We start from the raw sequence: 277,500 nt of genomic DNA on the forward strand, positions 1-277,500 counted from the left end.
CAGCGTTTTACTTACGATGATCGCAACTTCCAGCACATGATCGAGATATTCAGTGAGAATGTGGAGCTGGCAGTGAGCGGCTGGGCCTTCCTCTACAACGCCTTCCCTTGGATTGAGTATGTGCCCTTTGGAAAGCACCAGAAGCTGTTCCGCAATGCTTCAGAGGTTTACAACTTCCTCCAGCAAGTCATAGAGGGTTACTCCCAGGGTCGGGTGCCGCAGGCCCCACGTCACTATGTCGATGCCTACCTTGATGAGCTGGAACAGAGCGTTGGAGACCCTGACACCTCCTTCTCCCGCGAGAACCTCATCTATTCAGTGGGCGAGCTCATCATTGCCGGGACAGAAACCACCACCAACACCCTGCGCTGGGCTATGTTATACATGGCGCTTTACCCTAACATACAAGGTCAGTGACAGTTGTAGCATCATTAAGAAATCTTGGATTTATCCAAAGACACAATCTCATTTCAATAGTTCCTTGGTTGTTTGTTTGAGTTTGCGCCAAAACTGATATTACTGTATTCTATCACCAAAATGACTGAATGTCTGATTTTGTTTGTTCTGCTATATAAAGAAAGGGTGCATAGGGAGATCGATATTGTGCTGGACAATGGGAGGGCCCCCTCATTGGAGGACAAACAGAAGATGCCCTATGTGGAGGCTGTGTTGCATGAAGTCCTGCGCTTCTGTAACATTGTTCCCCTTGGCATCTTCCGTGCCACCTCTCAGGATGCAAACGTCAACGGGTACACAATTCCCAAAGGCACCATGGCAATCACCAACCTGTACTCAGTGCACTTTGACGAGAAGTACTGGAATGATCCAAGTGTTTTCTCACCACAAAGGTTTCTGGACAGTAACGGGAACTTTGTCAGACGTGAGGCCTTCCTGCCTTTCTCTTTGGGTTAGTCTCTTTGACTCTCTCTTATGTGTCTAACTTTTGCTAATGGAATTGGTAATGTTGTGAAATCCGCAATTGACTTTCCATAATTAAAAGTTATTTTGAATATAGGATTTTAGTTAATATAGCTTATTTTGGGTTCTCTGAAATGTTTGCAGAACGTTTCGGCAACATACATCAATGTGAATTGAAAGTATCGTTTAGCTTTCTGCAAACATAAAATAGTCCTGGATTCATGAAAAGGGGTGAATAACATCTCATCAGACTACATTTTGGTTTTACATGGCACAGGTGTCCAGATTTTATGATAGACTAGCTTTCAATAGCATCTTGCAGTAGTTCTGCGGTGTTAAGCAGCTACAAAAGTAAATCAGATGTCAGCTAGCTCTGACTTAAATTGGCTATCTCAAAAAAAAAGATTCCCACTGTCCATTGATTATTAGCTTTTGCTAGTTGGCTATTTTTAGTAGTTGGTCCACCAGAGAGGAAGTTCTGCCCATACTCTGTGGTCGACCAACCACTGCTGACTGAAGTACAATAGGTCAGTTCCTATCATGGGTCCTGTACACAGCATTGAGAGCTTTCACAGAAACCAACACTGATTTTATAACGTTTCATGAATCGAGAGTGAGCTGAATCCTTGTTGTTTTACCATAGTAATAATAGATAGTAATGAAATGGACATCTTGATGCATGCTCAGTAATCCAGGTAAGGAAATTGACATTAATTTATATGAAAACGTTTGAGATATCACAGAGTAGAGACTGTTGTCCTCTTCTCTGTTAGTTTATTTGTGTTTGGCTTATGTCATCATGAGTTCCCATTGCGTCATTACGCCGTTATCCTTAGTTATGCCGGTTCTCTGAAAAGAGAAATCCGCAGTTACCTGCAACCATGTACAGGTCACTGAGAGAGTCACAGCCTTTGAAATTGGGAAGTTTTGTTATTTCAGATTTGAACTCTAATTTCATATGATATTTCTAGCCTTAGGTCCAAACGCTGTGTTAAACTAAAGCCAATACACGTGAAAGGGCAACAACTACATCAACACGTTTTATCGATGCATTTGAACATTTTACTGGCTTCATTTATTTATTTATTTGCAAATTTGTAAATCTATAAAAAATGTATTTATTTATTTATTTGTGTTTTTTTTTATTCTACTGGGCGCTATTAACAGTCTGGAAATAGCAATTGTGTCTATATTAACAATTACAAATACAGATATTGACCAGATGCCACAAACTTCCCATAATGCCTCTGTTGTTTGCATCCCGCTAAGATCTACAGCATCTGTCTGTTTTTCTTCAGGAAGGCGTCAGTGCCTTGGTGAGCAACTAGCCAGGATGGAGATGTTCCTCTTCTTCACCACCATGCTTCAGAGGTTCCACCTCCAGTTCCCTCCAGGAGCCATTCCTACTCTCACTCCCAAACTGGGCATGACACTGCAGCCCATGCCCTACTCAATCTGTGCTGTACGCCGCCAGCACAGAAACCCAGCTTCAAGAGACACTCCTCGTCAGGTGTAGGCAAGCAGGCGTACCATAGTACGTCCTGTTCAAGTTTCAACAATGTGCAGACGTCAGTGTCTGGCACATAAAGGGAACTCCATTGTGTGCAGAAGTGGCATCCCTCTGGATTGAAGTCTGGCCTACGATCTTTAATCTGGCGAAAGTGGAAATTTCCATTTGAATGCTTTACAGTGATAGAAAAGGTGCTAACGTCACGGTGGTCTTTATTCACCTGATCATTTCTCTGTAATTACTGAAAAAATGTTCTTCTTGGCAATAAGCATGTTTGCACAACACTCTTCAGCAGCAGAGACAAGCAGCAAGACCGAGAGCGGCGGTTTGGAAGGAGTGCCGGCAGCCTTGGTCTGGTGCTGATTCTTTGAATTCTTTGTAGCTGCGAGTTACTCCGAAACCAGAAAGTGAAATGCCCGTGACCTTTGGTTCTTCAGTGATGGATGAAGAACACGTGAATGATTAATAGACTAGGCCTCTGTGATTATTAATGGCCTGTCTTCTGAGGATCACTTCAGTCCAACTAAACCAGACCAGCAATCCAAATGTGTTCCAACTGTAAGGGGAAATGGGAATAGCAGACTTTCCAAGAAAGTCCTGTACACTGTGTGTGTGTGTGTGTGTGTGTGTGTGTGTGTGTGTGTGTGTGTGTGTGTGTGTGTGTGTGTGTGTGTGTGTGTGTGTGTGTGTGTGTGTGTTGAATCTGGACTAGGGCCATTTCACGTCAGCTGAACTATCTTTGACCCTCGCTGCAGGGATTGGGTTCCGTGGTAAAAGCCTTCTCTCAGAAAACCGCTGCAACACCAATGCATTTCAAGAAGTCTGTGTGTGACGCTGGCTTCTGCTTCATGGTGCTCATCATTTCCAAAACCAGTTACACGTTTGTGTGTGAAATAGAAGTTTGCTAAAAGGCCTTGCAATATTTGTGGTTCTTTTATTTAGGTGGTTTTTTTTTGTTTTTCGTTTTGTTTTTTGTAAGTGCTTGTAAAGTCTGTCTTTCATTAAACATGAGTCTTTCCTCATTTTTTGGTTTTACAGTTTTGTTATATCTTAAAGTTCCTTAAACACATATGTAAAGGTGCAAAATCTGGTTAATTAATATCAGGTTGATAAACACTACCTGTTAAATGTCATTCACAACTTGAAGCTCTCTTTAGAGCTCTCATAGTTCAGCAAGATGCGGTCAAAGCCTCAGAGGGAAACGACTGCTAGGGAAGCAACATGCGGAGTGAAGAACCCAGCAAGCAGCCCATTACAAAGCCCGACCAGGCACATCTGGATTCACAACCCAGTCGCACCGACTTTCGTGATGGCATCACGTTAATTAATCTATCAGATCGTGATACCATCACGATTATGACCTGATTTACGTGACGTGGTCACGACTCGCCGACTAATGTACTTCAATTGGTAGTCTCGCAACAGCGCCCCCACAGGTGAAGCGAGAATATTTTCGTGCGTTGCTGAAGACGCGCTGATCGGAGTTTGCGAACATTAGTGCGTGAACATTATGGCTCGTATTGTCTGTAAAGTTGGTCGATCTGTCACACAACGGTTTAATTCTTAATATAGTCGCTGTTGGTAGGCTAATTGTTGCAACACATTCAGTCATTTCCATAGACTGTATAATCATTTCCAATCGATAATCATTTCCAATCGATCTAGGCAAGGTGTGACCATATTTTCCATGGGGCTGAAAACTCAATCGCTGTGCATTTATTTGCTTTAGGCTTAGAACTTGCCTTTATTTAAGGGGGGATATTTTGTCAGAATACATTTATGATGGCTTCTAGTTGCCGATGGTCATTCAACCTCTTAGGACTGATCAGGGTTTTTTAATGGGGCAAATAGTATGATTTATGTAAATAACTTGAAAACATTCACATCTTTTATTAGAATGACCTGTAGTATAGGCTGTATGTATAAATTACTTACCTTTCCCTCTGACATCATCACCTTGCGTCTCTGGAATTAGAATGAGAAGTATCAGTGAATTTACATAGTATGCATACAGGTACATGGAACTTAACATAAATGTTGATTCATTCCAACTTGGATGTATTGCTAGGTATTCATTAAGTGAATAAAATATCCATTAATCAAGCAGTTGCATTTTGGCTGGTAAAACAAGGTGTGAAATAGGTCCTCTAAAGCTAATGTAAACACACACCCTTTTCAAAAAACTAGTTGAATCTGCACGAATCACACAAATGACTTATTGAGGATTCAAAACGGCGATTTTCGCCGAGAGGTGACAAGTTTGCATCCCTGACACACACACACACACACAGAGAGAGACAGAGAAGCAACTGTAAGGTTACTAACATCGTGTAACCGGTTATTTTCTTGACCGGTGCGGGATTCGATACGGGGTGTACTGCACCACAAGGCGACGTCACTAACCGCTCGGCTAAAGGGTCAGACCCGTTAGCTAGGGGCTAATGTGTCTTATTATTTGTTTACAATAACGTTAATGACATGACAAAGACTCGCTGCCTGCAAACAGAGGCAAACCAAACCCCTCGTTTAACCCACATTTAATATTAACACCACGAATCAGGCCAACAAGCTAACTAACGTTGTCACATGTGACGTTACTTAATTTAACGTTACTTAACGGTTAAGTAGCTAATCTGTTTGAAAACATCATCGCTGTAAGTTAGGGAATGAACACAAACATTGCGTTTGGTTATGAATGTACAGCAAATAGCAGGGAAATGCTTCCTTACCTGACGTAGCAGCAGGAGAACAGTTATAACCCGGAAGTTCACTTAGCTAATGTTAGCTAGCTGACCAAACATCCGTCTGACCCCTCAACTATGTCCATACTCCATTGTTTTGTTCTCCGTCCAAATCCCACAACTCGGATTCGGTCAAAATAAAAACATGGCAAACAGATGTAAAATAATCCAGGTAAAAATCCAGGTAATCGATTAGTGGTCAGTCTAGTGGACCGACTGACGCTAGCGCCGGACCCAGCTGACGTAGCGGATCGGTATCCAACTTCGCACGGCGAAGCCCGAAAAAACGCACAATTTGGCGACGTTTTGTCTTGCTAGTTAAGTTAGCTTTGTTGCCGTTTTCCTTAACAGCTGTCGTGTTTCTGGCATGCTGTATTCGCTAGCTTCCACCTGTAGCCTAGCTTTAGCTTCCACCTGCCGCTGTTTCTCTTTAAGTCCCTTCAAACTGAGGACGTGTCCGTACTTTGGACGGCGAAACACTGCGTCCAACTTCGGTCGCTTCCGACGACACACAGACAGACAGACACCGTACCCGAGGTTATAAGTGACCGATTTTTGTTCCCAAATATCAACGTATGTGAATTAAATTTTGTATTTCACCGGTTATTTTCAAAAAAGGCGCGCACAGTTGTCATTGGCCAGTTTTCTCGATGACAGCCACATCAACCAATCATGTTCATTCAAGCGTTTCCCATCAACAAGTATACCGATTGCACGTGAACGTGCCACCCACACGTTACGCTGCCTACAACCACCGAAAGACGCACCATACCCGTCTCCACAGAGAGCTTCACCTACGCTAAGAAGGTAAGAAACAAAGCCAAGTGTATAGTTTATATGATAGTACTTTGTCAACTCGACGCCGTCGTGAACTATATTGGAATATAAATGTTTATTGAAGGTGGCTTATAAAGCTAGCTTGCTAGCAATTTAAACTAGCTTAGCCATCAGTGTGTAAACTACTAATAAGACACGTTAGCCCCTAGCTAATGGGTCTGAGCCTTTACCCGAGCGGTTAGTGATGTCGCCTTACGGTGCAGTACACTGCGTATCGAATCCCGCACCGAGCAAGAAAATAACCGGTTACAAGTGCATGCATCTTTTTTTGTGATAATTCACATAAGTTAGGCATTTCCAGTGTTGTTGATAGGGAAATTTTGAAAAGATTAAACTCAGTATCGCTGCTTCGTGCGCACCCTATTTTTCCCCCTGATAATTCTACATTGTGAACAACGAATTCATGTTAAATTAGTCTAATAAAAATCAACCAGACAAACGTCGCTGTCCATAAATTCCAGCACAAATAGAGTCCGTTTCAAAAAGGCCACAAACTTCTAAAGTAGACAAATAGCGTCTTAAAGCTGTATCTCACAGTTTATAGTCTAAGTCTATAGCAGCTTTCATCTGGATCAAACAGTCATAACTTTAACACATAACTGTAATAGTATAGGTACTATTGTCTCTAACATCCATATTTGACAGATTGTAGCTGCTTAGTCCTTTTTTACCTGTTGAAATAACTGAAATTCACTGCTGACTACAATTAGATCCTAACGTGTTATTGGTTGGCAATCAGATGGTTCAATTCTAGGGACTCACGACATTGAAAACCAACCAACATCACTGCATTTCTTGTTGTGCCAAGTTACTTCCTGCATTGCACTAACTTGAATTGACTTGCTGTTTTTTCCCCACTGGCTATAGATGCAGTTATTACAGCTACAGTGGGCCACTCTTCAGAGCACGCCTTGCCTACAGGAGCAAGAAAGTTGATCGACTACAGCCTTTCGTATGTCACATCTCACAAACACATGGTCAGCTTGAGACTGTGAATGTGTGCACAGTGGGTCTGTAGAGGCTTTACTTAAAGAGTTCAGAATTCTGACTGCAGTTATTACTTGGTTATGTTATTATTTACATAGTTCTTAGGCTTGTTCTAGTCCTTTTGTGCTGTGCGGAGTATTGTAGAGATTTTCCAACAGTGGACTACAGTGACATATTCTATGCATGGAAATGACTGAATGTGTTGCAACAATTAGCCTACCAACAGCGACTATATTAAGAATTAAACCGTTGTGTGATATATCGACCAACTTTACAGACAATAAGAGCCATAATGTCCACGCACTAATGTTCGCAAACTCTGATCAGCACGTCTTCAGCAACGCACGAAAATATTCTCGCTTCACCTGTGGGGGCGCTGTTCCGAGACTACCAATTGAAGTACATTAGTCGGCTAGTCGTGACCACATCACGTAAATCAGGTCATAATCGTGACGGTATCACGATCTGATAGGTTAATTAACGTGATGCCATCACGAAAGTCGGTGCGACTGGGTTGCGCAGCGTGGTTCGTTAAATAAGCATTACATGAGGGGAGGAGACAGGTTAGGTAATGGAATGACCAGGGCCGTCATTTTGACGTTTTGGATTTTCAAAGTTTAATAACTTTGTAAGGGGGAAAGACACAGACCTGTATGCTCCTGAATGCTCCTAAGCTCCTAAGCTCCTAAGCTCATAAAATTGCATATATTTGCATTAAAATTAGTTTTCGATCAAGTGCACACACACAAAAAAAAGTTATGATAAGATCTACCTCAAACAACCATGAGCCGAACCCCGGTCGGTCTTAACATGGGGCACTGGATGAATCCCAGTCCCTGCTATTTCACACTGACCATGGCACTAATTTACGGAGAAAACCACGACTATGCGTTTACCGTGGCAAACTTCAGCATTTCAGGCTGCTGGCTGTGTGATGCCATTGGCTGTTATCTGCATGCTATATATTGCACCTGTAACCAGGTTAGAATTAATGTTTTTATTTTATTTTGTTTGAGTATGAAATATCACCAAATCCTGTCTGTGTGCTGTGATTTGTGTTTACTACATTTTATTTTATGTCATTATTTACTTTTATGTATGTTTTCCAACGACCGTCATATACGTGTACTGTCGCTTTAAGAGAGAGGTCTTGTGGGTACACGGAAGAGGGAACGCGGGAGAGGCCATTTTTGTTTTGTGGGAGGAGTCTCAAGCAGCGATCGAGCCGAGCCACGCGTGTTTCTTACCGTAGGACAGTTTTGCTGGTTGAGGAGAACGTAACTTTGAGTATCCCTGTAAGAAGATACTGCAAGCTGTGGGATAAAATACTTGTTTATCCTTTCTTACATCGGAGTCCCGTCGACGGTTTCTCCTTCTAACGCACACGAGTGAAGTCCGGGCAGTGGTTGAGCTTCGACCCCCACGTCCGTAAGAAACACCGCTCCCGCTGGAGGACTGGACGTTTGTCGAAGGGTTTGAAACTAAAATAAATGGCAAGGTGGGCCAAATAGAGTCCTGTGTGTCCCCCCTCCTTCCTTGATCATGATGATGATGATGATGAGAGACTGAGGGCCCCCCACAACACCTGGGACCCCACCGAAAATAGAACACAACGCAGAACTAACGATGAGAGTGACGGGCGTGCAGCAGGCTGATCAGCATAGGACTGCCCCCGTTACACACCACTTGATTCAAGGTAGAACGAGTAGGATTTTCCTGAAAATCAATGTGTAGACTTCTACAAAAATAATCCCCATCAATCATCACTCAATATCCACTAGACATGTGTGGCAGTGTTTGTATCTGCAGAGACCCTGCAGATGCAAAGGGGGGGGGGTCTAAGGACAGGATGTTGTGTTGCTGTTAAGCCCCATGGCAAATTTGTAATTTGTGATATTGGGCTATACAAATAAATGGAATGGTCAGGATGCAAGGAGTAGAGGTGACGAAGGTGTATGAGTTTAATTACTTGGGGTCAACTGTCCAAAGTAACGGGGAGTGCAGTACAGAGGTGAAGAAGAGAGTGCAGGTAGGGTGGACTGGGTGGAGAAGAGTGTCAGGAGTGATTTGTGACAGAAGGGTACCAGCAAGAGTTAAAGGGAAGGTTTACAAGATGGTAGTGAGACCAGCTATGTTATATGGTTTGGAGACAGTGGCACTGACGAAAAGACAGGAGGTGGAGCTGGAGGTGGCAGAGATGAAGATGATAAGATTTTCACTGGGAGTGATGAAGAAGGACAGGATTAGGAACGAATATATTAGAGGGACAGCTCAGGTTGGACGGTTTGGAGACAAAGCAAGAGAGACAAAATGGAGATGGTTTGGACATATGTGGAGGAGAGATGCTGGGTATATTGGGAGAAGGATGGGAGAAGAAGAGGAGAGGAGAAGAAGGCCAAAGAAGAGGGAAGAGGAGAAGAAGGCCAAAGAGGAGGTTTATGGATGTGGTGAGGGAAGACATGCAGGTGGCTGGTGTGACAGAGGAAGATGCAGAAGACAGGAAGAAATGGAAGGGGATGAACCGCTGTGGCGCCCCCTAACGGGAGCAGCCGAAAGTAGTAGTAGTAGTGACTCCTGTGTGCATTATAACACCAGGTAAAAAGGGGTTGCATATATAAATAAAATTTTGCGTGCTTGCTGGTATAAGAGTTTAGCAGTGGACAGATACACACCCACACGGACAGAAAACCCTGTTTTACCTGCCATTATAAGGCTTGCGCAGTCCCCAAGTCAATTGAACGGGAAATATGGGGGGAAATGTTTTAATGTGCAGCGCTAAAGCTAACAAAAGTCTACCTAATAAAATGTTTTGTCTGTCAGTCTGCTGATGCGCTACCACCTAGTTGGACCCTCGCAGGAATACAACCAAGTCTAATGTGAACTTGCAAAAGGTTTTGCTATACAACCATTTTGGTCTAACCCTACCCCAGGGAGAATAGACAGAGGTTATTCTTTTTGGTTCATCCAGTGTTCCTCCCATCGTCCTGTGCTGAGATCAGCAGTGAATTATTTGCTGACTTGCAAAATACGATCGACATCTCGTTAACTTTCATGACTCTTACCTGAATACATATTGTAACGACCACGAATGACTAGACTCGCAAGCCCTTGGCTAACAGGTCGGATCCTTTAACACAGTCGCTTGTGGTGCGGACGACCCGGGTTCGCTTCCCGGTTGCGGCGGTTCCCGGCTGCCTCCTGGATTCGCTACAATATTTTGTCACTGCCCGATCAACCATAGATGTGAGTCACACAACCGGGTATCACGAGATTTCATGTCATAGTCCTTCTTCATGACTCCCAGTGAAAATCTTATCTTCATCTCTGCCACCTCCAGCTCCACCTCCTGTCTTTTCGTCAGTGCCACTGTCTCTAAACCATATAACATAGCTGGTCTCACAACCATCTTGTAAACCTTCCCTTTAAGCTCTTGCTGGTACCCTTCTGTCACAAATCACTCCTGACACTCTTCTCCACCCACTCCACCCTGCCTGCACTCTCTTCTTCACCTCTGTACTGCACTCCCCGTTACTTTGGACAGTTGACCCCAAGTATTTAAACTCATACACCTTCTTCACCTCTACTCCTTGCATCCTGACCATTCCACTGTCCTCCCTCTCATTCACGCATAGGTTTTCCGTCTTGCCCCTACTGACTTTCATTCCTCTTCTCTCCAGTGCATACCTCCACCTCTCCAGGCTCTCCTCCACCTGCTCCCTACTCTCACTACAGATGACACAGATTTTTTCCTGTGAGTCACACTCATATTAAACAAAACAAAACAGGTTCCTAGGTTCTCAGCGGTCGATGGTGAAATGGCTGAAATCCCTGTCTTCCCCTGAATGTCTCTAGGCCAGTGTTATTATTAAAATAGGTAACTATTACATGTGACTGAAAAAGTATAATAAAAAAAACTTGAATGGAAACATTGTGGCAGGATGAGGAAAAACACAGGAGATGAAGGCGAGTTTGAACTTTATTCCTCAGCTCCAAAACCAAACTGAAACAGGAACAACCCTGCAGCAGAGAGCCCGGGAACGTAAACCACGCCCCCAGCTCAAAGCCCTGCTGGGTGAGAGGCATAGCCCCTAGTGTCCGCCACACAGCCTCCCCCCGAACACCCAGAAGGGACTCCTGGAAAGAAAATTAGTGTCTCACTGGAGGCTTAAGCAGCCTGCCATAATGGCTGCGCCGTCCCTCAGCCGAAACAGTAGGTTAATCACAGTCCAATGCCGGCTGAGAAGCAGAATGCTGAACCTGTGAAGACACTGCCGGGGTCCTGGAAGGAGGGCGACCCCGGCGGGGAACCTGGGCCGGAAACACAACTTCGCCTGCCACCCTGTGCGCCGGTTTAAGCCTATCAAGCGTGACACGCTCCCTACGCCCACCCATATCCAGCACAAAACCCTAAGGACCCGTCTCAAGAACCCAAAATGGGCCATCGTATGGGGGTTGGAGGGGCTAGCGGTGAGCATCATGCCGTACAAAAACAAAACGAGCCGACATGAGCTCCGCAGGCAAGAACGACCGCGGAAAACAATGGTGAACGGGGCCTGGAACCCGAGTGCTGTCGGACAAAAAAGGATAAACGGCCGGACGGGGTCGAGGAGCGGAACTCCCGGGCAAAAATTCCCCAGGGACGCGGAGCGGCTGACCGAGTACCAGCTCAGCGGGCGAAGCGTCGAGGTCCTCCTTAGGAGCCGAACGCAACCCGAGCATAACCCAAGGTAAACGGTCCACCCAGTTACCATCCGAGAGCGCAGCCTTGAGCGACCGGTGAAAACGTTCGCACAAGCCGTTAGCCTGAGGGTGGTACTCGGTGGTGCGGTGTACCTGCACAACCAAGGATCGCGCAAGTGCCGACCAGAGCTCTGACACGAACTGGGGGCCCCTGTCTGAGGTGATATCTGACGGAGTGCCGAAACGGGCGACCCAGGAGGAAAGAAACGCGCGTGCAACGTCCGAGGATGTTGTGGAGGACAGAGGGACAGCCTCTGGCCACCTGGTGGTCCGATCTACCATTGTGAGCAGGTGCGTAAAACCCTGTGAAGAAGGTAGAGGGCCCACCAGATCCACATGCACGTGGTCGAAACGTCTGGCCGGGATCGGAAACGGTTCGAGGGGCGACTTAGTGTGCTGGTGGACCTTAGCGCGCTGGCACGCCACACATGCAGCCGCTCACCCCTTGGCGTCCTTGCTGAGGCCAGGCCAGACGAACGTGCAACCGACCAACTTCACCGACGCCCGAACTCCATGGTGCGAGAGGGAGTGAATCGATTCGAAAACTCGACGGCGCTAGGCCACTGGAACAACGGGGCGGGGACGGCCGGTGGAGACATCGCAGAGGAGGGCATGACTGCCTTCCTGCATCACAGCATCCTCTAGCTTGAGGCCGGTACGCGTTGACCTAAGGGCAAGGACGCAAGGACGTCCGGGTCGCTGGGCTGGTCGGCAGCCATAGCGGAGAAATCTACACCGAGGTGCACAGGACACACAAGCACACGCGACAGACAATCAGCAACAGGGTTGGACTTTCCGGCCACATGCTGAATGTCCGTTGTGAACTCAGAGATGGCCGCCAGGTGGCGCTGCTGACGAGCAGACCACGGCTCAGTCACCTTGGACATGGCGAAAGTCAGCGGTTTATGATCCACATAAGCCGTGAAGGAGCGACCCTCCAGCAGGAAGCGGAAATGACGAGTTGCAAGGTGCAGTGCCAGCAACTCCCGGTCAAAAACGCTGTACTTGCGCTCGCTATCTCGCAGTTTGCGGCTAAAAAATGCGAGTGGCTGCCACGCATTCGCCACACGCTGTTCAACCACAGCCTCCACGGCTATGTCAGACGCGTCGGTTGTTAAAGCTATGGATGCCGTGGGTGTGGGATGGGCGAGGAGGGCAGCGTTAGCCAGGGCGCACTTAGCTCCGTCAAAGGCCTGGACCTGTTCGGGAGTCCAGTCGACAGGGTCGTTAGCCTTCTTAAGCCGCAGGGCTTCGTCAAGTGGCTGAAGGAGGTGGGCAGCGCGAGGGAGGAAACGGTTATAGAAATTCACCATGCCCAATAATTCCTGCAATGCCTTAACAGAGACTGGGCGGGGAAATTCCGCCACCGCTTGCACCTTAGAAGGCAACGGGACCGCGCCTTGCGGCGAAATGCGGTGACCCAAGAAGTCAATCACCGGCAGTCCAAACTGACACTTGGCCGGGTTGACTATCAGGCCGTGTTCGTCCAGACGACGGAAAACCTGTTTCAGGTGCGCCAGGTGCTCTTCAGCTGACGGACTGGCCACTAATGTGTCGTCGAGATAAACGAACACGAAAGCAAGGTCACGCAACACCGAGTCCATAAGCCTCTGAAAGGCATGCGCATGAACTCAAAAAGCCCAAACGGGGTGATCACTGCGGTCTTGGGCACGTCCTCTGCGCGCACGGGAACCTGATGATAACCGCGCACCAGGTCCACCTTAGAGAAAATAGTGGTACCTGCCAGACGTATGGAAAAGTCCTGTATGTGTGGGATGGGATAGCGGTCATTGGCGGTGACGTTGTTCAGGCGGCGAAAATCGCCGCAAGGCCGCCACGACCCATCCGCCTTGGGCACCATGTGAAGCGGCGAGGCCCACGGGCTGTTGGAACGCCTCACTATACCCAGACGCTCCATGATGGCGAACTCCTCCTTAGCTATAGCCAATTTTACCGCGTCGAGGCTCCGCGCGCGCGCAAAAACTGGCGGTCCCAGAGTGGGAATGAAATGTTCTACCCCGTGTTTAGTAACCGCGGTGGAAAAGGCAGGCGTAGTCACCGATGGAGAATCCGCCAGCAAACGCTGAAAAACATCCCCTAATGCTAAAAAGTTAGCGTGTGTTAACGGCCCGGCTCCCCCTGTCTCGCACGAAACAGTGGCGAAAGACACAGCATCAATTAAACGGCGGTTTGCAACATCAACCAGCAGACCATTAGCACACAGAAAATCCGCGCCGATAATAGGAACAGTAATGGCGGCCACTACAAAGTCCCACTCAAAATGGCGCCCGTGGAAGCAAACAGTCACCAACCTTGTGCCAAACGTCGCAATGGACGAACCGTTAGATGCACTTAACTGTGGGCCGCCGCCTTCGGCCGACCTGTCTGTCTTAGCAGGAGGGAGTAGGCTCTTTTGCGAGCCTGAGTCCACCAGAAACCGTCTTCCTGACATCGTGTCCTTAATGAAGAGCAGCTCACTACGTCCGCCAGCGCCCACAGCTGCTACTGAGCGCTGGTCCTGGAGTTTCCCGGCGCCTCAAACGTGCACGGAGGGACGCAGCGCCTCGCTTTGCCGCCGAACCGCTGGTGGAAGAAACAGAGGCCTCTCCCGCGCCGTCTCCGGGCAGTCACTTCAGCCACCACTGCCGGGTCCGCGTCCTCCGACGTCGGCTGCAGAGGCTCCGATGCCACACTCTGCACAGAGAACCGTCTGGTAGCCAGCAGGACCCGATCGGCCTCCTCAGCAGTCACCAGCGGCCAGACACGGGGAGTTAGCCAAAGCCGCGCGCACAGGAGACGGGAGCTGGCGCAGGAAAACGTGCGGGAAAAGGAACCCACCTTCGTCTGAGCCTAGCAGCGACAGCATATTGTCCATGAGATCCACAGCCTTCTCGTCGCCCAAACCGGATAGGGAAAGGATTCTATCTGCCCTCTCTGCGGCAGGTAGACTGTACTTCCGGAGCAGAAGATGTTTGAGGGCGACGTATTTATCGTGTTGCGGAGGGGCGCGCAACAGCTGCATGGCCCGGCGTGTGGACTGCTAGTCCAGCGCAGCGACGACCAAATAGTATCTGGAGTCGTCCGCGGAGATTCTACGCAGGTGGAACAGCGCCTCGACATGCTGGAACCACGAGGCCGAGTCGCTCTGCCAGAACTCTGGGAGTTTCACAGCCGCGGCGAGAACGGCCGGCTGTGAGAGTTGGGGCGGCGTGGCCGAAGTGGATTCACACTCCTCTTCTGCTCCAAACATGTTCAATTCGGGGTCACCAATGTGGCAGGAATGAGGAAAAACACAGGAGACCAAGGCGAGTTTGATGTTTATTCCTCAACTCCAAAAACCAACTGCAACAGGAACAACCCTGCACCGGCGAGCCCGGGAACGTAAACCACGCCCCCAGCTCACAGTCCTGCTGGGTGAGGGGCATAGCCCCTAGTGTCCGCCACACCAGGACCAATTAAGAGAACTTCAGTTTTGTCGGGGTTTAGATGGAGGAAATTAAGGGGAATCCAGTCTTTGGTGGCAGCTAAGCAATCATGGAGGGAGGACAGTTTATTCAGGTTACTGGGTTTGACAGAGAAATAGATCTGAGTATCATCGGCATAACAGTGGTATGACATGCCTTGAAAGTGACTAAACAAATGACCCAGAGGAAGTATGTATAGAGAGAAGACGATTGGCCCAAGGACAGATCCCTGAGGGACTCCACACAGTAGGGGAGCTGACGAGGATACAAGATTGTTAACACAAACATTAAATTATATATTTGTCAGATAAGAGCAAAACCAATTTAACGCTGTACCAGAAAGACCAACCCCGTTATCCAACCTATCAAGTAAGATGGCATGATTGATGGCATCAAAGGCAGCAGTTAAATCAAGAAGAATAAGAATCGTGTATTCAACTTTATCAGCATGCATAAGAATGTCATTGGATACTCTTAGTAATGCAGTCTCTGTTAGGGTTTGTGGAAGACCCCAAGCGCACGACACCAGGCAGAGACAGAGTTAGCCGAAAACCGGCGTAGTTTATAGATCGTTCAGAACGAAGGCCATCACAGGAGGACAAAGAGCAACTTAGAAAACAGGAAGTCCAAGAAACTCACTGGTAATCCAAATTGGGAACGAGGCAGAATAATAGCACAGGAAAATACTCCACAGAGAAAATAGTAGATCCGAAGGCTGAGATAAACTCGGAGAGGCTGCACAGAGAGGGAAGAGTACCCACTTCAACGAGGAGGTTACAGCACGAACTTACACTGAGCTCTGGGAGACCAGCAAACTTTAAGCCCAGCCTTGACGAGCTGATTAGTTGCAGGTGCGGGATGAGCCGACAAGCTTCAGGTGCGAGATGGAGCGTGGGGGATGAGCCGACAAGCTTCAGGTGTGAGACAGAGCGCGCCTGGCTCGTTCCCTCTGACAAGCGCGCAGCTCCCTGGCCGCGCGCTCAGAGGTCCCGGGCGTACCAGTGAGATCAAGTTGGGAAGGGGGCACGGCTGGGCGGGCCGTAACAGTCTCATTACTATGCTTGTGACGAAAGCCGGGCTGAAATTTATCAAAAATGTTATGACACTCAGTCAGATGCAGGATTTTGTCTGCAACGTTTTTTTCAAGGATGTTGCATAAGAAAGTGAGTTTGGAAATAGGTCTGTAATTCTCTACCCTTGCCGGATCAAGGGAGAGTTTTTTTGAGGAGGGGCTGAACACAGGCAATTTTAAAGTACTCAGGTACAGACCCGGACCCGGGTGTGAGTGAGCGGTTGATGATAGAGAGCAGGCTGGGACCTAAACCATGGAGGATGGATTTTAAAAATGTTGTTGGAACTATATCACAGGGACTGGAGGAGAGATGCATAAGGTCTACAGTATTAACAAGGAACTGAAAAGATACGAGAGCAAATTCCAACATCAAGATCGGACGGCTGAAAGGGGGAGGGGGGCAATGGGGGTAAACTTGGACCTTAGACCATCGGCCTTGTCAACAAGAAAGACAAGAAATGTTAACAGTCATTAGCAGAACAGGCAGAAATCGTAGGAAGAGAGGGATTCACAAGCTGATTGATAGTACTAAACAGGAACCCAGGGTTGTGTTTATTGCTCTCAGTCAAGTCAGAAAAATAAGCAGCTCTCGAATCTTTAATAGTTTGATTCAATTTAGATAATAACTCCTCCATGTGGAGTTGGTGAACTTCAAGAGCAGATTTTTGCCATCTGCGTTCGTCCTTCCTATATTCCCTTCTTTTTTGACGGAGGTTTTCGTTGATCCAAGGAGTTGTGGTAATAACTGGGACAGCCCTGGAAGTATATGGAGCCGAGAAATCAAGGGTAGATGTACACAAATCATTAAACCAACTAACTTGGTCGTTAATGTTAGCAAAGAGAGTAGGGCAGCTGGCCACACTGGAAAAAATGACAAGAAAACATGGCTGCTGGTTGCTTATTAAAGATGCGAGAGTTAATTATATGTTTCTGGGGTAGCGTAGTAGATGGTAAAGAAGCATCAAATATAATACATCTATGGTCAGAGACAAAATCGATCTTATTCAGGGAATTGAGAGGCATGTTCAGGGTGAAAACTAAATCAAGAGTCGGCCCACGGTTTTGTGGGGCCAGTGATATGCTGCACAAGGTTAAAAGATTTAGAAATGTTTAAAAAATCTATGATAAATGAGCTAAAAGGATTATCAATATGGATGTTAAAATCACCAACTATAATGGCCCTATCAAATTTAAAAATAAGAGAAGACAGTAGCTCATAGAATTCAATAAGAAAACCTGTAGATGAATTGGGGGTTGATAAATAATTATACAACAGATTGGGTTGTCACACACAATTTTAAAAGTCAAGACTTCAAAACTATTAAAAGAACCAGAAGTAAAAGAAACACAAGTGTAATGGTTCTCGGCAGCTACTATACCCCCGACGCGACCTGTTAACCTGGGTGCACCCAGAAAATTATAGCTGGGTGGGCAGAGTTCCACTAGAGGGCAGCACTCCCCAGGTTTAAGCCAGGTCTCAATAAGAAATAGAAAGCCAAGGTTGAGGGAAGTAATTAAATAATTGAGAATAAAAGACTTATTTGACATGGACTGAGTGTTTAACGGTGGCACAGTGGCTGGCGCTGTTACCTCGCAGCAAGAAGGTCCTGGGTTCGAGCCCCGGTGTAGTCCAACCTTGGTGGGTCATCCCGGGTCGTCGTCTGTGTGGAGTTTGCATGTTCTCCCCTTGTATGCGTGGGTTTCTTCCGCGGGCTCTGGTTTTCTCCCACAGTCCAAAGACATGAAAGTCAGGTAAATTTGCGGTACTAAATTGTCCCTAGGAATGAATGAATGTGTGCGCGTGTGCGCGCGTGCGTGTCGGCCCTATGATGGCCTGGCGGCCTGTCCAGGGTGTCTCCCCGCCTGCCGGCCAATGACTGCTGGAATAGGCTCCAGCACCCCCGCGACCCTGAGAGCAGGATAAGCGGTTAAGATAATGGATGGATGGATGGGTGTTTAAAAGGGTAAAAACAATTGGGACAAGGGGTTTAGTTGGGCTGGAATCGCTAAAGCAGACTGTTATCAAATTATCTGGCCTGACAGTTGAAGACACAATACAAAGGGTAGCGAGTAATAAACCGTGGCCTAGTCCCTAACAGGAATATTGTAAGAGCCAGAAATTCGAGTCGTTCTTGGTCGCCAGTGGTATCGCAGAAAAAGATGAAAAGGTACAGTAAAAGGTACAGTGTGCAACGTTCCTGCACGTCGCGGGAGAGGAGGCTATCAAGGTCTACAATACTTGTACTTTTGCGCAAGCTGAACGAGGAAAAATAGCTGCACTAAAGACAAAGTTTCAACATTATTGTGAGCCAAGAAAAAACCTACCTTACATTCGCCACGTATTTTTCACAAGGGCGCAGGGTCAAACAGAAAGCATTGTCGCCTACGTCACTGATCTCAAGTACAAGGCCAAAGACTGCGAGTTCGGTGAGTTGCATGATTCCTTAGTGAGGGACAGAATAGTGTGCGGCATAAGAGACGATCAGCTTAGAGCTAGGTTGCTGAGAGAGGCGGACCTGACGTCGAGCAGAGTCGTAGAAGTCAGTCGCGCCAGTGAAATTGTTACGGCTCGCCCAGCCGTGCACCCTTCCCAACGTGATCTCGCTGGTACGCCCGGGACCTCTGAGCGCGCTTGTCAACGGGAACGAGCCAGGCGCGCTCCGTCTAACACCTGAAGCTTGTTGGCTCATCCCGCACCTGCAGCTAATCAGCTCGTCTGGGCTGGGCTTACGTTTGCTGGTCTCCCAGAGCTCATTGCAAGTTCGTGCAGTAACCTCCTCGTTGAAGTGGTTACTCTTCCCTCCCTGTGCATCCTCTCCGAGTTTACCTCAGCCCTTGCTTTACTATTTTCTCTGTGGAGTGTTTCCATGTGGAATCATCCTGCTGCGTTCCCAATTTGGATTACCAGTGAGTTTTCTTGTACTTTATCTGTTTGTTGTGGATTACCTGCAGAATGGATTATTGGACTCTTTTCGTTGCCGTGCATATTTTCTCGTTGGACCTTAAAGGGACATTTCGGTTCATTTTGGACTTCCTGTTTTCTAAGTTGCTCCTTGTCCTCCTATGTTGACCTTTGTCTGAACTTTTAATAAGCTACGCCGGTTTCAGTTAACTCTATCTCTGCCTGGTGTTGTGCGCTTGGGGTCTTCCACAAACCCTAACAGTACAAATTTGTCATGACGACCCCAGCCGGCACAGAGAGCGTACCGACCAATCCGGTTCAAGCAGCTCTCATCAAGCAGGTCCAACTGACCAACTTCCACTCCCAGCAGCTAGAGGCGGCCTCTGTTGCTGTGATGGATCTTCAGGCTCATATCCAGCCCCTCCAGGCCTCTGTGGACAACCTAACGAGCCAGCAGGCGGTGTTGGCAAGCCAACAAGCAGAGATCCTGCGGCATTTGCAGACCATCATGGCGGCTCTCACCACCCAGCCGCCGGGCCAGCCTGCTCCTAGAGTCGTGGGTAACCTGCCCCCTGGGCCCGCTGCCCCGGTTAACCCTGTGGGGCTCAACCCAGTTCCCCGGGAGCCCTGCCTCTCCAGTCCACGACCATTTGAGGGCAACTTCGAGACCTGTGCCACGTTCGTCATGCAGTGTGAGCTGGTCTTAGGGACCAACCTAGCATGTTCACATTTGATGCTGCCCGTGTCGCTTACGTGACCAACCTGCTCACAGGCCGAGCAGCTCAGTGGGCCACTGCTTCCTGGTCCATGGGGGGCCAGTTTCTGCCTCACCTACGGGGACTTTGTGGCGGAACTAAGGAAGGTATTCCACCATCCGGTCTGTGGCCAGGACCCTGGTGCTCGGCTGAGCAGTATCCAGCAGGGCAGTGGCAGTGTCATGGACTACTCAGTTGAGTTCAGTCACTTCGGGTCACCTTCCGGAGAGGTCTCAGCAAGGCTGTCAAGGACCAGCTAGCCACCCGGGAGGAGCCCACCTCCCTCGATGACCTGATCACGCTCGCCATCTGCATCGATGGACGTCTCCGGGAGAGGAGGAGCGAGCAAGCCCTGCGTGGATCCCCGTCCATTCTCCAGTCATCCAGCACTCCTGACAGGACCCCTACGCCTGCTCGCCCCACTTTCCTTGTGGCCGTTTCTCCCTCCGCGCCCCAGACCACAACGGGGGAGAAACCTATGCAGCTGGGGTGCACGCGCCTTAGTCCGACCGAACGGGAGACCCGGTTCAAGGCGGGTCAATGCCTCTACTGCGGCCAGAAGGGACATCTGATCAGCAGTTGCCCCACTCGGCCAAATATATAGGCTCACTGGGACCCCGGGAGATCCTCGTGAGCCGCCTTTCCTGTTCCTGCCGCCGTGCTCCACAGAACCATCTAGTTAGCGTTACCCTGGCCTGGGCTGACCAGCAGCTCACGGTGGGTGCACTCCTCGACTCGGGAGCTGATGAGTGTTTCCTGGACTCAAAGTTTGCTGCCCAGGCTAACTTCCCGCTAGAGACACTGGAGAAGCCCATGGAGGCCTTTGCGCTGGACAAGCGCTGCCTGGCCAGCATCACCCAACGCACCCACCCTGTCTCTCTCACCATAGCAGGGAATCATGTTGAGAGACTTCGATTCTTCATCATCCAGTCCCTGTGATCCTAGGGCGCCCTTGGTTCGTGCAGCATGAGCCACACATCGCCTGGGCCTCCAGTACCATCATGGAGTGGAGCTCCTCCTGTCATGCCCAATGTCTCCAGGCTGTTCCCGGCCCGTCCCCCCGATGTGCCTCTCCTCTGTTCCCCCTGAGTACCATGATCTAGGTGAGGTTTTCAGCAAGACCCGGACCCAATCCCTTCCTCCTCATCGGCCTTATGACTGTGCTATCGACCTCTGCTCTGGGGCACCCCTTCCCAGCAGTCGTCTGTACAGTCTGACCATCCTCGAGAAGGCTGCGATGGACGAGTACATCTATGAGCCCTTGGCAGCGGGGCTCATTCGGCCCTCGTCCTCCCAGGTGGCAGCTGGATTCTTTTTCGTGAAGAAGGACGGGGGCCTCTGACCCTGCATTGACTATCGCCAACTCAATGAGATAACCATCAGGAACAAGTATCCCCTTCCCCTCATGAGTTCCACCCTTGAGCCCCTCACCCAGGCTACTGTCTTCACTAAGCTGGACCTCCGATGTGCCTATCATCTGATCCGGAAAGGGGACGAGTGGAAGACAGCCTTTAAAACGCCCCGGCATCATTATGAGTACCTGGTCATGCTGTTCGGCCTCACCAACGCCGTATTCCAGGCTCTCATGAATGACATTCTCCGCGACATGCTCGACGAGTTTGTTGTGGTCTACCTCGATGACATCCTCATCTTCTCGAGGAACATGTCCAGCATGTCCGCCGGGTATTCGAACGTCTTCTCCAGAACCGGCTCTTCGTCGAGGCAGAGAAGTGCTGGTTCCATTCCCCTTCCGTTGACTACCTGGGCTTCATCGTTGAGAAGGGACAGACCCGAGCCGACCCCCGCAAGATCCAGGCTGTGGTGGACTGGCCCGATCCCACATCCTGAAAGGAATTACAGAGCTTCCTCGGGTTTGCGAACTTCTACAGGAGGTTCATCAAGAACTACAGCCGCGTGGCAGAACCTGTCCCCGGCTGTCCGCTCTGCGTTCCAGTCCCTCAAGGAGAGGTTCACCACCGCCCCGGTCCTGCTCCACCCCGACCCCAAGAGGCAGTTCATCGTGGAGTTGGACGCTTCGGACACTGGGTTGGGGGCTGTCCTCTCCCAGTGGTCAGCGTCTGACTAGAAGGTCCATCCATTCGCCTTCTTCTCTCTTCCTCCCCGCCGAGGAGAACTACGATGTCGGGAACCGGGAGCTGCTGGCAGTGGTGGCTGCTCTGGAGGAGTGGCGCCATTGGCTGGAGGGGGTGGAACAGCCGTTCACCATCTGGACTGACCATAAGAACTTGACGTTCATCCTAGCAACCAAGCATCTCAATGGTCGGCAGACACGGTGGGACAGCTTCCTCAGTCGGTTTGACTTCACGCTGACTTATCGCCTCAGGTCCCGCAACACCCGAGGAGGGGTTAAGCCTGTCTCCCACAGTCCTCTAATGCCTCCGGCCCCAGCTCCACCTCCCCTTGAGGTCGTGGATGGGCACCCCCAGTGGAAGGTCCGCCGGCTGATGGACGTCCGGCGCCGAGGACGGGGGTTCCAGTATTTGATGGACTGGGAAGGCTACGGTCCGGAGGATCGTAGCCCGCCAGCTCATCCTGGACCCTGGGCTGCTCACCGAGTTTCATCGTTCCCATCCCAACAAGCCTGGCAAGTCACCTGGTGGCTCCCGTGGAGGGGGGGGGTACTGTTACGGCTCGCCCAGCCGTGCCCCCTTCCCAACGTTATCTCGCTGGTACGCCCGGGACCTCTGAGCGCGCTGCCAGGGAGCCGCGCGCTTGTCAACGGGAACGAGTCAGGCGCGCTCCGTCTCACACCTGAAGCTTGTCGGCTCATCCCACACCTGCAGCCCATCAGCTCGTCTGGCTGGGCTTCAAGTTGCTGGTCTCCCAGACCCCATTGCAAGTTCGTGCCGTAACCTCCTCGTTGAAGTGGTTACTCTTCCTTCCCTGTGCATCCTCTCCGAGTTTATCTCAGCCCTTGGTTTACTATTTTCTCTGGACTTTTTCCCTCTGGAATCATCCTGCTGCGTTCCCAATTTGGATTACCAGTGAGTTTTCTTGTACTTTCTCTGTTTGTTGTGGATTACCTGCAGAGTGGATTACTGGACTTTTTTTCGTTGCCGTGCATATTTTCTCGTTGGACCTTAAAGGGATATTTCGGTTCATTTTGGACTTCCTGTTTCTTAAGTTGCTCCTTGTTCTCTTGTGTTGACCTTTGTCTGAACTACGGTTTCGGTTAACTCTATCTCTGCCTGGTGTCGTGCGCTTCGGTCTTCCACAAATCTTCTTTAACCAACTAAAAGTGCTCCATTAGGAAGTTGAAGTGCACAACATAAATGCAGTGAAGGATAAGAGAAGATATGACAAGAGTAAAGCAAAAACTCAAGATGAACGAAAAATGGATGGAGACTGCAACAGATGTGGTTACAAAGAAAATGCCCAGTTTATGGTCAAACGTGCAAAAGCTTGGCAAAAAAAGAACCACTTTGCAAAAGTACTCAAAGCCACCCGAAAAAAAGTGCATGTAGTTGAACAAGATGAAGAAAATGACAGCATGTTCAGAGGCACAGCAGAGGTAGAAATTACTGGAAAACTGAAACAGATTAATGCTGTAGTCAAAAAAGAGATGGATAGCGACAAAGAAAAATGTACTGAGAAGCTGAAGATAAACAACAAAGATGTGACATTCAAACTAGGCACTTGTGCAGAGTGTAATGTCATGTCAGCAAAACTCTTCAAAGCGCTTGAACTGAAAGAAAAGTTAAAACAATCCACCTGCAAACTACTTACCTATTCTGGCCACAACATGTCACCGGTAGGTCAAAAGTCCATCACCTGTGTTTACAAAGGACAAAGACACAAGGTTGAGTTCCAGATCATTGATGAGGATGCTTCAGCAATACTGGGTCGAGCTGCATGTCAAAAACTAGGCATAGTCAAGAGAGTCTATGAAGTCAGAACAAAAGGGGATGACATTCTGAAGGAATATGATTATCTGTTCAATGGCTTGGGTTGCATTCCAGGACAACACCACATAAAAGTCGACAACACAGTCTCACCGGTCGTGCACGCTCCAAGGAAAGTTCCTGTTGCTCTAAAGGACAAAATAGTCCAGGAACTCCACAGGATGGAACAAATGGGAGTGATAGCGAGACAGGAAGAACTGACAGACTGGGTCAGTAGAACGGTAACAGTGGTCAAGCCAAACAAAATCAGGATCTGTATAGATCCGCAAGACGTAAACAGAGCAATCAAGCGTGAGCACTAGCCACTGCTTACAGTCGAAGAGATTGTAGCAAAACTGCCAAAAGCAAGGGTATTCTCTATCCTAGACGCAAACCAAGGGTTCTAGCAGATAGAGCTAGATGACGAAAGCTCCAAGCTCTGCACGTTCAACACACCCATAGGGAGGTACAGGTTCCTGCGTATGCCCTTTGGCATCTCGTCTGCATCAGAAATGTTCTAGAGAGCTATTGTTCAGATGATCGGAGGCCTGGATGGCGTGGTCAATGTCATTGATGATCTCTTGGTCTGGGGAGAAAAGTGGAAGAACATGATCAACAACTCAGCAACCTGTTGCAGAGCGTGAGAAAGTACAATCTCAAACTGAACAGGAAGAAATGCAAGATCAGGACAACAGAGATAAAATACGTCGGTCACATACTGAGCGCAGATGGACTGAAACCAGATGAAGAAAAGGTGAGAGCTGTGGTGCAGTATCCTCCACCTGAAGACAAAGCAGGACTGTTGAGGTTCATGGGCATGATGCAGTACCTCGCTAAGTTCATTCCCAACCTATCAGAGGTCAGTGCTCCACTCAGAAAGCTGCTAGAGGACAACACAGCGTGGCACTGGGAAGACAAACAAAAGGAAAGCTTCGAAAAGCTCAAAGAATTCCTAACAAATGCACCAACACTGAAGTTGTACGACATGAACGAGCCGCTGACACTATCAGTAGACGCCAGCTCAGAAGGCATGGGTGCAGTCATACTTCAAGTCAAGAGACCTGTGGCATATGGGTCGCGAGCTCTAACAGACTGTCAGTGTAGGTACGCACAAATTGAAAAGGAACTGCTTGCCATCGTCTATGGATGTGACAAGTTCCATCAGTACATATATGGCAGAGAGGTACACATCGAGAGTGATCACAAACCACTTGAGAACATATTCAAGAAACCGCTTCACCAAGCTCCGCCGAGGCTTCAGAGGATGCTGTTGAGGCTTCAGAGGTATAGTCTCACAGTCACATATAAGCCAGGCAAAGAGATGCACATCGCCGATGCACTGAGTCGTGCTTACCTCAACGAACAAAGCGAAGACCTACTGGGAGAGGAGTTGGAGGTTAACTGGATCACACCTCAGCTGCCTATCTCAGAGGAAAAAACTACAAACGTTCAGGAAAGCAACACTGGAAGATCCAGAAATGCAATTGCTGAGAGAGACCGCAACGAAAGGATGACCCAACGAGAGAGCAGTTGTTGCGAAAGAAATCTAGGCATACTAGTCATTCAACGAAGAGATCAGCTACTCACCAGGCTTACTGTTCAAGGCTGCAAAGCTGATAGTGCCAAGTCAACTGAGGCAAGAAATGTTGGAGAAAATCCACGAATCACACCTGGGAATCATCAAATGCAAAGAAGGAGCCAGGGACATTCTCTATTGGCCAGACATGTCAGCTCAAATAGAGGACATTGTATCTCAGTGTGCTGTCTGCAACGAGAACAAGAACAGCAACCCTAGAGAACCATTAGTCTCACGCTCACTACCAGGAAGACCTTGGGCTAAGATAGGAATGGATCTCTTCCACTACACGGCTCAGAGTACTTACTGTGTGTAGATTACTACTCCAAATACCCTGAGATCACAAAGCTGAGCGACACTACAAGCCGTGGTGTTATCACTGCAATGAAGTCCACATTCGCAAGACATGGCATCCCAGACGTGGTCATTTCTGATAATGGTCCACAATGTGCCTGTGCTGAGTTCAAATGTTTTACCGACAGCTGGGAGTTTCAACACACCACTTCCAGTCCTGGACACGTTCAGTCAAATGGACAAGCGGAGAGAACTGTACCAACGATCAAGAGTCTCCTCAAGAAAGCACAAGGTGACCCGTACATCGCTCTTCATGAGTACCGCAACACTGCACTAGATGGTGTGGGTTTCTCTCCGGCTCAGCTGCTCATGGGTCGTCGACTGAAGTCAAAGCTGCCTACCTCCACCACACTGCTCACTCCTGAAAGCAAGATCAATGTACATGACAAACTAAAAGAAAGACAACAAAAACCGAAAAGCTACTTCGACAGACAGACAAAACAGCTACCAGAACTAGAGATGGGTGAAAATGTCAAGATTCAACGAGGAAAGGTATGGCAACGAGCAGCCGTGCTGAACAGGCATGAACAGCCCAGATCCTATGTTGTTCGCACGCCTGATGGAGGAATATACAGGAGGAACAGAAAATATCTGCTGAAGACCTCAGAAAGAGCACATCCAGCAAAAAGAGCTGGCACAGAGACTCATGTTCCAGAGACTGTACTTGAGGCTGAGCAGTCAGCAGACATGGTTGTTACTCACAGTCCAAAGCAGGTCATACCAGACAGACTTTATCCAAGGTCACAATGTTACACAACACGTTCTGGAAGGCAGATCAACCTACCTGCCAGGTACAAGGACTGAATATGCAAGCATGTTTAGAGGCTGTGTGTGTGTGTGTGTGTGGATAAGTAGACACATTGGTCCTTGACTAACAGGTCCGACCCTTTAGTCGACTGGTTAACGTTGTCGCTTGCGGAGTGATAGACATTGGTTAGCGTCTCGGCTGTGGCGACGGTCACCCGGACTGCCCCCCGAATTCGCTACTATATATATATATATATATATATATATATATATATATATATATATATATATATATATATATATATATATATAAAGTGTGGTGGACACGTATTGGGGACAGAATTCAACCCAGGAACTAAGGGTTAAGTCATGGTTGCCCTGGCAGGTTAACGCAGGGTTAAGTTATGGTTGTCCAGCCAGTTTTCTGATTATTCTTGCCACCTCCGCTCAGTCGAGCTGTGGTTTGGTTGCTCTCTGATTTACCGTGGATTAAAGAAAGTTGCCTACACGGCTAAAGTGTGAACCTACGGTCTTCTCCGTTCCTTCGGCTCTACACTGGTGACCCCGACGTCGGTTTTCGGATAAGTTTTCTGAAACCACACACATTATGGCTACGAACGCCGTTGCAATTAAACTGCCGGAGTTTTGGGAGTCTTCCGCGGCTACATGGTTCGCGCAGGCTGAGGCACAGTTCGCGCTCAGAGACATAACAGCAGACGAGACCAGGTACTACTACGTATTGGCAGCGCTGGGGTGCGCTACGGCTTCCAGGATAAGCGGTTTCATAACCAACCCACCGGCCGATGGTAAATACGCCGCACTTAAACATCTCCTCCTTGAAACTTTTGAACTGTCAACAACGGAGAGAGCACGTCGCCTCTTCGCAATTCAGGGCTTGGGAGATGGCAAACCATCGGAGCTAATGAGCAGGATGTTAAACCTACTGGGTCAAGAAAAGCCATGTTTCCTGTTTATGGAGCTGTTTCTGCGCAACATGCCGCCCCACGTCCAGACTGCGCTCGCTAACTCCACCATCACTGATCCCCGTGAGCTGGCAAAGGAGGCTGACCGATTCTTCGTCGCTACACAACGTTCCTCCCATGCCGGGGTGCTGGCTCCTACCTTCACTGGCCCCCCGCCGACATCGCGGGCGTGGCCCGACGGTGGCGCCACAGCATCAGACCGCTACAAGCCCTCTGGACTCTGTATGTACCACGCTCGATTTGGTGCGAAAGCTAAACGGTGCCGTTCCCCCTGCAACTACAGGCCGACGGGAAACGAGAGGGCCAACACTCAGTAGTGGCCATGAGTGTTGGCGATACGAGCAGGCTACTCTTCATCCTCGACACCATCTCCGGTCGGCGATTTCTTTGTGACACGGGCGCACAGAGAAGCGTGCTCCCTGCTACTGACGTCGACATCATGGGCGGGGAGCGGGGCCCCCAGTTGGCGACGGCTGACGGCAGCCCTATCCACACCTACGGCGTGCGGTCTGTAGAACTGTGTTTTGGTGGACAACGTTTCACGTGGGAGTTCGTCATGGCCAATGTAACGCTTCCCCTCCTCGGAGCTGATTTTTTGTGCGCTTACGGTTTGCTAGTGGACATTCAGAACAGCCGTCTGGTCGATGCCTTAACCTTCTCCTCCTTCGCATGTACGCGGAGGGAAGCGGCCTATGCAGGTCTAGCCAACTCTCTCTCAGAGGCAGACAAGTTCACCCGCCTCCTCGCTGAGTTCCCTGACCTCACCCAGCCTACCTTCTCTGCACCCACCGCTAAGCATGGGGTGGAGCATCACATTGCTACGAAGGGGCCCCCGGTCTACACCAGAGCCAGGCGTCTCGACCCCGCCAAACTCGCCATTGCCAAGTCTGAGTTCGAGCACCTGGAACGCATGGGGATCATCCGCCGCTCTGACAGCCCGTGGGCGTCCCCACTCCACATCGTCGCTAAGCCTGATGGAGGTTGGCGCCCATGCGGGGACTACCGCCGACTAAATGACGCCACCACGCCCGACCGCTATCCTGTCCCGCATATCCAGGACTTTTCTGCAAACCTGTCTGGCAAATGCGTCTTCTCAAAAGTCGACCTGGTCCGTGGTTATCATCAAGTTCCCGTGCACCCCTCAGACATCCCCAAGACAGCGGTGACTACCCCATTCGGCCTATTTGAATTCCTACGAATGCCATTTGGACTCAAAAACGCGGCCCAGTCCTTTCAGCGGCTGATGGATTCAGTGCTCCGTGGCCTTCCTTTCCTCTTCGTCTATTTGGACGACATACTCATCGCCAGCGCCTCCAAGGAAGAACACCTGTCCCATCTTCATGCCCTCTTCACACGCCTCAGCCAGCATGGGCTGATCGTCAACCCGGCGAAGTGCCGGTTCGGGCTGACAGCCATTGATTTCCTCGGGCATCGCATCACTGGGGACGGGGCAGTCCCCCTGCCCTCAAAGGTGGAAGCGGTGGCGGCCTTTCCGCGCCCCCAAACAGCTCGTGCGCTCAGGGAGTTCATCGGGATGGTGACATTCTACCACCGCTTCATTCCCCGAGCCGCCTTTATCATCCGGCCACTGTACGAGGCGCTGAAAGGCATGTCCCCCAACCAGGCGGTCGACTGGACAGCAGAGCGGGACCGTGCGTTCACCGAGACTAAAGCTGCGCTCTCCCAGGCTACCCTGCTAGCGCATCCTTCACCTACAGCGCCTATTTCCATAACCACGGATGCATCGGACTATGCTGTTGGTGCGGTTCACGAACAGTGGGTGGGGGGGGCTTGGCAGCCTTTGGCCTTTTTCAGTCGCCAGCTTACACCCCGAGAGCGCAAGTATAGTACTTTTGACAGGGAACTCCTCGGTCTCTGGCTCGCTGTCCGGCATTTCCGTTTCCTGCTAGAGGGCCGCGAGTTTACTGCGTACGTGGACCACAAGCCCCTCACGTTTGCCATGTCCAAGACGGCCGAGCCATGGTCCGCTCGCCAGCAGCGACAACTCTCCTACATTTCGGAATTCACTACCGACATCCAGCACGTCGCTGGTAAGTCTAACCAGGTAGCTGACTGCCTCTCTAGGGCAGTGATTGGAGCGGTCCACCTAGGCCTTGACTATGCACAGATGGCCGTTGACCAGGCCACGGACCCGAGCATCCTCCGTCTCCGGGCCTCCGACACGGGGCTCCGCCTGCAGGACGTTCCTTTCAGCGACACAGGTGCCACCCTCCTGTGTGACGTCTCCACAGGACAGCCCAGGCCCATCGTCCCGCACAGCTGGAGACGCCCCGTATTTGAAGCTGTGCACGGCCTCTCTCATCCAGGCGGTAAGCCATCCGTGCGCCTGACCTCTGCTAAGTTTGTGTGGGAGGGACTTAAGAGAGACGTGAAAGCGTGGGCCGACTCGTGTGTTGCCTGTCAGCGGGCTAAGATACACCGCCACATTAAGGCGCCCCTGGAACGCTTCGCAGTGCCGGAGAGACGATTTGACCATGTCCACGTCGACCTGGTTGGTCCCCTACCCCCCTCCCATGGGTTCACCTACCTCTTCACTGTGGTGGACAGGACTACGCGCTGGCCTGAAGCTGTTCCCCTGGCATCCACGACGTCTGCTGATGTGGCCCGGGCTTTTATTGGGTCGTGGGTCTCACGTTTCGGTACGCCTTCCGACCTTTCATCTGACCGCGGGCCACAGTTTACCTCAGAGCTATGGAGTGCTGTGGGTGAGGCTCTGGGCGTCAAGCTTCATCGCACTACCGCCTACCACCCTCAGGCGAACGGCCTATGTGAGCGCTTCCACCGGTCCATGAAGGCTGCGCTTCGGGCTACTCTCAAGGACTGCAACTGGGTCGACAAGCTCCCATGGGTCATGCTGGGCCTGCGGACCGCCCCGAAGGAAGACCTACAAGCCTCCTCTGCGGAGCTGGTGTACGGCACGCCGCTGCGAGTCCCAGGCGATTTCATGCCCAATGCAACGCGTCCCTGGTCAGCTGTGGACCAACGAGCCTCCTTGCTGGACGGGGTCAGAGCTTTCACACCCGTCCCTACCGCCCAACACGGCGCGCCGGTGTCCCAGGTGCCCCCAGGTCTGCAGTCAGCGGACTACGTGTTCATCCGTCACGACGCACACCGCCCCCCTCTGCAACCCCCTTATGACGGCCCCTTCCGCGTCCTGGAACGGGGAACTAAGCACCTGGTGGTGGATTTTGGGGGCACGGCCGAGCATGTTTCAGTGGACCGAGTTAAACCCGCACACCTGGACTTGACGCAGCCGTTGCAGTTAGCCCAACCTCCTCGTCGCGGTCGTCCCCCGGCTCCGCCTCCTCCCCCCGTGGAGGCCCGAGCTGCCTCTTCTGCTCCTCAGGCCGACCTCCACAGGCCCGCGTCAATGCCTCCCAGAGACACTCCGGCCCCTGTTATCCGGAGCCGCCGCGGACGGCCTGTTGTCCCCCCGCGCCTGCCTGACTTCGATTACTAGGGCGAATTCTGGGGGGGCTCATGTGGTGGACACGTATTGGGGGACAGAATTCAACCCAGGAACTAAGGGTTAAGTCATGGTTGCCCTGGCAGGTTAACGCAGGGTTAAGTTATGGTTGTCCAGCCAGTTTTCTGATTATTCTTGCCACCTCCGCTCAGTCGAGCTGTGGTTTGGTTGCTCTCTGATTTACCGTGGATTAAAGAAAGTTGCCTACACGGCTAAAGTGTGAACCTACGGTCTTCTCCGTTCCTTCGGCTCTACAAAAGTATGTTTGGTGTTTAAAATATAAAGCAAAGTGTTAGCCTACGTATCTGGCAAAAGCGTTTAACAGTTAAGAAGTTTTATTTGTTTAGTGTTGTGTAAGACATAAGGAAAAGAAACATAATATACTGTAGCGAATGCGGGGGACAACGCAACCACAGGAACTGCCGCGGTCGGGAAGCGAACCCGTATCACCCGCACCGCAGGAGGCATCGCTAACCGCTCGACTAAAGGGTCAGACCCACTAGCCAGCGGCCAGCGTGTCTACTAATCCATGCACGTTACACTACCCCCCTCTTTCGGGACGCGCGTCCCCGCTTTTAAGCATATCAGCTCCTTCACGCCTCAGGGCGCATACGCCTCCGATGGCCTTTCCCAAAGCCTGAAAAAACGAAAGCACTACGGAGTCGGAGACACCAGTGCGATCAAGACCGTACAACAATCGATGGTCCGATAAAATCCGGAAAATAGTACATGTAACCCCTGGGTTTGTCCCCAGAGTTGAAATGTCTAACCGGGGAAACCCTACAGTAAACACCGTGTCAGTCTGTGTAATGTCTCTTTAAAAACAACGAGCATATCGTTTGTTTGAGATGTGACGTGAAGCATGAGCAAAATGGTAGAGGCTAGTTCCCATCGATGCAGAGAACGGAAATGGAGTAGAGAACGGTCAACTGAGCATGCGCGAAATGCCTCTACCATGCCTCCACACGCCCCGCGTAGCATCCAGGCGCTAGGATTCTAGGAAGACCCACCCCTACTCTGCGTCTAATTAGCTAACTTTAACCCTAACCCCGCCCTAACCCTAACCTACCCAAACAACGGAGGCAACGAGTACTTGCGCATGCTCAGTTGACCGTTCTCTGCATCGACGGGAACTAGCCTCTACCTGAGCAAAATGTAAAGAATGAAAAGACACGAGGCGTGTCAAAGTAGTTTGCTTTTTCTTGCGGTGTTTTACCTGCTTCTGATTGGGTCATGTAGAGAGACCTCACGTTTCTATAAATATGATTGGCTAAGGGGCGGGACTACCACCGGACGAGAGAGCGCTACCTGAGAGCGGGCGGAGGACAGAGGTGCGGTGCGGAGCGGAGCTAGTGGCGGCTGGGAGTTGAGTTGAGACGGCGTTAGACAAACAGACGGAGTCTAAGAGTCAGTGGTTCATAGTATTTAGTCTGAGGGAGTGTGTAATGTGTGTGCTCACAAGCAGCCTGTTTGGTTGCCACTTTTAACTGCAGAAATACTTGTACCAGAATAGGTAGAATACAGATCAATGAAAGCACGGAATTCCTTACCACTGCCAATGACTAAGCTGACACAGAAATCACAATTTAAACAGCAAATAGAGAAGCACCTTGGAATGTTATATTTGCAGGATGCAAAATACATGGTCATACGTACACATATCACACACACACACACACACACACACACACACACACACACACACACACACACATATACAGGACAGGGTGAGGTGTGATTTGCACTGAATTGGGTTTTTTTTCTTCTCTTAAATTTATTTCTAGTTTTTCCCCTTATCCCACCTGATTAACCCAATGACATACGGCCGGAACTCTTGTGGAATAACTCCCCTTGGCTCACGTTTCCACAGGAAGGAGATAGTCGTAACACCAGCTTCCTTCAAACTCATGTCGGCTGCTCTCGCTATTTTACATGCTGAAGCCTCGCATGGAATGCATCACCTTCAGGCCGCGTAGGGAGAATGTAGGGAGAATGCTTTCAGTTGCTTGGCTGCAGGCGCCCGGGTGGACCAGAGGGTTCGCTGGAGAACGACGAGTCCCCGAACACTACACCGATCTACACCCACTATCCTTCGGGTAAGGGTGGCCTAATGAATGCATGGACGCGACCGGTTACAGCGAGTCGGGGATACGAACCTCCCAGCCACGTGACGAGCGGGTTGCAAGAACGGCGGGTTATTCCGCTCGGCCACCAGAGCGGCGATTTGAACTGAATTGTATAGCCTGGATGGTGTCAACAGTTTGTACATTGGAATGATTTATGTATGTCTCTTTGCTGTTGGATGATGACTTATGTGTACTGTAAAGTTTAATGTAGGTTTTTGCTATTTTGGTTTGTTTTTCTCTGTCTTGTTTTAAATGTATATATTGTAACCGGTTATTTTCTTGCCCGGTGCGGGATTCGGTGCGGGATTCGATACGAGGTGTATTACACCACAAGGCGACATCACTAACCGCTCGGCTAAAGGCTCAGACCTGTTGCTAGGGGCTAACGTGTGTTATTAGTAGTTTACAATATTGTTTTCATGTGGACCCCAGTGTAATGATCTGTGCCCTCTGGCTATGTTAACTTATAACATTAATAAAGCAAGGACGACTTCTCTCGTGCTGGGTGTTTATTCACCGACCGGATTCCGACTGACGTTGTTACGTACATCACGTGACTTTGTTGTGGCGCTACGGAAAGCCGTAAGGGACATTAGCAAATCAAATATTACTAGCAAATATTACATCTCCCTTTTTCTGAAAAGTGCTGCTTTCTCTGCAGAGATACAGACCACGTTGAGCACGTTTATAAGCGAATACAATCTTAATAAGAAAGAATATGAAAGTGGAACTCTTATATAACTGGACTGCAACAAAGTAGTGTAAAACATTTCCTTCACTGTCTAAATGTGACACCGTAATAACATTTCATCTTTTTTTTTTCATTTCATTACTGGTAACTGCAAACAGCAGGTAGGTACACAAGGTAAGTGAACGCTGTAAATATTTCTTTTCAAAACATAGCAGGTATAGTACAGGTTGGTGTAAAATTATCTTTTTTTAACATTCATAAGTCAAGGATTTGTCTTGGTTTGATCGTGCGACCTGACCTCGTGGTGTAACCAGGCTGTGTGTCTGGTTGTCGCTGATTGTTCGTGTCTGGAGGTTCAGCATGCTCTTGCTGATGGGCTTGTGTGTTGTTGTTAGCGCTGGTAACAGTCTGCTGTGAAGTGTGTGTGTGTGTAGTGTGAGTGTTCACTCTGCTTTGTCGCAGGTGTTGACGGTTGCGTTGGTAGATCTGACCTTCTTTGGTTTGGATGTGGTAGCTCCTCTCTGTGTTCGCTGGTCTTTCCACAGTTGCAGGTCTCCAGGATCCATCCTCCTGCCGGAAGCGGATTGGTGTGCCTGCGGGCAGGTGGGGCAGAGGTTTGGCTGTTCGGTTGTAGTATGCCTGCTGGCGCTGTTGACATACCTCTCTCCTTTTGTGAACATCCTCCTGACTGGCGATCTGTGGCTGCAGGTGTTTTGCTGTTGATGGGAGAATGGACCGCAGCCTCCGACTCATCAGTAGCTGTGCCGGTGATTTCAGGTTGTCCACCGGTGTGTTGCGATACTCCAGTAAGCTCATGTAGGGGTCTTTGTTCTCAGCTTTGGCTTTGTCCAGGATGCGTTTGGCCGTCTGGACAGTCTTCTCGGAGAGGCCGTTGCTCTGTGGGTAGTGGGGGCTTGTGGTGGTGTGTGAGAAACCCCATGTCTGTGAGAAGTTGCGGAACTCACCAGAGCTGTAGCACGGACCGTTGTCGCTGATGATAGTCTCGGGGATTCCGTGTCGAGCCATTGCTGCTTTCAGCTTCATGATGACGGCAGATGAGGTGCAGCTGTAAAGTCTTTCTAGCTCGAAGAATCTGGAGTAGTAGTCCACAGTGACTATGAAGTCCTGTGAGTTCCATGTGAATAGGTCTGTGCCTATCACTTGCCACGGCCGCTCGGGTATGGCGTGTGACATCATTGGTTCCTTTGCATTTGCGCTGCGCCGTTCTTGGCATATGCTGCAGTCTGCTACCGCATCCTCGATCTGTTTCCCCATGCCAGGCCAGAACAGTAAGTCTCTTGCTCGGCATTTGCTTTTTTCCACGCCAAGGTGGCTGGCATGGATGCGCTGTATCATGTCCTTGCGAAGCTTTTGGGGGACAATGATTCTCTCACCTTTGAACAGGATACCGTCCATTTCTGAGATTTCTGCTCTGTGGTTCCAGTATTCCTGGATGCTGGGCGGGCACTTTTTCTTTGTGTCTGGCCAGCCAGTGAGTGTGGCTCGTCTGAGTGCGGTGAGCTGTGGATCTTGCGCTGTTTCCTGCTTGATTTCTGTGAGTCTTGTGTCGCTCACAGGGATGTTGCTGAGGACTGTGTGCACTTGGGCCTCCATCCCTTCCTGTAGGTCACTGTCGTGGTGTTCTATTGACTTGCGTGACAGTGTGTCGGCCACCGGTATGTCCTTACCGGGGCGGTGGATGATTTGGATGTCGTATTTTTGGAGCGCCAGGATCATCCGTTGCAGCCGGGGTGGTGCTGCTGCCAGTGGCTTTTTTAGTATTGCCTCCAGAGGCTTGTGGTCTGACTCCACAATCACTTTTCGTCCATACATGTACTCGTGGAACCTCTTGCAGCCGAAGACCACAGCGTAGAGCTCCTTCTCTATCTGTGCGTAGTTTTCTTCAGTGCTGTTGAGTGACTTGGACGCATAGGCAATTGGTTTGCCATCTTGGAGCATGACAGCCCCAAGGCCACTTTTGGATGCATCCACTTGGAGTCGCAGCTCTTTCTGCGGGTCGAAATATGAGAGTACTGGACCTGGGTGCTGTGTAATGAGATTCTTCATCTCTTGGAACGCCTTGTCGTGGACTGCATCCCACACAAACTCACTGTCCTGTTTCAGAAGCTGTCTGAGGGGTGAGTTTATCTGTGAGAGGTGTGGAGCGAATCTGGCGAGGTAGTTGATCATGCCGAGGACTGTCTCCAGCTCTGCTTTGTTCTGTGGGGGTTGCATGTCCTTGACCGCCTTCACCTTGTGTGGGTCTGGTTTGATGCCTTCGTGTGAGAGCGTGTGGCCGAAGTAGCTTACCTCGGACACGCATATGTGACACTTGTCGGGGTTGAGCCGCACCCCTCGCTCCCTTGTGCGCTTCAGCATCGCTCTGAGACGCTGGTCATGTTCCTCTTTAGTCTTGCCGAACACTAGTATGTCGTCCACTATGGCCGTCACACCGTCCAATCCTTCATATGTTTCATCCACGCGTCTCTGGAACTCGTCTTGAGCGGACACGATTCCGAATGGCAGTCTGAGGAAACGATACCTGCCAAACACTGTGTTAAATGTCGTCAACATTGAGGATTCAGTGCTCAGTTTGATGGCCCAATAGCCTGACCGCGCGTCTAACACGCTAAAGTACTCAGCTCCAGCGAGCTTTGTGGTGGCGTCCTCCAGCGTGGGGAGGGGGTAGTGAGGTCGTTGTATCACTTTGTTAAGAGCTCTGGGGTCTAAACACACTCTAAGTTTGCCTGTCTTTGGCTTCTCAACAATGACGAGTGCGTTCACCCATTCTGTGGGTTCTGTTACCTTACAGATTATGCCGCCTTTCTCCATGCTGTCAAGCTCGTCCCTCAGTTTGCTGCGTAGGGCGATGGGGATTCTGCGTGGCGGGCAGACGACCGGCGTTGCATCTGGTGTGACGCGGAAGGTGCACTCGCCTGGGAACTCTCCTATTCCCTGGAAAACATCTGCATACTCATCCATTATGCTCTGTGATGTGACATTGTTTTCCTCGCTCACAGCCATCACTATTTTTACCAAGTTTAGGTCACGGCATGTTTTCATTGCCATGACTGGTGGGGCGTTTGTGTCAATGACGTAAAAGTCCAGCATCATTGCATTGTCTCTGTACTTACATTTGAGTTTGCATGTGCCTTTCACGCTCAGCGCGCCTCCTCCATATTCAGTGAGTCTGTGTATTGCTGGTTTCAGTGTCACATTTTTGAACAGCGCCTGGAACAGGTTGGTGGGAATAGTATTGGCCTGTGCCCCAGTGTCTAGTTTAAACTTTACCTTCTGTGGAGGTGTGCCAATTCCAACCTCTACGTAAGCCTGCTCGTTGCTTTTTCCGTTGTTCTCTATTGAGATGCAGTCTATGTACAGCTCTGTCTGTTCTCCCACAGCGGTGCTCTCCACTGTAATGTTGTCGAAGTACAGTTCTTCCTGCTCTCTGTCAGTGGTGTACTCTTCTGGGTTCTCTCCGACGGCATGTACTGTGCCGCGGTAGTACTTTGTCTGTCCCTGGGAGCTAGACTTGCATACTTTAGCAAAATGATTGAGCTTCTTGCATTTAATGCATTGTTTACCCTTAGCTGGGCAAGTGGCTTTAGCGCCGTGTAGCCCTCCACAATAGCTACACGCCCTGGCGGCGGTGCTAACGTTACCTTCCCTTTGTCTGATGTTAGCGTTAGCTGCTTTGGGTGCGTTCGGTTTGTAAGTCTTTCTGCCTATTGCGTGCACCGTTTCATGTGTGCTGCCCTGGCCCATAAACTTTAGCTGTTGCTTTGCTAGCTCGTGTGAGCGGGCTACATCTATGGCTTTTTCTAGCGTTAGCTCAGCTCCCTGGCTAAGTAGCTTTTCTCTCACTCTGGGTGAGTTGGTGGCAAACACGATGCGGTCCCTGACCATCTCGTCGGCATTTGGGTAGCCACAGTCTTTGACTAGGAGCTTTAGCTCAGTTACAAATCGTTCGAAGGATTCACTCTCTCCCTGCATCTTTTCATGAAATTTATATCTGGCATAAATCGGGTTTGCTTTGGGGGTGATGTACTCAGTGTACTTATCGTAGTACGTTTCTAGCTTCTTGGCTTGTTCTTCGCTGAGTGTCCAAGTGTTGTGCACATCTCGCCCTTTTTCCCCTATCCAGAGCAGGAGGTTGTAATGATCTGTGCCCTCTGGCTATGTTAACTTATAACATTAATAAAGCAAGGACGACTTCTCTCGTGCTGGGTGTTTATTCACCGACCGGATTCCGACTGACGTTGTTACGTACATCACGTGACTTTGTTGTGGCGCTACGGAAAGCCGTAAGGGACATTAGCAAATCAAATATTACTAGCAAATATTACATCTCCCTTTTTCTGAAAAGTGCTGCTTTCTCTGCAGAGATACAGACCACGTTGAGCACGTTTATAAGCGAATACAATCTTAATAAGAAAGAATATGAAAGTGGAACTCTTATATAACTGGACTGCAACAAAGTAGTGTAAAACATTTCCTTCACTGTCTAAATGTGACACCGTAATAACATTTCATCTTTTTTTTCATTTCTTTTTTTTTTTTACATTCATAAGTCAAGGATTTGTCTTGGTTTGACCGTGCGACCTGACCTCGTGGTGTAACCAGGCTGTGTGTCTGGTTGTCGCTGATTGTTCGTGTCTGGAGGTTCAGCATGCTCTTGCTGATGGGCTTGTGTGTTGTTGTTAGCGCTGGTAACAGTCTGCTGTGAAGTGTGTGTGTGTGTAGTGTGAGTGTTCACTCTGCTTTGTCGCAGGTGTTGACGGTTGCGTCGGTAGATCTGACCTTCTTTGGTTTGGATGTGGTAGCTCCTGTCTGTGTTCGCTGGTCTTTCCACAGTTGCAGGTCTCCAGGATCCATCCTCCTGCCGGAAGCGGATTGGTGTGCCTGCGGGCAGGTGGGGCAGAGGTTTGGCTGTTCGGTTGTAGTATGCCTGCTGGCGCTGTTGACATACCTCTCTCCTTTTGTGAACATCCTCCTGACTGGCGATCTGTGGCTGCAGGTGTTTTGCTGTTGATGGGAGAATGGACCGCAGCCTCCGACTCATCAGTAGCTGTGCCGGTGATTTCAGGTTGTCCACCGGTGTGTTGCGATACTCCAGTAAGCTCATGTAGGGGTCTTTGTTCTCAGCTTTGGCTTTGTCCAGGATGCGTTTGGCCGTCTGGACAGTCTTCTCGGAGAGGCCGTTGCTCTGTGGGTAGTGGGGGCTTGTGGTGGTGTGTGAGAAACCCCATGTCTGTGAGAAGTTGCGGAACTCACCAGAGCTGTAGCACGGACCGTTGTCGCTGATGATAGTCTCGGGGATTCCGTGTCGAGCCATTGCTGCTTTCAGCTTCATGATGACGGCAGATGAGGTGCAGCTGTAAAGTCTTTCTAGCTCGAAGAATCTGGAGTAGTAGTCCACAGTGACTATGAAGTCCTGTGAGTTCCATGTGAATAGGTCTGTGCCTATCACTTGCCACGGCCGCTCGGGTATGGCGTGTGACATCATTGGTTCCTTTGCATTTGCGCTGCGCCGTTCTTGGCATATGCTGCAGTCTGCTACCGCATCCTCGATCTGTTTCCCCATGCCAGGCCAGAACAGTAAGTCTCTTGCTCGGCATTTGCTTTTTTCCACGCCAAGGTGGCTGGCATGGATGCGCTGTATCATGTCCTTGCGAAGCTTTTGGGGGACAATGATTCTCTCACCTTTGAACAGGATACCGTCCATTTCTGAGATTTCTGCTCTGTGGTTCCAGTATTCCTGGATGCTGGGCGGGCACTTTTTCTTTGTGTCTGGCCAGCCAGTGAGTGTGGCTCGTCTGAGTGCGGTGAGCTGTGGATCTTGCGCTGTTTCCTGCTTGATTTCTGTGAGTCTTGTGTCGCTCACAGGGATGTTGCTGAGGACTGTGTGCACTTGGGCCTCCATCCCTTCCTGTAGGTCACTGTCGTGGTGTTCTATTGACTTGCGTGACAGTGTGTCGGCCACCGGTATGTCCTTACCGGGGCGGTGGATGATTTGGATGTCGTATTTTTGGAGCGCCAGGATCATCCGTTGCAGCCGGGGTGGTGCTGCTGCCAGTGGCTTTTTTAGTATTGCCTCCAGAGGCTTGTGGTCTGACTCCACAATCACTTTTCGTCCATACATGTACTCGTGGAACCTCTTGCAGCCGAAGACCACAGCGTAGAGCTCCTTCTCTATCTGTGCGTAGTTTTCTTCAGTGCTGTTGAGTGACTTGGACGCATAGGCAATTGGTTTGCCATCTTGGAGCATGACAGCCCCAAGGCCACTTTTGGATGCATCCACTTGGAGTCGCAGCTCTTTCTGCGGGTCGAAATATGAGAGTACTGGACCTGGGTGCTGTGTAATGAGATTCTTCATCTCTTGGAACGCCTTGTCGTGGACTGCATCCCACACAAACTCACTGTCCTGTTTCAGAAGCTGTCTGAGGGGTGAGTTTATCTGTGAGAGGTGTGGAGCGAATCTGGCGAGGTAGTTGATCATGCCGAGGACTGTCTCCAGCTCTGCTTTGTTCTGTGGGGGTTGCATGTCCTTGACCGCCTTCACCTTGTGTGGGTCTGGTTTGATGCCTTCGTGTGAGAGCGTGTGGCCGAAGTAGCTTACCTCGGACACGCATATGTGACACTTGTCGGGGTTGAGCCTCACCCCTCGCTCCCTTGTGCGCTTCAGCATCGCTCTGAGACGCTGGTCATGTTCCTCTTTAGTCTTGCCGAACACTAGTATATCGTCCACTATGGCCGTCACACCGTCCAATCCTTCATATGTTTCATCCACGCGTCTCTGGAACTCGTCTTGAGCGGACACGATTCCGAATGGCAGTCTGAGGAAACGATACCTGCCAAACACTGTGTTAAATGTCGTCAACATTGAGGATTCAGTGCTCAGTTTGATGGCCCAATAGCCTGACTGCGCGTCTAACACGCTAAAGTACTCAGCTCCAGCAAGCTTTGTGGTGGCGTCCTCCAGCGTGGGGAGGGGGTAGTGAGGTCGTTGTATCACTTTGTTAAGAGCTCTGGGGTCTAAACACACTCTAAGTTTGCCTGTCTTTGGCTTCTCAACAATGACGAGTGCGTTCACCCATTCTGTGGGTTCTGTTACCTTACAGATTATGCCGCCTTTCTCCATGCTGTCAAGCTCGTCCCTCAGTTTGCTGCGTAGGGCGATGGGGATTCTGCGTGGCGGGCAGACGACCGGCGTTGCATCTGGTGTGACGCGGAAGGTGCACTCGCCTGGGAACTCTCCTATTCCTTGGAAAACATCTGCATACTCATCCATTATGCTCTGTGATGTGACATTGTTTTCCTCGCTCACAGCCATCACTATTTTTACCAAGTTTAGGTCACGGCATGTTTTCATTGCCATGACTGGTGGGGCGTTTGTGTCAATGACGTAAAAGTCCAGCATAATTGCATTGTCTCTGTACTTACATTTGAGTTTGCATGTGCCTTTCACGCTCAGCGCGCCTCCTCCATATTCAGTGAGTCTGTGTATTGCTGGTTTCAGTGTCACATTTTTGAACAGCGCCTGGAACAGGTTGGTGGGAATAGTATTGGCCTGTGCCCCAGTGTCTAGTTTAAACTTTACCTTCTGTGGAGGTGTGCCAATTCCAACCTCTACGTAAGCCTGCTCGTTGCTTTTTCCGTTGTTCTCTATTGAGATGCAGTCTATGTACAGCTCTGTCTGTTCTCCCACAGCGGTGCTCTCCACTGTAATGTTGTCGAAGTACAGTTCTTCCTGCTCTCTGTCAGTGGTGTACTCTTCTGGGTTCTCTCCGACGGCATGTACTGTGCCGCGGTAGTACTTTGTCTGTCCCTGGGAGCTAGACTTGCATACTTTAGCAAAATGATTGAGCTTCTTGCATTTAATGCATTGTTTACCCTTAGCTGGGCAAGTGGCTTTAGCGCCGTGTAGCCCTCCACAATAGCTACACGCCCTAGCGGCGGTGCTAACGTTACCCTCCCTTTGTCTGAAGTTAGCGTTAGCTGCTTTGGGTGCGTTCGGTTTGTAAGTCTTTCTGCCTATTGCGTGCACCGTTTCATGTGTGCTGCCCTGGCCCATAGACTTTAGCTGTTGCTTTGCTAGCTCGTGTGAGCGGGCTACATCTATGGCCTTTTCTAGCGTTAGCTCAGCTCCCTGGCTAAGTAGCTTTTCTCTCACTCTGGGTGAGTTGGTGGCAAACACGATGCGGTCCCTGACCATCTCGTCGGCATTTGGGTAGCCACAGTCTTTGACTAGGAGCTTTAGCTCAGTTACAAATCGTTCGAAGGATTCACTCTCTCCCTGCATCTTTTCATGAAATTTATATCTGGCATAAATCGGGTTTGCTTTGGGGGTGATGTACTCAGTGTACTTATCGTAGTACGTTTCTAGCTTCTTGGCTTGTTCTCCGCTGAGTGTCCAAGTGTTGTGCACATCGCGCCCTTTTTCCCCTATCCAGAGCAGGAGGTAGCTGCATTTCTCCTCTTCATTCTTCCCGCGCAGGGGGCCCGTGAACATTAGCTCCGTTGTTTGTCGAAATCGTCTCCATGCTTCAGGTAAGTTCGCCGATTCCCAGTCCATCCGTGGAGCTGGAACGCCGTACGAATCCATATTGGGTATTTAAACTCCGCTACTCTGACACCATGTATTGATCTGTGCCCTCTGGCTATGTTAACTTATAACATTAATAAAGCAAGGACGACTTCTCTCGTGCTGGGTGTTTATTCACCGACCGGATTCCGACTGACGTTGTTACGTACATCACGTGACTTTGTTGTGGCGCTACGGAAAGCCGTAAGGGACATTAGCAAATCAAATATTACTAGCAAATATTACAGAGGTAGCTGCATTTCTCCTCTTCATTCTTCCCGCGCAGGGGGCCCGTGAACATTAGCTCCGTTGTTTGTCGAAATCGTCTCCATGCTTCAGGTAAGTTCGCCGATTCCCAGTCCATCCGTGGAGCTGGAACGCCGTACGAATCCATATTGGGTATTTAAACTCCGCTACTCTGACACCATGTAATGATCTGTGCCCTCTGGCTATGTTAACTTATAACATTAATAAAGCAAGGACGACTTCTCTCGTGCTGGGTGTTTATTCACCGACCGGATTCCGACTGACGTTGTTACGTACATCACGTGACTTTGTTGTGGCGCTACGGAAAGCCGTAAGGGACATTAGCAAATCAAATATTACTAGCAAATATTACACCCAGTAAGACTAGCGGTGCTTTAGGGCACAGCTAATGGGGATCCTGATAAATAAACTAAACCAGCGTCGAAGCTAGGTAGCCTCCTGGCTAGCACCGCCAGCCAAGCTAACTGGATAACTTGCTACCGAAGTCTCAGTCTGTCTGTACAAGACCGGGACGTGGGCTCCTGGGCTTGGATGGGACCCTGAGGCGCGGACGGACACCAGGCAGCGCACCGTGTGACCGGAAAAGCGCAGTTGCACCTCTGGCTTCGTGGGAGACCATCCGTTTCCTTTCTTCGTCACTACGGGACTGAGTCAGGGCTGCTCTCCTCATCGCCTTGGTCGAGAGACGGGACTGTTCGCCATCTGAGAGTAACCCCAACGTTACTCCTCAGTGGGTGAAGAGTTTCCACCGGTGGGACTGTGAGCTGTCACGCATCACACCCAGCAAAAACAGGCCTGCAACGGGGGGTTACTTTATTTGTGTTCATTTAATTTGTGTACAAAGGTAAAATGTGAAAGTAAAACATTTAAGTGCTGTTGCTTCATGCAACTTGTTTATTTGGATTTAAAAGTGATAATAAGTGTAACATTTCATCTTAGCGGTTTAAGGTGTTTTTGTTTTTAATTTGTGTCACCAGGTTAAAAAGGATTATTCAGTCAGGTTAAAAACCATTCCTCAGTCAGGTTAAAAAGTATTGATCAGTCAGGATAAAAGATAGTAGTCAATAAGTATTAGTTGGTACTTGGCTGTCATTTCATTTTCCGTTACCTTGTTAAAAGGCCTAAGGGCTATTGTGTATATTTTTGTTGTGATTGGGGTAATTTACCTTGCACTTTAAAATAACTCTGAGTGCCTATTTTATTTCATTTCAACACTTTTAAAGGAGCACTGAGTGAAATATTTTATTTCTGTCATAAATAAATGTACTGTTTTTGTTTTACCAGCAACCTCCCTGTCAGTTTGGTATTATTATTTCAGTAGGTTCAAGTCAGGGACCCAGGGCGCTGGTAGATACAAGGAAAGTGCTACATACAGGCAAACAATAAAAATAAAAGTTTGTAAATTTGTTAAAAGTAACGTGAACTTCTATTAGGTCAGTTATACCACTGGGCCTGTCAGCCAAATAATTGTTGTGCACAGTTATGACTATGATCAAGGACCACTTGTGTTTGCGGTGATTCAAAACCTTTGAAAACCCTGTTTTATACCCTGACTGAGTGTTAACTCCTCAGCTGGTTTGTGTCAAAGTCCAAACAATGGCGATAGGGAGAGACGCCTGGCACTCTTCTGGTTTTTCTTATTTTGTTGTGTATGGATGTTTCTGGGAGTTAACCACTGAGCAGAGGGACTCTCTAAAAACGTAGGACCAGGTGCCAGATCAAGATCGTAAATACACATCCAAGAGGAAACTACGACAATGGCGGCCGCAGTGTAGGAAGGACCCAAACATAGTGAGGCCAAATGCCAAGTGGACAAAGCCCTTTCTAAAATGGAGTGAAACTAACCATGGACATTAATATGGAGTTGGTCCCTCTTTGCTGCTATGACAGCCTCCACTCTTGAGGAAAGGCTTTCTGCTAGATTTTGGATCATGGCTGCGGGGATTCGTACCCATTCAGCCACAAGAGCATTAGTGAGGCCGGGCACTGATGTTGGGGAGAAGGCCTGGCTCACAGTCGGTGTTCCAATTCATCCCAAAGGTGTTGGGATGGGGTTGAGGTCAGGGCTCTGTGCAGGCCAGTGAAGTTCTTCCACACCAAACTCGGCAAACCATGGCTTTATGGGCCTCGCTTTGTGCTCGGGGCATTGTAATGGTGAAACAGGAAAGGGCCTTCCCCAAACTGTTGCCACGAAGTTGGAAGCACACAACTCTCCAGAATGTTATTGTATGTTGTAGCATTAAGCTTTACTGTCGTTGGACATTTTTTTTTAAGGGGCCAAGCCCAAACCATGAAAAACAGCCCCAAATTTTACAGTTGGCACTATGTATTCGGGAAGGTAGCATTCCCCTAGCATCCACCAAACCCAGATTGGTCTGTCAGACTGCCAGATAGTGAAGCATGATTCATCACTCCAGAGAAGGTGTTTCCACTGCTCCAGAGTCCAATGACGGTGTGCTTTTTACCACGCTAGCCGACCCTTGGCATATCCACATGGTGATCTTAGGCTTGTGTTTGGCCGCTTGGCCATGGAAACCCATTTCATGAAGCTCCTGATGAACAGTTCTTATGCTGATGTTGCCCCAAAGGTAGTTTCAAACTCGGTAGTGAGGGCTGAACTCGAGGACAGACCATTTTTATGCTACGCATTTCGCACTCCGTGGTGGTTCTGTTCTGTTGTCTCGTGTTCTACTGCTTCACGGCTGAGCTGTTGTTGCTCTGAGATGTTTCCACTTCACAATAACAGCACCTGGGGCAGATCTCGCGGGGCAGAAATATGATCAAATGACTTGTTGGAAAAACTGGCATCCTATGACAGAGACACACTCAGAGTTACTGAGCTCTTCAGTATGACCCATTGTGTTACCAGTGTTTATCTATGGAGACTGCATGGCTGTGTGCTTGCTTTTATGCACCTGTTAGCAGTGGATGCGACCTAAATAGCCAAACCCACTAATTAGAAGGGGTGTCCACACTCTTGGCCATGTCGTGTATGTTGAATGGTGAGTTTAGCCTATCTTAGCTTAATTGATGGACGTGTAAGGTAGTAATGTAAATCCGCCACAGGGTGGCACTGTTACGCTGTATGTTCCCCTGGGAATGCCGCAAATGGCGATGTATGTCCCTCTTGCAACACCGTACCCCTAGTTCTGGTCCCGGGCAAAATGCTACGTTGATCAAATGTTTTTGTTTCTTCTGCCGGAAGGTAAGCAGTGTTGCTGGCGGTCTGCATTATCATAAACATATTGATTTATATCGCACATATTGTCCAACTGTTTATTCTGTGGTGTTAATAGACAAGTTTGCTTATAACCTAGTGTAACCGGTTATTTTCTTGCCCGGTGCGGGATTCGATACGGGGTGTACTGCACCGCAAGGCGACGTCACTAACCGCTCGGCTAAAGGGTCAGACCCGTTAGCTAGGGGCTAACGTGTCTTATTAGTAGTGTAACGTGCATGGATAAGTAGACACGCTGGCCGCTGGCTCGCTGGTCTGACCCTTTAGTCGAGCGGTTAGCGATGCCTCCTGCGGTGCGGGCGATACGGGTTCGCTTCCCGGCCGCGGCAGTTCCTGTGGTTGCGTTGTCCCCCGAGTTCGCTATAGTAGTTTACACCGTGATCATTAGCAGCTCCTCTCAAAAGAAGGGAAATAAGCCTTCTCTGAAGCCGGTCATTAATTATGTTTGACTCGACAGCCTGGTGTGAGACCATAGTTTCAAACTACTTCCGTAATATGCTTATCCTTTCAGAATAAGAACCACTTTATTTGTCATTTCATGCACTTGCGCACATGAAATGACATATCGTTTCCCCCAGCCCACAGCAGTGCAACTCAGAGACAAAAACACATATCCAAAAACTGCAAGAACACATATATCCAAACTAAAACATATATCTAAACTAAAAAGAAAAAGGAAAAAATCACCGTCCAGGAGAATGAACGCCAGCCAGCATGACTGTCGGAACTAGGCTTGCCAACTTCTTCACTACCAACTAAGGGGCAAAAGGTGGCGTACCGCGGCAGTGTGGGTGTGGTGTATGAATACACTACAGTGCCATTTGTCATAATGATAGCTAATCTCTTAGTCAAATTAAGGATCAATACTCAACTCTCATGCCTTGGCAACGTACAGTAGGTTTAATAGTTAATCTGCTCGATGGTGTTTTGAGCCCCCAGCCTGCTCTTCCAGGCAGCGCTGCATGGAAGGCCCGCCCCGCCCCCAACACTTTCCTCCAATCAAAATGTTTTTTAAAAGAAATGACATATGCTTTGAAATATAGCCAACACTAGCTGCTAGGGATTTTCTTTGCTGAAGGGACACCTCAGCTAGCTAGGTAACTGTAAACAGATTGCGATGGCAGATTTTAGCTAGCTATTTTAAGCCAAGGTTAGCTCAAATGCAGTCAGTCTGTTCAAGTAGCTGGCAGTGGCAAGCATTCAGTTTATGTTGGCATGTACTACTTTTAAACTTATCCGTGCAGGACAGAGTTTACTTAGTAATGGGCTAGCAGTTAGCGCTAGCTAAGCTTCAGGCAGCCAATTCATTTTTTGGGTGGTTATGAGAGCGACTGAGTAGTGCCATTGCTATGTAGTTAGGCATTAGCCTATGTCTCCCAGTCTGCTTATCTAAACCACCACGAGACAACCTAGTTTTAAGTGAGCTGCACAAAGGCATGGTTTAGTGGGTGTCTTTCCAACACTCCTTTAGGCATCCAAGTCGTTGCTAGATAAGTTGTGAGACATCTAGACATAGCAGCTAAGTAAGTTAAAGCAAAACTGTCGCCAAGGTGTTTTTGTGAATGTACACGAGTCAAACTTTGGTTTAAAAAGATATTTACGTCAAACGCTGCACTTTTAAGATTGACGTTTGTTTGAGTCGAACTCCTTCACTGCAGAAGGAGGGAAAAAGTTGAAATCTAGCACCAGTGCTGTGATTGGCTGAAACTGAAGGGGGCGGGGAGGGCCTTCCATGCAGCACTGCCTTGAAGACTACATCGGGGGCTTGAAACACCACCGAGCAGTTAATTTACAGCAGGTACCTTAAACACAGTCCTTTATTTGAACCATTACCTATTACCTTTACTATTAGTCCAAGTGAAAACACTTGTGACTCTTGCACTGTAGGTTAGAAAAAGTTATCTCCTTCTTGTTAATCCTACAAGTGATCAACTAAAAGTAACAATAGCTTCTGTGTGCTGTAGTTTTGCAGAGGAATCAAACATCAGATACTCACAGAAGGTCTCTGTGTGCACAAACAGTGGTGGGGAATGAATGCTTCATATTCTTATTCTCTAAAACTATATATAAGCTGGAAATCACATCTTGGACCCTCACAACAACAACAACAACAAATTTAAATGCAAAAGAGGAAAAGAGGGGCATGCCTGTGCTCACCAATTCTACGTTTTCCATGGATATTTTTTGCTGCTCTTGACCGATTCAAGCAGTCTTTAGTGCGTTTGTGCAGCCAGATTAAAGTCCTTACATGACAAGTTACTAGTTCACAGATCAGCTCTGTGCTGCATCTGTTTCTTGAGTCTGACCATTTAATGGTTATCAGAGAGAAAATCCTCTCTACAAAGGCATTTGAGCCTGGCACACAGGACATATGAGACAATCCTGAACATGTTGATCAAGTTGGCTTTCCCTATGTTTTGGAAAACTGCCACCCACGTCTCATTGGTGGATTTTGTGGTATCCTGTCTGGCTTTCTGTATTTCCTCCCTGCTAGCACAAAACTCTTCATAGAGTTGGTCCATACTGACTGTCTCTGTCATTTTGAAGGCAGCTACCACCTGCTCCAGGTCAGTGAAGGAGAGCTCTTCATGTAGGCTGATCGGTTTCAGTTTCATCATTACATTTTCTGATGAGAAATCAAACCACTTGTCAGTGTATGCAGTGACAGAGTCATAGAACTTCAGAAAGTCCTTTTGCTGCTGTGATCTTTGAGCTGACCCTTGTTTGTCCATCAGCTGCTTGGTCTGGTATCCACACAAGCTGTCTTGTTTCCGCTGAAGCATCGTCACTTTGAATTTTCCCACCTCCTCGTAAACATCTGTGATGCAGAGCGTCGTTCTCTCCAGCTTTCTAACGAGCGTGTCAAAAACACACCACACGTTGTGGAAAAAGCACAGATAAATCTCAGCAGCTCCAGTTTTTTCTTCGTCCTCAAAAATCCTTTTCAGTGTCCCCAAGGGACCTGACGTATGAGGTGAGAGCTGGCCAACTCTGCAGGAGACGATCAACCGCTGCATGAAGAGACAGCCATCGCGTGCAAACATGATGCAGAATTCCACGCCACTCAATGTCAACAAAGGCCAAGAATGCACGCAGTTCCTCTCTTCTGGAAGCAGATACTGAGGAGTGGCTGCAGAGCTTTAAAATGAGTGACTCAATATCCACTGACAGCTGATCACAGGCGTGCTTGCAGGTGTTATGAGCTACGTGAGCCGGGCAGCTAGCTTTCAGAATGCGACTGTTGGCACTGCTCAATAACTGGTAAACGGAGTGGTGTTTTCCAAAGATGACATTGGCATTATCTGCTGCATAGCTGTGATGTGTTTAATATCCAGTTCATACTTTTCCAGGCAGTTCATCAGAGCTTGATATATACCATTTGCAGTTTCGTCAGTCTTCATAAAAGTCAAGTAAGTTGCACTGCACTCCATCCACTGGGGACATTTTTTCTATTTCCCTTGTCTGAGGCATTGGTGGCAACCGAGTAAAACACGGGCTCACCTTCAGTTGGGGACAGTTCATCCAGAATATCCCACACTGTCTTTGGTCCTAAAGCATTGATTGGGATCACCTCGGCTTTTGCTCTTCCCAAGTGCATCTTCTTCACAACATTTGAGTCATGAAACAACGCGCCGTTGAGCTTAACAAGACAGTCGGTGCTGTTGTCACTGAGTCCATATTTAACAGTATGATACACGTACGAGGCTTCACTTGCCGCAATTTTGTCATTTTCCACAGTAGATGCCTCGAAGAATGCACCGATATTGCTTGCACCTTTAGCTAGTGTGGCCTTCTTGCGCATTTCCGTGGAAGCTTGCTGAGTCAGGTCATTCTCACCTCCATGGCCAACTGAAAACTCCCTGCGACATCAAGTACAGAAGGCTTTCGTTGAGTCACCGCTAACGGGCTTAACCCACGTCTTTTTTTACTTCTCATTGCTTACTGTAGCTGCACAGTCTTTTCTTTTTTGCAGGTTTATCCATATTTCCACATGCCAAACCTACTGAACAGCACCAGACGTTGCCGGAACTATTTGCTTTTGAAGGAATTGGTGCATTTACTGCACATCTACAACTGATGCGCGCGAGGGGGGCTGTGATTGGACGATGATCATTCGCACCCGTCATGATCAGCACTGCCGCTACTGCTGGTGTATCAGATTTGATACAACTGTGAGAGTGCCCTCTAGTGGCTGAGTAGAGTAACGATAAATAAACGGGACAAGGGAGGTCAATATGGGACATATCAATTTGGCCCAATATAAGGGACACCCTGGTTAATACGGGACAGTTGGCAACCCTGGTCGAAACTGCGTGGGCTAGCAGTTAGCTTAGCCTGGCCCGCTTCCACATCCTGTCAGACCGCACTCGGTGTTTCCTCTTCGGGTACAGCTTCAGGCAGGGCCGTGGTCCTTGGGCCCACAGGTTGCAGCAGACCAAGCTCCCACAGCCGATCCAGCGCCAGCTCTCCCAGCCAGACACACCTCCCCGCACTCCACACGATGACTCTAAAAACACAGTAAAGGCTAGGCGAGGCCACCGCCAGACCGCCCTCGGTGTTATCAAACTGCCGGTCTGCATGGGCTAGCAGTTAGCTCAGCCTGCCCCGCTCCCGTGTCCTGTCAGACCGCCCTCAGTGTTTCCTCTTCGGGTACAGCTTCAGGCAAGGCCGTGGTCCCTGGGCCCACAGGTTGCAGCAGACCAAGCTCTCCCAGCCGATCCAGCACCAGCTCTCCCAGCCATCAAACGAAGACAAATTTAGACGCAGACGTGGACAAAGACACCGCATGGATGGTTGCATGGACGATACTGGGTGAGGCCGCCGCAAACGTGAATTCACGCTGCCATCTTCCCACACCGGAAGTGGAAAATTGTCTTCCGTGGTAAAAAAAAAAAAAAAAGATGGATAGATTTTGTTTTCCCCTGTAGAAAACAATTACAGAAACATATTTTAGAACTTTAATCTAATCTTTAGGATTTTGCGTGCACAAGTGAAAACGTTGGTTTAGGGAAAATGTGAACGCTAGGCTCACAAGTAAAAATGATTAACAATCGGCTTTTGGGAAGTTGTATTTATCTTCTTCAATAGAGAGCCAGCAGGTGAACTGAGCTAGGCAAACTCACTGTTCAGTGTACCTTCAAACTGCATAAAGATATATATATAAAAATATATCCACGAGTTTGTTTAAGTAGGACACAGTAAAAATCTCAGAAACCAAACTACCCCTTTAAATGAAACAGGTTTTCTAAATATTCAACTCGTGATGGGTTTCTTCATAGCAGCAGTTGTAGAATATGGCCCCTTGCCAGAAGATTGTTCCAGAATGACTCCCCAAAAGGTTTATTCACCTTAAAGCAGCAACCTGCCTGGTCAACTCATCACAGTCCAATGGAAAAAAACAAAAATGGGATGAGATGATAGTGACGGTAGTTTGGGGCCAGATTAGAGATCAGATATCAAGTCACCTCAACAACGCTGTGGAAAACATTTGAGACAGCGTAGGCCAACATCCCTGAGGAACACTTCCAAATTCCACAGAGTCCATGCCCCAAATGAACCGAGCTCTGCTCCGTGGGTAAACGGGGTGGCGATGCAATTTTAGAAGGGCGTCCCATTTCTTTGGTTTGCCTCTCCGTTTGAAAAAAATGCTGCAGTGTTTGACTGTGCACACGTGATCCTGACGAGATCCGAGGCGTTGGTACGGTGACAGTTCAGCAAGTTACTGTTTGCTTTGAAGACATTTCTGGTTAAATTCTGTTGAGTTCAAACATGCACCGTTATTTTTGTCTAACGTAACAAGGGTGCTGTTGATCCAAACACGACTCCCTTTTAAGTCTAGTCTTTTCTGACTTGAAGAACACAAACACAGCCCAGATAGTAGACACATTTGGACCTAATCTGGGGCACTTTTGGTACTTACGGCTCAGTTACAGCACTGGCAACTGTTGTGTGGGCCAGACATGGTCCAAATGTCATAAACCGGGCCTGACTTGGGTTACGGCAAGTGCTGTGTGGGCCAGACATGGCCCAAATGTAATGAACCGGGGTTTCCTTGGGTTACAGCACATACTATGTGGGCCAGATGTGGCCCAAGCGTGGCTGAGTTGAGATAGCTACACTCACCCTGAGTCAACACCGTCACGCAAGGCCAAATGTGGGCCGTAAGATAACTGCAGATGTGGGCGATATTTGGGCCAAAGATTCCTTGCTATCTGGGATGCACACAAACACACAGAGACGCAGGTGCCAACACATTAATAAAAGTCAACGAGAAATTGCTGATACTTTAAGGGATGGTGTTTTATGACAGCTATAAATAACAACAAATCCGTTGCCCCCACAGTTTGGTAAGAGTAAAATGGTTACATCAGACAAACATACATATTTTGATGCTACATAAGGGTAACAGCCATTCATAGACGTATCTATGGCACGAATACCAGAGGACGCTGTGGTTGATGACACGGCATAGTGAGAACAAACTCTGATGAGCCAGGAAATGTGGAGGTGGGACTTGTCAAGGCTTAGTGATCCAGCAAGGGTCCGCGTGAGACCACCGACAGCGGGGCCGTCAGAATGCGTATGGCTCTGACCCGAGTCCGACTCTCGCTGATGTCCCCGTCACTTGGAGCCTGGCGTGATATCTGACCCTGTGCAGCTGCAGCCCAGAGGCCTCCGCCACGCCGCCACGCCATGTAGGGAACGTTTGGCACTGGTTGGGTGAAATGAAAACTGAGATGACAGCGACGGAGCGATAACAGACTATCAGAGTGGTTATGATACAGAACGAGGAGATGCTGAACGTAAATGGAAGAAAAGAAAAACAAAAACACCAAACCCCACAGTTCCACACTTGTAAATCGTAGTAGATAAAAACTCTGGAAACAGAACGGTAGTTGCAGGGTCTCAATGTACAACATGTCAGCTGCGTGTAGAAAACAGATGCATTCAGTTGATTAATTGAAAAATATAATATCTATATATTCATATGCACATACCTTTTTGTGCAGAGGGTAAACGCTCGTTTGGTATTAAAATGTGCACATCTATATTCTTTGTCTTTAAATATTACTATTTTGATTTACACTGGTTAACCCACTGTTTATCCAGTGAAAATTATTTGATAAGGTGACAAAGGAACTAGCCTGGAAATGCTGTGTTGCTTTAATAAAACGTATGTTCTGTATCTACCTGTTGTTTGCTGTGTGACTGTACAGCCTCTGGGAGCAGAGCTGTGGTTCAGGCCTGCACAGATAAACCTGGTGTGAGTTGTTCTAGTGGAATGCCTTCACACTTCATACAGACAAACACAGAGAGCTGGCAGCTGCTAAACCTGTCAAATGGCACGTCATAAAAACATACATCCATGAAATCAAAATGAGAGGGAAACCCCTGGATCCCTTCTTTACACACTGGCCTTATTATGGGATGGGTGAAGACACAATTAAGTGAGAAACCAAGAAGACGAGAGAGAGACAGAGAGTGCTTTCTGTCTCTCAATTCAATTCAATTCATTTCAATTGAGAGAGCGAAAGAGAGCGAGAGACAGAGAGCAAGAGACAGAACAAGAGAGAGAGTGAAAGAGAGCGAGAGAGAAAGAGCGAGAGAGAGTGAAAGAGCAACAGCGACAGGGCAAGAGAGAGAGAGCAAGAGAGAGTCAGACAGAAAGACAGCAAGCGAGAGCGAAAGGAAGAGCGAGAGAGGGTGAGAGAGAGAGAGTGAAAGAGCAAGAGAGCAACAGTGACAGGGCAAGAGAGAGAGAACGAGAGAGTCAGACAGAAAGACAGCAAGCTAGAGAGAGAGAGGGAGAGAGCGAAAGGAAGCAAGAGAGAGAGTGAGGGTGAGAGAGACAGAGCAAGAGAGAGCAAGAGAGTCAGACAGAAAGACAGCAAGCAAGAGAGAGAGTGAGAGAGTCAGACAGAAAGACAGCAAGCAAGAGAGAGAGTGAGAGAGCGAAAGGAAGCGAGAGAGGGAGTGAGGGTGAGAGAGAGACAGCAAGAGAGAGCAAGAGTCAGACAGAAAGACAGCAAGTTAGAGAGCGTGAGAGCGAAAGGAAGCGAGAGAGTGAGGGTGAGAGAGAGACAGCAAGAGAGAGAGAAAGCGAAAGAGATAGAGAGACAGAGGGTGAGATAATGCAAAAGACAGCAAGCAAGAGAGAGAGCGAGAGAGAGTCAGACAGAAAGACAGCAAGTTAGAGAGAGAGCAAGAGGGCGAAAGGAAGCGAGAGAGAGTGAGGGTGAGAGAGAGACAGCAAGAGAGAGAGAAAGCGAAAGAGATAGAGAGACAGAGGGTGAGATAATGCAAAAGAGAGAGAGCAAGAGAGAGAGAGAGAGAGATGGGTATGGGTATTAATTTGTATAAACATATAAACCTCTATACTGATGACCACGTGTTGTATAGTATAGCCTGTGTAGTATAGACAAGGCTCAGCGTTCTCGGTTGTTATTTTTCAAAGCCACCCAGCATGCCGAATTTTCTCCACAAGAGGACGCTGTTACATAACCTCACACGAACAGGAACAACTTTTGGATCCGTGGAAACATAAAATCCGGGTGAAAATCAGTTTCAGCCGACCTGCTCCTTTTAAAAAAATCTGGGTGTTTTTCGGTGAAAATCGGTAAAAACCGAAAACGCTGAGACTCGAGTGTAGAGGTGTTGCTATGGCGATGTTCCACCAAGAACACCACAACCACCCACACCTTTACCACACACACTGGTACATACATGGACAGCCAAGCGGTGCAGTGTGCTGCACAGACTGCAGAGGCCCCCCCCCCCCGTGTAGTCGGCTCAACACCAACATCCGTGTCTCCAGTGCGGATGGAGGTGCTGAGGATTACGCGAGGCGGAGAGACGGCACACACCTCTCCTCCGTCACCGAGGAGGACTGCCATTGCTTGAATTCGTTTGTAGTCAAATTGTTCGTAAAAAGATTAAAAACTGCTTCAGTCACCCAGATTTGATTTGTTTCGATTTAAAACTGTATTGAACATCGACGACATAAACTCCTGCAAAACAATTATTTACCTTCTGCGTGACTCCTGAGTAACCTTTAAAAAATACTTGTCATCAAAATGAGAATGAAGAAGAATCCCTTCATCGAGACAGCACTCCTGATCTGAATGCAACGTGTCATTAAACACCACATGACATTTCACCCATTAGAAACAAAGTACTGTTGAACCCCACCCCCTCCACCCCCCCCCCATCCCCCCCCCCACACACACACACACACAAATTACACACCAGGTTTCACAAATACCCTCCTTTTCTCTCTATCACTCCGTCTCTCACACACACACACACACACACACACACACACGACTAAGCAAACAGAACAAGAGTATCCAACATAAAAAACAGGTGGTACACATGAGTAAAAGCATCCAAAATGATGCATATATATATATATATATATATATATATATATATATATATATATATATGTATATGTATATGTATATATATATATATATATAAAACGCTATCAATCAGTCGACATTTCAGGAATGTCTGTGTGACTGAGTCTCATACAGTGTTTCGTGTCACCAGCGAGGGGAGAGAGAACTACACGAGCCCCGCGGGGCTCTGGGCCCACGTGGACTCGGTAAAGGTTCAGACAGGCACATTTGATAATATAATACAAGAATATATCTGACGTCGAGGCTGGAACGGTCTCAGTCTCTTGTCTCTCCACGTTGGAGCTGTTCACTTTGGTAACGGGGCGTCAGCCGCTCTCCTCGGTGCGTTATTCTCCCCCACCTCCCACTTTAAATAGACGGGTCTGTGTTTGGTACCTAAAGGAGAGTTAAGCGCTTTGTGTTCAAGGCAGCATCACAGCCGGGGTCACCACGGAGGGCGAGTCTGTTCCGGACCCCTGACGCGCCTGCTCGGCACCGTCCTCTTTGGCCCCCGGTGCTTCCTCTGGGTACACGGGACTCTCCGCGGGATCAAAGTGCATAGGACTGGGGTGACCACCATTGCAGCAAGGATCAGCTCACAGTAGTAAGGCCTTTTTTTTTTTCTTTTTTTTTCTTTTTTTTTTTGTTGTCAAAAACAATGTGACTGCGTAAGCGTCCGAGTGTCAGCACAGTGAAACTTTCAGGATTTGTGTGTATGTGTGTGTTTGTTGAGAAGCAAGGTGTGCGTTATGTTTGTTTGTCAGGGGGTTCTATGTGTGTCTTTGTCCATGTCTGTGTGAGTGCAAGGCAGGCGGTTGAGGGACTCTCCACCCTTACAGCCGCTCTCCTTGCCAAGCTTCCTTATTCCTTCCCGCTTCCTCTTACTCCTGCTACTGGCGGTCCTCCCCCTCCTCCTCCTCCTGGATCACCTGGATGTCATCGGACGGCGAGGCGGGCAGGCTGGCTGTCAGGCTGGGCAGAAGGCTGTCGGGCTGTTGCTGCTTGCTGAGCTCCTTGAGTTTTTCCTCCTCCTCAATAATCTTCTTCCACACCTTGTGGTTCTCCGTCAGATGCTGCATGATGTTGCAGAACAACCTGCGGTGGCCCTTCCTCCTTTCTGTGTGGGGAAGAAAGCATGCAGGTATAAATAAAAAAAAACATTTCGAGGACACGTATTCCAATAATGAATGGAAAACGCCAGTATTTTTAACCTCGGCTCTATTTTCTTAGCAGTTGAACCGAGTGATGGGTAGCAGAATCTCTGAAATTGATTTAGTATTGAGCAAGCTAGCATCAGCCAGCCGACTGTTGCACAACAAGCCGCGATGTGATCTTCCAGGGCAGTTGCCCTGACCAAATAACCTCCACTAAAAGGGCTCTTTTTCGGTGCTAACAGGCTCAGTGTTATGACAGACAGTCTAAAGAGCCTTAGCCACAAAATCAATCATGGAATTATATATATATATATATATATATCAATGCAGAGTTGGAATGAAATGTAAAAAAGAAAAAGGTATCAGTGCACTGACTGACTGCAGGGATTATTTTTTGATAATGGAAGGTGTTTTCAGACACTTCTCCAAACATTCTGAACCTGTTGGTGCCAAAAACAGAGCTCTTAATGGATGCTACTTGGCAGGCACTATTGCCTTGAACCATTAAATGGCAGCTTGGTGCACAGCAGTTGGCTGACACTTCACTGAATAAGCTAAAAAAAAAAGTGCCACCCATCACTTGGTTTGACTCCTAATGATAGGAGAATAGGGCTGAGGTTGAAAGATACTAAAGCTTTCCTTGAAAGACCTGGCGTTAAGTCCTCAGGGAAACAGGCAAAGAGCCATACAAGTAATTTCAAAATCTAGCTGATTGTGACATCACAAATGGAGGTGACTGATGAAATCTTGCTGATTGTGATAAAATCTAGCTGATTGTGACATCACAAATGGAGGTGACTGATGAAATCTAGCTCATTGTGATAAATTCTAGCTGATTGTGATATCACAAATGGAGGTGACTGATGAAATCAAGCTCATTGTGATAAATTCTAGCTGATTGTGACATCGCAAATGGAGGTGACTGATGAAATCTAGCTCATTGTGATAAATTTTAGCTGATTGTGACATCACTAATGGAGGTGCCTGATGAAATCTAGCTGATTGTGATAAAATCTAGCTCACTGTGACATCACAAATGGAGGTGACTGATGAAATCTAGCTCATTGTGATAAATTCTAGCTGATTGTGACATCACAAATGGAGGTGACTGATGACATATAGCTCATTGTGATAAAATCTAGCTCACTGTGACATCATAAATGGAGTTGACTGATGAAATCTAGCTCATTGTGATAAAATCTAGCTCTCTGTGACATCACAAATGGAGTGGAGATGACTGATGAAATCTTGCTCATTGTGATAAAATCTAGCTCAGTGACATCACAAATGGAGGTGACCGATGAAATCTAGCTCATTGTGATACATTCTAGCTGATTGTGACATCACAAATGGAGGTGACTGATGAAATCTAGCTCATTGTGATAAAATCTAGCTCACTGTGACATCACAAATGGAGGTGACTGATGAAATCTAGCTCATTGTGATAAATTCTAGCTGATTGTGACATCACAAATGGAGGTGACTGATGAAATATAGCTCATTGTGATAAAATCTAGCTCACTGTGACATCATAAATGGAGTTGACTGATGAAATCTAGCTCATTGTGATAAAATCTAGCTCTCTGTGACATCACAAATGGAGTGGAGATGACTGATGAAATCTTGCTCATTGTGATAAAATCTAGCTCAGTGACATCACAAATGGAGGTGACCGATGAAATCTAGCTCATTGTGATACATTCTAGCTGATTGTGACATCACAAATGGAGGTGACTGATGAAATCTAGCTCATTGTGATAAATTCTAGCTGATTGTGACATCACAAATGGAGGTGACTGATGAAATATAGCTCATTGTGATAAAAACTAGCTCACTGTGACATCACAAATGGAGTTGACTGATGAAATCTAGCTCATTGTGATAAAATCTAGCTCTCTGTGACATCAGAAATGGAGGTGACTGATGATATCTTGCTCATTGTAATAAAATCTAGCTCAGTTACATCACAAATTGAGGTGACCGATGAAATCTAGCTCATTGTGATAAATTCTAGCTGATTGTGATATCACAAATGGAGGTGACCGATGAAATCTAGCTCAATGTGATAAATTCTAGCTGACTGTGATATCACAAATGGAGGTGACTGATTAAATCTAGCTCAATGTGATAAATTCTAGCTGACTGTGATATCACAAATGGAGGTGACTGATGGAATCTAGCTCATTGTGACATCACAAATGGAGGTGACTGATGAAATCTTGCTCATTGTGATAAAATCTAGCTCAGTGACATCACCAATGAAGGTGACTGATGAAATCAAGCTCATTGTGATAAAATCTAGCTGATTGTGACATCAAAGATGGAGGTGACTGATGAAATCTAGCTCATTGTGACATCACAGATGGAGGTGACTGATGAAATCTAGCTCATTGTGATAAAATCTAGCTCACTGTGACATCACAGCTGTGATCAACTCTAGCTCACTGTGACATCACAGATGGAGGTGACTGATGAAATCCGGCCAATCAGTTCACATGGTAACAGCATTCAAACAGTAACCATGTGAACTGTTGGCCTGCTTTCATAAGTCATCTCCCAATGTGATGTCAGAATTAGCTCGATTTCGGGCATCTGGGTAGCGTAGCGGTCTATTCCGTTGCCTACCAACACGGGGATTGCCGGTTTGAATCCCCGTGTTGCCTCCAGCTTGATCGGATGTCCCTACAGACACAACTGGTCGTGTCTGCGGGTAGGAAGCCAAATGTGGGTATGTGTCCTGGTCGCTGCAGTAGCGCCTCATCTGGTCGGTTGGGGCGCCTGTTGGGGGGGGGGGGCGGGCGGGCGGCTGGGGGTAATATCGTGATCCTCCCACGCAATACATAACCCTGGTGAAACGCCTCACTGTCAGGTGAAAAGAAGTGGCTGGTGACTCCACATGTATCGGAGGAGACATGTGATAGTCTGCAGCCCTCCCTGGATCGGCAGAGGGGGTGAAGCAGCGACCGTGACAGCTCAGAAGAGTGGGGTAATTGGACAGGTACAATCGGGGAGAAAATGGGGGGGCCCAAAAAAAGAATTAGTTCGATTTCGAAAATGCTCGTTGCCTGTACACCCGATGGCATAATATCACCTGATGGTACAACACCAGGTTGATCTAGTGGATCCATCAACATATTTCAGTAAACTGTAGTTTGGGTTGTTGAGTGTCATGTCTCTTACTTGGCCCCAGCTCCTCATCCAGATCATCATCATCTTCATCGGTATCCGTTTCTACCTGCCCCTCCTCTTCTTCCTCCTCTGATCCATCTTCATCAATCCAGTAGCCAGGCAGTAGTCCTGCAGCATCGTAGGAATTACAGAGTGGTCCTACAATGTGCGTGATGAAGGACTCCTGTAGCTTGGCCAGCTGTGGTGAGGAGCGGTCCATGAAGGGGCTGATGGGTAATCCCAGGCTAGCCTCTTCATCACCCTGGAGACCAGACAGAAAGTTACCGTTATAGTCACAGGGTGAATTTGGTGGAACAACTTGGTTTTCTTCATAGACTTTAGCACAAATATGGATCGATCTGCCAAACCTTCCTATCTTTACTTGTAACAGGCGGCATTTATTAGTATGTGTTTCTATGCTGTAGTACCGACACACATGCTGTACCTGCTCATAAAACTCATTGACAATGCCTTCTGTCCACTTGAGGTGCAGGTCCCGCACTTTGGCAGGTCCATTGATATCTGCCAGCTTGATGCAGACTTGGCACACCAGCAGCCTGTCGTTCTCATTGGTCCAGTCAATCCCTGGACTGCTCACATCATTCACCTTTTTAAAGCCAGAAAAAGACAAAGATGGCTGCTTTATTACAATGCTTTATGGGATTATTCCACCTTTATCCTATTATACATTATCAACTAAAATTTCACCAACAGCCAAAACCGTTTCAGGATTAACATATCCAGTCTAAAACTCGCATGATCAGCTTATTGGGTCTGCTTGTCTAGGGTCGCCTGCAGGATTCTATGCGAAGGTACGCGGACAAATAAGAAAGGTTATGTGATGTCACATGATCTGCTAATTTGCTTATACCATTAGTGCAGTGTAGAAGCAAAAACACTACTAACTGCATATAATTCAGGAACTGAGAAGACACGGTATTTGATACAACTTCAGCTAAAAACTGACAGGCTGAGCAGTGGAGCCTCATACTGACGCTGCAAATCTAAATTCATTGTTTAATGAAGACCTTAACTAGCTGCACATAGGAGTTCCTGTTACAATTTTACTCGCTGTTACAAAATAAAAGTACTACAGTCATTGTTATGAGCCTATGTTCTTTAGTTGGCTAGGCACAGGCCTACCATGTCCTCATAAGTCTTGTGTAGGATACTTTTATCCATCCATTATCCAAACCGCTGCTTATCCTGCTCTCAGGGTCGCGGGGATGCTGGAGCCTATCCCAGCAGTCATTGGGCGGCAGGCGGGGAGACACCCTGGACAGGCCGCCAGGCCATCACAGGGCCCACACACACACACACACACACACACACACACACACACACACACACACACACACACACACATTCACACCTAGGGACAATTTAGTACGGCTGATTCACCTGTCCTACATGTCTTTGGACTGTGGGAGGAAACCGGAACACCCGGAGGAAACCCACGCAGACACGGGGAGAACATGCAAACTCCACACAGAGGACGACCCCCAGGGTTGGACTACCCCGGGGCTCGAACCCAGGACCTTCTTGCTGTGAGGCGACTATGCTAACCACTGCGCCGCAAAAATTTACAAAATGCATAATGTAAATCCAAATTTCCCATGGGCTACTAGGTACACAGGTTGTGTTCTCTGCATACAACTAAGGTACCACCGTGATTGTTGACTGAACACATACTGCTTACGTTAGCACTTTAAATTTAAACTGATTTAGTATTGAGCAAGCTAGCATCATCTGACTGCTATGCACCAAACTGCCATGTAATCCTGCGAGGTGATGGCACTCACTTTGTATAGTCCAATTTTTCTCGCCAACAGGGTGAGAATGCCAAGACAGGAGTCAAAGACTCTTAGCCACAATACTTTACTGGGACTGTACTGTACTGCACTGTACTGTCTTTTCAGGATGACAGGTGTTTTCAGACACTTCTCAAAACATTCTGAGCCTACCGATGCCAAAAAGAGCCCTCTTTGTGGACACAATTTGGTGAGTGCAATTGCCCCAAAGAAATGGGTTTTTTTTTATTTCTCCCCCTTTTTCTCCCCAATTGCACCTGGCCAATTACCCCACTCTTCCGAGCCGTCCTGGTCTCTGCTCCACCCCCTCTGCCGATCGAGGGAGGGCTGCAGACTACCACATGCCTCCTCTAGTACATGTGGAGTCACCAGCTGCTTTTTTTCACCTGACAGTGAGGAGTTTCACCAGGGGGATGAAGTTTCACCAGGGGGGCATAGCGCGTGGGAGGATCATACTATTCCCCCCAGTCCCCCCCCCCCCGAACAGGCGCACCAACCGACCAGAGGAGGAACTAGTGAAGCGACCAGGACACATACCCACATCCGGCTTCTCACCCGCAGACACGGTCAATTGTGTCTGTAGGGACGCCTGACCAAGCCAGAGGTAACACGGGTATTCAAACCGGCGACCCCCGTGTTGGTAGGCTATGGAATATACCGCCACATCACCTGGATGCCCCGCCCCAAAGAATTAATGTCAATCAAAGGAATATGTTGTAAATCTGTCCATCTTACTGCTGTCTGGCTCCACGGCCGTGTGGCAGGAATAAAAGAGTAAATAATCAGTGATGTCATCAACAGAGGGGAGCAGACAAGACATTTATGACATCACTTTAAATCGTTATTCATCTCAAACCTTGGCATTGAACTCGGCCAGGAAATCAAAGTGCTTCTTGAGATCTGTGGCCAGTATCGCCTCAATAACCAGGAAACGAAAGCGCTTGAACTCCACATGGTCCAGGTTGACCAGGAAGTTGAACTCAGGCTGGGACAGGTAGAGGCTCCAGGCGGATGCAGCATGGTGATTCTCCAGCACAGAGCGGTCATTGTACAGCACCGCCTGCACAGGAAAGGAGGTGAAACAGAGGAGGTTAGAGGAAGTGGAGATGGGAGACTGTGAATTTCATTACTGCAGCATGCACCACTCCGCTGGCATACCTCCACTGGTTTTGAGAGGTGGTATTTCCACAAAACAAATATGAGGAGGGTAGTGAGTTGTGAAAGTGGGAATGGAGGAGGGCGCACGTGAAATGCATACAGGGATGGAGGCAGAGGAAAGAAGTAAAAAGTTAAAAATTAAAAGAGGAGGCGATGAAATAATGGACCGAGAAGAACCCCAGAAAGTTGAATCAGTTCATGTGGACAGACGTTTCATCATTAATCGAAGTGACTTTGTTAGTCTCAGGTGGCTGCAGGTGTCCCCACCCTTATAAACGGCACAGTTGCAAAACGACCCAGCCTGTGACCAGTTTCATATGCAAATGCTGTGACCATCAATTAGAGTTGCAACAGGCATGTGTACTATTCAGAGGACTGGGGGAATAGTTACAAAAACAGCATTGGAGGATGGTGACAGATGTACTCTTAGCCCCCCTTCCTCCCCGGTTCAGGGATGGTCATTCCCTCTTCACATAGACGGCCCCTTTGACTCCCCATTCAAACCAGTGTTCCTCCCTATCAAGGATGTGCGCATCCTCATCCTTGAAAGAGTGGCCACTGGCCTGTAGATGGTGTAGACTGTGGAGTCCTGGTCTGACATGTTAGCTGTCTTGTGTTGTGCCATCCTATTGGCCAGCATCTGTTTGGTTTCCCTGATGTACAAATCACAGCATCCTCCCAGCACTTAACAGCTTACAATATATTGCTCTGTTTGTGCCAGGGGATCTGATCCTTGGGGTGCACCAATTTCTGGCACAGCGTGTTTTGGGGTTTGAAGGCAACCAGAAAATATGCGTCTCAACTGTTCTGCCACTCCTGCCACTTATGGAATCACCCACTGGTTTACGCTTAGACAGCTGGTGTCCTTCTCCTCTCTTCAACCGGCTGGTGCACTGTTTGGGCGTCTTCCTGGCTTTGACAAACACTCAGTTAGGATAACCACACTTAACCAGGGCCTGTTTAATGTGGGATCTCTCCCCTTCCCCGGCTGCTGTGTCGGTGGGGACGTTGCCAGCTCAGTGGTGCAGCGTCCTGGTGACTCCTAGTTTGTGCTCCAGTGGATGATGAGAGTCAAACCTTAAGAACTGATCAATATGTGTTGGTTTACAGTAAACACCAACAGTCAAATGTCCCCCATCACCAGTTGTAATTTCACAGTGTAAGAAGGCTACCCTGTCATGTTCCACATCCTCCCTGGTGAACTTGATGTGGTGTCCACAGAGTTAATGTGGTCGGTGAAATCCTGATATTTAATTTTAATCCAGGTGTCATCCACAAATCTGAACCAGCGGCTAGGTGGTGTCCCTGGACAGGACATCAGAGCCTCTTTTCCACTTCCTCCAAGTACAAGTTGGCCACTATAGGGAAACCATAGCACACCCATGTTTCTAGTACTGCCTTCTGTATGTGAAGTACGTGGACTGAAGACACAGCTTTAGTAGCCAACACACTTGGTCAGTGCTAAGGGTGGTCCTATCACTGAGGGTGGGGTCGTCTTGTAATTTCATTTGACTATTTTGTTATTTTCCCCCTTTTTTCTCCCGAATTGTACTTGGCCAATTACCCCACTCTTCCAAGCCGTCCTGGTCACTACCCCCCCCCCGATCCGGGGAGGGCTGCAGACTACCACGTTTCCTCCGATACATGTGGAGTCACCAGCTGCTTCTTTTCACCTGACAATGAGGAGTTTCACCAGGGGGACGTAGCGCATGGGAGGATCGTGCTATTTCCCCCAGTTCCCCCTCCCCCTGAACAGGCGCCCCGACCGACCAGAGGAGGCGCTAGTGCAGCGACCAGGACACCTCCCCAAATCCGGCTTCCCACCCGCGTACATGGCCAGTTGTGTCTGTAGGGACGCCCGACCAAGCCGCAGGTAACATATCCCCGTGTTACCTCCGGCTCGGCCGTGTAGGCAACGGAATAGACCACCACGCCACCTGCATGCCCCTGACATGTTGAAACACACATAAAGAGGGTCAAAGAGGGACAGCATTTGCATATGAAACCAATCGCCAGGTTTGGTCATTATGTAACTGCTGTTTGTAAGTTTGGGGATACCTGAAGTCAGCCCAGACTGATGATGTCACCAGCACGAGTGATGAAACCTGTCTCCTACTAAACCCTGTGTCCAGACGACCTGATGCAACTCTCTGGGATTTCCTTACCCGGATCATTGAGCATGCATCAAGATATGCAGAAGAGCCATTTTCCAGACATGCTGGTTGACAACATCATTGACAATCAATACGGTAAGGCTCCCCTCCCCCTTTTTGTGTGACCCCGTTCCTGGCATTTTTTACACAACCCAGACAGTATCAGCGCTAATCACTGCTCATGTTGTGAAATTAAAATATTTAAACAGGGCCATATGGTGAACCTTTAACCTTTTGCATGACTTATTCCTGGTCTGGGGTTGGTGGATCATGTTATAAAAGATGATTAAATTTGTACTCGGCAAAGTAATCCCATTACATATTACATATTACACAGAGACAAACCACAACAAGTCTCAGATCATGTGTAACACCAACTGGAAAGGACCTTTAAACACAGCATCTTCAAAAAGGCCACAATATTCAAGAGCAAAATAATGATATTGTAATGATATAATCATAATGATATGATCAACTGCAGTAAAAATGGCAAAAACTGAGATATGTGCAGTCTGCTGAGGAGCCCTGGAGCAACATCACCATGCAGCGAGGTCAAACTCAAGTGCATATGGAAGCTCAAATGCGTGCAGACTTTTTGTTCTTCTTCTGACTTCATCTTGGTCCAACATCTGTGTTCACTTTATTATGGATGTGTGTGCTCTTATCATTTCATCTTTTATTTCTAAACAAAGGCAGATACACACAAACAACTGCTGAACTGCATAGACTCAACCAGACCAGGTCAAAACCCAGTACATGGATGGACTGGGTCAGGTAAATGTTAGAAATCATGGCCAGTTTGTTACTGGGATGGTCAGTGGTTGTGTCTATGTGACTTCCTGGATAATAAAGGTTCATCTGCAACTTTCTGCAGGGTCCCAGTAGTATCTGTTGTTAAAGTGCAGGGAAGCAGCAGATCACATGACATGATTAAGCTATGTTCCAGTAAAAATAATAAATAAAAGTTATAAATACAGTTGCAAGAACAATACTTTCCACTCATACTTGGGATGTTATATGTCTCATATATACTATATTACTATATATATATATATATATATATATATATATATATATAGAGAGAGAGAGAGAGAGAGAGAGAGAGAGAGAGAGAGACATATCTTTCTCTCTCTCTCTCGCGCTCTCTCTCTCTCTCTCTCTATATATATATATATATATATATATATAATATAAACTTAGCACAAAAAGTAAGGAAATGTGTGTGTGGTACATGATGTCTTTGTTGTCACAATGCTTCTTGGCAATAAATCTTATATCAGGCAGCTGATTGTCAGCACCTGGGGTACCAGAAGCTCAACACAAGAGTCAATAGCAACAGCAAAATAAGCTGTTTGCATTGGCAGAGAAGATCTGGCAAGTTTTTTATGGGCGCAACCCACATACTGAGCTCTGCTACTCATCCCACGAATGCATGTTCCTTCCTTACTTTTTGTGCTAAATATATATATATAGCGTTTGTTTTCGGAAACTGTCAATGGTGTTGATGAAAGTCCTCAACTAATGAGGAGTGGAATATCAATATAGATGTAGGAAAAACCTTGTAATACACAGTATGTGTTGCCCCTAGTTTCGGTGGACAGCAACCAATGAGAGGAGAAAACATTTGAACTATTACAACCAATGGGGTAGGTAGTTACGATGCATAGCAACTAATGGTGGGGTAGAAAACATTACAACCAATGGGGTAAGGGCGGGGGCTTGTTTTGAAAAAGCATTAAAGGACCAGGGCACTGTTGAAATAGCCTACATTTAGAACACAACAAGGTAACTTCAAATGGGGTAATTTATGTAAATCATATAGTGGGGTGGTGTTGGGGCACAGTTAGAAGGGCAGGCAGTTAAATTATAAAAAAATACAGCATCTAATAAATGTCACATGTGTATCATCTAATGGGGGGGGAATAATAAAGATGTTTTACTTGTAGTTACAAAGGAGATTTTGTTTTTGGTGTCTACAGCTGGTGGCCAATTCGTTTCTATTATTCAAGGCGGACATGTCAGGTCTGCAAATAATAAAATACTTTTCTGCCAAGCACAGGTTACAGCTTTTACCCCTAAATGAATATGCACTACTCTTTGTAAGGGTTTTCCATGAGACAGAGTAACTGATATTCTTGTCTACCAATGACCAAACGTGGCGGCTTAAGGCCGTTGCATTTTCCGCATGCTAATTTCTGAAGCTACTCATATGGGCGTTAAACCTAATTTCAAAAGGCTCCTGTGTTAATCCCACGTAAGTGTCCACATTGCAGTTGTCTTCTCTTGTCACCGATGCCTGGTAGATGACTCCCTCTGTCTGGCATTTTCTTTCAAGAGGACACGATGCCTTAACACGGCAGTTGCAGTTGGAGGTGCTTGGTTGCAGTGAGGGGGTCTGTGCCTTGGCCATGATGCTTGTGTTTTGGGATGAAATAACCTACTGGACATTTGGCATGCAGCTGTAGCTCATTTTGACTGTGTTCCTGTTGAATATCTTTCTCAATAGATGGTCTGGGGTAAAGCACTCGTCCAGAAGCTGGAAAAATTGTTTTCCAATATTAGAGGTCACATGGTGTCGCTGCAGGAGGCTTATACCAGCTGATGTTTCGCCTTCTGCTGCGCTTTTTTTGTTGCTGGCTGTCGCTAGTTGGTGGTGGATTGTACTTAATTCTGAAATCATATCCACGTGTTTGTAAGGCTTCCTTATATGGGGGGGGGGCTGCTTCGTTAAAGATGGCTTCGCTGGATGATAAACATGAGACTCTCTTGTTTATGCTCACTATGGATATTTTTCAAGATGGAGGGTGGATGACTGCTTTCTCTGTGGATGTATTGCAGTATATTGTTGGGCTTCATGTATGGCCTTTATGTACCATTTCTAAGGTCTAATGAGATGTCGAGGAAGTCAGTTTGGTTTCTGTTAGCCTCAACTGAAATTTTTAGTCCATTGTTTGCAAATATACCAGACATTTTCTTTGTTATTCTCTCAACTTCTCTTGCGGGTTTGTTGCAGACTGCCAGCCCGTCGTCTCTATATAGCCCCACGTTGATGTCCAGGACCTGTAGTTGAGACAACAAGTACAAGCCCACTAGCTCACAAGTCTCTGCCCCGTCGAAGCTGCCCATGGTCACGTCAGATTTGCTGTTACCTTGCTTTTGCCATGGGATTCCCTTGTGGTATAAGGTTGACTCTTTGGCATGGGCTGTTATGTCTCTGTCTTGGTCGGATCTTGTGGTGTATGTTGAGGCAATGTCAATAGCTTTGTTTAGAAGCTCTTTAGTTATGGAGGGGTAAAACTCACAAATGGTTTAGATGCATAGATGACAAGAGCAGGCAGCAAGTCCCTCACTATTCCTGCATATGCTTCGATATTTGTGAGTTTTACCCCTCCATAACTTAAGAGCTACTAAACAAAGCTGGGGTCCAGGATATTTGAAGAGCCACATCTCGGACGACAATGTGTCCATTTATCTGGTTTGCTGGATGTGTCCGAATCCTATTTTTCATGATTCATCCTCAGGTCAGTTGAACGAACAGCTAAAGATGGCACTCGGGTTTTCAACAGTGATGCCCTGGAAATTGGTGTGCTGTGTTTAAGTGCGGCCACATATTGCATGGTAAATTAACAGTTATATCTGGGCTGTTATTCTGGTGAGAGTAATTACTTTCAGAGCGGGGGGCTCATAATGTCTGGCACCATGAATAAGTCTGTCTATGAGCACATTTCCATCTCTATCCTTCATCACCCCAACCTGCTGCACATCCTTCCCTGCTCGGTCCCTCTGTCTAGCCAATGGGTACAAGTCCTTTTCTCCTTCTTTAGTGTCTAACCTGTCATACAACTCACCATACACCTTTTCCTTTGCCTCGCCACCTCTTTCTTCACTTTACGCTGCATCTCCTTGTACTCCTATTTACTTTCTTCATCTCTCTGACTATCCCACTCTTTGCTAACCTCTTCCTCTGTATACTTTGCTGTACTTCCTCATTCCACCACCAAGTCTCCTTGTCTTCCTTCCTCTGTCCTGATGGCACACCAAGTACCTTCCTAGCTGTGTCCCTCACTATTTCTGCAGTGGTTGTCCAGCCATCTGGTAACTCTTCACTACCACCCAGTGCCTGTCTTAACTCCTGCCTGAACTCCACACAAGTCTTCCTTCTTCAACTTCCACCTTACTCTCCATACTACTGGGCCTGTCAGCCTAATAATGTTTGTGCACAGTTATGACTGTATGATCAAGGACCTCTCGTGGTTGTGGCGATTCAAAACTTTGCAAAACCTATTTTATACTACAATTGAGCGTTAACTCCTCAGCTGGTTTTTCGCCGAAGTCCGAGCTCCAGAGAAGGGGAGATACGCAGGCAGTGCCTCTGTATTTTATTTTCTTTCGTTATTTGAAAAAAAATGTTAGTTTGTCACCAAATTCCCGCACCGTAGATGGGCGGATATGCCTGGCGGGGATCTGCACTCCGCTGAGGGAACTCTTCTAGTCTGTGTTTGGTGTCATTTACTTTCAACTGGTAGGCTAAATGTGAATTTGCCAAGCACAAGGCTGACATTAGCTGGCTAGCTACTACCCGTAGCAAACTGACATCTATCTGTCCATCGTTGCTGTTAACTCGTTTTCACTGATTTAACATTTAACAACACTAATACGAATCTTACTGTTGTTATTCCGTCATGTTGAATTGCAATGTTTGATCTGTCACTTGGAACTATGAGCTACAGTTGAGCGATGCTCTGTGTTTACATATCCCACACTGGTCAATGTCCCGCACACCCTGTGTGGCTAGTGAGTGTGACAGTCTATGAAGAACAACATCTGGCTGGATGCAGCTCTCGCTGTTTCTTTAAACCATTGAAGTCCACAAACGAGATTGAGAAGGAATGGGAAGTGACCCCCTCTCCCCCCCACCCACCACCCCCCTCTTCTTTTTTTTCTCCTCGGGTCTACACTGATCTCATAAATTGCCTCTATGGTCTTCAAATGACGGAAGTCCATCGTAGCGACGGAGAACTTTAATCTTTGTGCCTAGGATATGGTCTTGATGATGCCTGAGGCTGAAATCAGGGAACAATTTCTAAGAGTTGCTGAATGTCAGCCAGGACTTCCTCCAACTTCTCCTTTATCCTTCCGTTTTCTTCGTTCTATGTAACAGCCAGGTTTTTGTTTCTTTGCCTGTGCAGCAGTAGATTCACTCTCGGTGGTCTCTTCTCTCGGTGAGGTTTTATTTCTTCTTATTTCCTGGATGCACATTGACGTGGCTCGATTTCCGGTTTGGTAGTCCCTCTTCTTAGTGTTTTTTCCATGGATATGTGTAATACATCACCCCATGCTCATGGAGCACATGTTTGTCGTCATGCTGGAAGAACATGTCATACAAACAATACGGGGACCTGTCGTTTTGTAGCACTACTTGTGGTAAAACGACATTGGTTCCCTTTAACTCACCATCTGCAGTAGCTCCTATGGCAACATTGAAATCAGCAACATTTCCCTGGACCGTGGCAGTAAGCGAGGTTTCTACAATTGGCTACAGGAACTTCAGAAAACATTGGAAAGTCTGCTTGAATTTAAACACATGGACATCCCATTAGTACAAATGCAAATATGGTTGAAAATGGATTGTAGGCTTCCTTTAAGTTTTCAGATGTGCCATGCTAACACAGGAGAGGAGGCCAATAGAGCCTCAAAGGGCTCCGCTTATGGCTATATTAAGTTTTCTTTATTAACCCCCTTGGGGAAATTCAGTTACTGCAAATTAACCCATCCTAGCTGTGATCTGTGTAGCTAGGAGCAGCAGGCTCCTGCCTTCATGCTGCACCCGAGGACCAACTCCAGTTCTTTTCCCATTGCCTTGCTCAGGGGAACAGACAGGAGTATAAACCCTGACAGGCATGTTTCTTTTGATGGTGGGGGAAACTGGAGCACCCGGAGAAAACCCACCGCAGACACAGGGAGAACATGCAAACTCCACACAGAGGACGACCTGGGATGACCCCCAAGGTTGGACAACCCCAGAGTTTGAACACAGGACCCTCTTGCTGTGAGGCGACAATGCTAACCACTGGGCCACCATACCCAGTGGTTACCGCTGTCCTAGTATTTTCCTCTTGTCCTAGTATTATAGGACATAACTGATGTATCTATCACTCAAAGTTAAGCTGACAAATATTAAAGAGGACTGAACCATATCCTCAATATTAATCATTTACAAAAAACAAAACAAAAAAAACAAACAAAAAACTTGCTGAGGCGTCTGGGTAGCATAGCGGTCTATTCCATTGCCTGCCAACATGGGGATCACCGGTTCGAATCCCCGTGTTACCTCCGGCTTGGTCAGGCGTCCCTACAGACACAATTGGCGGTGTCTGCAGGTGGTAAGCTGGATGTTGGTATGTGTCCTGGTCGCTGAACTAGCACCTCCTCTGGTCGGTCGGGGTGCCTGTTTGAGGAAGAGGGGGAACTGGGGTGAATAGCGTGACTCTCCCATGTGCTATGTCCCCCCTTGTGAAACTCCTCACTGTCAGGTGAAAAGAAGCGGCTGGGGACTCCACATGTATCGGAGGAGACGTGGTAGTCTGCAGCCCTCCCCGGATCGGCAGAGGGGGTGCAGCAGTGACCGGAACGGCTCGAAAGAGAGGGGTAATTAGCCAGGTACACTTGGGGAGAAAAAGGGGGAAAAATGTTGCTGAATATTTTATTAAGTTGTGTTCCAAGTTTTTAGTTATATCTGTTATATCTGATTACTGATTTTGGTCAGACCTTAAAAGTTCAATCTTTAATGTTGGGAATTGACCACCTTCATGTTGCTTTTTTTTTTTAAATTTATTTCTGATTTTTCCCTTTTTTCTCCCAATTTAGTGGCCAATTGATCCCTATTTTAATTCAAACACCCACCCTCGTATTGCATGCGTTCGCCAACTGCATCTCTCCGGCCGGCAGTCTCGAAGGAAAGCGCCTCCCCACTTTCGTGACAAGGCGAATCCAAGCCGAACCACTGTTTTTCCGACACACACAGAGACGCATTCACATGACGAACACAAGCCAACTCCGCCCCCCTCCCGAAGACAGCGTTGCTAATGATTGCTGCTTCATCGAGTCCGGCCATAGTCGGATCTGACGAGACCGGGGCGCGAACCCCAGTCCCCAGTGGGCAACTGCATCGACACCAAGCCGATGCTTAGACCGCTACGCCACCGCGGACCCTCACCTTGAATTGACCACCTTCATGTTCCTTGCTTCTTCTTCTTCTTCTTCTTCTTCTTCTTCTCCTCCTCCTCCTAGCAGCTTATTCGCTGTTTCTCAGGGGTCACCCCAGTGGATTTTAGTTTCCATCAGTACCCTGTGATGGCACCGTACCAATGGTGGCCATTGTTAACCTGGGCCTTGAACGATCTGGTGTGGTCTTGTCAAGCCGCACACTGATTAGGCAACATTTTACATTGAATGCCCTTCCTGACACAACGACTAACCCTCTGGATGAGGGCACAGGTAAAGTGCTGGATTCCATCCCAGTATTCATGGACTTGCACCCATGCCTATCGCCACTGACAACCTTTATGCTATTTTTTTTTAAATTTTGCTGTATGTTGCATATTTTTCTTGTTGCGTGTAGGTGCTAGGCTACATCCCTCCTATTCCCAATTCACCACCTATTGAGAGCTGCAATAACACGCCTGCTGGAAATTACACAAGGCCATTCATTTGCACAGTAAAACTGTTGTAAGTTCAGCATTCCTGCTGAACCTTTTTTTTTCTTCCAATTTTAGAGCTCTCCATCTTTCAAGAACATGGCCTATAATGATTAAATGCTGAGAGTGGTCATGGGCATGGTGGTGCAAAACTTTGGCAAGGCACAAGTCAATGGAAAGAGATGATAAAAGCACAACAAGCCACTGTTTCGCACGGAGATACGTGAAATGGTTGCTCGCTCAAGTTAGATATTGTTGTTATGATTTTGCTTATAGTGAACCAATCAGAACACTTCCTTTTCAAAGTCAGTTGGGGACAGAGAGACTCAGCTTGAGTTCCTGTTAAGTTTCAGGTTCACTTTGAGAATGTTGGCTTATCGTTGTTTTGTCAACTATTAACGGCAGCTTGTTACGGCATATCACCTCGCTCCATCCATTTTTATTGATTCCTGCTACGAAGTTTGGTGTGACCACACCACGACCATGGGTGCTTTCATGACTCTGCCGTAACAGAGACTTTGTCCCTCACAGCTCACACACCTTTACCAGCTACCACAATCCTTCCTTTCTCCCTACCTCATATCCAAGCCACACAACACAACAAACCAACACATAATGGTGGGTCAGAATTGCATATAGGTCGCCACATTACAGATTCTACTTCTAAGGCAATCTTGTCCAACAGTGTCAGACTATGCTGTGGTCCATATTTCACACCCTGAAATCATTGCCAGGTTTGTACCTGAAGAACAACGTTTTGAAGGCGTCACAGCAGGAGTTAGACGTTGTTTTTAGGATGGGGATGAAATAGTACTACTGCTGTAATGTACAAGGCCAACAAGTGATTATTGCAGTGAAGTTTCTTCTTTTTTGTTCCTTCAGTTGAGAAACACGCATCTTCAGACCATTCGAACTGTTTTTGTTTTGACCGTCACATCTGAGGAAGCAATTGCAGCCCACCTTTTCATCTATGTGACTATGCCTTTTTTTTTTCTTTTTTACAGCAGCTAAATTTGCTAAGTTAGCAAAATTTGCTGACAAAAAAACAAAAAAAGTTCTCAGAATCTTGCAAAGTTAACACTGACTTGGAAAATACCAGGGAAATCTGGAAGCAGGAACTTACTTTCACAAGGAGTTAATTGAGCTCCGAATATAAAATGTGAAGATCACACAATAGCTTCATATGCTTTGAATTACGTATTTTCGGCGTCTTAGAAACTCTGGAACACTAATTAGGAATTAGCAGCTGGCACAGCTGCTAAAATTTTGGCGGCACTGTGGCCCAGTGGTTAGCACTGTCACCTCACAGCAAGAAGGTCCTGGTATGAACCCCGGGGTTGTACAACCTTGGGAATCATCCCAGGTCGTCCTCTGTGTGGAGTTTGCATGTTCTCCCCGTGTGTGCAGTGGGTTTCCTGCGGGTGCTCCGGTTTCCCCCACCATCAAAAAGGCATGCTTGTTAGGGTTAGTACTGCTGTCTGTGTCCCTGACCGAGGCATGGCAAGACGGACTGGAGTTGGTCCCCGGGCGCTGCACAGCAGCTGCCCACAGCTCTTAGCTACATAGCTAGGATGGGTTAAATGCAGAATGTCAGACAACTGTCAGACAACAGAAGACATTACAATTAAAGACAGACATTTCACAACAAAGTGCTCCACAACAATATCACCAACAATAAAGAATTAAGATGTCTGTGAATGTTCTCATTCATCCAGGTCATGGTTATCCAAAGGAGTTGAATCAAGTGCAACTGGACTTGGTATATATCCGTGAAGACGTTTCGCCTCTCATCCAAGAGGCTTCCTCAGTTCGGCCCTTTCTGACTAGACCAAGCTAGTCTGACTGGCTGGTGATGAGACTCAGTATTTATCCTCTAGGAGTCATTGTCAGAGCTATATATATGCATGGCTCTTTGTGTCCCGATGTTTACCAACGCCCGTCGCTAACAGAGCCATAGATATGCGTGGCTCTCCTGTGCTCCGATGTCCAGCTGCGCCCGTCGCCATTGGAGCTATTGATATGCATTTGTTTAGCAGCGACGGTCGTTGGGGGTGTTAGTTTCGACTTCATTACTCAGTGGTCATGAGCGTCGTTGGAGCCGTTAGTGAGCGACTGTTGTTCTTGGAGGCTAGGCTTCTTGAGTCTCCTGGGTAGAGATGAAAGGACAGCATTGTAGGTGGGAGATATGTGGTGTCGCAGACCTCCTCCTCTGTTGAGGGATGGTTTTTCCAGTTTTGCATAGATGGCTTCCTTCACCCCTCTTTCAAACCATCTATCTTCTCTGTCCAAAACGTGTACGTTGCTGTCCTGGAAGGAGTGTGTCTTCTCCTTTAGGTGTACATAGACTGCTGAGTCTTGTCCTGAGGAGTGTGGCCTTCTGTGTTGGGCCATCCGTTTGTGTAGTGGTTGTTTGGTTTCTCCTATGTATAGGGCAGTGCAATCCTCATTGCATTGTACGGCATACACCAGATTGCTTTTCCGGGTGTGTGGTTCACGGTCTTTGGGATGAACCAGTCTTTGTTGGAGTGTGTTACTGGGTTTGAAGTATACCGGGATGCGGTGTTTGTTAAAAATTCTCCTGAGTTTCTCGGAGACCCCAGAAACATACGGGATGACTGTGCTATTCCTTCTGTTCCTCTTCTCCTCGTCGCTCACCTGGTTGGTCTTTCTGGAACGTGTTGCAGTTTTCACAAAGGTCCAACTGGGGTAGCCGCAGGTTTTCAAAGCTCCTCTCAGGTGTTTGTGTTCTTCCCGTTGGGCCTGAGTGCTGCTGGGCACATTGTCAGCTCTGTGTTGCAGAGTTCTGATGACGCTCAGTTTGTGTTCCAGAGGGTGGTGTGAGTCGAAAAGTAGATATTGGTCTGTGTGTGTAGGTTTCCTGTAAACCCCAATGTGGAGGCTCCTGTCTTCCCCAACGTGGACGTCACAGTCCAAGAAGGGCAAACTGTTTTTCTTTACGTCTTCCCTTGTGAACTTAATGTTCTTGTCCACTGAGTTGATGTGTTTGGTAAACGCTTGCACCTCTTGTGTTTGGATTTTGACCCATGTGTCGTCCACATATCTGAACCAGTGGCTCGGAGGTGTTTCTCTGAAGGAGTTCAGGGCCCGGTGTTCTACCTCTTCCATATATAAGTTGGCTACGATGGGCGATACTGGTGAGCCCATTGCACAGCCGTGTTTCTGCACGTGTTTCTGTCTTAAGTACAAACAAAATACAACTGACACACACCTCGTTTCATCAGGATTTGTGTAACAGAGCTACACCAGAAGGTGTAACGGATATCTGGGCATGGGAAGCTGTACCCTGTACCTCCGTCCTGGTGGTGACAACTCGAACTCACCATGAAGAGGGTGTGATACATCAGTGAGGATTGGCAGCCCTTTCCCCACCACTCAGGACTCACAAGGAAGATTCATACTGTGCTGTCGTTGACCCGCAATCTTGCTACACAGATTGAAAATCTTATTGAGTTTGTTCATATTGTTCTTATTCTTCTTCTTTTCCCCCTTTTTCTTCCAGTTGTACTTGTCTAATTACCCCACTCTTCCGAGCCATCCCGGTCACTGTTCCACCCCCTCTGCCGATCTGGGGAGGGCTGCAGACTACCACATGTCTCCTCTGATACATGTGGAGTCACCAGCCGCTTCTTTTCACCTGACAGTGAGGAGTTTCACCAGGGGGACGTAGTAGCATGCAGGAGGATCACGCTATTCCCCCACCCCCCACCCCCCGAACAGGTGCTCCAACCAACCAGAGGAGGTGCTCGTGCAGCGACCAGGACTCATACCCACATCCAGCTTCCCACCATTAAGAGCTACTTGGTGGTGTGTCCTTCTGCTCGCTGTGAAATCAAAGATCACTTCCTGAGTTTTCACTGCATCATCATCAAATTTAACATTAAAAACACCAGATGAGTCAATACTACATTCGTTTGTATAAAGAGTAATTGGCACTGGAGAGATAGTGCTCCCTTGTGGGGACCCAGTGTTGGTAATTATAGGGGAAGACACTGCAGTATTTACTCTGTAAATGACACACTGTGATCTATCACTCAAAAAGGACTCCACCCATTAAAATATGCTGTCTTATAGCATTGAATGCAGATGAAAAATCCATAAACGAGTAGTCCTGCGAGCAGCCATTTGGTTTCATGCCAGGAAACAGCACCCCAGATGCGACGTTTGCTTTGAGAGTGTTGATGGAGAAGTATAGAGAAGGTCAGAAGGAGTTACAGTGTCTTTGTGGATTTAGAGAAAGCATATGACAGAGTGCCGAGAGAGGAGGTGTGGTATTGTATGAGGAAGTCGGGAGTCTCAGAGAAGTATGTAGGAGTGGTGCAGGATATGTATGAGGGCAGTGTGACAGTGGTGAGGTGTGCGGTTGGAATGAGAGATGGGTTCACGGTGGAGGTGGGATTACATCAAGGATCGGCTCTGAGCCCTTTCTTGTTTGCAATGGTGATGGACAGGTTGACGGACAAAATCAGGCAGGAGTCTCCGTGGACTATGATGTTCGCAGATGACACTGTGATCTGTAGCAAGAGTAGGGTGCAAGTTGAGGAGAGCCTGGAGACATGGAGGTTTTGCACTGGAGAGAAGAGGAATGAAAGTCAGTAGGAGCAAGACAGAATACCTATGTGTGAATGAGAGGGAGGACAGTGGGATGGTGAGGATGCAGGGAGTACAGGTGACGAAGGCATATGAGCTTAAATACTTGGGATCAACTGCTCAAAGTAACGGGGAGTGCAGAAGAGAGGTGAAGAAGAGAGTGCAGGCAGGGTGGAGTGGGTGGAGAAGAGTGTCAGGAGTGATTTGTGACAGAAGGGTACCAGCAAGAGTTAAAGGGAAGGTTTACAAGATGGTAGTGAGACCAGCTATGTTGTATGGTTTGGAGACAGTGGTACTGATGAAAAGACAGGGGGTGGAGCTGGAGGTGGCAGAGATGAAGATGATAAGATTTTCACTGGGAGTGACGAAGAAGGACAGGATTAGGAGCGAGTATATTAGAGGGACAGCTCAGGACGGTTTGGAGACAAAGCAAGAGAGACAGATTGAGATGGCTTGGACATGTGTGGAGGAGAGATGCTGGGTATACTGGGAGAAGGATGCTGAATATGGAGCTGCCAGGGAAGAGGAGAAGAGGAAGGCCAAAGAGGAGGTTTATGGATGTGGTGAGGGAAGACATGCAGGTGGCTGATGTGACAGAGGAAGATGCAGAGGACAGGAAGAGATGGAAACAGATGATGCGCTGTGGCGCCCCCTAACGGGAGCAGCCAAAAGAAGTAGATAGCATTGAACGCAAATGAAAAGTCCATAAACACAGCGCGGACATATCGTTTTGGTTGATCAAGGTGACTGTAGAGCCTACGCAATACTAACAAAAGAGAATCTTCTGTGCTCCTCCCCCTTGTATATGCAAACCGCAGTTGGTCAAGTTGGTTTGCACCTCAAGACACTTCAGTACAACAGATGTTAAGGCTACTGGGCGGTAATAATTTGAAGCGTGTTGTTTTGATATTTTTGTGACAGGCACTATAAGTCAAGGTTTTCAGGCTCTGGGAACATAGTGTGTATCAAGTGAGATTTAAAACAAGTGACTGCAAACCAAACGAAGCTCTTCCCTATACTCTTTCAGTACCCCACCGGTTAATTCATCAGGATCAGATGCCTTTCTTATGTCAATCTTTTTAAAAGTTTGACATACTTCCTCCGCTGTTATGATAACTACCTGGCCAAGTTGTTGCCTAATCAGAGTCCGCCCAGCATTGAGATCTGATGTGTCAAACCAGCCATAGAATTTATTTAATTCATTTGCAAAGGTAAACTCGTCCCTAACTCCCTGCCATGCCTGCCTTAAATTGTTTTTACCTCATTTTCCTTTCCATCTTCAGCTTATGTTTATATTTTCACCGAATAACAAGTTGCCTAATTTCCCTCTTCATAACTCTAACCTGCCTACTATCACCCAACTGAAAGGCTTTCTTTTTCTTCCTCGGTGCTGCTTTCAATTCTCCATTTATCCATAGTTTATTATTTGGAGAAGTCTTGATGCATTTTATTGGTATAACATTGTCCACACAAATTTACACTATTTCCTGCAGAAGATGGGTTTGGAACCCAGACAACTGAGGCAAGTCGTTGGTGAGATAGCCACGGCAGCTGAGACCAGCTCAAGACAGTTGTGAAACCTTTCTGCAGGTGAAGGCTAATTTGGTCTTTGCTGCCCCACACAGGCAAGGCATACAGGCTAATGGGCGAAACACTGGTGACCCTCAGATACCTGCTGAAGATGCAGAAGGGTTCACCACCATACGAATGCTCTCACCACTCTTCCGCCAAGGAAAACCATCAAGAGGAATAACTTGCAACATCACTCCTGCAGTTTCTGCTTGTAGCGAAGCATCTCCGATGTTTATTTCACCTATTACCACAGTGTTGAGCTCATCCCAAGTTCACACTGTCATGAACATGTCCCACGATGTCCAGTCAAAACATCCTCTCAAACACTCCACTGATTTCTCATCCCATGTCTGGATGGTTCTCAACTCAGGCTTGCTGGTTTTAAGCTGCTGTTTATACGTAGAGACTGACCAAGTGGGCAGCGTTGTTGTCTGAGTCACCTAGTGGTGGCTTTGGATACCCCCTATATGCATCCTTTATGTTGCCAAAGCACAGCTCTAGTGTCCTCTCTCCTGTAGTGGGACAGGTAATATACTGGTAAAAGTGGGGGAATGCATGTTTCAGGAGCAGCATGTTCTAACCTAACCACAGTATCATACATCATATCTGCAGCAGCCCGAGCATTTGCCATTGGATGAATATAGACAATCGTTACAAACTCCCTAGGGAGGTAGGAAGGTCTAAACAAGAACAGTTTCTCAATATCATCAGAACAATGTCACTCTCGAAGTGTATAGTTCTCGCACCATCTCCTTTTACATAGATGCACACACCTCCACCTGCTTTTATTCCCGTCACCAGTGGATTACGATCCGTTCTCAGAGGATCACTAAACCCTGCACGCGAAGTGAGGCATTGTCTTTTTTTTGGGGGGGGGGGGGATTTTTCCTCCTTTTTCTCTGAATTGTATTTGGCCAATTACCCCACTCTTCTGAGCCGTTCCGGGTGCTGCTCCACCCCCTCTGCCGATCTGGGAAGGGCTGCATCCTCTGATCAATGTGGAGTTGCCAGCTGCTTCTTTACGCCTGACAGTGAAGCGTTTCGCCAGGGGGACGTAGCACATGGGAGGATCGCGCTATTCCCGCTATTCCCTGAACAGGCGCCCCAATCAACCAGAGGAGGCACTAGTGCAGCGACCTGGACACATACCCACATCACCCACCCAGACGCCGGAATTGTCACCTTTATTGTTTAGCTGTGTTTCAGTAAAACACAGCAGGCAGCTGTCCCTGTACTCGGTGAAATACCTCACAGCCGACTGGAGCTCCACTAGTTGCTTGGGGAGAGAGTGTGTTTGCAAGGGTCACTATCGGTAGAGGTGGCCTGCTGTCATGGGCCCTGACCCTCCGTCTCACCCGTGCATGCTGACATCTCCAAGTTCTTACTGCCCATGTATTCGCACTCCCATAGCAGTTCCAAGGAGACACTGTTATACCGCCTGCCATACTGCCTCAAAGGCCAAAGCTTTTCCCTGCTGTACCGAAAAATGCCAGTGACTGTACTGGTCTGCTAAACTGTGGCGGTATGCTCTCCTGTTGTTAAAGCTTGTGTCGGAGCTGGAAGCAGCAGGTGGAAATCAAACATCAGCAAGCAGGCTGCATGTGTGCTCTGTGGTACTATTAGATGCATCTTATGTGCCTTTGATGTATTGAAGACATTGGATAGTCCACGACCAATAGTTGGTGTCACACTTGATTATAAACGACAAAACACAAAAAAAGAAAAACAAGCAAACAAAACAAGTATATTTGACGTGCCAAAGACGTCCGTCACCACCGTGCAGCACCAGGTCCACAGTCCATTGTTCTTACAGACAATGTACTGTATTGGTACTTTTCCTTTGTACTGCAGAAACAAAGATAGGTTCAGGAAGGACATCTGTATAAACCTGTTCAGGCTTACCTGAGGTGCATTAGTGGCTACTAGAAAGGCATTTGTTCGACCAGGGTGGTCGTAGTCATGCATGGCAGCTGCTACATAAAGGGCCATCAGTTCCAGAGCAGGGATGTTCCAGGCCAGGCAGCCATAGCTTTCATCGGAGATGGAGGAGCTCTTGGAGGAGGCGTAGGATATCCTGCCTGGTGAGATACCGCTATCTGAATCTGTTAAAAGACAACAGCACACAAGGGAGATGTGTCTCTACAAAATACCCGTGATGTTGAAACCAAGATTATGGGGCAACACTGCACGGCAAAATCCTTTGAGAATTCAGCATATCCAACAACAACGCAAATGGAAAACTGTGATTGTGGGGGAAATGTGGGGCTTTTGTGAACGCTGATATCTCACAATTCACACACTGTTATGCTCTCTCTCTCTCTCTCGCTCTCTCTCCACTCAAACACCCTCTCCTCTTATCATTTGCTCGGTCTGCTTAAAGGTGCTGTGTGCATGTTTTGGCTGTCCTGTGGAACGGTATGTCTAGTACAGAACAAAACCCTTCACCCACACTGGCCCTTTCTGGATAAGATTGCCCACCCCTGGTCTAGCAAACATGGGCACAGGGTTCTGATCGGTTCTGACTGAGACTCCCAACATTTCACTCAATCGTTCATCTTCAGCTGCTTCTCCAAGGTTGGGTCGCGGCTGCAGCAAGCTAAGCAGGGCACTCTAGATGTCCCTCTCCCCAGCAATGCCCTCCAGCTCCTCCTGGGGGATTCCAAGGCGTTCTCAGGCCAGACTGGACATGTAGTCCCTCCAGCGAGTTCTGGGTCTACCACGGGGTCTCCTCCCAGTTGGCTGTGCCCGGTAAACCTCAAAAGGAAGGCGCCCAGGAGGCATCCTAATCAGATGACCGAACCACCTCAACTGGCTCCTTTTGACGTGATGTCTGAGCTTCTCACCCTACCTCTAAGGCTGAGCCCAGACACCCTACGGAGGAAACTCATTTCAGCCGCTTGTATCCGCGATCTCACCCTTTCGGTCACTACCCGAAGCTCATGACCATAGGTGAGGGTTGGAACGAAGACTGACTGGTAGATTGAGAGCTTTGCCTTCCGCCTCAGCTCCCTCTTCACCACAACAGTCCAGTACAACATCCGCATTACTGCTGACGCTGCACCAATCCGCCTGTCGATCTCCCGCTCCATCCTACCCTCACTCGTGAACAAGACCCCGAGATACTTGAACTCCTTCACTTGAGGCAACAACTCATCCCCAACCCGGAGGGAGAAATCCACCATTTTCCGGTAGAGAACCTGGCCTCACACTTGGAGGTGCAACATTTCTCCCAATGTTTATGAACACATAATCACAGCACCCATGCCCGCTGAATAGTTTTGTTACTGTTTGAAGCCCTGCTGAACAAAAGACTTGGCTTACAAATCTTTGTGTGAATTGCATAATTAGCTGTCTTCAGCTAGTTATGCAGTGATCACAGAAAACTATATAGCTACACCAGGAATTGGAAAATGGGATTCAAAAATGTTAGATGTTGCCAATTAAACCGTGTGTCAATTACATTTCTATCATTATGTTTGCTTTGCTTGCTTTAAGTTGCTGTTGTTCATATCATTGCATGACAAAGGTTGGGTGTGATACATGGCACCTTCAATTTACATTCCTGTCTCCTTTTAATCCCCCCCCCCCCCGCCTTTTCTCCCCAATTGTACTTGGCCAATGCGAAGCGGTGCAGAGGCCTCTCGCTTCCTGGTGTAATGATCGCCGCGGGTCCATCAGGACCTTAGCAAACGGCCACTCCTACGCAAATGTGACCACAGCAGCACCTTCTCATGGTACCTCCTGTTTTCACAAAGTCTGCTGCAGGGACGACCGGATTCCCGGCGGTATAACTGGGTGGGTCGATTGGGCTCGTTAGCCTTGGTTGGCAGCCAATCTAGGAGAAGGACAACTCTGATTTCAAACCCGGGTAGGTGAAGCTCGTTAACATGTCGGGCAGTTTATCTAGGAGAAGGCAAACTCTGATTTAAACCTCCGCTGCCTTGCGGGTATACTTGTCTACGTGAAAGGTTTCAGGAAGAAACCCTGAGGAAACATCTGCATCCGTCTCCATTGCCAGTCGTCTCGCTTAGTCTTGCCACTGGTAGGTGGTCTCGGACGAGAGAGTGGGGTTGGTGATGCGCCACTCTTCCTCACTTTAATCATTGCGCAAGTCATCAGTCATCCATCACATGATGACTAGATGGCCCTTGTCGCTGCAACAGATGAATAACATTAATTTGGCCAATTACCCCACTATTCGGAGCCATCCCCGTCGCTGTTCCACCCCATCTGCTGATCCGGGGAGGGCTGCAGACTACCACATGCCTCCTCCGATACATGTGGAGTCACCAGCCGCTTCTTTTCACGTGACAGTGAGGAATTTCGCCAGGGGGAGGTAGTGCATGGGAGGATCACGCGATTCCCCCCAGTTCCCCTTCCCCCTGAACAGGTGCCCCAACTGAACAGAGGAGGTGCTAGTGCAGCGACCAGGGCACATACCCACATCCGGCTTCCCACCCGCAGACACGGCCAATTGTGTCTGTAGGGATTTAATTCCTCTCTGACTGTCTCTAAAGGCCCAGAAACACCAAACCGACTAGCGACGGTGAAGGCCGACTGTTGCGTCACCTCACGTCGGCTGCCGTCTGGGCCAAAAAGTAGCACTTCAACACACCGCAAAGACTACAGCCGACGGCCAACTAGCATGCACGTTCTGCACTGATTCGCTAAGCTGAACAGCCAATCAGAGTGATCGCTCTCACCGACGGGCCCCGCTGATTCAACATGCTGAATCAGCTGAAAAGCTGTCGACAGGGGTCCGACTAGTGCCGATGGTGCAGGACACACCACAATAACTAGGGTCACAGACGCTCACCGACGGCCCAACATTGGCTGACAGCTGACCGTCGGCCTGGTGTGTCAGGGCCCTTACTTCACAAAACACAAGCGCCCCTGGCAGTCACTGAGGAAAATGTCAGGGCGTTAGCCTTGATTCGTGTCTAAAATATCATCCATAGAGACTTGGCTGGGAATCTTAGCATTTTAATCCACCCTTCAAAACACTTCTGAAAGCCACAAGATACATTTATTACTGACCATTTTGCAAAGTTTCTCCAAGTCTCACCTCTTTTCATGACAGTCACTATTCCCCTAAACACATTTCCAGTGTGCATTTTTACCCGTGTACAAATATCTATCAGATATCGTGTACAAATATCTATCAGATACTGCAGGATCGCTACCTGGAAGAGGAGGGGCTGAATGCTGGGCGCTGATTGATGGATAATCGAGACAATCATTATTTTACAAAAAGTCATTACTTGTGATGTCATAAGGTGGGAACATGCCAAAAGTCTTTGGTTTAAAATTTCTGGGGGTTAATGAAGGAGTTTCTGCTAGTCTTCAATGGTTATTACACTTTTACTGCCGATAGGAACCATTTTAGGACCAATAAAAGCTTTTCACCAGCATTTCTTGAAACTCAAAGGTTTTGGGTTATTTGCTTTGTTGACTGAACTGAAATCTCATCAGTACGGTTACCGCCAGTTTTAGAGTACTGTGTTAAAAAGTCTGTTTTGGTCAAGCATTTACTTTCATCTATTTTTTATAGTGGCAACGTATGTTTATAACAGCACTTAGGGTAAAGGTTAATGCATGCATATGCACTGATCTAATTTTTAACATTATACTTTTCCATGCATAAGGATCTTTTGCAAAAGACTACAAGTAGACTGAATAATACATCTTGAAAATGAGTTTCCAGATACAGTAAACTTATAAAGTTGACTGTCAGCTGTACTTGACAACATTGCTGCTTGAGTGTCTTTATGCATGCTCAACAATCAAGGTGAGGAAATTCCAGGGAGTTGAATCAGTTCATCTGGAGAAACGTTTCATCATCATCATCATCTAAGTGACCTCTTCAGTCTCAGCTGACTGCAGGTACCCCCACCCTTATAAACAATACAGTGACTGCAGCAATCCCCACCCTTATAAACAATACAGTGCATAACGACCCAAACCAACGACCAGTTTCATGTGGAAATATGGTGTGACCATTAACTAGAGTTACAGTGACCATGTGTACCATTCACAGAGGATTTGGGAATAGTTGCAATCACAGCATTGTAAAATGGCGACAGACGTACTGTTACAGCCATGACATGGCCAATGTCGGGCCGTCGGTGAGCGTCTGTGGCCTTAGTTTCTGCAGTGTGTCCCGCATCGTTGGCACTAGACGGATCCCTGTCGGCAGCTTATTGAATCGACAGCAGAGCCCGTCGGTGAGAGAGATCACTCTGATTGGCTGTTCAGCTTAGTATTTGCTGTAGTAGCCATGATTTCACCCATTCAGTGCGATTTCTCCTTACTTTCAGCTCCGCCTCTTCCTTTCTTGTTCCACAACCAAAAGACCAGGGGCTGACAACGCCAGAGCCATTTACAACTTTTTATCAGCTATATTACAACTTCATCTGTGGTGAACAAGAGTTGAGTGACAATAGTACGCAAACTCTGCCTTGTTTACAGTTTGTATATCCGCAGTCCTGGGTCTTCCGGTTTCAAATTTTGAATGACAAATACAGGCTACCACCACCTGCTGGTATGGAGCAAACTACCACCACCTGCTGTTATGGAGAGTTATTTCCTCTCACGCAGGTGTTATTATTTCCTCTCACGACCAACCGTCGGCCATTGTCGGGCTGTCGGTGAACGTCTCTGACCCTAGTTTTTGTGGCGTGTCCTGCACCGTCGGCACTAGTCGCACCCCTGTTGGCAACATGTTGAATCTGCGGAGACCGCCGGTGAGAGAGATCACTCTGATTGACTTTTCAGCTTAGTGAATCAGTGCAGAACGTACATGCTAGTTGGCCATTGGCTGTAGTCTTTGTGGTGTGGTGTGTTCAAGTGCTACTTTTTGGCCCAGACGGCAGGCGGCATGAGGCGACGCAACAGTCGGCCTTCGTCACCGCTAGTCGGTTTGGTGTGTCTGGGCCTTAATGGTCACAGCAATTTGCATAGGAAACTGATTGTTGGTTTTGGTCGTTATGCCACTGTATTGTTTATAAGGGTGGGGACACCTGCAGTCACTGTATTGTTTATAAGGGTGGGGACACCTGCAGTCACTGTATTGTTTATAAGGGTGGGGGTACTTGCAGTCACTGTATTGTTTATAAGGGTGGGGACACCTGCAGTCACTGTATTGTTTATAAGGGTGGGGACACCTGCAGTCACTGTATTGTTTATAAGGGTGGGGGTACCTGCAGTCACTGTATTGTTTATAAGGGTGGGGACACCTGCAGTCACTATATTGTTTATAAGGGTGGGGACACCTGCAGTCACTGTATTGTTTATAAGGGTGGGACACCTGCAGCCACTGTATTGTTTATAAGGGTGGGGACACCTGCAGTCACTGTATTGTTTATAAGGGTGGGACACCTGCAGCCACTGTATTGTTTATAAGGGTGGGACACCTGCAGCCACTGTATTGTTTATAAGGGTGGGACACCTGCAGTCACTGTATTGTTTATAAGGGTGGGGACACCTGCAGCCACTGTATTGTTTATAAGGGTGAGGTACCTGCAGTGAGTTGAGACTGAAGAGGTCACTTAGACGATGATGATGATGAAACGTTTCTATCAATAAATGTTGTGTTCAGATGAACTGATTCACCTTTCTGTGACTGATTCTCGAGGTATACTGTGTGTATCCAGCCGGAAAAAAAAATACTGTGGTTCAGTCATCTGTAAAGGTTGTAACCAGAAATCGATGAAATCAGACCATAAAGTAATTAGTTTATGGGTACACTTTTTACCTGTGTCACTTCCTGTCACAAGTTCATTGTGGATCTGCTGGAAGCCAGGGATTGGCCGAGTGGTCAAGTACCAGACAGCGTGGAGGACATCAGTAGCATGGACCCGGTTATGATCTGTGATTTCAGCCACAACATTTTGAGTAAGTGTGATCCTGTCAGTATGTGAGCACTTATTTTAAAACAAATATTAGCACACATTTTTTGTGTGTGTGTGAATTTTCTCCCCAATTGTACTTGGCCAATTACCCCACTCTTCTGAGCCGTCCCGGTCGTTGCTCCACCCCCTCTGCTGATCCGGGGAGGGCTGCAGACTACCACATGCCTCCTCCCATACATGTGGAGTTACCAGCCACTTCTTTTCACCTGACAGTGAGGAGTTTCACCAGGGGGACGTAGCGCATGGGAGGATCACGCTATTCCCCCCAGTTCCCCCTTCCCCCCGAACAGGCGCCCCGACCGACCAGAGGAGGCGCTAGTGCAGCGACCAGGACACATACCCACATCCGGCTTCCCACCCGCAGACACTGCCAACTGTGTCTGTACGGACGCCTGGCCAAGCCGGAGGTAACACGGGGATTCGATCCGGCGAACCCCTAACATGTAAGTCTTGGAACATCAGCTGATAAAATGGACTACTTACAAGGAATGTCTCTGTAGCCATTCTCTAACGCACAGAAGTACATCATGAACTCCCTCACAGGGATCTTGAAGATTTCAAACAAACACGTATCCTGGAACAAGGTGTATGTCACCTGGGGGAACATCATAAAACCAGCTTTGTTAGAAGACACAAGATATGGGGTATCCATTACTCCCCCTGTTGGGCAGCAGAGCACGGACTGAATACAATAGGCCCAAAAAGCAGGCAGTAATTTGACAGTAATTATATTTTCATTCATCACATGTAAAGCGTCAACGTCCGGATAAGGACCATTTACAATTTCAGTACACAACAGGATATGAGAAGACAAAGAAGAGACGGAGAGTGGATACATGGCTGTCTTATGGGTTATGTACATACATAGCTGAGTACCCGTCCCGTCTTCCCTCCTGTTCTTTCCACCAAGTCGAAGATCTGAAAGTTCCAGCTGTTGATTTTCTCCATGAGGGCATCGTGCTCCTCCAGCATGGGGTCCAGTCTGAGCTCCTGTTACCCAGGGGACAACCAAATGACCATGGATATCAGCACACATTGTACTACTTCACACGCACACAATGAAACCAAAATGTAGTCTTCACCACTGGAGGCGTACATGTTTAGAAGCCATGCTCTTCTGGAGGGGGGTCGAGGGGATTTCTCTGTGGCCCCATTAGAACCTGGCACTACCATGCATCCTGAGTGATCTGATCACAAGTGGACAGCTCCAAATACAGGTCTGGACGCCTTGAGATCCGGTCACTAAGGACGCATTCAGAGGTGGCCCAGGACACATATGTCCAAATATGTAGTTTAGTCTGAACACAAATGTGTCCCTGTCAACACTGAAGGACCGCCTAGTTGTCAGTGTATGTGTGACGTAGAACTCCTACCGAAAACAACCATGGGCGGTCAAACTGACCACCGGGTTTTAAACTCTATATTTTAAATGCAAATATATGCAATTTTAGGAGAATTCAGGTCTGTATCTTGTTTTCACAAATCTATTAAACTTTGACAACCCAAAACGGTCATAATGCCCGTCTTGGTCGTTCTATTAAATGTAGAGCAAGGGATGGCAGAGGAGCTTGGGACCAGGGACCCGAGTGGCCTTACGGGGTTGTAACTCAACAGCTTGAGCCAGGCCATGCAGAGCCTTACTAAAATCATTTAAAAATCAGTGCAAAGAGACAAGAACAGCAGTTACGCGAGACCTACGATGAAAACTATACAGTACAAATGCCGGCACATCTTAGGAGCAGATAGAACTGGACCTGATGCCTTCAAAGAACCACCTACGATTGTGAGAATGATCCAGATCTTTCAGGACATTCGTATTTGTGAAGCAGTGGGTGGCCGTACCTCTGATTCCTGAGTCTGCGGCTCTTTGCTGGGGCTGCTCTTCTCCTCGGCCTGCTCCTCCTCCACCTGGCCCTGGTTCCCAGACACCTCCGCTCTCTTTTCTCTGGACGGATCCACCTCCGCACTCTCCTCCCTGATTAGAGGCTCTCCCATGAACTCCATACCTTCACCTGCAGCACCCACGCATGCACACACACACACACACACACACACACACACACACACACACACACACACACACACACACACACACACATTGTGCTGCCTTTAAAGTTAAGTTAGTAATTTAAGTAAACTAGGTAAATAAGTTAGTTAAATAACCGCTCGGTTTGGCGGACACTATGGGTGGACTATTTTGGCGCCTGTGGCGCAGGGGCTTGTGGGAACGTGTTGTTACTCTCCGTATCTTCCCCTAGCTTAGCCTTTCTTCAGTCGAGCAGACAGACAGGACGGACAGTGATGAACACGTGTTGTTGCTGAATGTATTTTGATATACTTCTGCCTTGGAGACTGTTTGTCTGTCAGTAACGTATGTAAATAATTATCACACACATTTTCTCAAGTGATGTCATGTTAGAAACTTCGTTTTGGTAAACATGCGCTCTGCTAGTTAACAGTAACAGCAGTAGTTAGCGGTTACAGCAGAAGTTAGCGTGTGCTCTGCTAGTTAGCAGTTACAGCAGTAGTTAGCAGTAACAGCAGCAGTTAGCAGTTACAGCAGAGGTTAGCAGTAACAGCAGTAGTTAGCATGTGCTCTTCTAGTTAGCAGTTACAGCAGTAGTTAGTTAGCAGTTACAGCAGTAGTTAGTTAGCAGTTACAGCAGTAGTTAGCAGTAACAGCAGTAGTTAGCAGTAACAGCAGTAGTTAGCGGTTACAGCAGAAGTTAGCATGTGCTCTGCTAGTTAGCAGTTACAGCAGTAGTTAGCTGTTACAGCAGAAGTTAGCAGTAACAGTAGTAGTTAGTTAGCAGTTACAGCAGTAGTTAGTTAGCGGTTACAGCCGTAGTTACTTAGCAGTAACAGCAGTAGTTAGTTAGCAGTTACAGCAGTAGTTACCAGTAACAGCAGTGGTTAGCAGTAACAGAAGTAGTTACAGCAGTAGTTAGCAGTTACAGCAGTAGTTACAGCAGTAGTTAGCAGTTACAGCAGTAGTTAGCAGTAACAGCAGTAGTTACAGCAGTAGTTAGCAGTTACAGCAATAGTTAGCAGTTACAGCAGTAGTTAGCTAGCAGTTACAGCAGTAGTTAGTTAGCAGTAACAACAGTAGTTAGCGGTTACAGCAGAAGTTAGCAGTAACAGCAGTAGTTAGTTAGCAGTAACAGCAGTAGTTAGCAGTAACAGCAGAAGTTAGCAGTAACAGCCGTAGTTAGTTAGCAGTAACAGCAGTAGTTAGCAGTAACAGCAGTAGTTAGCAGTTACAGCAGTAGTTTCAGCAGTAGTTAGCAGTTACAGCAATATTTAGTTAGCAGTTACAGCAGTAGGTAGTTAGCAGTTACAGCAGTAGTTAGTTAGCAGTTACAGCAGTAGTTAGTTAGCAGTAACAACAGTAGTTAGCAGTAACAGCAGTAGTTAGCATTTACAGCAGTAGTTACAGCAGTAGTTAGCAGTAACAGCAGTAGTTAGCAGTTACAGCAGTAGTTACAGCAGTAGTTAGCAGTTACAGCAGTAGTTAGTTAGCAGTAACAGCAGTAGTTAGCATTTACAGTAGTAGTTACAGCAGTAGTTAGCAGTAACAGCAGTAGTTAGCAGTTACAGCCGTAGTTACTTAGCAGTTACAGCAGTAGTTAGTTAGCGGTTACAGCCGTAGTTACTTAGCAGTAACAGCAGTAGTTAGTTAGCAGTTACAGCAGTAGTTAGCAGTAACAGCAGTAGTTAGCATGTGATCTGCTAGTTAGCAGTTACAGCAGTAGTTAGCTAGCAGTTACAGCAGTAGTTAGCTAGCAGTTACAGCAGTAGTTAGTTAGCAGTTACAGCAGTAGTTAGTTAGCAGTTACAGCAGTAGTTAGCAGTAACAGCAGTAGTTAGCATGTGCTCTGCTAGTTAGCAGTTACAGCAGTAGTTAGTTAGCAGTTACAGCAGTAGTTAGCTAGCAGTTACAGCAGTAGTTAGCTAGCAGTTACAGCAGTAGTTAGTTAGCAGTTAAGGCAGTAGTTAGCAGTAACAGCAGTAGTTAGCATGTGCTCTGCTAGTTAGCAGTTACAGCAGTAGTTAGTTAGCAGTTACAGCAGTAGTTAGCTAGCAGTTACAGCAGTAGTTAGCTAGCAGTTACAGCAGTAGTTAGCTAGCAGATACAGCAGTAGTTAGTTAGCAGTTACAGCAGTAGTTAGGTAGCAGTTACAGCAGTAGTTAGTTAGCAGTTACAGCAGTAGTTAGCAGTAACAGCAGTAGTTAGCATGTGCTCTGCTAGTTAGCAGTTACAGCAGTAGTTAGTTAGCAGTTACAGCAGTAGTTAGCTAGCAGTTACAGCAGTAGTTAGTTAGCAGTTACAGCAGCAGTTAGCTCTGTTCACTAATGATTTTTGATTTGTAGTTGTGGTAGTTGAGCTGTGTTTCTATACAGTACATTGCTGCTTTACATTCTGGTAGGAATTGTGCATTTATGTAGTTATGTGTATAATACTTACTGGCAACATGACTATGTTGATTGTATACGATTTATTTCATTTCTGTTATGTTTCAGTTTTACAAAACAAAAGAAAAAAACAAAAACAAAAAAGGAAACAAGACTTCAGTGCAATACCAGAGAAGTCCAGCCTTGTGTGTTTACTGGAGGACTTTTGGATGTTAACTGGCTGTCTAGCTTTGCACAAGAGTATGCGCTGCGAGGCCAGTACACACACACATCCATCCATCCATCCATCCATTATCCGAACCACTTATCCTGCTCTCCGGGTCGCGGGGACGCTAAAGCCTATCCCAGCAGTCATTAGGTGGCAGGCGGAGAGACACCCTGGACAGGCCACCAGGCCATCACAGGGCACAGTACACACATACACATGTAAAAACACAAGAGCCCCAGAAAGCACAATTGAGTTATTATGACACATTTTTTCTATTAAAAAAAAAGAAAATTCTATAAGTTTTCTTTTTTTTCCTATAAAGTTTTTTCCCTGTAAAAGAAAAGAAAAATTGCACTTCCTTTTGAGGATTTAAAACCAAGACACGAGTCTCTGGGTCAAAATCTTGCAGCATGTGGCAGGTAAAAGTACTAAATGTGTACTTTGAGGATGTACATGGTTCATCAACACAGGTGTTATGCAAACCTAAATGAAAAACAAAGTTGGTGATGAGTTCTGTGTGGGGAAGGGAGGGTGGTCTGGTCTCACCTGTCTCGAGTCTGGGTAATTGGCTCTAGACAAGTCGAAACAAGCCTCGTGGCTACGCCCAACAAAGACACACCAGGGACAGGGAGAGATCAGAAGCCGTGGGGATGTGGACTCGCAAAGCTGCCTCCCAAACAACAGACGTTTAACTGCATGTGTGTCTTTATCCTGCCAACATTAAGTCCTCTTAATGATCTTTGTTGCACTCGCCGCCACCACGCTGATTTGTGTCTCTGCAGCGGACATCCCTGCTGGGGTGCAGACATACCGCAGCAGGAGTATGTTCCTTTCCCTTACACAAATCATTAACTATAAAAAAAAATCAGTCTAAATCATGATACCTCAATAAACTATGGAGCAGGTTAGATTAAAAAAAAAAAAAACCAAACAAAACAAAACAAAACAAACAATATAATTTCCCCTGCAAGATTCCGAATATTACTGATTACGTCAATCTGTGTGTGTGTGTGTGTGCGTGTGTGTGCATGTGTGTTTGTATGTGTGTGTGTGTGTGTGTGTGTTATTTTGTCCAGCAGATGGCAGTATTGGCCTTCACATAGGAGGAGCAGGCACGCAACGTCAAGTTCTTTACTGTAAAATGTTCAGTCCTACAGGAAGCAGGTCACAGAAAAAAACAACAAAAAACCGGAGGGCCCCAAAACTGAGAACACACAACCACCAGCTGGGATGGACACAAGTCTTGAATATTTAAATATCAGAAAGAATATTAATAATTCAACTGCGATTGGGGATTAAATGTTTTATTAGGCGTTATTAAGCCTGGGCTGAACGAATACCAGCAGTTACCCAACCCCATAACACCCAAAAGACCATCAAAAATGTTCAGGTGCTAGTACAGTAGTTATTCTTTTATTTATTTACTCACTTCTTTGTTTTATTTTAATTGAATTGAATTTTTTATTTATTTATTTATTTTTGCTTTTGTTTCCTTTTTCGTGTTTGTAATGAACCTACTGTAATGTGGTTTAATTCTGTTCTGAGTAGCGGCCTACAGGACGGGGTAGGGGTACATAGAGGGGAGCAGGATGTGGGTAAATGGGATTTGGGGATGGCAAAATGTTGAAAAAAATATCATAGTCTTTCAACTGTCACGCTTCAGTTTGATTTGCTTTCCTTGGAAAAATAATAATAAAAAATGATTAAACCTTACTAATTAAGAAAACGAGGTACACCCTCCTCCTCCCACATTGCAGCTAAATGGGAATATGTTACCTAAAGATACAAGAGAGACGAGCTCCGTGGCCATCTTCAAATTAAGGTGTAAAATATATCTTTTTAATTTAGCTAATAAAGCTGCCTTTTATCTACTCATTTACACTTGATAGTTATTTTTCACATTAACTCTATTGTAAAATTCACTTTATCATCTTTTTTTTGGGGGGGGGGGATTTTTTTCTCCCTTTTCTCCCCAACTGTATCCAGCCAATTACCCCACTCTTCCGAGCTGTCCCGGTCTCTGCTCCACCCCCTCTGCTGATCCGGGGAGGGCTGCAGACTACCACATGCCTCCTCCCATACATGTGGAGTCACCAGCCGCTTCTTTTCACCTGACAGTGAGGAGTTTCACCAGGGGGACATAGCGCGTGGGAGGATCACACTATTTCCCCCCAGCCCTCCCCACAAACAGGCGCTCCAACTGACCAGAGGAGGCGCTAGTGCAGTGACCAGGACACATACCCACATCCGGCTTCCCACCCGCAGACACGGCCAACTGTGTCTGTAGGGACGCCCGACCAAGCCGGAGGTAACACGGGAGTCGAACCGCTGATCCCCGTGTTGGTAGACAACAGAACAGACCGCCATGCTACCTGGACGAAGTAGGTGCCCAGACGCCCCATCTTACATTGGTCTTAACTTTCATTCTCTGTTGTTGAGTCTGCAGAACCTTTAAACCGACGTTTTGGCTTGAACCTGCAAACACGAGTGGCCCTGACTGACTGGGCGACCACGTCAACGAGACTGAGTGATCCGTTTGACACGATTGGGCCGCTGGATCAGGTGACCATAACGTAAGTGAAGTTACACGATTGGTTGGCCGAGAGGCATGAGGGAGAGCGCACAGGTAAGGCACCCCAAATAACAATCCCTGAAGAAACACTCACTGGCCGATTCATAAAAGGACTGCGGGGCTTTTGCGGCCGCTAAACCTGCACAAATGAAGAACCCGCGTAATCCTCTAAGCTAGCTGCAAAATATGAAATGCACCCCTAAACTGCACTGCCAAGCGAATAGTGTCTCGGTGCCCCTGTGCTAATTGCACCGATTTACAAACCCCAATACCACTGAAGTTTGGATGTTGTGTAAAACGTGAATAAAAACAGAATACAATGATTTGCAAATCCTTTTCCACTTATATTCAGTTGAATGCACTACAAAGACAAGATATTTAATGTTCAAACTGATAAACTTTATTGTTTTTTTGCAAATATTCACTCATTTTGAATTTGATACCTGCAACACGTTCCAAAGAAGCTGGGACAGGGGCATGTTCCCCACTGTGTTACACCACCTTTCCTTTTAACAACACTCAATAAGCGTTTGGGAACTGAGGACACTACTTGTTGAAGCTTTGTAGGTGGAATTCTTTCCCATTCTTGCTTGATGTACGACTTCAGTTGCTCAGCAGTCCGGGGTCTCTGTTGTCGTATTTTGCGCTTCATAATGCGCCACACATGTTCAATGGGAGACAGGTCTGGACTGCAGGTAGGCCAGTCCAGTACCCGCACTCTTTTACTACGAAGCCCCGCTGTTGGAACACGTGCAGAATGTGGCTTGGCATTGTCTTGCTGAAATAAGCAGGGACGTCCCTGAAAAAGACGTCGCTTGGATGGCAGCATATGTTGCCCCAAAAACCGTATGTACCTTTCAGCATGAATGGAGCCTTCACAGATGTTCAAGTTACCCATGATGCCATGGGCACTAACACACCCCCATACCATCCCAGATGCTGGCTTCTGAACTTTGCGCTGTTAACAATCTGGATGGTCCTTTTCCTCTTTAGCCCGGAGAACACGACGTCCACGATTTCCAAAAACAATGTGAAATGTGGACTCGTCAGACCACAGCACACTTGTCCACTTTGCGTCAGTCCATCTCAGATGAGCTCGGGCCCAGAGAAGCCGGCGGTGTTTCTGGGTGGTGTTGATATCTGGCTTTGGCTTTGCCTGGTAGTGTTTAACTTGCACTTGTAGATGTAGCGACGAACTGTATTAACTGACGATGGTTTTCCCAAGTGTTCCTGAGCCCACGTGGTAATATCCTTTACAGAATGATGTCGGTTTTTAATGCAGTGCCGACTGAGGGGTCGGAGGTCACGGGCATTCAGTGTTGGTTTTGGGCCTTGCCGCTTACGTGCAGAGATTTCTCCGGATTCTCTGAATCTTTTGATGATATTATGGACTGGAGATGATGAAATCCCTAAATTCCCTGCAACTGTACGTTGAGAAACGTTGTTCTTAAACTGCTGGACTATTTGCTGACGCAGTTGTTCACAAAGTGGTGACCCTCGCCCCATCCTTGCTTGTGAACGACTGAGCCTTTCGGGGAGGCTCCTTTCATACCCAATAACGACACTCCCCTGTTTCCAGTTAACCTGTTCACCTGTGGAATGTTCCAGACAGGTGTTTTTTGAGCATTCCTCAACTTTCCCAGTCTTGTGTTGCCCCTGTCCCAGCTTCTTTGGAACGTGTTGCAGGCATCAAATTCAAAATGAGTGAATATTTGCAAACAACAATAAAGTTTATCAGTTTCAGCATTAAATATCCTGTCTTTGTAGTGTATTCAATTGAATATAAGTGGAAAAGGATTTGCAAATCATTGTATTCTGTTTTTATTCACGTTTTACACAACGTCCCAACTTCATTGGAATTGGGGTTTGTACATAATACACATACATTTGATGAAAAATTGGCCCCTTTCTATGCAAATTGGCCTCATTGCACAAAAAATCCAATTCACAAACACCAGCGCTAACAACCACACGCAGTTAGAGTGAAAATTAGGGTGTTCTGAGTTGGTGGTATCCGGAGAACATGTATAAGGGGTGTCACATCCAGACTCTGCAGTGATCATGGCAGTAGCAGTGATGTTAGCCAGGCGAAGGCATCGTCACGCCAGTCATGCTCGTGAGCTGATATTTCGCAAGAGAAGATCACTTTTTGATTTAACTGAGATCGAAATCATTCACAGATACAGGTTGCCAGGTCTAACAGTTTGTCTACCTGATGACATCAGGGATGAAATTGAACCTGCCTACTGTGTCCTTGGTGCAAAGCCACCATTTATACTTTGCCACATGGACAATTTTAATCAGATGCAAAACTAGTGCAAATTGCACTCAGCTGCAAAACTTTCTAGGTGTGTTTGCACTGTAATATCATTAGTGCAATATCTGTTGTGTATTGCACCTTGAGATGGGGCAGATAGTGGTTGCAAGTGATGTGCAACTCATGGCACTATCAGTGGCCGCAATCCATTCTTTGTGAATTCGCCTGTCAGTACAGACTGAGTCTTGGAATCACGAGAGACATCCGCAGATAGAAACAGATGAAAGAGTAGGGGAGTTAACAGATAATTAGCAAAGGTTATACTTACAATTAAAATCAGTTCTCTTTCGAATAAAACATCCCAGGATACGAGTGGAAAGTACTGTTTTTGCAACTACATTTACAACTTTTTATTTTTACTTTAATGCAGTTTAACTATTTGATTTGATTTGAGATACTTTATTGATCCCCATGGAGAAATTCATCCATCCTAGCTGTGTGGCTAGGAGCAGTGGACCGCCGCCGTGCAGCGCCCAGGGACCAACTCCAGTTTGTCTCGCCATGCCTCGGTCAGGGGCACAGACAGGAGAATAAACCCTGACATGCATGTCTTTTTGATGGTGGGGAAACCGGAGCACCCAGAGAAAACCCACGCAGACACGGAGAGAACATGCAAACTCCACACAGAAAGGACCTGGGATGACCCCCCCAAGGTTAGACAACCCTAGGGTTCAAACCTAGGACCTTCTGGCTGTGAGGTGACGGCGCTAACCACTGCGCCATCATGCTGCACAGAAGCTTGAGGCTAAAACTGCAAAGGTGCGGTCACCTCTTGTTTTGCTGTTGGAGTAAGGGATGGATAAAAGACTGAGGCTTGAGGATCGGAGTGGTCGGGAAGTGGAATGAGGAATGAGAAGATCAGAAACATAACTGGGGGCAAGATCATGCAGTGCTTTAAATGTAATCAATAAGATCTTATAGAGTATTCTGAATTTTACGGGAAGCCAATGGAGGGATTCAAGAATAGGGGTAGTATGGGACCTATGGCTATTTCTAGTTAGTGGTCTAGCAGCTGCATTCTGAACCAACTGTAGAAGATTTAAAGTAGCTTGGTTGAGGCCAGAGGAGAGGGAGTTACAGTAATCTAGATGAGAGAAAATGATAGTGTGAATTAATTTTTCGATATCCTTAAAAGACAAAATATTTCTGATTTTTGCAATATTTCTTAGCTGAAGAAAACAGGATTGGACAAGCTTAGTAACATGTGGATCAAAAGACATATTCTGGTTTAAAGATGATACCAAGATTTTTAGGTTTGATGTTTGAATGAGGTGGACCAGTAAACTGATCAACTGCAGTGGCAGGAACAATTAAGAGAACTTCAGTTTTGTCGGGGTTTAGATGGAAGAAATTAAGGGACATCCAGTCTTTGGTGGCAGCTAAGCAATCATGGAGGGAGGACAGTTGATTCAGGTTACTGGGTTTGACAGAGAAATAGATCTGAGTATCATCAGCATAACAGTGGTGTGACATGCCTTGAAAGTGACTAAACAAATGACCCAGAGGAAGCATGTATAGAGAAAAGAGGATTGGCCCAAGGACAGACCCCTGAGGGACTCCACACAGTAGGGGAGCTGACGAGGATACAAGATTGTTAACACAAACATTAAAATATCTATTAGTCAGATAAGAGCAAAACCAATTTAACGCTGTACCAGAAATATCAGCATTATACCAGGAATTATTAGGATGTATGTTTGCTATCCCACAAGGAAAACCTACTGCAGTGGTGACAATGAAGAAAAATCACATGGAGCTCAGTGTCTTGTGTATATATGCCTTAGTCTATGGTTGTCCTGCTGACATACCCAATATTTTTACAGTGGACACAATACAGAGTGTGTTGTGTTGTACCTGAGCATCTGCGCTGAGCCTCAGTGGTGTACGCTTGGTGATTTTCTGCATCACCACTTGAAGCCCCCTTGGGTAACTGACGACCACAGCTGTATTGGACAGAGAAGAGAAGCTCAGAATGTCGTTATCAACAAGCATCCCCTCAAAGCTGAGGACACCTGTCATGGATGTCACTTACTGCTTACGGTATGGTATATTAAAGGGATAGTAAATGAAATGTAAATACATTACTAAACGTAGAAAATACACGAGTTGGTAGCTTGCAATATTTAAAGTCTGTTACAAAAATTTCAGGCATGTCTGACCATTTCAAGGAATGTTTTTGTAAGACTGTTGTAATGCCACTAGGATGGGCCATGGAGTCATCACATACACTCAGTACTGAGAAACTCCACTGGTGTCACTCTTCAGTACAGAAGAGACAAAACGCATGAAGCCCAAATCAACTTCCACAGACAAGAAAGTGACCTGGAAGGCAGCCAGTATGAATTAGGCCAACAGTGTACAAGACACAAGAACATGGTGTAAAAAAGGGTGATGTCATGGCCAGTAATCCTATTGCTTTACCATGTGCTGAGTTGATGTGACATCAGCGAATTTACACAAGGAATACGTGGGATTTCTCTAAGTGGTTAAAAATCCTAGCTGTGTAGCTAGGAGCAGTGGGCAGCGCCCGGGGAACAACTCCAGGTCATCTTGTCATGCTTCGGTCAGGGGCACAGACAGCAGTATTAACCCTAACATGCATGTCTTTTTGATGGTGGGGGAAACCGGAGCACCCGGAGAAAACCCAGCACAGACACGGGGAGAACGTGCAAACGACGACCTGGGATGACCCCCAAGGTTGGACAACCCTGGGGTTCAAACCCAGGACCTTCTTGCTGTGAGGTGACAGCACTAATCACTGGGCCACCGTGCCATTTTTTTTTTTTAACTCAGCTCTCATATTTTTAAATGTGTTGTGGCACAGCGTATTGTCATTTTCTTGATGGATGAAGAAGGAAGTCTATTAGAACCGCTCCCCATTCACCTTATTCACCTCGCTGCCATTTTCGGTTAACCCGACATCATCGACAGGGACGTGCCATAGACTCCAATGTTAAAATTCCTCTATAGAAATACTATTTGAAGAGTAGGATTAATCACAGACACAGCTGGAAATCATCTCAGTAGCTACAATAAAGCGTTTCCCCTGGCTGAGCTATTTTTCTTACCGTTGTTTTATGAATGAAAGTCATTTACCAGGGCAGCCATTCACCTTGATTCATTTTATATCATGAAAACATAGCGCCGAGGTGAATCAGGCAAAATTTTCCTTAGTTAACTTGGAAGAACGAAGCAGAGGTCCATTCTCTCCTTATGCAGCTGCCTTATTCCAGTTACACACGCCATTGCTACAGATTGTGACTAAACATAACATATGTAATATTACTTAATACAAACATGCATTGTTCAGAAAGTCGAGTCAATTTAGTTCAGTTTCACACGAGCCAAACCGTATGTCAAGCAGACTATTTGTAGATCTATCTGGACCAGACAGACTTTGTCAACTTAAGTTGACTTTTCTGTGCGTCAGGATGAGCACAAACTGTTTTTTATTCATGTTTAATTCAGAAGCCATGCAGACATTTTTTTTCTGATTAACCTATTCAAAATGTTACACACAGTTATTTTTTGCTGTTGTATTAGTGAGTTATTTCAGTGGTGTGAAATGTAAAGCCTAACATCCACTAAAACCTCAGTATAGTGAGAATGCTTCCGTGCATCCTCACTACACTGCTGCATGGCACCTGCATCTGCATTTAGCTGTAGTCCGAGTCAGCAGACGCAATTACAGGCCAAAATGGACACAAAAATTCTACTGCGCGCCAGTGGATCTGCATCAACCCCCCCCCCCAGCAGCACCATCACACCCATTTCAATGCCAACATGTTCCTATTGAGCCATGAAATAACCAAATGCACACAGGTGAGAAAAATTCAACTTGAGCTCGAGGAAACTGCCAATCAGCCTGACTTTGCATCTTGGCCGTCCTTTCGTCAACATGAAAATAGAGCCTAAAACGTCCAAGCATAGCTGGCCAATAGCTGAGCCACAACCACAAGAGTTTTGCGATTTTCTGCATGTGAAGCTCAGTGTGTTACCTGGTGCAGAGAGGGACAGTGGCGCTGCGGAAGACCTGTTGAAAGTCAGGGGAGCTGAGGGTGTAGCCCATGGGCTTGTGCTGCAGGTTCAGGTGGAGGCTGGGCTTCGTCAAGAAGTCGGCTGTGTCCGGAAACTCCACGGGGGCGCGAGTCACCAGCGTGGAGGAGGAGCCCAGGCCCCCTACTGGAGGGCTGTGGCTGGGTGAAGTGAGTGGGCTGAGGCTGGGAGATGTGCCTGGGGGAGGGAACAAGGTGCAGGGATTAAAGAATAAGTGAACCCGAGATAATTCTAGTGAGTTTACTAACATCTACAGGTTCAAACCCATGTATATGTTAAAAACCTGGCAGGCTGGTCTTGGTACTCTGTGATTTTAGCATAGCAGGTTAAACACTGCTGCAGATAACACTGATTACACCTACATCCAATAGAGACATTATTAACGTTATTATCTGCAGCCATGTTTACCCTGCTATTCTCACCTCAACGCGTACCAAGACCAGCCCAGCCTGCCAGGTTTTCAATCTTTTTGATGGTTTTTAACCTATGGATGACAGCAAACTCACTCGCTAAAATGGTTTAGGATTTAGTTACTCTTTAAGAAGGGAGGCAAACATGAATTTCTGCAGTCAGACAAAAGGTGCAGTCACATCAGAATCACAATCAACTTTATTAGCACGCTGTTTTTTTTCTCCTGCATCTATATTGATATTCCGCTCCTCGTTTGTCGAACACTTTCATCAACACTATTGACGGTTTCTGGAAAAAATATATATATCTTATATTTTCCCCCTTTTTCTCCCCAATTGTACTTGGCCAATTACCCCACTCTTCCAAGCTGTCCTGGTCGTTGCTCCACCCCCCTGCCGATCCGGGGAGGGCTGCAGACTACCACATGTCTCCTCCAATACATGTGGAGTCACCAGCTGCTTCTTTTCACCTGACAGTGAGGAGTTTCACCAGGGGGACGTAGCGCGTGGGAGGATCACGCTATTCCCCCCAGTTCCCCCTCCTCCTTGAACTGGTGCCCTCACCAAGTGCAGCAACCAGGACACAGACCCACATCCGGCTTCCCACCTGCAGACACAGCTAATTGTGTCTGTAGAGACGCCCGACCAAGCCGGAGGTAACACGGGGATTCAAACTAGCAATCCCCATGTTGGTAGGCAGCGGACTAGACCGCTACGCTACCCGGACGCCCACAACAGCATATATATTTTAAGATGCACTCCCTCACAAACATTTTTGGAGGAGTTGAAACCCCTCCCTCCAAAGTCAGTTTGTGAGCGAGTGAGGGAGAAGCCAGGTTCTAAAAATGCTCTTCAGGTGGTAAATTCATATCCCGAGTGCCTCTACAGAGATCACTTGCTCAGCCTCACCTGCTCTTCTGGGCCCTGCATGGTAGGTCAGGGTAACAGAGGAAGACCTCTGCTTTGGAATGGTGAGCAGGTTTGCGTTGGGCCCATTGGACAGAGACCCTGAACTGGAACACAGAAGACACAGTGTCATCAGTCTATTTATGAAAAAGCAGATCACAACAGTTGGGGTTTACTTGATTATTTTATGTTCACACGTAGTATGTGTGAACATGAAATGATTCTGTTATATTTTGGAGCTGCTAAATGTAACAATATAAAGCAACAGAACGATTTGTGCAAATACAATTATAAATATAAATATATATATATGTAAAATATAATATATAATAACATTTTATTATCATATCACTATATCACGTATATTATATATATTACACATTATTTTATTATATTTGATATGATATATATATATACACACACACACACAAACACACATATATCAATATAGATGTAGGAAGAAAAACTTTTAATACTTTTAAAACATAGCAGTACATCTATATTGATATTTTGCTCCTCATTTGTTGAGCACTTCTATCAACACCATTGACGGTTTCCGTGGGGAAAATTATATATATATATAAAACTTCGTTTCTTTTCAAATTACGCACAGTGGAAAACTGAACATATTGTATTGTTGCTGTAGTGCCAGGGTACCACATTACATTCTGACAGCACACCAGAAACACAATAAAGGGTCACAAATCAATGTACGTCTTTCTTCTTTGTGTGTGCCGGATTCAGACAATCTATCAGGGGAGTCTGGAGCTGCACAATCATCAGGACTGTCACTGAACATTGCGTTCCTCCTATGTAAGGAAGTCTTTACACCGCCCCTAGCTACCCTACCACTGCCCCCTTGTGGAGTTTAACAGAGCCTTCATTTCAGAGTCAAAAGAGGTTCCACCCAACTATCTGCTGGATTCGTGTGTGAAGTGCGATGACACTGACCGTCCAGATGTCGTGCACATAGGGTCAGTCCAGCTGGTAGGTGTCTGTGTCTGTGTCTGAGTGGTTACAACCAGAAATGCATATTAAAGTTGTGTGTTGTTTCATGTCTGTTTCACCTGGGGTTATGAGGCTTTGAGTTATCCTGACTAAACCATACCCCGTGACAGGCAAGAAGTGTTGGCTGAGGTTGTGTGTGTATGTTGTTACCTGGTGAGGTTGAGGTCGGGGTGGGGTCTCTTGCCGTTGTTGCGTTCCCAACGAGAGGATGCAGAGTCAAGAGAAGGGACAGGAGAAGAGGTGGAACTCCTCCTGAGCTGAGGGGTGGGCAGGCTGTTTCTGCTACTTAAACCCTGCAGGGTGGTAGGATTCCACAACACACAAATATCATGGTGTTATGGATGGTGAAGCGACAAAAATTACACTGCAGCAAAACAGAATCATCCTACACCCAACACTGCGTGATGCAGCTACAAAATGTTGTGTTGAATTTAGTAACAGTCTAAGCACTGAAACCACTGAATATGTGTGTGTGTGTGGGGGGGGGGGTGCATGTGTGTAAGTGATAAACTACTTTATTGTCAGTATGATGAGATGGTAGTGCTGGATTGGCTGGGAGAGCTTGGTCTGCTGCGTCCTGTGGGCCCAGGGACCACGGCCCTGCCTGGAGCTGTGCCCGAAGAAGAAACACCGAGCACGGTCTGACAGGACGCAGAAGCAAGACAGGCTAAGTTAACTGCTAGCCCATGCAGACCAGTAGTACCGATAACACCGAGGGTGGTCTGGTGGCGGTCTCACCTAGCCTTGACTGTGTTTTTAGTGTCGTCGCGTGGAGTGTGGGGAGGTGTGTCGAGGGTGTCTGGCTGGGAGAGCTGGTGTTGGATTGGCTAAGGGAGCTTGATCTGCTGCATCCTGTGGGCCCAAGGACCACGGCCCTGACCGGAGCTGTGCTCGAAGAGGAAACATCGAGGGCGGTCTGACAGGATGTGGAAGCGGGGCAGGCTAAGCTAACTGCTAGCTCATGTAGACCGGCAGTTCCAACAGTCATCCTGGCTGGTGTTCATTCTCCTGGACAGTGATTTAGTTATTTGCTTGTTTGTTTGTCTATTTATTTATTTATTGTTTAGATATATGTGTTAGTTTGGATGTGTGTGTTCCTGTAGCTTTTGGATGTGCGTTGTTGTCTTTGTGTTGCACTGCTGTGGGCTGGGGGAAACCATGTTTCGTTTCATCTCATGTGCGCACATGCAGGAAATGAAACAACAAATGAAGTGTTTCCGATTCTGGTTCTGAGTCTGGCTGTGGATCAAGGAGGCTGCTGAAAGATGTGCTGCAGGATTCCCCCCTGCGAGTTTGTTTGCATGATGTAGGCTCTCATGGTGTGGTTGGGTGTATCGTAGTCTGTACACTGGTTCCCGCTGCCCACCTTCAGTGTTTTCCTGTCGCTCCTCTCCACTGAGTCATCCAACTCGTCGCAGGGGTAGAAGCCGGGGAAGGGGGTGAAAGGGTTAACTCTGGGGCGGCAGGAGCCTGAGAACGTCCCCATGAGACCGGAGATGCTACGCAGGGAGGAGACGGTGTGCGGCGACAGGGACGAGTCCATCAGCAGGTCGGACAGCAGGTTCCTGGCCTCATTGATGACTGACAGGTCCACACCATTGCCGCTCACTGCACCCTGGATGTCAAGGGAGAGGAGAGCAGGAGTACACATCAGAGTACACATCAGAGTACACATCAGAGTACACATCAGAGAGGGACGCTGGGGCCGCAGGTGAGAAGATGCACACAGAAATGGGCAGTATTTGAACTAAAGGTATTTGAAATCAATCTTTTAATTACGTTGAGTATTTTGTAATTTGTACGTAATCAGTCTGGAAGAAACAGAATGTAATTTGTAAGGTGTTGCTCCTGGGAGCAGTATTTTATATATGAAAATGTTCAAAAAATACTTTTAAGCAACGATAGTGTTGAGATCTAGATCTAGCTGACGCTTATTCATCTACTTCACAGTTATGACGAGGGTGAGATGAAGACAGTTATGATATGGGTGATATGAAGACACTTATGATGAGGGTGATATGAAGACAGTTATGATGAGGGTGATGTGAAGACAGTTATGATGAGGTTGATGTGAAGACAGTTATGATGAGGGTGATATGAAGACAGTTATGATGAGGGTGATGTGAAGACAGTTATGATGAGGGTGAGATGAAGACAGATATGATATGGGTGATATGAAGACAGTTATGATGAGGGTGATGTGAAGACAGATATGATAAGGGTCATATGAAGACAGTTATGATGCGGGTGATGTGAAGACAGATATGATAAGGGTCATATGAAGACAGTTATGATGAGGGTGATGTGAAGACAGATATGATAAGGGTCATATGAAGACAGTTATGATAAGGGTGAGATGAAGACAGTTATGATGAGGTTGAGATGAAGACAGTTATGATGAGGGTGAAGTGAAGACAGATATGATAAGGGTCATATGAAGACAGTTATGATAAGGGTGAGATGAAGACAGTTATGACGAGGGTGATATGAAGACAGTTATGATGAGGGTGAGATGAAGACAGTTATGATGAGGTTGAGATGAAGACAGTTATGATGAGGGTGAAGGGAAGACAGTTATGATAAGGGTCATATGAAGACAGTTATGATGAGGTTGAGATGAAGACAGTTATGATGAGGGTGAGATGAAGACAGTTATGATATGGGTGATATGAAGACAGTTATGATGAGGGTGATGTGAAGACAGATATGATAAGGGTCATATGAAGACAGTTATGATGAGGGTGATGTGAAGACAGATATGATAAGGGTCATATGAAGACAGTTATGATGAGGGTGATGTGAAGACAGATATGATAAGGGTCATATGAAGACAGTTATGATAAGGGTGAGATGAAGACAGTTATGATGAGGTTGAGATGAAGACAGTTATGATGAGGGTGAAGTGAAGACAGTTACGATGAGGGTGAAGTGAAGACAGTTATGATGAGGGTGAGATGAAGACAGTTATGACGAGGGTGATATGAAGACAGTTATGACGAGGGTGATATGAAGACAGTTATGATGGGGGTGATGTGAAGACAGGTAAATCACAGTTGCTGACGGGATGTGGATGCTGTGTGAGTGTCGTGGATGCTGATGCAGGAATCCAACTGTGCACATGTTCTTTAATACTGTCTTAAACTACATCATTTACTGTTTCACTGTCGAACCCCACAACACACACCTAACACCTAACACCCAACACCTAACACATAACACATAACAAATAACAGCCCTGAAGACTGTTAGCTAAAAAAATATGGCCCTGCATTTTTTAGGAAACACAACCAGTTGTCGTCTTTGTTTATCAGATGAAATGATGTTCTGTAGCCTTCCTTAACAAAAGTAATCTTCGGAGAAATTCCTGCACACCAGATGCTATGTAGTTTTTTGGTATTTGAAATACAAAATTGATGTATTTTAATCGAATACATTTCTTGACAACAATATTGTGTAGCTTATTTTGACACATCTGACAGAGGTGCGTTTTCATTTTGTGAAGTAACGTTGCCCATCTCTGCAATTCTAAGTTCTCCATTTTTTAGGAAGTATTATTTAGAAAGTATTTTTGCATTTTAGCCCCTTGTGGGTGGTGCTTGTTTCAGCACACAATATAAATATCAGATACTGTATGGCCTTTGTCACGCTGGTAGTTGTGAGTATGTGTCTGTGCACGGCAGAGGGAGCTGACAGCAGTACTGACATTATGTGACTAGTAGTGGGTAACTGAAAGCCATTTTGTGGTTGTTATGTTTTTGGTAAAGAGGAGAGGCACTTTAGCATACAGAGGAAAGCACAGTGAGGGGATGGGGTGTGGTGACATAGGTCATATACGTGACGTATGCAGTGCAGACTGACGTGGGTTGTGTACATGATGTATGCAGTGCAGACTGACATAGGTCACATGCACAATGTAGGCAGTGCAGACTGATGTGGGTCACATGCATGACGTATCCAGTCCAGACTGATGTTTGTCACATGTATGACGTAGGCAGTGCAGACTGATGTGGGTCATATACATGACGTATGCAGTCCAGACTGATGTGGGTCACATGCATGACGTAGGCAGTGCAGACTGATGTGGGTCATATACATGACGTATGCAGTCCAGACTGATGTGGGTCACATGCATGACGTAGGCAGTGCAGACTGATGTGGGTCACATGCCTGACGTAGGCAGTCCAGACTCATGTTTTTCACATGCATGACGTATGCAGTCCAGACTGATGTGGGTCACATGCATGACGTAGGCAGTGCAGACTGACGTGGGTCACATGTATGACGTAGGCAGTGCAGACTGATGTGGGTCATATACATGACATATGCAGTGCAGACTGATGTGGGTCACATGCATGACGTATGCAGTCCAGACTGATGTGGGTCACATGCATGACGTAGGCAGTGCAGACTGGCGTGGGTCAAAAGCATGACACAGGCAGTCCAGATTGACGTGGGTTGTATGCATGACGCAGGCAGTGCAGACTGACGTGGGTCATATGCATGACGTAGGCAGTGCAGGCTGACCATCCTCCACCTATACTCCTCATTCCAGTTCACACCATCTCCTCTTCCTGAGGGGAGCCCTGCTTCCCAGCACTCGTTCTGGCCCTTCATGATCCCAACTGCCCCTCTCATTTCATCCCTCTCTCACCCTCAACCTCTTCTCTGCTCTTTTCCTTCATTTGCCTTTTACTCTGCCCCCTGTGGGAACCGAAAGGACAAAACAACATCGGTGGGAAGAAACCGGTCACCACTTTCACGGCTACTTAAACTAACACAGCTTAAAAATTACATCACACTAACCCTGGCATCACACTAACCCTGACATCACACTAACCCTGGCATCACACTAACCCTGACATCACACTAACCCTGGCATCACACTAACCCTGACATCACACTAACCCTGGCATCCACTAACCCTGACATCACACTAACCCTGGCATCCACTAACCCTGACATCACAGTAACCCTGACATCACAGTAACCCTGGCATCCACTAACCCTGACATCACAGTAACCCTGACATCACACTAACCCTGGCATCCACTAACCCTGACATCACAGTAACCCTGACATCACAGTAACCCTGACATCACAGTAACCCTGACATCACACTAACCCCTGACATCACACTAACCCCTGACATCACACTAACCCTGACATCACACTAACCCCTGACATCACACTAACCCTGACATCACACTAACCACTGACATCACACTAACCCCTAACATCACACTAACCCTGACATCACACTAACCCCTGACATCACACTAACCCCTGACATCACACTAACCCTGACATCACACTAACCCCTGACATCACACTAACCCCTGACATCACACTAACCCTGACATCACACTAACCCTGACATCCACTAACCCTGACATCACAGTAACCCTGACATCACAGTAACCCTGGCATCCACTACCCCTGACATCACACTAACCCTGACATCCACTACCCCTGACATCACACTAACCCTGACATCCACTACCCCTGACATCACACTAACCCTGACATCACACTAACCCTGGCATCACACTAACCCTGACATCCACTACCCCTGGCATCACACTAACCCTGGCATCACACTAACCCTGACATCACACTAACCCTGGCATCACACTAACCCTGACATCCACTACCCCTGACATCACACTAACCCTGACATCACACTAACCCCTGGCATCCACTACCCCTGACATCACACTAACCCTGACATCACACTAACCCTGGCATCACACTAACCCTGACATCCACTACCCCTGGCATCACAGTAACCCTGGCATCACACTACCCCTGACATCACACTAACCCTGACATCCACTACCCCTGACATCCACTACCCCTGACATCACACTAACCCTGACATCCACTACCCCTGACATCACACTAACCCTGACATCACACTAACCCTGGCATCCACTACCCCTGGCATCACACTAACCCTGGTATCACACTAACCCTGGTATCACACTAACCCTGACATCCACTAACCCTGACATCACAGTAACCCTGACATCACAGTAACCCTGGCATCACACTAACCCTGGCATCCACTACCCCTGACATCACGCTAACCCTGACATCACAGTAACCCTGACATCACACTAACCCTGACATCACAGTAACCCTGGCATCACACTAACCCTGGCATCCACTACCCCTGACATCACGCTAACCCTGACATCACACTAACCCTGACATCACAGTAACCCTGACATCACAGTAACCCTGACATCACAGTAACCCTGGCATCACACTAACCCTGACATCACACTAACCCTGGCATCCACTATCCCTGACATCACACTAACCCTGACATCCACTACCCCTGACATCACACTAGCCCTGACATCCACTACCCCTGACATCACATTAACCCTGACATCCACTACCCCTGACATAACACTAACCCTGACATCACACTAACCCTGGCATCACACTAACCCTGACATCCACTACCCCTGACATCACACTAACCCTGACATCACACTAACCCCTGGCATCCACTACCCCTGACATCACACTAACCCTGACATCCACTACCCCTGACATCACACTAACCCTGGCATCACACTAACCCTGACATCACAATAACCCTGACATCACACCAACCCTGGCATCACACTAACCCTGGCATCCACTACCCCTGGCATCACACTAACCCTGGTATCACACTAACCCTGACATCACACTAACCCTGGCATCCACTACCCCTGGCATCACACTAACCCTGGTATCACACTAACCCTGACATCCACTAACCCTGACATCACAGTAACCCTGACATCACAGTAACCCTGGCATCACACTAACCCTGGCATCCACTAACCCTGACATCACACTAACCCTGACATCACAGTAACCCTGACATCACAGTAACCCTGACATCACAGTAACCCTGGCATCACACTAACCCTGGCATCCACTACCCCTGACATCACGCTAACCCTGACATCACACTAACCCTGGCATACACTAACCCTGGCATCCACTAACCCTGGCATCCACTACCCCTGACATCACACTAACCCTGGCATCCACTACCCCTGACATCACACTAACCCTGGCATCCACTAATCCTGGCATCCACTACCCCTGACATCACAGTAACCCTGACATCACAGTAACCCTGACATCACACTAACCCTGACATCACAGTAACCCTGACATCACAGTAACCCTGACATCACAGTAACCCTGGCATCACACTAACCCTGACATCACACTAACCCTGGCATCCACTATCCCTGACATCACACTAACCCTGACATCCACTACCCCTGACATCACACTAACCCTGACATCCACTACCCCTGGCATCACATTAACCCTGACATCCACTACCCCTGGCATCACATTAACCCTGACATCCACTACCCCTGACATCACACTAACCCTGACATCCACTACCCCTGACATCACATTAACCCTGACATCCACTACCCCTGGCATCACATTAACCCTGACATCCACTACCCCTGACATCACATTAACCCTGACATCCACTACCCCTGACATCACACTAACCCTGACATCCACTACCCCTGACATAACACTAACCCTGACATCACACTAACCCTGGCATCACACTAACCCTGACATCCACTACCCCTGACATCACACTAACCCTGACATCACACTAACCCCTGGCATCCACTACCCCTGACATCACACTAACCCTGACATCCACTACCCCTGACATCACACTAACCCTGGCATCACACTAACCCTGACATCACAATAACCCTGACATCCACTACCCCTGACATCACACTAACCCCTGGCATCCACTACCCCTGACATCACACTAACCCCTGGCATCCACTACCCCTGACATCACACTAACCCCTGGCATCCACTACCCCTGACATCACACTAACCCTGACATCACACTAACCCTGGCATCACACTAACCCTGACATCCACTACCCCTGGCATCACACTAACCCTGACATCCACTACCCCTGGCATCACACTAACCCTGGTATCACACTAACCCTGACATCCACTACCCCTGACATCACACTAACCCTGGCATCACACTAACCCTGACATCCACTACCCCTGACATCACACTAACCCCTGGCATCCACTACCCCTGGCATCACACTAACCCTGACATCACACTACCCCTGGCATCACACTAACCCTGATATCCACTACCCCTGGCATCACAGTAACCCTGGCATCACACTACCCCTGACATCACACTACCCCTGACATCCACTACCCCTGACATCCACTACCCCTGACATCACACTAACCCTGACATCACACTAACCCTGACATCACACTAACCCTGACATCCACTACCCCTGACATCACACTAACCCTGACATCCACTACCCCTGGCATCACACTAACCCCCTACATCACACTAACCCTGGCATCCACTACCCCTGACATCACACTAACCCTGACATCCACTACCCCTGGCATCACACTAACCCTGGTATCACACTAACCCTGGTATCACACTAACCCTGACATCCACTAACCCTGACATCACAGTAACCCTGACATCACAGTAACCCTGGCATCACACTAACCCTGGCATCCACTAACCCTGACATCACACTAACCCTGACATCACAGTAACCCTGACATCACAGTAACCCTGGCATCCACTACCCCTGACATCACACTAACCCTGACATCACACTAACCCTGGCATACACTAACCCTGGCATCCACTAACCCTGGCATCCACAACCCCTAACATCACAGTAACCCTGACATCACAGTAACCCTGACATCACACTAACCCTGACATCACACTAACCCCTGACATCACACTAACCCTGACATCACACTAACCCCTGACATCACACTAACCCTGACATCACACTAACCCTGACATCCACTAACCCTGACATCACAGTAACCCTGACATCACAGTAACCCTGGCATCCACTACCCCTGACATCACACTAACCCTGACATCCACTACCCCTGACATCACATTAACCCTGACATCACACTAACCCTGACATCCACTAACCCTGACATCACAGTAACCCTGACATCACATTAACCCTGACATCCACTACCCCTGACATAACACTAACCCTGACATCACACTAACCCTGGCATCACACTAACCCTGACATCCACTACCCCTGACATCACACTAACCCTGACATCACACTAACCCCTGACATCACACTAACCCTGACATCACACTAACCCTGACATCACACTAACCCCTGGCATCCACTACCCCTGACATCACACTAACCCTGACATCACACTAACCCCTGACATCACACTAACCCCTGGCATCCACTACCCCTGACATCACACTAACCCCTGGCATCCACTACCCCTGACATCCACTACCCCTGACATCACACTAACCCTGACATCACACTAACCCTGGCATCACACTAACCCTGACATCCACTACCCCTGGCATCACACTAACCCTGACATCCACTACCCCTGGCATCACACTAACCCTGGTATCACACTAACCCTGACATCCACTACCCCTGACATCACACTAACCCTGGCATCACACTAACCCTGACATCCACTACCCCTGACATCACACTAACCCCTGGCATCCACTACCCCTGGCATCACACTAACCCTGACATCACACTACCCCTGGCATCACACTAACCCTGACATCCACTACCCCTGGCATCACAGTAACCCTGGCATCACACTACCCCTGACATCACACTAACCCTGGTATCACACTAACCCTGACATCCACTACCCCTGACATCACACTAACCCTGGTATCACACTAACCCTGACATCCACTACCCCTGGCATCACACTAACCCTGGTATCACACTAACCCTGGTATCACACTAACCCTGACATCCACTACCCCTGGCATCACACTAACCCTGGTATCACACTAACCCTGACATCCACTACCCCTGACATCAAACTAACCCTGGTATCACACTAACCCTGACATCCACTACCCCTGACATCACACTAACCCTGGTATCACACTAACCCTGGTATCACACTAACCCTGACATCCACTACCCCTGACATCACACTAACCCTGACATCCACTACCCCTGGCATCACACTAACCCTGACATCACACTAACCCTGGCTGCACCCTCACATAAGAACATGACGTCAGTGTACCCCAGGCTGCACCCTCACATAAGAACAAGACATCAGTGTACCCCAGGCTGCACCCGCACATAAGAACAAGACATCAGTGTACCCCAGGCTGCACCCTCACATAAGAACATGACATCAGTGTACCCCAGGCTGCACCCTCACATAAGAACATGACATCAGTGTACCCCAGGCTGCACCCTCACATAAGAACAAGACATCAGTGTACCCCAGGCTGCACCCGCACATAAGAACAAGACATCAGTGTACCCCAGGCTGCACCCTCACATAAGAACATGACATCAGTGTACCCCAGGCTGCACCCGCACATAAGAACAAGACATCAGTGTACCCCAGGCTGCACCCTCACATAAGAACATGACGTCAGTGTACCCCAGGCTGCACCCTCACATAAGAACAAGACATCAGTGTACCCCAGGCTGCACCCGCACATAAGAACAAGACATCAGTGTACCCCAGGCTGCACCCTCACATAAGAACATGACATCAGTGTACCCCAGGCTGCACCCTCACATAAGAACAAGACATCAGTGTACCCCAGGCTGCACCCTCACATAAGAACATGACATCAGTGTACCCCAGGCTGCACCCTCACATAAGAACAAGACATCAGTGTACCCCAGGCTGCACCCGCACATAAGAAAGGAGAAGTAGCTGTTGCTTTTTCGGGACAACTTCTGAAACAACAGACTGACTCAAGCGTGTGGTGATTCGCGTGCGACAGTAATTTTTGACAGGTTACACAAATGCGTCACATGATTGTATCAGAGCAGTAAAAATGGGGCATGGCGGTGATTTCTAAGCCACCGTAAGCCTGCGCTTACGCAACTTGTTCCTTTCAACTCACAGAAATCATGGCACGAAAAGAGAGTTGTGAAGCACGAGTTACAGACCGGCTCTAATGGTGGAGGATGAAGAGTCGGTCATGTTAGATATCAACACCGACATAGTAGGAAGAAGAAGAAGGTCCTTTAGACCCCTGCATAACTTCACACACACACACACACACACACACACACACACACACACCACAAACAATATGGATATACAAATAAAGACAAGTACTGACCTGATACTGTGGCTTGTACCAGTGCTTCAGGTCCCAGTCCCACAAGATCATCTGAAAAGCAAAATTATGATTATAGATTATGATTCAAATTCAAATTGTAAGTCTTCCTTGGGTGTGTGTGTGTGATTGTGTGTGTGCACATTTCCATGATAGTAAAAGTTAGATGTGTTCACACTGAACGTGCACAAATTCAAGTTAAAGGTTTTATGTCTTTCCGGTGACATCATCAACGAGAGGGTCTTACGCCGCTCGTTCATCATGTCAACACGCAGCTGAGCAGCTTACAGGAAGCACTTCCTGCTCCACATGGTGCACTTCCTGCTCCACATGGTGCACTTTCTCCTGCAGGTATGACGACACATGCTGCCTCTGTGACACCGAGACTCTCAGCAAACCACTGAAACCACAATGGTATGTTGAAAACGGAGCTGCAAGATTTTATCTGGTTCAACTAGGCCAATTGTCAGCGTTTGCACCCTGTGTGTGTGTGTGTGTGTTGGTCCCAAAACACAGCTCTCATGCATCTCGCTGGTGTACAGACCGATCTGAATTGGCACACGCTGTGTAAGACGACAAACTTTAAACAGCCTTTTATTAGCGCTCAGTGAAATACAAGCTGTTGAACTGATAGCTCGGTCAGCTGCCCATGACAAGTTGTCATATAGGTTAGTGTTGTCCTATAGGTTAGTGTTGTCATATAGGTTAGTGTTGTCATATATGTTCTAGTGTTGTCATATAGGTTAGTGTGGTCATATAGACTAGTGTTGTCATATAGTCTAGTGTTGTCATATATAGGTTAGTGTTGTCATATAGGTTCGTGCTGTCATATAGGTTCTAGTGTTGTCATATAGTCTAGTGTTGTCATATAGGTTAGTGTTATATAGGCTAGTGTTGTCGTAGAGGTTTGTGTTGTCATATATGTTCTAGTGTTGTCATATAGGTTAGTGTGGTCATATAGAATAGTGTTGTCATATAGGCTAGTGTTGTCATATATGTTCTAGTGTTGTCATATAGGTTAGTGTGGTCATATACTAGACTAGTGTTGTCATATAGGCTAGCGTTGTCAAATAGGTTAGTGTTGTCATATAGGTTGGTGTTGTCATATAGGTTCTAGAGTTGTCATATAGGGTAGTGTCATATAGTCTAGTGTGGTCATATTGGTTCGTGCTGTCATATAGGTTCTAGTGTTGTCATATAGTCTAGTGTTGTCATATAGGTTAGTGTTATATAGGCTAGTGTTGTCGTAGAGGTTTGTGTTGTCATATATGTTCTAGTGTTGTCATATAGGTTAGTGTGGTCATATAGACTAGTGTTGTCATATAGGCTAGTGTTGTCATATAGGTCAGTGTTGTCATATATGTTCTAGTGTTGTCATATTGGTTAGTGTGGTCATATAGGTTCTAGTGTTGTCATATAGGTTAGTGTCATATAGGCTAGTGTTGTCATATAGGTCAGTGTTGTCATATATGTTCTAGTGTTGTCATATAGGTTAGTGTGGTCATATAGACTAGTGTTGTCATATAGGTTAGTGTTGTCATATAGGTTCGTGCTGTCATATAGGTTCTAGTGTTGTCATATAGGTTAGTGTTATATAGGCTAGTGTTGTCATATAGTCTAGTGTTGTCATATATGTTCTAGTGTTGTCATATAGGTTAGTGTGGTCATATACTAGACTAGTGTTGTCATATAGGCTAGCGTTGTCAAATAGGTTAGTGTTGTCATATAGGTTGGTGTTGTCATATAGGTTCTAGAGTTGTCATATAGGGTAGTGTCATATAGACTAGTGTTGTCATATAGGTTAGTGTTATATAGGCTAGTGTTGTCATATAGGTCAGTGTTGTCATATATGTTCTAGTGTGGTCATATAGACTAGTTTTGTCATATAGACTAGTGTTGTCATATAGCCTAGTGTTGTCATATAGGCTAGTGTTGTCATATAGCCTAGTGTTGTCATATAGGCTAGTGTTGTCATATAGACTAGTGTTGTCATATAGGCTATTGTTGTCACATGCTGCTGTCATATGTGTGATTTTTCTTTCTTTCTTTTACATCACATCAACAAACTACAGAAAACTATCACTGTTGGGTTTGATGAAGAGCTACTGCAGAGCCAACGTTCTGCTACAAACCCCTACCCTGCTCATCCTCTCGAGTCTGAGAAAGAAAACACACGAAGCAAAAAGTCCTGCTCGTATCTGAGCACGACGCCAGGTTTTCATGAACACACACTGGTCATACTGCAGCCATAAAACATTCCTCTCAGAGAGCCACCCTGCCGTCTCACTCCTCACCACAAGAGGGAGACACATAAAAGAACGAGTCCTTTAGCTGGAAACCACACACACACACACACACACACACACACACACACACACACACACACACACACACACACACACACACACACACACACGAGCAACCTCAAACGAACTCACCCTCATCTCGTATGAAGTCATGACACACAAGGTAACAACAAACAGCATGAAGTCTTGCAGTAACAGCCGCTCTCTGGCAGCTCAGCCGGCCGTAGCACACCGCCAGCTAGTGTCACAGCACACCCCGTTACACAAACATGTGTGAGGGTGATATATATGTATATATACATATATATACATACATACACGTGTATATACAGGGAAAATGTGACACAGGATTAATCCCATACATCACATATCTAAACCATGTTGTGCTCAAGTGTCGAATAAGAAGATAAATATCTTCAGGTCACATCTGACCTGCGTTGTTCCACCCAGTACACTGGTGCAGCTCATACATGTTACAGCTACTCCACATCTACACATCTACAACCTACAATACACAATGACTCTGAACACTACAGCATGCTCTGTACAGCTCACACAGACACATATGAACATATAAACACACATAAACACACATAAACATATAAACACATGAACAGATATGAACACATATGAACATACAAACACACAAACATATAAACACATATGTACATATAAACACATATGAACATATAAACACATAAACACATTTGAACATAAAAACACACATAAACACACAAACATATGAACATATAAACACATATGAACACATATAAACACATAAACACATATGAACATATATATAAACACATGTAAACATGTAAACGCATAAACATGTAAACACGTATAAACACATATGAACACATATGAACATATAGACACACATGAACATATATGAACATATAAACACATATGAACATACAAACACACAAACATATAAACACATATGTACATATAAACACATATGAACATATAAACACATAAACACATTTGAACATAAAAACACACATAAACACACAAACATATGAACATATACACATATGAACACGTATAAACACATATGAACACATATGAACATATAGACACACATGAACATATATGAACATATAAACACATATGAACATATAGACACGCATGAACATATATGAACATATAAACACATAAACACATATGAACATAAATATAAACATGTAAACACATAAATATGTAAACACATATAAACACATATGAGCACATATGAACATATAAACACAGACATATATAAACATATCAACACACAAACATAGAAACACATATTAACATATAAACAAATTAACACATATGAACATATGTAAACACATAAGAACATATAAACACATAAACACATATGAACATACATATAAACATATATAAACATGTAAACACATAAACACATATGTACCTATAAACATATAAACACACATGAACAGGTAAACATATAAATACACATAAACATACAAACACGTATAAACATGTAAACACAAACGCATATAAACACGTGAGCATATAAACACACATAAACACATAAACGCATATAAACACGTGAACATATAAACACACATAAACACATAAACGCATATGAACACATATAAACATATAAACACATAAACACACCTAAACATATAAACACATATAAACATATAAACACATAAACCCATATGAACATACATATAAACACATATAAAAACGTAAACACATAAATACATATGTACCTATAAACATATAAACACATGAACACATTTGAATATATAAACATGTAAACATATAAATACACATAAACATACAAACACATATAAACATGTAAACACATAAACGCATATAAACACGTGATCATATAAACACACATAAACACACCTAAACATATAACACATAAACACACCTAAACATATGAACACACATAAACATATAACACATAAACACACCTAAACATATGAACACATATAAACATATAAACACACCTAAACATATAAACACATATAAACATATGAACACATATAAACATATAACACATATAAACATATAAACACATATAAACATATGAACACATATGAAGCCTCTTCAAGTCCCATGGGAAACACAGAAGACAACAGGAAGAATGTGAACCAGGAGGCGTGTGGACAGTGTCACAACATGAACAACCCTCACATGACACGTTAACCTTTACACACTCCTTCTCCTTGCCCTTGTTCACGTCTTGGATTTGCACGTCTGTCGGCGAAAGAGGAGATATGTCGATTTGTGATGTTATGAAAACACAAGATGAGGGCCGACACACACAAGAGAACAAAGCTACCGACACCCAGTTACCCCTGCTCCCAGGCCCAGTCCTGCACACACACACACACACACACACAGGAACACAGTATCTCGGCGGTGTGATAAGTCAGGTGTGAGGAAGAGGTGGACTTTATATAAGCGGCTGTAAATCAGGCTACATGTTAATCTTGCTCAATTTCTCACAAACCTCCCTGACATTTAAAATGAAGAGAGCAAATATCAGCGTGCGATAAGGTAGTGACATGTTTACAACTCCGATAAAACCCCGCACACCAGTCACTTCAACACCCTGATAACAGCGTGTGAGGGATCAACACCGTGTGCAGGGGCAGCAGGCCACTTGTGTGTCTGTTTGGGCCTGGACATGTGGTATGAGTCCCTCCGTCCACCTGTGTGAGTCTTCCCAGCCATGCCGGGATGAGGCACGCAGCAGAAACAGTTGCCAGAGAGTAGTGCCCCTTTCCCACTGCATGGTACCGGCTCTACTCTACTCTACTCTACTCTACTCTCTTTTTTTGGGTTTCCATTGGGCAAAAGGTAGGGACAGTACCTGGTACCAGGTAGTTTTTTTTTTGGTACCACCTCCGTCGAGGTTCCAAGTGAGCTGAACCGATACAAAAAGGTGACATGAAACTACCACTATAAATAAAGAAATAAAATTAAAGAAATAAAATATAAATATACATAAATATGTTTATTTATATCTATTCAAATATAAATAACATCTTTTTTGGTACCACCTCCGTCGAGGTTCCAAGTGAGCTGAACCAATACTAAAAGGTGACATGAAACTACCACTATAAATAAAGAAATGAAATTAAAGAAATAAAATATAAATATAAATAAATATGAATATTGATTTATATCTATTCAAATATAAATAACATCTTTTTAGGTACCACCTCCGTCGAGGTGCCAAGTGAGCTGAACCGATACTAAAAGGTGACATGAAACTACCACTATAAATAAAGAAATAAAATTAAAGAAATAAAATATAAATATAAATAAATGTTTATTTATATCTATTCAAATATAAATAACATCTTTTTAGGTACCACCTCCGTCGAGGTTCCAAGTGAGCTGAACCGATACTAAAAGGTGACATGAAACTACCACTATAAATAAAGAAATAAAATACAAATATACATAAATATGAATATTGATTTATATCTATTCAAATATAAATAACATCTTTTTTGGTACCACCTCCGTCGAGGTTCCAAGTGAGCTGAACCGATACTAAAAGGTGACATGAAACTACCACTATAAATAAAGAAATAAAATATAAATATAAATAAATATGAATATTGATTTATATCTATTCAAATATAAATAACATCTTTTTTGGTACCACCTCCGTCGAGGTTCCAGGTGAGCTGAACTGATACTAAAAGGTGACATGAAACTACCACTATAAATAAAGAAATAAAATTAAAGAAATAAAATATAAATATAAATCAATATGAATATTGATTTATATCTATTCAAATATAAATAACATCTTTTTAGGTACCACCTCCGTCGAGGTTCCAAGTGAGCTGAACCGATACTAAAAGGTGACATGAAACTACCACTATAAATAAAGAAATAAAATATAAATATAAATAAATATGAATATTGATTTATATCTATTCAAATATAAATAACATCTATTTTGGTACCACCTCCGTCGAGGTTCCAAGTGAGCTGAACTGATACTAAAAGGTGACATGAAACTACCACTATAAATAAAGAAATAAAATTAAAGAAATAAAATATAAATATAAATCAATATGAATATTGATTATATCTATTCAAATATAAATAACATCTTTTTAGGTACCACCTCCGTCGAGGTTCCAAGTGAGCTGAACCGATACTAAAAGGTGACATGAAACTACCACTATAAATAAAGAAATAAAATATAAATATAAATAAATATGAATATTGATTTATATCTATTCAAATATAAATAACATCTTTTTTGGTACCACCTCCGTCGAGGTTCCAAGTGAGCTGAACTGATACTAAAAGGTGACATGAAACTACCACTATAAACACAAACAAACAAACAAACAAATAAAATATTTTTTAAAAAAAAACTAGTCGACACACTCACAAATGCCCAGCGGGGCTTCACCGTGAGGGGGCACTGTCTGCAGTGGAAAACCAAAGCCCCAGAGGTCAAGCGAGTAGAGTCGAGTTGAGTCGAGTTGAGTCAGTAGCACGCAGTAGAAAAGGAGGAAACGTCATGGTGTTGGTCCCCTACTTTCCCGGTTGAGGCTGGATAGCATACAGCTACCGACGGAAGTGACGCAAATTCTCAAACTCTCGCCGGGTGGATTTCGTTGCCATGGCGAATGGGGAAGGCGCCTGTGGCGGTAGGGAGAAGCAGCAAGATGGCGGTAGACCTGGCGGCAGAAGACACCGGCTACTTTCAACGTTTCCCTTCATGTCGATCGTTTGAGGGGAATTTTAAAAACAATTGGAGGAGGAAACACTCGGGAAATGTGTCGTTAGCGTTAGAGCTGACGCATAATGGCGAGCCCCGAAACGAATTCTTCGCGTCGCTCCGCTCCGCCATCTTTTGTTGACGTCCAGCCGGCGAGAATTTGCGTCACTTCCGTTGGCGGTTGTATCCTATCTAGCCACAACCTACTTTACCCTGCAGCCTGGGGTTGCCTCCATGTGAATAAATGAACACGCACGCACACACACACACACACACACACACACACACACACACACACACACACACACACACACACACACACACACACACACACACACACACACACTTACATACCAGCACATAAAAACCGCCACTCAGTAAAATGAGGGCGGTGTAAAGTTGAGGTTCACACACCTTTGATGGGATCAAGTCAGAGTTCCAGTACAACAATCCTGACACAGAGCTGTGTGTGTGTGTGCTGTTAGTGTGTGTTTGTGCGTGTGTGTGTGTGTGTATATGTGTTTGTGTGTGCGGGTGCAGCATATGTAGGATGATTCAACGTCTGCCTTCATCTTAAAGACCAGCAGCGGGGACAGCAGGGGCAGCAGCAGGGGCAGTAAGCCTATGCGGGCTACAAGTCAGCTGGTTAGTTGCACCTCGGTGTCATGTTGGCCTGCTGCCTCTGGCACCAGGGTGTGAGAGGTGGGGTAGGCGCTGGGACTGATAAACACCTGCTAATAAGTGTGCGGAGGAGAGCCGGGGAGGAGAGCCGGGGAGGAGAGCCGGGGAGGAGTGGCCGCCGGCAGCCAGGCGGGGGGATTTGTATGGAGAGGAGCAGGCCGGTGCTGACGTCAGCATGCTGCGACACACACGGCGTCAGCAGCTCTCCGCCGACGCAGACGCTGATAATGAGGACCGGCCTGTTGTCGTCACACAGACACACAAGCGTCCATCTGGGGAGTAACAAACAAATGCTGGCACAAGTGCGTGCGCACAAGTATAATGGAGCGGCTCGCAGGCCGGAGGAGAAAAGAAAGGAGGTGGATTGTGACCGGGGCCGTCCTGGTTTAACACGTCCAGCTGCCGTGTTGCAAGAGTCCGGCTCAAACACTGGAGGCCTTGTTTGCATGTGTGTGTTCCACTGCCCTGACATAGCTGCTATATACCCCGGATAAGGCTCTGCAGCAGATAGCACCGTGCCAGGGCTGAAGCAGGGGCCGGGGTTGCCAGGAGCCAAGGGGGGGCGGGTCACCAGAACCGTGGAAAATTCTTTGACGGGGGGAAAGGGGCTTGTGAAAAACGTCATCCTTCTTTTTTCAGACTCATCCACCACATCACTTGCCAGGTGCTGTCCTGTGTCTGTGCTGCAGAAGACCCGTATATACTAACGTCTTCACGGGTCACGCGTAGGGCTGGCACTCCCAGCTCAAAATGACTGAACTCGTTTACTGCCAGGTTCCTAATATGATATTTTCTAAGCTCCCGTCCACTCTTATCTACAGTAAAATGTGAAAAGTGCAATAATACGAAGAACATGCACAACAAAATGCATTTATTTTAAACCCCGCGTGGTACAAGAACTTCCGTCACGTGTATGTAGTATGCTTCCCTGAGCAACAGCCAAATTCAGACATCCAGAGATGTAGAAATCACCACACCTAAACCTCAACCAGCCACAGCTCCTGCTGACTCAGCTTCAGCGATGCAATTCGAGGGGAATGCTGCGGTGCTAAAATCATCATGGCTTGATAATAATAACGATAACAATAATTCTTAAAAATCATAAAAATCATAATCATAATTATAATAATGATGATGATAATAATGATAATAATAATTATAATCATGACAAGTATAATTGTGTTTAATTTATTCGTATTTCAGTCCTTTATTCTTATTTACAATGGTGCAAATTGCTGAAATAGTAAACAAGGAAACAAAATGCAAAAAAAGACAATGCCATAAAACAGAATAAAATCTAATGAAAAAAACTAAACTAAAACGAGTTTGAAATAAAATTAATAAGCTAAAATATAATAAAAAGAATTTACTTTAAAAACTAGTTTGAAAACACGTGTTTTCACCGGACATTTAACAGAAGACACAAAAGTAGATGTGCAAAGTTTAAAGGTCAACAAAACAGCCCAGTTTAGGCAGACCACGGCCCCATCTGAGAGGAAAAGATGCCAGAATCTGGGAAAAATGCTGGGATTGTCTGCAGGCACCAAACCGCGGCCCACAGTTTTTTGTTTTTGTCTTCTTTTTTTTTACCTTTGGGAAAAGTTCAGTCCACTCTGGACAACGCTGGAGTCCCCAGCGACCGTGGAGGGAGGGAAGCGAGAGCACAAACTCTCCAAATTAACTAGAGAAAATAAAAAAACCACCATCAAATTAGAACTACTGAAAAATACAAAAATGTCTAACTTTGGCCTCTCTCTCTCTCTCTCTCTCTCTCTCTCTCTCTCTCTCTCTCTCTCTCTCTCTCTCTCTCTCTCTCTCTCTCTCGCTCTCTCTCTCTCTGTTTGTCTGTCTCTCTCTTTCCATGTCTCTCACTCAAATACTCCTCTCCTCAACGGAAGAGTATGAATGTTTTTTACATATAGCAGAAGGAAGAAGGGCGTAGCCAGGGGGGTGGTGACTCGTATCGCATCATATAACCAAGCCTACGACAATCCATGGTTGTAATAACACAGTTATAACCACAGAAGCAGCACTCAGCTGAAATTCACAGCTTTGTGTGTTCATTCACTCATCTCCAGCCGCTTCCCCAGGGGTCGGGCGGCGGGGGAAAGCGACTCGCAGTCGTATAGAGGCGACCCTCTCATTCCCGGGGAGAACTCCAACATGGCGGCGCTCAACCGGGGACTTGTGAGTATCCCCCACACCCGCCTGGCGCCTGTCACCAGAAAAGTAATGAGTCCAGCCCCTCTCCAGGAATTTGGTGCCAGAGCCCATGCTATGTGTGGAGGTGAGCCCAACTATATCTAGTTGGTACCGCTCCACCTCCCGCACCAGCTCGGGCTCCTTCCCTGCCAGAGAGGTGATACTCCACACCCCGAGCACCAATCTACGACGCATATATATATATATATACTGTGTATAGATTGTTGTGCTAAAATCATCGGAATCAGAATACTTTATTCATCCCCGAGGGGAAATTGGGTCAAAATGTCAAGATAAGCCGCAGGGTTGATGTCTCTGACTTGGATATGTCCAAGTACATCAGCATTCAGTGAGAACAAGTTGTTGTAGTGTTGTGTAGGCCTTTAGAACGTAAGTCATTATGCAACTTCATGGAAAATGCCTGGTCTCCTTTAGTTACTAAACCTTGAGTTTGGAACTAAGAGCACATCCCTGTACAAGGATGGTTAAAAGTTCAGCTGTACAGGTTGGGACTAAATTTGATGCCTTAAATCAAAAGAATCTTAAAATGAATTCTGAAGGCAACTGGGAACCAGAGGGGGGATGATAAAATGGGAGTAGGCCTCCTCTCTTAGTTCCAGTTAAAAGCGTCACAGCTCTGCTCTGAATGGCCTGCAGATGAACAAGCTGCTTTTCACTGTGCCGAGCATAAGGAGTTACAGTAATCCAGATGAGATGAGATAACAGCATGAATAACTCCATCCAAGACGGAAGAAGATAGAAAAGACTTGATTTTGGAAATGTTTCTTAACTAATGAAAACACGACGGAGTAACTCCCGTGTAGAGGAGTTTCAAAATATAGATTGAATTCAAATGATTCCCAAGGTTCTGGCAGAGGGCTTGACATTTGTTGTCAACTAGAGCTGGGCGATATGACCTCAAATCAATATCACCACAAACAATGATGCATTAATCATAATTTATTTTAAACCCAAGTTCAAAAACAACTAAAAGTCTGTAATATATGATCACTTATGATCACTTGTGTCATCAGCTATCTTTTCAAAGCAATTTTTGTAAATGTCAGGCACTGCAGTTTATTTTCTCGAGGGGACAGTACGTCTCTTGTTGGGGTTTTGAATGAGTCTTTTGAAACCACCACGTTCCACTGCAGCCACGGGGATCATGTCCTTTGCTATGCAGTATGGAGTGGTGTCAGTTATCTCGTCCCATCTCTGTCAATCTTTTGCATATTGAGCGGCACTAGTAAATGCTTTTGTTGGGGACAAACACTTTGAGGAATCCCTTCGTCCATGAGTGCGCTTGTCTGTGTCAGTTCTGCCACAGAGCTTACTCTGCACTTCTCTGTGTTCGGTATCCTGTGTGCTGAAGCTGAAACGTGACACAGCGGTCAACGCCGCATCTGTTCAGACACCGGCTCGTCGTCTCCTTCTCTTCAGGCATCCCGGCCTGACTGTGGCTCATTATTAGCGCTCATGCTGTCTCATGCCAGGCATGCTGTGTTTTGGTCTGAATGAAGAAAGAAAGCTGGACTATGCTCTCCTGTTTCCGCCTTCGTGAGACTCGACTTCCTAAGATCGATAACTGCTGTTTATTCTCGTACTCTCTCTTCTCTGAAACTCTTCTCTGACCTCTTCGTTTGTCCGACTGATTTTGCTATTTTCTGTGCTTAGCTGACTTATTGCTAGAGTCGCTAGTTTTCTTTCTCAAAAACTTGTTTTAGTGAGCAGCTTTTCATTCCTAGTCTGTTTACTACCCAAGCGTAGCTTAGCTTAGCAGTTAGCTTTATTGCAGTTTCAATCAAAGAAAGCAGCCTCGTTAAAATGATGGTTTGTGGCGACTGCTCTGTAGTTACAGATAGGTTGTCTCTACCAGAGAGACGTGTCCATGAGTTAAAGCAGCTTCTTTTGGCTAGGATTACGTTAGATGTGATGGGCACTCCAGATAGCCTGAGCCCTGGGCCCCCGGCCTAGCAGACCTGCTATTGTTAGCACTAGCTCAGCCTCATCAGCAGATGCGGCGTTGTTTGTTTCTCTTTGCCAGCGTGGGAAGGCACGCAAGACTAAGGCACCGGTCGTATGGCCTGGTCAGCAGTCACCTCTCCCGACTGCAAACCCGTTTTTGCCCCTCACCAGCCCTGTTGGTAGTCCAACTGGCCAGTGTGCCTCTCCTGCCCCTGATGACCAAGTAAAGCAATGCATGCTAGTGATAGGAGACTCCATTACCCGCAATATCAGATTAGCTTCGCCAGCCTTAGTTCAATGTTTACCCGGAGCCCACATTCAGGATAATCTTAGGGTGCTGGCATCACAGAGGGAGAATCAGGGAACCCAGGCTCACAGCACCACAACTCTCAGCAATCACTGTGTTAAGCTAGAGCTGCTGGTCAGACCTCAGCTCTATTTCTGCTAGATATGGCCCTCTTTGACATGGTTAACCACTGAATCCTTCTCTCCACACTCACTGAGCTTGGTATCTCAGGAACTGCCCTCCGTTGGTTCATGCCCTACCTCTCAGGGAGCTATTTTAGAATATCTTGGAGGGCAGAAGTGTCCAAACAGCATGGCTTATCCACAGGGGTTCACCAAGGGTCAGTGCTTGGCCCTCTTCTCTTCTTAATATACACCAACTGACTTGGTGCAATCATCTACTCCCATGGTTTCTCATTGCTATGCTGAAAATACCCAGCTCTTCCTGTCGTTTCCACCAGAAGACCACACAGTCTCAGCTCGGATCTCCTCATGCCTTGCCGATATATCAGCATGGATGAAAGAATGCAATCTTCAACTTAACCTCTCCAAGACCAAGCGCCTTGTCAGCAAGTCCCCACAATAGATCAGTATCCAGCTTGAATCAATCAAACTCATGCCCACAAAGCCTGCTCGAAACTTGGGTGGCATGATTGATCATAAACTAACCTTTAAGGTTGACGTGGCCTTAACTGTTCAGTCATGTCTATTTGCCCTATACAATGTCAATATCAAACCCTACCCGTCTGAGCATGCAGCACAACTCATCCAATCTCTTTCAGATTGCACCTCCTGTATAAGATAGTCCACCTGTATGCACCTTCCTCCACTTTTATACATCACCCTGTGTTCCTCCCTTTTATTGAAACACGTATTCACCACAACAATTTCCATCGTTTTCACAAAATCCACCATCATCTGTCCTTCCACACTGATGGGATTTCAATATAGGTCTGTTAAATCCAAATACGCATAAAATGACAGACAAATTTATGAATGCAATGTATAGCATGGGCTTATATCCAAAAATCCCTAGGGCTAGCAGAATTACGTCACACTGTGCCACACTAATAAATGATGTATTCACAAATGTTATGGAAGCCAATACAGAGAGCGGGCTATTAATAAATGATATCAATGACCATGTACCAGTTTTTGCAGTCTATGGCAGCAACTACAAGAAGGATAAGGATGCCAATAACTTGAAATACAAGCGAGTAAGGACAACCCAGCCTCTGAGGATGCACAAGCCAGTGCATTCTTAGTGCCGGTTCCAAGCCCAGATAAATGGCGAGGGTTGCGTCAGGAAGGGCATCTGGCATTAAACATTTGCCAAATCAAATAAGCGGATCATAAATCAGATTTCCATACCGGACAGGTCGAGGACAGGAAGAGATGGAAACAGATGATCCACTGTGGCGACCCCTAATGGGAGCAGCCAAAAGTAGTAGTAGACAAGTGAGTAAGGACAAACGAATCCATGAATGCATTTAGAAATGAACTGCCAACACAAAACTGGAGAATAATATACAATGAAAAAGATATCGACAAAGCATATGACACAGTCTTAAAAATATTCAAATTATTATATGACAAAAATTGTCCAATAAAACAATATAGTACATATACAGATCGTCCACGGATCACAAAGGGATTACAAAATGCCTGCAAGAAGAAAAAATATAGAACCAAAGAGGCAGAAAAGAAATATGAAAAATATAAAAATAAGGTAACTAATATTGTGAGGATATGTAAGAAGGAATACTATAATAGAATATTAGAAAATAATTAAAAACAACATTAAAGGAATATGGAGTATATTAAACAGCATTATTAGAAATGGATCTAGAGACTCAAGTTACCCTCATGATTTTATCGATAACGATAAGACCACAAATAATATGGATGATAGTGGTTTTAATAAAATCTTTGTAAGTGTGGACCAAAACTGGTAGAAAAAAATCAATGACCCAGAAACAACCAAAGAGGGGACAGATGATGACTATAGTGTTTAAAATCCGAGTTCCATCTTTCTTAGAGCAGCAAGAAAAGGAAATCATGGATGCTGTAAGCAAACGTAAGAACAAAATGTCTACTGACTGGAAGGAAACTGACATGACAATAGTAAAAAAAAAAAAGCCATTGATGGTATTGCAAACCCACTGACACATCTGTAACTTGTCATTTAAAACTGGTAAATTTCCAAGGAAATTGAAAATTACAAAAGTTATGCCATTATATGAAACTGGGGATAGACACCACTTCACAAATTACTGGCCTGTTTCTTTACTTTCCCAATTCTCCAGGATATTGGCAAAACTCTACTGACAGATCAGACAAATTCATCAAGAAGCACAAATTGCTGACTGACAGTCAGTATGGATTCGGAACAAACAGATCAATGGGGGACTTCCGGCAGCGTGATGAGTGGGTTGGCGGAAAATGTTTGAGCTCTCTGCCAACTGTTCAATTATTCAATAAAACAACGGTGCTTCTGTATCTACATCACCCATTTGGTTCAGATGGGAACAAATAATCCTATCAAATAACTACGCACTATGCATACTACACGTGTTACGGGTGCTAACATGATGGCTAACACCAAGTTAACTCCACTGCCTCGGACAATGACGTTCTCGATGCTACCAAATCACTTCAAGCTGATACAACATCTGACTTAACATAATTGAAAGACGACATTTGTGCTTCCATGGATGCTAAAATAAACACTTTGGCAACGTCTCTGAGGTTCAAAATTACATCGATATGGACCAAACTGCATGGCGATTTAGCTTCAGTCAGATGTGATGCTGGGGCTCTGTCTAGCCACATGACAGAATTGGAAAAGGGGGCAAATCACGGATCAGATTAGACTACATCCCTGGAGTGCAAGCTACAAAGTCTCACTAAACAGGTGGCTCTCCTATCCGATAAGTATGGGGATTTAGAGGGGAACTCACGCAGGAACAATTTGAGAATTATGTGTCTGTGTGAAGGTGTGGAAGGATCACGTCTAACTGACTTTATTGCTGGCCTGGTCAAAGATGTTTTGCAACTAGAAGAAAGACCACTGCTTGACAGAGTACACCTCATCAGAGGAGTTGTGCTGAATTGGTTGAGAAGCTATTTAAGAAACAGGCAACAGGTGAGCATTAATCAACGTGCATGGATATTAATTGTGGTGTCCCTCAGGGGTTAGTTTTAGGCCCTAAATTGTTTACTCTGTTGATAAATGATATATGCAGAGTATCAAAAATATTGAAATTTGTTCTATTTGGACCGGGGTGTGCCAACTTCCGGCATCACAGACTGGTCCTCAGGACATGGAATGTCATAGAACATAATGCAGCACAAATAATGTATAAAGCAAAAAACAAAAAAAAACTACCAGGTAATATACCAAAAATGTTCTTCAACAGAACGGGGAGTTATAATCTGAAAGGAAAGTTTAATTCAAAGAAATTCGTACAACTATGGAGAGTTTGTGTATTTCGATCTGTGGGGTGAATTTGTGGAATGCTTTGGATGTGGGACTCAAGCAAAGTACAAACATTATTCAGTACAAAAAGGTGAACAAAAAATTATTTTTAAGCGGTATAGGGATGAGGAAGGACTGTGATTAACTTAAAGTTTTATATTGACACTGGGTGATATTTGGGTTGTACACAGATTTGCGATAGTTGTTTATAGTCGTTTATAAATTGTTTATAGGATAAAGTGATGGCCTGGCGGCCTGTCCAGGGTGTCTCCCTGCCTGCTGCCCAATGACTGCTGGGATAGGCTCCAGCATCCCCATGACCCTGAGAGCAGGATAAGCGGTTTGGATATTGGATGGATGGATGGATGGATGGATGGATAGATGGATATAACATAAAGAATGAGTTCTTTGATGAATAGTGTAGAAGAGGTGGGAATAGATAAGTGTATTCTTCCTCCCATAAGTAATATAGAATTTATGTTGTTTATAAGAATTTGTTTATTGAGTTTGTTCTATCAGTTTATTCTTCATTTCAATTTAATATTATTATTCTCTCATCTCATCTTCAGCCGCTTCTCCAAGGTCGGGTCGCGGCTGCAGCAAGCTAAGTAGGGCACTCCAGATGTCCCTCTCCCCAGCAATGCCCTCTAGCTCCTCCTGGGGGATCCCAAGGCCTTTCCAGGGCAGATTGGACATGTAGTCCCTCCAGCGAGTTCTGGGTCTACCCCGGGGTCTCCTTCCAGTTGGACGTGCCCGGTAAACCTCCAAAGGAAGGCGCCCAGGTGGCATCCTGATCAGATGCCCGAGCAACCTCAACTGGCTCCTTTAGATGTGAAGGAGCAGCGGCTCTACTCCGAGCTCCCTCCAGACATCCGAGCTCCTCACCCTATCTCTAAGGCTGAGCCCAGACACCCTACGGAGGAAACTCATTTCAGCCACTTGTATCCGCTATCTCATCCTTTCGGTCACTACCCAAAGCTCATGACCATAGGTGAGGGTTGGAACAAAGATTGACTGGCAAATTGAGAGCTTTGCCTTCCGCCTCAGCTCCCTCTTCACCACAACGGTCCGGTACAACAACCACATTACTGCTGATGCTGCACCAATCCGCCTGTCAATCTCCCGCTCCATCCTACCCTCACTCGTGAACATGATCCCGAGATACTTGAACTCCTTCACTTGAGGCAGCAACTCATCCCCAACCCGGAGGGAGCAATCCACCATTTTTCGGTAGAGAACCATGGCCTCAGACTTGGAGGTGCTGACTCTCATCCCGGCCATTTCACACTCAGCTGCAAACCGCCCCAGTGCGGGCTGGAGGTCACGTTCTGATGAAGCCAATAAAACCACATCATCTGCGAAGAGCAGAGATGCAATTCTGAGGTTCCCAAAACAAATTATTATTGTTTTGTTTTTATCTGTTTTTGCTGTTTTCTTCTTTTTATACATGGTCGAAATAAAAAATAAATCCAATCCAATCAGCATTCTGTGCTCACAGTGTTTTTTGTAAGTGTGGCTCCCGACCGTAGCCTGTTTGGTCACTGCAGGATGAGCTGGTTGTGGAGTGCAGATCTTTGCCAGGCGCATCTCCTCTTCGCCAGTGCTCGGACTTGGCGACAAACCACCCCTTCCTTCACCTACCGGGAGAAGGGAAAATACGGAGATACTGCTTGCTCGAGTATCTCCCCTCCTCCAGTGCTCGGATTTAGGCGAAAGTCCAGCCGAGGAGTTAGCACTCAATTGCGGTATGAAACAGGTTTTGCAAAGGTTTTAAATCACCGCAACCACGAGAGGTCCTTGATCATACAGGCATAACCCTGCACAAATATTATTAGACTGACAGGCCCAGTAGTACACACACACACACACACGACCATATGCATAACCCCCTGGTGAAACTCCTCACTGTCAGGTGAAAAGAAGCGGCTGGAGACTCCACGTGTATGGGAGGAGAAGATGGAGCTGCTGCTGCTGCTGCTGCTGCTGCTGCTGCTTTCCACAGATGTGACAGCCAACCTGGAAAGCAGACCAACATGCTGCTGACTGCAGGGCTGACAGCGTGGTATGCGAGGTGGGGGAAACAGTGTACAGGACAATTTTTCCCTTTATCTCTCCAATTGCATCTAGCCAATTACCCCACACTTCCGAGCATCTCCGTCTCTGCTCCACCTGCTCTGCTGATCCGGGGAGGGCTGCAGACCACCATATGCCTCCTCCCATACATGTGGAGTCAACAGCCGCTTCTTTTCACCTGACAGTGAGGAGTTTCACCAGGGGGACGTAGCGTGTGGGAGGATCACGCTATTCCCCCCAGTTCCCCCTCCTCCCTGAACCAGGGCCCCGACTGACCAGAGGAGGCGCTAGTGCAGCGATGAGGACACATAACCACATCCGGCTTCTCACCCGCAGACACACTGAATTCAAACAAACATTATAAACAGTGCCTTAACCTATGACGTTGGGGTAGTATGAAGTGAGTTGGTGGGATGACTTCAACAGCGTGCAGCAGGAATGACATGTGACGTCACCAGTTTAAGACGGAACAATCCATTTGTCTGGCTTCACACCTCTGACCCGCCCACTCCACCGAGGGGACTGAGTCTCCTGTCCGGCACCATGACATGAGACAGCAGCTCCTCAGATGAAAAAATGATTATCCAATGAGCGTCGTGGGTGGACTAAAGATTAGCCAATCAGCAACACGGGGGGGGGGGGGGCTAACACCGCTGTCAAGCTGTTGTCAAGCGTTACATGACGTGTGTTCTCAGTATCGCCCAACGTCACATTTTTTACGTCGCTCCGCTCTGAAAACACACCAGTGTCGACCTGAAAAGACGGTAGATTCAGGCGGACACGTCAGTCTCTAGTGGAAACGTTGGACGTTAGACGGGAGGGGATGTCAGACTGGAGATGGGAACGATGGAGTGTCACGAGTTGGAGATCCTGTCTGGTATCAGGCAAACAATTCATTCCAGCATATCTGAACATTCATTCGTTCATCATCAGCCGCCTCTCCGGGGTCGGGTCGCGGTGGCAGCAAGCTAAGTAGGGCACTCCAGACCTCCCTCTCCCCAGCAACACCCTCCAGCTCCTCCTGGGGGATCCCAAGGCGTTCCCAGGCCAGATTGGACATTTAGTCCCTCCAGCGACTTCTGGGTCAACCACGGGGTCTCCTCCCAGTTGGACGTGCCCGGAGAAGCTCCAAAGGAAGGTGCCCAGGAGGCCTCCTGATCAGATGCCCGAACCACCTCAACTGGCTCCTGTCGATGTGAAGGAGCAGCAGCTCTACTCCGAGCTCCCTCCGGATGTCTGAGCTCCTCACCCTATCTCTAAGGCTGAGCCCAGACACCCTACGGAGGAAACTCATTTCAGCCGCTTGTATCTGTGATCTCACCCTTTCAGTCACTACCCAAAGCTCATGAGCATAGGTTTAAACACCTTCTCTTACTGCTGACAGTAGAACAAGGTGCTGTGGTGCAGCCTCCTGGGTCAGTTGGAGGTGTTGGTGTCTAGATCACCTCAGCTACTAAATACCACTGTAACATGAACACATGAACACCAACACACTGAATCCAGATCTCGCAAGCACAACATTTTGGGTTTTCTCGTTTGTGCAGCTTTTGGCTGCCCTGTTGATTTCACAACTTCCTGCAGAAACGCTGCAGGGATTGGGAATAGTTGCAAGCTCTCACAAACACGGCTCGGCTGTTCGAGATTTAGGAGCAGAAAGGAGCGCAGGACACGACTGACGGCTGCATGGTGAGCGGAGAGGAATGTGGAGCTCACTGAGAGAGTATAAAACATCCTCTGCCCAGTCGTCAGTATTTACCCACGTAAGCTGAAGTTTGTGCTGCTGGCCGGCAGCCAGGCACAGCCGGGCTTGCATAATGACAAACACGTGTTTGCAGGAACAACAAAAATGCCACAATCTGAACAAGGTCAACTCTCGTATGTCGATGATTTTTTTCCACGGTGGCATGTTTCAGGCTCAACAGGCCCAAAATATATCAAACACGAGAGAACGTGGGAAGCTACTTAAACACTGAAACATGATGTTTAACTGCTCCAACACAACATGGATGTAAAGTACGTCCAACAGGCCGCTCCTGAGGACCAGCTTCATCTCTACACATTGCTCGTACAGCTGGCAGCTGGACCAGTTTCTCTGTTTATGTCACTTAAATGCACTTTATTTATTTTGTGCTATTTGAGCAAATTAACATCATATTTCTTCATTAAAGCAGGTTCACAATTTCTCCTTTCTTTGATATACTTTTGGCCTGGTGGGAGCGCTTTTATCACTTTTTATTTATTGGTGAATATCAGGCTCGAACGGCCAATAAATACTTGGCTGGATTCACCATCACAACTACGGACAGTTATCAGTACACGCAAAACCCTACCTACCACCCACATCTGCAGTTTATCCATAAGAATTAAGATTGCATAAGAATGAAACCATAAGAAAATAATAAAAAATATAAATACATAGATGTAATATATATACATATAAAATAAATAAGAATTACGAATGCATAAGAATGAAAACATTATATCAATTTAAAAAATAAATATATAAACATAAATATACATTATATATAATTTTGTTTATATATTTACATATATATGAAATATATAGTTAAAGTTCTGTATTTATATATGCATATATAAATATTTATGTATTCATATATATTCATATATACAATATATATACATATATAAATAAATAAGAATTAATAATGCATAAGAATGAAAACATATCAAAATAATAATAATATACATATACGTATATAAATATACATTATATATAATGTATATACATATTCGTATAGTTGCTTATATAGTTATATATATGAAATATATAGTTAAATGTCTGTGTGTGTGTATATATATATATGTATATAGTAATAATATGCATATATATATATATATATATATATATATATAGTTAGAGGTCTGTATTAAAGAAATGTAATTAAATCTAAATTTGTGTGTTATAATAATTTTATCAAGCTTTTCCCTCTCCCATATCCATGTTGTGTATCTATGTTGTGTATCTTAACTGAAAGAAAGGTGAATAAAACAGCCGAGTAAGGTCATCATAAATAAAGGAGCAGAACAATGGGTCGTCATCATCTTGGAGGGTGGGTTTGAAAAGTCTGCTCTGAACTGAGTCCCTGGCAGGCCCGCGCGGCCGCCCTGCACCGTGAGCCAGCTGCAGACAGACCCGATGGGCCCAGGCTGTCCTAGTCTCCCTTCCTCTCTAGAAATATGATGTGTGCTATATGCAAATATTCCTCATCATATATCCATAAATAAAGACAAAAGTTGTAATCAATAAAGACAAAATAATACCACAAAACCTCAGATTAATTTACTGCACTCAAGTTCAACTGTGTGCCCGGATAAGGCTCGAGATGAAAAACGGCGTCAACTGGAAAAAAGAAACCCTGTGGATGTCAGAAAGGTGATGACAACAACACACATGCTAGGTGGAGGTATTTAATGTATGCAGGACTGTGATCTCAGCCTTACTGGAACCCACTCGGTTAATCACGCCCCTACAAATAGCTGCAGGCACTGCGGTGATGTGCTACATGCTGGCTACATTTTATCTGTGTCTAATCATCACTGCTGACCTGGACCATAATGCATTGCCATCACAGGAGGTTGGCAGGCGTATCATATAGGCATTTGTGACCTTCACAGAGAAGTGGCAGAGAGCCCGAGTGTAAACAGCCAGAGTAGGCCTTCTCCACACCCGCTCCTCCTCTTCACTCTGGCCCGCTGGTCTGCTGCAGCTTTATCAGCTTTTTTTAAATTGTTTTAAAAACATTTGGGGGGGGGGGGGTTGGACTCCCCCCCCCCCTTTTTTTTCTTCCCAGTTGTATTCGGCCAATTACCCCACTCTTCCGAGCCGCCCCGGTCGCTGTTCCGCCCCCTCCGCCGATCCGGGGAGGGCTGCAGACTACCACATGCCTCCTCTGATACATGTGGAGTCACCAGCCGCTTCTTTTCACCTGACAGTGAGGAGTTTCACCAGGGGGACGTAGCGCATGGGAGGATCACGCTATTCCCCCAAGTTCTCCCCCCCCCCCCATCCCCCCGAACAGGCGCCCTGACCGACCAGAGGAGGCGCTAGTGCGCAAACACGGCCGACTGTATCTGTAGGGACGCCCGACCAAGCCGGAGGTAACACAGGGATTTGAACCAGCGACCCCCGTGTTGGTAGGCAACGGAATAGACCGCTACACTTTATCAGCTTTTAACAGGAAATGCATCAGCCATCATGAAACAGACCTTTGACCCTGTGATGGATGCATGGAGTGAGTCTGTGTAAGACCTGTGTAAGACCTGTATAAGACCTGTGTGGGCCTGTATAAGACCTGTGTAAGACCTGTGTGAGACTGTATAAGACCTGTGTGGGCCTGTATAAGACCTGTGTGAGACCTGTATAAGACCTGTGTGGGCCTGTATAAGACCTGTGTCAGACCTGTGTCAGACCTGTGTAAGACCTGTATAAGACCTGTGTGGGCCTGTGTAAGGCCTGTATAAGACCTGTGTGAGAGGGAGTCTGTGTCAGAGTAAGACCTGTGTGACCCCTGTGTCAGAGTAAGACCTGTGTGAGCCCTGTGTCAGACCTAAGACCTGTCTGAGCCCTGTGTCAGACCTAAGACCTGTGTCAGACCTGTATAAGACCTGTGTGAGAGTGAGTCTGTGTCAGAGTAAGACCTGTGTGAGCCCTGTGTCAGACCTAAGACCTGTGTGAGCCCTGTGTCAGACCTGTATAAGACCTGTGTGAGAGTGAGTCTGTGTCAGAGTAAGACCTGTATAAGACCTGTGTCAGGCCTGTATAAGACCTGTGTCAGACCTAAGACCTGTGTCAGACCTGTATAAGACCTGTGTGAGAGTGAGTCTGTGTCAGAGTAAGACCTGTGTGAGCCCTGTGTCAGACCTAAGACCTGTGTGAGCCCTGTGTCAGACCTAAGACCTGTGTGAGCCCTGTGTCAGACCTAAGACCTGTGTGAGCCCTGTGTCAGACCTAAGACCTGTGTCAGACCTGTGTCAGACCTGTATAAGACCTGTGTGAGAGTGAGTCTGTGTCAGAGTAAGACCTGTATAAGACCTGTGTCAGCCCTGTATAAGACCTGTGTCAGACCTGTATAAGACCTGTGTCAGACCTGTATAAGACCTGTGTCAGACCTGTATAAGACCTGTGTGAGAGTGAGTCTGTGTCAGACCTAAGACCTATGTGAGCCCTGTGTCAGACCTGCGTGAGCCCTGTGTCAGACCTGTATAAGACCTGTGTGAGAGTGAGTCTGTGTCAGACCTAAGACCTGTATAAGACCTGTGTCAGACCTGTGTGAGCCCTGTGTCAGACCTGTATAAGACCTGTGTGAGAGTGAGTCTGTGTGAGACCTAAGACCTATGTGAGCCCTGTGTCAGACCTGCGTGAGCCCTGTGTCAGACCTGCGTGAGCCCTGTGTCAGACCTGTATAAGACCTGTGTGAGAGTGAGTCTGTGTCAGACCTAAGACCTGTGTCAGACCTGTGTCAGACCTGTGTGAGCCCTGTGTCAGACCTGTATAAGACCTGTGTGAGAGTGAGTCTGTGTCAGACCTAAGACCTGTGTCAGACCTGTGTCAGACCTGCGTGAGCCCTGTGTCAGACCTGTATAAGACCTGTGTGAGAGTGAGTCTGTGTCAGACCTAAGACCTGTATAAGACCTGTGTCAGACCTGTGTGAGCCCTGTGTCAGACCTGTATAAGACCTGTGTGAGAGTGAGTCTGCGTGAGACTTGTGTGAGAGCCCACTGAACCTTATGTGTCACCTGGAATCCATGACGCGGTCATTGGAAAGGGTGAATTAGCTCATGCAGACTTCCTCCGCCCAGCTCCTCCGTCTGAGCTGCTTCATATTTGTGATTAAAACACATGAGCTCAGAGCTCACGCACTCGCACATATATCAAACCTGGGATTACTGCGGTTTTATGGGGAGCCAGTTAACACAAACGGTCTGATTGCAAATATGCTGTGTGGAAAGCGGCCCAGTGAGCTGCGGAGCTGAGAGGCAGACTACTGCCCCCTGTGCACGGGGGCACACGGGGCAGTTCCTGTCTGCTCACCGCTACCTGCCACCACATTAGCTAGCAGGGGCTGGGCATGCAGCCACGGCATGGAGACAGGAGGCTGGCTGGGGTGTGTGTATGTTGTGTGTTCTCCCCAGTTGTATCCAGCCAATCACCCCGCTCTCCCGAGCCGTCCCGGTCTCTGCTCCGCCCCCTCTGCTGATCCGGGGGGGCTGCAGACCACCACATGCCTCCTCCCATTCATGTGGAGTCGCCAGCCCCTTCTTTTTCACCTGACAGTGAGGAGTTTCACCAGGGGGACGCAGCGCGTCTATTCCCCCCTCCCCCTGAACAGGCGCCCCCGACTGACCAGAGGAGGCGCTAGTGCAATGACCAGGACACGCACCCACATCCAGCTTCCAAACCGCAGAGACGGTCAAATGTGTGTGTAGGGACGCCCGACCAAGCCGGCGGTAACACGGGGATTCGAACCGGCGAGCCCCGTGTTGGTAGGCAACGGAACAGACCGCCATGCCACCCGGACACCCAATTCCCAAACCTTCCCTACACGGTATGGGTATAAACATGTCGCTGAATAGTCAACTGAGAAAGCGTCGGAAATTACAACAGCAGACCGGACTCGGCAGTGGTCATGAAGGATGTTTGGCTGGAATCGAGTGTTTTTGTTCCATCTTGGATGGATGTGGGTATGTGTTCTGGTCGCTGCACTAGCGCCTCCTCAGGTCGGTCGGGGCACCTGTTCGGGGGGAGAGGGGACTGGGGGGGGATAGCGTGATCCTCCCACGTGCTGGCGAAACTCCTCACTGCCAGGTGAAAAGAAGCGGCTGGCGACTCCACCCACATGTATGGGAGGAGGCATGTGGTAGTCTGCAGCCCTCCCCGGATCGGCAGAGTGGGGTAATTGGCCGGATGCAATTGGGGTGAAAAGGGGGGGGGGTGCAAAAAGAAACTGATGGGGAGGCTGGTGTGTGATTCAGAGTGTGGTTCATGTTAGTGGAAGTGCAGCGGACCTCCAAGTGGCCTTGGCAGAACATGTTATAATTGGGCCGTCAGTCACAGTGACAAGTGGAGTCTTTAGCCTCTCGGAGCTCAGTGGAGCGAAGTTAAATCTGGCCGGACACCTGACAGAGCGTCCCTCTGACCAGTATAATGTCCGTCCGTATGGGACAACTGTTGGCCTCATGTAGCAGGAGCACACAGTCCCGACCCCGAGCAGGCCCCACTAGCCGTGATGTTTAGCCTGCTTTCTGTCACACGGCGCTGCGGGGACAGGGCTGATTTACAACAATGGAAATCATCTCTGAAACGTCAAACTGTCGGATATTGCACAGCATTCATCTGGGACGTAGGTGAAATCGTTTCCTCCCGACCATACCGGCTCACTTTCACACATAAAACGTGGTCCATATGGTTCCCATTCTGACTCGAATCCAGTATCTGTAACTCGGCAAAAACAGCTGAAGAATGTCTTCCCCAGGCAACCTTTCTTGTCAAGCCCTGAGCAATGCGAGGGCCCGGGAGCAGAGTGGCTCCGAGCCCCGGAGGCCTGAGTGGAACAGGAAGGCCATACCTGATAAGGACATGAGTGTTAGATGAAGGAGGCTCGAGGCCTTGTATGGGAACATCTGATTTTATCATGGAATCAGCGCAGGCTCCTCTCGTAAACACAGACTAACGCCTGAGCCCTGCATCCCCGGCCAACAACAAGCATGTGAACACACACACACACACACACACCATCTATCAGAGCAACGCAATGGAGGACGAGTTAAGGGGGTGAATAGAGAGAGACAGACAGACGGACAGACAGACAGACAGACAGAGAGCGGCAGAGAGAGAAAGAAGCAAAGGAAGAGGAGAGAAAGGGACTGCAGCTAAGAAACTGTCTGTTGTCAAGTGAGATACAAAGCAGTTGCTGCCGTTGGCCCTTGACACTGTGTTGTCTTATACAACTACCCAGGTTTTCACCAGCCTGCAGCTCCCCTTCCAGGAGCTGGCACTAACGCTGAGGTGAGCCAGAAGACAGCAAGACCGGGTCAAACCCTAGGGTATGGCTGGACCGCGTAGGGGCAGGTTTAGAAATGGCGGCCAGTTTGTTAAAGGGATGGTCGGTGGTCGTGTCTACCAGGTGAATTCCTACACATCAAATGTTCATCTGGAATGCTCTGTAGCGGTCCCAGCAATTCATTCATTCATTCGTTCATCTTCAGCCGCTTCTCCGGGGTCGGGTCGCGGTGGCAGCAAGCTAAGTAGGGCACTCCCGACCTCCCTCTCCCCAAGCAACGCCCTCCAGCTCCCCCTGGGGGATCCCAAGGTGTTCCCAGGCCAGATTGGACATGTAGTCCCTCCAGCGAGTTCTGGGTCTACGCCGGGGTCTCCTCCCAGTTGGACGTGCCTGGAAAACCTCCAAAGGAAGGCGCCCAGGGGGCATCCTAATCAGATGCCCGACCCACCTCAACTGGCTCCTTTCGATGCGGAGGAGCAGCGGCTCTACTCATGTAATATTCCCAGTAATATTTGCCCCAGTAATATTTGTTGTTAAAGTGTAGTGACGTGGCATATAACATGGCATGGTTAAGCTACGTTTGAGTAAGAAAATAAAAAGTTATAAATGCAATTCCACTGTGATTGCGGATACAAGCGGCTGAAATGAGTTTCCTCTGTAGGGTGTCTGGGCTCAGCCTTAGAGATAGGATGAGGAGCTCAGACATCCGGAGGGAGTTCGGAGTAGAGCTGCTGCTCCTTCGCATCAAAAGGAGCCAGTTGAGGTGGTTCAGACATCTGATCAGGATGCCTCCTTGGCGACTCCCTTTGGAGGTTTTCAGGGCACGTCCAACTGGGAGGAGACCCCGGGGTAGACCCAGAACTCGCTGGAGGGACTACATGTCCCATCTGGCCTGGGAATGCCTTGGGGTCCCCCAGGAGGAGCTGGAGGGCGTTGCTGGGGAGAGGGACGTCTGGAGTGCCCTACTTAGCTTGCTGCCACTGCGACCCGAGCCTGGAGAAGCGGCTGAAGATGAATGAATGAATGAATGAATGATGCAATTGCAAGTATAATATTTTACACTCATATCTTGGGATGTTAGATTTGATAGAGAGCTTTATTTAATTTTAATTATAACTATTCTAATTACCTCCCCCCCACATCAGTTTCTATTTGCGGACGTCTCTCATTTTTCTAAGAATCACTCCGTATTGACAGGCGATCGCAGCCGCTGATAGCGCCATGAATTGCACATCACTTGCAACCTCTGTCTGCCCCGTCCCAATGTCTGATTCAGAAAAGATATTGCACCGATGTTACAGTACAGTAACGCCCATACAGTTTTGCAGCTGAGTGCAATCTGCCCTAGTTTTGCACCTGATTGGAATTGTCCATGTGGCAAAGAATACACTGTGACTTTGCACCAAGGGCACAGTAGGCAGGTTCAGTGTCATCCCTGATGTCATCAAGTACAGCGAGACCTGTTAGACCTGGCAACCTGTACCTGCGAATGACTCCGGTCTCAGTTAAATCAAAAAGTGATGTTCACAGGAAGGTGAACCAGTTCATCTGGACACGTTTATTGAGAGAAACGTTTCATCACTCAATAAACGTGTCCAGATGAACTGATTCACCTTTCTGTGATTTCCTTACCTGGACTACAGAGCACGCATCAAGACAAAAAGTGATATTCTCGTTCAAAATATCCGCTCACGAGCATGCCCGGCATGACGAGGCCTTCGCCTGGCTGCGGTCACCGCTGCCATGATCCCTGGAAACTGGCTGTGCTTCAGTTACCACCAACTCTGTGAAGACAATTTGGTGGCGCAGTGGCTAGCGCTGTTACCTCACAGCAAGAAGGTCCTGGGTTCGAACCCCAGGGTTGTCCAACCTTGGGGGGTCATCCCAGGTCGTCCTCGGTGTGGAGTTTGCATGTTCTCCCCGTGTCTGCGGTGGGTTTTCTCCAGGTGCTCTGGTTTCCCCCACCATCAAAAGGACATACAAGTTAGGGTTAGTACTCCTGTCTGTGCCCCTGAGCAAGGCATGGCAAGACCAGCTGGAGTTGGTCCCCGGGTGCTGCACGGCGGCTGCCCACTGCTGCTAGCTACACAGCTAGGATGGGTTAAATGCAGAGCAGAATTTCCCTATGGGGATCAATAAAGTATCTCAAAATCAAAAAAACAAAAACACTTAACAATTTTCACTCCTGCACACCGCGTGTGCATATTATCGCTGGTCTTTGTGAATTGGACTTTTTTTTTTTTTTTGCAATGAGGCTCATTTGCAGAGAAAGCGGCCAATTTTGTGCAGAATGGATGCATCTCACCTAATTTAAGTATGTGCAAATAGCACGGAGGCACCGAGACGCTATTTCCCCGGCAGTGCAGTTAGGGGTGCATTTCACCCCTCGCGGGTGCTGTGAGAATTACGCGGTTTCTTTCTGTCTTACTTGTGTGGGTTTTGCGGCCGCAAAAAGCCACGCAATCCTTTTGTGATTTCGCTAGTGAGTGTTTTGTCACAGGGATTGTTATTTAGCCCCCAAAACCCTCCATTTTGCAAGCGAGCACACAGGGCAAGGTGTCCCATTTCTTTTGGGGATCAATGGGTGGTGGTCATCCAGCCCTCCAAATGGCGCGTGTTCAGATGCAGACTCCAAACGAAGTGGTGGGAGTACATTTCCAGAATGCTGTGTGAACTGAGGCGGCGAAACATGGAACATGGCCACTGATGTGGGGAAAGAAGCTCATAAATGTATATATCTTCACAAATAATCATGCAAAAGTTTAAAATCCATTGGAATACCTTAGTTTAAAGTAGATGCAAAGGAATATGTATTTGGATGGTTATAACAACCATTTCGTAAAAATTGCTATTCAAGATGCTGATACAACTTTGTGTAAACGGCGATTTGTGAATGACAGTACAGTTATTTTCATGTCAAAAACTGATCCAGTAGCACATTTTCTGCACTTCCCTGCTCATCTGATATCAGTGCAGGGCAGAAATGTCTATGGGCAAGACCACACTGAAATAGCCAATGTGTACATGCTCCCTCACTATTGTCAATAGACAAATCTGTCTTGTTCTTTCCTGCAGATTTGTCACTATAACAGTTGATAGCAAGCAACAGGTTTTAGTGCTGTAGAACTATAACGTCATAACCATGTTGTAACATTCCAGGGATTGTAGGAGCAAGAGCATTTAAGGCCTTAAAAGTCCATCCATCCATTATCCAAACCGCTTATCCTGCTCTCGGGGTCTCGGGGATGCTGGAGCCTATCCCAGCAGTCATTGGGCGGCAGGCGAGGAGACACCCTGGACAGGCCGCCACGCCATCACAGGGCCGCCTTAAAAGTGAGCAACAGAATTTTAAAATCAATTCAAAATACAACAGCGAGTCAGTGTAGGGAGGCAAGCACCGGAGTGATATGGTCATGCCCCTTTGTCCCGGTAACGAGTCGAGCAGAGCCAGCTGTACCAACTGCAGACAGTGGAGGGAGTCCTTACTGATACCCGAGTGAAAAAGTGCATTACAATAGTCAAGCTGAGAATAGATAAAAGCACGTACAGCTATTTCCAGACCGGCAATTGATAAAAAATGACCTCAGATTAGCTCGAGCTGGAGAAAGCCTAACTGAACAACACGTGAGATTTGATTATCAAAACTGAGGTTAGCGTCGATTCACCTGACCTACATCTCTTCAGACTGTGGGAGGAAACCCACGCAGACACGGGGAGAACATGCAAACTCCACACAGAGGACGACCCCCAAGGATGGACAACCCCGGGGCTCGAACCCAGTTAAGTGATCGTGGTGCAACCAAAATTCAGTACGGCGCTAGTTTGAAACTAGCTACTACAAACCCAAGGTTAAGATGGGCTTTTCACCCGGATTTACAATCGCCCTTCCGCTCCACTGGTGTAACTGGCTGTTGTTCTCATTCTCGCCTGCCTGCTTTGCCTTTCAGGTGAATCGGACTACTAAAATACTACTAAAATTATCCCTCGGTGTGAATGTGTTGGCGCTGTGATGGACTGGCGGCCTTTCCAGGGTGTCTCCCCGCCTGCCGCCCAACGACTGCTGGGATAGGCTCCAGCATCCTGCGACCCGGATTCAGATAAGCAGCTTGGATAATGGATGGATGGAGGTTAGCATCGAATATTATCCCAAGATTCCTAGCAGCCTGCTTAAGACGACCTGACAGACTACCAAGATTGGTACCAGAAGGGCTGATTTCCAGCCCTTTGCATATACTGAGACTGCTCAGTGATATGGCTGCTAACGGAGTGTTATTCCTACAACATGTACATACTATCTATCTATCCATCTATCTGTCTGTCTGTCCGTCCGTCAGTCCGTCAGTCCGTCCATCCATCGATCTATATTTAAGGAGTGGTTAACATGTGCAGGCTATGTCCTAGCAAGAAAATGACATGTTTTGCACAGATGGAGAACGACAACAACAGCCGTGTCACTACATGTGTGTGACAAGACAAACCGGACCACGTTCATCTGGGTTCAGGTCTGGGTGTGTTTGTGCGTTTCATGGCAACAAAGGCTGTGCTTCACCTTGTCCTCGTCTCCCTCCCTGGTCCTGGTATGAAGGCTTTGGTCAGACCTCAGAGGTTAAAGGTCAGCCATTGCAATTTGTTTCTTCCTTCCGTTAGTTTGTTCTGTCTTTCTTTCTCTGGGTGTGGGGTGGAATGAGGGGTGGATCTCTGGGGGTGGGGTGGAATGAGGGGTGGATCTCTGGGTGTGAGGTGGAGTGGGGGTCTGATCTCTGGGTGTGGGGTGGAGTGGAGGGTCTGATCTCTGGGTGTGAGGTGGAGTGGGGGGGTCTGATCTCTGGGTGTGGGGTGGAGTGGGGGATTGGATCTCTGGGTGTGAGGTGGAGTGGGGGGTTGGATCTCGTGGTGTGGGGAGGAGTGGGGGTCTGATCTCTGGGTGTGGGGTAGAGTGGGGGTCTGATCTCTGGGTGTGGGGTGGAGTGGGGGTCTGATCTCTGGGTGTGGGGTGGAGTGGGGGATTGGATTTCTGGGTGTGGGGAGGAGTGGGGGTCTGATCTCTGGGTGTGGGGTGGAGTGGGGGGTCTGATCTCGTGGTGTGGGGTGGAGTGGGGGTCTGATCTCTGGGTGTGGGGAGGAGTGGGGGGTCTGATCTCTGGGTGTGGGGAGGAGTGGGGGGTTGGATCTCTGGGTGTGGGGTAGAGTGGGGGTCTGATCTCTGGGTGTAGGGAGGAGTGGGGGGTTGGATCTCTGGGTGTGGGGTGGAGTGGGGGTCTGATCTCTGGGTGTGGGGAGGAGTGGGGGGTCTGATCTCTGGGTGTGGGGAGGAGTGGGGGTCTGATCTCTGGGTGTGGGGAGGAGTGGGGGGGTCTGATCTCACCGTTACAGTTCACATCAGCTTAAAGGGACGTGGTAAAGACACTTGGCTACACTGACAATGACTTCCATGAAAAACTGATATCAAAAAGAAACACGTGACTGATCACGTTTAAAAAAGACAAAACGTGTTGCACAGTAAAACAGCCTCGTTTCAAAACTGTCACTCTGATGTGACGGGCTGTCAACTTGAACTCTCAGAGCGTTACAGTATGCAACAGCGCCCACTGCTTTACAGTATGCTACACAGTATGGGTTTTGCATACATTGTGCCTGTAATTCAGATGGCGCTCATATCCTTTAACATGTATTTTTTCGGGGGTCGCCGGTTCAACTCCCGCGTTACCTCCGGCTTGGTCGGGCGTGCCTACAGACACAATTGGCCGTGTCTGAGGGTGTGAAGCCGGATGTGGGTATGTGTCCTGGTCGCTGCACTAGCGCCTCCTCTGGTCGGTTGGGGCGCCTGTTCAGGGGGGAGGGGTAACGGGGTTGAGTTGCTGTGGCATTTCACATGGCTGAGTCCCTGGTGCCGGTTGCACAAAACACCTTAAGCTTTCACCTTAAGGATGACCTTTGAGACTTAATGGCTCCTTAGCTGAGGGACGTACTTACACAGAATCCATGGAATGATTTCCTTAGTTAAGGAAAAGCATTAAGGGTTATTGAAAGATGTTCCATCCATCCATCCATTATCCAAACCGCCTATCCTACTCAGGGTGGCGGGGATGCTGGAGCCCATCCCAGCAGTCACTGTGCAGCAGGTGGGGAGACACCCTGGACAGACCGCCAGGCCATCACCGGGCCAAGACACACACATTCACACCTAGGGACAATGTAGTAGGGCTGATTCACCTGACCAACAGGTCTCTGGACTGTGGGAGGAAACCGGAGCCCCCGGAGGAACCCCACACAGACACGGGGAGAACATGCAAACTCCACACAGAAGACGACCCGGGACGACCCCCAAGGTTGGACTACCCCGGGGCTCAAACCCAGCACCTTTTTGCTATAAGGCGACCGTGCTAACCACTGCGCCACCGTGCCGCCGATCAGAAATGGCCCGTTAGAATGAGATTACAGCTTGGTGTGCAGCAGCACCTCAATAGTGGATTATTTTAAAAGGTTTTGCTTCCCATCACTCGAACTGACTCCTCACAACGACAAAACAGACTTAGGTAGAAAAAGAAAACTGAATTATCCTTTAAGGCTGTGCAGCGTTTTAGAACTGGACTTCACAAGGCGAACCAGGAGATCCGGCGCTGCTCCAACACATATCCCGGAGCCGTCTGTGCTTGGGGGTTTTGGTTACTGGGGTTTTCTAAAGGGAGATCAGCGACCCCTCAGGAGCACCCATGAGCCACATGCTGCTCTGTGTGCTACATCACATTCAAGGCTGAGCGTTTTCGGTTTTTATTCTTCAAAGCCATCCAGCATGCCGAATTTCGCCACGAGAGGGCACTGTTACAGAACCTCACACGAACAGGAACAACTTTTGGATCCGTGGAAACATAAAATCCGGGTGAAAATCAGTTCAAACCGGTCTGCTCCTTTTAAAAAAATCTGGGTATTTTTCGGTGAAAACTGGTAAAAACCGAAGACGCTGAGCCGTGATTGTACTGTAAAACTATCAATCAGATTTCAGTCTGTGTTCATACATTTCCCTACAGTGACGAGCGCCAGCTGGGTGTGAAACTGGCCTTCCTCAGCCGGCTGGCTTCCTCATCCAGCCGGTGCCACGGGTTGCAGAGAGGCCGCGTTAAAGCTCCGTCTGTCCGCTCTTTACCTTTGAGAATGTTTTTTTTTCTTCCTGACCGTTCAACATCATCTCTCACGAGGGCTGACCTTTTGGGTCTTCTTCTGTCCCTATATGGCGTTTTTAAGGTGGGGCAATTATTGCAATTCTTGACAAATGTCATGTGAATGCGTTTCCAGTTTACAAATGATCGGTGTTCATCAATATACGCAATAGGGGTGCAAGAAAATATCGATACCCTCGAGTATGGTGATATTCTCTTTTATGATACTGTATCGATTCTCAAAACCACTGTATCGATTTTTCATTGGTTGCATGTAAAGGTTCGTGACAAACATGTTGTGTCGTGTGTAACCCCACGACCGCTAGATGGCAGTGTTGTAATCTGTCTTCAGCCATTTGACTCTTCCACTCCGACCCAACAACGTAAACTGAGACTGGAAGTAGCATAAGCACGAAGAACACAGGCCTGTGACACCGCAATATATCGCCTTGCTTACAGTATCTCGATATATCGCGATATATCGAGTCGTAAGCCTGTATCGTGATACGTATCGTATCGCCAGGTTCTCGCCAGTACACAGCCCTAATGCACAAGTGGGTATGTTGGCAACCTCGTGCCTATGAACATTTTATAAATATGGTGGCAGTTGTTGGTTCGCACAATTATACAAGAAAACTTAAACAGAGTTTAACAAATTGGTAAATGTGGCCCAGTGAATCCTGGAAACTAAAAGCCTATGCTGGCGTGAAACACAAACGATAAAATTGGGTGGGGTTTACACAGTACCAGGAACAGCCGCACAGCGTAGCTCACTCCTGTCCAGCATATGTGAGCATGTCAGCCAGCAGCGCCGGATACACGTGGAGGTATGGCCAAGCCCTGCTGAGCGCCATGCACATGCGAGGGCTTGTGCTCACCCCGCCAAGCTGGCTGCTCGTGGGGGGGGGGGACCAGCCTGGTGGGAAGCGGCAAATGAAATTCAAGAAGATCCTGCAGGAATGACTGCAAGAAAAATAAACAAAACCCAAATCTTGTTTGTCGAATGATAGCGCCGCAAACAGTGCCCTCACTTGCATAAAGTTAAGTCAACTTCAGCTTTTGTCCCGCCGCTTTCTCTGCACCCCGAGCTCATGGGATACCCCGTTATCCCTGGTGCCACAAGTGCTCAGGCCACATCTAACATAGTTTCAGTGGAGGCAAAACGGTTGCGTTGTAAGTTGCACTCGATGGAGCTGAGCGACGGCGTCTGGTCCATGTTCTCCACACGCCGCTTTCACAAAAGGAGTAAATGCACTTTATAAGCATATATGAATACAGAAATAAACAAGTCTACACACCCCTGTTAAAATGGCAGGTTTTTGAGAAGTGGAAGAAAAAAATGAAACCAAGATGAATCACGTCAAACCTTTTTCCGCCCTTTATGTGAAATTGCAACCTATAAAAATAAAGGGGGGGGGGGAATTTAGGGGAAAAAAATACAAAAATGACAATAACCCGGTTGCATAAGTGTGCACAAACTTTTATAATTGGGGATGTGGATGTGTTCAGAATTAACCAACCACATCCAAACCCATGTTAAATAGTAGGTAGTATACCCCTGCCATCAACTAAAGTGACTGTGATTAACCACAAATACAGTTGAGCTGCTCCTGTAGGAGTTTCCTGACGTCTTCTCGGTGGCATCCAACTGCAAAAGCCATGGTCCACAAAGCGCTTACGAAGCAGGACCGGGATGTCGTTGTTGAAAGGTGTCGATCAGGAGAGGGGCACAAGGCTTTAGATACACCAGGGAACACCGTGAAGACCGTCATCAACAAGTGGAGAAAATATGGCACAACAGTGACATTACCAAGAACAGGACGACCCTCCAAAATTGATGAGAAGACAAGGAGCAAACTGGTCGGGGGGCTGCCAGGAGGCCTACGGCAACACTGAAGGAGTTACAGGAATGTCTGGCAAGTACTGGTTGCTCCCTTCATGCAACAACAATCTCCCGTATTCTTCATGTCTGTGCTATGGGGTAAGGTGGCAAGACATACGTCTTTTCACACGAAAAATAACATCCAACCTGGCTAGTATTGCTACTACTACTTTCAGCTGCTCCCGTTACGGGTCGCCACAGCGGATCATCCGTTTCCATCTCTTCCTGTCCTCTGCATCTTCCTCTGTCACACCAGCCACCTGCGTGTCCTCCCTCACCACATCCATAAACCTCCTCTTTGGCCTTCCTCTTCTCCTCTTCCCTGGCAGCTCCATATTCAGCATCCTTCTCCCAGTATACCCAGCATCTCTCCTCCACACATGTCCAAACCATCTCAATCTTGTCTCTCTTGCTTTGTCTCCAAACCGTCCAACCTGAGCTGTCCCTCTAATATACTGGTTCCTAATCCTGTCCTTCTTCATCACTCCCAGTGGAAATCTTATCATCTTCATCTCTGCCACCTCCAGCTCCTCCTCCTGTCTGTTCATCAGTGCCACTGTCTCCAGACCATACAACATAGCTGGTCTCACTACCATCTTGTAAACCAGGGATAGGTAACATGGTCCAGAAAGGTTCGGTGTGGGTGCAGGTCTTTGTTCCAACCAGGCAGTTACACACCTGAGTCTACAGATCAACCAGTAGTCTTTGCTAAGGACCTTGATTTGTAGACTCAGGTGTGTAACTCCTTGGTTGGAACAAAGACCTGCACCCACACCGGACCTTGCTGGACCATGTTGCCTATCCCTGTTGTAAACCTTCCCTTTAACTCTTGCTGGTATCCTTCTGTCACAAATCGCTCCTGACACTCTTCTCCACCCACTCCACCCTGCCTGCACTCTCTTCTTCACCTCTCCATGCCTGGCTAAATTTTGTAAAAAGATACATCCAGTCTCCCAAAACCATATGGGAAAATATGTGGTATGGTCTGATGAGACCTAGGTTGAACTTTTTGGCCACAATTCCAAAAGGTATATTTGGCGTAAAAACAACACAGCACATCACCAGAAGAACACCACACCCACGGTGAAGCATGGTGGTGGCAGCATCGTGCTTTGGCGCCGCTTTTCTTTAGCGCGATCTGGGGCTTCAGTCAAGGCGGAGGGAATCATAAATAGCTTCAAATAGCAGTCGACTTTGGTGCAAAACCTTCAGATATCTGCTAGGGAGCTAAAGATAAGGATGAATTTCACCTTCCAGCTCAACAACAAGCAGAAGCATACATCCAAATCAACGAAGGAATGGCTTCAGCAGAACAACATCAATGTTTTGGAAAGGCCCAGCCAGAGCCCAGGCCTGAATCCAACAGGAAATCTGTAGGGCGACCTGTGCACAGGAGATACCCTCACAATTTTACAGATCTACAACATTTCTGCAAGGAAGAGTGGGGAATATTGGCAAGTCAAGATGAGCCAAGCCGATAAGACCCAACAAGACCGCGTGCTGTAACGAAACCCAAAGGTGCTTCAACAAAGTGTTAGTTTAGGGGTGTGCACACTTACGTATGCAACCAGGTTCTTCTTCTTCTTCTTTCAGCTTGTCCCCTGTTTCCCAGGGGTCGCCACAGCAGATTCGATAGATTCCATCGGTACCCTGTGAGGGCACAGCACCCATGGTGGTCGTTGTTAACCCGGGCCTTGACCGATCCGGTATGGTGTTTGTCAACCTGCATACTGATTTGGAAAACCTTTACGTCGGATGCCCTGCCTGACACAACCCCTAACCTTACGGACCTCATGCAACCAGGTTATTGCAGTTTTCTTATTTTTCTTTTTTCTTTTTCCCTTAAAAGGTTCCGGTTTATTTTTCACTTGAATTTTGTAGGTTGCAATTTCACATTAAAGTTGGAAGACGTTCTGACAGGATTTCTCTTTGTTTACGTTTTTACATCACAAAAACCTGCCATTTTAACAGGGGCGTGTAGACTTTTCATACTCACTGTATCTCCGAATCATCTCGTCCCACATTGCGTACCAACTCCAGCATATACTTATATCTACTTATGGTTATTGGTTCTGTATTGTCTGCATGAGCACCAACACAACATTAACAATACAGAGAGATGAATGTTTGACCTCCTATAAAATATCACTTTACAAACAAAAAAAGGATTTGTCACTGAATGATCTAAATGAAGACAGTTGTTAAGTCATGTCAGGTTATTACACACTAGAGGTAATGCTCCACACCCGCTCAGCTTCTGGTTTAAACAACCACTCTGAAGACTTGTTGCAGACCTGTTGCTGTGTGGCTCTGGGGAGGAACCATTGGGGGTCAATTGAGTTTTTTACTGGGTAATTTTTTTTTTTTTTTTATTTTTTTGGGGGGGGGGGTTTCCCCCTTTTTCTCATCAATTGTACCCAGCCAACTACCCCACTCTTCCCAGCCATCCCGGTCTCAGCTCCACCCCCTCTGCTGATCCGGGGAGGGCTGCAGACTACCACATGCCTCCTCCCATACATGTGGAGTCACCAGCCGCTATTCTCCCCCAGTTCACCCTCCCCCTCGACCAGGCGCCCCAACTCACCAGATGAGGCGCTAGTGCAGCAACCAGAACACGTGCCCACATCCGGCTTCCCACCCTCAGACACGGCCAGTTGTGTCTGTAGGGACGCCCGACCAAGCCGGAGGTAACACGGGGATTCGAGCCGGGATCCCCGTGTTGGTAGGCAACGGGATAGACCGCTACGCCACCCGGACGCCCCTTGCACTGGGTAATTTAAGGGAGTTTTGCACTGAAGTTGAGAAAAATACTGTAAAAATTCAATGTTAACTAAAGCATCTTTGTCTCAGTGGTGGTGTGTATACCTGGGCTGGCAAATACACTAACAAGTGGGGTGCAAGATTTTTCTTGGGTCAGGCAGCTGCCACCCCATGCCACCCCATGCCGCCCCGGCGGCTTCGCCACTGAACTCTGCGGATACAAGGCCAACACAGTTATGCAAACATCCTCTGAATCTATTCAGAGTTTTTAGCCTAAATACAACACGACCAGTCAGAAAACACGACGACACAAAACATTCAAACAACTGGTATCTCCACTCGGCGTTATGTTCCACTCACATTCAAGATCCAGAAACTTCCATATGCAGCAAGAGCTGACTGGGTCCAAGCAGAGGGGTGGAGGAACGGATACCAGCATCCACATTTTTACCTATTTTAAGCATGAACTTCATCACGGAGGCTGGAAAGCCCTCCCCAGGAGACAGGTGCCACAGCAAATAAGCCCTGGAACATGCGGGCTGTCAGATGAACCGGAGTCGCACAAACAAACCAGAAGCAGGTTTACCAAACAATGGTAAGGTGAGCAGAGGTCAGGCCAACATGGACCCGGAGCACCTAAGACATCACTACCGTGTTCCTCTAACACAAATATCGGGTTTGAAACACACATTTTTGTGTTCTTACGTTTCTCTAGTAACAACGCTGACACGAGTGCAAATAAATCATGGCAGCTGGATAACTCGAGGCCGTCCACTCTGGGCTTCACACCGACTCTCGAGCCCTCTCCAAGACCGTGTAGAAACCACCTCCATCCAAGACATCCATGCCTTGTCTACATTATCGTTACTATTAGACCGTATTTCTTAGTAAGAGATGGGGAAAAACTGCCTGTCTGATTGTTAGAAGGAGCTCCTCGTGGTGTCTGAGACTCACGCATACATCACACTTCCTAAAGGAGAGTCTACACTTGACTGCCAGACTCTCCCAGACACCCTTTCAAAACCCTGTTAAGACGTTTTATGACAGAAGAGCAGCACAAACCCTGACTGGAGAACAAGTAATCTACCTTTAATCATTGTTTTTCATAGTGCCTCTGGTTCTTGACAGAAATGAACGACGGCTTGGATATCCTGAAGCATCTGACATCACAGTCTGGTTTATATATATACTGCTACTAGGGGTGTGAGACATTATCTTGTGTGACACTGTATCGATTCTCAAAACCACTGTATCGGTTTTTGATTGTTTACATGTAAAGGTTGGTGAGATAACAGCGTTGTGATCTATCTTCAGCCGTCTGACTCTTCCACTCCCACACAACAACGTGAACTGAGACAGGAAGTCGCATGAGCACAAAGAACACAGGCCTACGACATCACAATATATCACATTTCTTACGGTATCACAATATATCGCGATAAATTGGATGGTGACCCTGTATCGTGATACGTACCGTATCACCAGATTCTCGCCAACACTCAACGCTAGCTGTTATAATTGTAAAATGTGTTAAATCTATTGCAAAATACACTTAAAGCTGTTTTTTTCACATAATAGTGTTGTTCCTGCCTCTCAGTACACAGTATATATATATATACACTACCGTTCAAAAGTTTGGGATCACCCAAACAATTTTGTGTTTTCCATGAAAAGTCACACTTATTCACCACCATATGTTGTGAAATGAATAGAAAATAGAGTCAAGACATTGACAAGGTTAGAAATAATGATTTGTATTTGAAATAAGATTTTTTTTACATCAAACTTTGCTTTCGTCAAAGAATCCTCCATTTGCAGCAATTACAGCATTGCAGACCTTTGGCATTCTAGCTGTTAATTTGTTGAGGTAATCTGGAGAAATTGCATCCCACGCTTCCAGAAGCAGCTCCCACAAGTTGGATTGGTTGGATGGGCACTTCTTTGAGCAGATTGAGTTTCTGGAGCATCACATATGTGGGGTCAATTAAACGCTCAAAATGGCCAGAAAAAGAGAACTTTCATCTGAAACTCGACAGTCTATTCTTGTTCTTAGAAATGAAGGCTATTCCATGCGAGAAATTGCTAAGAAATTGAAGATTTCCTACACCGGTGTGTACTACTCCCTTCAGAGGACAGCACAAACAGGCTCTAACCAGAGTAGAAAAAGAAGTGGGAGGCCGCGTTGCACAACTGAGCAAGAAGATAAGTACATTAGAGTCTCTAGTTTGAGAAACAGACGCCTCACAGGTCCCCAACTGGCATCTTCATTAAATAGTACCTGTTAGAGCCTGTTTGTGCTGTCCTCTGAAGGGAGTAGTACACACCGGTGTAGGAAATCTTCAATTTCTTAGCAATTTCTCGCATGGAATAGCCTTCATTTCTAAGAACAAGAATAGACTGTCGAGTTTCAGATGAAAGTTCTCTTTTTCTGGCCATTTTGAGCGTTTAATTGACCCCACAAATGTGATGCTCCAGAAACTCAATCTGCTCAAAGAAGTGCCCATCCAACCAATCCAACTTGTGGGAGCTGCTTGTGGAAGCGTGGGGTGCAATTTCTCCAGATTACCTCAACAAATTAACAGCTAGAATGCCAAAGGTCTGCAATGCTGTAATTGCTGCAAATGGAGGATTCTTTGACGAAAGCAAAGTTTGATGTAAAAAAAATCTTATTTCAAATACAAATCATTATTTCTAACCTTGTCAATGTCTTGACTCTATTTTCTATTCATTTCACAACATATGGTGGTGAATAAGTGTGACTTTTCATGGAAAACACGAAATTGTTTGGGTGATCCCAAACTTTTGAACGGTAGTGTATATATATATATATATATATATATATATATATATATATATATATATATATATACTACCTGTGTGACATATTTGCCGAAACAGTTTCTGGTCGAATAAAAATGTTGCCAATACTCTCAGCATCCTCCACCCAGTAGAGTTTATCTGTTGAGCCAACGGCCGCGTGTTATGCTGGAGCCACGCCCGCGGACAGCCAGCTCGGGCCGTCTGCAGCCAGCACGCCGTGCCCGACGCCAGCATCTCCTGCACCGTGCCAGGGCCTTCGCTGCTGACCGGCGGCACCACGTCTGTTGCGGCTGATCCAGACGATCCTTTCGCGGAAGGTCAGGGCAGACGAGGCCAGAGGAAAGCCACTCCGCGTCGATGCCAAGCCGTGATATTGACAATTACCCCCGACACGAGGCGATACCTTGGAAGAGTGACACAAGCCGAGATGAGAAGGAACAACTGTCCATTAGCAAGAGACTAGAATTTTAGCTAGCAAAGCTCTGAATGAACGGCCTCAATTATAGAAATATTAATTAGGGCATCCGGGTGGCCCGGTGGTCTGTTCCGTTGCCCACTAACGCGGGAACGCTGGTTCGAATCCCTGTATTACCTCCGGCTTGGTCGGGCGTCCCTACAGACACAACTGCCCGTGTCTGCGGGTGGGAAGCCGGATGTGGGTATGTGTCCTGGTCGCTGCACTAGCGCCTCCTCTGGTCGGTCGGGGCGCCTGTTTGGGGGGGGGGGGAACTGGGGGGAACAGCGTGATCCTCCCACGTGCTACGTCCCCCTGGTGAAACTCCTCACTGTCAGGTGAAAAGAAGCAGCTGGTGACTCCACATGTATGGGAGGAGGCATGTGGTGGTCTGCAGCCCTCCCCGGATCGGCAGAGGGGGTGGAGCAGAGACCGGGACGGATCAGCAGAGGGGGTGGAGCTGAGACCGGGACGGATCAGCAGAGGGGGTGGAGCAGAGACCGGGACGGATCAGCAGAGGGGGGTGGGGCAGAGACCGGGACGGATCAGCAGAGGGGGTGGAGCTGAGACCGGGACAGCTCGGAAGACTGGGGTAATTAGCTGGATACAATTGGGGAGATAAAGGGGGAACAAATTCCCCCAAAAAAAAAGAAGTGTTGATTGTTCCCCTTGAGTAAGGCAGATGTGGGGATGTTGGCAATGGGCGGGGCTTGAACCCTTCCCACTGCACCACCCAGCCAATTAGGCCTGAGGCCAAAAGACGGTTTGTCACTCTTCAAACGTGCTGCAGAGCACCTGCCATCAAGACAGACTCCTCAATGGGAGCCTGGAGACAGTTGGGTGGGCTGAAGCCCCGGCCAAACCCGAGCAGCACATTAGGTAGGGACAGCAGAAGGGGAGTGTGGTCACAACACCTCCTCCATCCTAACCCACAGCCACCAGGGAGGTCCACACGACTTTACAATACCTCCTCCATCCTAACGCACAGCCACCATGGAGGTCCACACGACTTTACAATACCTCCTCCATCCTAACGCACAGCCACCAGGGAGGTCCACACGACTTTACAATACCTCCTCCATCCTAACGCACAGCCACCATGGAGGTCCACACGACTTTACAATACCTCCTCCATCCTAACGCACAGCCACCAGGGAGGTCCACACGACTTTACAATACCTCCTCCATCCTAACCCACAGCCACCAGGGAGGTCCACACGACTTTACAATACCTCCTCCATCCTAACGCACAGCCACCATGGAGGTCCACACGACTTTACAATACCTCCTCCATCCTAACGCACAGCCACCAGGGAGGTCCACACAACTTTACAATACCTCCTCCATCCTAACCCACAGCCACCAGGGAGGTCCACACGACTTTACAATACCTCCTCCATCCTAACGCACAGCCACCAGGGAGGTCCACACGACTTTACAATACCTCCTCCATCCTAACCCACAGCCACCAGGGAGGTCCACATGACTTTACAATACCTCCTCCATCCTAACGCACAGCCACCAGGGAGGTCCACACGACTTTACAATACCTCCTCCATCCTAACCCACAGCCACCAGGGAGGTCCACACAACTTTACAATACCTCCTCCATCCTAACGCACAGCCACCAGGGAGGTCCACACGACTTTACAATACCTCCTCCATCCTAACGCACAGCCACCAGGGAGGTCCACACGACATTACAATACCTCCTCCATCCTAACGCACAGCCACCAGGGAGGACCACACGACTTTACAATACCTCCTCCATCCTAACGCACAGCCACCAGGGAGGTCCACACGACTTCACAATACCTCCTCCATCCTAATGCACAGCCACCAGGGAGGTCCACACGACTTCACAATACCTCCTCCATCCTAACGCACAGCCACCAGGGAGGTCTACACGACTTTACAATACCTCCTCCATCCTAACGCACAGCCACCAGGGAGGTCCACACGACTTCACAACACCTCCTCCATCCTAACGCACAGCCACCAGGGAGGTCTACACGACTTTACAATACCTCCTCCATCCTAATGCACAGCCACCAGGGAGGTCCACACGACTTCACAACACCTCCTCCATCCTAACGCACAGCCACCAGGGAGGTCTACATGACTTTACAATACCTCCTCCATCCTAACGCACAGCCACCAGGGAGGTCCACACGACTTCACAATACCTCCTCCATCCTAACGCACAGCCACCAGGGAGGTCTACATGACTTTACAATACCTCCTCCATCCTAACGCACAGCCACCAGGGAGGTCCACACGACTTTACAATACCTCCTCCATCCTAACGCACAGCCACCAGGGAGGTCCACACGACTTTACAATACCTCCTCCATCCTAACCCACAGCCACCAGGGAGGTCCACATGACTTTACAATACCTCCTCCATCCTAACCCACAGCCACCAGGGAGGTCCACATGACTTTACAATACCTCCTCCATCCTAACCCACAGCCACCAGGGAGGTCCACACGACTTTACAATACCTCCTCCATCCTAACGCACAGCCACCATGGAGGTCCACACGACTTTACAATACCTCCTCCATCCTAACCCACAGCCACCAGGGAGGTCCACATGACTTCACAATACCTCCTCCATCCTAACCCACAGCCACCAGGGAGGTCCACACGACTTTACAATACCTCCTCCATCCTAACCCACAGCCACCAGGGAGGTCCACACGACTTTACAATACCTCCTCCATCCTAACCCACAGCCACCAGGGAGGTCCACACGACTTTACAATACCTCCTCCATCCTAACCCACAGCCACCAGGGAGGTCCACATGACTTTACAATACCTCCTCCATCCTAACCCACAGCCACCAGGGAGGTCCACATGACTTTACAATACCTCCTCCATCCTAACCCACAGCCACCAGGGAGGTCCACACGACTTTACAATACCTCCTCCATCCTAACGCACAGCCACCATGGAGGTCCACATGACTTTACAATACCTCCTCCATCCTAACCCACAGCCACCAGGGAGGTCCACATGACTTTACAATACCTCCTCCATCCTAACCCACAGCCACCAGGGAGGTCCACATGACTGTTGTAAACACTGATCTCTGCTCCTGATACAGCCAGAGTCTCTGCTGGCCCTGGCTTGCCTCCAACCCAGAACCTGCACGGGCCACAATGACTGCAGCCGTCCCGGTCTCTGCTCCACCCCCTCTGGGAGGATCACGCTATTCCCCCACACCCCGAACAGGTGCTCCAACCGACCAGAGGAGGCGCTAGTGCAGCGACCAGGACACACACCCACATCCGACTTCCCACCTGCAGACACGGCCAATTGTGTCTGTAGAGACGCCCGACCAAGCCGGAGGTAACACGGGGATTCGAACCGGCGCTCCCTGTGTCGGTAGGCAAAGGGACAGACCTCCACGCCACCCGGACGCCCCACCTCCACTCGGTTAACCTCTCAGCGGTATTGAAACAAAGGAAGGAGCGTTGTGTTTCCTGTGTTGAGGAAGTACAAGAAAACACATCACTGCACAGCTCAGCAGGTATCAATAATGACTTAAATTTGCATATCTGCACACACATGCAGCTGTCCCGCACACACACACACACACACATGCAGCTGTCCCGCACACACACACACACACATGCAGCTGTCCCGCACACACACACACACACGCAGCTGTCCCGCACACACACACGCAGCTGTCACACACACACACACACGCAGCTGTCACGCACACACACACACACGCAGCTGTCACGCACACACACACACAGCTGTCACACACACACACACACACACACACACACAGCTGTCACACACGCAGCTGTCACACACACACACACGCAGCTGTCACGCACACACACACACAGCTGTCACACACACACACACACACAGCTGTCACACACACGCAGCTGTCACGCACACACACACACATGCAGCTGTCACACACACGCAGCTGTCACACACACACACGCAGCTGTCACGCACACACACACACATGCAGCTGTCACACACACACACACGCAGCTGTCACACACACACGCAGCTGTCACACACACACACGCAGCTGTCACGCACACACACACACATGCAGCTGTCACACACACACACGCAGCTGTCACACACACACACATGCAGCTGTCACACACACACACGCAGCTGTCACGCACACACACATGCAGCTGTCACACACACACACACACACATGCAGCTGTCACACACACACACACACACATGCAGCTGTCACACACACACACGCAGCTGTCACGCACACACACACACACACACACATGCAGCTGTCACACACACACACACACACACACACACACGCAGCTGTCACACACACACACACACACACGCAGCTGTCACACACACACACACACACAGCTGTCGCACACACACACACATGCAGCTGTCACGCCACGCATGCCGCACATGTCCTCACGGTAAATGTCATGATATGGTGAGCTGCTGTTGTATCATTTATGAAAAGAGAAAAGCTTGGGCCTGCTATCTGTTTAATCTGAGACAGATAACAAGCTGCACTGTCAGTCCACTACAACAGGTCAAATTTCTTGTGCTGTCAGAGAGAGGGAGAGAGAGAGAGAGAGATAGACAGAGAGAGCAAGAGAGAGAGGGAGAGAGATAGACAGAGAGAGCAAGAGAGAGAGGGAGAGGGAGCGAGAGAGGGAGAGAGAGAGTGAGCAAGAGAGAGAGCGAGAGAGGGAGAGAACAAGAGAAAGAGAGCGAGATAGAGCAATAGAGAACGAGAGGGAGAGACAGAAAGAGCAAGAGAGAGAGCGAGAGAGAGAGAGAGAGTGAGCAAGAGAGAGAGGGAGAGAGAGAGTGAGCAAGAGAGAGAGCGAGAGAGGGAGAGAGAGAGTGAGCAAGAGAGAGAGGGAGAGAGAGAGAGAGAGAGAGGGAGAGAGAGAGTGAGCAAGAGAGAGAGCGAGAGAGGGAGAGAGAGAGTGAGCAAGAGAGAGAGCGAGAGAGTGAGCGAGAGAGGGAGAGAGAGCGAGGGAACAAGAGAACAAGAGAGAGAGAGCAAGATAGAGAGCAACAGAGAGAGAGCGAGAGAGTGAGAGAACAAGAGAAAGAGAGCGAGATAGAGCAACAGAGAACGAGAGGGAGTGACAGAGAGAGCAAGAGAATGAGAGAGAGCGAGATAGAGCAACAGAGAGAGAGAGAGACAGAGAGAGAGACAGAGAGAGCAAGAGAGGGAGAGAGAGCGAAAGAGAGAGCAAGAGAATGAGAGAGAGCAAGAGAGAGCAACAGAGAGAGAGCAGGAGAGGGAGAGAGAGCAAGAGAACAAGAGAGAGAGTGAGATAGAGAGCAAGAGAAAGAGAGTGAGAGCAATAGAGTGCCCGAGAGAGAGAGAGAGAGGTGCGGAGAGAGCGAGAGAGAGGGCGACAGACAGAGCAAGAAAGAGGGAGAGGGAGAGAGAGCGAGATAGAGAGCAAGAGCAATAGAGTGTGCGAGAGAGAGAGAGAGAGCGAGAGCGAGAGCGAGAGAGCAAGAGAGAGAGAGAGAGCAAGAGAGAGAGAGAGAGAGAGAGCAAGAGAGAGAGAGAGACAGAGAGCGAGCGCAATAGAGTGCGCGAGAGAGAGAGAGAGAGAGAGAGAGAGAGAGAGAGAGAAGAGGGGGTGAGGTGGGGTGGGGTGGGGGGAGGTATGGGTTCCCGGGAATTGATTACGCTGGACAATGGCTAGCAGGCTGTGGAGCAACCTTGGATGGACGGGGGAGATACGCGCGGGAGCTGTCACAGTCCCAGACCTTCCAGTTGTGATTGATTTTTTTCCCCTTTCTACAAAATCTCACTTCTGTTATGAGGGAGGGGGAGGGGGAGGGGGGAGGGGGGGAGGGTCTGGTATTTCTGCCTGTGTGTGTGTGTGTGTGTGTGTGTGCGTGCGTGTGTGTGTTGGGGGAGGGGCATTAGGGGTTAAAATGGGAGAAAAGGAGACAACCACGGAGTCCAGAAACAGCGAAGGGAAAAAGGAGGTGGGGACTGGCTGGGGCTGCGGCCTGACGGCGTTTTCTCAACACGAAACAAGGGAAAGGTTCGGCCAGCTGGCGGCGCTGCAGAGTCCGGCTCTGCCAGAACCCCCCGAATGTTCTGAAGCACGAGCTGCCGGGGCCCGCTGGCGGAAGTTGAGGCGTGCGCCGCAGCGAGGAGCAGCGCTTCTTCATAGCTTTGCCCTTTTGCAGCGGGATCCGCCGCTAAACACACACACACACACACACACACACACACACACACAAGCCCTCCTCTGTAGCCGCCGCTGACGTCACCGTCCCCTAGCAACCGCCTTCTGGTGTAAAAGCAGCAGCGCTGACACGCTTTTCAAAAGAATGAGACGTGCGAAGAAGAGAGAGAGAGAGAGAGAGAGAGAGAGAGAGAGAGAGAGAGAGAGAGAGAGAGGGAGAGAGAGAGAGAGAGAGAGAGAGAGAGAGAGAGAGAGACCCGCGGAACCAGAGAGGAAGACGCAGGAAGAACCAACACACGTAGACTCAACGTCTGAGCGCCACTTTGAGTCACTTGTGTAACGTGCGGGGGGGGGGGGGGGATGTTTCATCGGTCTGGACGCAGCATGCAGAAGCTGGACCGGTCCGAGCTGCATCATGAACGGTACGCAGCGCCTGACGAGGCCCACTAAATGATCCGAACAGATGAGCATCACATCTGGAGCGACTTTAAAGAAAGGCTCAATAGAACTAGATCTAGGTCCCCGAAACTGAAACAAAACCAAATAAAATTCAATAAAGTTCAATAATAAATGAAATTAAACAAAAAATTAAATAATAAATAAAATAAAAAATAATAAATAAAATTCAATAAAACTAGATCTAGGTCCCCAAAACTGAAACAAACAAAACCAAATAAAATTCAATAAAGTTCAAAAATAAACAAAATTCAATAAAATATTAAATAATAAATAAAATAATAAATAATAAATAAAATTCAATAAAACCAGATCTAGGTCCCCAAAACTACAACAAATAAAACCAGATAAAATTCAATAAAGTTCAATAATAAATAAAAGTAAATAATAAATAAAATAAATAAATAATGAAAAATAATAAATAAAATTCAATAAAACCAGATCTAGGTCCCCAAAACCAAAACAAATAAAACTAAATAAAATTCAACAAATTTCAATAATAAATAAAATTAAATAATAAATACATTATAAATAATAAAGAAATAAAATTAAAATAATAAATACAATTAAATAAAACTACATCTAGATCCCCAAAACTAAAATAAAAAAAAACTACATAAAATGCAAAAAAAATTAAATAATAAATTAAATAGAATAATAAATGAAATAACAAATTAAATAATAGATAAATTAATAATAAATAATATGTCAAATAAAATAGTAAATAAAATTGGATAAAAGCAGATCTAGATCTGAGAGCAGGATCAGCGGTGGATAACGGCTGGATGGACAGATCCAGGTCTTGATAGAAAACACCAACATATGCCGACTTGCACAACAAGCACAATGAGAGACACGTATCCACCACTCGGGCTGCAGTACAACACAGCGGCCCATCGTAACTCTTCTGCTCCATCGCGGCGGCCCAGTTATTCAAGCAGAAGCATACATGTGTGATTAAAACCCAGCGTGACATGTGTCTGAGGCAACGTCAACAAGCCAGCATCCAGACCTGGGTCTGGGCTGGCTGTCTTCATTCCTCCTCCTCCTCAAACCCAGTCACTGGGCTGAACAAACAGTCCACTCATGCAAGGTTCAACAACCTTCTCCTGAACTTAAAAGCCAGGCCACCTGAAATGTTTGAACTGCCGGAAGCCGTGTGGCGTAATCACCGTCTTTCAAAACGACATGTCCACAGAAGCACCGCTCTCCTCTCAGCCCAGCAACCGTGTTGCTGGTTGTGCAGCCAGCCAGCAGCCTCACGGCCCGGCCCGGCCCGGCCCGGCCCGCCTCTCGCCCGCCAGCCACAGCTCACCCGGACCTCTACATGGCCGGCTTCTGGTTCAGCGGGTGTGGGCTAAAAATGGGAGGTTGACACACACGGTAAGATGCGAGGGTCTCGCTGTGAGCCCAGCCACGGCTGATGATGACGTGACCGATATGGTCCAACACACCGTCTCAACAACACACTTAACACACACACACACGCTCAGCCACGCAGAGACCACCAGGCGCTGTGCAAACAGCACACAGACACAAACAGCACACACAACGCCGGCGTTTACACGAAGTCGGATGAAACACTTCAAATCAAGGGCAACAACGGAGTTGTCTTTATTGTGTCAGTTCTCGGCGACACAAAGCGCTTCGCTGTCACGACACGACACAACAACATGTCGACACAAACACATCTCGCACAAGACTCCAAACAAGATGTAAGTTACTGCAGAAACGGAGCAAACATGAAGGGGTGGGAACTGGCAGAAAAACACAAATCATGCAAACATATTTCACAAAGCCCTTTTAAGGGCAACTCCTGAGGCACACGAGTCGTTAGGCTAAGCCCCGTCCGTCCTATCATGAAAACTAAAGAGCTGCAAGCTAATTGCAAGTGATCGTGACGCAAACGGTTTCCAGGGCAACCCGAGTTTTGGAGTACCCGCTCCAGCATTTCCTCATCTGTTTGCACTCACACCAGCAGGCTGTCAATGCAGTCGCTGCATCCTGTTTCACTCTGCAGCCGGCCAAACACACAGCGCCTCTCTCGGCTTAACCCTTTCCCTGCGCTGGGACGCCGGCCGGCCGGCGGCAGGCCGGCGGCAGGCCGGCGGCAGGCCGGCCGGCAGCCCTCCTCACCTCGGGGTAATTAAGCAGCAGCACAATCACACCGCTTGCAAAGGTACTAGCAGCCCACGGCGTGCGTGCCACCCAGCTCGCCCACAACCCCGAGCCTGGTAAACGTGTGCCGTTGTCAAGACCATGCAAAAGTTGCGGTAAGCGTTGACGAGCGTGGCTCACAACACGTTTATGGCGCGTTGATAAGCGTCACGGTCCAGCAGCAGTCCAGCTCGGCCCGTGTAATGGCCCTCGTTAGGCCTTTATCTGCTATTGATTGACTTTGTTTCGTTTCCGCTCGACGGCGAGGCATCAGATCACAGCGGACTTCGCTCCACTTCACCCCCGCTGACACGACGCCGCCCGGGTCACCGGCGGAGGTCGTTTCTGCAGCCGTCCCCTCTGCTCGTTAAACGCCGGGGGTCAACTACTCTTACTTGTGTTACATCGGTGATGCTTGATGAAGCATCGTTTAACTACAAAGATTGTGATCGACGCTTCAGGTTTAAACTTTCTGATAAGAGACGTTCGCAAAAACCTCTGAAAATGCTAAAAATGCTAATAAATGAAATAATAATAAACTAAAATAATGAACATAATAATAATGATAAATGATAATGAGTGAAAATGCTTGCAAATGTAAATGAAAGTCCGTCTGTATTGTTTTTTAAAGTATAAATATGTGCTGGGCAGACGCACCACGGCGAGCGCAGAAGGGCAACGCACAAACTGAACAAAAGAGCCGTTAACTTATCCGCCACCTACGTAACGAAGACGCGCCAGTGTCAAAAGTTCAGTAGCGTTAGAGAGGACGTATCAGTATCAAGCGTACGATCAGTTGGTTACCCTGTGGTCTGAGATAAACCACTTATCAGCTCTCCGGCTGAAAAGCTTCTCACTTTAACGCATCATTTTCATCATTAATCGTGAATAAACCTTTCACTTTCAATTGTCAAAAACACACACACACACACATATATATATATATACACACACACAAACACACACACACATATATATATATATATATATATATATATATATATACATACATACATACATACATACATATATGTCTAATATATACATATATGTCTAATATATATATAAACACACACATATATATCTAAAAATACACACACACACACACATATATATATATATATACACACACACAAACACACACACATATATCTAATATATATATATATATATACATACATATATGTCTAATATATACATATATGTCTAATATATATATAAACACACACATATATATCTAAAAATACACACACACACACACACACATATATATGTATACATATATACATATAATATCAGGACAGAAAACTAAGTAGGCCTTTAATTGGCAATAGCAGGAAGACTACAAGAGGCCTACTGGCCTTGTTCCTTCCATGTGGGAGTGTGGCCTCTCTGCACACCCTCCATGTGGTGAGTGTAGTACGACTACGAGGTGCAGCGATGCTTTAGCAGCTGGGATGAAACACAACCACAGGCAGCAACGCAGCACGGAGGCCGGCAGGAAGACCCGCCGCCCAGCCGCAGCATTGCCTGGGTGGAGGCTGTCATCTGCAGCTCCATCACAGGCCGCACCGGCACCGTGTCCCGGTGACCGGCGCACAAGCAGCCGAGGAACCGGGCCAGTCCCATCCCTGATAATGTTGCATCCACCTCCTCTTCCTTCCCTGCTTTATCACAACAGCTTCTCAAATCATCTGAACATCTGACCCTGAAACATCCGTGTGTACAATCTTCATAAAAAGTTAACCGTTTTACCAAATATGGCATTAACAACTTGATGTAAGTGTTGTATATTATTTTAAGGGGGAAATGTGTTAATGTGTGTGTCGCATGTAGACGCGTCGTTGTTATTTGCAGGGCCATGCCATCATCTGCCCGGCCTCAGAATGAACGTTTAGCTCGAGCTGAATACGAGGACGACATAAGCGAGATGGAAACGTACAGATAATTATTTGTCTCAACGATGACTTGATCGTCCAGTGACGCAAGTCTTCCACAACACAACGGCCCACGATAGCCTTCTGCCCCGGCCCTGCTCCTCTGGGTCTCTGAGGGGAGACGGCTTCTCCCTCCTCATCCCCGCTGGAGGCGGCCACTATACTGAGCCATTAGTAAAACTTGACTTCTTTTTTTCTTCCTCCGTTGCACTCATCCTGGCAGCACGTCACCGGGCTGTGATGTAAATGTTATATCACTCCACATGGCTTTACAGCACCAGAACGTGACAACACAGCATCGCTGGTTTTTCCCTCACCGTTCTCAGTCTCTGCCTCCTGCCCCTCCCGCCCCCCCGCCCCCCCTCGACCGGGACTCGGCAGCCCGCTGCTCTCCTGCTGTGCATGAGTTAAGAGCATTATTTAACCCTGCCCGCCCGTCTGCTCCCTACAACCCAGACCAAGGGCCTGCTCCTCGCCTCGCCCGGCCCACTCCCGCCCGCAGGACTTGACAGACTGTCTCCGTGAAGGTTCCCGCAAAATGGATTCAACAGACTGCGATCACCTTGAGGGTGTACCGTTCAGATCCGGAGCTAACCGGGTCTCATGGACACACCCGACACTTTCATCCGGCCCACACACCGCGTGGAATGACGGCACCTGGGCGGTCCGCTCCTGTTTGCCAGATCTGGGCCAGAACCAAGCCACAGCAATGCCGCATGTGCCACATATTTGCCAAAGGTGGCCCATATTTGTGTTGGGATATTTGGGCCATATTCACCATTTACCACACGGGCCACTTCAGGCTCACATCCAGATCACATGTTGCCCAGAGCACCACATCTTTGCCAAAAAAGGCCCACATCTGATTTGGCATATCTGGGCCACATTTGCTATTATACATGTGGGCCACATCAGGCTCACATCCATTTTGTCAGGGCCAGAAGAAGGCCACCAGTGCCGCATCATTGCCTCAAGTGGCCCACATCCGGATGCTACCTGGGCTGGACGTGAGTTGTTGAAAGAACAGGTTGGCAGGAAGTTGTACAGTATTAGAAAATGGGGGTTTGAGGCGACCGGGTAGCATAGCAGTATATTCTGTTGCTTACCAACACGGGGATCGCCGGTTCGAATCCCCGTGTTATCTTGGCTTGGTCGGCACCCCTACGGACACAACTGGCCGTGTCTGCGGGTGGGAAGCCGGATGTGGGTATGTGTCCTGGTCGCTGCACTAGCCCCCCCCCCCCCCCCCCGCCCGAACAGGTCAGGGCACCGGGGGGAACTTGGGGGGATAGCATGATCCTCCCACACGCTACATCCCCCTGGTGAAACTCCTCACTGTCAGGTGAGAAGAAGCGGCTGGTGACTCCACATGTATGGGAGGAGGCATGCGGTAGTCTGCAGCCCTCCTGGATTAGCAGAGGGGGTGGAGCAGAGACTGGGACGGCTCAAAAGACTGGAGTAATTGGCCAGATACGATTGGGGAGAAGAGGGGAGGGGGGGATTCCCAAAAAAAAATGGGGGTTTTACGTCGACTTAACATTAAGCTTGTGTCCATAGGAATAAAATAATGATGTTTAACAGTACATCATATTCTGGATCCTTTCTACCGAGAGCTGTTGCAGCTGCAAGTACTTCATTAAAATACTGACCAACTATTGTCCATAGGTTTGGTTTAGGTCTATGATGTTTTATGATGTTTGAATCTCATTATCTTGTGGTTGTCGGACCGAGTGACTCAAAGTGTGTGGCAGTGACAGAAATCACAGCAAGGTATACAGTAAACACACTGCTCCAAACCCAAACCCACGCTGTCTGCGAGGACAGACGCCAACGACGTGAAGATAGATGGATTCAGTCATCTAAAGTTTAGATTCAGGCTTTACCAGGATACGGTTTTCATTGACTTGTTTATCTTGATTTACAGGAGGATACCTAACTAGACAGCGGGGGAAACTGATCAGGGACTCAGTGAGACTCACTCTTGTTTGTGATCTGGCCATGCAGCCTTACAACAGGGATTTTTGAGTCATTGTGGTACTACGCAAATCTGACACCGGTATTTTTCAGGTCATTCCAGGAATTTGGACATGTAAAGGAAGCCAAGGTTTTTGGGGAATATAGTGACACATAAGGAAAACGACTATCATGCTGCCTAGAAAATTGTGTTTGGCAATCAACTTTCAGTTGGCAGACATTGTATGTTCCTCTTCCTCGTGTCATGACTAATTATGGCAAAACCCAGTAAAAGCCAATATTATATATACACCAATCACCCAAAACATTAAAACCACTGACAGGTAAGTGAATAACATTGATTAGCTCTTTACAATGGCACCTGTCAAGGGGTGGGATATGTCAGGCAGCAAGTGAAGAGTCAATTGATGAAGTTGATGTGTTGGAAGCAGGAAAAATGGGCAAGTGTAAGGATCTGAGTGACTTTGACAGGGGTCCAATTGTCATGGCTAGACGGCTGGGTCAGAGCATCTGCAAAACAGCAGGTCTTGTGGGGTGTTCCTGGTATGCAGTAGTCAGTAGCTACCAAAAGTGGTCCTAGGAAGGACAACCGGTGAACCAGCGACAGGGTCATGGCGGCCCAAGGCTCACTGATGTGCACGGGGAGGGAAGGCTAGCCCTACAGGGAAGGCTAGCCCTACAGTAGCTCTTCTGTAGGTCTGATTTTACAGAAGAGCTACTGTAGCCCTGATGGCAGTGGCATCTTTCAGCAGGATAATGTGCCCTGCCACACTGCAAAAATGTTCAGGAATGGTTTGAGGAACATGATGAAGAGTTCATGGTGTTTAATTGGCCTCCAAATTCTCCAGATCTCAATCCGATCACTCATCTGTGTGATGTGCTGGAAAAACAAGTCCAATCCATGGAGGCCCCACCTCACAATTTACAGTATGTAAAAGATCTGCTAATAACATCTTGGTGTCAGATACTAGAGGACAACTTTAGAGGTCTTGTGGAGTCCACGCCTCGACAGGCCAGAGCTGTTTTGGTGATACGAGGGGGACCTACACAATATTAGGCAGGTGGTTTTAATGTTTTGGCTGATCCGTGTGTGTGTGTGTGTGTGTGTGTGTGTGTGTGTGTGTGTGTGTGTGTGCATATATATATGTGTGTGTGTGTGTGTACATACACACAGGGTGTTGTGATGCGTCTAGTGCAGCAGTGTGTAGTTGGAGGGAAGGTGCATGTGTTCTTCCAACCCGCTTGTGTCCTTCCTGCCCTTAGCTTGCTGCCGCTGGCTAGCCTTTGTGGCGAATAGGGAAGCATCCTAGCGTGTAACCCTTCCCTTGCCAGTACATAGCCTCTCCTTCACCAAGACTCCTGCCAGGCCTCCCCATGGCCACACATGGTAACTGGGGTCTTGCGGCCCCAGGCTAACTGGGCAGGGGATCTCGGAGCAGCAGTGGGCCCCAGAGATATGGTGTGCAGGCCCACCCTGGTGGACATGCCCTGGCACCTATCAACCACTGCCCCGCTGCCTTGTGGGTGAGTCTGGGAAGACATAAGGCTAAGGGAGCTTACCCCAACAGAAAAGCAAGCTGTGGCGGCACGCTTCGAGGCGGTTTCCGAAAAACTGGATTTCCGGCAGCCCCCTGCAGTTGTGTGGAGGTGCCGGTCGTCTAGGGATCCCCCTTGCCATCGGAACCATCTCCTCTACAATCAAGTCATGTGGCGTTGGGAGAAGCGCACCCCCCATGCCACTTTAAAAACCATCTCTGCGCAGGTATCTTCTGCTATCTGAGTCCTCAAAGGACCCACAAATAGAAGAAGATGGTCATCATCGGGCACGATGGACAACCAGCAAGCAAGCAAGTATATATATGGTTTCACTGAATCATCAAGTAGTCGAAACTGTGCAGTTGTAGACTAGTCGTTTGTCTGTGGTTTGAGTACTGTGCTGTGATAAAGCAGTGGCAATGGATCTATATCAGATACGCAGCTAGGGACGCTGTGATTCCAACATAGATTTGTTTGGTTTGAACAATAATTTTCTATGATATGCCATGTTAAATAAATAGAATTTAAGGTATTCAGCGAAGGAAAGATTCCCGCTATCCCCATGTTTCGGTTTAACGAGCGACCGTGTTAACTGGCGACTTTAGTGACAGCAGCTGTTGAAAACACGAACAGAACACGTAGCGTTCTCCTAAAAGCCACCTCACTTAGCAGTTCATCCTGGGGGGACCCCTTTCTGATGTACTTGTGGATGTTCCTTGTTTCATCCTGGATACTGGCTCTGACGCTCACCAACCCTCTGCCCCCAAATTTTCACTTATCGTACAGTCTTAGGCTGCTGGACTTTGGCTTTAACCCTCCATGCATTATGAGGAGTTTGCGTGTCCTGATATCTGCGGCCCCTACCTCCTCCTTTGGCCAGCTCATTATTCCAGCTGGGTATCTGATGACTGGTAGGACATATGTGTTGATAGCTTCGATCTTATTCTTCCAATTGAGCTGGATCCTCAGGACCTGCCTCACTCTCTAGAGGTATTTAGCTGTAGCTGAACTCCTTGCTGCTTCCTCGTGTTTACCAATTGCCATTTTTCATATTCAAATTTTGTAATACCCAGGTACTTGTAACTGTCCTGTATGTGTGCTATCCTGCCATCTGGTAATTCAACCCCTTCAGTCCTTACCACCTTTCCTCTTTTTGCCACCATTTGACCGCACTTGTCATCCCTGTCATCCCTGTAGATCCTGGTGAGGTGGATCAGCGAGTCAACGTCTTGCTTATTCTTGGGATACACCTTAATGTCATCCATGTATAGGAGGTGGCTGATGGTAATTCCACTTCTGAACGTGTATCCATATCCACTCTTTGTGAGATCTGACTGAAGGGGTTCAGGCATGTACATAACAACAGCGGGGAGAGCGCATCACCTTGGTTTATGCCACCTGTGTGATTCTCTTTGAGTTGGCCTCTAGTGTTGTTTTCCCACTGCCACATTAAGCTCTTGATTAAGGCTATAAAGCCTAATTTATGCTCCAAATGTCGGCTAGCAGACAAATGTGTCCCGGCAGACAAAAAAGTGTCTCTCGAGTTGTTGCATTTATGCTTGTCGCAATGTCGCTGACTGTCTCCTGGTATCTATGGAAACGTTTCGCGTCACGCGCTGTGTTGTAAACAGTAGCGAGTGTTCTTTTTATGAATGAGCGCGCATAATGTAAACAACGCTCTCAAGCAAAACCATGGCAACGCTCGAACACCTCGTCCCTTCAATCCAACTATCCAATCACAGCTAAGCGACATAATGTGCGCGAGTCTGCGACATAAGAAAATGTGTCGTGTACACGACAGCCCTGGGAGACACAAAAAGTGTCTCTCATGACGTCAAAATTGTCGAGAGACATCTGTCTGCTAGCCGACATTTGGAGTATAAGTTGGGCTTTAGTGTCCTGTTGGCTCTGTATAGTGCCAAGCACTCCAGTAAACCATGTGTGGGGCATTGAATCATATACTTTCTTGTAGTCAATCCAGGCTGTATTCAGGTTGGTCTGTCTGGTCTTAGAGTCTTGGGTGACTGCTATAGCAACCAGTAGCTGATGCTTTGACCCTCTGGTATTGTTCCCAATTCTTTTCCGAGTTTCGCTCATGTATTGACTCAAAAACCTTTCAGCTTAGCTGCTATGATGCCTGACATGGTCTTCCATGTTGTGGAGAAGCAGGTTATCAGCCAGTAATTTGAAGGTGTTGTACCTTTGTGGGGATTGTTCATGATCAGTATTTGTTAGCTAGTCAAGGTGAGACCCTGGTGTTAGTAGCTGGTGGCCAGTGTGGGCCACATGTCCTACTTGCCAAAAGGAATGTGAAGCGGTGCAGTAGCCTCTCGCTTCCTGGTGTAGTGATCGCCGCGGGTCCATCAGGACCTTAGCATATGGCTGCTCCTACGCAAATATGTCCGCACCAGCACCTTCTCGTGGTACCTCCTGTTTTCACAAAGTCTGCTGCAGGGGGCGACCGGGTTCCCGGCAGTATAACTGGGTGGGTCGACTGGACTCGTTAGCCGTAGCTGGCAGCCAATCTAGGAGAAGGACAACTCTGATTTCAAACCCGGGTAGATGAAGCTCGTTAGCCTTGTCAGGCCATTCATCTAGGAGAAAGAAAACTCTGATTTAAACCTCCGCTGCCTTGCAGGTATACCTGTCTATGGGAAAGGCTTTGGGAAGAAACCCTGAGGAAAAATCTGCATCCGTCTCCATTGCCAGTCGACTCACTTAGTCTTGCCACTGGTAGTAAGTGGTCTCGCACAAGAGAGTGGGGTTGATGATGTGCAACTCTTCCTCACTTTAATCATCGCGCAAGTCATCAGTCATCCATCACAGGATGACTAGATGGTCATCTTCACTGCGATGGATGAATAACAAATAACGAGCAGCTGCTTCGTCTGTGTTACCAGGCATTCATGGAGTGCTGTTAACTTCTTCAGCCAGTAGGTGTGAATCATGTCAGGGCCTGGTGCAGTCCAGCTCTTCATGCTTGAGACTCGTCGTTGGATGTCGGCCACTGTGATGATGTTCTTGTTCTGAGATATTGCTGTGGTCTGCTCTTAGGCCCACCAGCCACTGAGCATTGGTGTTGTGTGATGCCTCCTTTCCCCATATAGCCTTCCAGTATCACTCGATCTCTGCTCTGAGTATGTCTGATTTTGTTTCCTTGTTACTCTGCAGCTGGGAGTACACTTTGGATGGTTCTTTGAGGAACAGGCCATTTACTCTTTTGATTTCTGCTTCTCTAGTGTATCTAGGAGATGCACTACAGAAGCAGAAGTCAAAAGAGTAATGGCCTGTTCCTTGTTGATATATTTTGTTCTTATTTATTCTTATTTCTATTTCTTATCTTTTATTTCTGTTTTTTTCCGTTTCTATTTTCTTATCTTGTATATTGTTAGTTTTTAGTTATTAGAGCGTGAGTGTCTGTAATAGAACTCAATTTGCCCTCGGGGATAAATAAAATATTCTGATTCCACAGCCTGGAAGCCTGAGCTTGTGTGTGTATTATATATATGTATGTGTCTACATATATGTATATATATATATATACATATCGGTGTTGGTGCTCTACTTCTTGTTGCATAATTTTGCAGTTTGCAAAAAAAGCATTTCACTGCTCATTGTACTTGTATGTGAAATATAAATATTTTTAATCATTTATCTACTATCCCAATTTTCAATCAGAGCCTTAAACAGATAAGTGTTACGTTAAATAAATAAAAAATACGTTTCCGCTTTTTATTTTGTATCATGTAAAGTTTTCTTACGCTATGAAAGACAGTCTTGCTTCAAAAAACACGAGAAACTAACTTTGGCAGATTCCATGGGATCAAGTCAACCTTTCTCCTGTCCTAAGTCAGTTACAAGTCATGAGGTTCAAGACATCACTACGATGTCAAAGAACAACAAAAATTGAGTCCCAAGTTAAATTGCATCAAGTGAAATGACAAGAGGAATGAAAGTCAGTTCAAGTCAAATATGACTGCGAAAACATGTGCAAAATGGCATGCATTAAAACGAACTCTTAAGAGAACACGCAACTTCTTTAACTCTCATTTAGAAAATAATTAACAGTCTGCATATGTATGAACTCCATGTCATCATACCACAAGTCAAAGTCAGGTCTAGAGTCTTAAGACCAGAATTCTAATTCAATTCCTAGTCCTGGTTGCCAGCTGCGGTGTTTCTGGCTCTGCTTACTTTTTAACAACTTGTAACAACTCATTGGATTATTTCAGCTGATTTTATGGTTTGCCAGCACTATTTCATGGAATGTTACTTCATCATCGATTCCAGCTAGTCCCCGGGTTACGAACGCACGACATACGAACTCCCGTACTTACGAACCGATCTCTGCAAAGCCTATTATTTAAATTAAAAAAAAATCGAGTTACACGCAATGGTTCGCACTAACGAACGGACGGACTACTTCTGTAGGTCAGATTTTACAGAAGCGCGGTTCGTCGGCCCGAGGGAGAACAACGCCACGCCGCCGTCGCCATTTTACGTCGGATCGCGTCAACGTTGTTGTGTGCGTTAAGTTTTCACTTAAGTTTTTCAAAGTGTGTTTTCCCTCGTTCTGATGCCGGGGATGGTGACGCACTGAATAAACGCAAAACGACCACGACTGAAACGAAAGTGGAAATAAGGCGTTCTGATAGAGGCCTTATCTTTTTATTTTTCTCTTATGCGGGAAGGCGGGCCCCGAGCGGGCTCTCGTTTCCGGCGTCAAACGGCCGGCATCCGCCGGTCTTGACCTGCTCCGGGGCAGTGGCCGGTGGGGAGTTTGAAATGTAAGAAATGCGTCTTTAAAGTCATTTATACCTATACACACATTCTCTCTCTCAACTATACATACTGTACTGTACTGCGGAAGTTGGAGAAAACAGACGAAAAACTTCTCTTTTCGACTACCACGGTGTCTTATTTCCTTTTATCCCCCCCACCCCGCCAACAACACGGCGCTGCGTAACCATGGCTACACCCTGAGCCCTTAAAGTGAGCACGTCAACTTCATACAAACAAGCTATGGTGAATTATGTCCATAAGTCCAATACAGTACGGTAGTTAGATGTATTTATTATATGTAACTGTTCCGACTTACATACAAATTCGACATAAGACCAGGCTCAAAAACGGAACTCGTTCGTAACCCGGGCCGATGTTGCTCCTTCTCATGTGGAATCCATCCCTGCTCCAGCTGGGACTACTACTTCTGCAATGGCTTCCCCAACTGCTGTGGTGGCTGACCAACCTCCCACTGCCGCTGCGACCCTGAGTCTTCCTGCATGGGTCTTCCTGCACCACCCCCTCCGGCATTTGAGCAGGTTGGTCACTCCAAGTTCCAATGCACAACAACATTCATCCCCTCCCAAGACTGTCCCTAACGGCGCTGTCAATCAGTCCCCCCCCCCCCCGAGTACCTTGATCGTTGACGACTCCATAGCTCGAAACATCTGTTTTGTAAATGCGGTCATGCACTGCTTCCCTAGAGCTACTACCCCTGACATCCTTGAGAAACTCCCAGGACTCCTGGATTCGTTTCTGACAATTACAAAAGTAATAGTCCATGTCAGCTTCAATGACACTGCCCGTAAGCAGTCTGAGCTGACAAAAGGCGATTTTATCCGTCTTTTTAATCTCCTCAAAAGTTGTGGAAACACCACTTTTACTTCTGGCCCAATTCCCACACTGGGTTTGCAGTGTGGGGCGTTTTAGCAGAATTCTCAGCCTTCATACCTGGCTCCAGTCCGTGAGTATAGCACACAGCATTGGTTTTCTTAAAAACTCTGACTTATTCTGGGAGTGCTCCTCTCTATATAGAAGAGACAGTCTTTACCTCAACATGCTAGTTAGCCACATGCTTGCTGCTAATTTGGAGCGAGTAGTTCTGTGCTCCACATCTGAATGACTAATTATATCACACACATGCCTCCCTGAATCCTCTTCTTCCCCTTTGCCCAGAACAATGAACTGTCGCATTCTTCGCTCACACCAGCTCCCCCTTGTCGTATGATCGCACTGCTGTTTGACCGCTTCCCATTCCTGACCGTATTACCAAAAGATATCATCAACGTCACCACAATAAACGACACGTGAATTAGTCCAATCTCCGTCCCCTTCGTAAATCCTCACAATCAAAGCAACATCATCTGAAACTGGTTTTGCTCAACATTCGTGCACTCAACAACAAAAAAAGCCTCATTCTGAATGAGTTTATAACTGACAGTAACCTAGATTTCCTTTGCCTCACTAAAACCAGGCATAAACCCCTTGACTATTTCTCTCTAAACCAGACCACACACACAGGATTCACATACATTGATAAACCTCGTCTTGAGGGGGGGGGGGTGTTGCTGCTGTTTACAGGAAGGACATTAAAACAACCACTATTTCCATTCCTGTCGATTCCTTCCATTTCCATTCCTTCCATTTCTTTTGAACACCTTGCCTTCAAATTCTCTGGTCCCATTTCCTTGGTCACTGCCATTATCTACCCCCCCCCCAAAAAAAACCCTCCCTTCTCTCAGACTTCTCTGACTTTCTGACACAACTATATAGCATCTCACCTTCCATTGTCTTCCTGGGTAATTTTACTATCCACATCGATGACACTAAATGTAAACCTGCCATAGAATTCTTGGAACTGCAGGGCATCTGGGTAGTGTAGCAGTCTATTCCATTGCCTACCAACACGGGGATCGCTGGTTTGAATCTCCGTGTTACCTCCGGCTTGGTCGTGCGTCCCTTCAGACACCATTGGCTGTGTCTGCGGGTGGGAAGCTGGATGTGGGTATGTGTCTGGTTGCTGAACCAGCGCCTACTCTGGTCGGTTGGGGCACCTGTTCACGGGGGGAAGGGGAACTGGAGAGAACAGCGTGATCCTCCCACGCCCCCCTTGTGAAACTCCTCACTGTCACGTGAAAAGAAGCGGCTGGCAACTGCACATGTATCAGAGGAGGCATGTGGTTACTGCAGCCCTCCCTGGATTGGCAGGGGGGGTGGAGCAGCGACCGGGATGACTCGGAAGAGTGGGGTAATTGGCCGGATACAAGGGGAGAAAATTCCTGGACCTGCTACAATGCTTCAACTTCAACAACATAACTTTAATTCTTGCCCCTGGTTCACATCCTGGACTTGGTCTGCTCCACTGGTCTCAAAATACATCAACACTCCAGCCTGAACCTCAATATCTCTGACCACCTGGCAACTACCATGGATATTGACATCCCTATCCCCATCCCAAAAGTCAAACGCAAAATATCCTTCAGAAATCTCAACTCTATATCCAACTCTGCTCTTTCTGCCCACTCATGCCAGTAAATTGTCTGCCTACCTTCCCCTACTGTCTGATAATCTCTCCGATCTTGTCAATTATTATACAGACACACTCTCCTCCTGTCCTGATCAACTGGCCCCAATCAAAACCAAAATAGTCCCATTCACACACTCAGCTCCCTGGTATACTCCTAAACTCTATCAAATGAAATCCCTAAAGCTCCAGCTCGAAAGCCTCTGCAAGAAAACTGATTTAAGAGTGCATCTCCAAGCCTACAGACTACCTTCAACAATACAAAGAGACTCTAATTACAGCCCGGTCCACCTACTACTCAAACCTTATACCTGGCTCCACCAACTCCAAGGCTCTCTTTTCCACAGTAATCAAATTCCTCAAACCTAATGACAATATGTCAAATTCCTTTACAGTTAACATGTGCAACTCTTTCCCTTCATTTTTCCAAACTAAAATTGACACCGTCTACAGCAACCTGACTACCTCCCCTGCCCTCCCCACCTGTCTACCCCCACTTTCCACTAAGCCCCTGTCAAAGTTCTCCCCTGTGTCCCAAATGGAGCTGCCCAGCCTCACGGTAGAAATTAGAAGCTCCACTCGTTTTCTGGATCTCAACCCATCCAATCTCGATTTAGGACTGTCTCCCAGCTCTCTCTTCACTCATCACAGAAATCATTAACTCCTCCTTCAGCTCTGGTTCAGTCTCCTATACACTTAAACTAGCTGCTGTCACCCCCATCCTCAAAATACCTGGACTCAACCCTTATATCATGAGCAATTCTGACACATTTCCAATCTCCCTTTTCTGTCAAAAATACTGGAACGTGTTGTTGCCTTGCAACTCAAAGCTCACCTCGTCTCCAACGACCTGTTCAAACCATTTCAATCTGGTTTCTGGCACAGCACAGAAACAGCCCTTCTTATAGTCACCAATGACCTCCTCTTCTCCCCAGACTCTGGCCAACTCAGCATTCTCATCCTGCTTTACCTCACTGCAGCTTTCGACACCATCAACCACACGATTCTTCTCTCCCGCATTGAATCCTCCCTCAACATCACCAGTTCTTCACTATCCTGGCTTAAGTCATATCTCACAAACAGACAACAGTTCATAAGCACCAACAACTGCACCTCCTTCACCATTCTCCTCTGTCCTAAGGCACCCCCCAAGGTTTGGTGCTTGATCCTCTCCTGTTCATCCTTTACATGCTCCCCCTTGGTAACATCATATGTCATTATGGTCTCCACTTCCACTGCTATGCCGATGACGTTCAGCTCTACATCGCCACTAAATCACCACCACTGCAACTCACTCCACTCTGACCAACTGCCTCACTGTAATTAAATCATGGATGCGAGCCAACTTCCTCAAACTAAATTGTGATAAATCTGACATGATCATCATCAGTCCCAAATCACTTACTATCAAAACTACTCACAACTTCTGCCTCGCCATCGATAAATCCCCTCTGTCTCCCTCCCCACACATCAACAATAATTTTCACCATTAACCTCTCCTTTGGACACTATGTCAATCAAATCACCAGAACTGCCTTTTTCCACCTAAAAAAAAAAATAGTTTGTCTTCGCCCATCACTGTCCTTCTCTGCTGTCAAAACTTTGATCCATGCCTTCATCACATCCATAATTAACTACTGCAACATCATTTTTTTTTATGGTTCATCCCCCGAAATCCTAAACAAACTCCAGTATAGCCAGAACTCTGCAGCTCACCCACTCCCATTTCCTTGACCATATCACCCTTGTCCTCCAGAACCTCCACTGGCTCCCTGTCCCACAATAGATCCAATTCAAATTCCTTCTCCTCACTAACAAAGGCCCCTATAACCAGGCCCCCTCCTACCTCACCAAGCTGCTCCAATACCATACTCCTTCCCGCAGCCTTCGTGCCTCTGATGCCAACCTCATGTCTCCACCACGCAGGACCAAGCACCGGGCCTGGGGCGACAGAGCCTTCTCCATAACGGCTCCCTCCCTCTGGAACTCTATCCTCAAACACATCAATCTGTCCATATTCAAATCATTAATCGACACTCACCTTTTCAGAATAGCTTTAATGCATGATTAATGTTGTGTGTTTTATGTTTTTGATGTGTTGCTTTGGTGTTCATTTTATGTAAAGGGTCTTTGATTACTCTGAAAAGCACTCTATAAATAAAATGCATTATTATTATTATTATTATCATCATCATCATTAGTTCCTTCTCTTTCTTTTTTTTTATAAATTTATTTCTGATTTTTCCCTTTTTTCTCCCAATTTAGTGGCCAATTGATCCCTATTTTAATTCAAACACCCACCCTCGTATTGCATGCGTTCGCCAACTGCATCTCTCCGGCCGGCAGTATGGAAGGAAAGCGCCTCCCCACTTTTCGTGACAAGGCGAATCCAAGCCGAACCACTGTTTTTCCGACACACACAGAGACGCATTCACATGACGAACACAAGCCGACTCCGCCCCCCTCCCGAAGACAGCGTTGCCAATGATTGCTGCTTCACCGAGTCCGGCCATAGTCGGATCTGACGAGACCGGGGCGCGAACCCCAGTCCCCAGTGGGCAACTGCATCGACACCAAGCCGATGCGTAGACCGCTACGCCACCGCGGACGGCAGTTCCTTCTCTTTCAAGCCGAGTCCTAAGTAGTCAAATTTGTGAGCTGAATCAGACTAGAGTTCAAATCCTGTGACTTCAATCCCTGTTTCTAACAGCTACTTGCATAGGTTTATTTTTTTATAACCTATGTCACTACTTTGATAACGGTTGATGTGCCCTTCAGGGCCTATGCATTTTCATATGATAGGTGAGAATAGAACCAACAGTTCAGTAGTCAAAGTTTGGTTCAGAGTCACATAGTGTTATAATGTTGCATAACACAAAACAATTCTGTGAGATGTGTTAGCTTGGCATGCAACAAAAAAAAAAATGCAATATCATTTGCAGGTGGTGTTTCTTACAACAACACAGCAAATACGCAAATACACCACAGCAAAATTATGCAAACAGAAATGTTAATTCTTTTTGCAGCCTGTGGTGGAAATTTGTCAAGTATCCACAACAGAATAAAGTGTCCAAGACATTTTGACTTATCTATGTTGTATTACAAACCTAATGAAGAGTGCTAACATGATACATGATATACGTGCGTGCTCAATTTTGTTGGTACCCTTGCAGCTCATTGAAATAATACTTAATTCCTCCTGAAAAGTGATGAAATTAAAAGCTATGTTGTCATGTATACTGGCAGGCTTTTGGTATGTCATAGAAGAAGCTATGAAAAGAGATGAATTATTGCTTATTCTACAAAGATATTCTAAAATGGCCTGGACACGTTTGTTAGTACCCCTTATAAAATATGATAAATAATTGGATTATAGTGCTATTTCAAACTAATTAGTTTCTTTAATTAGTATCAGACATGTCTGCAGTCTTGTAATCAGTCATTCAGCCTATCTAAATGGAGAAAAGTGGTCACTGTGCTGTTTGGTATCATTGTGTGCCCCACACTGAACATGGACCAGAGAAAGCAAAGGAGAGAGCTGTCTGAGGAGATCAGGAAGAAACTCATGGACAAACAGGGTAAAGGTAAGGGCTACAAGACCATCTCCAAGCAGCTTGATGTTCCTGTGACAAGACGTTTAAGATCCATGGACCTGTAGCCAACCTCCCTGGGCAAGGCCGCAAGGGGAACATCCACCCCAGACTGAACAGAAGGACAGTGTGGATGGTAGAAAAAGAATGAAGGATAACTGCCAAAGAGATACAAGCTGTAATGGAAGGTGAAGGTAAGTCCGTTTCTGATTGCACCATCCGTCACTTTTTGAGCAAAAGTGGGCACCATAGAAGAAGGCCCAGGAGGACTCCACTTTTGAAAGTGAAACATACAAAAAGCCAGACTGGAATTTGCTTAAAATGCATATTGCCAGGCCGCCATGCTTCTGGGAGAATGTCCTCTGGACAGAGGAGTCAAACCTGGAGCTTTTGGTAAGTCACATCAGCTCTGTGTTCACAGATGAAAGAAGGAAGCTTTCAAAGATCAAAAAGCACCATACCTGCAGTGAAAGCTGCAGGAGGCTCGGTTATGTTTTGGGGCGGCTTTGCTGCAGCTGGCACAGGGTGCCTTGAATCTGAGCAGGGCACAATGAAATATCAAGACTAGCAAGGCATTCTGGAGAAAATCGTACTGCCCAATGTCAGAAGTTGTGTCTCAGACACAGGCTATGGGTCCTCCTATGGGATAATGACCCAAAACTCACAGCTGAAAACACCCAAGAATGGACCAGAACAAAACATTGGACTATTCTGTAGTGGTCTTCCATGAGTCCTGATCTGTATCCTACTGAACATCTGAGGAAGAGCTGAAACCTGCAGTCTGGAGAAAGCAGCCATCAAACCTGAGACAGCTGCAGCAGTTTGCTCAGCAAGAGTGGCCAAAACCCCGGTGAGCAGGTGCACAAGTCTCACTGAGAGCTGCAGAAAACACTTGCTTGCAGGGATTCCCTGTAAAGGTTGCACCACAAAATATTAGGTTAAGGGTCCCATCAGTTTTGTCCATGCCCTTTACTTTTGTTTTCTTCTTATCTACAATATTGAATAAAAAAAATCAAAAGCAAAGTCTGATTTCTATGAAAGGTGGAATAAACAATGGTGGATGCCAATTATTTTGTCAGTTTGAAGACATTTCAGAGAAAATGGTGCATTCCTCATTTTTTTGTTTTTTTTTGTTTTTGAGCGAGAGTACAAACAAAATTGAGCACATACATACATATATTTTGTGATAAGACTTCTTTAGTTAGGCTAATTTTAGATGGTTGACAGGCTCAAGTACATAGACACCAGCAAAGAAAATGCTCACATACTCACACATGTGTACGCACACACACACACACACACACACACACACACACACACACACACACACACACACACACACACACACAGTTTGAACGACAGACACTGAATAATCCTCTCTTGGATTCACCATCATTTTGAAATTCTCAGGTAGGCTCCGTTTAGCGTTGGTTTTGCTGAAAATGGTTAATTTAAAGACAGCACTGTGATACATCAGACGTGGAAACCATACACTGGTGTTGTTACGCCATAGAAGAGTTGACAAAACAGCCTGGCAAGTCTACAGCCTGCTTGGAGAGTTCATATTCAATCATAACATGTCCACTGACAACAACACTACATTTGTAAGAACGGATGAATTATAAAGAATATTTCAAAATCCATTTGGACAAGGTTGGCTAATCTCAGACGCATGCCTCTACAACAAATCCAAATATTCCTCTAGGTTTCCTCCAAGTTTTACTAATTATCAATAATTATGTTTGATCATTGTGTGCTTAACAGTTGCAGGTGGCTCAAAATGATGCGTTCAGAATCTTGCTCAAGCTTCCCAGATGGACACGTCCAAGCCATATGTGTGACTGGTAATGTTCCCACTTCTCACGCTGTGTTGAGTAATTTTATGGACAAATTTATGTGTCGATTAATTGATTCCAAGAATGTAATTATTATGCTCTTAACCGAGCCTGCACAAAGTGACACAAGGCACTCCTCGTTTCTGGAAACACTGGAACAAATGTCTGTATAGGTTTTAATCATTGTGCACTTGTGAACTGCTGTTTAGCTGTAGTTTTGTGTTGTTGTCCTGAGTTGTATGTCTCTCTCTAACACAGACCTAGTACCTATGTGGCTGAAGTAAGACTTGATTGGGCTCGTAATACTTCACAATAAGCCTGCAGTTTAGACCGTTTCTGCTTATGCTGGTGGAACGTCCATTACCGGTTCTACTGGAAATCTGTGTATTGAATGGACAACAGGGGAAGTTACTCCGTTACATTTTCATTAGGTTTACTCCGTTACATATTAATTAGGGTTGACCATTGTGTACTTGGCATTAGGCTCGTAATGCACACAATAAGCCTGTCATTTAGGAGGTTTCTGGTAATGCTTCATTACTGGGAAACTGTGTATCGAATGGACAACAGGGGAAGTTACTCCGTTACATTTTAATTAGGTTTACTCCGTTACATATTAATTAGGGTTGACCATTGTGTACTTGGCATTAGGCTCGTAATGCACACAATAAGCCTGTCATTTAGGAGGTTTCTGGTAATGCCGGTGGGGGGGTTCACTACTGAGAAACTGTGTATCAAATGGACAACAGGGGAAGTTACTCCGTTACATTTTCATTAGGCTTACTCCGTTACATATTAATTAGGGTTGACCATTGTGTACTTGGCATTAGGCTCGTAATGCACACAATAAAAGCCTGTCGTTTAGGAGGTTTCTGGTAATGCTTCATTACTGGGAAACTGTGTATCAAATGGACAACAGGGGAAGTTACTCCGTTACATTTTCATTAGGTTTACTCCGTTACATATTAATTAGGGTTGACCATTGTGTACTTGGCATTAGGCTCGTAATGCACCCAATAAGCCTGTCATTTAGGAGGTTTCTGGTAATGCTGGTGGAGGGTTCATTACTGGGAAACTGTGTATCGAATGGACAACAGGGGAAGTAACTCCGTTACATTTTCATTAGGTTTACTCCGTTACATATTAATTAGGGTTGACCATTGTGTACTTGGCATTAGGCTCGTAATGCACACAATAAGCCTGTCGTTTAGGAGGTTTCTGGTAAAGCTGGTGGAGGGTTCATTACTGGGAAACTGTGTATCGAATGGACAACAGGGGAAGTTACTCCGTTACATTTTAATTAGGTTTACTCCGTTACATATTAATTAGGGTTGACCATTGTGTACTTGGCATTAGGCTCGTAATGCACACAATAAGCCTGTCATTTAGGAGGTTTCTGGTAATGCCGGTGGGGGGGTTCACTACTGAGAAACTGTGTATCAAATGGACAACAGGGGAAGTTACTCCGTTACATTTTCATTAGGCTTACTCCGTTACATATTAATTAGGGTTGACCATTGTGTACTTGGCATTAGGCTCGTAATGCACACAATAAAAGCCTGTCGTTTAGGAGGTTTCTGGTAATGCTTCATTACTGGGAAACTGTGTATCAAATGGACAACAGGGGAAGTTACTCCGTTACATTTTCATTAGGTTTACTCCGTTACATATTAATTAGGGTTGACCATTGTGTACTTGGCATTAGGCTCGTAATGCACCCAATAAGCCTGTCATTTAGGAGGTTTCTGGTAATGCTGGTGGAGGGTTCATTACTGGGAAACTGTGTATCGAATGGACAACAGGGGAAGTAACTCCGTTACATTTTCATTAGGTTTACTCCGTTACATATTAATTAGGGTTGACCATTGTGTACTTGGCATTAGGCTCGTAATGCACACAATAAGCCTGTCGTTTAGGAGGTTTCTGGTAAAGCTGGTGGGGTGGGGGGGTTCATTACTGGGAAACTGTGTATCGAATGGACAACAGGTGAGGTTACTCCGTTACATCTCAGCCGCGCTCCTCCACCCGAGGAGAGCACGTGTGCTTCCTGTGCACTCCATGAGCAGCCAGCAGGCCTACTTTTGCACCTGCAATGGAGAACCTACCTGCTCCCTGGATATGCACGGTAGCGAAGGTCTGCGGGGCATCTTACAGCTGCCGTAATAGCTGGTCGACGTCTCCCCCAGAGACACGCAGCTGGACCTCCTCCTGGGTCGGATCACGGGGACCTTCTCCTCGGCGCTGCAAATCCTGCTCGGCGCGTCCCTCGACGGGTAGTAATGGTCAAAGCAGAGCCCCACCAGAGAGCCAGAGACGCCCGCGAAACAGGCGAAGAAGGGTCTGAGCAGGACGGGCAGGCCACTCAGGCTGGTGAAGGACACCAGCCACACCACGCTGGCGAACACCAGGATGAGGACGCTGTGTTTGAGTTTCAAAGTGGGGATCAGCGTGAGGAGACCGACGCATCCCAGCACGAATAGCAACCTGCCCACCATTTGCATCTGGTGCTGGTCCTCTCCCCACTGCAGGAACCGCAGAACCAGAAAATCCCCAAGGTAGCATGACGCCGGCAGCGAGACGAGCCAGCACTTATTGCTTTCCTTCTTTTTCCTCCGCAGGTAGAACGTCAGGAAGAAGAACGCGCAGCCTATGCTGAACAGGGGACTAATGGATCGCGACACGTCCGACAGAAAAGTCCGCAAATCCCACAGCGAGTCACTCTGCAGGCTCCTGCAGACGAGGGCAGAGGCTGCGAAAACGGCAAAGGCGCCCACGTAAAGGGCAGAGAGCCTGGGCAGTCCGGAGCTCGGCGCGTCCCCGCCGCAAAACCCGCTGGCGTTGAACAAAAATCCCCTTCGACGGTCCTGCTTGAGAGGGGTGACGCAGCTCTTCACGTAGCCGTTCCTGAAGCTCTCCGAGCTGTTTACACTCGCAGCCCCGTCGTGGTGCCTGGCTCGGCCGTGCAAAAGCTCTCCCTCCTCGCCTGCAGCCATGTTTAAACCGTAGCTCATTGATTTCACCGCGAAAAGTTTGTTGCTCTGCCACCATCCGCGCCCCCGGGAACGCTCGACTACATGACGACCGACGCGCAACCGCGGTCACCCGAACGTGCTCCGGCACTTTGGCTGAAGAAAGGGAAGGTAAGATGTTGTGTTTTTTTTTTTTTTTTTTTTTTTTTTTGCAGAAATGGGACTCTGTGTCGCCGCCTATATGTGACAATTCAGACTTCAGGGCTTCCTTTATTTATTTATTTCTCCATCCATCACTTTATTTATAGGCTTTCTTTTCTTAAAAATACACACACGCGAATTAAAACACCCCCCCACCACCCCTCCCCTGGACGTTAAAAAAGACTAGTCAAAACAACACCATCAATTAAACGTGCATGGAAACAAAGGGGCTTTGTTTATTGCAATTGCAACCTCTCAGTAGTCGGGACACCTAGTGCTGAGTACACACATGCACGCATATACAGACGCGGAGATGTACACAGTATGTGCACACAAAGAGTTGTACACACCCACACATCTCAACACACGTATGTAAGTACGGGCAGACGTACTTGCAGTGCTGTCGACACTCGGGCTTATATGAAGGACACAGCTCATGTGGTGGCCAGGTCGCGGTGATTAATGACATGCAATACACTGCTGAGGCTGCTTGTGCGACTTCAAAGCAATGCCATATCGCTTCCATGTGCTTTTTGTTTTGGCTCTCTTTTAGCCAAAACCAATTCAGCCCCACAACGTGTTTCCACAGTTGCACCGTTTACAAAAGATATAGTGGGAGCACTTTTATCCATCAAGTCCACCGACGCTCACCGCCCGCTGCAGAATGCATCTCGGTCAATTAATTTAGGTCTGTTTTTGTTAACCAATTTTAAAAACGCCCGTCGCGCGAGCCAAGCCAGAAAAAGCAACGCGTAATAGTTGTGACCTTGTTGCATGTGTTCAAATGTATTATTTGCATACTGACGCCGAAAAGGAAAATCCTGCGGCCCTGTTTGTCTTTGCGGCAGATAGATAAATAAATACTAGCGCCGGCCGCACACGTGGCTCTGGGATCGACTGCTTCCCCCTGGCGGCTCAGGCCGGAGGGGGGAGCAGTCGATCACCGATCGAGCGATTCTGAACGACGTCCCTGCCGCTGCGAGCCGTCTCGACCTGGCTGGCAGGTAACGGTAAGTTGTTAAGACGGAGGAGGACTCGCTCTTTTGGCCCCACTGCCTCGGTTATTTGCCGCATTGGGAATCGCTAGGAGGGGCAGGCCCGGCTGAAACGCGGTTGTTTGTGCTTGCCTGGCTAAGTTTAGAGTTGGCCCCGGTTCTGTCAACAGCCCCTACAGCAGAGGAGCGGCTAGCTGCTAACGCTAAAGCACTGCTGACTTGTCCCGAGAGGCTACGGGGCTGAGAGGGACTCGCTTATTTCGTTGCGGCGTAAAATTCAGCCAGAACAGCGTGCACATTTTAAAACAGAAAAAAGCATTCTGAAATAGAAAATCCCAACAGAAATCTTATCTAAATTTGACAGTTCCAACAGGTACGAATTCTAAATTCCTTTTGAGTTTCAGCACCTGGTTCCCAGTCCATGAAATTAAAAAAAAAAATCTTGTCAGTAAAACCAAGTCTCTATCTATCCCCCAGGAATATCACTTGTTATTACGCCAGTGCTATTGTGAGGGAAGTGACCAAATTAAGCCCAGGTACAATTTAAACCCACTTGCTCTTTTTTCTAATACAGAAAGTCAGGTGTTGCAGATTTTTTTAATCAATTTATTTAGTTATTTATTTTTGCACAGCAACGTGTTATGATGTGCTATAACAATTTTACCTTTATTTAGAGACAATCAAACTAGTGTATCGTCATGTTTAGCCATTGCCACTGTACAGCAGCCATTTTGGAAGCATTACCCCAAAACTCTCCACTAACTTGAGCCTCCCAAAAAGTATTTTTTCAGACATTTGCATCCTCACCGTTCCACTGTCCTCCCTCTCATTCATGCATATGTATTCATCTTGGTCCTACTGACTTTCCTCTTCTGTCCAGTGCATACCTCCACTTCTCCAGCCTCTCCTCAACCTGCACCCTACTCTCGCTACAGATCACAATGTCGTCCACGGAGACTCCTGCCTGATCTCGTCCGTCAACCTGTCCATCACCATTGCAAACAAGAAAGGGTTCAGAGCCGATCCTTGATGTAATCCCACCTCCACCTTGAACCCATCTGTCATTCCTACCGCACACCTCACCGCTGTCACACCTCCCTCATACATATTCTGCACCACTCTTACATACTTCTCTGTTACTCCTGACTTCCTCATACAATACCTCGCCTCTTCTCTCTGCACCCTGTCGTATGCTTTCTCTAAATCCACAAAGACACAATGTAACTCCTTCTGACCTTCTCTATACTTCTCCATCAACATTTTCAAAGCAAACATCACATCTGTGGTGCTCTTTCGTGGCATGAAACCATACTGCTGCTCGCTAATCATCACCTCTCTTCTTAGCCTAGCTTCCACTACTCTTTCCCATAACTTCATGCAATGGCGAATCAACTTTATACTTGTGTAGTTACTACAACTCTGTGTATCGCCCCTATTCTTGAAAATCGGCACCAGTATACTTCTCCACTCCTCGGGCATCTTCTCAGTTTTCAAGATTGTGTTAAACAATCTAGTTAAAAACTCCACTGCCATCTCTGCTTAACATCCACAGGTATTTCAGCTGGACCAACCGCCCTTCCACTCTTCATCCTCTTCATAGCTGCCCTCACTTCCTCCTTGCTAATCCACCGTACATCCTGATTCACTATACTCACATCATCCAACCTTCTCCTTTCATTTTCTTCATTCTTCAGCCCCTCAAAGTACTCCTTCCACCTTCTCAACAAACTCTCCTCGCTTGTCAGCACGTTTCCATCTCAATCCTTCATCATCCTAAGCTGTTGCACATCCTTCCCAGCTTGGACCCTCTGTGTAGCCAATAGGTACAAGTCATTTTCTCCAACCTTAGTGTCTAATCTCTCATACAACTCGCCATACGCCTTTGCCATTGCCACCTCGCTTCACCTTACACTGCATCTCTATTTACTCCTGTCTGCTTTCTTCACCTCTCTGACTATCCCACTTCTTCGCCAACCTCTTTCTCCATATACTTTCCTGTATTTCCTCATTCCACAACAATGTCTCCTTGTCTTCCTTCCTCTATCCAGATGACACACCAAGTATCTTCCTAGCTGTCTCCCTCACCATTTCTGCAGTAGTTGCCCAGCCACCTGGCAATTTTCACTACCACCCAGTGTCTGTCTTAACCCATCCCTGAACTCCACACAGCAGTTCATCAACTTCCACCATGTGACCCTTGGCTCTGCCTTCACTGTCTGTTCTTTATCTCCAAAGTCATCTTACTGACCGCCATCCTATGCTGCCTAGCTACGTTCTCACTTGTTGCTACCATGGAGTCTCCAATCACTTTCAGGTTGCGCCTTCTGCATAAGATGTAGTATACTTGTGTGCACCTTTCTGCACTCTTATATGTCACCATGTCCCTCCCTCTTCTTGAAGTACGCATTCACCACAGCTATTTCTATCTTTTTCACAAAATCCACCACCATCATTCCACTCTTTGACACTATACCTACCCACTCCTCATCACCTCCGTTACCTTTGCCAACAGGCCCATTTGAAGTCCGCTCCAATCACGGGATGAGAATCGTCAGTCACCTCAGGATTCAGAGGGTCATGATTCGATAAACGATTCCCGATGCATCTCAATTTCAGATTTCTATACATGGTTTATTAATGCCCATAAATACAAATGATCAGGTAAATTAAAGCCCTTTTAGTCATACATTTTTGTAACAAAAATGACTTGGCATAAACAGCTGCCCCTTTTCAAATAAAATATTAATTTTCAAAGTTCTCCTGATAAGACTGAACATTGTGTATAAAAATAAGACTGTTTTGAATTGCAACACATTTTACCACACAGCAAAATAAAACATTTATATTTTAAAAAAAGAATACTGTAGCAGCTCTATTGTACATTACTTATACTTTCAGTAGAATATATGGTAACAGCTCCCATCCCACTTTCGCTTTCTCTCAGACTAGCACACAGTCACACTACCCCTCATTTGTCTCAATGTTACTGTGCGCTCTTAGGGGTTTTTGGTCTATGGAGACTACAGAGGCCATAGGGGGTTTGATTCATAAATAGTGTGTGTGCAACCCAGTGGCTAACTGTCAGCATTACACCACATTAGAAGTACACTCTGGAGAAACCTACAATATTGACTCCTTATGGAAAGAAACTAACATTTTTAAATACTTATATTTATTAATCGAACCCCCTAGGGCTTCTACATAAAACCCTAAGGGTGCACTGTAAGACTCAGTCAGTGACAGATTTCTTTTCAAAGTCTTTCTGATAAGATCAAACGCCATAGCTCAAAAACAGTTAGCCAAAAGAATGTTATTGTACTACTAGTATGTACATATCAAAAACTTTTGTCAAACATCAAAATAAAATGCTGTCAACATACATAAAAAGGGAGCGCTCTTTAACTGGCTTGACTTGGCTGACATGGAAGGTGGGATGAACGCTCATGGACCTAGGCAGTTTGAGTTTCATAGCAACAGGATTAATAACTTTGGGAAAGGGACCAACAAACCTGGGAGCCAGTTTCTTGGATTCCACCCGCAGTGGAAGGTCCTTGGTGGAGAGCCATACTCTCTGTCTACTGGTGTAGGAGGGAGTCGTGGTCCGCCGCCGATCCGCTGCTCTTTTATACCGTTCAGAGTTGCGAAGAAGAGTGCGCCGGTCCCAGGTGCATCGACATCGGTGGACCGTGGCCAAAGCAGACGGAACGCTGACCTCCTGCTTGAGAGCTGGGAATAGAGGCGGCTGAAAACCATGCACACACTGGAACGGAGAGAGACCAGAGGAAGCACAGGGGAGGGTGTTGTGTGCATACTCGACCCAGGTGAGTCGTTTAGTCCATGTGCTGGGGTTCTGGGAGGCCAAACAGCACAGGGAAGTCTCCAACTCCTGGTTCAGCCTCTCCATTTGGCCGTTGGTCTAGGGATGATGACCAAACAAGAGACTGACCGACACTCCGATGAGGGTGCAGAAAGCCTCCCAAAGCTGTGCCACGAACTGCGGGCCCCAGTCCAACACCACATCCTTGGGGTAAGCCGTGTAGGTGAAACACATTATGTAACATAACCTTGGCTGTTTCCTTGGCCAAGGGCAGCTTGGGTAGGGGAATTAGGTGAACCATCTTGGAGAACCTGTCGACTGTGAGTATGGTGGTGTTATCTTCTGAGGGGGAAGGCAGTGACAAAGTCCACAGAGATGTCGGACCAGGGCCGGTGGGGAACAGGAAGAGGGTGGAGTAGACCAGGAGCTGGGCGACAGGAAAACTTGTTGCAGGCAAAGACGAGACAAGCTGCCACAAACTCAGACGCCTCCTTATCCATTGCTGGCCACCAAAACCGCTGACGGATGACAAACATTGTTCGGGAGTCTCCAGGGTGGCAGGAGATCTGAGAGGCATGAGCCCAGTGAATGACCTGAGAACAGAGGGCAGTGGGAACAAACAACCGGTTCGGCGGGCAGCTGGCCAGAATGACACAGATTGCTTCACTAACTTTTTTTTTTCAATGTCCCATTTAAAAGAGCCCATAACACAGGAGGAGGGGAGGGTAGGTGATGGATCTTTAAACAGAGTTTCAGAGTGAAACAGACGTGATAAGCCATCAGGCTTGGTGTTTGTAGAGCCAGGTCTGTAGGACAAACTAAAGTGTAAACGATTGAAAAACAAAGCCCACCTTGCTTGACGAGAGTTTAGTCTCTTGGCTGATCTGAGGTATTCCAAATTTTTATGGTCGGTCCAGACCAGGAATGGTTGTGAGGCTCCTTCTAACCAGTGTCTCCACTCTTCTAAAGCCACTTTTATGGCCAGCAGCTCATGGTTGCCCACGTCGTAGTTCCTCTCTGCCGAGGACAACTTACGGGAGAAGAAAACACGGGGATGCAATTTATTGTCTGTAGCTGACCTTTGGGAAAGCACTGCCCCCAACCCAACGTCAGAAGCGTCTACCTCGACGACAAACTGACGGCTGGGGTCAGGCTGTATGGAGCTGAGGAGAAACAAGTATTTAGTTTTTTAAAAGCTGCGTCGGCTTGAGGGGACCACAGGAAGGCAGACTGAGGAGAGGTTAGTGCATGCAGAGGGGAAGCAACAGAGCTGAAGTTGCGAATGAACTTTCTGTAAAAGTTAGCAAACCCCAGAAAGCGTTTCACATCCTTGCGATTGGAAGAAGTAGGCAAATTAACTACAGCACTAACCTTTTCAGGGTCCATTTCATTATTTCCTTCAACCATCACGAAGCCCAGGAAAGACACAGAGGATCTGTGAAACTCACATTTTTCGGCTTTTATGTACAGATGTTGCTGATGGACCTTGCGAACATGGTGGACATGAGTTAGTTCATCAGGGGGGGGGGAAATCAAGATATCATCCAAGTACACAAACACAAAAGCATTCAACATGTCTTGAAGAACGTCGTTCACTAGGGACTGAAAGACTGCTGGGGTATTAGTGAGCCCAAAGGGCATAACCAGGTTCTCAGTGTCTGCTGGGAGTGTCGAAAGCCGTTTTCTATTCGCCCCCTCCCCCCCATCCTAGCCAGATGGTAAGCATTTCTTAGATCTAATTTGGAGAACACTTGAGCACCGTGTAACAGCTCAAAAGCGGAGGAAATCAAAGGGAGGGGGTACCTGTTGCGGACAGTAATTTCATTCAATCCCCGGTAATCAATGCAGGGTCTGGGGGACTTGTCCTTCTTGAAGAAAAATTCAGCTCCCGCTGGTGAGGAGGATGGACGGATGATGCCTGCTACCAACGACTCCTCCACATATTTTTCCCTCGCCTTTGTTTTCGGACCTGATAGTGAATAGAGTCGTCCCTTGGTGGGCAAAGTCCCTGGCAGCAAGTATATGGGGCAATCATAGGGTCGATGAGGGGGAAGAGAAGTAGCCTTGGTCTTACTGAAGACCTCTCGGAGGTCGTGGTAACAATCCGGAACCAGGGAAAGGTCCTGGGTCTCAGAGTCTGTAGGGGAAGACTGAAGAACAGGAGCAGCACAGGAGGACAGTGGTAGAGAGGGTGACACACTTTTGAGACAGTTAGTCAGAAAATAAATCCCCCAGGAGTCAGGAGAGGATCTGACCAGTGGACCAGTCTATATGGTGGTTGTGTTATGACAGCCAGGGGAAGCCTAGGATGAGTGGCTGTTGAGGAGTGTTGAAAACGTGAAAACTGATCCTTTCAGTGTGTGAATCAGGAAAAGACAGTGTAATAGATTGGGTACGGTGTGTCACCTTGCAGATAATTCTTCCATCAATTGCGCTGGCTTTCGAGTGTTTGTTGAAGACGGAAAAGCTTGAGAGCTAACTGTTGTGCTCATTGATAGTTCATGAGGTTGGCATCTGAACCTGAATCAATCAAGACAGTTTGTTCAGTGGAGTTTGAAGGGGTGGACAGAGTAACTTTAGACTGAAAATGAGAGGGGCTGGAAAAAGTCTGAGTTCTGTTCAAGAGAGCTGTCACCTGTCTCAAGAGAGCTGTCTTTCTCTCAGCTGGCAGGTGGCAATGAAATGCCCCGAGAGCCTGCAGTACAGGCAGCGTCTCTCTGTCAGGTGAATTACACCTCCATGTAGAAGGGGACGGCATGCGCGGGAGCCTCTGCTGGCGAGGCGGCGAACAGCGGGAGTGAGACTGTCCTCTTTCTGTCTAGGACTCTTTTATCAATCTTGATACACAGGGCAATGAAGGAATCCAGGTCAGCAGGTAAGTCGAGGGGAGCCAAATGGTCTTTGAGGGGCTCAGATAACCCATCCAGGTAGGCGTCAAAAAGAGCCGACTAATTCTAGTTGCTATGGCATAGTCCGAAACCCACTGACGGCCCTGACGAAGCCTCACCATAGCCCTGGCCGCCTCTCAACCTGGCGTCGTCTGCTGGAAAATCTGGGTAAAGGCTTTGGAAAACGCAAACAGGGAATTGCAGATGGGGGACTTATGACTCCACTCGGCTGTAGCCCAAGCCTCAGCTCTGCCGGTCGGGTGAGAGATGAGTAGGCAATCTTGGACCGGTCAGTGGGGAAGGCTGTTGACTGAAACTCTGAAGTGAAGATCGCACCGGAGGAGGAAGGCTCTGCAATCACCGGAGTCCCTGGAAAAACGTTCAGGTCGGGACAGAGTGAGAGGGACTGAGGCTGTTTGATCAAGCTATTTCTAGCGTTCTGTGGTGTGAAAAGGCACCCACAATCCGTAAATCTGTACTTCAAAGATGCAAATTCAATGGTGGACTATCTCTCCTAAATTTTCAACTGTATTATTGGGTGGCACACATCCGCAAAATTTCATTTTGGTTTGGACAGCGGGTACCTGAGGGTTTGGAAACACTGTATTAGACTACCAGCTGGCATTATGGTCCCAACTCCATCCATCCATTATCCAAACCGCTTATCCTGCTCTCAGGGTAGTTGGAATGCTGCAGCCTATCCCAGCAGTCATTAGGCGGCAGGCGGGGAGACACCCTAGACAGGCCGCCAGGCCGGTCATGATCCCAACTGTCACACGTAAACTCGCCAGTCTGCTAACTAGTGCTTTATTATTTGCAATCACCTTTGGCTTTATAAGGCTCACTCTTAACTGTGCATCTCTGAGACTGATTAAGTTCATATCGATTTGAAATAGAGATCTCTGGCATGGACAATAGAACTGGTCAGTTTGTTAGTTCTTGATGAGGGTGCAAACGTACAAGCAGAATTAACTTCAAACACTTGACTTCACAACCAGCTCAACATTAAATCCGAAGCATTGTATAACCCTTCCCATTTTCTCCTTTCCCATTTGTTTGTTTCATTTAGGTGATCTCAGTGAACTTGTGCGGCATGGTCTTCATGTTCTTAAAGAAACACTACCTACAGAGCAAGATCTAATCACAAAGGTAAATGGGATTCCATTAGTGTTTACTTTGAGATAAACAATGCGAGTGCACTTGTAGTTAATCCAGGTTTATTTATGTGAAAACAGACCTTGCCCTCAACCTGAACTCTAAACCCTCCATTATGACCTCTTAAGTCATAATATGTACAAATAAATGGACTTATTGGGCATGATAAAGTATTTTTCATGCTTTTTCCAATTTAATTTTTCCCTTATCAGGGTTTTACTACATTGAATCAACTACATTACCAAAGTTCACAAATGAAGTATGAAGTTGATAAATTGATGGTATGTTTTCAAATGTGTCATTTTGTCACACATTCTAATGTGTCCATTGGGATTATTGGCAATGATATGGAGCTCACTGTCTATGATGATGAAAATGTAGCCTCATTCCTTGAAGGCCTTGAAGAGAGGCCAGAGAAGGGTAAATAATGTAAAAATAATTTTTGCCAAACTGCATAGCAGTGCAGCCAACACTGAAAGTCCCTTGCTAACTGACTGACTAACTGACTCCCCATTGTTGAAACGTGCATGTGCAAAAGGCCAGAATTAATGTAGGAATTGATGTAGGTCCTCTTCCTCAACAGCTTCTCGCTGTTCCTCCTGGACTCTTTCTGGATAGAGCTCTTCTTCACTGCCTCTCTAAGCCTTGTGTTCTGTTTTGTTGTAGGTCTTTGTGGTCTGGGATAGATCTGTCTATCAGGAGTATTAAGCTGATGAGGATAATACCACTCCTCCATCAAAGCTTTCCACATCCTGTACCACTTTTTCTACAGGTTTTGTTTTCTTTTGTTTGTCTTTTCTCCTTACAGGATATTCAGGGACATCTGGCTCCAGAGATAAGTCATTCCCTCATCTTCCAGGCTTGTTAGCTGGTCACTTTTCATGTAGTGGACAACGTATTCTAACAGTCCAGGTTTGTTGCTGCCTGTGACTGCTGGAATGTCCATATCTCTTCCATCTTCCAGTGACGATCCAAGCTTGAAGAGCTGCTGTCCACTGAGGAGGTGCAGTTGCTTCTGGATGTCCCACAGCAACACACGACAAGGATTTGAAGATGTCGTCTCCAATGGATATCCGAAGCCTCTCAAGTCACAGGATGGCTAACTCTCGCAGCCGCCCTGGTCACTCTCGCCTCAGGTCCACTTGGTTTAGGGATCAGCAACCATCCAGAAGATGGTGCTGGATCCCGGACGAGCCCCCAAAATGTAACCGGTGGGAAAAGGAAAGTGGGACCTGAGCAAACAAATAGAAGTCCGACACATGCAGATGTGTAGAATGTTCTGGCGATTTCTCACATTTCCTGCCTACTTAATCAGAACCACAGACCTACCATTTGTGGGCATAGTCCGCCATCTACATGACTAATTGTGTAATAGTACCTAAACTTGATTCTAAATGTGCAGCTCTAATCAGTGAATAGTGAAAATGAATCTGGTCAGTAAGTAAACATAAATTAAGAAAGGAAAATAAAAAAATGAAATAGAGGGGTGTCTGTTTTTATAACCCAATAGTTTCCAGTCCTCTACACTCGCAATCTGGCATTTGTGAAATGCACTGCCACTCAAAAAAAATCTTATCATCATCATATGGTAAAGAAGCAAGCAACAACAATTGTTTTATTGGTCGCGTAGTCAGATAATTGAAACAGTATTCATTGACTGCTATTCCCTGGATGATCCAGCAAAAAATTAAGCCTTCTGATTGGGTGGGCCTGAGTGCCAAGTGGGTGGGCCACCCACAGCTACACGGGTCAGTTGTCCTGGTCAAGGGAGGGTCCAACTCCGACGGCAGCCGCCGCTCAGTCAACCCTCGGAGCGCACGACGACCGATGCCATATAGCACTGCCGGAGCAAGGGGAACCGCGTGAGCCTGGACCGTTTACATGCACACCGCCTATGTTTGGGCTGTTTAATGTCTCAGTATATATATTTTTATTTTTTTTCCATGTAAATCTGATGTATAGTATGTTCAGATCATTAAATAAGTTTTATCAATTTTCCATGGACAACTTCAAGCCATTAAAGTTGGGTTTTGGGAACGATAGTATGTCTCTAATATGATTGAATTTTGGTGGTGGGGCTACCCTCTATTTGGATTGACTAATATGTGGGAGAGGATACCTCTTGTACCGTGCGCAAATAGAGCGAGCGTGTGTGCAATATGGCCAGTCAGCGACCTGTTTGCAGTCAGGACCTGAGGGTGGCTTTGGGGTCATCTTGTCCTGGGCACGATTAAGGAACGCTTGAACATAGCCACATAATCCCCCCCTACACACAAAAAGTGTCGTGCATGAACGTGCTCATGTTTTTGGTGAACAGTAAACCGAACATAACCGTTTGCAACTAATTGCAACTACTGAACGTGAGCGTTTTACGACATGGCACGTGCAACTGGCAGTTTGGACGCAGCTACTGGTGCTGCAGAAGCCAGTTCATATTGTAGCGAATTCGGGGGACAACGCAACCACAGGAACTGCCGCGGCCGGGAAGCGAACCCGTGTCGCCCGCACCGCAGGAGACATCGCTAATCGCTACATTAAAGGGTCAGACCCGCCACCCAGCGGCCAGCGTGTCTACTTATCCGTGCACGGTACAATATGAATATTTGAAGTTTCACGAACAAATTGGTACAGATTCCAACGGAAACAAATGTCACGTTTTTATGCAAACTGTGCCCGCCGGGCCTGGAAACCCCCCCCCCCCCCAAAAAAAACATCTGAACATCAGTCACTTCGGCAACGAATTTGAAACGGCACAGCGAGTTGAAGCACCCGGCCATCGGAGTAGCTCATTTAAATAAAAGGGAAGAAATGAACGACAACTAAATGTTTGGGACTGTGAACTTAGTTCAAATTTGTGAACTATGAACGTGAACTAGTTTATCTGAATCTGTGTGAATGGGATTTTGAGCTATAGCTCTTGTGAAGTGTAAACTTGCACAACACTGCACACACACGCACGGCAGACACAGCAACGTCAACATAACATCCAACTGTACAGCCAACAAAAAATATACCCAATAAAAAATAAGACGCAGCTACTGGTGCTGCAGAAGCCAGTTCATATTGTAGCGAATTCGGGGGACAACGCAACCACAGGAACCGCCGCAGCCGGGACGCGAACCCGTATCACTCGCGCCGCGGGCAACATGGCTAACCGCTCGACTAAAGGGTGCGACTCGTGTCCACTTATTCGTGTACATCCGTGGTTCTAAACCTTTTTTGGGGTCCTGGACCCCCTGCATATTTTTGATCTACCCTGAGGACCCCTCCACCTGATCTTGGGGGAGGGGGGTTGCAATTTGATAGAAACAGTAGAAACTGCATTTTAAATTGCATTACAGCATTTATTCACTCTTTGGGGAAAAAATAAGAGCTTTCAGTTGTAACTTAGATATAGTTAACAAAACAGAATTCTTATGCAGTAACTTTCAGATATATGTAACAACACAGAATATGTATTCAGTAACTTTCAGATATATGTAACGAAACAGAATATGTATTCAGTAACTTTCAGATATATGTAACGAAACAGAATATGTATTCAGTAACTTTCAGATATATGTAACGAAACAGAATATGTATTCAGTAACTTTCAGATATATGTAACGAAACAGAATATGTATTCAGTAACTTTCAGATATATGTAACAACAGAATTTTTATGCAGTAACTTTTAACAATGCAAACGGGAGCGAGATCTCTTATTAAAATACAATAAATTACACTTGTGAAACAGATGTAATTAGAGAAAAAAGTCCTGTTACCCTTTATAGTTTAGGTAGATAAAGGTCCTAGTCACATTTGAGTAAAATAATCCTATTTCTATAAATGTCATAGGATCTTTTTTTAAAGATATTTTATTTTCACGGACCCCTTGCAATTACACCACGGACCACTAGGGGTCCGCGGACCCCCGGTTGAGAAACACTGGTGTAGATTACACTACCCCCCCCCTGTTTCGGGAAACGCTTCCGATGGCCCTTCACGATCTCACCATCCCACTTCTGACACCAATGCAGCGAATTAGGGGGAGGGGGGGCACTCGCGGGAACCGCCACCACAGCCGGGACCCGAACCTCCCGCACGGCGGGCGACGACGTTAACCAGTCGTTCTGCTGCTTAGCTTCATTACCGGCTCATCGTCTTCACTGTCCTCCTCCCGGATCTCCCGTTGGAACGGTACCTTGGGTCTCGCGCCTCCATAGCTAGCTCCGGTCGGTTCGAAAGCTTCTCTCCCCCGGCGAGGATTACCCGTCATGAATCCCACTTCTGACACCAGTGAAGCGTTTCGACCCGTAATGAGGCCCGGAGACACCATGGCAGGTCAATCGGGGAGTCTTATTGCCTTTTTTTTAATTACACCTGTAATTTACTAATAAGACACGTTAGCCCCTAGCTAGCTAACGGGTCTGACCCTTCAGCCGAGCGGTTAGTGATGTCGCCTTGTGGTGCAGTACACCCCGTATCGAATCCCGCACCGGGCAAGAAAATACCCGGTTACATTGGTGGCAGCGGCGGGATCCGGAAGTGTGCAGATCCTCAGAAGTCTCTTCGGAGCGCGGGAAGAACAAAGCGCCAGGGCGCGCTTCCGGGGAGGGTGACGACTGTAAACTAGTAATAAGACACGTTAGTCCCCAGCTAACGGGTCTGACCCTTCAGCCGAGCGGTTAGTGATATCGCCTTGTGGTACAGTACACCCCGTATCGAATCCCGCACCAGGCAAGAAAATAGCTCGGTTACACCAATATAGCGAATTCCGGGGGGGGGGGGCGGCGAATTCCTACCTTCGGCACCGCGGAAGACATCGCTAACCGCTCGACCAAAGAGTCCCGCTCGTTAGCTATGGGCTAACGTGTCTACTTATTCGTATACATTACAAGCAGCTAGCAAACAGAAAGCAGGCTTCTGTTCCTCTGTGCAACGCGCCGGCTGTACACTGAGGGAAAGAGGAGGGGCTGCTCACAAGCTGGCATTTGTGAAATGCACTGCCACTCAAAACATCTGACCTATCATCGTCATATGGTAAACCAGGAACAAGTGTTTTAGATAATCGAAACAGTATTCATTGACTGCTATTCACCGGATGATCCAGCAAAAAAGGAAGCCTCTTGATTGGGTGGGCTTAAGTGCCAAGTGGGTGGGCCCAGGCCCACCTAAGCCCACCCACAGCCCACCTAAGCCCACCCACCCAGGCCCACCTAAGCCCACCCACAGCCCACCCACCCAGGCCCACCTAAACCCACCTAAGCCCACAGCTACGCGGCGGGTTCAAAGAAAGACGGTTTTCAAGGGGTGTAAACCAAATGAAACGATTGCTTTCAATTTTTGCAAGTCAATTAAATAATAATTAAAAAACCTAATGCCATACAGTTATTTATCTGCCTTTATCAATTAAAATCCTGCAAACACTTTTTGTAGCCTACATTTTTACGAGAGCAACACGAAGTTATACTTATTTGAACCCCACAGGCACACTTTTTTAAATAAACTTTATTTACACAATTCAACCCCACTGGCACACTTTTTAGATAAACTTTATTTACGCAATTGAACTTACAAAATGTTCACAATTTCATCAAGGCAATGCATGTTCGAGGTATTGATAAATTATAATATATAAAAAGTATACATAAAAGGATAAAGAAATAAACAAAAATTCAGTTAAAATAAATTACAAATCAAAGCAATTCAAATTCATTACATAAGGCTCCAGTTTTCACAGCTTTATAGTTTGTGCAGCATTTTACTGTGTCCAGGTAGGATTTTAAGTAAGACGTGAAAACAGTAAGGTTGGGTTTCTGGTTTGCAAATTTGCTGGCGTGTATGTGGAATTTTGCTAATAGAGAAACAAGATTAATGACGTATATTTTCTTGACAGGCATTTTCATCATCAGAGAGACCAAATAAAATGAATTCAATTTTGAGTTTGAGTTGAATCTCTAGTTTCCCGTGTAACAACTTATTATGGTCATACCAAAAAGTTTGACTAAAGGTATAGTCCCAAAAAAGATGAGTTATCGTTTCTTCTGTCTGGTGACAGAATGAACCCCAGGTGCACTATTTTTTTTTAAATTTAACTAATTTTATTTATAAATTGCAAGATTAATCAACATCAATCAATCAACACCAATACAAACACAGACATATATGTCAGGGGTTATGAGCTAAATAAAATATAAAATGAAAGAAAAATGAATTAAAAAAAACACTTCGGGGTTCAAAATTTTTATAACGTGAGTCTCCCTTGTGTGCACGTGCAGTCGGTCCTCCTCCCAGGCCCCCATGGTGACGGTGGTCGCCACTCATCACATTTTCTTTTTCTGTACTTTATAAATCCATATAATTTTTTAAAAAATTTTTTATTTTGCATGGTGATGGTGGTCGCGTGGCTTGGGCCCTGGGCTGTTCCGGTGGCGTCTGAACACTGTTTGGCATCCTCCTCACCATATTCTTCATACATTTTACAATTCCATTATAATTCTGTTATCCGCTTTCAATGTTGCATTGTGCAAATTGTGTAAACGCAACATCCATTGCACGTTGTCCGTCTTGGGAGAGAGATCCCTCCTCTGTTGCTCTCCCTGAGGTTGCTTCCTATTTCTTTCTCCCCGTTAAAGGGTTATTTTTAAGGGAGTTGTTCGATGCGAGGATCTAAGGACAGGATGGTGTGTTGCTGTAAAGGCCCTTGAGGCAAATTTGTAATTTGTGATATTGGGCTATGCAAACAAAATTGACTTGATTACTAAATGAAGTGCAACAACTGAAGTTGAAAGTGCAGTTGAAAGCCTCTAACACTGGGTGTATGATTGGTAATACCTTGGTGAACCATATTATGTATGCAGATGATGACCTTGTCATTCTTAGTCCCTGTAGCGCTGGTCTGAAGCAGCTCCTTGATATGGGAACCCATCCCATGAAGCTCCCGGCGCACAGTTTTTGTGCTGCTGTTAATGCCAGAGGAAGTTTGGAACTCTGCAGTTCTTGAGTCAACAGCGCGTTGGAGACTTTTGCGCGCTATGCGCCTCAGCACTCGTTGACCCCGCTGGGTGACTTTACGTGGTCTTCTGCCACTTCGTGGCCGCTGTTGTTCCTAAACGCTTCCACTTAATACCACCTTACAGCTGACCGTGGAACATCTAGCAGGGAAGAGATTTCACGAACTGACTTACTGCAAAGGTGGCGTCCTATGGCGGCACCGCGCTTGAATTCACCGAGCTCTTCAGAACCACCCATCCCTTCATTCGCAAATGTTCGTAAATGCAGACTGCGGGTCCGAGCGAGACGCCCGAATTCAAGGATTAAGAGGTGCGTCCCAATACGTTTGCCATTGATTTGCTCCATTTCTGTTATTTCGTTGCGTTTACTCTGCGCATTGCCTGGGGCCTCGTCTTTGTCAGTGACGTAGCCGGAGTCCGCAATAAAGTTTTGGAATTTTGAATACGTACAAACCACTCAGCGCACGAGCCCTCTGGCGCACCGACGGCGGTGACGTAGCGCAGGAAAATAAACCTCCACGTCACACGGAAGCGGCGGGGAAGCCAGCAGACGACTCGGTCGTGTCTGTACTTTTGGAGGTGTATATATAAATATATATATATACATAAAAAAGGACATCGGAGACTATTTCGGCGGGAAATAAGCTCAGATTCAGGTACGTGGCGTTGTTGGCTGATAAGTCCGCATGTAGTGTTTGTTTTGCGGAACGCTTGTCCTCCATTTCCTTGGTCGCCAGGGAAGAGGCTAGCTAGCTAGCTAGCCGAGGGCTGACAGAGAAGTAAGCTAGCACAGCGCATCGCAGTCTTACGGTTTCATTTTTACGTTAATTCACTACAGTTTAATTTAGCAGACGCTTTTATCCGAAGCCACGCATATCTCCACCTCGACACGAGTAAACTGGTACGATGATAGAGCCAGAGACAGGCAGGCAGGCAGGCAGGCAGACAGATGCTGATTGACAGAGGGTTGCTCTGCAAGGCAGCAGGTCGTCAACGAGCAAGAGCAGCGAACATACATGTAAGGTTTGGCGTTGGAAATGTTTAAAGACATGCAAACATGAAAAGGACCATCCCCGTCCCGACGGTGGCCTGCTCTACCCACACTTGGCTGCAGGCGGGCGGGATGTCTTGCATATGAATCACCGCTGTTCATAACGTCAGTCAAGTAATATACAATGTCACAGCATTAGAGGTGTGTTTATAAGAAACGTGTGTGTGTGTGTGTGTCACTCCCAATTCGGCCAGAGTATGTGGGCACCCCCTCTAATGAGCAGACGTGGCCAGATCGGCTACACCCGTGCATGAAGTCCAGCACACGGCCACGTCGTCTCCCCGGGTAAACACGGGCAGTACAGCGGGTCACGCGTACCGAGGAGCTCCGCCACCCGCGGCGCTGCTCGGTCACGGCACGCTGTACTGCCCGACAAGTCCGGCGTTTGGCCGACTGCAATGGGCAGCAGCGGAGGGCAGCTATGGATAAAACAGGGTAACACTTTAGTATGGGGAACATAAAAAAACTTAATTACTAGTGAATTACTAATGATCACGATGTCACTTTACTGTGGGGAACATATTCTAAGTAGCAAAAACTTAATTACTAGTGAATTAGTAATGATCAAGATGTCACTTTAGTATGGGGAACATATTCTAACAAAAACTTAATTACTAGTGAATTAGTAATGATCACGATGTCACTTTAGTATGGGGAACATATTCTAAGTAACAAACACTTAATTTGCAGTAATTTAACACGATGAACACTTGTAGTTTTGTGTTTTGTTACGTAAGAACAGACCATATTCATTAAGTGCTAGTAAGGGAGAATAACTCTTCTTGTGGTACTACCACCTTATAAAGTCCATACTAAGCAAAGCATATTGAGATGGTACTACTAATAAGCAATACTTCTGAGGTTATAGAGGGAAAACTCATAGTTAATGGCTTACTGGTTGTATAATAAGGCCATGCAGAATAAGGCATTAATGAGTATGTAATAATGACCAATTAAGAGCCAATATGTTGCTAATTTGCATGCTAATAAGCACCTAATTAATGGTGACTACGTTCCCCATACTAAAGTGTTACCAAATAGCGGATTTCTGCTTAAGAGTTCACGCATACAAGACACAGTACACAAGAGCTGGTATATCTGAAAAGTTAGATTTTTCATCAGAGAAACTTAGATGCAGTTTCAATGAAAATGAAATGTGTACTAAGCAGAGATGTATAGTTTTTAACGTTTGTCATATTAAATGCTGTTTGTTTGTTTGTTGATGCTGCTGACAGGTGTATCCCAGGAGTTGACCTTCACTGATATTCTACAGGCACAGACTTGGCGGCAAAATGACGGCTGCGGAGAATGTTTGTTACACTCTGATTAATGTTCCAACCGACTCGGAGCCTCCGTCTGAAGTCAGCTTGAAAACTGATCTAGGTAGTTCACTGCCCTGCTTTCACACAGTTGCTGGTGGGTAGGGAGTTATTCGAAACACTGCCCCTTGATGAAGAGCCAACACACATAGAAGCATAGAAACAGTTCTCCACATGACCAAGTGTCCTCCTTCTTCCTCCCAATAATAATAATAATAATAATAGTAACTATAATTACGATAATGTCATGATGTTTCTTCCAAGATTGCATTTCTCAAAGTACTGTATGAAATTAAGATTAGCAACCAGTCAAACCCTTTACAGCTTAGAGTCCAATTACTTTATCTACCCTAGCATTAAACGTAGAGAGGTACTTAAGTGTTATTCTCCACAGAGCTCTTTTGAGCACAAATGGTTTTAGCGACAATGAATGTATTGAAGTACCAGCAGTTGTAACACTAATAATGATGATAATGATGTTGTCCACAGAAAAAGGAGAAATCAAGGCTAAAACCGAGGCTCTGAAGAAGGTGATCATCATGATACTGAATGGTGAGAAGTTGCCGGGACTGCTGATGACGATAATTCGTTTTGTCCTGCCTCTTCAAGATCACACCATCAAAAAGCTGTTGCTAGTATTTTGGGAGATTGTCCCCAAGACAACCCCAGATGGCAAGCTCCTCCAGGAAATGATTCTGGTTTGTGATGCCTACAGAAAGGTAGGTTGATGGATGTGTCAGTTCTATAGATTCCCTCTTTATACATTGACCGATGATATATGTCTAGGCTGCAGGGATGCTACCAAAATCAGACTAACAAAAAAAAAAAATTGCCTGCAGAAGATCTTCTTTAATAATGCACATGTTGTTGCAGTGTTTAGGGTATGTATTTTAAAGTGTAACTGTTTGAAAACAAGAATCATCAAGGTAAATTTAAGAGAAGTGTCTGCAGTACTTAATGTTCAGGGGTTAGTGAGCTGCAGCCAGTCAGGAAATTAGGAGCAATTTTACTAACTATCATGTAGCATCCCTGTCATCCTCATCCTCTTTGAATGAATCAGTGACATGTACAGGTGCTGTGCCAAAATTTCCCTCTCCGCCAGGATTCTACTCCCCTTCGTGTGTGGCCATATTAAGAATCTGGCACTGTGTAGGCCGCAGCAGTCTTAGTGTTCTTAATTTCAGCGCTCCGCTGTTGTCTCTTTCAGGACTCAGCTCATTTGGATGTCAATAGGGAGGGAAAGTGATAGAGTTGTCCCCTGGTGACTGTATTCCTTCTTCAAAGAGAAATTACTTGACGTCCGGGTAGTATAGCAGTCCATTACGTTGCCTACCAACACAGGGATCACGGGTTTCAATCTCCGTGTTACCTCCGGCTTGGTCGGACGTCCCTACAGACACAATTGGCTGTGTCTGTGGGTAGTAAGCTGGATGTGGGTGTGTGCCCTGGTCGCTGCACTAGCGCCTCCTCTGGCCGGTCGGGCCTGTACGGAGGGGAGGGGGAACTGGGGGGAACAGCCTGATCTTCCCACGCAGTACGTCCCCCTGATGAAACTCCTCACTGTCAGGTGAAAAGAAGCGGCTGGTAACTCCACATGTATGGGAGGAGACGTGGTAGTCTGCAGCCCTCCCCGAATCGGCAGACGGGGTGGAGCAGAGACCGGAATGGCTCAGAAGAGTGGAGTAATTGGCCAAGTACAATTGGGGAGAAAAAGGGGGAACCCCCCCAAACCCCCCCCCCTCCAAAAAAAGAAACGACTTGAATTTGGGCTACAATTTTAAGGCAATGACATCACTTGGATGTAATTTGAGCTTACCTTAATTGATTCTGATTGTGCATTAACAGACAGAATTAATCTTTAGACAGTTGTTTCTGTAAAGGTGGGAGTCATGAAAACTACACCTTGTCACACAGCTGTGATTAGCAGTAGCCGTTAGTTTGCTAGATGGTAGCTGAAACTGCACATCAACAATTCATGACTGTCAATATCCCTGTTCAATACCAAACCTGCGTTATTAGTGTAATCCAGGGTTGTCGCTCACTTTCAACACTGGGAAAGCCATAAAAGGTGCATCCATCTTTCTCTGAACAGTCGGGGTGGTCCGGTACGAAGCACAGTGTATCGCCCAGTCACGTAATCAAATAGTTATATCTGTAGTCCATCTGAAAAATGAATTGTTAAAGGTAAGCAATGTCATTTTTGCCACTAGTGACGCTACAAAGCAGTGGGTTCCCATACTGTTGGTGTCATGTGTTCTTCCAGCACACCCATGAGGACGCACATTGATGCCACGAGCGTGGGGTGGCGTATTATACATCCATCCATCCATCCACCCGGGACGACCCCCAAGGCTGGACTACCCTGGGGCTCGAACCCAGGACCTTGCTGCTGTGAGGCGACCGCACTAACCACTGCACCACCGTGCCGCCCCGTATTCTACATATCTGTGTAAAAAACTATTGAACGGAAACTCAATCTGCATCATTATGCATCCAGGAAATAAAAAGAAATCGAAGAAGAACATTAACGAGATGGTACGGTGGCGCAGTGGTTAGCGCGGTCGCCTCACAGCAAGAAGGTCCTGGGTTCGAGCCCCGGGGTAGTCCCCACCTGCTGCCCAATGACTGCTGGGATAGGCTCCAGCATCTCTGCCACCCTGAGAGCAGGATAAGCAGTTGAGATAATGGATGGATGGATGGATGAAAAGGATGAAGGAGTAGCCAGAGGAAGTCCTGGCTGACAGCTCTCAGAAATTGTCCCAGATTTCAGTCTCAGGCATCCTCAAGACCATATCCTGGGCAGGAAACTTGCACTTATTTTTCTTTAACGCTGGTGCTGTTAGTTTTTTTTTGTTGTTGTATTTTTTGTCTTTTTCTGTCTTTTTTCCCCCATCTTTCTGTTGGGTGATAAGAGGCTTACTTTAAAAAAAAAACGTTTTGTTTGGTGTTATAATAAGAAATAAAAACATATGCGTTGAAAAGTTAACTTGATGGTTTATTGTGCTAAAAACTGGGTCAAGCCTTGCAAAAAGTATCACATTTATTTCATAGGGGCGTCCAGGTGGCGTGGCGGTCTATTCCGTTGCCTACCAACATGGGGATCGCCAGTTCGAATCCCTGTGTTACTTCTGGCTCGGTCGGGAGTCCCTACAGACACAATTGGCCGTGTCTGCGGGTGAGAAGCCGGGTGTGGGTATGTGTCCTGGTTGCTGCGCTAGCGCCTCCTCTGGTCGGTTGGGGCACCTGTTGGGGGGGGGGGATAGCGTGATCCTCCCACACGCTACATCCCCCTGGGAAACTCCTCACTGTCAGGTGAAAAGAAGCGGCTGGTGACTCCACATGTATCAGAGGAGACGTGGGAGGTAGTCTGCATCCCTCCCCGGATCAGCAGAGGGGGTGGAGCAGCAACCGGGACGGCTCGGAATAGTGGGGTAATTGGCCAAGTACAATTTTATATATATATATATATATATATGTGTGTGTGTGTGTGTGTGTGTGTGTGTGTGTGTGTGTGTGTGTGTGTGTGTGTGTGTGTGTGTGTGTATATTTTACAGATTGAAAACAACATTGAAATGACATAAAAGCAAACTGGCAACAGAAAAGCTGTTCAAAAGCATCTCCCCTTAAAACGCTGTTGGTCTCGAGTATTTAGATAAAGTTGAGGTTAAAACTTTTCTGCAGCTTGATGGCTGCATTAGAGAACAGCAACATGGTTATGCGTGGGGTGTTGCTGAAATCTCATTATTTTACTTGGTGAGCAGGAGTTGGGCGCTAAGGGCAGGTACACACTGTCCGCCTTTTTCTCAGCTGCGTCGGCCTTTTTTAAACCTATGGGAAGCAGCCGGACACTGGAGAAAAAAAGCGGTCATTCTAAAAAGGTGGCTTGGCATCCATCTTAAAAAAAAAAAAGCGGGAGGGTAGGTGTATAGCAACGATTGAAGGGATGATCAACGATTGTTTTTTCCTACGCCAATATTAAGGCGTAGGACATTTTTAACTAACTAATATTTTAATGTAATTTACTGTCAGAACTAAGATGTCATGGAAAATAATCTCTAGAATCTGCACCCTGCTGTGCATGTAGAGATGTTTCTGGTGGAGCAGCATGTCGGCCCGCTGAGTCCTGTTACTCAGCTCAAGTGAATTTTAAGTCCTCAATTTCAAACTAGTTTGTTATCTCTTTTCATGGATGTGACACCCCGCAAATCCGTTCTCCATATGCCTGCTCACCAAAACTTGTATCTTTGCTCCATAAGAGCAGATATGATTTGGATTGTGATATTAAAGGAAAGATAATATTAAACGGAACATGATGCTGTGATGTTGTCCCACCAAGCACAGACACATGGACTTTTAAAAGGGAGCCATTGTTTGAATAGAGGAGACATTTCTATTGAATATAATTTTTTAATGTTTAAATATTTTAAATATTTAATGTATGTTTTACATTTAAATATATAATGCCTTGCTGGCATTTCACTGGCATGCTGTGATGTAACTCCCACCACCACCCCCCTACTCCCACTGCCCCCTGGCAGTCAGATCACCTATAAACCATCTCAAGTAGCCAGGATTGGACAGTCAGATTTTTTTAATCCCTGATGTGGCAGTACATGAAAAATAAAATGCGAAACAAATAGTTGCTATCATGTTCTTCAGTAACATAACATTTAGATATTTATTAATTCTGATGGTAATTCATTAACTAAACTAACAACACAAACCTTATTAAGCATCAGCGAGGTGCCTGCAAGGTTGGCATCATTCAATGTGGTTAGGAGGCCTGCAGCTGTAGCATCAGGGTCCTTAAACTGGCGGAAGAGCAACAAAGTTTCGACAGACACTGGAGACAGCATTGCCTTTAAAGAGCCGCTGAGTCTGACAGGCCCTCTTGACTTAAGTTGCTACAACCAACAGCCTCCTCTCACGTGACACTTTGATCCACTGTAATGACCTGCACACCTTGAGAGAGGCAGCCACATGCTTGGGGTATTCGAGCCAGTTCCATTGCTGGAGCGTGGCCTCAACAACCTTGATGTAGGCTACCAACTCATTAACACGTCCACAGGCAAGCGCCAGATGATGACTGATACATTGATTGTGGATCATTATTGCAGCCCTCTGCTGCAGATGAGCTCCCGCCCTTAGTTTCTTTCCAGCCATGATGCTACCAGCTCTATCCCTCCCAAATCCATAAACAAACTCCACTGATAAGCCAATTACCTTTAACTCATCATCATGTTTTTTATAGTTTCTGTATTTGTTGATTTTCACTCTCCACAAAGTTAAAGTGGGCTTATCCTTTTGGATCCACCCACCCAACATGGATCAGTAGCTGCTCAATTACAGCACAATCTGTAAATACTTTGCATTTTTAACATTGCTGATAAATTTTTGCTCAACGTGCTGACCCAATAGCAGTATTGCCCCATGCTGGGAGCACTGGCTGCTGTGTTTAAAGGACTGCATTTCCACCATACCACACTTCTTCCAGGCCCTTAAGTGACAAATTGCAATGAGCCATCTCTTCTTTGGCTAGCCTGTAGATGCATAAGAATGTGTGGTAGGTAACTCCGTTGTTGACTTCCTTTCCTTGCCTTTGCTGTGCTGCCAGGAAGGATATTTTCTCTACTAGCTCTAGTTTGACGCTGATGGTTTCGTGATTTACTATGATCAGTGAGACTACTCTTCCAGTTTCTAGAAGGGGCTTGGTTGAAACTGTTGCTCTCATTTTATTTGTTGTGGGAGCTATGAATTCTGCAAAGCAGGCAGTAGATACCATCTCCTGCGACAGGGCACCACATTCCTGAAATATTGAGTATTGGAAAATAATAGTCAAAGCATTTAAGTAGATAAATATTGATATTACATTTGTTGCGCTCCATCAGCAAATTTTCATCTGTATCCTCACAAAAAGGGATTTTCTTCTCGGATAGCCACTTCTCATTTCCCCGCTTTATAATCGTTGGAACCTTGGGAAGTGCTGAGCACAAATCATCAGAAGATACTGCACTGCGGGTGTAAAAGGAATGTTGGTTCTCTTCTAGTAGTTCAAGCACAAGATAGTATTACAGTGGGCTCTTGGCCACTTTTCTCTCTGGTGCTGTATTATGAGGTGGGAGGAAACTCCCTGGTGCTGGCAGAGAGATGGCCTGAGTGGTGTTACTGGTAGGGCTTACAGGAGAGCTCTGGTCTAAGGTGGTGTGGAGTCTAGTGATCAGTCAGGGCTATCTGAATGCCTTAAATTAGTTTCAGAATATTCTGTGGCTTTGATTGACCATTGAAAATAATGTTGGCAAAGATTATTACACTAACAAGCAGTGGAATAAAAGCATTAGTGCACCGCAGTGGTCTCAGTCAAGACAGCTGAAGTAGATAACAACAAATTAGTTTTGTATAGCGCCTTTCAAGGAACCCAAGGACGCTTTACACTAGATAAGAGCAACAGCAAAAAAAGGATTAAAACAAAGACCATAGGCCTTAGTAAAAAGGTAGTTTTTCAGTAGCCTTTTAAAATTGTCCAAAGAAGCAGCATTGCAGATCTCTGCTGGAATAATGTTCCAAAGGGTGGGGGCTGCCACACTAAAGGCTGTATCCCCAAAAGTCTGCAGACTGGTGTGGGGGATGGAAAGCAAGTCCATGTCTGCGGAGCGCAGATTCTGGGACAACATAAGGGTTCGAGGAGGTCTGATAGATACTGGGGGGTAAGGGTATGGAGGGATTCATAGGCGAGGACAAGGGTTTTATAGGAAATGTGGGATTTGACCGGGAGCCGGTGAAGGTGGACAAAGGTGGGAGTGATGTGTTGCCAGGGCTTGGTGCGGGTGAGCACCCTGGCAGCTGAATTCTGCACATACTGAAGCCTGTCTGGGGCTTTGCTAGATACCCCAGACATGACTTCATTGCAATAATCCAGATGGGAGGTGACGAAGGCATGGATGAGGATCTCTGCCACGGAGTCTGCAAGTAGTTGCCGGAGTCTGGATATGTTTTTGAGGTGAAAGAAGGCAGATTTGGTGACAGATTTGATCTGTGACTGGAATGAGAGGGTGAAGTCCAGAATGACACTGCGGTTGTGGACTTCTGGGTATGGGTAGATGGAGCAGCCATCCCATGTTGAGAAGAGCTTCAGCCTTCCAGAGCAGCACCTTGGAGCCACAGCCATGAGTTCAGTCTTATTGCTATTTAGCTTGAGCAGATTTCATGACATCCACATTTTTATTTGGTGGAGGCAGTTGACAAGGGATTGTGGGGGGAGCTGAGAGGATGGTCTAGTGCAGAGATAAAGCTGAATGTCATCAGCGTAGCAATGGAAACTTAAATCGTGGTTGTGGATGATCTGACCAAGGGGAAGCATGTAGATGGTCAAGAGGATGGGTCCAAGCATGGAGCCTTGTGGCACGCCTTGGTTGACTGGGGCTAGGGTGGGACTCGAGTCTCTGATGGTGACAAACTGTTTTCTGCTGGCGAGATATGACTGGAACCAGGAGAGAGCTACACCAGTGAGACCTAGGTATTGTTGTTTGGCTAGACCAATCATAGTTAAGACAATTCATTTTTCATTCCTCATTCATTCATTCATTCAAGTTTCCTCTTATTTAAAAGAAGCACTGCTGGTGTGGATAGGGGGAATTGGGGATGAAGCCTATTGTGGCTGTCATCGCAACCAAGCTAGTAACATTACCTAGCTAACAGTATTGATGATGGTGGACGTGAAAGTGAGTGAGTCAGTCTTGTGTTGAATAACAGGAACTTTGACGCATTTTATGTGTGAGAGCACATTTTTTATGGATCTTACTTTTGGCGCTCTGTATTGTAGCCTAAAAGTGACATTTGGCTCTCCTCAGGTTCCAATTTTCTTTTGATTGGTGGGAGGAATGTGCCGATTGCCAGCCGAAGATGGCAAAAACAAACATGCCATTGTGGTGATACACAATTGAGGGTAGATTCACCAGGGGCTGCTGCTCCTTTAAGGCAGACGTTCAGAGTGCTGATGTAGGCACTGCTTAGAGTTTCCGGGGTGGAGCCATGTTTGCAGCAGCCTAGCGGTTAGCTGATTGCCAGGAGAGATTGTGCTGTATCGGTGTCGTTTTGTGTGGCGAGTAAACGGAATTGACTCGACTCGATCTCTCCGTCTCCTCATTCCTGCACTCCCACACCATGATGAATCGCAGCCATATGCTGGTGTAACCCTTTATTCCATTTAGTCTCTGCATTTGAACCATAGGCAACTGGTTGGAAATTGATATTATTCGCTTTTTAAAAGTAGCCTGCAGCAAACAAGGCAGTGCACTGTGGTCCTATAAGCCAGGGGTTGGCAACCTTTTGGATGTCCCATGCCACTTTACAAAGTAAAAAAAAAATCACAGACCCGAGTGCCACTTCATTTTCATAATGAGCATTATCTTATTTATTTAACTTCTGCTGCTTGTCTTCCTGTCTAGATTCAGCCAAAAGATCTGCCCATCAGATCATCTGATCATCAAGAGATGGAGAGTATATAATAGAGCTTCCCGTGTTTAGCAATGTACTGCGTGACTTTATCGCTGCCCTCTGTAGCTTGGTTTTGTTGGCACATCGGGTGGTAAACACGCTTTGCTTCCCGTACGGGGTGACTGCCCTCTTGATTGATTCAGCTTGTTCAGCCTTGTCTTTGAAGTTTTTCTCGTGCCTTTTTTCAAAATGAGGTTTTACACTTGAAATTTGACACACAACATTTTTGCAGCAGAGAGTGCACACAGATCAGTCCTTTTGTGAAATAAATCCGAATATATTTGTCCAAGATATCCAAAAAGAAGCGAATATTAGACAATATTGCTTCTGCCATCGTCAGTTGTTCTTGACATAAAGTAAAAAAGAAAGTGGGGTGTCCGGGTAGCGTAGCGGTCTATTCCGTTGCCTACCAACACGGGGATCGTCAGTTCGAATCCCCACGTTACCTCCAGCTTGGTCGGGCGTCCCTACAGACACAATTGGCCGTGTTTGCAGGTGGGATGCCGGATGTGGGTATGTGTCCTGGTTTCTGCAGTAGTGCCTCCTCTGGTTGGTTGGGGCGCCTGTTCGGCGGGGAGGGGGAACTGGGGGGAATAGCGTGATCCTCCCACGCGCTAAATCCCCCTGGCGAAACTCCTCACTGTCAGGTGAAAAGAAACGACTGGCAACTCCACATGTATCGGAGGAGACGTGGTAGTCTGCAGCCCTCCCCGGATCGGCAAAGGGGGTGGAGCAGCGACCGGGACGGCTCAGAAGAGTAAGGTAATTGGCCAAGAACAATTGGGGAGAAAAAATGGGGGGGAAATCCAAAAAAAGAAAGAAAGAAAGAAAGCTAGCTGGCTATCCTACGTTTTCACTCCTGCTGTAATGCAGCGCTTGTCAGCAGATCAGAGGGAGGGTGAGGAAGGGCAGATTAGACCATCTCAATTATATGCATTGTCTTGTTGTCAAAATCAGTGGTGAGACTAATTGAGACTAATTCATTATTTCAGTATTATTTTAAATCGAATTGTTCATTTAGTTCAACATTAGGCTTTATTTTATGTTGACATGTTCTTATAACTCCTCCGAGAATCGTCACCTTAACGTGGTGGAGGGGTTTGTGTGTCCCAGTGATCCTGGGAGCTGTGTTGTCAGGGGCAATAGCCCCTGGTAGGGTCTCCCAAGGCAAATTGGTCCTAGGGGAGGGGCCAGACTAGGAGAGATTCCCAAAAAAACCCAGTGAATTTACACCAGCAGAGTTACAGCACCTCGCCCAGAAAAGGGAAAACGGGGCTTTCTCCTGGAGCCAGACCTGGGAGGGGAGCTCGCCGGCGACCGTCTGGCGGCCGGGCCTTGGCCCATGGGGCCCGATCGGGCCCAGCCTAAAAAAACAACATGGAGCCGCCACCCCGTGGACCCACCACATGTGAAGATGAGCATTGGGGTAGGGTGCAATGCAGGCCGGGCGGCAGACAAAGGCGGGGACCGGGGCGTGCCAACTTCCAGCATCGCAGATTGGTCCTCGGGACGTAGAATGTCACCTCTCTGGGAGGGAAGGAGCCTGAGCTGGTGCGGGAGGTGGAGTGGTACCAACTAGATATAGTTGGACTCACCTCCACACATAGCATGGGCTCTGGTACCAAACACCTGCAGAGGGGCTGGACTTATTACTTTTCCGGAGTTGGCCATGTTGACAGGTGCCGGGTGGGTGTGGGGATAGTCACTAGTCCCCGGTTGAGCGCCGCCGTGTTGGAGTTCTCCCCGGGGAATAGGGGGTTGCCTCTATATGACTGCGAGTTGCTGGGGAAAAGGCTCTGACTATTGTGTGTGCTTATGCACCTAATAGCAGTTTGGAGTATCTGGCCTTCTTGGAGTCTCTGGGTGGTGTCCTGGATAGGGCTCCGCCTCGGGACTCTATAGTTCTGCTGGGGGACTTAAACACTCGCGTGGGCAATGATGGAGAAACCTAGAGGGGCGTGATTGGGAGGAATGGTCTCCCCGATCTGAATCCGAGCGTTGCCTTGTTATTGGACTTCTGTGCGAGTCATGGATTGGCAATAACAAACACCATGTTCGAACATAAGGTAGTTCATAAGTGTACTTGGTACCAGAACACCTTAGGCCGAAGAGTGACAATAGACTTTGTGGTCGTATCATCAGATCTGCGGCCGTATGTTTTGGACACTCGAGTGAAGAGAGGAGCAGAGCTGTCAACTGATCACCACCTGGTGGTGAGTTGGATCAGAAGGAAGGCTACCGGACAGACCTGGCAAACCCAAACGTATAGTGAGGGTGAACTGGGAACGTCTGGTGGAGGCCCCTGTCCGTGAGGTCTTCAACTCCCACCTCCGGAAGAAGTTCTTGTGTATCCCGAGGGAGGCTGGAGACATGGAGTTTTTGTGGGCCATGTTCAAAGCCTCTATTGTAGATGTGGCAGGCAGGAGCTGTGGTCAAAAGGTCATCGGTGCCTGTCGAGGCGGCAACCCAAGAACCCGCTGGTGGACACCAGTGGTGAGGGAAGCCATCAGGCTGAAGAAGGAGGCCTTTCGGACTTGGTTGGCCCAGGGGTCTCCTGAAGCAACAGACAGGTACTGGGAGGCCAGAAGGGCTGCTGCTTCGGGGGTCGCAAAAGCAAAAACTCAGGTGTAGGAGGAGTTCGGCGAGGCTATGGAGGAGGACTTTCGGTTGGCCTCCAGGAAGTTCGGGTAAACCATCCGGCGACTCAGGAAGGGGAAGCAGGGCTTGACTCAGGCTGTGTTCAGCCGGGGAGGGGAACTGTTGACCCGGACTGGGAATGTTGTCGAGTGGCGGAAGGAACAGTTTGAGGAGCTCCTGAACCCGCCTAACACGTCCTCAGTGGAGGAGGGAGAGTCTGAAGACTCAGGGGAAGTCCCACCCATATCCCTGGTAGAGGTTTCTGAGGTAGTTAAAAAGCTCCTCGGTGGCAAGGCGCCGGGTGTGGATGAGATTTGCTCTGAGATGCTGAAGGTTCTGGACATTGTTGGCCTGTCTTGGTTGACACGCCTCTTCAGTGTCACGTGGAGGTCGGGGTCAGTACCTGTGGAGTGGCAGACTGGGGTGGTGGTTCCCATATTCCAAAAAGGGGGACCGGAGGGTGTGCTCCAATTGCTCAGCCTCCCTGGGAAAGTCTACTCTAGGGCTCGAAAGGAGGCTCCGACTGATTGTTGAACCTCAGATCCAGGAGGAACAATGCAGATTCCATCCTGGCCATGGAACAACAGACCAACTCTTTACCCTTGCGGAAGTGCTGAGGGGGGCATGGGAGTTTGACCAGCCAGTCTACATGTGTTTTGTGGACTTGGAGAAGGCTTATGACCCTGTACCCTGGGGCACTCTGTGGGGGGTACTGCAGGAGTAAGGGGTACCGGGGCAGTTGCTACAAGCCATCCGGTCCTTGTATAACCAAAGTGAGAGCTGTGTCCGCATTCTTGACACAAAGTCAAGCTCGTTTTCGGTGGGTGTCGGACTCCAGCGAGGTTGTCCCTTGTCTCCGATTCTGTTTGTTATATTCATGGACAGGATTTCAAGGCGCAGCCAAGGTGAGGAGTGTGTCCGTTTTGGGAACCTCAGAATTGCATCTCTGCTCTTCGCAGATTATGTGGTTTTGTTGGCTTCATCAGAACGCAACCTCCGGCACGCACTGGGGCGGTTTGCAGCTGAGTGTGAAATGGCTTGGATGAGAGTCAGCATCTCCAAGTCTGAGCCCATGGCTCTCTACCAGAAAATGGTGGATTGCTCTCTCCGGGTTGGGGATGAGTTGTTGCCTCAAGTGAAGGAGTTCAAGTATCTCGGGGTCTTGTTCACAAGTGAGGGTAGGATGGAGCAGGAGATTGACAGGCGGATTGGTGCAGCATCGGCAGTAATGTGGACGTTGTGCCGGACCGTTGTGGCGAAGAAGGAGCTGAGCCAGGAGGCAAAGCTTTCAATTTACCAGTCAATCTTAGTTGCAATCCTCACCTATGGTCATGAGCTTTGGGTAGTGACCAAAAGGATGAGATCGCAGATACAAGCAGCTGAAATGAGTTTCCTCTGTAGGGTGTCTGGGCTCAGCCTTAGAGATAGGGTGAGGAGCTCGGACATCCGGAGGGAGCTTGGAGTAGCGCTGCTGCTCCTTTGCATTGAAAGGAGCCAGTTGAGATGGTTTGGGCATCTGATTAGGATGCCTCTTGGACGCCTTCCTTTGGAGGTTTACCGGGCACGGCCAACTGGAAGGAGACCCCGGGGTAGACCCAGAACTCGCTGGAGGGACTACATGTCTAATCTGCCCTGGGAACGCCTTGGGATCCCCCAGGAGGAGCTAGAGGGCATTGCTGGGGAGAGGGACATCTGGAGTGCCCTACTTAGCTTGCTGCCACCGCGACCCGACCCCGGAAAAGCAGCAGAAGATGAGATGAGATGATGTTCTTATAAAAAATTATATTAAAAATATGTTTTATTGAATTGCTCCATGTGCCCATGTTAAAGGCTTCATGTGCAACAACATGTTATAGGTTCCCGACCCCTGCTATAGGCACTGTGGGACAACACTGCTCTGAAGACTCAGGTTTGAGCATAGTTACAGCCATGTGTCTTATTGGAGTCACTACAGCTGCTCAGTTGTAGGTTACTCTTGAGTAAAAGTGCCAGTGGGACCAAAATGTGAATCTGAAGAAGTTAAAGCAACTGGCAAAAACACTAGTAAAAATCCTTGAATATTATATAAAAATGACAGCCATCATACTGAGAGGTGTTCCTTTACCACTTGCAGGACCTGCAGCACCCCAACGAGTTCATCCGTGGCTCCACCCTGCGTTTCCTGTGCAAACTGAAGGAGTCCGAGCTGCTTGAGCCCCTCATGCCTGCCATTCGGGCCTGCCTGGAGCACAGACACAGCTATGTGCGCCGTAATGCTGTCCTTGCTATTTACACAATCTACAGGTACCCATATTTAGAACAATTTCTGTTGAATAGTGATTGTTACATGTAATAACCTTTCAATAGTTACATGTGCAGCATTTTATTCCAGACCAACACTGACCTATTGTCGTTGTTCATGTTACACAGGAACTTTGAACATCTAATCCCAGATGCCCCAGAGCTGATTCACGACTTCCTTGTCAACGAGAAAGATGCCAGCTGTAAAAGAAATGCTTTCATGATGCTGATTCATGCTGACCAGGTCTGAAGCTCATTTTCAATTTTCCACTGTTGCTACCATTTAGTGGCACAAGGCCTGTTTCTGTCTGAACCAATTGTGTAATTGTCATTTACAGGATAGGGCTCTGGATTACCTGAGCACCTGCATAGATCAAGTACACACGTTTGGGGATATTCTCCAGCTGGTCATTGTGGAGCTGATTTACAAAGTGAGTTGGTTGTTGTCCTCATCTTTTCTCTATATTTAAGATGCACAGCACACTGACATAGCAGCCAGGCTGATATGTGATGGCTGACTCTTTCTGTGTCCCAATAACAAGGTGTGCCATGCCAACCCTTCTGAGCGTGCCCGTTTTATTCGCTGTATCTACAACCTGCTACAGTCCTCCAGCCCAGCTGTCAAGTATGAGGCTGCCGGAACTCTTGTCACCCTCTCAAGTGCACCCACAGCCATCAAGGTACAATATATTTTGGCTACAGAGTGCATGCTATGTTCTTTTGTCCACTTTTTCAGGACATACAGCAGATATAAATAGTCTATACACCCCAGTTAATTTTTTTTGTGATGTAAAAAAAAAAGGGAAACCGGGTGTCCGAGTACCAACACGGGGATCTCCAGTTTGAATCCCCATGGTATCTCTGGCTTGGTCGGGCATCTCTACAGACACAACTGGCTGTGTGTGCAGGTGGGAAGCCGGATGTGGATATGTGTCCTGGTCGCTGCACTAGCGTCTCCTCTGGTCGGTCGGGGCATCTGTTTGGGGGGGGACTGGGGGTAATAGCGCAATCTTCCAATGCGCTATGACCCCCTGGTGAAACTCCTCACTGTCAGGTGAAAAGAAGTGGCTGGTGACTCCACATGTATGGGAGGAGGCATGTGGTAATCTGCAGCCCTCCCTGAATCAGCAGAGGGGTGGAGCAGCGACCAGGATGGCTTGGAAGAGTGGGGTAATTGGCAGGGTACAATTGGGGAGAAAAACGGGCAATAATGCAAAAAAAAGAAAAGAAAAAAGAAACCCAAGTTAAATCATGTGGTAACTTTTCCACTTTTTTTTATTAATTTAAATTTAAATTGCATCCTATAAACATAAAAATAATCTGAAACATTTTAGGGAATTAAAAAAAATAAAAACTTATAATAACCTGGTTGCACAAGCATCCCCTTTTATAATGGGGGATGTGGCTGTGTTCAGAATTAACCAATCACATTCAAATACATGTTAAATAGTAGTTAGTGTATCCTGCCATCAATTTAAGTGACTGTGATTAACCACAAATAAAGTTCAGCTGTTCCTGTACATTTTCGTGACATCTTTTTGGTTGTATCCAACCGCAAAAGCCACGTTCGACACAGAGCTTACAAAGCATGAACGGGATCTCATTGTTGAAAGGTATTAATAAGGAGAGGGGTACAAAATAATTTCCAAGGCATATATAGATATACCTTGGAAAAAAGTGAAGACAATCATCAAGTGGAGAAAATATGGCACAACAGTGGCATTGCTGAGAAGACAAGGAGAAAACTGGTCAGTGGGGCTGCCAAGAGGCCTACAGCAACATTAAAGGAGCTGCAGGAATTTCTTACAAGTACTGGTTGCTCCCTACATGTGACAAGAATCTCTCGTATTCTTCTTAGCTCTGGGATGTGCGGCAGGGTGGAAAGACGGAGGCCTTTTCATGTGAGAAATCACATCCATGCCTAGCTGTTTTACAAAAAGATACATCCAGTCTCCCAAAACTATATGGAAAAAATGTGGTATGGTCAGATGAGACCAAGGTTAAAAAATTTTGGCCATAACTTCAAAAGGTATGTTTGGCCCAAAAACAACACAACATCACCAAAAGAACACCATACCCACGGTGAAGCATGGTGGTGTCAGCATCATGCTTTGGGGCTGCTTTTCTTCAGCCAGAACTGGGGCTTCAGTCCAGGTAGAGGGAATCATGAATAGCTCCAAAATACCAGTGGATATTGGTGCTAAACATTGAGATATCTGCTAGAAAGCTGAAGATGAAGAGGACTTTCACCTTTCAGCAGGACAGCGACCCAAAGCATACATCCAAATTAACAAAGGAATGGCTTCACCAAAAGAAGATCAACGTTTTGGAATGACCCAGCCAGAGCCCAGGCCTGAATCCAATTGAAAATCTGTGGTGTGGGCTGAAGGGGGCTGTGCACAGGAGATGCCGTCGCAGTTTGACTGATCTTTAATGTTTTTGCAAGGAAGAGTGGGAAAATATTGCCAAATCAAGATGTGTCAAGGCCATGCACTACGCTTGTGCTGAGGGGTGACCAGATCGTATATATTGAAGATTGAAGGGATGATTGACAATTGTTTTTTTTCCCACTGGTAATAAGGTGATTTTCACTAACTTCCTATCACAAGTAAGATGTTATAAAAATAATCTCTAGAATCTGCACGCTGCATTTAAAGATGTTTCTGGTGGTGCCGCATGTCCACCCTCTGAGACCCATTAATCAGCATGAGTGACAAGTGAATTTTAAATCCTTAATTACAAACCAGTTTGCTGTCTAACTCTGAAAGACCAAAAGCAAATCCTGGCAAAGTGGGCTAAACATTTTGAAGCCCTACATAACCAGCACTCACCAACTGACCAACCCATCCTGGAAGAGCTGCGAATTTGTCCACCCATCTCAGACTTTGACCACTCACCAACTTTTCAAGAAGTGCTTGCAGCCATCAACTCCCCCAAGAACAAGAAGTCCCCTGGCAGTGATGTTATCTAAGCAAACTCCTAAAACAAGGAGGATACCTGTGACCAGAGTGTTCTATCAGTACATCCTGCAGGTCTGGGACCAGAAGAGTGTCCCTCAACAATGAAGGGATACTAACTTCTACCCTTTCTATCCAAAACTTTAGACCGTGCTGTCTTTAACCAACTTTCTTTGTACTTCCACCAGAACAACCTCTTGGACCCCAACTAGTCTGGGTTCAGGGTAGGTCACTCAACAGAGACAGCCCTCCTTGCAGTGACAGAATCACTGCACTCTGAGCGCAAACACTCTCTCCTCTGTCCTGATACTCCTGGACCTGTCAGCTGCGTTCGACACAGTGAACCACCAGATCCTCCTCTCTACCCTCGAGGGGCTTGGTGTCACAGGCTCTGCACTCTCAATGTTTGCATCCTTCCTGACGGGTCGCTCCTACCAGGTGATATGGAGGGGATCTGTGTCGGAGCCTCGCAGACTGAGGTTCGGTTCTGGGTCCTCTCCTTTTCTCCCTGTACATGACATCCCTGGGTTCTGTTATTCGCTCGCATGACTTCTCTTACCATTGTCATGCCGATGACACCCAGCTGATCTTGTCCTTGCCCTCTGACACACAAGTAGAGACACGCATTGCTGCGTGCTTGACTGACATCTCGGAGTGGATGGCGACACACCACCTGAAGCTCAATCTGGACAAGACAGAGCTGATGTTCCTCACAGGGAAAGGTTGCCCGCACCGAGACCTGGCCATCCCCATTGACAACACTGTGGTGACGCCAACACGGACTGCGAGGAATCTGGGTGTGATCCTGGACGACCAACTGTCGTTTGCTGCAAACGTTGCATCAGTTGCTCACTCCTGCAGATTTCTCCTCTGTAACATCAGGAGGATTCACCCATTCCTCACCGACGAGACGGCACAGGTGCTTAACCAGGCACTGGTCATCTCCTGTCTGGACTATGGCAACTCCCTCCTTGCTGGCGCCCCGGCATCGGCCATCAGACCTCTGGAGCTTGTTCAGAAAGCTGCAGCTCGTCTGGTGTTCAACCACCCTAAGTTCTCCCACACAACTCCCCTTCTCATGTCCCTACACTGGCTCCCAGTAGCTGCTCACATCCAGTTTAAGACTCTGGTGCTAGCCTACAGGGCAGTGAAAGGAACAGCTCTTTCCTATCTCCAGGCCATGGTCAAAGCCCTACACCCCCGCCCAACCACTTCGCTTTGCTGCCTCAGGACACCTGGTTGCCCCATCGCTCAGATGCCCCTGCTGCCGATCGACCCGGTCACGGCTCTTTTCTGTCCTGGCCCCACAGTGGTGGAATAAACTCCCCACTGATGTCAGGACAGCGGAGTTGCTGCCTATCTTTCGGCGTAGGTTGAAAACTCACCTCTTCAAGAACTACTATCCTGTTACTTGTTCTTAGCACTTATTGTATTCACTCATTTAAAAAAAACTCTTTCTTTCGCTTTTACTTTAGCACTGGTTTTGCTCTTAGATGCTTGTTTAGAGAGAAGATGCACTTATGACCTCTGATGACTAGTAGTTCTCCTGATTTCCTACGTTAAATGCACTTATTGTAAGTCGCTTTGGATAAAAGCGTCAGCTAAATGACTGTAATGTAATGTAAAATCAAGCCTGGAATTAGGTCATTTTTAGGGCAAGTCCACTTTGGCCTTTGATGAATACAAATTTATTGGGGCATCGCGGCCAAAATGTAGGGCACCAATGCAAAGCCAATGGTGCTATCACAATAAGTGGTAATTACATTGTATGAAAACAAAACAGTATACAGTCAACAATTAGGAGTCAGTGAGTTGAAAAACAGTACTGAGTTTATTAAAACTGTACTGACCCTGATCATGTTGGGGCTCTGATTCTGACTGACCCTGATCACTTCGTGGCTCTTGTGATTCTGACTGATCCTGACCACTTTGGGGTACCTGTGAGTCTTCTTGATTAGTGTGTCCCTGATTTTTGGAGGCCCTGCAAATATATATATTGTTGAATTAATTAATCAATGTTCTAATCCTTTCATCAATTTATTTATTAATCATTTTAATTATATTTTTAATATTTGATGTATTTATTGTTCAATTTATATTCCATTTATTTTATTGATATAAATTTGAAATTGAATATTACTGAATGTTGTATACAGATTGGGCTCAACTTACCTAGTGAAAAAGGCTTCCAGTTTATGATATTTACTCCCAATTTTGTCTTGTTCCCTTTCCATTTCACGCTTTGTGTGCTCCTTTTGTGTCATAGCGCTGAAAAAGTTGCAACCCGTCAGATCTCACAGCAAATGCCAAAGAGCTGTCGGCCAAAGAGGGCAACCAACTACATGTAATGAGTCTAGGATCACTTTTACCTGTTTTTGACTATTCTACACTGACCATAGATAATGTGTAATGTTATTGTATCCCCCACTATCCCTAGCATAATTTTATGTTTGCTGCACCGCAATTAAATACAGTAACATTAAACTTCTCCATAGCTGTTGATTAAATACCAACAATTTACCCAATTTGCAATATAATAGCTGTTATATGGCCGGAACTACCCATTCTATAATGAGTCAGTTAACTAACGTTACTCACAACCTTCGCAGGCTGAAAATGACATCTCGATGATCTGGTAAGTTAAATCGAATATGGAGGTGCTTATTCGGGAGTATGAATTCAAATGCTTTTTCTTGCCATGATTTCTGTAACGTTAGCTACCGTTAACTGCTAGCTAATGTTAGCAAGATTCAAGATGAGTAATGTTAGCGAGCTAACACGTTAGCTAACCCTAATGTTTATACCAAAAAACATAGACTAAGTTATAAACTATGTACGTTCGTAGTTAGCCAACACTATGCAGCAATATCCTGGTTAACTTAAAAACACATGTGTATTAATACTTACACTGTAACGTTACAGTGTTTAGCTGCTTGTGTTTGTGCTTAGCTGCCAGACATATATATGCGGGAGTGGGAGAAATCTCGCGCTACTGTTGATATCCAGCGTGATGACGGCGACACTGGGAAATGTGAGTTTGTTTATGTGCTGCATGGCATGTAGTTTTAAATGAGGAAATAGCAACTTTCTTTTAAGTGCATAACGGCCAGTTCAAAACAGGGCATACCAAACTGGCCATGTGGGTAGTTCATTTTAGAAGGGGCATTACGGCCATACTCCAGGGCATCCACTGCACTGGCGATTTGGCTGTCGTATAATTCCTGCCCTGTAAAATTGTCACCCTCTACAAAAACAGGGGTGACAAGTCTATCTGCGGCAACAGTCGTGGCATATCCCTACTACCTGTTGCAGGCAAGGTCCTAGCAAAGGTCATGCTATGCAGGATGGTGATGCACTTGACAGAGCATCTGCTGCTAGAGTCACAGTGCGGTTTCAGGAAGAACAGGAGTACTGTGGATATGATTTTCATAGTGAGACAGCTACAAGAAAAGTGCCGCGAACAACATCAGGACCTTTTCATGGCTTTTGTCGACCTCTCCAAAGCTTTTGACACTGTGGATCGAGAGGTACTTTGGAAAATTCTAAGAAAGTTTGGCTGTCCAAGCAAATTTGTGAACATTCTATCACAGTTCCATGATGGGATGGTGGCACGGGTGGCCATAGGAGGACAGGAATCGGCGCCCTTTAATGTATGCACTGGAGTGAGGCAGGGGTGTGTGCTGCCACCGGTACTCTTCAACATTTACCTCCTATGTGTCACAAAACTTTTTCATAAAGATCTGGAAGGCAGTAGTGGGATCACAATAGACTTAAGTGTAGATGGAAAGTTCTTCAAAATCCGAAGGTTCCAGGCAAACACCAAGTTGTTTGCAGTGCAGGTCATTGAGCTGCAGTACGCTGATGACTGCGCTCTTGTGGCTCACACACCAGAAGACCTGCAAACTATCCTTGCCACAGTTGTGAATGCCTACAGCAGGCTGGGTCTATCAGTCAACACAACCAAGACAGGTATTATGCCAATGGAGGTCCAGCTCCCCACCCACTATGCCTGTCTTCACTATAGAACACCAACCACTCTCAGTTGCTCCATCTTTCAAATACCTGGGCAGCATCCTTTCTGAGGGCTGCAACACTGATCACAAAACTCATAATAGAATCAAACAAGCCTCTGTAGCCTTCAGCAAACTCCGACGTAAGGTCTTCCAAAACGAACACCTCCACCTGCACATCAAAATTGCCATTTACAAAGCCGTCTGCATTACAACTGTCCTATACAGCTGTGAAGCCTGGGTCACATACAGCTGCCACCGAGGGTTGCTGGAGTGGTTCTACATAAGGTGTCTGCAGCGAATCATGGGGATCATGTGGCGTGACCGTGTGCCTCATGCTGAGATTGTAGCTAGGATAAACTGCTAGAGCATAGAAGCCACAATCACTGAACACCAACTGCACTGGCTTGGGCATGTCAACAGGATGCCTCAAGAATGCCTGCCACGTCAAGTCCTGTATGGACAGCTTCATCTGGGTCACCGGTCCACATGTGGCCAGAAGAAGTGATACAAAGACCAGCTAAAAACATTGCTTAAGAAGTGTTGTATTGATCCCCTGAAACTGGCAAAAGCTGCCATCAACTATTCCAACTGGCGGAAGATCTGCCAGACACACAACGAGGCCTGTCCCCACTAACTCAGACATCATATGCCCAACGTGCAATAAAACTTGTTGATCAAGAATTGCACTCTACAGTCATCAAAGAACACACCGTTAATGAGGAGGGATGTCATCATCAGACTCGATGGACTACGTAGTGCTGCAACTAATGACTGTTTTGATAGTTGACTAGTCATCAATTATTGAAACGATTAATCGACTAGTCGGATATTGAATCACACAGAACAATAGCTCATGTCATTAACCATCATGTTTAGTATTGACTCAGTGAGGGCAGTCACTTGCTGCGGTGTACACGTCTGCTTCTTTTGCGTAAAGTCATCCATGGTGCCTTTACTCTTCATCGGAGTCGGACTGCGTACATCTGATTAAAAAAGACATTTGTCAGGCAGAAGGGTGACATTACTCTTTTAAACTCTTAGAATCCTGCACGCAGGTATAGATGGAGTTGTACTGGCTTTATGTTAATGTTAAAAGCCAAGACAACACCGTCTATACATAGCTAGCTAGCCAACAAGCTAACTATCTTACCGAGTCACCGTCCGCATCGTCCAGATGTCCAATGTGCCTTCTCTTCACATGTTCGTACATTACTGAGGTGCTCCCATGATAAGCAAGGTACCTTACAAATCTTGCAGGTAATCCTTTTCTTTGCCAAGTTGAGGGTAAAATGCTCCCAGACTTTGCATGTTTTAGGACTCGATGCTGTTGCATCAGCCGCTGCCATTCTGCTGTTTTGTTTACCTGTCCCGTCACTTCCACTTTCGTTTCCGGTCGCTTTTGCGCATGTGCAACTCTCAGAGAGTTGGAAAGGAAGCGAGATACCTCACACTACTTCCATGATCCATCACCAGCTCCGGTGAAACGACGTGTGAAATACATGCGCGAGGACGTAACCAACGAATTGTCAACAATTGAACTCGTTGGCAACTACGTCGATTAGTAGTTGCACCCCTACCAGCAAGCAAGCAAGTAACTAGGGGTGTGCACACTTATGCAATCAGGTTATTTTTAAGTTTTTTATTTTTTTCTCTAAAATATTTGATTGTTTTTCACTTGAATATTATAGTTAGCAATTTAAAAAAAGAAGTGGAAAAAGTTCTGATATGGTTTATCTTGGTTTCTTTTTTTTTTTTTTACATCACAATAACCTGCCATTTCAACAGGGGTGTGCAGAATTGTATATCCACTGTTGTACTGACACCCTTTACAGAGCAAGCTAAATCTGTATTGCCCTACACTTGATAATAATATTAGTGTTTAAAGGGTCTAACTGCATTGAGGTATATTTGTGTTGCTCTGACTGGATTCTCACTGCCCTTGCTGTTACTGCAGGCTGCTGCTCAGTGCTACATTGATTTGATCATCAAAGAGAGCGACAACAACGTGAAGCTAATTGTTCTGGATCGACTGATTGAGCTAAAGGAGCATCCCACCCATGAACGTGTGCTTCAGGTAATTCTCTTTGTGGTTGCAATTTTTAGATTCCAGAAAACCTTTTCAGATTGAAAGGCCAGCAAAAAATATAGCAAAATAACATTTATTTTTAGTCCGATAAGTGAATGACTGTTTCTACTGAGCTTTTCCAGTCCTTCAGCACAGAGCTTCACTGTGGTATGTCTGCATCATATTACAGTATGGGAACCCAACTGGAGAATTGAACCCCTAAGCTTAGAAGTGTTCATGCTAGGGCTGCACAATGTATAGTTGTTGTTTTTTTTCTCTTGTCATTGCGATATGAAAATGTGCGATATACACATCACAAAGGGCTGTGCTATCAGCAGATGTGGCCTATCACTCGCTGTAAATTCCACACGCTACATGTAAACCACATAATCCAATCAGACCTGGCCTTTCAAAGATGTGATGTACGCTAAGTAAACCAGCGATAGGCTCAAAAAAAAAAAATAAAACCCACATAGAATTAAAGACAGAGCAAGAGGTCTAGATGACAATTTGAACGCAAGCGAGGAGATGGTACTAAAACATGTCAGTACACATGTTGCATGGATATACTTGGGAGAAAAAAGATGACGTCTCACTAAAGCAAGACTTTTCAAAACGAGTTGAGCAGTGGCATATGTGTGATGATCACAGCAAGAGGGAACACTACAACCTGCCCAGTTACTACAGTGTTTACCCTATGTTCCTGCGCCGCCCCAGAATTATGAGCGCTGCCACTAAAATGTCACACGATCATTAATATCAATGAGCTACTAAGGATTTTCTCTCACACATCTTACATTACTGTGGAATTGTTCTGAGTCATGGACTAGTGCACTAAATCCCAGAATCCCTCCTCTCCTCATTCTTCAAAGGACATTACGTGGAAAGTACTGTTATAAGAGTAGCATAGCTCCTTTAAGGGATAAGGCGGTGCGTAATATGTTCATAGCGTGTGTGTGGCAGAAAAGTGGCAGTGAAAAATAATTATAAAGGCACTAGTCGGACCTCTGTCGGTCAGCTGATTCAGCATGTTGAATCGGCGGAGCCCGTCGGTGAGAGAGATTACTCTGATTGGCTGTTCAGTTTGGCGAGTCAGTGCAGAATGTACATGCTAGTTGGCCGTCTGCTGTAGTCTTTGCGGTGTGTTTAAGTGCCACTTTTTGGCCCAGACGGCAGGTGATGTGAAGCGACGCAACAGACAACCTTCGTCGCCACTAGTCAGTTTGGTGTCTGGGCCCTGAGGGTTAGAGCCAGTCAGAGGCAGAGTAGGGCAGGTCTTCACAGAACATTATGAAATAATTAACTTATAACAAAAGTTATAAGTGAGTTGATTAAATGTTCGTTGTTATCGCCCATTGTTGCGGACCTCGGACCTTGAATAAACATCAGAAGCTGGCCTTTAAGTAGTAAGTTTGAGGATCCTGCTGTACCGTGCAAGACTGTCCATATCGTGCAGTCCTAATTAGTAGCGTGCTTTAGGAATATGCTGCTGCCAACTGAGCTACGTGGGACCACATCACCTGTTTTCACCACCTGTATTTTCTTGAATCTATGTACTCACGAAGTTGTAGTCAACAGTTTTTCTTCATGAGGCAGAACCAGTGTGCAGTGCAGCCCTCGGTGCTCTACATATTTGTAATTCGGTGCACACTTGCACTTCTCAACCCCTCAGGACCTAGTGATGGACATCCTGCGTGTGCTTAGTACGCCTGACCTGGAGGTGAGAAAGAAGACCTTACAGCTAGCCCTGGATCTGGTCTCATCTCGCAATGTAGAGGAGGTATGTACTCTGTGTGTGTGTGTGTGTGTGTGTGTGTGTGTGTGTGTGTGTGTGTGTGTTCGTGTGTGTGTGTGTGGTTGGAAGTATTTTCTTTTACAGAAGAGGCCCTCTTCTGTAAAGAGGGACAGTCTTGAGTCCAAGTCTGACGTTCATGTGTCTTTCAGCTGGTGATTGTCTTGAAGAAGGAGGTGATCAAGACCAACAATGTGACTGAACACGAGGACACTGATAAATACAGGCAACTCTTGGTTCGCACCCTCCACTCCTGCAGCGTGCGCTTCCCTGACATGGCGGCCAACGTCATTCCTGTGGTGAGCTGGTCTTGCTGGTCAGATGCAAGAGAAAATGACTGTTGATTGTTGGTTATTTTGTGCGTCTCTGAGACAGTTTGCGTAAACATATCCTTTTTTTGTGTGCGTTTGACGCACACAGTTGATGGAGTTTCTAAGCGACACTAACGAGGCGGCAGCCGCAGACGTGTTGGAGTTTGTACGGGAGGCCATTCAGAGATTTGACAGCTTGAGGCCCCTCATCATAGAGAAGGTGCTGGAAGTTTTCCACGCCATCAAAACTGTCAAGTAAGGCATCACACATACACACGCATCGGTGTAAATTATGCAGCCCCCCCCCGCCTTGGTGTCAGCACTGGTGCCAAAATCATCAATTAATGTAATGTGATGTGTGGTGGGGTCAAAAGAGAAATGAGTTCCTGTTGACCAAGCTTTGGTTTTGTTCAAGATATTTTGTTGTTGGTGTGTGTGCATGTGTTTTCTGTTAACACAAGAACGACCAAGCCGGTCATTATGACTGTTTTGGACTTTCAAAGTTTAATAAGTTTGGGGGGGTGGGGAGAAAAAAAGTTACAGACCTGCCGCTCCCTGAATGCTTCTAAAATTGCACGTTTGCATTAAAATGAGTTTTAGATCAATTGCACAAAAAAAAGTTATGATAAGATCTACCTAAAACCACCGTAGGCAGTCAAAGTGACCGTCTCATAATTTGCACGTGATGGTACGCGTCATGTGACTATTTATGACGTGTGTTGGTCGCATCATGTGACTAATCATGACGTGTGTTGGTGGTGTCATTTCCTTGGTGAAGTTCGTTGGTCTGTCCTAGAAACACACTAGCGTCCTCCAGTGCAGAGAAATAGTCTACACTTGATGTGTGATTATGTCCAACACGTCTGGTTACAGACGCAGCATGACTACCACCGAGGTGTTGCGGTATTTACAGGCGTTGGACAGCGGCCATTTTAAATTGTTCGAAAAATAGTATTTAAGTTGTTAAAATGTTAATTTTGGTGTCAGTTTCCTAACAGACACACTAACATATGTAATACATTAATATCTTTACTGGGTATTTATCTTGACACAATATGGAGTTTAGATACTGGTGGTCATTTTGACCGCCCATGGTCGTTTTAGGTATGAGTGAAATTCCGGTCCTTCTAGTGTTAGAGGACGACAACACATTTATAAGAACAGTCATACACTTTTTGATGCATAGTACTGAAAAATCCGAGTTCTGGTTTTAATGGATTTAAGCTGATCCACGTGGAGGATAATTCCAGTTTTTGTAGTTTTTGCCTATCGGTTATATCATTTTACTTACCGACTTTATTTTGGAGAACTTCGACTTGTGACCACCACTAGACACAGTTTTACACTGGTGTCTTAACAGGCAACCAAACACAAGCCTTATAGCGGTTATTCATCATTTCTTTAATTAGTCTTTAATTAGTTTGTTTTCATGCTGCAAATCCCAGCATTCCATTCGAAACAGATCAGAATTTCCGACAGTTGTAGATTTTTGTGTAATACTGGCAAGAGGGGGTGTCCGGGTGGCGTGGTGGTCTATTCCGTTACGTATCAACACGGGGATCGCCGGTTCGAATCCCTGTGTTACTTCCGGCTTGGTCGGGCATCCCTACAGACACAATTGGCCATGTCTGCGGGTGGGAAGCCAGATGTGGGTATGTGTCCTGCTTGCTGCACTAGCGCCTCCTCTGGTCGGTCGGGGCACCTGTTTGGGGGAGAGGGGGAACTGGGGGGAATACTGTGATCATCCCACACACTATGCCCCCCTGGTAAACTCCTCACTGTCAGGTGAAAATAAGCGGCTGGTGACTCCACGTGTCAGAGGAGACGTGGTAGTCTTCAGCCCTCCTATACAACAGGATGGGTTAAATGCAGAGAACAGATTCATTGTAACAATACAATGTCAAATAAAGTGGCTTCATTTCATTTACAGCAGCAATATTTTGCACTGGAATCAATTCATTGAAATCGAATCGTTGTGATCAGTGGATTTGCTTCTGGTTGTGAATTAAATTTGCGCAATTGCTTCATGTACAATTCAAATTTAGTGAACTTCGGCATGCAAATTTAGAATGTTGGCCAATAGCAAATGGAGACATCTATCATTTTAGCGGTGTCACATCATCCAGTTTTAAGCAGTGTCCTCTACCAGACTAAAAACTGCTACACAGAAATATGGCATGCAAAATATTTGCTGTTAGTCATGAAGCAGGAGTAGATGGTATAATTATGTTTTATTAATTTAATCTTGTTAAGATTTTGGTTGCCAAGCTTCGCTCTTCCAATTTCTGGTATGACCTAGGCCTTACACTACTACTACTACTTTCGGCTGCTCCCGTTAGGGGTCGCCACAGCGGATCATCTGTTTCCATCTCTTCCTGTCCTCTACATCTTCCTCTGTCACACCAGCCACCTGCATGTCCTCCCTCACCACATTCATAAACCTCCTCTTTGGCCTTCCTCTTCTCCTCTTCCCTGGCAGCTCCATATTCAGCAACCTTCTCCCAATATACCCAGCATCTCTCTTCCACAACTTGTCCAAACCATCTCAATCTTGTCTCTCGCTTTGTCTCCAAACCGTCCAACCTGAGCTGTACCTCTAACATACTCGCTGCTAATCCTGTCCTTCTTCATCACTCCCAATGAAAATCTTATCATCGTCATCTCTGCCACCTCCAGCTCCACCTCCTGTCTTTTCGTCAATGCCATTGTCTCCAAACCATATAATATAGCTGTTCTCACAACCATCTTGTAAACCTTCCCTTTAACTCTTGTTGGTACCTTTCTGTCGCAAATCACTTCTGACACTTTTCTCCGCCCGCTCCACCCTGCCTGCACTCTTTTTTCACCTCTTTTGTACACTCCCCGTTACTTGGGACAGTTGACCGACCCCAAGTATTTAAACTCATACACCTACGTCACCTTTACTCCTTGCATCCTCACCATTTCACTGCCCTCCCTCTCATTCATGCGTATGTATTCCATCTTGCTCCTCCTGACTTTCATTCCTCTTCTCTCCAGTACATACCTCCACCTCTTCAGGCTCTCCTCAACCTGCACCCTACTCTCACTACAGACGACAATGTCATCCGTAAACATCCTAGTCCACGGAGACTCCTGCCTGATCTCGTCCATCAACCTGTCAATCACCATTGCAAACAAGAAAGGGTTCAGAGCCGATCCTTGATATAATCCCACCTCCACCTTGAACCCATCTGTCATTCCAACCACACATCTCACCATCGTCACACTTCCCTCATACATATCCTGCACCACTCCTACATACTTCTCTGCAACTCGCGACTTCCTCATATAATACCATACCTCCTCTCTCGACACTTGTCACATGCTTTCTCTAAATCTACAAAGACACAATGTAACTCCTTCTGACCTTCTCTATACTTCTCAATCAACATTCTTAAAGTAAACATCGCATCTGTGGTGCTGTTTTGTGGCATGAAATCATACTGCTACTCGCTAATCGTTCATGCTGTGACTGATCAACTTTATATCTCTGTAGTTGCTACAGTTCTGCACATTGCCCTTGTTCTTGAAAATCGGTACCAGTATGCTTCTTCTCTACACTAGTACCACCAAAGAAATAAGACTAGGTCAAAACCTAGTATATGGCTGGACCGTGTATGGTCAATGTTCAAAAGTGTGGCAAATTTCTTAGAGGGGTAGTCAGTGGTAGTGTATATAACGTGAATTCCTGTATATTAAATGTTCATCTGCAATTTTCTGTCGTGGTCCCAGTAATATTTGTTGTTAAATTGTACTGAAGTCGCATATTACATGACATAGTTAAGCTACATTCGAGTAAAAAACGGGTTATAAATGCAGTTGCAAGAACAACTTTGCACTCATAGCTTGGGATGTTTGATTTGAAAGAGAACTTAATTGTAATTATAACCTTAACTCCCTCTCCTTTCATCTGTTTCTATCTGCAGATGTCTCTCATTTTTTTAAGACTCACTCTGTATTGAGTGTTTCGTCGGAGTGATTTTCTATTTGAGGTGCTTTAGCTGTGCGCTGTCCTTCATGCCTCTCAGCTCATGGAGAGCTGTGTTCTGTCTTACCCTGCTCTATGCTGCACTGTTACAGTGGGTAACCAGATGTGGAAATAGCAGCAAAATATTCCGTTCTTAGCATTTCAATAGTATCCAATATATACCATTTGTTAGCATGCGATAGATAAATGTGGAATGAGCTGGAACCGCTGCACCAATTCATTTTGAAAGAGTAACGCCAATAGGGAAACTCCCAGTTCTGTGTTAAGTAAGCAGTGACATTATTTTTCAGCCGACCAATCGTGTGACTTATGTGACGTCGTTGGTCACCTGATCCAGCAGCTCAATCTTATAACTTGTTTTCTAGGCCACTAAACATGATCCCTCAGTCAGTCACACTAAACGTGATCATTCAGTCAGTCACGTAAAACATGATCCCTCAGTCAGTCCTGCTAAACTTGATCGCTCAGTCAGTCACTCTAAACTTGATCCCTCAGTCAGTCACTCTAAACTTGATCGCTCAGTCAGTCACTCTAAACTTGATCCCTCAGTCAGTCACTCTAAACTTGATCCCTCAATCAGTCCTACTAAACTTGATCCCTCAGTCGGTCCTGCTAAACTTGATCGCTCAGTCAGTCACTCTAAACATGATCCCTCAAGTCAGTCACTCTAAACCTGATCCCTCAGTCAGTGACGCTAAACATGATCCCTCGGTCAGTCACTCTAAACATGACGACTCAGTCAGTCCCTCTAAACTTGATCCCTCAGTCAGTCATGCTAAACATGATCACTCAGTCAGTCACTCTAAACTTGATCCCTCAGTCAGTGACGCTAAACTTGACCCCTTAGTCAGTCACTCTAAGCTTGATCGCTCAGTCAGTCACTGTAAGTTTGATTGCTGTCAGTCACTCTAAACATGATCCCTCAGTCAGTCACTCTAAACATGATCCCTCAGTCAGTCATGTTAAACATGATCACTCTATCAGTCACTCTAAACAACAACAACAAAAACTTAGTTTTGTATAGCGCCTTTCAAGGAACCCAAGGACGCCTTACACTAGATAAGAAAAAAAAAATTGAAACAAAGATAAAAAAACTACAGACCATATGCCTTAGTAAAAAGGTAGGTTTTCAAGTAGTCTTTTAAAATTGTCCAAAGAAACAGCATTGCAGATCTCTGCTGGAATAGAGTTCCAAAGGGTGGGGGGGCTGCCACACTTCAGGCTCTATCCCCAAAAGTCCACAGGTTGGTGTGAGGAATGGAAAGCAGGCCTATGTCTGCGGACCACAGATTCCGGGACAGAATGCAGGGGTTGAGGAGTTCTGATAGGTACTGGGGGGTATGGGCGTGGAGGGATTTATAGGTGAGGAGGAGGATGTTATAAGAAATGCCGAATTTGACTGGGAGCCAGTGAAGGTGGCCAAGGGTGGGAGTGATATGTTGCCAGGGCTTGGTGCGGGTGAATACCCTGACTGCTGAATTCTGCACATACTGAAGCCTGTCTAGGGATTTGCTAGGTACCCCAGACAGGACTCCATTGCAATAATCCAGGGGGTGAGGTGATGAAGGCATGGATGAGGGTCTCTGCCAACGAGTCTGATAGTAATGGCTGGAGTCTGGAGATGTTTTCGAGGTGAAAGAAAGCAGATTTGGCGACAGATTTGATGTGTGACTGGAATTCCTCAGTCAGTCATACTAAACATGATCCCTCAGTCACTCTAACATGGTCGCTCAGGCACATTCACGTTCGTAGGGCTGGTCCAGTCCAGGCAACAAAAAAAAAATGTTGGAAGTATTTATGATGGGTTACCATCAAATGGTGATACTCTTCAGCAGTTGAGGTTCTGTCTTTGATTACTTTAGTAAGGTGTATTGACAACCGGTAGTTCAGGAATCCAGTGGATTGTATTGGGTGAACTGCTTTGAGCATTTGTGATGCTGGGCTGTTATCTTGTTTCAGGATCTACAGAGGAGCCCTCTGGATCTTGGGGGAATACTGCAGCACCAAGGAAGACATTCAGAGTGTGATGACAGAAGTCCGCAGATCACTGGGCGAGGTTTGTGCAACTTGAATTGTCTGTATTAACATGAACACAACCCATCTTACCAGTCTCAAAGTGGGAGTGAGCAATCCTGGACAGAAGTTAGTAAGAGCTAGCTATATTTTGAAAACCTACTGCAAAATATTCAATGCCCCTTCATTTCTGCATAAGAGCCTTGTGGACATGCAAACTGGTTGACAGCAAGTATGGGCCAATGGAGACACTGGCTTGTAAATAGCTACTGATTATTTAGAAGCTAGAACATTTATTTAGCAGCTAGAAAAGCGCTATATAAAATGCAACTTGATTGATTGATTGGCTGATAAGGAGCAGGGTGATGCAGTGGTTAGCATGGTCACCTCACAGCAAGAAGGTCCTGGGTTTGAGCCTCGGAGTAGTCCAACCTTGGGAGTCGTCCCGGGTCGTCCTCTGTGTGGAGTTTGCATGTTCTCCCCGTGTCTGTGTGGGTTTCCTCCGGGTGCTCCGGTTTCCTCCCACATTCCAAAGACCTGTAAATCAGGTGAATTGGCCATACTAAATTGTCCCTAGGTATGAGTGTGTGTGTGTGTGTGGGCGGGCGGGCCCTGTGATGGCTTGGCGGCCTGTCCAGGGTGTCTCCCCACCTGGCACCCAATGACTGCTGGGACAGGCTCCAACATCCCTGCGACCCGGAGCAGGATAAGCGGTTTGGATAATGGATGGATGGAAGGGTGATAAGGAGCGCACACAGAGAAAACTTTCTGTCTCCGCTTACAGCATGTTGTTCAGTCGCAGAGACCAGATGTTTCTCTCAGTGCATCTACTTACTTAATAGCTGCCGGGAGGTAGAAATAGTTTGACCAAATATTATAAAATGTGTTCTAAATTAAAATGGCTAATAGCCACTTTAACATCACTGACAACTTTCCTGGACTTCGATCCTCAGATCCCCATAGTGGAGAATGAGATCAAGAAGGAGGCTGGAGAAGTGAAGCCAGAGGAGGAGGTCAGTGTGGCTCCAGCCCAGAAGCTGGTGACAGAGATGGGCACTTACGTGACACAGAGTGCCCTCAGCACTTCTCGGCCCTCCAAGAAAGAGGAGGACAGGTAAAGAAAAAGGAAAGGACATTGGGGTTAAAACCAGGCGTAGATCCGTTTTAAGTTTTCTTTTTCATTATCACTACAGAATGGTTTTATTTTTGAGTTGCCTCTAGCTTCACACAGTGTTGCTGTCCCATGTTTTGATCCAGGCCTCCGCTCAGAGGGTTCCTGATGGATGGAGACTTTTACGTGGCAGCTTCTCTGGCCACCACACTAACCAAAGTGGCCCTGCGCTACGTTGCTATCGTTCAAGACAAAAAGAAACAAAATGTAAGCAGTCCTTGTCACTGAAAAATTTAAGTGAAGTTCCCATGACCATATAGCACCAGTTCCAGCATGTAGCTGGTCTTTAAATAGTTTAAATGGGAGGTTTTCAGATCTCTTCTCCTGATCCTAATGCTGTTCATTTGTTTTTCAGTCATTTGTTGCAGAAGCCATGCTGATCATGGTCACTGTGTTGCACCTGGGCAAGTCCTCTCTGCCCAAGAAGCCTATCACGGACGACGATGTGGATCGCATCTCACTGTGCCTGAAGGTTCTGTCGGAGTGCTCGCCGCTTATGGACGACATCTTCAACAAGGAGTGTCGAAAGTCCCTGTCACACATGCTCACCGTCAGACTGGAGGAAGAGAAGCTATCGCAAAAGGTAACGCCTGTTTACTTCTAGGGATGTCTTTCAATACGAAACTTGTGATTGTGTTATATATCTTAAGAATGGTAGGAGAGGGGCGTCCAGGTGGAGTGGCGGTCTATTCTTTTGCCTACCAACATGGGGATCGCCGGTTCGAATCCCCGTGTTACCTCCGGCTTGGTCAGGCGTCCCTACAGACACAACTGGCCGTGTCTGCAGGGGGGAAGCCGGATGTGGGTATGTGTCCTGGTCGCTGCACTAGGTCGGGCGCCCGTTCGGCGGGGGGGGGGGAGGGGGACTGGGGGGAATAGTGTGATCCTCCCACGCGCTACGTCCCCCTGGTGAAACCCCACTGTCAGGTGAAAAAAACAGCTGGTGACTCCACATGTATGGGAGGAGACATGTGGTAGTCTGCAGCCCTCCTGGATCAGCAGAGGGGTGGAGCAGCAGACGGGATGGCTCGGAAGAGTGGGGTAATTGGCCAGGTACAATTGGGGAGAAAAAGGAGGGGGAGAAAAAGAATGATAGGAGAGTATGACCAATATGGGAAAAAACAAAGATGTGATGTTTTCTAACCAGATGGTTTCAGGTCTTCCTTGTGAAAAGTTTCCTGTTCACAGTGTTTGTCATTGTGTTTTCTTTGCGACTGATTAATGTCCTTACTTTTTTTATTATAATTTTTTTTTCATGGCTTTTTGTTGGGAGAGATTATGTCTGTAGGTGTACGCTGGACTCACCGTGTTTTGTACAGTACAGCAACGGGTGATAAAATGGGATTGTCTGTACTGGTAAATAATTGAACCGTGTCACTGGCCTCCTTCCTCCTACCACAGAAAGAGTCTGAGAAGCGGAACGTAACCGTGCAGGCCGACGACCCGATCTCCTTCATGCAGCTGACAGCCAAGAATGAAATGACTTCTAAGGAGGACCAGTTCCAGCTCAGTCTCCTGGCGGCAATGGGCAACACTCAGAGGAAAGAGGCTGCGGACCCCCTGGTCTCTAAACTCAACAAGGTATTCCTCTGTCCCAGCATGCAACAGTTGTTCAACTGGAATATTCCTAGAAGAGTCTGGAAAGAGAACAGAGTGACTTGTTGTGAGGCTGTAGACGTGCTTCTTTGTTGAAAACTCAGTTCAGTCTCATCATTAACCTTACCATTCAAGGTTGCTAATGACTTTGGGTAGCTGCTAGGGTTTGGTAATTTGAGTCAGTACCAGTACTTGGAATTCAGTATCAGTACCCAATGGTACCTTTTTTTGATACTCTATCTGTAATAACAAAAATGAAATTTCAGCTGTAAAAAACAAGTCCAAATGTCTCAATTCCGACTTTATTTATTTAGAACGTTTTGTTTTTTATTTTGAACATTTTCTTGTAACACACCCACACACACAAATAAAACCTCTCCCTACCTCCCCTCCAACCTCCAGCCTGTCAGTCACCAGGGCGTAGCGGGAAAACGCTGGCCTTTGTCTTTAAGGAAGCACATGTGATATGCTGATCTTTGAGTCGTAGCAGGGAAATCTCGTTACTGTAGTGGGGTTGAGAAGAACAGTAGTTTAAAAAAACAAACAAATGAGGGTAATTGAGGGTGAAAAGAGTGGGGTAATAGGCCAAGTGCAATTGGGGAGAAAAGGGGGGGGATTCCCCCCCCAAAAAAACAAATGATCAAAATTCTGCTCACCATCGTCCTGACTGTGTTGGACATGAACAAGCTGTAGGTTTAGGGGAGGGGTAATGTAGTCTCGCTCTCTCTCTCTTTTTCTAACATATACTCTGTCACCCAGACGTGCACTTGCACCAAGCGGTAAACTAGCAGGGATTTTTTTTGATGGGCTTATAAGGAATCTTATCAATACTTATTTTGATTCACAACACAACCCGTTCTCAAGGTACCGAAATTTGCCACCGATTGATCTAACGTGAATAGGTACTCGGTATTGACGTAATTTGGTCGGTACCCTTAAAAGTTTCGTTCTTCGGTACCCAACTCTAGTAGCTGCACAGAATCTACAATTGGTAATTTCAGGATGTTGCAAAATGTTTTGTAGTTCAACAACCAGCAGAGGGCTCTGAAATTGAAAATTTTCAGCCACAGCAAACAGAAATATTGTCTATTCTGCAAGGCAGGGAAGAGTCTTTCGGTATTTTTGTGGTTTTGGCTGCATGTTGGAAACTCATTCACTCTCCTCCTCCAGGTGACCCAGTTAACTGGCTTTTCCGATCCAGTCTACGCTGAGGCCTACGTCCATGTCAACCAGTATGATATAGTATTGGACGTGCTGGTGGTCAACCAAACCAATGACACTCTCCAAAACTGTACCCTTGAGCTGGCCACTTTGGGTGAGTCACTTTGGTTGTCATTTAATTTGGAGTCAGGAACACTTTATCTGTCGAAAGTTACTGATGCCACTTAACGGAAATATGGTTTCCCCCAGCCCACATTGGTGCAGCACAAAGACGAAAACACATATCCAAACATTACAGGAACACATATTTCAAACTACAAAAAAATCACTGTCTGGCGTCCAGGTAGCGTAGCGGTCTATTCCATTGCCTACCAACATGGGGATCACTGGTTTGAATCCCTGTGTTATCTCCAGCTTGGTCGGGCGTCCCTACAGACACTATTGGCCGTGTCTGCGGGTGGGAAGCCGGATGTGGGTATATGTCCTGGTCGCTGCACTAGCGCCTCCTCTGGTCGGTCGGGGGCGCCTGTTTGGGGGCGGGGGGGAGAGGGGGAATAGCGTGATCCTCCCACACACTACGTCCCCCTGGTGAAACTCCTCAATGTCAGGTGATAAGAAGTGGCTGGCAACTCCACATGTATCAGAGGAGGCATGTGTAATCTGCAGCCCTCCCTGGATTGGCAGAGGGGGTGGAACAGCAACCGGGACGGCTCGGGAGAGTGGGGTAACTGGCCGGATACAATTGGGGAGAAAAAGGGGAAGAAAAAAAAAGAATCACTGTCCAAGAGAACAAACACAGGATGACTGTCGGAACTTCTGGTCTGCATGCTAGCAGGGAAATACTGTCTGTGAATATATACTGACTAAACTGTCTCAGTATATACTGACTAAACTGTCTCAATATATACTGGCTCAACTGTCTCAGTATATACTGACTAAACTGTCTCGCTATATACTGGCTCAACTTTCTCGCTATATACTGACTAAACTGTCTCAATATATACTGGCTCAACTGTCTCAGTATATACTGACTAAACTGTCTCGGTATATACTGGCTCAACTGTCTCGGTATATACTGGCTAAACTGTCTCGGTATATACTGGCTCAACTGTCTCGGTATATACTGACTAAACTGTCTCGGTATATACTGGCTCAACTGTCTCGGTATATACTGACTAAACTGTCTCGGTATATACTGGCTCAACTGTCTTGGTATATACTGGCTAAACTGTCTCGGTATATTCGGACTAAACTGTCTCGGTATATACTGACTAAACTGTCTCGGTATATACTGACTAAACTGTCTCGGTATATACTGACTAAACTGTCTCGGTATATTCTGACTAAACTGTCTCGGTATATACTGACTAAACTGTCTCGGTATATTCTGACTAAACAGTCTCGGTATATACTGACTGAACTGTCTCGGTATATACTGACTGTATATACTGACTAAAGACTCATGAAGTAGTGCTGCCATGATTGTATACATGATATCATCAGAAAACTTTGCACTCTACAGGTGACCTTAAACTGGTTGAGAAGCCGTCTCCTCTGACTCTGGCCCCTCATGATTTTGCCAACATCAAGGCTAATGTGAAGGTGGCTTCCACGGAGAATGGCATTATATTTGGCAACATCGGTAAGAGAATATGTCAGAAGACGTTTTGTTCTATTATCACTGCCATTGTTCTTTTAATTGAGTTATTTTTTTCTCATTTTCTCCATGTGTACATGGATCCCTCATAGTGTATGACGTGTCTGGAGCTGCAAGCGACAGGAACTGTGTTGTCCTTAGTGACATTCATATAGACATTATGGACTACATCCAGCCGGCCTCCTGCACGGACGCAGAGTTCAGACAAATGTGGGCAGAGTTCGAATGGGAGAACAAGGTATTCCACATAACTTATAACCTGGGTGACTGAAATGAAGCTGCATAGACAGATATGCCTTGCTACAGATGAATGTTTAGATTCTGTCAGATTTTGAGTCCCGAGCCGGTTTGGCAGGCTCGCAGTTTGGGGTTCTCTCCACTCCCCCTCTCACCTGTCAAACCAGATGATGTGATCAGGGAGGGACTGGGTTCTGCAAAGCTTTGTTTGTCCTGATATCAAGGGAAGACATTAACTAACAAAGACATGCAAAACAATGGCCACATGTTTGTGGGAGACTTACAGTGTCAAAATATGAGTGGAGGCGGGTGTCAGGGTAGCGTAGCGGTCTATTCTGTTTCCTACCAACATGGAGATCGCTGGTTCGAATCCCTGTGTTACCTCCAGCTTGGTCGGATATTCCTACAGACACAAATGGCTGTGTCTGAGGGTGGGAAGATGGATGTGGGTACGTGTCCTGGTCACTGCACTAGCACCTCCTCTGGTCGGTCTGGGCGCCTGTTCGGGCGGGGGGGACTGGGGGGAATAGCATGATCCTCCCTCACACTACGTCCTCCTTGTGAAACTCCTCACTGTCAGGTGAAAAGAAGCAGCTGGTGACTCCACATGTATCGGAGGAGGCATGTGGTAGTCTTCAGCCCTCCCCGGATCAGCAGAGGGGGTGGAGCAGAGACCGGGACGGCTCGGAAGAGTGGGGTAATTGGCCGGATAAAATTGGGGAGAAAAAGGGAGGGAAAAAAATACGAGTTGAAGCTAAAGCTGACTGTCTGTGTTGCAGGTGACAGTAAACACCAACATTACTGATCTGAATGAGTACCTTCACCACATCCTCAGCTCCACCAACATGAAGTGCCTGACTCCAGAGAAGGTCAGTATGTGAAGTAACCTACAGCACATGGCAGGACGAGTTCACGCTGATATCTACATATCTCTCTTTACATGCACATATGATGGCTTGAAGAGCTGAGAATTTGAAACATGTTTTGATCACACAGTTTTGCTGTTTTACTAAATGGCCTTATGTTATCATAGTATATAAATATGTACAAATACATATTTATTATATTTTTATAAACATACAGTATTTATATTTATTATATTATAGTTATATAAATATAAATATACAGTATTTATTATATTTATATACATATAAATATACAGGATATAAATATATAAATAGTGTACATCAGTATGCTATTTCTTGAGGTCATGTGTCCCGCCATAAATTATTTGAAAGATTGTCCCAATAAGAGTATTTTACTGCTATTATGTGAGCCTGTGTGTTTAGAAGTATTCTGATTATGTCCTCACTTCCTGTATTTCTGATCATGTCCTCACTTCCTGTGGTTCTGATCATGTCTCACTTCCTGTGGTTCCACAAACTAGGCACTTTCTGGCTTCTGCGGCTTCATGGCTGCCAATTTGTATGCCCGCTCCATCTTTGGAGAAGACGCCCTGGCCAATGTCAGCATTGAGAAGCCCATCCACCTGGGGCCCGAGGCACCTGTCAGCGGGCACATACGCATTAGAGCTAAAAGCCAGGTGGGTCTGAAGCCTGACATCAGTACCGGCCCCTCGCCCCCAATACCTGCTGTGTCTGTAAAGACAAGGGGAAGAAGATTTACTTGATTTGGGTGAAAGCTGTGTAATCAAAAGGCTTTTATTTTGACATGGGGCATCAACTGCATTTACTTTCCTCTTGAATGAATGTGAATATGTGTAGGGAATAAATAATGACTGACTGATGTGATGTTTTGATAATTATTTAAAACCTGTTTTAGTGAGTCAACTGCTATAAACTCTTCTCTTCTTTCTAACCAAGGGCATGGCCTTGAGCCTTGGGGACAAGATCAACCTCTCCCAAAAGAAAGCAGCGGTGTGAAGCTCCTCTGAACAGCACCCAGACTGATCCATCTGAACAGCATCCAGACTGATCCATCTGAACAGCACCCAGACTGACCCGTCTGAACAGCACCCAGATTGACCCGTCTGAACAGCACCCAGACTGACCCATCTGAACAGCACCCAGACTGACCCGTCTGGAATGTAAGAGTCTCGTGCTGTTTTCAGATGCCGCCTCTCTGCCACCATTCTTCACCGTTCACCGTTCTTCTCATATAAGAGCTCGCTGTGGCCACTTTCTTCAATTCTGTTTTTCTTTTTTTTTTAATCTCACACCACGTCTTCATGACTGCGCCTAGCATTCCCCTAAGTCATGCTCTTTCTCCTCGTCTGACCTTTACTTTTCAATAAACATGTATTTAAACAAAAGAAGGTATATGTCTTCGTGTCCTTGCTGTATTCATTTGATGATATCGTGTTGGCTTCGTTTTGGGCTGTGGCACACATTCCACTTTATTCTTGCATTGCTTCAGCTAAAATAGATTAATATTTTAAATAAAGAAACAGAAGAAATGGGTTTGTTGTGCCCTGCCCGCTGATGTCGACATGTATATGATTAGGCCTAATTTACAACTCCAGAAGAAAAGGGAACCCTCCATGTAGGAAGCCCCCATACCATCAGTCTAGTTTAAAAGGACATACAGGACGTCCGGGTGGCGTGGCGTATTCTGTTGCCTACCAATACGGGGATCGATGGTTCAAATCCCAGTGTTACCTCCGGCTTGGTCGGGCATCCCTACAGATACAATGGGCCGTGTCTGCAGGTGGGAAACTGGATGTGGGTATGTGTCCTGGTCCCTGCACTAGCGCCTCCTCTGGTCAATCGGGCACCTGTTCGGGGGGCAGGGGGAACTGGGGGGGAATAGCGTGATCATCCCACATGCTACGTCCCCCTGGTGAAACTCCTCACTGTCAGGTGAAAAGAAGCGGCTGGCGACTCCACATATATCGGAGGAGGCATGTAGTAGGCTGCAGCCCTCCCCGGATCAGCAGAGGGGGTGGAGCAGCGACCAGGACGGCTCAGAAGATTGGGGTAATTGGCCAAGTACAGCTGGGAGAAAAAGAGGGGAAAATCCCCCCCCCCAAAAAAGGGACATACAGTATTCTATATCTCTGCCCCACTGATGGTGTATATTGTAATCGTACTTTATTTTTGTATAGTGTGACAGTCCAGTTTAGTTGACACAAAAGATCTCTACAATTAAACTGAAGCTTGAGCTAACCCCATCAGTATGGTAAATGGAGGTCTGATATTTTACCAAACAGAACGGCTCCACTAACGTCCCAAGCATACAGTACTGAGGGTGGCACCATGTGTGTGCAGTGTAGACAGCCACAGGGAAGTCATCACGGCTCGTTACTGGCTGTTTGCGTGGTGCCGTCCAACAGTGAATTTATATTTTCAAGTCTCATTTTGAAATGGTAGAATAACTGAAAACCATATACCTTTTATCGGTCTCGTCTTCAAGGCAGTGGCAGAAAGGGATTTGGTCGCATTGCACAGGCGCTTCCCTGGATGAGGGAAAAACGTCCAGATGAGCCCAGTTATTCCAGTTTCAAACTGTTGAACCATTAACGCAGTAACTTCTTGGTTGTCTAATGAGTGTTAAATGAGGGCTTCACTTGGTAGTAACTCAACAACTCCTGTGTTTATGAAAGTAATTTGCCACACATCTTGTCTTCATAGAAAGTGTTTAAAAGGCAAAACAGTTTAGCGCTGGCAAAATCTATATTTAATTTGTTTAATCTAAATTAATTTAGCAATACTGAAAATCTGATTACAATGGGATAAACTTATGAGGCTGTTCCAAGCAATCATTATTAATTTAGAGTTGTTCAGTTTCAACGTGTGTGTATGTTGTGTGTACAGATGGTACACCAGGTACTAGGACTTCTGTGCTGTGGTCAGGGGGCACCCCTGCCTTCCCCTCGCCGTCTCCGACTCCATAACTGCAGATAGTGATTCCAGCCTCTAATTGAAATTCTTCAGATGCCTCCGGTGCTGCGTTGCATAGTGGAAATTAATTGGAACTTACTCGGTCAGGACTTCAAAATAATATTATCTCGAAATGCCTTCTGCATGAACAGTCCAGAGACGGAGTAAAACCCAAATATGATGTGACGCGAAAATGAGTTCTTAAAAGAGATATTTTGATTCTGTGACTTCAAAGGTATTCCCGAACAAGTCTGTAAATTGATCCCATGTTGGAATAAATGAGGGTTAAGAGTGTACATGTTTTTCATTTGCTCCTCCTTTGTAATCTAATAACTTCTTTAATAAGTAGGAGAATATTTCTGGGAATAAGTCAGTTTAAAGGTTTACCACGCCGGTCACTTATTAACAACATCTGTGTGAAAGGGGTCACTCCCGACGGCTTGATGATGACAGAGGGTGACCTCCAAGTCAGATATTTATAGCTGCGACACAACACAATGCCAAATAACAGCACCAGTCTCATTTGCCTCAACCCACATAACAGATTTCAAAGCAGCCCTGCCGCTGTGCAATGAACTGCCACTTCCTGTTGACTCAGATCTTACACATAAATATGAGTGCGATAACGCAGTGTCACCCAAGATCTGATACTTGCAAATCACATATAAATAAATAAAATTCCACCAACTTAAAATGAAAATGATCAGTTGCAGCCGTACAGCTTTGCTAACAATTATTTGTTAGGTTTCTTCCATGGACGTACAATAGTCCAAGTTTGGGCGGAGAATGTACGTTTGTGTAACCAAGAAGACTACCTTGTTTAACTATACCTTCTTTTAACTCTACCTTCTTTTAACTCTACCTTGTTTTAACTATACCTTGTTTTAACTCTACCTTGTTTTAACTCTACCTTGTTTGAACTCTACCTTGTTTTAACTATAGCTTGTTTGAACTCTACCTTGGTGGTAATAAACCTAAGCAGCATAACCAGTTGTAATTCAAGGTGTTGTGCGCATTTTCTCCGTATTACTCCAAAACCCGTTTAATCATCCCTTCATCCCATCAAAGGCCCTTGCCATATCTTTGCATGTGGGCTACGAGCAGTCTCATGTACGGACACCAGAGGGCGCCATAAACATAGTCGAGAACTCAAGCAAACAGGTATCACAACCATTGCGGATTTCAGCTTAGTAGTGGCACAGTTAGAAATCAAATATTTGGTGGTCAAAATATCATAATATAAATGACACATTTATGATGTATACAAATTTCTGTAGACTGACATATCTATCTATTTATCTATCTATCTATCTATCTGTCTGTCTGTCTGTCTGTCTGTCTGTCTGTCTGTCTGTCTGTCTGTCTATCTATCTATCTATCTATCTATCTATCTATCTATCTATCTATCTATCTATCTATCTATCTATCTATCTATCTATCTATCTATCTATCTATCTATCTATCTATCTATCTATCCATCCATCTACATAATGCTTCTACATCATGCAAATACAGTGTCTTTTTTAAGTAATGACACCGTCTCTTGCTTTCGGGGCGTCTTATTATTAGTAGTAGCGGTAGTACTATTATTACTGTTCACGGTCTGTGTGCAGGGTGCTGTAAGTATGCGGTCTGGGGAGAAGGGCGGAATGATGACGCTCGCTAGGCTATATTTGCACCGTGCAGTCACCGTCCAACTATCTCTCAGTAAACTGTAGCGCAAGAAACGGGAATTGGAACTGCGTGAACGTGTCGGTATTCTCGGGGACTGACTGAGCTGCAGGGGTGCAAATCGCGAAGTGCCCCTAGCGACCGACCTCCGTATTGTGGACTAGAGAGGGCTGATTAGTCCTATCAGCCTCGCGTCTTTCACCGTCGGAGTGTGGGCAAGACGCGGCTGAAAATAGAGGAGCGCGTTCATGGACGGGCGGAGCGCGTAACGCACAGAGCACTTCGGCTTCCCCGTTGTTCCGTAAACCAGAGGCGGATTATCGCATAGTGGTTTGCGCCAGCTGGTTTCTGCGGGCTTTTCTCTCTCCCCTCCTCCTCCTCCTCCTCCTCTTCTCTCAGCCGCAGGCCCCATCAGTTTTACAGAAAAAGTGGGTGTCTGCTCACTGGTGTCAAGCAGCGGGCGGCGAGCGCAGAAGTGTCCTCGATGGCTGGCTGGAAGGACGGCTCGGTGCAGGAGAAATATCGGCTGGTCGTGGTCGGAGGCGGCGGCGTGGGGAAATCAGCCCTCACCATCCAGTTCATCCAGGTCAGCAGACATTCCCTTACTAGCGCCTGCTTGTCTCGCCGTTGTTGCCGCGTTGCTTGGAGGGGCAACATGGTCGAGGGAACATAGTCGGGGGAAGGCCGACATGGGAAGCCAGTTCGCGGGCAGGGTCTGTTTTCCTCCCGCAGCACGGACGGGCGGGCGGTGTACTTACAGAGGCCTAGTGCTAACAGGAAAAGACAAGGGAGGAGAGGCTGGGTCCGGGTCGGGTTTGGGCTGGAGTGGTTCGGGGATAGCATGCATTGGGGCTGGGTGCTGAGTGTCGAGGGCTGCCCCGCCGCACTTGGTCGTGCCTGGTCTGAACAGAAAGTGAAGTGCCCGCCGGCGGCTCTCACGGCAGGCAGTTACCCTGGGCTGGGAAGTAACCCGCCCGGCTGTGGTTTCGTGGGGGGGGGGGTAAAAAGAGGGTATTTGAGGGGTATCTCTAGTCAGTTTACCGGAGCCCAGCGAGTCAGAAAGCTGTGATTAGAGCTCGGGTCGAGTCGGGAGTCTTGTCCTCTTCCGTTTCGGCGGATGTTGCGCGTGAAAAAAGAGCCAACACACACCAGCAACAGTTGTGCGTCCGCGGGAGGCAGATCGGAACCAGCACAACGCTGCGATCTCCGCCCCCCACGACCGAGCCCCTTCCCGGGGAGCCTGCGGGAGCCTGCGGGAGCCCGCTTGTTGCGCGGGTCGGTGGTGCCGGGGAGGAGGCAGTAGTGTCACGGAGCCCGGGCGAAGCGCCTGGCGGAGGACCGACGACTGTCTGGTCGCCAGCAGCACATCTGGCGGTGTGGCGGCCCGCAGGGCGGCTGCTTTAGCGTCCTTAAAGCCCATTTGTTACCGCATCTGTAACGTTAAACAAGCGACACAAGTGTGTCAGTACGTATACACGTACACACCCAGCCAGCCACTACTGCACAGTACACATGTAGTACGCGACTCACAGTGGGATATGAATACACACACACACACACACACACACAAACAGTCAATGGGGTATTTTGTGTGAAGCTGCGATGGCAGAGGGCAGACTGGGAAGACTGAGAGGAGACAGACATGCTGGATTCTCCCCACAATTGACGTTGTGTTGCTCTCCGTTCCCGCAAGCTACACTGCAGGCAGCTGCATGTCTCCGCGGTGCCAGACAAGTGCGCGCGTGCGCGCGCGCGCGGTAGGGTTGTGTCTAACGAGGGTTCAAAAGGCTCATTAACTACATACCTGGTAAAATTGGATCAAGCAGCAGCGGCACCGCTCCTGACCCCGTCTCCCTGATGTAATGAAGCATTAAGGATGTAAACTACTCATAAGACACGTTAGCCCCCTAGCTAACGGGTCTGACCCTTTAGCCGAGCGGTTAGTGATGTCGCCTCGTGGTGCAGTACACCCCGTATCGAATCCCGCACCGGGCAAGAAAGTAACCGGTTACAGTAATAATTAATATGTTGACGATATTAGGCCTCGGATATCCTGGCTGAAAGGTTTCTCTGTCAACACATGTCCATAACAGCAGAATTACTTCAAGTTAAAAAATCATCGTCGTTGATCATGGAGGGTAGATGAAACCATGTTGTTGGCACTTAGTTTGTCCATTACTACTTATATCCTAAATGATATACGGTATATATTATTTTTTCTCCTAAAATTGTTAGTGATGAAATTCTTGTTGATATTTATGCCAGCAAAAGGTTTACGTTACACTCACAAAGTGTCCCGTGTTGGCCAAGCTAATGAAAGACATTGCAAATCAATCAACCCAATTTCCAGCACATTCCTGAATTAGTGTAAAGATGCTATTTCTGACAAACCGTGCCAGTTTAACTGCACTACTGGCCCTGTCTCAGGGGCTGAGGGGGACTTACCTAGTTGTCCACATTAAGATTGAACCATTACAATTGCATATTGTGAATAAATAATCCGTCAATGTATTTTTTTCAGTACCGATTTAAAATATTTCTTGAACATCCTTTTATATGTGTAAACTACTAATAAGACACGTTAGCCCCTAGCTAACGGGTCTGACCCTTTAGCCGAGCGGTTGGTGATGTCGCCTTGTGGTGCAGTACACCCCGTATCGAATCCCGCACCGGGCAAGAAAATAACCGGCAGTTTACAGTCGTCACTCTCTCCCGGAAGCGCGCCCTCGCGCAAGAAAATAACCGGTTACTTTGTTGCCCGGTGCGGGATTCGATACGGGGTGTACCGCATCACAAGGAGACATCACTAACCGCTCGGCTAAAGGGTCAGACCCATTAGCTAGGGGCTAACGTGTCTTATTAGTAGTTTACATATGTAATATCTGATCCACATATAGATAACCTGCAAACTCAGTAATTATGAATTTCAGAATCTTCTGTAAGTCAGCAGCCAGGGAAAAAGAGTAACAGCTGGTTGTTGACTAATAATTAATAATGTAATGTTCAAGGTTTTCCCCTCACAGGACTGTGCTGGGTGTGTTGGGGTCTTGAGTCATGCTGGGTGGGTTACTGGTCGTGGACCGAGTGGAATTTGGGTCTTTGCCAAAGGAAGTACCACCAATCAAAGTCTTGGGACCTCCTACATTTGTATAAGGAAACATGTACCTCCTGAATCCCCTACTGCTGCATGTGTTTGTGGTCGTTTTGGGCCATGTATTTGTGTGTTACAGTTTGTCGCTTTCCTGGAAGTGTAAGTAGTTTGAGGTATTTCACTCAGTGTTTTTTTCTGGATAATGAAGCCAAAAGCACTGGCTGGTAAACTGCTAGTTAACTGGCTGTAAACTGCTAGTTAACTGTCTGGTAAACTGCGAGTTAACTGTCTGTTAAACTACTGGTTAACTGGCTGGTAAACTGCTAGTTAACTGTCTGTTAAACTACTGGTTAACTGGCTGGTAAACTGCTAGTTAACTGTCTGTTAAACTACTGGTTAACTGGCTGGTAAACTGCTAGTTAACTGTCTGTTAAACTACTGGTTAACTGGCTGGTAAACTGCTGGTAAACTGCTAGTTAACTGGCTGTAAACCGCGAGTTAACTGCTGGTAAACTACATGTTAACTGGCTGGTAAACTGCTAGTTAACTGTCTGGTAAACTACTGGTTAACTAGCTGGTAAACTACGAGTTAACTGCTGGTAAACTGCGAGTTAACTGTCTGTTAAACTACTGGTTAACTGGCTGGTAAACTGCTGGTAAACTGCTAGTTAACTGGCTGTAAACCGCGAGTTAACTGCTGGTAAACTACACGTTAACTGGCTGGTAAACTGCTAGTTAACTGTCTGGTAAACTATTAGTAACTGGCTTGTAAACTGCTGGTAAACTGCTAGTTAACTGGCTGTAAACTGCGAGATAACTGCTGGTAAACTACTCGTTAAATGGCTGTAAACTACTAGTTAACTGGCTGGTAAACTGCTAGTTAATTGCTGTAAACCACAAGTCAACTGTCTGGTAAACTACTAGTTAACTGTCTGGTAAACTACTAGTTAACTGGCTGGTAAACTGCTAGTTAACTGGCTGGTAAACTGCTAATTAATTGCTGTAAACTACAAGTCAACTGTCTGGTAAACTACTAGTTAACTGGCTGGTAAACTGCTAATTAATTGCTGTAAACCACAAGTTAACTGTCTGGTAAACTATTAGTTAACTGTCTGGTAAACTACTAGTTAACTGGCTGGTAAACTGCTAGTTAACTGGCTGGTAAACTACTAGTTAACTGGCTTTAAACTACTAGTTAACTGGCTGGTAAACCGCTAGTTAACTGGCTGGTAAACTGCTAGTTAACTGTCTGGTAAACTGCTAGTGAACTGGCTGGTAAACTGCTAGTTAACTGTCTGGTAAACTGCTAGTTAACTGGCTGGTAAACTGCTAGTGAACTGGCTGGTAAACTGTGGCGGCTGGCAGTGTGTGTTGGTATAGTTTCTCCACACATATTAAGCACCACCCTGATCTTCTCATGGCGTTGTTTTCTGTTAACCCTACAGGTCTGTCCCTCTGCTGACTCCGTTGTTTGGGGATAATTTAGCAACATTTATAATCTCACAGTTTACAGTTTCATTTGATATCCTGCAATCAATAGTATGTGCCATTTTTGTCCAAATTTGGCAGAGCACTCTCGATCTCTACATCTAACAGTGTACTCTGCAACTGTCCTGCAGCCTACACCCCCAGTGCTCATTCCAAGTTAGGAGAAAAGCTCCTGCAAGTCCAGTCTCTAGCTGCACCTCCTTTCAGTTTGGGAATCTGCGGTTTACCGAGGTGCAGACTTTTATTATATTTTCGTTTGAATTTCACATGAATAGGACTCCGTGGTCATTGTGTCATCCTTCGAGTGAAGGAGGGGTTTTTGGGAGTCGGGCAGGGATGATGTCAGGGGCAGTAAGAGATTTGCAGGTCTCTGGGAGTAGTCTGGCCGTGTTAATGCCAAGCAGCTGAGTCAAGCTGGAAGAGCACAGGGCTGATACAACACTGAGTCATCTGACAAGAGCTGCGGAACGTGGCTCTGTATGACATGCGCGGACCAGGACAGGAAGGACATGACTCACGGTGGCACTGGGAAGAGTGTGTGCGGCGTGGTGCTGATGTTCATCCATGCTTTCTATCCCAGAAGGAATGTCACGTCATGAAATATTGAAATCCCTCTTAGTCACCGAGGAAGCTACTGGAATGTGACAGGTGTAGAGCAAAGCGGTGTAAGGGACGCCCAGGCTGGGTTGGGTTGCCAGCTTGAGAGCGTGGGGTCACATGTGCATATTGTAGCGAATTGGGGGGACGACGCAACCACAGGAACTGCCGCGGCCGGGACGCGAACCCGTATCGCCCGCACCGCAGGAGGCATCGCTAACCGCTAGACTAAAGGGTCAGACCCGCCAGCCAGCGGCCAGCGTGTCTTCTTATCCATGCACGTTACAATATTCACTAATGTTACTCTGGCGGCTGCCTCCGCTGATGACGTTTTTCTCATGCAACCAAAACATGCAGACTGAGCAGGTCTGGACAGATTAGCTGGACCGCTGTGGGGTGAAGGGTTGTGTACTGGCGAGAATCTGGCAATAGAATATGTATCACGATACAGGGGTCACCATTCAATATATCGCGATATAGTGTGATGCTGTCAGAAAGGTGATATATCGTGGTACTGTCAGAAAGGTGATACATTGTGATGCTGTAAGAAAGGTGATATATTGTGATACTGTAAGAAAGGTGATATATTGTGATACTGTCAGAAAGGTGATATATTGTGATACTGTAAGAAAGGTGATATATTGTGATACTGTCAGACAGGTGATATATCGTGATACTGTAAGAAAGGTGATATATTGTGATACTGTTAGAAAGGTGATATATTGTGATATTGTAAGAAAGGTGATATATCGTGATACTGTAAGAAAGGTGATATATTGTGATACTGTAAGAAAGGTGATATATTGTGATACTGTCAGAAAGGTGATATATTGTGATGCTGTAAGAAAGGTGATATATTGTGATACTGTCAGAAAGGTGATATATTGTGATACTGTAAGAAAGGTGATACATTGTGATACTGTCAGAAAGGTGATATATTGTGATACTGTAAGAAAGGTGATATATTGTGATACTGTCAGAAAGGTGATATATTGTGATGCTGTAAGAAAGGTGATATATCGTGGTACTGTCAGAAAGGTGATATATTGTGATGCTGTAAGAAAGGTGATATATTGTGATACTGTCAGAAAGGTGATATATTGTGATACTGTAAGAAAGGTGATACATTGTGATACTGTCAGAAAGGTGATATATTGTGATACTGTCAGAAAGGTGATATATTGTGATGCTGTAAGAAAGGTGATATATCGTGGTACTGTCAGAAAGGTGATATATTGTGATACTGTAAGAAAGGTGATACATTGTGATACTGTAAGAAAGGTGATACATTGTGATACTGTCAGAAAGGTGATATATTGTGATACTGTAAGAAAGGTGATATATTGTGATACTGTCAGAAAGGTGATATATTGTGATGCTGTAAGAAAGGTGATATATTGTGATACTGTCAGAAAGGTGATATATTGTGATACTGTAAGAAAGGTGATACATTGTGATACTGTCAGAAAGGTGATATATTGTGATACTGTAAGAAAGGTGATATATTGTGATACTGTCAGAAAGGTGATATATTGTGATGCTGTAAGAAAGGTGATATATCGTGGTACTGTCAGAAAGGTGATATATTGTGATGCTGTAAGAAAGGTGATATATTGTGATACTGTCAGAAAGGTGATATATTGTGATACTGTAAGAAAGGTGATACATTGTGATACTGTCAGAAAGGTGATATATTGTGATACTGTCAGAAAGGTGATATATTGTGATGCTGTAAGAAAGGTGATATATCGTGGTACTGTCAGAAAGGTGATATATTGTGATACTGTAAGAAAGGTGATACATTGTGATACTGTAAGAAAGGTGATACATTGTGATACTGTCAGAAAGGTGATATATTGTGATACTGTAAGAAAGGTGATATATTGTGATACTGTCAGAAAGGTGATATATTGTGATGCTGTAAGAAAGGTGATATATTGTGATACTGTCAGAAAGGTGATATATTGTGATACTGTAAGAAAGGTGATACATTGTGATACTGTCAGAAAGGTGATATATTGTGATACTGTAAGAAAGGTGATATATTGTGATACTGTCAGAAAGGTGATATATTGTGATGCTGTAAGAAAGGTGATATATCGTGGTACTGTCAGAAAGGTGATATATTGTGATGCTGTAAGAAAGGTGATATATTGTGATACTGTCAGAAAGGTGATATATTGTGATACTGTAAGAAAGGTGATACATTGTGATACTGTCAGAAAGGTGATATATTGTGATACTGTAAGAAAGGTGATATATTGTGATACTGTCAGAAAGGTGATATATTGTGATGCTGTAAGAAAGGTGATATATCGTGGTACTGTAAGAAAGGTGATATATTGTGATACTGTAAGAAAGGTGATATATTGTGATACTGTCAGAAAGGTGATATATTGTGATGCTGTAAGAAAGGTGATATATCGTGGTACTGTCAGAAAGGTGATACATTGTGATGCTGTAAGAAAGGTGATATATTGTGATACTGTCAGAAAGGTGATATATTGTGATACTGTAAGAAAGGTGATATATTGTGATACTGTCAGAAAGGTGATATATTGTGATACTGTAAGAAAGGTGATACATTGTGATACTGTCAGAAAGGTGATATATTGTGATACTGTAAGAAAGGTGATATATTGTGATACTGTCAGACAGGTGATATATCGTGATACTGTAAGAAAGGTGATATATTGTGATACTGTAAGAAAGGTGATATATTGTGATATTGTAAGAAAGGTGATATATCGTGATACTGTAAGAAAGGTGATATATTGTGATACTGTAAGAAAGGTGATATATTGTGATACTGTCAGAAAGGTGATATATTGTGATGCTGTAAGAAAGGTGATATATTGTGATACTGTCAGAAAGGTGATATATTGTGATACTGTAAGAAAGGTGATATATTGTGATACTGTAAGAAAGGTGATATATCGTGATACTGTAAGAAAGGTGATATATTGTGATACTGTAAGAAAGGTGATATATTGTGATATTGTAAGAAAGGTGATATATCGTGGTACTGTCAGAAAGGTGATATATTGTGATACTATAAGAAAGGTGATATATTGTGATACTGTAAGAAAGGTGATATATTGTGATACTGTAAGAAAGGTGATATATTGTGATACTGTCAGAAAGTTGATATATTGTGATACTGTCAGACAGGTGATATATTGTGATGCTGTAAGAAAGGTGATATATTGTGATACTGTAAGAAAGGTGATATATTGTGATGCTGTAAGAAAGGTGATATATTGTGATACTGTAAGAAAGGTGATATATTGTGATACTGTCAGACAGGTGATATATTGTGATACTGTCAGAAAGGTGATATATTGTGATATTGTAAGAAAGGTGATATATTGTGATACTGTCAGAAAGGTGATATATTGTGATACTGTAAGAAAGGTGATATATTGTGATACTGTAAGAAAGGTGATATATTGTGATACTGTCAGACAGGTGATATATCGTGATACTGTAAGAAAGGTGATATATTGTGATACTGTAAGAAAGGTGATATATTGTGATACTGTCAGAAAGTTGATATATCGTGATGCTGTTAGACAGGTGATATATTGAGGTACTGTAAGAAAGGTGATATATTGTGATGTCATAGGCCTGTGTTCTTCGTGCTTATGCTACTTCCTGTCTCAGTTTGCGTTGTTGTGTTGGAGTGGAAGAGTCAAATGGCTGAAGATAGATGCCAACACTGTTGTCTAGCGGTCGTGGGGTTACACACAACACAACATGGTTGTCACCAACCTTTACATGTAATCAACTGAAAACCGATATAGTGGTTTTGAGAATCGATACAGTATCACAAAAGATAATATCGTGATACTCGAGTGTATCAATATTTTCTTACACCCCTGGTGGGATGTAGGGCAAAAGACAAAGTAGTGAGTACACACTCTGCTCCTCTCACTCCATCGTTCACTCTCTCTCTCTCTCTCTCTCTCTCTCTCTCTCTCTCTCTCTCTCTCTCTCTCTCTCTCTCTCTCTCTCTCTCTCTCTCTCTCTCTCTCTCTCTCTCTCTCTCTCTCTCTCTCTCTCTGTGGCCTCTTAAACCGTTTCTCTCACCTACTCTCTTTCCACTTTTCGTACTTCCTGCTCAGCATGGTTTTGGGTTTTGAACACCAACATGTGAGATCATCTAGGAGGAATGTACCCTGAGTAGTACCGGAATCAAACACACAGAGATATTAACGGTAGCCCGTCACGGGCATGTGGAGGCAAGGTGCTATAATGATGGTAGAGAGAGAGAGCGAGAGAGAGAGAGAGAGGGCGAGCGAGAGAGAGAGAGAGCGAGAGAGAGGTGGAGGATGTTTCATGTGTAATTTCTCAGAAGCAAACACAGGTGGTTAGATGGTGTTTGTAGTGGAACTTGGTAGTGTGTGGGAGTGAGCATGTGTGTGTGTGTGTGTGTGTGTGTGTCTGGGGTGTCTTTGCATCTCTAGCACAGCAGCCTACTTTCAGCCTATTTTTAGACACGTAGAGTTTTGTAACATTTATCCGGCTGGGTGATATGTCACATGCCAAACCACCGACAGCAAACAATTCCATTTTTATTCCTGCTGGTGGTTTTTTCTTTCCTTTAAACTGTGTTACTGACACGTTTTACTGTGTTACTGTGTTACTGACACTTTAAACTGTGTTACTGTGTTACTGACACTTTTTACTGTGTTACTGACACTTTAAACTGTGTTACTGTGTTACTGACACGTTTTACTGTGTTACTGACACTTTAAACTGTGTTACTGACACTTTAAACTGTGTTACTGACACTTTAAACTGTGTTACTGACACGTTTTACTGTGTTACTGACACTTTAAACTGTGTTACTGACACTTTAAACTGTGTTACTGACACGTTTTACTGTGTTACTGACACTTTAAACTGTGTTACTGACACTTTAAACTGTGTTACTGACACGTTTTACTGTGTTACTGACACTTTAAACTGTGTTACTGACACTTTAAACTGTGTTACTGACACGTTTTACTGTGTTACTGACACTTTAAACTGTGTTACTGACACTTTAAACTGTGTTACTGACACGTTTTACTGTGTTACTGACACTTTAAACTGTGTTACTGTGTTACTGACACTTTAAACTGTGTTACTGACACTTTAAACTGTGTTACTGACACTTTAAACTGTGTTACTGTGTTACTGACACTTTTAACTGTGTTACTGTGTTACTGACACTTTAAACTGTGTTACTGACACTTAACTGTGTTACTGACACTTTAAACTGTGTTACTGACACTTTAAACTGTGTTACTGACACTTTAAACTGTGTTACTGACACTTTAAACTGTGTTACTGACACGTTTTACTGTGTTACTGACACTTTAAACTGTGTTACTGACACTTTAAACTGTGTTACTGACACGTTTTACTGTGTTACTGACACTTTAAACTGTGTTACTGACACTTTAAACTGTGTTACTGACACTTTAAACTGTGTTACTGACACTTAACTGTGTTACTGACACTTTAAACTGTGTTACTGACACTTTAAACTGTGTTACTGACACTTTAAACTGTGTTACTGACACGTTTTACTGTGTTACTGACACGTTTTACTGTGTTACTGACACTTTAAACTGTGTTACTGACACGTTTTACTGTGTTACTGACACTTTAAACTGTGTTACTGACACTTTAAACTGTGTTACTGACACTTTAAACTGTGTTACTGACACTTAACTGTGTTACTGACACTTTAAACTGTGTTACTGACACTTTAAACTGTGTTACTGACACTTTAAACTGTGTTACTGACACTTTAAACTGTGTTACTGACACTTTAAACTGTGTTACTGACACGTTTTACTGTGTTACTGACACGTTTTACTGTGTTACTGACACTTTAAACTGTGTTACTGACACGTTTTACTGTGTTACTGACACTTTAAACTGTGTTACTGTGTTACTGACACTTTAAACTGTGTTACTGACACTTTAAACTGTGTTACTGACACTTTAAACTGTGTTACTGACACTTAACTGTGTTACTGACACGTTTTACTGTGTTACTGTGTTACTGACACTTTAAACTGTGTTACTGACACGTTTTACTGTGTTACTGTGTTACTGACACTTTAAACTGTGCTACTGACACTTTAAACTGTGTTACTGACACGTTTTACTGTGTTACTGACACTTTAAACTGTGTTACTGACACTTTAAACTGTGTTACTGACACTTTAAACTGTGTTACTGTGTTACTGACACTTTTAACTGTGTTACTGACACTTTAAACTGTGTTACTGTGTTACTGACACGTTTTACTGTGTTACTGACACTTTAAACTGTGTTACTGACACGTTTTACTGTGTTACTGACACTTTAAACTGTGTTACTGACACGTTTTACTGTGTTACTGACACTTTAAACTGTGTTACTGTGTTACTGACACTTTAAACTGTGTTACTGACACTTTAAACTGTGTTACTGACACTTTAAACTGTGTTACTGACACGTTTTACTGTGTTACTGTGTTACTGACACTTTAAACTGTGTTACTGTGTTACTGACACTTAAACTGTGTTACTGTGTTACTGACACTTAAACTGTGTTACTGTGTTACTGACACTTTAAACTGTGTTACTGACACTTTAAACTGTGTTACTGACACTTTAAACTGTGTTACTGACACGTTTTACTGTGTTACTGTGTTACTGTGTTACTGACACTTTAAACTGTGTTACTGTGTTACTGACACTTTAAACTGTGTTACTGTGTTACTGACACTTAAACTGTGTTACTGACACGTTTTACTGTGTTTTACTGTGTTACTGACACTTTAAACTGTGTTACTGACACTTTAAACTGTGTTACTGACACTTTAAACTGTGTTACTGTGTTACTGACACGTTTTACTGTGTTACTGTGTTACTGACACTTTTTACTGTGTTACTGACACTTCAAACTGTGTTACTGACACTTTAAACTGTGTTACTGTGTTACTGACACTTTAAACTGTGTTACTGTGTTACTGACACTTAACTGTGTTACTGTGTTACTGACACTTTAAACTGTGTTACTGACACTTTAAACTGTGTTACTGTGTTACTGACACTTTTAACTGTGTTACTGACACTTTTAACTGTGTTACTGTGTTACTGACACTTTAAACTGTGTTACTGTGTTACTGACACTTTAAACTGTGTTACTGTGTTACTGACACTTTAAACTGTGTTACTGTGTTACTGACACTTTTAACTGCGATACTGTGTTACTGACACTTTAAACTGTGTTACTGTGTTACTGACACTTTAAACTGTGTTACTGACACTTTAAACTGTGTTACTGACACTTTAAACTGTGTTACTGTGTTACTGACACTTTAAACTGTGTTACTGACACGTTTTACTCTGTTACTGACACTTTAAACTGTGTTACTGACACTTTAAACTGTGTTACTGACACGTTTTACTGTGTTACTGACACTTTAAACTGTGTTACTGACACGTTTTACTGTGTTACTGACACTTTAAACTGTGTTACTGACACTTTAAACTGTGTTACTGACACGTTTTACTGTGTTACTGACACTTTAAACTGTGTTACTGACACTTTAAACTGTGTTACTGACACGTTTTACTGTGTTACTGACACTTTAAACTGTGTTACTGACACTTTAAACTGTGTTACTGACACGTTTTACTGTGTTACTGACACTTTAAACTGTGTTACTGTGTTACTGACACTTTAAACTGTGTTACTGTGTTACTGACACTTTAAACTGTGTTACTGACACTTTAAACTGTGTTACTGACACTTTAAACTGTGTTACTGACACTTTAAACTGTGTTACTGTGTTACTGACACTTTAAACTGTGTTACTGTGTTACTGACACTTTAAACTGTGTTACTGACACTTTAAACTGTGTTACTGACACTTTAAACTGTGTTACTGTGTTACTGACACTTTAAACTGTGTTACTGACACGTTTTACTGTGTTACTGTGTTACTGACACTTTAAACTGTGTTACTGTGTTACTGACACTTAAACTGTGTTACTGACACGTTTTACTGTGTTTTACTGTGTTACTGACACTTTAAACTGTGTTACTGTGTTACTGACACTTTAAACTGTGTTACTGACACTTTAAACTGTGTTACTGACACTTTAAACTGTGTTACTGTGTTACTGACACGTTTTACTGTGTTACTGTGTTACTGACACTTTTTACTGTGTTACTGACACTTCAAACTGTGTTACTGACACTTTAAACTGTGTTACTGACACTTTAAACTGTGTTACTGTGTTACTGACACTTTAAACTGTGTTACTGACACTTTAAACTGTGTTACTGACACTTTAAACTGTGTTACTGACACTTTAAACTGTGTTACTGACACTTTAAACTGTGTTACTGTGTTACTGACACTTTTAACTGTGTTACTGTGTTACTGACACTTTTAACTGTGTTACTGACACTTTTAACTGTGTTACTGTGTTACTGACACTTTTAACTGCGATACTGTGTTACTGACACTTTTAACTGTGTTACTGTGTTACTGACACTTTAAACTGTTACTGTGTTACTGACACGTTTTACTGTGTTACTGTGTTACTGACACTTTAAACTGTGTTACTGACACTTTAAACTGTGTTACTGTGTTACTGACACTTTAAACTGTGTTACTGACACGTTTTACTGTGTTACTGTGTTACTGACACTTTAAACTGTGTTACTGACACGTTTTACTGTGTTACTGTGTTACTGACACTTTAAACTGTGTTACTGTGTTACTGACACTTTAAACTGTGTTACTGTGTTACTGACACTTTAAACTGTGTTACTGACACGTTTTACTGTGTTACTGTGTTACTGTGTTACTGACACTTTAAACTGTGTTACTGACACGTTTTACTGTGTTACTGTGTTACTGACACTTTAAACTGTGTTACTGTGTTACTGACACTTAAACTGTGTTACTGACACGTTTTACTGTGTTTTACTGTGTTACTGACACTTTAAACTGTGTTACTGACACTTTAAACTGTGTTACTGACACTTTAAACTGGGTTACTGTGTTACTGACACTTTTAACTGTGTTACTGTGTTACTGACACTTTAAATTGTGTTACTGACACTTTAAACTGTGTTACTGTGTTACTGACACTTTTAACTGTGTTACTGTGTTACTGACACTTTAAACTGTGTTACTGTGTTACTGACACTTAACTGTGTTACTGACACTTTAAACTGTGTTACTGACACGTTTTACTGTGTTACTGACACTTTAAACTGTGTTACTGACACTTTAAACTGTGTTACTGACACGTTTTACTGTGTTACTGACACTTTAAACTGTGTTACTGACACTTTAAACTGTGTTACTGACACGTTTTACTGTGTTACTGACACTTTAAACTGTGTTACTGTGTTACTGACACTTTAAACTGTGTTACTGTGTTACTGACACTTTAAACTGTGTTACTGTGTTACTGACACTTTAAACTGTGTTACTGTGTTACTGACACTTAAACTGTGTTACTGACACGTTTTACTGTGTTTTACTGTGTTACTGACACTTTAAACTGTGTTACTGACACTTTAAACTGTGTTACTGACACTTTAAACTGTGTTACTGTGTTACTGACACGTTTTACTGTGTTACTGTGTTACTGACACTTTTTACTGTGTTACTGACACTTCAAACTGTGTTACTGACACTTTAAACTGTGTTACTGTGTTACTGACACTTTAAACTGTGTTACTGTGTTACTGACACTTAACTGTGTTACTGTGTTACTGACACTTTAAACTGTGTTACTGACACTTAACTGTGTTACTGTGTTACTGACACTTTTAACTGTGTTACTGACACTTTAAACTGTGTTACTGTGTTACTGACACTTTTAACTGTGTTACTGACACTTTTAACTGTGTTACTGTGTTACTGACACTTTAAACTGTGTTACTGTGTTACTGACACTTTAAACTGTGTTACTGTGTTACTGACACTTTAAACTGTGTTACTGTGTTACTGACACTTTTAACTGCGATACTGTGTTACTGACACTTTAAACTGTGTTACTGTGTTACTGACACTTTAAACTGTGTTACTGACACGTTTTACTCTGTTACTGACACTTTAAACTGTGTTACTGACACTTTAAACTGTGTTACTGACACGTTTTACTGTGTTACTGACACTTTAAACTGTGTTACTGACACGTTTTACTGTGTTACTGACACTTTAAACTGTGTTACTGACACGTTTTACTGTGTTACTGACACTTTAAACTGTGTTACTGACACTTTAAACTGTGTTACTGACACGTTTTACTGTGTTACTGACACTTTAAACTGTGTTACTGACACTTTAAACTGTGTTACTGACACGTTTTACTGTGTTACTGACACTTTAAACTGTGTTACTGTGTTACTGACACTTTAAACTGTGTTACTGACACTTTAAACTGTGTTACTGACACTTTAAACTGTGTTACTGACACGTTTTACTGTGTTACTGACACTTTAAACTGTGTTACTGTGTTACTGACACTTTAAACTGTGTTACTGACACTTTAAACTGTGTTACTGACACTTTAAACTGTGTTACTGACACTTTAAACTGTGTTACTGTGTTACTGACACTTTAAACTGTGTTACTGTGTTACTGACACTTTAAACTGTGTTACTGACACTTTAAACTGTGTTACTGACACTTTAAACTGTGTTACTGTGTTACTGACACTTTAAACTGTGTTACTGACACGTTTTACTGTGTTACTGTGTTACTGACACTTTAAACTGTGTTACTGTGTTACTGACACTTAAACTGTGTTACTGACACGTTTTACTGTGTTTTACTGTGTTGCTGACACTTTAAACTGTGTTACTGACACTTTAAACTGTGTTACTGACACTTTAAACTGTGTTACTGTGTTACTGACACGTTTTACTGTGTTACTGTGTTACTGACACTTTTTACTGTGTTACTGACACTTCAAACTGTGTTACTGACACTTTAAACTGTGTTACTGTGTTACTGACACTTTAAACTGTGTTACTGACACTTTAAACTGTGTTACTGACACTTTAAACTGTGTTACTGTGTTACTGACACTTTTAACTGTGTTACTGTGTTACTGACACTTTTAACTGTGTTACTGTGTTACTGACACTTTTAACTGTGTTACTGTGTTACTGACACTTTTAACTGTGTTACTGACACTTTTAACTGTGTTACTGTGTTACTGACACTTTTAACTGCGATACTGTGTTACTGACACTTTTAACTGTGTTACTGTGTTACTGACACTTTAAACTGTTACTGTGTTACTGACACGTTTTACTGTGTTACTGTGTTACTGACACTTTAAACTGTGTTACTGACACGTTTTACTGTGTTACTGTGTTACTGACACTTTAAACTGTGTTACTGACACGTTTTACTGTGTTACTGTGTTACTGACACTTTAAACTGTGTTACTGTGTTACTGACACTTTAAACTGTGTTACTGTGTTACTGACACTTTAAACTGTGTTACTGACACGTTTTACTGTGTTACTGTGTTACTGTGTTACTGACACTTTAAACTGTGTTACTGACACGTTTTACTGTGTTACTGTGTTACTGACACTTTAAACTGTGTTACTGTGTTACTGACACTTAAACTGTGTTACTGACACGTTTTACTGTGTTTTACTGTGTTACTGACACTTTAAACTGTGTTACTGACACTTTAAACTGTGTTACTGACACTTTAAACTGGGTTACTGTGTTACTGACACTTTTAACTGTGTTACTGTGTTACTGACACTTTAAATTGTGTTACTGACACTTTAAACTGTGTTACTGTGTTACTGACACTTTTAACTGTGTTACTGTGTTACTGACACTTTAAACTGTGTTACTGACACTTTAAACTGTGTTACTGACACTTTAAACTGTGTTACTGACACGTTTTACTGTGTTACTGACACTTTAAACTGTGTTACTGACACTTTAAACTGTGTTACTGACACGTTTTACTGTGTTACTGACACTTTAAACTGTGTTACTGACACTTTAAACTGTGTTACTGACACGTTTTACTGTGTTACTGACACTTTAAACTGTGTTACTGTGTTACTGACACTTTAAACTGTGTTACTGTGTTACTGACACTTTAAACTGTGTTACTGTGTTACTGACACTTAAACTGTGTTACTGACACGTTTTACTGTGTTTTACTGTGTTACTGACACTTTAAACTGTGTTACTGACACTTTAAACTGTGTTACTGACACTTTAAACTGTGTTACTGTGTTACTGACACGTTTTACTGTGTTACTGTGTTACTGACACTTTTTACTGTGTTACTGACACTTCAAACTGTGTTACTGACACTTTAAACTGTGTTACTGTGTTACTGACACTTTAAACTGTGTTACTGTGTTACTGACACTTAACTGTGTTACTGTGTTACTGACACTTTAAACTGTGTTACTGACACTTAACTGTGTTACTGTGTTACTGACACTTTTAACTGTGTTACTGACACTTTAAACTGTGTTACTGTGTTACTGACACTTTTAACTGTGTTACTGACACTTTTAACTGTGTTACTGTGTTACTGACACTTTAAACTGTGTTACTGTGTTACTGACACTTTAAACTGTGTTACTGTGTTACTGACACTTTAAACTGTGTTACTGTGTTACTGACACTTTTAACTGCGATACTGTGTTACTGACACTTTAAACTGTGTTACTGTGTTACTGACACTTTAAACTGTGTTACTGACACGTTTTACTCTGTTACTGACACTTTAAACTGTGTTACTGACACTTTAAACTGTGTTACTGACACGTTTTACTGTGTTACTGACACTTTAAACTGTGTTACTGACACGTTTTACTGTGTTACTGACACTTTAAACTGTGTTACTGACACGTTTTACTGTGTTACTGACACTTTAAACTGTGTTACTGACACTTTAAACTGTGTTACTGACACGTTTTACTGTGTTACTGACACTTTAAACTGTGTTACTGACACTTTAAACTGTGTTACTGACACGTTTTACTGTGTTACTGACACTTTAAACTGTGTTACTGTGTTACTGACACTTTAAACTGTGTTACTGACACTTTAAACTGTGTTACTGACACTTTAAACTGTGTTACTGACACGTTTTACTGTGTTACTGACACTTTAAACTGTGTTACTGTGTTACTGACACTTTAAACTGTGTTACTGACACTTTAAACTGTGTTACTGACACTTTAAACTGTGTTACTGACACTTTAAACTGTGTTACTGACACTTTAAACTGTGTTACTGACACTTTAAACTGTGTTACTGTGTTACTGACACTTTAAACTGTGTTACTGACACGTTTTACTGTGTTACTGTGTTACTGACACTTTAAACTGTGTTACTGTGTTACTGACACTTAAACTGTGTTACTGACACGTTTTACTGTGTTTTACTGTGTTACTGACACTTTAAACTGTGTTACTGACACTTTAAACTGTGTTACTGACACTTTAAACTGTGTTACTGTGTTACTGACACGTTTTACTGTGTTACTGTGTTACTGACACTTTTTACTGTGTTACTGACACTTCAAACTGTGTTACTGACACTTTAAACTGTGTTACTGTGTTACTGACACTTTAAACTGTGTTACTGTGTTACTGACACTTAACTGTGTTACTGTGTTACTGACACTTTAAACTGTGTTACTGACACTTAACTGTGTTACTGTGTTACTGACACTTTTAACTGTGTTACTGACACTTTAAACTGTGTTACTGTGTTACTGACACTTTTAACTGTGTTACTGACACTTTAAACTGTGTTACTGTGTTACTGACACTTTAAACTGTGTTACTGTGTTACTGACACTTTAAACTGTGTTACTGTGTTACTGACACTTTTAACTGCGATACTGTGTTACTGACACTTTAAACTGTGTTACTGTGTTACTGACACTTTAAACTGTGTTACTGACACGTTTTACTCTGTTACTGACACTTTAAACTGTGTTACTGACACTTTAAACTGTGTTACTGACACGTTTTACTGTGTTACTGACACTTTAAACTGTGTTACTGACACGTTTTACTGTGTTACTGACACTTTAAACTGTGTTACTGACACGTTTTACTGTGTTACTGACACTTTAAACTGTGTTACTGACACTTTAAACTGTGTTACTGACACGTTTTACTGTGTTACTGACACTTTAAACTGTGTTACTGACACTTTAAACTGTGTTACTGACACGTTTTACTGTGTTACTGACACTTTAAACTGTGTTACTGTGTTACTGACACTTTAAACTGTGTTACTGACACTTTAAACTGTGTTACTGACACTTTAAACTGTGTTACTGACACGTTTTACTGTGTTACTGACACTTTAAACTGTGTTACTGTGTTACTGACACTTTAAACTGTGTTACTGACACTTTAAACTGTGTTACTGACACTTTAAACTGTGTTACTGACACTTTAAACTGTGTTACTGTGTTACTGACACTTTAAACTGTGTTACTGTGTTACTGACACTTTAAACTGTGTTACTGACACTTTAAACTGTGTTACTGACACTTTAAACTGTGTTACTGTGTTACTGACACTTTAAACTGTGTTACTGACACGTTTTACTGTGTTACTGTGTTACTGACACTTTAAACTGTGTTACTGTGTTACTGACACTTAAACTGTGTTACTGACACGTTTTACTGTGTTTTACTGTGTTACTGACACTTTAAACTGTGTTACTGTGTTACTGACACTTTAAACTGTGTTACTGACACTTTAAACTGTGTTACTGACACTTTAAACTGTGTTACTGTGTTACTGACACGTTTTACTGTGTTACTGTGTTACTGACACTTTTTACTGTGTTACTGACACTTCAAACTGTGTTACTGACACTTTAAACTGTGTTACTGTGTTACTGACACTTTAAACTGTGTTACTGACACTTTAAACTGTGTTACTGACACTTTAAACTGTGTTACTGTGTTACTGACACTTTTAACTGTGTTACTGTGTTACTGACACTTTTAACTGTGTTACTGACACTTTTAACTGTGTTACTGTGTTACTGACACTTTAAACGGTGTTACTGTGTTACTGACACTTTAAATTGTGTTACTGACACTTTAAACTGGGTTACTGTGTTACTGACACTTTTAACTGTGTTACTGTGTTACTGACACGTTTTACTGTGTTACTGACACTTTAAACTGTGTTACTGACACTTTAAACTGTGTTACTGTGTTACTGACACTTTTAACTGTGTTACTGTGTTACTGACACTTTTAACTGTGTTACTGACACTTTAAACTGTGTTACTGACACTTTTAACTGTGTTACTGTGTTACTGACACTTTAAACGGTGTTACTGTGTTACTGACACTTTAAATTGTGTTACTGACACTTTAAACTGGGTTACTGTGTTACTGACACTTTTAACTGTGTTACTGTGTTACTGACACGTTTTACTGTGTTACTGACACTTTAAACTGTGTTACTGACACTTTAAACTGTGTTACTGTGTTACTGACACTTTTAACTGTGTTACTGTGTTACTGACACTTTTAACTGTGTTACTGACACTTTAAACTGTGTTACTGACACTTTAAACTGGGTTACTGTGTTACTGACACTTTTAACTGTGTTACTGTGTTACTGACACTTTAAATTGTGTTACTGACACTTTAAACTGTGTTACTGTGTTACTGACACTTTTAACTGTGTTACTGTGTTACTGACACTTTAAACTGTGTTACTGACACATTTTACTGTGTTACTGTGTTACTGACACTTTAAACGGTGTTACTGTGTTACTGACACTTTAAATTGTGTTACTGACACTTTAAACTGGGTTACTGTGTTACTGACACTTTTAACTGTGTTACTGTGTTACTGACACGTTTTACTGTGTTACTGACACTTTAAACTGTGTTACTGACACTTTAAACTGTGTTACTGTGTTACTGACACTTTTAACTGTGTTACTGTGTTACTGACACTTTTAACTGTGTTACTGTGTTACTGACACTTTAAACTGTGTTACTGACACGTTTTACCGTGTTACTGTGTTACTGACACTTTAAACTGTGTTACTGACACTTTAAACTGTGTTACTGACACTTTAAACTGTGTTACTGACACTTTTAACTGTGTTACTGTGTTACTGACACTTTTAACTGTGTTACTGACACTTTTAACTGTGTTACTGTGTTACTGACACTTTTAACTGTGTTACTGTGTTACTGACACTTTTAACTGTGTTACTGTGTTACTGACACTTTTAACTGTGTTACTGACACTTTTAACTGTGTTACTGTGTTACTGACACTTTTAACTGTGTTACTGACACTTTTAACTGTGTTACTGTGTTACCGACACTTTTAACTGTTACTGTGTTACTGACAGTTAACTGTGTTACTGACACTTAACTGTGTTACTGACACTTTTAACTGCGATACTGTGTTACTGACACTTTTAACTGTGTTACTGTGTTACTGACACTTTTAACTGCGATACTGTGTTACTGACACTTTTAACTGCGATACTGTGTTACTGACACTTTTAACTGTGTTACTGTGTTACTGACACTTTTAACTGTGTTACTGACACTTTTAACTGTGTTACTGTGTTACCGACACTTTTAACTGCTACTGTGTTACTGACACTTAACTGTGTTACTGACACTTAACTGTGTTACTGACACTTTTAACTGTTACTGTGTTACTGACAGTTAACTGTGTTACTGACACTTAACTGTGTTACTGACACTTTTAACTGTTACTGTGTTACTGACACGTAACTGTGTTACTGACACTTAACTGTGTTACTGACACTTTTAACTGTTACTGTGTTACTGACACTTAACTGTGTTACTGACACTTTTAACTGTTACTGTGTTACTGACCCTTAACTGTGTTACTGACACTTAACTGTGTTACTGACACTTAACTGTGTTACTGACACGTTTAACTGTTACTGTGTCACTGACACTTAACTGTGTTACTGACATTTTAATTGTGTTACTGACACTTTCAACTGTGTTACTGTGTTACTGACACTTAGGTCTTACTGACACTTCACACAGAGTGTAGCACAAAGCTTTAAGTTGTGTTTAGTCTGCATGTTTTATACTACAGCCCTGGTAGAGGTCAGGACCTTTATTACACTGGTGGTTGTGCTGTGTGTGTGTGTGTGTGGGTGTATGTATGTATGTGTGTATGTGTGTATGTGTTTGTGTGTTTGCGTCTGTGTGTGTGTGTGTGTGTGTGTGTGTCTGTGTGTGTGCGTGTGCATGTGTGTGTGTGTATATATTAAATGTGTGCTAGGGTGGGTGTTAGTTGTGTGTTCAGCTCTCCAGCAGGTTCACCTGGTGATTTCTCATGAAGGCAGCAGATCATGATCAGCACTTCCCACCACATGGTGTCCAGGCTGCCAAATGATTCATGTACAAATGATTCACGTACAGGTGGAAGTCAAGCAGAAGTTCTCAGCCCTCACACTAAAGCACTGAAGCTCAGCTTCAGAAGTCAAGCAGAAGTTCTCAGCCCTCATACTGAAGCACTGAAGCTCAGCTGCAGAAGTCAAACAGAAGTTCTCAGCCCTCACACTGAAGCACTGAAGCTCAGCTGCAGAAGTCAAGCAGAAGTTCTCAGCCCTCATACTGAAGCACTCAAGCTCAGCTGCAGAAGTCAAACAGAAGTTCTCAGCCCTCATACTAAAGCACTGAAGCTCAGCTTCAGAAGTCAAGCAGAAGTTCTCAGCCCTCATACTGAAGCACTGAAGCTCAGCTGCAGAAGTCAAACAGAAGTTCTCAGCCCTCATACTGAAGTACTGAAGCTCAGCTTCAGAAGTCAAACAGAAGTTCTCAGCCCTCGCACTGATGCACTGATGCTCAGCTGCAGAAGTCAAGCAGAAGTTCTCAGCCCTCATACTGAAGCACTGATGCTCAGCTGCAGAAGTCAAACAGAAGTTCTCAGCCCTCACACTGAAGCACTGATGCTCAGCTGCAGAAGTCAAACAGAAGTTCTCAGCCCTCATACTGAAGCACTGATGCTCAGCTGCAGAAGTCAAACAGAAGTTCTCAGCCCTCATACTGAAGCACCGATGCTCAGCTGCAGAAGTCAAGCAGAAGTTCTCAGCCCTCATACTGAAGCACTGATGCTCAGCTGCAGAAGTCAAACAGAAGTTCTCAGCCCTCATACTGAAGTACTGAAGCTCAGCTTCAGAAGTCAAGCAGAAGTTCTCAGCCCTCATACTGAAGCACCGATGCTCAGCTGCAGAAGTCAAGCAGAAGTTCTCAGCCCTCATACTGAAGCACTGATGCTCAGCTGCAGAAGTCAAACAGAAGTTCTCAGCCCTCACACTGAAGCACTGATGCTCAGCTGCAGAAGTCAAACAGAAGTTCTCAGCCCTCATACTGAAGCACTGATGCTCAGCTGCAGAAGTCAAACAGAAGTTCTCAGCCCTCATACTGAAGCACCGATGCTCAGCTGCAGAAGTCAAGCAGAAGTTCTCAGCCCTCATACTGAAGCACTGATGCTCAGCTGCAGAAGTCAAACAGAAGTTCTCAGCCCTCATACTGAAGTACTGAAGCTCAGCTTCAGAAGTCAAGCAGAAGTTCTCAGCCCTCATACTGAAGCACTGATGCTCAGCTGCAGAAGTCAAACAGAAGTTCTCAGCCCTCATACTGAAGCACCGATGCTCAGCTGCAGAAGTCAAGCAGAAGTTCTCAGCCCTCATACTGAAGCACTGATGCTCAGCTGCAGAAGTCAAACAGAAGTTCTCAGCCCTCATACTGAAGTACTGAAGCTCAGCTTCAGAAGTCAAGCAGAAGTTCTCAGCCCTCATACTGAAGCACCGATGCTCAGCTGCAGAAGTCAAACAGAAGTTCTCAGCCCTCATACTGAAGCACTGATGCTCAGCTGCAGAAGTCAAACAGAAGTTCTCAGCCCTCACACTGAAGCACTGATGCTCAGCTGCAGAAGTCAAACAGAAGTTCTCAGCCCTCATACTGAAGCACTGATGCTCAGCTGCAGAAGTCAAACAGAAGTTCTCAGCCCTCATACTGAAGCACCGATGCTCAGCTGCAGAAGTCAAGCAGAAGTTCTCAGCCCTCATACTGAAGCACTGATGCTCAGCTGCAGAAGTCAAACAGAAGTTCTCAGCCCTCATACTGAAGTACTGAAGCTCAGCTTCAGAAGTCAAGCAGAAGTTCTCAGCCCTCATACTGAAGCACCGATGCTCAGCTGCAGAAGTCAAGCAGAAGTTCTCAGCCCTCATACTGAAGCACTGATGCTCAGCTGCAGAAGTCAAACAGAAGTTCTCAGCCCTCACACTGAAGCACTGATGCTCAGCTGCAGAAGTCAAACAGAAGTTCTCAGCCCTCATACTGAAGCACTGATGCTCAGCTGCAGAAGTCAAACAGAAGTTCTCAGCCCTCATACTGAAGCACCGATGCTCAGCTGCAGAAGTCAAGCAGAAGTTCTCAGCCCTCATACTGAAGCACTGATGCTCAGCTGCAGAAGTCAAACAGAAGTTCTCAGCCCTCATACTGAAGTACTGAAGCTCAGCTTCAGAAGTCAAGCAGAAGTTCTCAGCCCTCATACTGAAGCACCGATGCTCAGCTGCAGAAGTCAAACAGAAGTTCTCAGCCCTCATACTGAAGCACTGATGCTCAGCTGCAGAATAAAGAAAAAAAGAGCAAGAAAGAAAGAAAGCCACTCTATTTTCTCATTGTATGGTTACAGTGGAATTTGTCCTCTGCATGTAACCATCCTATTGTATAGGAGCAGTGGGCAGCTGCAGCACCCGGGGACCAACTCCAGGTCTTCTTTATATTGCCTTGCCCAGAGGCACTGATAGGACTATTAACCCTAACATGCATGTCTTTTTGATGGTGGGAGGACCCACGCAGAGAACATGCCAACGCCACACAGAAAGGACCTGGGATGGCCTGGGGTTCGAACCCAGGATCTTCTTGCTGCGAGGCGTCAGTACTAACCCCTGGGCCACCGTGCTGCTCCACGTAAAACGAAACTGAGAACTATAGTTTACATAACCTGCAGCGAGAGTCAATGAAGCTGGAAGTCATGTTTCCCCTTTCTGCCTGTTTCCCTTTCCTCTAAATGGCCCCGCTCCTGCTGCAGCGCCGTGTTCATGTCTTCACCGTGTTCATGTCTTCACCGTGTTCACCTCTTCACCGTGTTCATGTTTTCACTGTGTTCATGTCGTCACCGTATTCACCTCGTCATCGTGTTCATGTTTTCACCGTGTTCACGTCTTCATCGTGTTCATGTCGTCACTGTGTTCATGTTTTCACCGTGTTCACGTCGTCACTGTGTTCACGTCTTCACCGTGTTCATGTTTTCACCGTGTTCACGTCTTCATCGTGTTCATGTCGTCACTGTGTTCATGTCGTCACCGTATTCACCTCTTCACCGTGTTCATGTTTTCACCGTGTTCACGTCTTCATCGTGTTCACGTCGTCACTGTGTTCATGTCGTCACCGTGTTCACGTCTTCATCGTGTTCATGTCGTCACTGTGTTCATGTTTTCACCGTGTTCACGTCGCCACTGTATTCATGTCGTCACCGTATTCACCTCTTCATCGTGTTCATGTCTTCACCGTGTTCACGTCTTCATCGTGTTCATGTCGTCACTGTGTTCATGTTTTCACCGTGTTCATGTCGTCACCGTGTTCACGTCTTGATCGTGTTCATGTCGTCACCGTGTTCACGTCTTCATCGTGTTCATGTCGTCACCGTGTTCACGTCTTCATCGTGTTCATGTCGTCACCGTATTCACCTCTTCATCGTGTTCATGTCTTCACCGTGTTCACGTCTTCATCGTGTTCATGTCGTCACCGTGTTCACGTCTTGATCGTGTTCATGTCGTCACCGTGTTCACGTCTTCATCGTGTTCATGTCGTCACTGTGTTCATGTTTTCAGCGTGTTCACGTCGTCACCGTGTTCATGTTTTCAGCATGTTCACGTCGTCACCGTGGCCTCAGTGACAACGTGAACATGAGCATCCGCTTTGGAAGTGAAGCACGTGAGCAGCCCGTCCACCTGACGTGTCCTCAGCCTCACTGAGCCAGTAGAGTCCAACACCACGTGCTCCTGTTTCTATGCTGCCTGTTTGTGTGTGTGTGTGTGTGTGTGTGTGTGTGTGTGTGTGTGTGTGTGTGTGTGTGTGTGTGTGTGTGTGTGTGTTTATTATTGTTTGTGTGTTTGTTATTGTTCGTTAGTGTGTTTATCATTGTTTGTGTGTTTGTTATTGTTTGTGTGTTTGTTAGTGTGTTTATCAGTTTGTGTGTTTGTTATTGTTTGTGTGTTTGTGTTTGTTATTGGTTGTTGGTGTGTTTATCATTTTTGTGTTTGTTATTGGTTGTGTGCTTGTTATTGTTTGCTGCTCTCACCTCCATACAGTTTTAACACGTCTTTAATGTTGAGTTTTGTATCCCGGCAGCTGCTCATGACACGCTGGTAACTACAGATGGACAGTGTGTTGAGAGTGTTGTGTTGGACAGTGTGTTGAGAGTGTTGTGTTGGACCGTGTGTTGAGAGTGTTGTGTTGGACAGTGTGTTGAGAGTGTTGTGTTGGACAGTGTGTTGAGAGTGTTGTGTTGGACCGTGTGTTGAGAGTGTTGTGTTGGACAGTGTGTTGAGAGTGTTGTGTTGGACCGTGTGTTGAGAGTGTTGTGTTGGACAGTGTGTTGAGAGTGTTGTGTTGGACCGTGTGTTGAGAGTGTTGTGTTGGACAGTGTGTTGAGAGTGTTGTGTTGGACCGTGTGTTGAGAGTGTTGTGTTGGACAGTGTGTTGAGAGTGTTGTGTTGGACCGTGTGTTGAGAGTGTTGTGTTGGACCGTGTGTTGAGAGTGTTGTGTTGGACCGTGTGTTGAGAGTGTTGTGTTGGACAGTGTGTTGAGAGTGTTGTGTTGGACCGTGTGTTGAGAGTGTTGTGTTGGACAGTGTGTTGAGAGTGTTGTGTTGGACAGTGTGTTGAGAGTGTTGTGTTGGACAGTGTGTTGAGAGTGTTGTGTTGGACCGTGTGTTGAGAGTGTTGTGTTGGACAGTGTGTTGAGAGTGTTGTGTTGGACCGTGTGTTGAGAGTGTTGTGTTGGACAGTGTGTTGAGAGTGTTGTGTTGGACCGTGCGTTGAGAGTGTTGTGTTGGACAGTGTGTTGAGAGTGTTGTGTTGGACAGTGTGTTGAGAGTGTTGTGTGAATGTGTATGTGTGTGTAGTGTGTTGAGTATTGTGTGAATGTGTGTGTGTGTAGTGTGTTGAGAGTGTTGTGTGAATGTGTGTGTATGTTGTGGTGACGGGGTGGCCCGCTGGCGTGTTTGGGCCCCCTGCTGGCCAGGCCACATAAGGCAGTCTGGCGGCGTGCCGAGCAGCAGGCCGTGGGAATGTTGACGCGGGGGTCTCGGATCCAGATAGGCGACCCCCCCCCCCCCCCATGTGCATGAACTGGATCAGCCCTGAAGACAACGGGGTCATCCCGCTGACGAGAAGCTAATGAGCACGCAGGGAGGAGGACTGCTTCATCAGTACCTAACGGACCTCCAGGAGGTGGGACCTACGGAGCCAGACGTGGTTCTTCGTGTTCTCACCACAACATCCGGGACACGGGCAGCCCGCTGCCTTCAGCGGCTCAGCTCGTTAACCTGACGGTGCCAGCCAGCACGACTGCTAACAGGCTACAGGGCACCACGGGCGGCGCAGTGGTTAAGCGCGGTCGCCTCACAGCAAGAAGGTTCCGGGTTCGAGCCCCGGGGTGGGTCGTCCCGGGTCGTCCTCTGTGTGGAGTTTGCATGTTCTCCCCGTGTCTGTGTGGGTTTCCTCCGCGGGCTCCGGTTTCCTCCCACAGACCTAAGACCTGTAGGTCAGGTGACTCAGCTGGCCTAGGTGTGTGTGTGTGTGTGTGTGTGTGTGTGTGTGTGTGTGTGTGTGTGTGTGTGTGTGTGTGTCTGTGTGTCGGCCCGGTGGTGGTCCGGCGGCCTGTCCAGGGTGTCTCCCCGCCTGCCGCGCAGTGACTGGGTGATGCCAGTTTGCAGGGCGTAGCCCACTGCGGCGGTTCCGCAGCGCTGTGGGGAAATCCCGGGGTGGTTTTTGCTGTGATCTGATTGGCCGTTGGGTGGTTTTTGCTGTGATCTGATTGGCCGTTGCGTGGGTTTAATTGAGTGCGTTTGTGAGAGCTTAAGTGTGTGTGCGCGCGCACGTGAGGTGCCGTTATTTCAATAAATGTCAAAACACTAATTAAAGCCAACGTCGGGTTAGTAGTTGTGTCTGTGGGCGAAGCGCTGGTCTTCCTGTGAGTTCTGGAGCTTCCGGTGACCCCCGAGCAGTCTCGAGCGGACAGTTTCTGAGCGCTCGGGGTGTTGCGAGTTAAATATCCAAGTGCTATTGGACGGGGGGAGGGGGAGGGTCGCGAACCCCAACCTGATTATTCTGGGGATCGTGACGGGGAAGGGTTGAGAACCCCTGTTGCGTCGAACTCTTGTTTTCCCGTCGAGCTCCGGTTCCCGGCTTCCCCTTGGCAGGCTTCCAGAAGTGGCCAATCGGAAGAAAGCAGTGGGCTGCGGGGGGGGGGGCTTAAATAGACAGCTCAGATAGAGAACGAGCTGAAGGCCTGCGTGCAGGGCCAGTAGAAGATAAACAAGAACTTCCTTCAGCTGGGAGTCATGGCGGAGCTCCCCCAGCGCAGGGACTCCTGCACAGCGCCCCAGCGCCCCCAGCGGAGCGCCGGAGTAAATCTACAGCGCTAGGATGAGCCGGAAGGAGCGTGAGGTGGCCACGTTGTCGTTTCCGCGGGTCGGCGCGTGTGCCAGGTAGGAATCTATATGTTCACATCGTGACCTACTGAAACCTCGCGAGTTTCCGTGGCGTTTACATTCCCCAAAGCACCAGCGTAGCCTACATTAGACTCGCCTTCCTCAGTCGAGCGGTTAGCGATGTCGCCACTTGGTGCAGTACAGACCAGATCGAATCCCGCAGCGGGCGGACATATGCTCGGTTACATGGGTGGCAGCACTGGGATCCGGAAGCGTGCAGAGCCTCATACGTCTCTTCGGAGCGCGGGAATAACGAAGGGCTAGGGCGCGCTTCCGGGAGAAGGTGACTACTGTAACCTCCAAAAAGACTCGCTGGCCGATCGCCAGGGGGGGTCGGCCCCCGTTAGTCGAGCGGATAGCGGCGTCGCGTCCGTGTGCAGTAGAGCCCGGATCGAGTCCCGCAGCGGGCAGAAACGTCCTCGGTAAGAGTAGCGACAAGTTCCTTTAAATTAGCCGCTGGTCACCCGAACAAAGGAAATGGCGTTATTGAGTTGTTGTTAGTAAAAGAGAAAAGTGACGTCACCATTAAATTAGGAACGAGTGCTTATTGTTATCGAGCTAGTGTTGAATTTTAGTGGCTCGTGCCTTAATGAATAAATGGTGCAACAGCCTGTCAGCAGGACCGCAGAGTCAGTGCTGCGACTGTCACGCAGCTACGGACCGCGCCTCTCGCCTGCCGCCTCCCGCCTCCCGCCTCCCGCCTGCCGCCTCCCGCCTGCCCTCTTGCTGTGTTGTTTTTCTGTCCAAGCCTTTACCTTTGCCCATACGCCATGTCTGGTGTTGGCTGCGGTGTGGAAGTGTGTTCTGCACAGCCACGTTCACACTGTGGCCGACATAAACGCAGCAAGCGCACACCCTGTTTGGAAGCAGGCTTCCGTTAAGGGACGGGGTGGTATGGGACTGGGTGGTATGGGACGGGGTGGTATGAGACTGGGTGGTATGGGACGGGGTGGTATGGGACTGGGTGGTATGAGACGGGGTGGTATGGGACGGGGTGGTATGGGGACAGGGTGGTATTGGACGGGGTGGTATGGGACAGGGTGGTATGGGACGGGGTGGTATGGGACTGGGGGGTATGGGACAGGGTGGTATGGGACTGGGTGGTATGGGACTGGGTGGTATGAGACAGGGTGGTATGAGACGGGGTGGTATGGGACTGGGTGGTATGGGACGGGGTGATATGGGACTGGGTGGTATGAGACGGGGTGGTATGGGACTGGGTGGTATGGGACTGGGTGGTATGAGACGGGGTGGTATGGGACTGGGTGGTATGGGACTGGGTGGTATGGGACGGGGTGGTATGGGACTGGGTGGTATGGGACAGGGTGGTATGGGACTGGGGGGTATTGGACAGGGTGGTATTGGACGGGGTGGTATGGGGCTGGGTGGTATGGGGCTGGGTGGTATGGGACTGGGGGGTATGGGACTGGGTGGTATGGGACGGGGTGGTATGGGACTGGGGGGTATGGGACAGGGTGGTATGGGGACGGGGTGGTATTGGACTGGGGGGTATGGGGACGGGGTGGTATGGGACTGGGGGGTATGGGGACGGGGTGGTATGGGGACGGGGTGGTATTGGACTGGGTGGTATGGGGACGGGGTGGTATTGGACTGGGGGGTATGGGGACGGGGTGGTATGGGACTGGGGGGTATGGGACTGGGTGGTATGGGGACGGGGTGGTATTGGACTGGGGGGTATGGGGACGGGGTGGTATGGGACTGGGGGGTATGGGACGGGGTGGTGACGGCACAGAGGAGGTGTGCAGTTGCTCCTAAACCGGATTCTGACTGGGTCTGCTGTGTTCTGCGTGTTGTTCCTGAACTCTTCCTTTAAGCTGTGGTTTAACAACACTCCTGGCCAGCTCCTCCTCAACAAAGAGATGTGTAATCGCAGGGAGCCTCCCTGCTGAACAAGGACTGATAACATACACCATGTCCTTGTCTCTCGTCATGTGTCATGTCCCGGGGGGCTGGGACTCGTGCACTGGCCCGTGATGTGTGCATGTATGTGCTGATATGTACAGCATGTGCAGGCCGAGAGGCAAAAATACCTGCTGGGGAAGCTATGAGGGGCCATGAGGGACATTATTCAGGATTAACTCGTTCATATACTAGACTGAAAACCACACACACACACACACACACACACAGACACACACACACAAGTGAAACGCTTTTACATACACAACTGCACAACTGAAACACTGACATAAACACTGTATGAGGGATTTCAGTTAAACCGGAAGACGTTTGAGGTGAACCGGAAGGTGCTTAAAAAGAGTGCAGGTCATGATAGGGGCTACTGAGTGCTGCAGATCATGATACGGGCTACTGAGTGGTGCTGATCATGATACGGGCTACTGAGTGGTGCTGGTCATGATACGGGCTACTGAGTGGTGCTGATCATGATACGGGCTACTGAGTGGTGCAGATCATGATACGGGCTACTGAGTGGTGCAGATCATGATACGGGCTACTGAGTGGTGCTGATCATGATACGGGCTACTGAGTGGTGCTGGCCTCACCGGAGACCGACACACCCCTGTCGAACACCACAACAATATGGCAGCAACTGATCATTGCATATAGTGCAATATATTTACAATATTAGTATATTATATATGATATATTGCAGTATAGCCTACATTATACTATATAGGCCAGCACAGTGTGAGGTAAAGCTGCCGCTTCAGTAAGACTGCTGGCAGGCTGTTGAGCAGACATCCGCGTGGTGAACACACCTGCACCACTCAGTAGCCCGTATCATGACCTGCACCACTCAGTAGCCCGTATCATGACCTGCACCACTCAGTAGCCCGTATCATGATCTGCACCACTCAGTAGCCCGTATCATGATCAGCACCACTCAGTAGCCCGTATCATGATCTGCACCACTCAGTAGCCCCTATCATGATCTGCACCACTCAGTAGCCCGTATCATGACCTGCACCACTCAGTAGCCCCTATCATGATCTGCACCACTCAGTAGCCCGTATCATGATCAGCACCACTCAGTAGCCCGTATCATGATCTGCACCACTCAGTAGCCCCTATCATGATCTGCACCACTCAGTAGCCCGTATCATGACCTGCACCACTCAGTAGCCCCTATCATGATCTGCACCACTCAGTAGCCCGTATCATGATCAGCACCACTCAGTAGCCCGTATCATGATCTGCAGCACTCAGTAGCCCCTATCATGATCTGCACCACTCAGTAGCCCGTATCATGATCTGCACCACTCAGTAGCCCGTATCATGATCTGCACCACTCAGTAGCCCGTATCATGATCAGCACCACTCAGTAGCCCCTATCATGATCTGCACCACTCAGTAGCCCCTATCATGATCTGCACCACTCAGTAGCCCGTATCATGACCTGCACCACTCAGTAGCCTGTATCATGACCTGCACCACTCAGTAGCCCCTATCATGATCTGCACCACTCAGTAGCCCCTATCATGACCTGCACCACTCAGTAGCCTGTGTCATGACCTGCACCACTCAGTAGCCCCTATCATGATCAGCACCACTCAGTAGCCCGTATCATGATCAGCACCACTCAGTAGCCCGTATCATGATCAGCACCACTCAGTAGCCCGTATCATGATCTGCAGCACTCAGTAGTGACCTGCACCACTCAGTAGCCCGTATCATGATCTGCAGCACTCAGTAGCCTGTATCATGATCTGCACCACTCAGTAGCCCGTATCATGATCTGCACCACTCAGTAGCCTGTATCATGATCTGCACCACTCAGTAGCCCGTATCATGATCTGCACCACTCAGTAGC

At 46.3% G+C, this 277,500-nt stretch overlaps 4 protein-coding genes and 2 long non-coding RNA genes across 7 annotated transcripts in view; 4 read left to right on the top strand and 2 right to left on the bottom strand.

The window, feature by feature from the left end:
- The window catches only part of LOC130112124 (vitamin D 25-hydroxylase), a 5,581-nt gene extending 3,147 nt beyond the window's left edge, over positions 1 to 2,434 (top strand). Inside the window, 3 exon segments of the mRNA XM_056279417.1 lie at positions 1 to 409; positions 578 to 907; positions 2,217 to 2,434. The exon segment at positions 1 to 409 is cut by the window's left edge and continues 224 nt beyond it. Coding sequence (XP_056135392.1) covers positions 1 to 409; positions 578 to 907; positions 2,217 to 2,434 — 957 coding nt within the window.
- A 49,732-nt stretch (positions 2,435 to 52,166) lies between these two features.
- On the bottom strand, positions 52,167 to 55,008 carry LOC130111906 (uncharacterized). Its single transcript, XR_008810182.1, has 3 exons — positions 54,909 to 55,008; positions 53,073 to 53,126; positions 52,167 to 52,593 (listed from the first exon to the last, which is right to left on the bottom strand). It is a non-coding gene; the product is annotated as an uncharacterized LOC130111906 (long non-coding RNA).
- A 384-nt stretch (positions 55,009 to 55,392) lies between these two features.
- On the bottom strand, positions 55,393 to 184,515 carry pde3b (phosphodiesterase 3B). The gene is made up of 16 exons (XM_056278360.1): positions 183,499 to 184,515; positions 113,598 to 113,648; positions 103,770 to 104,018; positions 102,554 to 102,696; positions 101,399 to 101,502; positions 100,022 to 100,256; positions 97,878 to 97,966; positions 88,356 to 88,525; positions 87,378 to 87,503; positions 86,997 to 87,108; positions 86,357 to 86,470; positions 80,506 to 80,705; positions 62,272 to 62,475; positions 60,050 to 60,211; positions 59,617 to 59,866; positions 55,393 to 56,399 (listed from the first exon to the last, which is right to left on the bottom strand). The coding sequence occupies exons 1-16, from the start codon at positions 184,402 to 184,404 to the stop codon at positions 56,173 to 56,175; spliced, it is 3,342 nt and encodes a 1,113-aa protein (XP_056134335.1). The 5' UTR covers positions 184,405 to 184,515; the 3' UTR covers positions 55,393 to 56,172.
- A 983-nt stretch (positions 184,516 to 185,498) lies between these two features.
- Positions 185,499 to 195,662, top strand: LOC130111248 (uncharacterized). Of its 2 annotated transcripts, none has more exons than XR_008810156.1 (3): positions 185,499 to 185,573; positions 193,333 to 193,412; positions 194,085 to 195,662. It is a non-coding gene; the product is annotated as an uncharacterized LOC130111248 (long non-coding RNA). The 2 variants fall into 2 exon arrangements; XR_008810155.1 differs by having other exon boundaries at positions 194,227 to 195,662.
- Positions 195,663 to 200,943: 5,281 nt separating this feature from the next.
- Positions 200,944 to 241,443, top strand: copb1 (COPI coat complex subunit beta 1). The gene is made up of 22 exons (XM_056278247.1): positions 200,944 to 201,068; positions 202,699 to 202,846; positions 203,272 to 203,501; positions 216,026 to 216,195; positions 216,322 to 216,436; positions 216,531 to 216,623; positions 216,735 to 216,872; positions 225,117 to 225,236; positions 226,900 to 227,007; positions 227,172 to 227,318; positions 227,440 to 227,585; positions 233,299 to 233,395; positions 234,306 to 234,466; positions 234,610 to 234,730; positions 234,879 to 235,106; positions 235,925 to 236,104; positions 237,290 to 237,434; positions 238,803 to 238,922; positions 239,030 to 239,175; positions 239,954 to 240,043; positions 240,562 to 240,717; positions 240,998 to 241,443. The coding sequence occupies exons 2-22, from the start codon at positions 202,756 to 202,758 to the stop codon at positions 241,055 to 241,057; spliced, it is 2,862 nt and encodes a 953-aa protein (XP_056134222.1). The 5' UTR covers positions 200,944 to 201,068; positions 202,699 to 202,755; the 3' UTR covers positions 241,058 to 241,443.
- A 3,279-nt stretch (positions 241,444 to 244,722) lies between these two features.
- rras2 (RAS related 2) overlaps positions 244,723 to 277,500 on the top strand; it is a 73,020-nt gene continuing 40,242 nt past the window's right edge. The window contains exon 1 of the mRNA XM_056278118.1: positions 244,723 to 245,270. Within this exon, the coding sequence (XP_056134093.1) occupies positions 245,169 to 245,270 (102 nt within the window). The 5' untranslated portion in view covers positions 244,723 to 245,168. The remainder of the gene's footprint in view (positions 245,271 to 277,500) is intronic.

The sequence above is a fragment of the Lampris incognitus genome, chromosome 4 (genome assembly GCF_029633865.1).
Source record: "Lampris incognitus isolate fLamInc1 chromosome 4, fLamInc1.hap2, whole genome shotgun sequence".
Taxonomy (NCBI): domain Eukaryota; kingdom Metazoa; phylum Chordata; class Actinopteri; order Lampriformes; family Lampridae; genus Lampris; species Lampris incognitus.

Coding starts and splice junctions, on each gene's coding strand:
- pde3b (XM_056278360.1), bottom strand. CDS start 184,404: ATGAGCTACGGTTTAAACATGGCTGCAGGCGAGGAGGGAGAGCTTTTG. Junction 101,503..102,553: donor CCCGACCTCAACCTCACCAG/GTAACAACATAC, acceptor TCTGTGTTCCAG/TTCAGGGTCTCTGTCCAATG. Junction 87,504..88,355: donor CGCAGACTCAGGAATCAGAG/GTACGGCCACCC, acceptor CCTGGGTAACAG/GAGCTCAGACTGGACCCCAT.
- copb1 (XM_056278247.1), top strand. CDS start 202,756: ATGACGGCTGCGGAGAATGTTTGTTACACTCTGATTAATGTTCCAACC. Junction 202,847..203,271: donor CAGCTTGAAAACTGATCTAG/GTAGTTCACTGC, acceptor TGTTGTCCACAG/AAAAAGGAGAAATCAAGGCT. Junction 216,437..216,530: donor TGCTGATTCATGCTGACCAG/GTCTGAAGCTCA, acceptor TGTCATTTACAG/GATAGGGCTCTGGATTACCT.